We start from the raw sequence: 272597 nt of genomic DNA on the forward strand, positions 1-272597 counted from the left end.
CCCACCTGAGGGCGGGCGTCCTCACCTAGAGACCCCATCCCGACACTGGCGCTCACCTGCATGCTCTGCTGGTACTGCATCTGCAGAGAACCTTGGGCAGAGGTGGAAACATCCAGTCCGGATCCTCCCTCCACACGCTGAGAAATGAAGTTGTTCAGAGACCTCAGGGTGGACAGGACGGTGGTGTTTTCCCCCAGGTCCTCCATGGCCACTTCCTTCTGGAGGAAGACAAACGGGGGTGACAGTGAACCCTTCCGTGACCATCAGCCCCAACAGCCGCCCGGTCAGGGGGAGCCTTTGGGCAGCCCCACTGCCCTACCGCTCTCTCAGAGACTTTAAAATATTCCAGTGCCCGCAACCACATTCTTTGGGTTTAACTGGGATCACACACTGCCAGTTTATCAGGGAAGAAATGGAGGCATAAAAAGACAACACGCCACCAAGTCGCTGAGGGTCAGAGGGCTGCCCTCACCCCAGCTCTGGGAGGAGCTGTCCAGCAGTCAGGAGGCACGCCTCCCACATCAGCACTCAGAAAAAGCCTGGCCTCCGGGGACCAAAAACAGAGCACACAACAGTAGCAATAAGGATGATGACCACAGTAAAGCTAATTACAATATATGTTAACGATGACACTGACGAGGCTGCTACCATTTCCAACCAGGTACCAAACAGAAAGGCATCTGACTTCTACCAGCCGGAAGGTGTGGAGCGTCCCGTCCTGGGCACAGCCAGCAGCCAGGAGGTGTGAATTCCTACAAGGGCACTGTTCTTCTCCTTAGGAAAACGGGCAGCTCTCACTGATTCCCCCTACGTATCAGACCAAAAACAGCCCTCCTCACCCCCGAAAAAAAGTGAGGAATCTTAGTTTGATTCTGAATTTCCCATTTAACAAGAACCCTGGCCTTGTGCATGCAGAGCCCTTGTCTTTTGTAGCCCCTCGTTCCCATCCCTGTACACCGGAGCCTTTCTCCCCCACTTTCATCTGTACTACAGATGGAAACGGACCGGAAGAGAACAGAAGCACCCACATTGCGCCCGGCCTCCCACTATAGGCCTGGGTGGCGGGAGACGGCAGCGCCCTGCTCTGGAAGACAAATCCTTCCACCTGCCGAGATTTGACCAGGGCCACACTTTTCCAGGCCATGACGGGAACTTTAGCCAACATATCCTCTCCTTGAGATGCATCCCCTGTAAGAACTGATGCACGTAAAACATTAGGATGCAAAGAACACCTACATTTTCCACTGCCTGGAACTAGGCCGCTGAAGAAGGCAGGGGAGGAGGGGGCAGCTCAAACTTCACCTTCTTTCTCCAAGAAAACTCAAACCTTCCAGCAACCTAACCACTGAACCCCAGCGGCTCTCAGCAGAAGCCCTGAGCTGGGAGTGCAGTGCTCGCTGCCTCCCACCTGCCCTTCCCGCCCATGGCGAAAGGCAGGCTGCGGAATCCTAAAGAAACGGCGAGGATGTTCCCCATCCCGTCCCACCACTGCACGCCGCCAAGAGCACCACCGCGGGGGCCGGACAGCTAGCCCCCCGCTTCTCCCGCTTTCGATGAAGAGCCCAGTCCCCATTCGACCAGCGTGACTCTGGGCAAGTCGCCGCCCATCTGCCCGCCGGGCTCCTTAGCGGTCGGACCAAGTAGCGGCGCGACCACGGAACAGGTGCCGGGACGGTGCGGGTCAGCGCTAAGGGGCGGTACCCGAGGGAAGAGCATCCCTCCCCTCCGGACAGTCTCGGGGGACGCCTGCTCCCGAGGGCCAGCGGGGGAGCGGGCAGCGACGAGCCCCTCCTCCGTGCGCTCCCCGGCCCTCGCGGCCCCTGGCCGGGCCCCGTGCCCCCTCGGAGGGGAGGTCTGGGCCCCCGGGAGAAGCCGGGGCTCGGAGCCCGGCCCAGGCTCAGGGGGACGGAGCCGGGAGCGGAGGGGGCGCCGGTCAGGGCCCCGGGGGCGGGCGGAGCGGGCCCAGACCCGGGTGAGCCACCCCTCCCAGCCTCCCATCCCCACGCCCTCCCCGGACCCCGGCCGCCGCGCCCACCCGGCCGCTCACCTCTCCTCACCGCCGCAGCCGCAGCTCAGATCTCCCTCCTCTCCGCCCGCGTATCGCGAGACGTGTGGCCGCGCTCTCGCGAGATCTGGGCGGGGCCGGCCGTGGAGCTCCGGGTCTGCGCGCCGGCGGGTCGTGGGGGTCCACGCCGGCCCCCGGAGCGCCCACGCCGGAGCCCCCTGCTCAGGACCGAAGGCTAGCCCGCGGACTGTCCCGGTGCCCCGTCCCCTGCGGGACGGGCTTCCACTGAGGCAATTGCCTCGGCCGGTATTGTGTGGAAGAGCATCGGCCGACGGTGGCCTCGGAGGGCCAAACTTCCCTGGACTCGCGACTGGTCCCCGGAGTTTGCCACTGTAGTGTTGGCCTCGATTAGTGCGTTCTTCTTCTTTCTCTGGGCCCACTGGGAACAGCACAGTACCGTGCTACTACGCCATCCTCCCCGTGCCCTGCGAGCCGCCGGCTCCCCCCCCCCCCCGCCCCGTTCTCAGGGCGCAGGAGCCAACAGGACCCCTTGAACTACAGCAACTTGTCCAGTAACTTGTGTATCACTGTTTCTGGGTTCTCCTCCCTCCTCCTCCCCGCACCCCAGTCCCGAGGGTCTGCGCTGAATTCCCCTCTTCCAGACACAACACACGTTTGTGCGCCGGGGAACTCAGTGTGATGGGGACGGGGGAGAACGTGGAGGGGCTGGGACAGAGCCTTCTCTGGACTCAGCTGACTACAGCCAAAAAGAACATGAACAACTTTGAAATCAGGGAGCTGGACCAAGCCCCCGGACTCATGGAGACTCCTGGGCATCTAGCATTCCTTCCCGCGCTGGTCCTTGGGGTTTAATCATCCTCTCACAGTCAAACTGCTCGAGGGATGAGCACACCTCCAGGAAATGGCTTTGAAGAAACCAGCAGATTAAAAAAAAAAAAAAAAAGCATGGAAGTTTCTCAAGATAATACAATCTTTATGGTTTCACAAAGCTGCATCGAGTTCCTGGAAGAGAATAAAAGGGAATAAATGAACACACCACATCGCAGCTTGCTTTGGCAATTACCTTTATGGTCTCGGGAGCTTGGGGCATTACAGCAAGCAACGCATATTCGCGGCAAAAACCAAAGCACACCACCCCGTGCATAATTCATACCAAATGTCTTCCTTAATTGCTCTGGGAACTCTGCGCTGCTTGAAGAATGGATGTGTTTCTAGATCATTCACCAGAGAGATGGAAATTAATCCCCAGGCTGAAATTTCACTTTTCTACATCGCACTGGAAAGCCAAAATAACAACTGGAAACCTGTGTGCTGTGTTCTAGGAGCCGCAGTGGAAGCTGTTTCTCTGTAACGTGCTGACAGTCTGCAAGATGAGCACTGACATACAAGTGTGTGTGCGTGCATCTCTGCCTCAGCGTGTTCGTGTTTATCCTTCCTTCCGCGGTCTATCTTCTCTTCCTGTTACCTCTGCCTGTCTCTTCCTCATAACTTCCTCCTCACGAATCATGTTAGAGAGACTGTTATCATATATCATGGACACTGAATATACTTTGTCCTATCTTTTTGATTTTACAAAAACGGTCCCCACTTGTCCTGCCTGCTGCATGGCCGGGATCAGATCGAGCTCTGTCTCCCCAGCCGCACTTCAGGAAAGAGCTCAGGCTACGTCAAAAGGGACCAGAAGAGGCGGAAGAAACCCTCAGGCCCTCACAGACCCCTTCCCTCTTCGATACTGTGTGGCCAAGAAGTACACCTCTGAAGACTCTTTCCTGCTGGCTTCAGGTTTCACAGTCTTCGTGTTCTGGAATTCCTCTGTCAGTCTCTTCTGTAACCGATGGCTTTGACTTCCAGCCCAGGTTTTACAAAGGAATGTTCCCCCAGGGCACAGGGTGTCTGGAGCCAAGTCTAGAAGGGACAAGCACAGGCTAATGAGCCTGTCGTGATCGAGGCCCCGGATCCCTGTGGCATTGGGTGCCATGTCGCTGAGAATTACATCTGCTCTCCCTCCAGGAAGCAGTTCTCGGATTCTCTGGAAGGTTCTTGGGTCAGTCACATCAGCAGGGCACAGAAAAGTCGCTCCTTCCAGGGGGAAGATGTGAAGAAGATCTACCCCAAGCACAAAGCCAACAGGAGCGCCAGGATCTAAGGAAGAAACAGTGAATGCATTATTTATTTACACCCTGAATCTCCCCACAAAAATACATGCACAAAATAATAGAATAGAAATTAAAAGTCAGGACCAAGGAAAAGAGCTACTGTGAAAATACGTAGACGCAGGCCTTTTCCCACTTTCTATGCATTCTATAAAAACACATGGTGGGGAGCGGTGGTCCTTCACTCTGCATCTGAGGAAACTGAGGCCCAGAGAGAAAAGTGACTGTCCCAGAGTCACACGGAGCAAGAGGGAGACCTGGGGCCACGCCCTGGGACGTGACTCCACATCTGATTTCATTTCACTCCCTGAGGCTGGCTCTCCGTGAAACGCTTCTTATCTCTGAGTGGTCTTTGTGATAAACTAAAACAGAAAATGACACACTAGTAGATAAATTGCCTCTGGATTAAATCAACAAGTCCGTTCTGCAACTTAATCCAATTTCTCTCAATGTAGAAACTATCAGAAACAAACCCAGAGAAGGGGAAGATGGAGAGATGACAAATAAGGTACAAAAAGTGAAGCCCTGCCCAGATTTGAGTGATACCCATTGTGACGTAAAAGATGTCATTTTTTCACCTTACCTAAAACAAGACATGTGCCTGCATGACTGTGGTCCCCAGCGTCCCCCTCGCCATCCTCTCATGCCGCACCCACAAAGCACCCCTCACAAACCCTGGCGTCCCCTCTGTGTCGCTGCCCTACTCCAAGGAGGGCCTTTGCTCTGCTGATACCCACCAGGGTGGGTAAGTCCAGGGTAACGTCACAGATTTGCTAGCTCATCTGCTTAATAAAAAGGCCGTTGCAAGGCAGGGGGAATGTGTGTTTTCTTTCTCTCTAAAGCTTGGGAGTCCAGATATTTTGCAGCAGACCCCGTTTTTCAAAGGTGAAAACCCTCAATTTTCAGCCCTGAAAAGCGGGACATCTCGCATCTCATGTCACGCACTTGACTCCCTTTAACACCCACGTACCCCCACCTCAGGAATGTCCACTCAAGGCAAATGGCTTTGGTTGCATTTTTGCCACTTCTGGGAGGAAAAGAAACCACATCATGTCACCTGCGCCCTCCTCGCTTCTGCCACTTGTTCCTAGCAGTTCAGCTTGGCTGTCTCTCCGCTTCTCCGGAAGAGCTATTGGGGAGGAGGAGCCACTGAACCAGCTGTTAGCAAGTCTGTGGAGGGGCCCGGCGGTGGGGGAGGAGCTAAAGTTTGTGACACTTCATTCACTCGGTCGATCAACATTTAATGAGCTGGAAAATAATTTTGCCTGCTCAAGAGCCCCGTGAGGCATCCCACCCAGAGTAATGCAGCTGACGAATGAACCTGGGGAGCAGCATCCCCAGGGCTGTCCTTTCAGCAGCTCATTCAACGCCTCAGAACCTCAATTTTCTCATTAGGAAAATGGGCCCAAACGTTCCCACTGGAAGGTGTTTGGGGGAGATCTTTGTGAACTGTCACATGTCACACAAAGCCAGTGCATTCAGTACCCTCGGCAGGAAATATCAGTGCTAAGGATATTCACTACAGCATCCTGCGTGATAGCCGAAGGCCGGAAAGCACCTTGATGCCCAGACGAGGAGCCGACCTAACCACCAACAGGGCACCCGTTATCTGGAATACTATGCAGCCAGTTAACAGGACGACACAGTTTTCTAAATTGTGTGGGATGGTTTATCTGTTTATTAGCCAGGGGGACTTTTTTTATATAGATGAGGCCCTCGGGTTGAGCCAGAGTGGAGAATCCAGAGCCCCCACCTCGTGGGCTAAGCAGCCCCAGCAGGACCTCTGAGAAATGCAGGGCTACCAGGACCAGGACCCAGAAACCTCTGGAGCTGATTCAGCTGTACTGTCATGGAAAGTGGCAATATATAAGTAAGAGAAAAAAATAGCTCCATCAAGGCTCTAAACCAGCAACAAGAGTTTGGTATAGTATCATTTTTGAAAAACAAAGCATATATATATATATATATATATATATGTAGTTATGTATGCAAAAACAAATTCTAGAAGGATGCACACCGACACATTTGCATATATTAGTGTGGTGTGATTTGAGGTGATTTTAATTTTCTTTATACCTTTTTACCTTTTCATTTTGAAAATGTCAGTGTCCTATCTTTACCATTATTACTACTAAACAACCAACTCAGAAGTATGTGCCTTCACCAAGTGGCCCGGTTGCCCCGTGTCCTCGGGCAGAGGGCAGCTGCCCTGCGTCTACAGACTCCCGGTGGTCAGGGGCCCTAAGAGCAGCAGGAGGCCCCACCTGTGCCTGCGGCGTTGACCCTCTGCACAGCCACCTGGCTCCACGCGCCTGGAGCCGCCCCACAGTCTAACACCCGGAGGCCAGGCTGCAGGATCTGGTGCCTCTCGTTCACCTCCAGAAGCTTGAAGGCACTTCGACACCGGTAACTCTCCACCTTCGCAGCCTTCACAAATGGGTCCTTCAAATGCCGTGTCAGCCACAGATGCTCAGCGCCGGTGCGACCCTTGTAGTGACCCCCGGCAGTGTGGAAGCCTTGACGCTGAAGGGAAGCACACAGCAGCTTCAAGGACCTGATGACAGGAAAAGGGAGCAAGCAGGTTGGCATCATATAGACCCGTGGATCAGAGCTCGCTGGGGCCCTTGGTTCACGCTGCCCGCTTTTAGAGATGGGCACGGAGACCAGAGGCGATGTAACTTGACAAAGCCGCACAGCCAGAAAGCAGGGCTTTCTGTGGGCTGAACTGTGTCCCATCCCCCTCCCCGCAAAAGTCATATGCTGAAGTCCTAACCCCCAGTACCTCAAAATGTGATTGGTCTTTAATGAGGTAATTAAATTAAAATGAGGTCATATGGGTGGGCCCTATTCCAATAGGACTAGTATCCTTCTTAAGAGCATAGGCGGACACACAGACACAGGAAAGCCCAGCAAGAAGACGGCCATCAACAAGTCAAGGAGAGAGGCCTCAGAAGACACCAGCCCCGCTGACACCTGACTTCGGACTTCTAGCCTGCAGCACCGGGAGACGATACATTCCTGCCGGGCAAGCCGCCCGGGCTGGGGCGTCTGTTACGGTCTCTGGCGCTCTGTTAGGGCAGACCCGGCAAAGTAACACAGCTGGCATCTACCCTTCAGCCAAGAAGTGTTTCTTCTGTCCTCGTGTTTTCTTCAGAAGGAAAACTCAAACATCAGGGACGGTCACCTTGTTTGTGTCAACCAGAATATTCCCAGTACTGGTTAACAGTACTGAAAAAATCAGTGAGAGTTATATTCTTACTCTCCTGCTAGGAACAATCACCGGGCTCTGAGAGGCCATGCAAAACCCATGAGGCAGGTCTTACAGTGACTGCGTTCCATGCCTTTAGCGGCTGGCACGGGCCCTACCTGCCACGTTTCTTACTAAAATTGAACTCAATCTGTGCGAACACTTCAAAGGCAATTTCCATTTCTCTTTGGAAAAGTTAGGTTTTGAACAGTTTATCAACTGCCGGGAGCTATCCATACCTCCCCCATTTAACTCTCAGAACAACCCTACAAAGTAAGTCCTATATGTATTTTTCTGATGGAAAAAAGGCTGGCATTATCCTCACGGCTCCAGGTCAAAGCCCCTTCAACACCAAAGCACGTGACAAGGTCTGGAGACTGACAACTCCGGAATCACTGCCTTCAAAAGACAGAAGGGGTCTGCAAGGAATAGGGCACAGGGTGGTCCTGGGCCCCAGAACTCATTCCAATGGCCCAGGACGCGGGGAGAGTGGAGGGACACACCCACCCCGGCCTGATCTGGGCAGGGCAGCCGACCTCCAGCCCCACCCCACCTCCTGGATGCAGTTTCAAGTTTCACTTCCACCTGCAGGGACCCTCTCACCTGCCCCTCCCCCTCTCCCCCCGCGGGACCCCTCCCCTGCCCCTCTCCTCCAGCCGTCTACAGCTCTCTGCCCGCCCGCCGCTCCCCGGGAGCCTTCGCCCACTGTGGCTTGGCGTTTGCAGTCCTCCTCGAGTCACCTGGCCGGGCTGACCGTGTCGGGCCGGGACGGAGGCGGGACCCGCGCCCCTGCGGACGGGGAAGAGTGGGGCGGGCCGCTGGCCACTCCCGCCTCCCGCATGCGGGCAGCAGGCGGCCCCGGAACGCCGCACGGGCGCCCAGTCCCCCGGCCCCGCTCACCCAGCCATCAGCGCCGACCTCTCCCGCCGCCGGAAGTGCCCGCCTCGCTTCCGGCCCGAGGCCACGCCCCCGGAAGCGGCGCGCCGGTTCGGACGGCGCGCGCGGAACGGAGCGGGCGGCCGGCCAGGTGAGCCCTGGAGCCGAGGAGCAGGGGGCGGGCCGGATGAGGGGGCAGCGAGGGAGCGGGGCCAAGAGAGCGGGGGGCCGGGCAGCGGGCTGGGGCTGCGGGGCAGGTGAGCAGAGGCCGCAGGGGACGGACCAAGGACTGGGGTGGGGGCCTGGGGAGCCAGGCCCCTGGGAGGGGCGGCCAGGGAACCCGCGTTTACAAGTCTGCTTGTCAGCAGCAATATCTGAGGATATTGTCTCTTTCAACCCTGGTGACGGCCTCAGTTTACAGACCACTGGACTCAAAGGCCACGTGGCTAACAAGTGGGGCTGCCCAGCCCCATTGCCAGCCTCCCAGCCACTGACGTTAGATGGCCTTTCTGAGGACCCGTCTAACTGTAGTGCCAAGCCGCCTACTCTGGCTGCTTGTCTTAGCCTTAAGCAAATCTTAGTAGATAGAGTTGTTGGGTCTATTATATGGGATAATCTTTTAGAAAGAAGTTCATGGTCAGTGCTTAGTAAGTGATAGCTGACAACCCACGATCCATCTTTATCACCATCACCGTTGACTTAGGAAGCCAGGGCTTTGGGTGTGAGCAGGTCATCGTCAGGACAGAGTGTGTAGGCCGAAAGAAAGCCTCAGCATCAGAAACTCACTCCCCCCACCACCAGGATTCAGCTGTCGGTGCCTGTTCTCAGATACCATAGCTTCCCAGGAGGATCCTGGTCCTGAATCCTGTGTCATTCTGATGCGGTCCCCAGAGCAGGAGACTTATGTGCAGTGGGCCCCAGGCCAGGATAGGGATAGAGCCACAGAGACCTTGGTCCTGGTTCTCCAGCAGCAACCCAGATGTCACCCTCAGGGTCTTTCTCTGGACCATGCACACCCATTCGAGCAAGAGGGGCCCTTGTGGATCCAGTGCCCTCTCTGAGTGCCAGGTCCCAGAGCAGCAATGGTTGTGAGCAGAGCATGAACTCCTGGCACAGGATGGAGGACCAGCCAGGCCTGGCTGGGTGGACTCTCCACTGTCGGGAGCATTTCTTGGGAATCTGGAGATCTCCTACTGCAGAGAGGAAGAAGCCAGATCCCAGGAAGCCAGAAGAAGGCCCCATTAACGACAAGGCCAGGCCAAAAGCCTGGTTCCACAACCGCTGGATAAACTGCATGGTTATCCTGGTGCCAGCTGGGCACAGAGGCTGGACTGCCCTCCCACTGCTGCAGAACAGCCCTGTGCCAAGGAGTGGGGAAAGGGAGCTGTGGCCGTCGCCTGACCTCCTGCATCAGCCCTGAGGACTGAAGGGCCTGGGCACTGATCCCACTGGGTTCCAAGGGCCAGGCCTCTTTTTTACCCCAGAAGATCATTTGTTCAGTGGCAGGCTTCCACCTGCATCAGGCAAGCCACACATGGCAGAGCCGGGAAATGACCACCAAGCTTCCCCTCCCTGCCTTCCGATGCATGTTTCCACTCCCGCTGGCCCCCGGCCACGGCAGTACACATGCTGCCATCCACGACCGTCAAGCTGACCCAGCCCTCTTGCCTTCCTCACAGAACCCAAGGGGACCATGGGCGTCTCCAGGCTCTACACCCTGGTCCTGGTGCTGGAGCCTCAGCGAGTTCTCCTGGGCATGAAGAAAAGAGGCTTCGGGGTCGGCCGGTGGAACGGCTTCGGGGGCAAAGTTCAAGAAGGAGAGACCATCGAGGACGGAGCCAAAAGGTGAGGGAGGGGTAGGCCTGACCCCAGAACCAGCTTCTGCAGGCGGTAAGGATTCCAGCCGTAGAGCCAGACTACTGATGTCACCACTTAGAGCCATGTCACCTGAGGCATGTACTTAGCCCTTGAGCCTCAGTTTCTTCATCTGCAAAATGGGAATAATAGCAGGAGCTGCTGCTTAGGATTGTTGTGGAGATTAAATGAGAAAATGAATATAAAGGACTAGGAAGAGTGCCTGGCACGTGCTAAGTGCTGAGTACACGTGAGCTGTTGCACTGCAGGTGAGGACGGATCTGGGAAGCTGCTGTGCACGTGGCTTCCTCTTTCTAGCTCAGAGCCCGGTCGGTCACTTGGTCTCTTCGTTTGTTCAGGGGAGCTGATGGTGAGCGTTTCTATCAGAAACCTTTTGCACACACAGTCTCAGTTAATCCTCAACACAACCAGCGTCACATGGGAAGGTACCGAAACCCAGAGAGGTTGAGCAGTGTGCCCAAGATCACACAGCCCTCCAGACTTCAACCTTCTTTGCCCCTCTTCACAGGCTTGTGTGGATAAAATGAGAGTGTGTATGTAAACATCACAAAGCTACACAAACCTCAGCTCCTGTTGATCTTGTTCTTACTCTGAAAAAGGTTGGCAACCTGAAGGCCACCTTCCCCCGAGAGGGGAACAAACCCCCAAATGCATACTACCGAGGTTTCTGGAAAGGACGGAAGCTGCCAATGCTGCAGCCCAGCGGCTTTCAACTTATGGGGTTTTTTAAATTTAAATCACAACCCACAGTAAGAAATGTTTATACTTTGATATAGCAGTGCCCTTACTACATGAAAGCATGCTCCAATGTAATTTTTTTTTTAAAGATTGGCACCTGGGCTAACAACTGTTGCCAATCTTCTTCTTTTTTTCCCCAAAGATTGGCACGTGGGCTAACAACTGTTGCCAATCTTTTTTTTTTTCTGCTTTTATCCCCGGAACCCCCCCCACCCCCCCCACCCCACCCCACCCCACCCCACCCCACCCCCAGCACATGGTTGTATATCTTAGTTGCAGGTCCTTCTAGTTGTGGGATGTGGGATGCCGCTTCAACGTGGCCTGACGAGCGGTGCCATGTCTGCGCCCAGGATCCGAACCCTGGGCCACCGCAGCAGGGCGCGCGAACTCAACCACTCAGCCACGGAGCCGGCCCCTACAATTTTTTTAATTGCTCATCATGGTCCACTAAGTCGACCTCAGGGTGCAAGACTGGGTCACAGCCCCCCCATTTAAAAAGCCCTGCAGGTGGTATTCCTGTGTGCACCTGCCCTCCTAGGCCTGGGTCCCGGGGGCTGCTGCCACACGGAGGCGTCTGCTCGTTCATTTTGGCAGGTGCACTGAGAGGACACGGCTGGGCGGAGACCTAGTCTGACGAGACTCAGCGCTGGGGTGGGCAGGGTGCAGAAGAAACAGCAGGGAAAACGGACAGAAACAAGGGGGCGCCAGAGGTCTGCTCTGCCACTGTCTGAAGGTCTGTGTCCTCCCAAGAACATTCATCCAGTCACTGATTTAGCAGCACCCACCGCCTAAGCACTGCTCAGTGTCGGGACACAGAGACGCGAGTCCCAGCCCCTGCCGGGCCCCCACCTGCTCTGGCTGCGGGGCTCGGGGGGCTGTGTGTAGAGAGCGGGTCTAGTGGACAGCCCGTGGTCTGGGGCATCCAGCATAGAGACGGAGGGCAGACAACTGGGCACGAGGGAGAACTCCCGAAGGACCTGAGTTTGGTCGGAGGACCAGGTGGAAGGTGGGATCCCGGTACTCACAGGAGCGCAGAGGGGTGTGGTGTGGCCAGAGGGCAGCCGGGGGAGGCAGGGTGGGCTGAGGGCGAGGCACGAGGAGCCCCCAGTGGCTTCACGTCAGCTGTGCTGCTGACAAGCAGACTTGAGACCCCCGAGGCAGCCCTGATGACAGTTCCTTACGAACTGTCTCACGGTATAAGGAGCTTTCCTTCCCGCCCTCTCAATATGCTTCATTTCTTCAACGCGACACAGACTAAGAAACCATGACTCTGACCCTCGGTGCTGAGTAGGACAGTGGCCTTCCCTCAGACGGGGTCTGAGCTGGGGGAGGAACCTGCAGGACAGAGCAGGAGGCAGGTCATGTCTATCCCAAGGCTCCCTGCACTGCTGCGTCCAGATTACCCCTCTCACCTGCACAGGTGGGAGCGTCCTGCCTGGTCTCCTGCCCCTCCCTTCCCTCCCGGGTCCATTCTCCACCTGACCGCCTGCGGGCTGACCTTCCTGCAACCACGTCTGGGTCTCTCTGTCTCTCTCACTCTCTCACACTTTAAACCCTTTCCTAGCTCCCATCGCACTTAGTCCAATGTCCTGTGTCATCCACTGAGCCCCCCACGGTCTGGCCTCGCCCCTCCTTCCCATCCCCGCCCCTCTCCCCACAGTCTTTCTGCCCCTCGGACACCCCACTTTTCCTGGCTCCTCGCCTGGCTGACCCTGTAAGAAGGTGCCCCCCACCCAGCTATTCCCAATAAATCTCGTCCTGCGTTGCTGTGTATCCATTTCCTCCACAGCACTCTGACCCTTTCTAATCGTATTTAATTATTCCCTTCCCATCTGTTTTGCCCCAGAAGCGCTCCGTGAGACCAGGACTGAAGACATTTTATACGTCAAGTTGGTGTTGAAATAGCGCATGCATATAGGAACGTGCACAAATCTTCATCAGGGAATTTTTAGGACACAGGTCCGTCTGTATGACCAGCCCGTGGCTCAAGAGATGGAAATGGGTGGGGACCTGCCCTCCAAAGGTCACCCTACACCCTGATTTCTGTCCCAGTTGATCATTTGGGCCTGTTCAAAATAGCACATAAGTGGAATCCTGTGGGATGACCCTTTGCGTCTGGCTTTTTCCCAGCATTATGCCTCCAGGAAGCAGCAGTCCATTAGTCCTCACTGCTGTCTAGTATTCCGGTTGTGAATACGCTGCAGCCTGTCCTTTCCGTGGACAGCATTTGGGTCGTTTCTGGTTTGGAGCTGCGAGCGGTTCTGCTGACAGCCCTGTACGGTCTTTGGAGCCCGTGTGAACTCCTTGCTGCTGGGTATTTCCCCGGGAGGAGCATTAGAGGTGCTCGGCCTTAGTAGATGCTGCCCGACAGTTTTCCGAAGTAGCTGTGCCAAGCTGAGCTCCCACCAGAGGTGTGGGTCCTGCTTCCTCCAAATCCTCGGCAACCCTTGGTATTTTCTGCCTTTGTCATTAGCCACTCTGGTCAGTGTGATGACACCTCAGTGAGGGTTTCATCCATTCGCCCTGCTGACTGCTGAAGTTGCACACCTGCTCAGCGTCTGTGGCCACTCGGATATCCTTTTTTGTGACGTGTCTGCTCAAGTCTTTTGCACAGTTTTGTAATCGGGTTGCCTGTCTTTTTCATATCGATTTGTAGTTCCCTGTACCTTTCACTCTGTCCTCTCTGATTTTCTGCCTGGTGCATCTGTCCAGTTCTGGGTGTCGAGGTCTCCGACAATGACAGTGGGTTCGTCTGTCTCTCCTTGCAGTTCTGGTCGTTTCTGCCTCACAGGGTTTGGTGCTCTGTTGTCAGGCACATACAGGTTAAGGATTGTTGTGTCTTCTTGGAAAACTGACCCCTTTATCGTGATGTGATGCTCTCTTAATCCTTGGTAACTGTTGTTGTTTTGTAGTCAGTTCTGTCTGAGATTAACATAGCTGCTCCTGCTTTCTTTTGATTAGTGTCAGCATGGTGTATCTTCCTCCATCCATTTATTATTAATCCACAGGTGTCTATTTAAAGTGGGTTTCTTGTAGAAAACATAAAGTTGGGTCTGTTTTGTTTTATTTTTTTGCTGAGGAAGATGTGCCCTGAGCCAACATCTGCTGCCAATCTTGCTCTTTTTGTGTGTGAGCCACCACCACATCATGGCCGCTGACAGACGAGTGGTGTAGGTCCATGCCCGGGAACCAAACCCAGACTGCCAAAGGAGAGCATGCTGAACTTCACCGCCAGACCACCAGGGCTGGCCCTGTTTTTTCATCCTCTCTGATGAGCTCTGTGTTTTAATTGGTGCATTTAGATCCTTGATGTTCACAGGGATTAATGACATAGCTGGTTAGTACCCACCATATCCATTACTGTTTCCCATTTGTTGCCCTTCTTCTTTGTTCCTATTTTTGTCTTCCACAATTTTTCTGCCTTCTATGGTTTTCATTAAGCTCTTTTTTTTTCCTCTCTTTTTTGCTGAGGAAGATTTGCCCTGAGCTAACATCCATTGCCAATGTTCCTCTTTTTGCTTGAGGAAGATTGTCCCTGAGCTAACATCTGTGCCAGTCTTCCTGTATTTTGTATGTGGGACGCCACCACAGAATGGCCACCGACAAGTGGTATAGGTCTACACTTGGGCACTGAACCCAGGCCACCGAAGTGGAGCGGCCGAACTTAACCACTCGGCCACCGGGCCAGCCCTTTGATTGAGCATTTTATGTGATGCCATTTTCTCTCCTTTCTTAACATATAAGTTTTCCTTTTTCACTTTTTTTAGTGGTTGCCCTAGAGTTTGCAATATCCATTTACAGCTGATCCAAATCCGGTTTCAAATAACACTTCACGGTAGTGTGAGTACCTCATAATAACAAAATCGTCCTGATTCTCCCTCTCGCCACTTGTGTCATTGCTGTCACTCATCTCACTTACCCTCAGTGCCCACGAGCATTTATATGTGAGGCACAGACATAAGCGCCCATAATTGAACACATTGTTGCTATGAGTATTTTGAATAAACTGTTATCTGTTGGATCAATTAAGAATAAGAAAAAAGCTTTATGTCATCTTCACTTGTTCCATCTCGGATGCCCTTCCTTTCTTTATGCAGATCCAAGTTTCTGACCTATATGTTTTCCTTCTCTCTAAAGAATGTCTTTAACGTTTCTTGCAGGGCAGGTCTACTGGCAACAAATTCCCTTGACTTCTGTTTGTCTGAGAAAGTCTTTATTTCTCCTTCCCTCTTGCAGGATAATTTCACAGCGTACAGAATTCTAGTTGGTAGTTTTTCTCTCTCGACTCTTGCCATATTTCACTCTACCCTCTTCTTGCTCGCGTGGTTTCCGAGGAGAAGCTGGACACGGTGCTTTGTTCTCCTGTAGGCAACGTGTTCCTTCCTCTGGCTTCTTTCTGGATTTTTTCGTTATCTTTGATTTTCCGTAGTTTGAAGATAATATGCCTAGGTGTGGGTGTTTGGGTGTTTATCCCACGTGGTGTTCTGTGAGCTTCCTGGATCTGTGGTTTGGAGTCTGACATTAATTTGGGGGAAATTCTCAGTTGTTACTGAGTCTCATGTTTCTTCTGTTTCTCTCTCTTCTTCTGGAATTCCCATTAAACACATGTTGTGCCTTTTGTAGTTTCCCACAGTCCTTTGCATTCTCTTCTGCGTTTTTTCGGTCTCTGTTCTCTCTGCTTTCCCGTTTTCAGGCATTCTGTTGGCACGTCCTCCAGCTCAGAGACTCTTTCCTTGGCCGTGTCCAGTCTGCTCATGAGCCCGTCAAAGGCATTCTTTGTTTCTGTGACATTCTTCATCTCCTGCATTTCTTTTTGGGTCTTTCTTAGGATTCCCCTCTCCCTGCTCACACTGACCGTCTCTTCTTGCATGCGGTCTACTTTCCCCTTAGAGCCCTGAGCATATTCATCATAGTTGTTTAAATTCCCGGTCTGGTAATTCCACGTCCCTGCCATGCCGGGTGCTTGTTCTCTCTCTTCAAACGGTGTTTTTTTGCCTTTTGGTGTGCCTTGTAATTTGTTCTTCACAGCCAGACACGATGCACCGGGCACGAGGAACTGCCATCAACAGGCCTGTCGTGCTGTGGGGGCGAGTGTGGGGGAAGGAAGCGTTTATAGTCCTGTGATCCGGTCTCGGGGTTTCCGTGGCCTGTGCCTCTGGACCGTGACCTTCACAAGAGTGTCTTAGGTTCCTCCTCCCCACACGCCCCCATTAGGTGGGACAGGGTCGCTACAGCTAGCTGGACCTGGGTGTTTCCCATCTGGCAGGTCACTTAGGCTCTGGCTCACTAGTTGCCCCTGGGGCCCCTCGTGATGAACAGAGGGCTCTGGGGGATTTCTAAGTGGTTCCTTCCCCTCCCCCTGCAGGAAGCATGGGGGGATTTTTCTCCATATTTACTGTGGGAACCTGGTCGAGCTCCTGGAAATGAATCTCACGATATTGTGGCCCCCATGCCCCCAGTGAGTGAGGCCCCCTGGAGTGTGTAACTCTCAGACGGGGCCACGCTGAGCCTGCAGTGACTCCTCAGTTACCGTTCAGCTTTCCTGCCCCGGCAGTGGCTTCCACTCACGAGTCTGTGCCGGGCAGCCGGGACTCTGCATGCGCCCGTCTCTCTAATTGTGGGGGCAGGAGTCTGCATCCCCTCTCGTAGACCCAAGAAGAGTCCTTGACTGTTTGGTCACTTCAGCTTTTTACTTGCTGTAGGATGGAGGGGTGACTTCCAAGCTCCTTACCTGCGGAAGCAGAACCCAGAAGTCTCCTTATACGTTTTAGACTTGAGTTGTCAAACATACGTACTGCAAATATCTTCTCTGGGGCTTGTCTTTTGACTCTTAATGATATTTCAATAAACACAAGTTTATCATTTGATGTAATCCCACATACAACTTTTTCCTTTATGGTTACCATTTTCCACATCCTTTAAAAACTCTTTGCCTATCCCAAACTTAAGAAGATAGTCTCCTGCTTTTTTCTAAAACTTTTAGAAGTGTTAGATCTTTAATCCATCTGGCACTGAGTTTTGTGTATGATGTATGGCAGAAGTTCAAGATTCCTATTTTTCCATATAGATATGCAGCTGACACGGCATCATTTATTGGAAAGACCATGTCCCCCACTGTGCTGTAGTGTCACCACTGTCATAAACACAGGACATATGTCACGTAGAACCGTAATGTCGGTTTCGTTCTCCAGCGCCCGCACAGGGCAGGCCTGCCTTCTGTAGGCATGACGTGGCTGGATGGATACGTGGATAAATGAATCAGCTCGGCAGAACTGACTGACACTGCGCTGGCCCTGGGAGTCTGCCCTCTAGATGCCCGGTGGATAGCCAGAGGCCGGTGGAGCAGCAGCCCCGTGCCCACAACATTGTGCCTCTGTCCTGACCTCACCCAGGTCACGGAACCATCGTCAAATCGGTGACTTCCTTTCGTCGTTCAGCCTTACTCCCAGCTTTGCTATGAAGGTCTCCGTAGCCTCTTAGACGCTCACAGTTCTTTGCGCTTCGGAGGCCTCGTCCAGCAGGCAGGGCAATGGAGGGCGCTTCCTCCTGACTGCCGTGAGCTCCTGGGCGAGGCCGGGTGCCCACAAGGGTGTACCCTGCCCCTGCCAGCAGCACACTCCCCCTGGAGAACATCCTCCCCGTGGCCACATGGCATAGGTTGCCACGCTCAGGAGCCAAGAGCAGAGGGCCAGCTCTGCATGAAGGCAAGGACAGGCCTTACTGGGACTGGGAAGTCCAGCACCCCTGGCCATGCTGACCGCCTGATTTAGACCGGTCAGCCTCGGTGACCACGTGGCACCACGCTGCCTCCCAGGGCCTTCAGCCAGCTCCAAGGAGCTCTCTCCAGGACCCCCGTCTCCTCCTCCCAGGAGCCCAGAGTGTCAAGTGTGTAGGACGGAGCCAAGGGTCAGGACACCATCTGACAAAGACTGTTGTGCCCCTGCCCCGGGGAGTGAGAAGGGCAGGCCCAGTGGCACATTCTGATACACGTGAGGAGCTAGCTGAGATGGGTCCCAGGACCCAGAGACTCCAGCAGCAAAAAGGGCCTCACTTGCCTTGAGGACAGCTCGGCATCGGCCCCAGCTAGGGCTGCCCCGGCTTCCTCACGTGCACACACACGGAGCCGCTCCCCGGGCCCCAGGCCCTGGCTGCCCCAGCCTCTGACGTGCACGTGAGTTGCAGTGGCGCTGGGTGTGCGTCTGGTGCACACTTTATCCACTGCACTGCCCTTCTACACATTCGGGTCCCAAAGTGGGCCCCAGATCCAGAGCCAGGATAACACACCCTCCTCGCTCACCTGCAGGTGCAGGGCAGCTGTGTGCGGGTGGGTCTCCCCTCCTCTGCCCGATGCCCCTGCGGGGGGAGCCATCTGAGCATCAAGGATGATGCATTCTTCGGGGGGGGGGGTTCCAGGAACTTGGGGACCTCGGGTCCCTCAGAGAGTCAGGTTTGGGCTTTGGGTGTGTGGCATGTGCTCATCGTTCTGGCCAGTATCCCTGACGGTCCCCAAAGCAGTGAGGATGCAGAGCGCTGTGTTCAGAGAACCCTGGAAGGCAGTGCAGGAGAGGATAACTGAGGTGCATCCCGAGCCATGCCACAGGCCCCTCGCGCCCGCCGCCCACGCCCCCATGGCACTTGGCTGCTCGGAGTTTGTGCAACTTGTTACTCATCCCGTTCTCCATCTGCCGTCTGGGAAATGAGCATCACAGAGATGCAGTCAGACACGTTAGCAAAACTGTAACAGTGTCATCTCCGCTGTCTCATTAGCCCAGCCCGTGAAATGGAGATTCAGCTCTGACACCCGGGAGATGCTGATATCTCACACGCTGCCGTGTGCTAGGGGAGAGGAACCAAAATTAGTCAGAACATTAAATCGGGAGGTGCAGTTTTTAAAATGAGACCCACCAGCCACTGCCAGAGCCCAGGTGAGGCCCCACTAGGCTCTTCTGTTACATTTAAGTGGGGAGCCATTGGCACCCCCTGAGTGAAAACACACATTTGTTTTCTAGGTCAAGTCTAATTTTAATTAACCATCTCAACAAGTAAATCCCAGCTTTCAAAACATCACTGCGGGGGGCTGGCCGGTGGCACAGTGGTTAAGTGCACACGTTCCACTTCAGTGGCCCGGGGTTCACCACTCCGGATTCCGGGTGTGGACCTACGCACCACTTGTCAAGCCATGCTGTGGCAGACATCCCACATATAAAGTAGAGGAAGATGGGCACAGAGTTAGCTCAGGGCCAGTCTTCCTCAGTAAAAAAGGGAGGATTGGTGGCAGATGTTAGCTCAGGGCTAATCTTCCTCAAAAGAAAAAAACAACTCACCCGGGCCTGCATCTGAAATGGCAGCAGGTGGCCGCGGCTCCTGTCCAGGCCTCACAGGGAGCCAGTCAGCCCCAGGCTGAGGACAGCATCTGTTTAAACGTCGCCCTTCCAGCCGGGGTGTGCGTGAACGAACACGCTGGTTTCCCCAAGCCCTGGGCCCAGGCACAGGAAGTAACGATGCGCTGTGTCCTCACTTCACCTGGAAATCAAAGCTAAAAACTTTACACCTGCAACTATAAGTAATCAGACGTAATTAGAACATTCTTGTAGACGGAGAAGTAAAGACGGGGCGGGGGGAAGTGTGAATCTCTACAGGGAGCAGCAGACTCTGAGCTTCACGGCTGCAGCAGCTCTGGGGGTCCCCAGAGTCCCGAGCACAGCACAGCTTCCAGAAAGCGTTTGCTGAGTGACTGAACAAGGGTGGAGTGAGAGCCCACGCTGAGCTGTCAGCCAGGGTGAGAAGTCAGTGGTGCGGGGCATGTACAGAGATGCTCGTCACGGGGGATCGACACGAGCACGTTGACAGTTTTTATTCTCTAATGCACGACGGTTGAGAAGCTGGTTGAATTCCTTGTGTAGGATGTTGCCCCACTGTTGCATGAAAAGTGAAGGTACAGTGTGTGATGTGCTTGCAATTTTTTTTTTTTGAGGAAGATTAGCCCTGAGCTAACATCTGCCGCCAATCCTCTTCTCTTTTTTTGCTGAAGAAGACTGGCCCTGAGCTAACATCCATGCCCATCTTCCTCTACTTTATATGTAGGACGCCTGCCACAGCATGGCTTGACAAGCGGTGCCATGTCCACACCCGGGATCCGAACCGGCAAACCCCGGGCCGCCAAAGTAGAATGTGCGAACTTAATTGCTGTGCCACTGGGCTGGCCGCTTGCAATTTTTAAAGGGATGTACAAAGGAGAAAGAGCCAAAGGAAGAACACTGAGATGGAGACAAGGGCTCTTTCTGAGTGAGGAGTCCCCGGGCACCTCCTGGATTGTCTGCAGGAAACGTCTGTAAATAGGCGACAGCATTAGAATGTTCTGGGGGCATCGTGGTTCTGCTTGTGGTGAGGAAGGACGATTCTTTGGGCAGGAAGGTTTCCGTTCAGGGCCTGGGCCCTGCCGCAGACGTGCTGGGAGAGAGCAGGAGCTGAGGACGGGCTGGGGGTTCCCAGCTCCACCACCGGCCTCCCATGAGGCCCCCAAGCAGCTGAGCCGGTCCAGGCCTGGGCTGCCACGTGCTACAGAGGGCGCTGAACTAGGAAGAACCAGCGCTCGTCACAATCTTGACCCCTCCCTAGAACCTCTGAACAAAATCGGAGTGTTTACAAAGGTCCCAGGCGACTCCACAGTTCCGCCAGGCTGGGAGCTCGCCGTGCATTCCACGAGACGCTACGGGTTTCCCGCCCGCGCATCCCACTCGCGGCTCCCTGGGCCCCTTCGGCGCACGTGCACAGATGCTCTGCTCCTCCATCCTCCCACTGCCATTCTCGAGTTCTGCGTGGACGCGGGCACCTTGCTTTAACTGCCGCTTTCTTTCCATCCGTCTCCCGGCCCGCAGGGAGCTGCAGGAGGAGAGCGGTCTGACCGTGGACGCGCTGCACAAGGTGGGCCAGATCGTGTTTGAGTTCGCGGGTGACCCTGAGCTCATGGACGTGCACATCTTCCGCACAGACAGCGTCCGGGGGACACCCGTGGAGAGTGATGGTGAGTCTCAGGGCCCGTCCCTTCACAGCAGGCGAGGGGACAGCCAGGAGAGGAGCCGGCCCCGGCAGCCTGCTCCCCACCCTGCATTGCCAAGAGGCAGGTGCTGCAACGCACAGCACCAACGGAGCCTTCTTCCGGGCGCGTAAAAAGAGAGACACGGTCGCGAGGATTAAATCCAAAGTGTGTCGAGCTCCTCACACAGCCTTGCTCGGTTCGTGCCTTGCCAGGGGTCCAGTTAAATCTGGGTTGGACGTTGGGGCCCTCCCTTCTCTCCCGCTACAGAAATGCGCCCTCAGTGGTTCCAGCTGGACCAGATCCCCTTCGAGGACATGTGGCCTGATGACAGATACTGGTTTCCCCTGCTGCTTCAGAAGAAGAAATTCCATGGGTACTTCAAGTTCCGGGGTCACAACACCATCCTGGAGCACACGCTGCGCGAGGTGGACACAGCGTAGGGGCGGAACCGCGGCCGCCCCTCCGGGCCCAGAGAACAGCTTCTCGGCAGCCGCACTGTCCCGGGCCCCGGCCCCCGGCCCCGAGCCAGGGTGGAGGTATTCTATTTGGAACACGGCTGGCTGGGAAGGGAAATAAATGTCTTTTACCTTTTCAACATTCTTCACCCAGCCCCACCACAGCCGGCCCAGTCCTGGCGTCAGGAAGCCACCAGATGTGCTGGCCTGTGCCCCGCGCCACAAGACACAGATGGGAGAGGAGACAGGCCTTGGGGTGAGGGGACAGCTGGTGGGAGAGGGCGGGCAGTGATTTCCTCAGTGCCACAGGCTCCTGTTGGGACCACAGGGTGGGGCTAGGTGTGTCCTCTCTCACCACCACCCTTAAAGGGGAAACTGAGGCACGGTCGGGGCCCAGAGCTGACACCCAGACCTAATGTGTCATAGGCTAGTCACCCTCCCTTAGCCCAAGAGCACGGGGCCCTTCTTGTCCCAATTTGTCACCACCAGGAAGGGGGAGTCACCACTCACAGAAAACTCACGACGTCACCCAGCTCTTATAAATACGTTTAATAATAGCTGTTCGTGTAAGTTTATTGATGAGAATCTCGGAATGCAGATCATTTGTAAACAACTCCAGTTTACCGGGTGTGGTAGCAGTTGACACCTGCAGCCTCGTAAAGTGCTTCATACGTACAACCGCCCCGCGCCAAGCAAAAGGCAGGCCTCGGACACAGAACCGCTCCGACCGCAGTCAGGCCAGAGGCCCCCTCGGCCCCTGACACCTCCCAGCTCACGTCTCCCCTTCCTACTCAGCGTCTGCGGCCGATGACTAGACCGTGTCCGTAGTTAGCACCGAACAAGCGGGTCGGGCTGGAAGGACCTGATCCAGAGGCACTCTCCCAGGGGCCAGGCTGAGGCTCCAGCCTTCCATGCAGAACAGGGATTTCTCGGAACCACAGGAACGGCTCCCACGGGGATAATGTAACCAGGTGGCCTTTCGCCAGCTCTGGCGGTACGCGGGCTCTCCCGGGCAGCAAGGACAGCTCCGGCAGCAGGAAGGGCGCAGAGGCGCAGGGACACCCTGACCTTGGTGTGGCCCCTCCTCGCCCTCCCCAGGACAGAGCTGAGCACAAAGTGCTGGGCCCCCAACCAGGGAATCCACCGCAGCCCAGGCTTGGGCCGAGGGAAGCTCTGTGCAAAGGCGGCCTCTGCTGTCCCCAGCCACTTGGCACAGGGGACTGAGCTTCCCTCCGCCGCTCCCGAGAAGCCCGCCCCAGCAAGTCTCTTCCCTCCCCTTGGCCTCGCTGCAGCACCTGGGGTGGGAGGGCGCGGCCTACAAGGCAGGCCTCCAGATGAGCCTCCCAAAAACGGGGCCAGGGCTCCAGCCGAGGACCCGCCCCCAGTCTCCACCGCAGGAGACGCTCCAGGAGCGTGGAGTCCTGAGCACAGCTCCTGTCAGAAAAGGACGTCTGAAGTCTTTGGTGCTAGAAGTCCCCCTGGTGACCCGTGCAAGGATGCCCTGTCCTGCCCTGGAGGCAATCCCCGTGATGGCCCCCACCCCCACCATGTGCAGGGCCTGGCTGGGGTCTCTTCCCGCCTGTCCTCTGTCCTGTGGTCACTCATCCCTCACCATGCACAGACAGGCCCCAGGCAGGTGAGCAGTGGCCACCGCAGGACAAGACAGAAGAGGCCTGGTGGTCACGCTTTCCGGCTCAGTTGTACCCAGTAGCGGAGGGGAGCAGCCCCGGGGGCCAGGATCTGCTCAGCGGTTCTCTTCAGCAGAGGGAGATCAAGAAGCAAGCAGCCCGGAGGCGACAAGGGATCCAGACAGCCCAGGGTCATCAGCTCCGCGGGGACACTGCCTGCTCCTTGTGTGGCCAGGAAGGCACATGTGGGCTGCGGTGGGGCACCCCCACGGCTGCCTTGCTGGCACCAGCAGAACCCACATGCGGAGTGAGCCCAGTGTGTGGCCAGCCCTAAGGGACATTTTCCCCTGGACTGTGACAGGTGTCAGCCCAGCAGGGAAGCCCGCCTGTCTGCTGTGAACCGAGTGACCCTGGAGCCTCTGCCCCCGTTTCCAGTCCTGCAGGCTGTGTGTGGACACGGGGGCAGAAGGCTCCCACGGCAGACCCAGAGAAAACCCGCTCTAGTCAGCTCATATTCCCGGGAGGCAGGAATCTCAGAAATCCTATGGTGCCGGTTCAGCCTCCTCCAACCAGCTCCCAGCCAATGTGAGCAGTGAGCTCAAGAAAGCCCGAGGGTTCCAGACCTCAGAGGAAGGCTCCGTGCTGCATTTAAGGCATTTAAGGCCGAGGTCAGACCCTCCAGGAATGGCCGGCCCCCTCGGAGCAGGCGCCAGGTCTGCACGTGTAGGGGGTAGGTTGGGCAGGAGGGTTCTAGTCGCCCCAAGAAGTGAGGTCAGTTTAAGCTGGGCTGACCACAGCAGTGCTCCTCCAGAGCCCCAGCTGGAACAACACCCCCCGCCCACCCCTCCTCTCAACGCTCATGGTCTGCAAAAAGGGGGTGTCTGTGAGAGAAGAGAACAGAGCAGTTCCGAGCACCGGGCACACGATGGGCACAGTGTGTGCACGTGTGCAAGCATGCGGGACATTCGGCCCTGGAGGCCAGGCCCAGACTGGGGCCCCAGGGCACTCGCTGGAGCAATCCCCCGGAGACAGGTCACTGCCTTCCCTCCCCATTCCCGCTGCCCGCTCCTGTGCACCCACAGCGCCCCGGGCCATCTGCTCTCTCACTGACCAGTCACCTGTCAGGTCCAACGGCGGCAGGCCAGCTGCAGGAGACTCCTGCCCTCATGGGTCTCAGCCTCCCTCCCCACTCAGGAATCCAGAGCCCTCCCGAGTGCCTGAGCACATAGGGGTCCCCTGTACACCACCTGTTGGCTGGGACGCTCCCTGCTGCACTGCCCTCTGGGCGTTGGGAGAAAACCATCCCAGGGGATCTTAATACTTCTCGGACGGGCGCAGGGGTGGGGGCAGGGAGGCGGCAGAGGGGCCGGAGCAGCTCGGCTTCCGCGGACGCTCAGAGGCTCAGGGCCTGCGCCCGGCCCTGCCCCCACGAGGGGAGGGGAGCCCGGCCCCACCCGGCCCGGACGTCAGCTCTTCTGCTACAGAGGCATCAGCGCGCCACCGGGGCCCCGGGAGTGGGGCAGCGCCGTCTGGGGAATTAAACGGGGACACAAGTTTGGAAAGAAGTTTTAGTGAGGCGCTGGGAGCTGCGGCCCGGTCCTTGGCTCTAGTGAGGAGACACGCCATCCTGCGGGGACCTTGGCGGCGTCAGGGTGCTGTTCGGTCCAGCGAAGAGGCAGCTCAGCTTGGGCTTCAGGTCGTTCCACACCTTGCTCATCTGCAGGAGGAGGGAGCAAGACAGGGTGAGAGGCCGGCACCAGGCCCTCGCCCTAACGCACGCCAACGAGGGGCCTCAGGACAGCCATCCTAGGGCAGGAGGGGACAGGCCGCCACGGCCACCACCAGGCCCGTGTGTCGCAACCCCCTAAGCTGCCCTTCCCTGCATCGCGGCCCCTTCCTCCACGGACGAGGCCCAGTAAGGAGTGCTCCCCAAACCAGAGGTGACGGCCGGCCAGCCCCTCCGCCCCTGTGCTCAGCACCCAAGGGGCACTGCTCGACGCGGCATTTTAAGAAACCTTGCTGGGTCACTTCCAGCACATTCTAACAGCTCGACAAGGGCCGGCCTTCCGGCTCAGCAGGGCACACCCCAACACAACGGCCACCAAATAAACACAAAACAAACGGCACACGGAGGAGAGGAGTAAGACAAGCCGCCGGCGCTCGCCAAGCACGCCGGGTCCGGGCTGAGGAACGGCCGCCACAGCCCGCGCAGCAGGGAAGCTGACAGTGGCTCATGTGACAGCAGGAAAGCAGGGTGTCTCCCTGGGAACGTGCAGATGAAGCGAGTATAGTCTAGGCACTGTGACACTGGGGACTAGCCGGTCAACTACAACAGAGAAAGCTAGGATCGGGGTCACAAGGCCTGACCCAGGTGGAACACAGGCTCACCCAGAGTCCCCTAGGGATCTCTCATCCCAGACTCACCCAGCGTCCCCTAGGGACCTCTCATCCCAGACTTACCCAGCGTCCCCTAGGGACCTCTCATCCCAGGCTCAACCGGTGTCCCCTAGGGACCTCTCATCCCAGACTCACCCAGCGTCCCCTAGGGACCTCTCATCTCAGACTCACCCAGCGTCCCCTAGGGACCTCTCATCTCAGAGTCACCCGGTGTCCCTGCTAAAAGCACAGATTCCGAGTCCTGGCCCCCAGGGATCCTGAGTTTGTGGGTCTGAGGTGGGACCTGTGTCCCATATCCACATGCTGAGCAAACACTCCAGATGGTTCTGGCACAACTGTTTCTAGACCACGGTCTGGCCTGGCCAGTGACCTGGTCAGTCACAATGGCCCCAGACTGGACTGAGAGTCTCCAGCCTCTGTCCCATCCTCTAAGCCGCTGCCAATGTCCTCTCTGAACTATGGATCCGAGTCAATCCTACGCACTACTCACAAGAAGTCCCTCCACGCAGAACTGCCAGCACCCTGGACTGTACCCCCCACCCCTGGGCTCTGCACAGGCCTCCATCAGGGCGTGAGAAGCCCTCCCTCTGACTGGCCGACCGGCCAGGATCTGGTAGTCCCTGGTGACAGGGACGTCTGTAGTCCTGCTGTGTACCCTCACAACCACAGAGCCGGGCACGGAGCGGCTACCTGTGGTCCCTTACCCACCGATCTCCCAGGCCAGTCCTGGAAGGTGGGGAGATTGTATTTATGCCATTTTTCTGACCGGGAAACTGGGCCACAGAGGTTAAATGACCCAACCAAGGCCGGAAGAGCTCATAACAGTCACAGAGCTGGGATGGAGAAGTTGTGAGCCTGCGCCCCACTTGGTGTATCAAGGAGCTGGAGGCGGCCACCGGCAGATGCACCCCAGGGCTAACGAGGCAGCGAAAGAACCCGGGACAGACAGTATCAGAAAACGGGAGGGTGCAGGAGCGACACAGAGCCAGCAAACGCGGAACTGGACAAGGATCGCTTCTCAAGTGCTTCTTCAGCCCCCGCCAGACCCCCGGCATTCTAGGCTGTTGTGAGATGGGCACACGTGTCCCTGTTTGAGAAGGGTGAGCAAAGAGCCACACGCATAAGCTGGAGTTATACGGCTCAGGCAACTCTGGCCAGGCAAGGGCTGCCGCAGCTTGCAGTCTCGGGGCAACCACAGCGTTTCTCCTCAAAGGCTCAGGAGCCACCATCTGGAGGAAGCTGACCAGGGGTTTCCAGGAAAATATCCTGTCTCCGGTACTCCCGAACTCCTCACACGGGTTCCCTGCTGTCTGCTCCACGCCTGTCAGTTCCTAGGGATCCTACGTGCTTTACCTCCGCCTTCTGCAATTCCTCCAGAAGAGGAGAAACTCTTCCTTTAGTCTCGCTCTGCTCCTCCCACCACACACAGCCCCCCCCCCCCCCCCCAAACCCCCCGGCCACAACCGCACAGGGGCCTGCGGACGAGAACAAATGCCTTTGGTCCCCCCCCCCCCCCCCCCCCCCCACCCCCCCCCCCCCCCCCACCAGAATCACGAGGACAACATGCGACTAGGAGATTCGGACAAGAGCAAAGTGTCAAGGTCCCGCACTTGCCCCAACCCCACCAACTCTCCCACGCAATTCTTCAAGGTCGGCGGCAAAGGGTGCCAGATTCGCAGGAGGGGCGGCTGCAGAAAGAAAGGTGCTGGCCGAGACAGGGTCTGCGCAGGCGAGACCCACCTCCTTGTGCCCCTGGATCTGCGAGTTGACGAAGGCCCCGAGGATGTGGGAGGTGAGGGGCAGGTAGACATGGACCAGCTGCGTCTCCTGGTGCAGGCAGTACAGCGAGAAGTAGTTCCGAAGCTCCATCGTCTGAATCGCGTTCTCCTGCTGCAGAGAAAGCGCCTCCCCTCGCACCTGGCCCAGCGGACGGCGGGGCAGTGGGGGCGGGGGGGCATCCCGGCTGACACACTGCCGTCCTCCTGAGCCCAGGCCCGGAGCCCCGCCTCTGTGTAACTCCCAAGGCAAAGGCCAAGCCACACATCGCAACCGGGTCCAGAAGGTGCCGAGGGAAGAGAGAGGACCACGCATCACTCTGGGCACCTGGGGGAGGCTTCCCCACCCCTGCGACACCCCCACACGCCTGTGACACCAGCACACGGGCATCGACATCCCAGAATCTCATCAAGCCAACCAAGGACTCTCCGGAAGCACGGCTCCAGGGCCCAGCCCAGCCAGGTGTGGAAGGCTCCCCAGGAGGTCGGCCCCCGCCCGCACACCAGCACTACCTCCAGGATGCGCGACTCCAGCTGCTGCACGGACTCAGGCTCACGGGTCTGCCCGGCGGTGCCTGACGCCGGCCTCTTCATCAGGCTGTAGGAGTGCAGGGCCCGCTGGGGCTTGTGCAGCAGGCCCTTCTCGTGCCGCGCACACAGGTCCTGGCGGGGGGGAGGCGTCAGCCAGAAGGGACCCAGAGCCTACAAGGATGCTAGAGCCCCCTCCCGCCTGGCAGGAGTAAGCACGAAAGGGGAGAGCCGGGAGGAGGCTGGGAGACAGATAGCACAGGGGCTCCCAGCACACGGCCTCAAGGCAGCACTGTCCCCGTCCGCGTCAGCAGCCTTCTCCAAGGATGGCTTTCCCCTTCAGAACTGGGTCACACGTGCCCCACGTGCCCCAAGTGCCCCACGTGCCCCACGTGCCCCACGCGCCCCACGCTCAGAAAGCGTTCACGGAACAGCAGTTCAGGGGTGCCGGCCCAGGGGCAACCCAGGAGGGGGTCGCAGTGCCAATCAGCACCACAAGAAAACCCACGTCAACAGGCCCTGCTTGGAGGGAACCGTGCAGTCCGGGCGCTGGGCCAGGCCTGGACCACAGCGTCCAGACAGCCAGTGTCCCCCAGCAGCAAGAAGACCAGGCAGCCTCCAAAAGGAAGATGCACGGGCATTTCCCTGGGGCCCTAAAAGAACCCCCGTCAAGAATCTAGTGGGAAATACTAGCCGCAGGACCACAGGGCTGGGACTTTCAAGGCCACTGGGCTACCATCCCACTCAACAGAGAAATCCCTTCTGGAACATTCCCCAAGTCACCAGGCCAGCTCTCTCCTTGAGCTCAGCACAAAGGATTGTCTGGTTTCACAGGCCATCCATTCGGTCACTGATACTCCAAAGAGGCCATCTCTTTCTCTGCCAGGCCAGCCCCTCACATAGTTATAGAGAGCTGACACACACACACACACACATACCCCCCATTCTCAGATCGGGGGAAGCCCGAGGCCTGTCTGCACTCCTGCTGGGACCACAGCCCAGAGACTCCGCAGAGCCCATCGAGGAGAAATAACATCAGAGAGTCAGCATAAGGCCCATCTTCCCTCTGCAACTCTGGCTTCTCCACATTTTTCCCATCCCCCGGAGTTACACCCTGAAAGATCACAGGATCCTTCTCAGAAGCTCTGTCCCCGCCCAGGGAGCAGCCCAGACTCACTTTATAGGACTGCAGCAGATCCAGGAAGAGGTTCAACTTCTCCACCACATCATTCTCTTCCTGTTTGCCCTGGAAAACGAGGGGGGTTAGCACGCCGAGCAGCACCCCGAGACCCAGCCGGGGAGCGCAGGCCCATGCACAGGCCTGGGCGGGCTCTGCCCCCGGAACCACCAGCCAGCTCCACGGAAGAGCCCCTTCCCCACGACAGCCCCCCAAACATGAGGCACAGCACCTGCACCCAGCAGCCCGACGAGGATCAGGCCTCGGGTCCCAAGGCCGCCTGCCCAGGCGTGCTCGCCGTTCAGCACCCCGTGTCCTCCCGGGGTCCCAAAGCCAACAGCCTCCCCGACATACACCGGGAGCGCCAGGGGCCTCAAACACCCTCTCCGCGGCTCCACCAGCACCCCAGAAACCTCAAGCTTCTATTCGAAGCTGTGAGCGGTGTTGAAAAGGAAACAAACAGGAGGGATGTGGCTGGGAAGGAAGGGGGAGCTTAACAAAAGAGGAAAGGAGCACAGGCGGGGAGGGGCGAGCGGACAGAGTCCGCAGCTGCAGGACCACACCTGGGAGAGCAAGGTAAGATAAGAGAACAAAGACCCCTCTGTGCCCAGGCCGATGCGGAAGAGGAGAAAGGGCACAGAGCACAGGTGCAGGGTGGGCCAGATGCACACTCTCTGCTGGATCCTGCACAGAGGTGACAATGACGGAGACAAGCCCACAGCTGCGTGGTGCCACAGCTCCTCTCCCAAACCACAGAGGCCACAGTGGCACGGAGGGCGGCCCTGTTAGCAGAATGGGGTGTCCTGGTGACAACAGAGGGGGTGAAGTCACCACCGCATCCTAGGGACACAAATATGATCCAGACTGCCCCAGGCCCGCCACGTGTGCTCCCAGCAGCAGGAGCATGGGGAAGGACGCGCAGACAAGCCATCGTGCACACGGCCCGACCAGCACCGATGCTCAGAGCCACTCCCGGGCAGGAAGAGTCCACGCCAAAACCCTGGGCTCAGGCGGCCTCGGGGAGCCAGCGAGCATCCACTCAGCAGACGGCGAGTGCCCGAGGGAAGGCCACAGGAAGAAGCTGGTGGTCTCTCCACTTCCTGCTCCAGGAACCGGCAGGCACAGGCCTGCGCGGCCCCCACCCCTCCCTCAGTCACCACAACGACACACTCAGCGCTGAGGTGGTTTCCTGGGAACATCCCTGCTAAGGCTTCGGTCACGGCTGTGGGCCCTGAAGGGCTCTGGCACAGCTCATGTCCCTCAGCCACCAACATTCACCGAGCGCCTCTTCCAGTGTTCACCAAGCACTTCACCCAGGTGTCTGCCAACCACCTCTCCCAGGCGTCTGCCAGGCACCTCTCCCAAGTGTTTGCTGAGCACCTCTCCTAGGTGTTCACCAAGCACTTCACCCAGTGTTTGCTGAGCACCTCTCCTAGGCGTTTGCCAAGCACCTCTCCCAAGGGTTTGCTGAGCACCTCTCCAAGGTGTTTACTGAGCAACTCTCCCAGGTTCAATACCAGCTCTTTGGGCAAACCAAGCCCCTTCTATGACCTCTAGATCTCCAGCTGTGGCAGAGTGAAAAGGTCATCCCATAAACTGCACATCAGACTTGGTGCAGGAAGGGTACAGGCAGAAGCAATGAAGAGAAGGATGCGTTGGATGGGGATACAAGCATGAGGCTGGGAGCAGGGGGCTCCCACCCAGGCTCTGGCACCAGCTCGGATCAGAACCCTGGGACTCTCAGGCCCGCTGAGCTCAGAGGTTCCAGGCCACTCAATTTCACACTCGCGGCCGAGATTCTGGCCAGTAAGTTTACAGGAAAATAACAGGCATGTTGCAGGTTTTTAAAACTCAGAGAGGAAAAGGCCAAATGGCGACAGGCGCCCTGATCCCTCCTTACTAGGCAGAGGGCGTGGGAGGATGGAGGGTCCTCCTCTGGCCTAGTAGCAGGGGCGACTCAGGTCCTTCCTGCTCGTGTCGTCTGCCACCAAGTCCTGTTTCTGGTCTGATGCCACACACCGCCCTGAACCACCAACACGTGTGCCTTTACCAACGCACAAATCCTGCCACCACAGCATCAACAGCCTACTTCGAGTCTCACTTGTCTTGCTGGGACAGAGTTATCTCGGTCTCCTACAGGTCTGGGGAGAATAAAACCAGGATTCATAAAAACGGCCCTCAGACATCTTCACCTGCGCAGCGAGAGTGAAACGAACTCGCCGTGCTGGACAGAAGTCCTCACAAGTCGTCTGTCTGATCCAGCTTCATGTCAAAACTGTATTAATTTCACCCCAACGTGAAAACCACTAAGGACAGTGAGGAATATTTGGGAAACGGCCCCTCTCAGACATTAAATTTCAAAGCAGCATTCATGAGATATCAGAAGATCTCGGCGTAGGGAGGAACTTCAGCCACAAACAGACCCGTCAGCAGCCTGCCCGCTCTCCCTCTCTCTCCAAGGCGGACGCAAAGCATCCAAATCGGAATCAGAACAGACTGGGAATCTCCCGTCCTGCGCTCTGCACACCCCGGGGCTTCCTGCCCCCCCAGGAGGCTACCTGTTGGAGAGGGGGCTCCGTGGGCCAAGGGCCGAGGTCCCCGTGACCAGAGTAGCTTCACTTTTATGTTTCACGGACTGAGCTCTGAGTAAACGTTCAGCGGGCTAAGAAGAGGTTTTGAATGATCTGCCCACCCGCCTTGTGCTTCGTCGACAGGGAAGGGGCCCAGGGACCAAAGGAGCCTGAGCAAGGTCCTAGCACAGGGCCCTGGCCGAGCGCAGAGCAGGCTGCCGAGCTCGCCCCCTCTCTGTCCGGCCAAACCTCCCACGCTACGTGCTTGGTCCTCCTGCCGCGGAAACGTGGGCACCTCTCAGTCCTGGGAGGGATGGGGCCCAGCGCCAGCCCGGGGACGCCTATGCCGCCCAACGCTCAGTTTCTAAAGGGAACGCAGGCCGGGACCACAGAGGAAGAAACCCCAGGACTTTCCGCAGCAGCAATGAGATCACAGGCCCTCCAGCACTGAGAGGCGTCCCGGCACCTGAGCGCCCGCCTCAAGCCTGGAACCACCCCCCCCCACCCCAATTCGACAGTCGCAGATCCGACTTACTGCCAAGGAGCTTCAAGTCTCAGACAGGTGCAAGGCTTTCACAACTGCATCGTTTTTTAACTTATTTAAAACCATCCACTGGCAGCCTGAAGACCACTTCCCCAGGAACTGGGCGGCAAACCCTTGCCCTCAGAATTATGTAACAGTGTCCTAGCGTGAGAGCCCCCAGTGGACGCCTCCCCCGTCGGACGGGAAACACCGTATCTTCAAATCAATCCCCAACGACGAGCAGAGTCTGTGCGGAGCTCTAGAAAGAGCAGCTGCTCGTATAGCAGAAGCACCTCCCGGGGTCAACAGGGTACCTGGTGTGACAGGAGGGGGTCTCCCGGGGTACTGGGAGCTTAGTCATTGTTCTGACGAGTTATCAAGTGGCCAAATACTGGGACAGCAAAACGGGAACTACCTGGGCCACCAGAAATATCCTGGGAAGTCCAAGATTGCATCTTCAATGGCGGATTCTATCTTCTAATCTCAGCACAGTCAACTCTCAAGAGACCAGAACCCAATCTGCTCTTGTCATCAGCAACCCTCTTAAGAGCATGAGTGGCACACAGGGAGCCAGCCGGAACGGATGGGGGCGTGCAGTTCCGACCCGAGAACAGCTGTCTGCTCGCTCCAGACTCAGCACTTTGAAGTCCACCTTCCCGGGAGGGAGACGCCCCCGCGCCCGGCACGAACAGCCCTGGGGCCAGGCTCGGGGAAGGGCCACTCACCTGCTGAGCGGCCTTGTCGGCGAGCAGCGCGAATTCAACGGACAGGCCCTTCAGCGCCTGCTTGAGGAAGCTCCATGCGCTACTGTTGAGGGTGGCCCAGGAGGGCAGCGGGGTCGTGTCAGACCCTAGAGCACTGAGGGAGAAGGAGACACTCGAGGCCTCGAAGCTGCAGGGCAGTCCCGCCCAGCCCCGCCCTCTGCCTGCACGCCACGTCATCCCAGGGCCACCTGCACACGTCTCCCCAGCGAGACCCTCGCCACTCAGAGTGGTCCATGGGGAAGCTGGGAGGCTGACAGAAAGGCAGGGTCCGTGCCCCCCCACCCCCCCAGACCTGCTCAACCAACTCTTCAACAAGACCCCCGGCGACATGTGTGCAGGGGCAGGTCTGGGGGGGCGGTTCCAGAGGCGGCTGAGGGGCAGAGCCCTGGCCCAAGGAAGGTCCTGCCCCCGGGCTGGAGGAGGCATCCGCAGCCCACGGCGCCCTTTACCAAGTCAGACGCACCTTCTTTAAAGTCTAATCTCAACAACGGGCAAAATACCCTGAGGAACTGGCAAGCACTCACGTGTTTGGGAATTCACATTTCTCTGCCTAAATTCTCCACCTTTTTTCTTCGAAATATGCTCTCCCACTTCCCCCACCCTCTCCTTCCCCTTTTGGAGTGAACCGGGTCAGAAGGAGGGTTATCAAGGTAAATGCACCTCCTCCTCCAAGTCTGCCACCGAAATCTACAAAACCCCCGGCACCCACCCCCGGCAGAGCCTGACAGGGTCACCTGCCTCAGCTCCTTCCCGAATATGAGCAGGTCAGCAGCGTTGTCGATGGCCCGCGACGCGATGCGCTCAGCCCGGTCGCGCAGCTTGTAAAAGCTGTTGTAGATGTTGCGGATGAGCTCCCGGCTGATGGCGAACTGCGTCTGGATGTCGGCCGGGAGGAAGTCCTGGCAGGGCAAGCAGAGAGGGGCCGTGGACTACCAGACGGGAGACGCCTTTCAGAAGGGGTGGCCGACAGGAGATGAAGCAACTCCATCCGACGCAGCCGCCCAGTGAGCCCAGACTCCCAAGCCCGGGTCACGCAGAGGCCAGCTGTGGCCCACTCCTCTTCCCCAGCGCCTGCAGGGGACCGCCCTCCCCGTCTAATCACGGTACACCACCAGCGCTAAGGCTCCCGGGAGGTTCTGTCTCTAATGTCCACTGAAATTGGATCAAACTGGAGGTCGTGTCAAGAAACACTCAAACGATAATCTTCAAGCCCAAAATGATGAATGTAAAGTGCTGATTCTCCACGTGAGGAGAAGGCCTCCCGTACTCCTTGTTCCCAAGAACAGCTTTCTATCAGCTCTAACATTAACTACCTATTAATATTAGAAAACAGAGGGGCTGGCCCCGTGGCCGAGTGGTTAAGTTCGCGCGCTCCGCTGCAGGCGGCCCAGTGTTTCGTTGGTTCTGATCCTGGGTGCGGACATGGCACTGCTCATCAAACCACGCTGAGGCAGCGTCCCACACGCCACAACTAGAAGGACCCACAACGAAGAATTTACAACTGTGTACCGGGGGCTTTGGGGAGAAAAAGGAAAAAAAATAAAAAAATCTTTAAAAAAAATTAGAAAGCAGAAAGCTTAGGGAATAAAATGAAGCTAAAAGAGTCTGCATTTTTGTAGAGAAGCAGTTAAAGAAAGAAAAAAAAACTACGAAATAGCTACCTTCCTCTTTCTTAGAAAAAGAGCAGATTAACTAAATTCTAAAACAAACCAGTGCAGGGCCAGCCCCGGTGGCCTAGTAGCAAGTTAGGCGTGGTCTGCTTCAAGGGCCCACATACTCAAAAACAGAGGAAGAATGACACAGGTGTCAGCTCAGGGCAAATCTTCCTCAGCGGGGGAAAAAAAAACAAACCAATGCAACAATCAATCCTGTGCAATCTGAAAAGCTGGGGACCGAGCGTATGTCCACCTGCATCGCACACACCTCGGGACACGGTGCAAGAGCCTGGCGGGCCCTGGGTCAGACAGTGCCCAGTCCATCCAGGCTCTGCTTCTTAGAAGGATGGGACCTCGGCAAACGGCAGCCTCTCCGAGCCTGTTTCCTCCCCTGTGACAAGGGTGTGACACCCACTATGTTTCAGAGCAGCTGAAGGGACGGTTGAATGAGAAAAACAGGCCATGCATCTCAGCATGATCGCTGGCACACGGTGGAGGCAAATAAGCATTAGCACTTGTTAAAACTGCCATCGCTCCGGCTCAGAGAAGTCACCACCAAAGTGAGGAAAATACCTTGGCTCGAGTAGCCAGCTTGCAATTCATGAACTCATCTCCCACCAGCTGTGCCGACTCCTTTAACTTGTTCTGCACGTCCTGCAAGAGGAAACAGACACAAGCTCACCCTCGATGGCCGCCCAGGAGGCGGTGAGCCCAGGGAAGTCGCTAAAAGGCGGTCCTTCCCCAAGAGAAACATTTGCACTGTTGCCCTTATGTAAGTATTCCCAAACCTCTTCACTGTCTCCTCTGTGGTTTTTTTTCCATCGACCTTCAACCTTAGGTGGTCCTCCAAGGACAGGGGAGCCTGACTTGGTAAGAGGACTGCAAAGCCAGCAGCTCTGGAGCAGAGGTCTCCCTCCAGAAAACACTCACTCCGCCCACAGACCAGTCACTAGATCCCCAGAGCCGGAAGCTGAGGTCTCCTCCTTCCTGTGAGTCGACTCAAGGACCGGGCCCCCAGAACCCCGGGAGAGCTGACGGGCGACCGTCAGGGCCCAAGCCCTGGCACCGAAGCCTGCCTTCCAAAAACAGGCCCCCAGCAAAGCCATGCCATACGATAAGGCGCACCAAGGCCAGGGGACACACGGGCAGAGATGCTCACGTGCAGCCATGTGTGGACGGGTGGAGGAATTCTAAAATGCAGCCATGCTTTAATAATCATCTGTCCCAGTTTTCTCATTTTACCAAAAGAGAAAATGGAGTCAGGAGTTTCCGGGGACACCCCATCTGTGTAAAGGCAGAGGTCAGCAGAGCTAACACCCCCAGAGCAGGGGCAGCGTGGGCTCTGTGCCCGACCACACCCTCCTGCCTCCCCTTGCTGTGTCCTGAGCCGAGTGCAGCTCCCTTGTCCGACCACATTCCTCTTCTGGCACTAAAGACCCCTGTTCTAAAGGAACCTGTCCACCCCGGGGGTTCAAAAGACCCCTGCTCCCAGCTCAAGGGCAGAAGGTCATAGCAAGCATTCACTGAAGTCTGGCATGGCTCCGCCATGAGGGACAGTGACAATGGGTACCCCGGGGCATCACGGAGAGAAAACCCCCAGCCTTCCCTGGGGGTCAGAGGCCCCTTCTGCCACTAGGAAGCGAGACACGGAGGCAGCTGGCACTGTCCCCACCTCGGCTGCTCGAGTCCCGCATCTTTCCGCAGCAGCAATGAGGGCAGGTGCTCAGCCCCCAAGTCCCTGCTCAAGAAGGGCTCCCTCCAACAGCAGAGATGGGGACACACGCCCTCCACCGGCAAGCGTCCTCGTTGGAGCCCGCCCTCCCTGCCACCGTGAGAAGGCCCCTCGGGCAAACCTCTCCTCCCACGGGAAGGAAGAGCGGAGGCCGGGGGCCAGGCGGCCTGCCAGGCAGTCTTCCTCCTCGGCCGGCGACAAGGGCTCTGCCTCGGCGTCCTGACCCATCGAGGCTGCGCAGCAGCAGGGCGGAGAGGAAACTGCCGCTCTGCTTTCTAGCTGGGGTCGCTGGACGCGCAGAGATGACTTCCAGAACGCAGCCTCCCCTATGCGGCTGGGGCGGAGGCTCGGCTCCTCCTCTGCTCCTTAGTCCACATGGCCGTTATTTTAAGTAAACACTTATGTGCATCTGGAGTCTCCAGCACGGCCGTACACCCTCAAACCATACAGCCTCCTGTGTACCAGGCTCAAGTCCCCCAGAGACCGCCCCGAGAGCCCAGCACCTCCACGTGGACGCCCCGAATCCTGCAAAGTCAAAGCCAGGGACGCCTCTAAAGTCACACTCAACCCGCTATGTGGGAAGGAAATAAATCCTGTCTACGGCGGTCAGGTGTGCAGCAGAGTCCGTCAGGGCGCCCAGTCGGGGGAAATGAGGCCAGGGGAGAGCAAGAGCACAAAAGCAACCTTAAGAATGAATCAAGAGCACAGGAACAGCAGGACCCGCCATGCGAACCACGTGCGCACAGCCCCAAATGTACTCACAGGACCGCTGAAGGACAGGAACAACTTGAGGACCACGTCCTCGGAGAAGGGGGGGTGCCGGGCCACTAGGTTGATGAAGCGCTTCAGTGCCCGCCTCCGGGCCTCGATGAACTCCCTGTCAGCTGAAGACAGGACACGGCGTCACCAAGCAGGGCCCGGGCATGACCCTCTCCCGGGGTGACCGCACTCTCTGGCTCAGCTCACACCCAGGGTCGTCAGAGCGTCTCAGGAGAGGAGCCCGGAGCGTGCCACACAGCCAGCGAGGGGCCTGGACAGGGAGTCACAGAGCCCCCGCCCCCCGCCCTGCCCCCCACAAACACTCAGGCGCAGAAAAACCACAGGTCCCCTTCATCTCAATCAGTGGTATCAGACCTCCCCACTTCGATCATCTAAATTAAAGACGTCTCCTATAATCCCTTCTGGAACTTCTCTCTATGAACAAGTGGGTTTTACTACACTCGTGCATTAATTCAACCCCGTTTCCCTGTGGACATCACTTGTAACTCTGTAATGGATCCAATCATTACTTGCTTTCATTCAGGTTACACCTTTTCTCTTCAGGGGAAAAAAAAGTAAAAGTGGAAATTGATGAATTAAGGGGACTTAAATCTGACCACAAATAGAAGTAGTATTTAAAATATTTTTAAGACCCTGAAAAGTACAGCAGGATGAGGTTCCCTCCCCACTCAAGGCCACAGCAACCCTTCCAGAAGGCCGTGCTTTCTTTCACACCCGCTGAACCACAGCACCATGCCTCCGGGTGCGTGTTTCCAGGGCCCTGACAGTAACTGCGCTGAATGGCCTGGGAAGCATGGTGAGCCCTCCCCTGACTCCCAACGCACTTGTGCTCTCACTCTCACCACCCTTGGCATCCTCCCCCTCCCTCCGGGGCAGAGGGACGGGGCAGGGAGGGGGGAGGAAAACAACATCATCAGATGCTGAGCTGGTCCCGGACCAGGGGGAGGCAAGAGTGCTGATGTGCAACGTTAAGAGATGTGAGAATGCTGAAAACTGGCCCACTGTATTAAACCTCAAGCTATCTCCCCATTCGAGCACAGTTACTGTAGGATCACTGGGAAAATGGCAGAAAACCAACCAGTCAGCTTTGGGCACTCGCCTTCTCATGGAGTTTTATTCAGAATTTGAGAAAAGGGCTGTGGGAGGATCGGTGAGACCCCAGAGAAGGCACCGCCATCCCCCTGCGCTCTGGAACTGGGAGATACAGGCCAGTCCAAGGGGCCTGAGCTACCTGTGACCTCTCACCTGGCCCCAGGTAACTGCAGGTGACGCAATGAAAATGAGGCAGCTGCTTCTGTGCTGTCTTTTTTTATCTCCTTTAAGATGCAGATGAGATCGCCTATCTTACATTTACTCTGCTCTCCTCCAGGGGACCAGCTAGTACTGTGGTGGGACCCGCTGCTTAGTTCGCACCACTGTGCACGAGCGGGCAAAACCCACAGCGCTCCTGGCCCCCCACCCAGGAGCCCTGGCACGTCCTGGCCACTGCCCTCTGGAAGGAGAATTGGGGTCCGCACGCTCTCCCGTGCACAGCAGGGCACCTCCCTACGTGTCAGTCACCGAGCAGAAGGCTCATGTAGGCCAAGGGTACCAGGTGACGTCCCCCTCCGCAGGCCAGACCTGGGGCCTCAGCCGCAGGCAGCAGCGACCCGAGAGTACCGAGAGGCTGGTGCTGCACTGCAGCCCTACCGCCATCCCAGCCTGCGCGGCAGACGGCCCCCCCCCACCGGGAGCAGAGAGTGGCGTCCATCACCCAGCCAGGCCTCGGTGCCCCTCTGCCGCAAACCGGCTTTACCTCCCAGCATCCTCTTGGGCGGCAGGGCAGGCACCATGCGGTAGGGGAACTTGTGCAGCAGCATCTCGTGGAAGACGACGAAGTCGTTGTACCGTCTGTACACGGAGGACTGGAAGCGCTGCAAGGACAGGGCCGCGCTCAGATCCCACATCGGACACACGCCTCGCTATTTCCCTTAACTTCTCTCCCTGCCACGAAACAGAACCCACAGAGATAACGCGACTGAACTCCTCACCTCTTCTCAGCAGACCTTGACCAGGAGAAATGCCGTGCTTCCTTAACATTCGGTAACACGGCCGCTAAGCGCTGCGTAGCTCTAATTTCGTTTTTAACTATTCTTCCGATCTTCTGAAAGACCGATTTCCGCTGCTAAGCTGGGCATCCATCCCACCCTCAAAAGGTAGCACGGAAGGAGGAGGCATCCTTTACTCCATCTTAGGGGATGTCCTCCGCGTGCACCTTCCAGTAACGCCGACACGCGGCCCGCTGCCTCCTGACACAGGCCCAGCAGTCCACAAGCAGAGCGAACGCTGGACAGGGAGACGGACACAGAGCAGACACAGGACTCAACCAGACTGCCCACCAATGCCACCCTGTACCCCACGGTGACAAACCTGCAGCCTCCACCAGGTCAGCATCCTACTCAGGAGCACCCTCACCTGGGTCCAGATGAGAGTCACACAAGAAATGCGCATGGACGCTCCCCTTGAAGTTCAATGCGCTACACGGATTACTAATGAGATCGCTGAGGGGAAGAAGCCGACCTGAGACGGCTACTTATGTGTGGTTCCAACCCTACGACACCCTGGAAAAGGGACAACTATGACACCGTAAAAGATCAGGGCTTGTGGGAGGGAGGGATGAGCAGCCAACACAGGGGGTCTGTAGGGCAGTGAAACTGCTCTGTGTGAGACCATAATGGTGACACACGTCACTGTACATTTGTCCAAACCCATGGACCATGCAACACCAAGAGGGAGCCCAGCGGAGACCGTGGCCTTCCAGTGATTCTAACGTGTCCACGTGGGCTCCTCGGTCCTGACAAATGCACCATCGGGTGCGCGGTGCTGACAGTGGGGGAGGCTGTGCCTGCGTAGGGGTAGGCAGCACGTGGGAAGCCTCAGTTCCTTTGCTCAGTGTTGCTGAGAACCTGAAACTACTCCCCAAAAAAAGTCTATAGAAGAGTTAAATGCGCTATATGAAGAAAAGCTATGAAGTCAGACGTGTCCACCTCTCTTCTAGGTGACCCTAGGCTTCACGCCACGTTTGTACTTCCTCCAGACTCCAGCAAGGACGGTGAGCAGGGTGCACACCCAGAGAACACCCATGGCCCAGAAGGCTTGCCCCACTGTGCGAACCTTCACAGGCTGAACCCTTCACACACATTTCAGGAGGTAACCAGGCAAAATTACCTCCTTATAAAAACGCTCACTATGAGGCAATCACTTTACTTAAGAAACAAGCAGTGTAACCAGATGGAAAACAAGGCCGGCTGCTGGTGCGCTGGAAGAGCAGCTTCTCTAATGCTCGGAGCCACCTGACTCCGGGATGAGGCCCCAGAAGGCGAGGTGGTGCCTCCAGCACCATGGCTGGTTCTCACCACCGCCGAAAGCAGCCGACAAGGCCGAGACCCACGGCGGGGACAGACAGCCACGCCGTCCTTGCAACAACCCCAGGAAGGGCCTCCCCTCGCTGACCTCTGCCTTCCTCCCTTGGGAGCGGCACTGACAAGTGTCGCAGGCTTTTGTCACTGCGGCTTTAAAACACAATGAAACAACTACCCTGTGATTCCGGAGTCTCACAGGACACAGCCAACAGCCTGATGGGGGACCGCCCATGAACTCTTGACCTGGGGTGACAACTAGGAGACTTTTCCAACCACAGCCCTGGCCGTGAGCACGTAACCAGAACGGCTCCCACACTGGCAGGGGCCCCCACTCCGACCTGGAGAAGCCCCCACAAACACAGCCCAGGGATGTTCTTGGTTCATCAATTACTTAATCCCCAGGATAAAGAATAAAAACTCCCATCAAAGTTTATTCTAACTGAACCAAGATACAGAAAGATGATGGACAAAAGGACAGAAAGGTCAATGCTGCTGATGCCACAGGGCTCTACGCGGGCACGGGCCGACCCTGCACCAGGCATCTGGCATCTGATCACCTCGGGCATCGGGGTGCCCCTAACAGGGAAGAGCATTATTAAAGGGGATTCAGAGTCCATTATTCTATGGGATCCACATTCCAATCCTCGGGGATATCCCGATATTGCGAAACCACCCCCTGGCTGGCCCGTGTCCGGGGTTTGCACTCTGCAGACCACCTGTGTGAGCTCCCCGGGCAGCAGCGTCCCAGAGCACAGGGCTGGAGAGGGCGGGCTGCACCAAGGGCAGGGCTGAGCAGAGCAAGACGCAGGGACGCACACACTGTGGAAAGCCTGCTGGGCAGCGTGGCTCCCCGCCATCCAGTTCGGGGTCCTACCTTTGAGCCGGGCACACTGACTGTCTGTCTCCCTCCGGCCCTTCTCCCCTCATACCACTGCTGCCCCAGACCGGCCCCTCTCCCGGACAGCGCGCCCAGTACCTGGCTGGAAACCTCATACTCCACGTGCTTCAGGAAAAGACCCTTCTTCTCGGGAATGAGCTCCACCTGCACGGTGTCCCTGGCCAGCAGCTCCTGCAGGGTGTGAGACAGCAGCAGCGGGTTCCCCTGAGGCATCTGCATTCGGCTGGGGTCTGGGTCCCTGCGCTCGCAGACCTGAGGCACAGGCAAGTCTGGAGGAGAGAAGGCCAACGCCCAATGAAAACGGCTGCTCCGAAAGTGCAGGCTCCCACCGGCTCTCCTCCCTCCGCTTGGTGCGGGCTCAGCACGTGGACTCTGGCCACGTCCCCAGCCAAAGCCCAGGCTCGCCAGGTCACACTTATTCATTCAGACTGCGGAGCTGATGCCCGGGGCACGTCCTGCTCACACCAATCACCACGCCAGAGGCGTCCACCTGCCTGTGAATCAGCACACCCACGTTTCTAGGACCAGTCAAATCAGCTTTCAACTTGGGGAAAGAAAGAGAAGTGAACTGTTCATAATCTATGTGCAAAAAAGAGTCCTCCTTTTCTCTAGAGTCCAGAAAAGAGATTAAAACAAAAGAAACTGGCCATCTTATTGTGCACATGTCCTGGCGTTTCTAGAATTAACGCATATCGTTTCCACAGGCCAAAGCAATCACTCTAATTGGTAAAAAAAAAAAAAAAAAAAAAACCTATGTGCTTACTTAGAGCTAGGAATCCTGACCATACAAATGAAAGAATTAAGGCCTAAAACTTCAGCTTCCTTGTAGATAAGAGTCACCCACGTATCATTCACGGAGCAGCAAAGACAGAGAGATTTTAAGCCTAACAACCTGCAAACAAAGAAATCACATTAGACAGTCATTTGGTTTTGAGTACTGAGTTTTAGAACCTCAGAGAGAAAAAAGAAGTTCTTTACAGACAAAAAAAAATAATAAGGTTGGGGCCGACCCCATGACCTAGTGGTTAAGTGTAGCGCACTCTGCTTTGGCAGCCCAGGGTCGCAGGTTCCAATCCTGGGTGAGAACCTACAGCACTCGTCAGCCATGTTGTGGCAGCGACCCACACACACAGTAGAGGAAGAGCGGCACGGATGTTAGCTCAGGGACAATCTTCCCCAGCAAAAAAAATAAATAAATAAAAATAAAGTTAAAGTATCCTACAGGGGAAAAAAGGTCTTCTTTCAATTAACATTGCTATAAATAAGGACAACAAACTGCACGTTTCTTTTCTCTATTTTCCAAATTTTCCACAATCTGGTTGGATCACTTTTTATGATTTATTCCTTAAAGTAATTCTTCGAGGCAAGATTTTGGTCTACATTCTAAGACAAAATTAATGACTAGATTATTTTCACCTGTGAAATTACTCAGCATTTTAGGATTTAAAATGTAGCTGCCTTTAACTGACCTGAAAGCTTAAGAAAGAAAATAAACTAAAGCCTTAACATTTATTTGGAAATCCCCAAGGACCTCATAAAAACTACACCCAAAAACTAAGTATTATGCGCTCGAGAGCAGCGAGCTCCCAGGTAAAGGCACCGGGCCCGGGTCACACAGGTCACGGGGTGCAGGAAGGAAACACTAGCCATCCTAGTTGTATTTTCTCTCTCCGCCTTTCTACTTTATACTCTTGTGGCATTATTACAACGTACCTAATGCAGTAGTAGGGCAGCACGTGTGCATGAGTGTGCGTATGTGTGTGCATGTGCGTGAATGTGTGTATAGGAGTACATGTGTATATGGGGGGTATTGTGTATAAGTGTGTGAGTGTATGAGGATATATGTTCATGAGTGTGTACATATGTGTCTGAGTATTTGTATATATGAGGGGTGTGTATAAGTGTGCATATGTGTGTATGTGTGAATCTGTGTGTATGTGTGCACGTGCATGAGTGTGTCCATATGTGTCTGACTGTATATGAGTGTGTGTGTCAGAGGGGGTGTGTATGTGCATATGTGTGCAAGTGTGTGTGTGTCTTAGGAGTCCCCAATACCTTAATGGCCAAAAAGTGCATGGAGACCACAGCTCTGAAGGGTACCATTCTCCCAAGTCATCCCAAGAACCCAGCCCCTTTCCGTGTAGAAATCTTCTGATGGCCCTGAAACTGTGTTGCAATCTCCTTAGGGACCACATGTATCCTCAGTGAGCCCCGGCGTCTCTTAAACACACTCCAGGGAATACAGTGATGAATGAGACCGAGCACTGAGCTCGCTCATTCATCCATCCACTCCGCAAACAGCTCCTGAGCGTCCACCCCTGCCAGGCACATCCAAAAATATCCGAGCTCTGGGAGGATGGGAATCGGCCGTGATAACTTTACCGGCACCCTGGGAGCCAGAGGAGGAGGCCAGGACACAGCCCCAGCACGCCACCTCCAAGAGGGCAGGCTACCCGGCTCCACTCTCAGACACGTGCCGGCTGCTTGGGAGTCCAGCCAAGGGAGGGGCTCAAGGAGCATTCGCTGAAGGAATGTTTACTGACACTTACTGTATTTTCAGGAGTGAAAAACAGAGCATCTCTGGGGAAAAGCAAAGTCTTATTTAACTAGACCACAGAATATGCGGAAAAACAGGAAATACTAAAGCTAAAAAGGTAACAGGGGAAAAAGACTTTTACCAGAGAAAATATTTGCAAATTGTATATATGGTAAGGGACTTGATCTGGAAAATATAAAGAACTCTTACAACTCGGTAAAAAGAGACAAACCAATTTAAAAATGGGCTAAGGATTTGCATAGACATTTTTCCAAAGACACACAAATGGCCAGTAAGCACATGACAAGATGCTCAGCATCATTACCGGTCATGGAAATGCAAATCACAGCCACAGTAAGACACTGCTCGCTATGCAGGCTCTGATTTAAAAAAGAAAAAAGAGACTCTAAGGAGCATTGGTGCGGATATGGAAAACGCTCACATATGCTGGTAGGTGTGTCAGTGGTGCAGCTGCTTTCAAAAACGATCTGGCAGTTTCTCAGAATGTTAGAAGTAGTTACTGGATGACCCAGCAATTCTACTCCTCGGTATATATGCGAGAGAAATGAAAACGCACATCCACACAAAGACCTGTACAAACGTCCACAGCAATGTTATTTATGAGCCAAAGAGCAGAAGAACCCAAATGTGCATCATCTGATGAATGGATAGATAAAGTGGTCCATCCATACAATGGAGTATTATTCAGCCATAAAAGGGAATGAGGCAGGCCGGCCCCGTGGCACAGTGGTTAAGTTTGCACATTCCACTACGGCGGCCCAGAATTTGCTAGTCTGGATCCCGGGTGCGGACCTACACACTGCTCGTCAAGCCATGTTGTGGCAGGTGTCCCACATAAAATAGAGGATGGGCACGGATATCAGCTCAGGGCCAGTCTTCCTCAGCAAAAAGAGGAGGATCGGCAGCAGATGTTAGCTCAGGGCAATCTTCCTCAACAACAACAACAAAAGGAATGAAGCACAGATTCATGCTACAACACAGATGAACCTTGAAAACATGATGCTGAGCAAAAGAGGCCAGTCATAAAAGACCAGGTGTGGGATGAGCCCATCTACATGAAACATCCAGAAGAGGCAAACTCATAGAAACAGAAAGGAGATCAGCGCTTGCCTAGGGCTGGGAGGGAATGGGGAGTGACTGCTGAAGAATAAGGGGTTTCTTTGGGAGGTGATAAAGTGCTCCAAAATTGATTATGGTGATGGCTGCACAACTCTGTAAATATACTAAAAACCATCATATTTTACACTGTAAATGAGTGACTTGTGTGGTATGTAAATGATACCTTTATAAACCCTTTAAACATAAAAGGTAGGTGACATCAGTAAGAATGGCAGAGTGAGGACACCAAAAATCCTCTCCTCCACAAAACAATGACAACGCTGGCAAAAGTCATCAGAATCAGCTTTTTCAGAACCTAGAAACAGACTAAAGGTTTGTGGCACCCCAGGGTACATATATTGATGTAATAATAAGTTAAAATGAGGTCATACTGGGGTAGGGCGGGCCCTTGATCCAATGTGACTGGAGTTCTTACAAGAAGAGGAGAAGACCACAGGAAGACACAGACACATGGGGAGGCCACCTGACAGCAGAGGCAGAGACTGAAGAGCTGCAGGTGCAAACCAGACGCATGGAGGACTGACAGCCCCTGCCAGAAGCCGGAAGAGGCAGGAAGGATCCTCCGCTGCAGGTCTCAGAGGGAGCTGCCACCTGGATTTCAGACTTCTGGCCCCAGAACCGTGAGGCAATAAGTTTATGCTGTTTTAAGCCCCGCAATTTGTGGTTCTTTGTTACAGCAACCACAAGAAACTCATTCAAGAGACTTTACAGAATTAGTCCAGAAAAGTCATTAAACAAACAGCAAACACACAATGACAAACAGCAACAACACTCTGGTGGACTGGGGGGGGAAACTTATTTCCAGAGTTGCCACATTATATTGTTTAAATTGTACAGTTTTCAACAAAAGTTTATAAGACATGCAAAGAAACAAGGAAGTGTAGCCAAAGACAGGAGGAGAAAACAATCAACGGAAGTGTCCTTGAGGAAGCCCAGAATTGAACTTATCAGACAAAGACCTTAAAGCAGCTATTTTCAATACGTTCAAAGAACGGAAGGGAACCATCTCTCATAGCTAAGGAAACGCATGAGGAGAATGAGGGAGTATCTCACCATCAGGGAGTGTCAATAAACAGACAGAAACTACGAAAAAGAACCAGATAAACTCTGGAGTTGAAAAGTTCAATATCTGAGATGAAAAACTCAACAGCAGATATGAGTGAGCGGGAGGGGAAATCAGCAAACTTGAAGACAGGCCAACTGAGGTTTTTCAGTCTGAGGGACAGAAAGAAAAAAAGAATGAAGAAAGACAAACAGATCCCCAGACACCTGTGGGACACCACCAAGCACAGCAACGTAATCCTAATGAGAGTCCACAAGGAGAAAGGGTTAGAAAGAATATTTGAACAAATAACGCCCAAAATTTTCCCAAATTTGATTTAAATAATCTAAGACCTCAAAAAACTCTAACGAGGATAATCTCAAAGAGATTCCCACTTAGACACCTCATAATTCAACTGTTCAAACCATACAAAGACAAAGAGAAAAATCGTGAAAGCACCAGGAGAGAAGCGACATGTCGGGTACAAAGGATCCTCCATGGGATTAACAGCTGACTTCTCATCAGAAACCAGAGAGGCCACGAGGCAGAAGGATCACATATTGAAAGTGCCAAAAGTCAAAACGGTCAATTAAGAGTTCGACATCCAGCAAAACTATCCTTCGAAAATGAAGGAGAAATTAAGACAGTCCCAGGTTCCCCAAAACTGAAAGAATTCCTCGCTAGCAGAGCTTCCCTACAAGAAATGAATCCACGTGAAGAAATAAAGAGCACCAGGAGACTACATTAGCAAATATAAAAGACAGCATAACTGTACTTTTTTTTAAGATTTTATTTTTCCCTTTTTTCTCCCCAAAGCCCCCTAGTACATAGTTGTATATTCTTCGTTGTGGGTCCTTCTAGTTGTGGCATGTGGGACGCTGCCTCAGTGTGGTTTGATTAGCAGTGCCATGTCCGTGCCCAGGATTTGAGCCAACGAAACACTGGGCCGCCTGCAGCAGAGTGCGCGAACTTAACTGCTCGGCCACGGGGCCAGCCCCTGCATAACTGTACTTTTTATTTTTAACTTATTTTTCTAGCTGATCTCAAAGACACCTGTGTAAAGTAATAATTATGAATCTGTTTTGATGGGCGTACAATTTATACCAACGTAATTTGTATGAGGATAGCGCAGAAGAGGGAGAAAGAATGGAGCCAGACAGGTATAGGAGCGAAGTTTCTATATACCACGGAAACTGAGCTGGTGTAAAGCCTCGCTAGACCATTAGAAATGTTCATTGTAACTCACATGGCAATCACTATGAAAATAACAAAAAAAATACAGGAATTGAAACACCAAGGGAATTTAAATGGTACACTAGAAAATACCTATTTAATGGGAAGATAGAAGAAAAATAAAAGTTCTGGGGGAAAGATCATTGGGGAGCACCACAAGGGTTCTATTAAAACTTTTAAATAAGATAAAGTTTTCTCTAGTAAGCATGTACTGATTTTTATGATTTTCCTGATGATTAAAATGACAGAATGGAAACTCAGTGATAATCACGAGAAGATCCCATGCTGCAGAAGAATTTGAACTCTGATCACTGGAGAATTTAAAAGACAGAACCCAAAAGGCACATTTTAAATCAAAGACACTATTCTCACTCTCGATCAGTCTCAACCACCTTGAGAATAACCCCCCTGGAGAAGTTTCAATCCTAAGAAAGTTACGATTCCAAAGATCCATTTACTAAACTAAGACAGCCATATTTTCAAAAGAAAAAATTTAAGAAGGAGAAAAGATCACTTAAGTTGATGGACTTGTCACGTGATGTGTCGGACCACGTGTGATGGACCACACACTGTGGAAAGGCAGAAATGCCAGGAGGAAGATTCTGGTTTGAGAGTAAATGTCAAGTTCACTGAGAAGACTTTAACACTCTCATCAAATGGACACCCTCTTAAACCAACTGAAGTGGCCCCACGAGCTCGGTGCCTGGAAGATGCACTGCACACTAACAGCCCCACAAAGATAAACAGATGAGACAAGAGGCCGGCCAGGCCCCGGACTGAAAAGCTGCGGACAAAGGACGGGTTTTGACCTCAGATAGCTGTGGGTTCAAATCCAGTCTCTGTCACTTTCCAGCTCTGTGGCCTGAAGAGTGACTCTGAGCTTACTGCTGATAGTCAGTAAAATGGGGTCAGGATGCCAGCCCCGGGGCCCGGCCATCACGTCTGCACCATCAAGACCGCAACAACCCCGCCTAGGCCTCTCCAACAGCCTTCTCTCCCGGCTCCAACCCTCCTGGCACAAAACTGCTCAAGTTCACCTGGAGTTGGAAGCGCTGGCCTTGAAATGCCACTCACTGTCCGTGAGACACTGGGCAAGGAAGCAGCTCTCGGAGCCGCAGGCAAGACGCCTGGGGCTAACAGCGCCTTGCCCAAAAGGCCACCGTGGGAACTGGATGAGACAGCAGGGCTGAAAGTAACCAGCAACTAGAAAACATTCAGGAAATCCTCTCTCCAGCCTTCCAGATCTATTACCTTCCAATCCAAAAAGATTCTGGAAATCCACTAAGACTTAGAACATACTCCCCATGAGACTATGCGTTCGGGCCGTCTGCTGCAGGCGGCGCACAGATCAAGGGCTGACGTGCGACAGGGAACAGCCTCACGCTCTGCTCCTCTTTGGATGTCTCGCTACCCTGACAGAGACGCCGCTGGCTCCCGGGCGACTGTAAGACGGGCCTGACGGGCGTCACCGAAACCAGCACACCGAGGGGAGCTGCGTCACTTCCAGGCCAGCCACCAACGCACCGTGTGACCCCAAGCAAAGGACTGCGCCTCTCTGTAGCACGCGAAGGGCGACAGCCAACGGGCAGCGTTTAGTGTCCCTCCAGCTCCAAGATTCTGTGACTCCCCAAGCTGGTTGTCCACAAGTCAAAAGTAATGAACGTCACCCAGCCATACGAAGGAATACCACATGGATGGATAAGTGACGACGTGATGCTGAGCGAAATAAGCCGGACACAAAAGGACAAACCCTGTATGATTCCACTTGTATGAGGTATCTACAACAGGCAAATTCATAGAGACAGAAGCAGAATGGTGGGGGCCGGGGCTGGGGGAGGGAGAAGGGGCGTGAGCGTTTAACGAGGAAGTTTCAGTTTAGGAAGATGAGAAAGTTCTGGAGGTGGATGGTGGTGACCGTTGCACAACAATGTGAATGTACTTACTGCTCCTGAAACGTACACCAAAAAATGTTTAAAATTTTACATCTTGTATATTTTACAATTTAACAAACCCACAGGGGCCAGCCCAGTGGCGTAGTGGTTAAATTCACGTGCTCCACTTCGGTGGCCCAGGGTTCAGAGGTTGGGATCTGGGTGTGTACCTACACACCGCTCATCAAGCCATGCTGTGGTGGCATCCCACACACAAAAGAGAGGAAGATTGGCATGGATGTTAGCTCTGGGACAGTCTTCCTCAAGCAAAAAGAGGAAGGTTAGCAACAGATGTTAGCTCAGGGCCAATCTTCCTCACCGAAAAAAAGAAAGAAAATTTGTTAAAAAACCACCCACAGATTGTTGGGCCCCAACCCCAGAGTCCAGGGTGAGGCCTAAGAATCTGAATTTCTAACAAGGTGCTGCTGCTGGTCCAGGGGCCACAGTCCGAGAACGACTGTCACAGGGCAAGCAGAGGGAAGGAATTCAGCGCCATGCACAGATCCTTGCCCCAAGATTTGGGAAAGAGCGGGTGGTCCGAAATGCTGCCATCTTGCTTGTATTTACTCATCAGATGGGAGAATGGACTTTTCCACCGAAATAATGTGAAATGGGGTCCGCCGGTGTCCTCAATTCTCAATATGAATGTTCCTTCTCAGGCTCCTGAAACTGTTCCTCCCTTTGATTAAAAGCTTTTCTAGGCTACTCTGTTGATTCCAAAATTAACAAATTTTTCTCAGGAAATGGAAGCAGAAATTTTCTCCTCCTTATCACGGCCTTGGCCCCAGAAATAAGAATTCAGCAGCTCCGTGGCCAGGGAACGTCAGGGATCCCCCCCAAACGTCAGCAAGCAGAGCGGCCTCTATCTGCGGGGGACACTCCCTAAAAGGACTTCGTCCCCTGTCAGATCTTGGATCAGCCCTCACTCGGGAGCTCAAACAGGAATTTTTCATGGCCTCAACTTCATTAACCGTAAGGTTTATTTTTCTTTTAATAACTGGTTTTACGTAACATGACAGTATTTTGAAATAAAGAAAATCCCTTTAACCTGGCACACTGTACACACCCATATTCAGCTGGCGGGTTACTCCCCGCTCGTATAGGGTTATCGCATGACACAGAAACGATTCTTCAACTAGCAAGCCTGTTTCCATGTGTCTACATGACCACATTCCTCTTTCACATTTTCTGTAAGAGCAAAAACCTCCTAAATTCCTAGCCGCCCAAATACTCACTATGAAGGCTGTTTTTCTTCCGTTCACCCTTTCCCCTTATATGCCCTTTAAATACACTGACATCTGTTCCAGTGTGAAATATTCCAAACACACATGAAAATGCAGGAAGCATCAGCACCCACGTATCGCTGAGATGTCACTGAAGGTGACATTATGCCATATTTTTTCTGAAAAAAACTTTAATAAAATCTGACAGATGTATACCATCCTCCCCTCTTTCCTGTTCCAAAGTAGCCACTGTCCCAGAGTTGACGGCTGTCACTTCCGGGCAGGTCTTTGCACTTTTCCCAAATAAATGTCCACAAAGTATATAGAAATCTTATACTGAATGATACATAATAAATGCGTATAATTATTTTCTTTTCCCGTTGGCTTTTTAAACTTTTTATATTGAAACAGAACATGTGTACAGAAAAGTACACATCTCAAAACTGAACAGGTCGGTGAATTCGCACACGAGTGTAACAACAGCCTAGAGACAGGGGGATGCGAGCTAAGGAGCTCCCCACAGCCCCCAAGTTCCCTGTCGGTCACTTCCTCCCCAAGGGAGACGGCTGCCTTCTAACACCGCAGGTTATTTTGGCCTGTTTCTAAGTTATGTAAGTGGACTCAGACCGTGAGTTCCCCGTGTCTGATTCCTTCCACCGAACATGATGTGCGCGATCCACCCGCATCACTGCATGAAACTGCAGACGGTCCATTTCCACCGCCCTGGGTTCCCCTGTGGATCAGGCCACATCAGGCTACCCATTCTGTGGCTGCTGGGCGTCAGCATCGTCTCCACTGTCTTCCCATGCTGCTACAGACACGCCAGCACAGGCCTTTTGGTGGACACATGTACGCCTTTCTGTTGGACACATTCCAGGAGTGAAATTGCTGGATCCCAGGATTTCATACATTCAGCTCAGTAAATATTTCCAGTTTTCCAAAGTGAGCAAGCCAACTTACACTCCCATCGGGAGGAGTGCCAGCTGCCTCCCACACTGGCCAGCACAGTATTTTCTGTCTTTCCCTCACCATTCTGGTGGGCCTCCGCCTCTTTAACATAACTGCAGTAAATTCACCGTTTTATATCTTGAAAGATTTTTCCTCTTACGTTATAACCACTGTTCCCTATTTCTAGGAAGTTATTCAGACTGTTACCTGTACTGATTGCACAATATCTTGGGCACGGAACTAACAACTATTTAGTCTTTCTCATGTGAACTGTCATGTGCTAGTATAAACAGCATGAAGGATATCCTCATTAACAAAATATTTTGCTAAGAATTCCACAGTTTTTCCTGCTCATGGACACTACCTTGAGCAGCTTTCATACATCCATATGGACGATAAACACCACAGCACTAACAGACACACACTGAGTCCGACCTTCCTCAGAACCCCTCCTTGGAGACTGAGCGTGGTCACCTTGGGAACCTGTGGATGTATCCTAGTGGCATTAAAAACAGAAAACTAAAATTTCAGCTTCCTGAGGATCTGAACAGCAATTGTTTGCTAAGGAGAACAGATCTTTTTTTTTTATTGAGGTCATAATAGTTTATAACATTGTGCCATTTCAGTTGTACACCATTATTTGTCAGTCATGATATAAATGTGCCCTTTCACCCCTTATGCCCACCCCCCAAACCCCTCCCCTCCGGTAACCTCTAATCTGTTCTCTTTGTCCATGTGTGTGTTTATCTTCCACATGAGTGAAATCATGCAGTGTTTGTCTTTCTGTCTGGCCTATTTTGCTTAACATAATACCCTCAAGGTCCATCCATGTTGTTGTAAATGGGACGATTTTGTCTTTTTTTATGGCTGAATAGTATTCCACTGTATATATACCACATCATCTTTATCCAATCGTCAGTTGATGGGCACTTGGGTTGCTTCCACATCTTGGCTGTTGTGAATAGTGCTGCCATGAACACAGGGGTGCATGAGTTTCTCTGAATTGTCAATTTCAAGTTCTTTGGATAAATACCCAGCAGTGGGATAACTGGGTCGTATGGTATTTCTATTTTCAATTCTTTGAGAAATCTTCACACTGTTTTCCATAGTAGATTTCCCAGTTTGCATTCCCACCAGCAGTATGTGAGGGTTCCCTTTTCTCCACATCCTCTCCAACAGCTGTTAGTTTTTGTCTTGGTGATTATAGCCGTTCTAATGGGTGTGAGGTGATATCTCATTGTAGTTTTGATCTGCATTTCCCTGATGATTAGGGATGCTGAACATCTTTTCATGTGCCTCTTGGTTGTCTGTTTATCTTCTTTGGAAAAATGTCTGTTCATATCCTCTGCACATTTTTTGACCAGGTTGTCGTTGAGTTGTGTGAGTTCTTTACATATTTTGGAGATTAACCCCTTGTCAGATCTATGATTTGCAAATATTTTCTAAGGAGAACAGATCTTAAGGCAAGGTTTCCTCAAATCCACCGCTACCCCCAAAAATGTCCTTTTAGCCTTCTTCAGCCAGCAGGCACCCCTGCCTTCCTGTCCCCTTCACTCATCTCTCTTTAGCCTCACCGGCCACCTCGCTGCTCCCTGAGCATAGCACGCACCTGCTGGCCTCAGAGCCTTCGCGCTCTTGTCTCTTCTGCCTGGGATGCTCCTTCCCCAGACACGCGCCAGACCAACTCCTTCCCCTCCTTCCAACCTTGGCGCAAACATCCCTCTGAATGACATTTACTCAGTGACAACTGCAACCTGCGTCCCCACCACCCCCCTCCACACTCTGACGTATACCATTTACTTATTACGTCTACTGAATACTGGCCGTCTCCACTACCGGAACGCGAACTCCAGGATGGCAGGCTTTCTTGTTAATTTTGTTCACAATTACTATCCCGAGGACCAGGAACAGTGCCCAGAACAAAGGAATAAACATTTGTTGACCGAACAAAAGGAATCTAATTCACACGGCCAGGAAGCCACATAAATTACTCAGCGCCTGGTCTGCTTCCAAGGTGGGTAGCAACCTCACGCCCTCCCCGCACTGACAGACCTCATTAAGGTCTCGCCGGTGACAGGAACCGTGCCTCAGTGAGCTACAGCGAGAAGCTGAAGCCGCTAACGCAGAGGACAGCTGTCAACAGATACCACCACAGCGAGCCCTGAGCAGCGACATCCTCAGGCTGGCAGTGTGTTCCCACCTCCGCTGCGGCCTCTCTGCCAATTTTCAGCTATATCCATTTCTCCCCAAAATACATGGCAAAACGCCGATTACAGAAAGCTGTAATGCAGCATATGGATAACCAACCTACACGGCAAGAGAAGAAAGTTTTTCATCTTCCTGCCATAAAGTGATTTTACATTGAAGCAAGGTAGACATAAACAATCTCTTAGGTCCCTCCAAGCCCACGGCTACTTATTAGCTGAGAATTTCTCACCTGAATCGTCTCCAGCCTCCAGAGCTTGGTTCAAAGACCACTTCAACAGCCAACGGTTTCCTGAGCCCCGGGGAGAGTCGGTTCTCCTTCCTGCTTTCATGGCTGGCCTGGGTCTCCTCGTGCAGCTGCCCTCCGTCTGCCTCATCTGCGGTTTCTCCCACACCAGGACATACACCCCTCGGGGAGCTTCGACTTCCCAATACTGCCCAGCACAGGGGAGGCACGGAGCACCTGGACGACTGGGGTTCCACATGCAAGAGAGTAACACTGGACCCCTTCCTCATACCATCCACAAAAACCAACTCTAAGTGGATCACAGACCTAAATGTTAGAGCTAAAACCACAAAACTCAGTAGAAAATATGGAAGTAAATCTTCCTACCTTGGGTTAGGCAAAACCTTCTTATAATGACACCAACAATTAACACAAACAAAAAAAGAACAAAATAAATCAACTGGACTTCATCAAAATTAAAACCTGTCGTGCTTCAAAAGGCACCATCAAGAAAGTGAAAAGACACAGGGCCGGCCCAGTGGCGCAGCGGTTAAGTTCGCACATTCCACTTCTCGGTGGCCCAGGGTTCGCCGGTTCGGATCCCGGGTGTGGACATGGCACCGCTTGGCAAAAGCCATGCTGTGGTAGGTGTGCCACATATAAAATAGAGGAAGATGGGCATGGATGTTAGCTCAGGGCCAGTCTTCCTCAGCAAAAAGAGGAAGACTGGCAGTAGTTAGTTCAGGGCTAATCTTCCTCAAAAAAAAAAAAAAGAAAGTGAAAAGACAGCCCACAGAATGGGAGAAAATATTTGTAAATCATGTATCTGATGAGTGACTTGTGTCTAGAATATATAAAGAATTCTTACAGCTCAAGTTTTTTTTAAAAGGACAAATTACTTAATTGTAAAGATGGGCAAAGGATTCGAATAGATATTTCTCCAAAGAAGATGTACGAAAGGCCAAGAAGCACATAAAAGGATGCCCAACCACAATGAAATGCCACTTCACACCCACTAGGATGGTTATCATCAAAAAGGCGATAACAAGGGTTGGGGAGGACGTGGAGAAACTGGAACCCTCATACTTTGCTGGAAAAAAGTCTGGCCGCTCCTCAAAAGGTTAAACATAGGTTACGACATGACCCAACAAGTCCACTCCTAGTCATATACCCAAGAGAAGTGAAAACCTACGTCCACACAAAAACTCGTTCACTACCGTTCACAGCAGCAGGATTCCCAAGAGCCAGAGCGTGCACGCGGCCCAAGGCCCATCAGCTGATGAGCGGGTCAGTAAAACGCGCATGACCCACACAACGGGACACTATTCAGCAATAAAAAGAAATGAGTACAGATCCACGCCACAACATGGACGAACCTTGAAAACATTATGCAAAGTGAAAGACGCCAGACACAAAAGACCACATCTAAATGGTTCTATTTATACGAAATTCTCAGAATAGGCAAATCTACAGACACAGAAAGATCAGTGGTTGCCCAGGCTGGGGGAGAGGGGCATGGGGGAACGGGGAGGGACTACTCATGGGTGCAGAGGTTCTTTCAGGGGGATGAGAATGTTCTAGAATTAACTGTGGTGAAGGCTGCACAACTCCGTGAATACGCTAAAAAGCCCTGAATTGTACACATGAAATGGGTGAAGTATACGGTATGTGAATTATATCTCAATAAAGCTGTCTTTTAAGTTTCCTGAGTTCCCTCTCTTCTTCTTCCTGTGAATACACACTCATCACTTTTCTAGCCCAGAGCTGCACGTGGGACGCAGACGGCTTGCCATCTTGAACGAACGCATCAACAAGGGAAGGGACCATCTACCTCTGAAGCCTCTGGTTGTTTCAGGCACAGGACAGAAAGTCTAGCTGCCACAGAAACTTCGAGTGGCCGTGCTCAGGACCTAGGAGCCTCCCCGGGCTGTGCGTGTGGCTCTGAAGCTGCAAGTCAGGAGAGCTGGACGCAGCCACGAATTCTAAGGAACAAGTCAAGTTCCCCTTAATAAGGTGCTTCCCCCACCCCCACTGTCTTACCCTTCCCACGAATTCAAAAGCAGGAATCAAGATGGTTATCTGGACAGCTGGGTGCAATACCAACCACCAGTAACAGAAGAGCCGTGACCAGTGAAACTTCTCTGGGACTGGAACCTCCCTGGAAGACCATCTCTAAGGAGGGGCTGTGATCCCATTTCACGGATGCAAAAAGGAGGCCCAGCTGGCAGTGCAGCCCGCCCGAGGTCACAGAGCTAGCAAGGTGACTTGTGGGGCCAGCACTCAAACCAGGGTACCAATGACACCAAATCCTGTGTTCCCTTGTGTGCTGACTCATGCAGCCCCACTGGACACCCAAAACACGGGAGAGGAGCAGCGGCAGGCACACCCCAGGCCTGGGGCCGGAGGGCAGCGGCCTCAACACAAATCCCGGACCCCTCCGTGACCGTGAGTAAGCAGCTCGACCCACGGCACTCAGTCCCCCATCTCCAGGATGGGGATAACACCATCTACATAACTGTTCGGGACAAGGATTTTTTAATAGAAAATACGTGAAAGCATCTAGCACAGCGCCCGGGGCCTGACCCCTTCTTTTCCAGAGGACATGGACGCCAGACACTAGATCCCCAGACCAAACCACAGACAGAATGAACTGCTGGCCAGGGGACATCGCCGCCTCCGGCCCTGGGTTCTACGACGCGATGTGACAACGGCATCTAGCTCTCATCAAGAATCAAACAGCTCCCCAGGTTTGCCGGCAATCACAAGCAGGTCAGGATGGTCCCTGGGACATCGGGACACGTGTGAACCACACTCACTCACACACACACACACACACTCAGGACGTGCTCAAGCTGCGAGTGGCCATTCCTTTCCGAGGGAGGGGGAAGGGACCGGATCACAAGGGGGAAAAATAATCACTGGTTTGCTTCCTAAAGACGTCACAAAACTAGAGCCGAGGGCAGAACGGTCCCCTATCAGATGACTTCCTCTGACTCAAATCGGGGCAGGAGGAACCAGCAGAGGGTTCATCAGGCTCCGATTCTCCGTGAATCCCACCAGACCTGCTCCTCAAGAGCCCACTGAGGCTGAGCCTATTCCTCAAGACATCTCTTGGGTCTCTCATTTCGCGACTGTTTCCACGTGGGGAGGCCCAGCGACTTTTTCCAGAGTTTATAAGGAATACTATTTTAGCAAATTTGGGGAATCTTGGAATAAGTTAACAAAGGAGGAGCTCAAAGTTCCAGAGAGAACCCTCGTCTCTCTTGGTTTAACTAAGTTCAATCCGTTTGGGGGCTCTGTTTCTTTAAACCCTCCTCCTGGGTCTGGTTGGCTCAGGCTGAAAGTGACTCAGGTTTTCTAGGATCTCTGGACAAGAAAGTGAAAACAGTCCACAACATCTGACAGGCCCAAGTGCGCCTCATTCCCAGGAAAGGCTAATGAAGGGAGAACACACATTCGCAACCAAATGAGGTGTCTCTAGTGAAATTCCAAGCAGTCACCCGATATTATAAGCCAAAGAGATACAATTAAACCCATTGAAACAAACATGTATTGATCTATGGAAGGCATCTCAGGAGCAAGACAGGGTCCCTCCCTTCCAGCTGCCTGCGGGGTAGACACCCAGGAATGCAATTAATCAACCAGAAAACGTCACGCCTCGGAAACTGGCATGAGCAAATTAGGAACTGTGAAAAATGTCACAGTCAGGAAAACATTTAGTCAGTTTTTCCCCCCACAACTAAACTTGCACGAAGTCTGAAGACCTCGTTCTCCATGCAAAGAAAGCTAGACTCTCACCTAGGGCCGCACACCCAAAAACTCCAAAATCGGTTACCCGGGGTAACCTATCTTCCTTAGACGAGGGGAACTCAGCCCAAGCATCACAAAATTTGTGACACAATTTGTTTTTTGAGAGTTATCACAGTCAACTCAAGGGGAAACAAACTCTGCTCGACACCCAGATGAATGAAATACTTTTGGCAGACGTGGTGCAGAGCTTAAACCCAAACTCGAACCTCGCAAGGACCGGCTCTCCTGGGAACCCGCAGGGCGCAGACGCAGCCACTCTGAACCGACACGTGCTCCCATCACGTCCTGCTTCATCACTCTAAAGTGCGCTCCGCTCTGAGGAGAGAACAACTGCGCACGACAGGCTGACGTGCTGTTTCTGAGAACGGTCTCCCTGTAAGAAGCAGCATCGAAAGGGGGGGCCCCCATGTCTGGGAAGGGCTGGGTAAGCAAATCCCGACGGGAGGCTGGTTCATCAGCAGCCAGTACCCGATGCCAGCCGCGGTCACCCACAGCAAGGACACAAGACCTGCCACTTCCCAGCCGGAGCCGGACGCCTGGCCACAGATCCCAGCAGCACCACTTATGAGCCATATGGTCCTGCGCAACTTACGGGACTGCTGCATGCCTCAGTTTCCCCATCTGTAAAGTACTGGTGATGAAACTGCTTACTTCCCAGGATGGCCGTGAGGACCACATTATCTTATACACAAGGCTCGCAGATAGTGCCTGGCACACAGCCCGTGCCCTGAAGGGCCAGTCCTGGCCCCACCAGCCTACTCCTGCTCTGCAAAGAACCCCAAACAGAAATGTTTAGGGTTCTCCCACGGGAGAGGCAGAAGATGGGAAGACTCTCCACTCACGACGGTGGACACAGGCCCACTGCCATGTGACGCGGCCCAACCCCGACCTCTGCGGACGGCCATGAGACTCCCTCCTTCGGCGTCCAGCCTGGAAGGGTGTGAGCGGCACGCACGTCCCACAGAGATACAGAAGTGCACGCATGGGCCTCCTCAGATCCCGAAGAGCTGAAAACGCAGTTTTAAATCTCCCTTCGGCACAAGACAGCAGCAGCGAGCGGCCTATTCCTGGAAGGCTGGTCGGCCCCCAGCCCGGGCTGGAATTTCTCAGGAGCTGGGAAGGGAAATTAGGGTTCTACAGACCATTCTCTGTGCTAAGTCTCAAACGCCAACTGCCTCTCCTTCACAGCAGGTGGCCTTGGCCGACGAGATACTTCCAACAGCCGAGGAGGCTCCCAGACATCGCTCCTGCCGAGACACAGATGCCAGTGGCCCCACGTCTGGGTCCTCCTTCCTGCTGGTCCCAGGGGCCACGGAAACAGCTGGACTCACCAGCGCTCTGGGCCGGTGCCAACAATACGCAGACAGCAGAAACAGCAGAAGCCGGGCGTCTCCTGCTAACTAACCACAGGATTCTCCACTAGGAGTGGATGTTGAGACAATAAAATGTATTTCACTCCAAATATGCCTCCCACTAAGAAAATCCAATGTGGACTCGAGTGGAAACTAAGGGAGTCCAAGATCCCCACAAAACTACATTAAAACAAGACCCCTCGCGTCCACCCTTACTTGCCAAACTGTGTGTTCTTGGCAAGTCCACTAATGTGCCAGGATCTCGGGTTTCCCCCCAACATCTCTGACTGTGAAATAGACAACACACCTACAGAAAGGGGTGCACAATGTCTACAGACAGCTTAACAAAATTATACACCAAACACACGTGGAACCACCATCCAGGTCAAAAATCACCAGACCGCCAGCATCTTGGAAGCCCCCCCATCCCGTATCCCCTTTCTCCTGCCAGAGGGGACCTCAGCCTAAGTGTCCTGGTATTTCCCTCGCTCGTCATTTACGGTTTGATCACCTGTGGGAGCTTCCCCACTCGACAGTCTAATTCTGCAGGCTTCTGAACTTTACAGAAACTGGAGTCCAACATCCACAATGGCGAGTGAAGGAGCTCAGTCCTCGCACTTGCTGAAGGTCACTGAACAGGACATCGCAGAGATCGCCTACGGTCATCTCCCCGGCTCTGAAAGTCTCCTAAAACTCGGAGTCAACACGCACAGCTGATAACAGCGGTCACTCGAGGCTGGAGAACCAGTTTAGCGGGAGGGAGACTTGGTTTCCCAGGTGCAAGCATTAGGACAATTGTTAATACTGATCCCATTTAAAGAGTCATCTTCTGGAAAGCATGTGACAAAGGTATGTGTCACTCACGCTTTATGACATTATCCCTTTAGAAGCACAAACATTACATCTTTGATGCGTTATTCTGCAGACATTAAATAGAAAATTATGAAAACTATTTTTAGCGGTGTAGAAAAATGTTAAGCCAAAAGAACAGGCTATAAAATGTATAGGCTCCATGAGGATAACTATGTAAAAAGCATATGCAGAGGACAAAGGAAACACACCCGGACCCAGCGGCTGCGTTAAGGTGCTGGAATGGTGGATGGTTTCTCTGTTTATAAAATGTGTGTCCTCATGTTACACGCATAACAACATTCTCCTCAAAGTGCCAGTTCACAGACGACGACGACATCTGACCGGTCTGATGACCACTCGTTCATCACACTTCTCGTGGACGACCTTCCCAGCACGAAGCAGGTCATGACAGATTCTTGGGAAATAATGTAAATACGCTTCTCCGAGATATTACCTAACCACAGCTTTCTCCAGTCCCGGTCAAGCTTCCTGGAATTCATCAGACATCTTGTAATTTCACTTTACATTTGCTCAGCATACAAACTCCAGATTGTTAAGAGTGCTCAAGAGCCCCCCAAAACCCCCCCCCACACACACAGGAGAGCCATCTGCCCTCTCGCAGCGCAGCCAACAGGACGCAGCCTCAAGTGCGGCCTCGGATTCTCCTAGCGCTCAGCCAGCAGGACACGCCTCAGGCCCTCGTGAGTCCACCAGAAGGGTCCTACCTGACAGTGTAATACTGACATTTCCCCAAAGAACGTCTACCCCTTCAGTCTGGTGATGATTTTTTAATGATTCTATAAGAAAAACATGCACAGGATGGACACACGGCCCCCGTTCGGAGGGTACCGTGACCAGGAGGCACGACTTCACACACCCTGGGGCGGAGGCCTCCTACCTGCACGCTCCAACGCTGTGATCACTGGGCCGGCCCCTCTCAACAGACACAGCAGGTCCCAGGCTGCGCAATCAATCCTGCAGCTCCCCGCTCCAGTCTCTCCACATCCGCCCAGCCAACAAGATGGGTCAAACATCTCTTTTCACGCTACATTTTTCTTAGGAAGGAAAAAATAACACCAAAACAGAATTCCCCCACCCGGCACACATCACATTCTTGCAAACCACAAATTCTGGCAAAATCTGTCCTATATACTAGTGGTTGAGTTAGTTCCTCTTTCTTCGAATTGACACATTTTACCTTGCAAATTGTGTATGCCTGTGTGTGTGTGACAGAGAGAGGAGAGAGAAAGAGAGTTTAAAAACCAATAACTCAAATACTATAGACACAGCTACCACTGTTAATCAAATTAAAATATTCTAGATACTGGGACGCACAGAAAAATAATGGTTTCTGCCCATCAGGAGTTAACAGTGGAAATGCGTGTAACGGAGGGAGCAGCGTGCACAGGAGGGTTTTTTGCCTGAATGCAAACAGTACTTTAAAGTGCAACTTAATCACAGTCAAATGCGTCCATCCTAAGTGACAGCTCAGTGAATTCGGACAAATGCGCACAAGCAGAGAAGCAGGCGGGGGCGGTGGTCGGAGCAGAGGGCATGGCAATCGCACAGGCGTGCAGAAAGGGCGGGAGCCGGCTGTGGCGGAGCGGGGATGTCAAGCAGGGTTCAGACCTGACCCCACAGAAAGCCAGGAGGCATCCGGAGGCTTTGCGAAGGCAGATGGCTGGGAGCTCCCTAACCAAATGGAATGTATGGAATGCCATCAAATGAGCCACTCCAACCGGAGTGGAGCCCATGCTCCCTTGTTCTGAAGACCAAGTTAGGTCCGTAGGATTGTAGGAAGCACGGCTACGATACATAGTGGTCATCTGGATATATTTTTATCAGTGTATGAGGCAATCCCAAAAAAATCAGATCGGACAATCAAGCACACACCACACTCATTCTTCGCCATTCTTATTCTAAGTTACAATCACTGAGCTTTATAACCTCAAAACAGGCCCCGAAATAAACTCTCATCCCACACAGTCAGGCAACGGAATGTTCTAGTCAATCAGATATTTTGATAGTTCTAATTTTAACATAAAATCTACACAGGGTTAATGTCCAAACTGCAAAAAGTACTACAAATCAATAAGAAAAAAGACAATCTCATAAGACAATGGGCAGTCAAAAGATATGAACAGTCAGTTCAGAGAAGCCACACAGGTGAAGATTATAAAGAAACTAAACTTCACTAACAACTGAGGAAATGGGAATTAAAACAAAAATGAAACACTTTCCTAATTTTTCTAAGTCTGAAGGGAGTTTTAAGAAATGGTATTGAGCGTCGATGAGATGGGAGGGAAAGGATGCCTTAAAACATTGCTGTTACAAGTATAAATTGGGAACAGCCACCGCAGAGGATAATCTGTCAGTCTCTGTTCAGACAAAGAATATGCAAGTCCTATGACACCCAGCAATTCTGCTCCTAGGGGATCCACGTGTGCCAGGCAGAATGATGGCCCCAAAGGTGTCCGCGTCCTACCCCCTGGAGCCTGTCAGTCTGTTAAGTTACAAAGTAAGGGGAAATGAAGGCTGCAGATGAAATTCAAACTGCTAATCAACAGACCTTAAAGTAGGGTAAGGGCTGTGGATTATCCAGGGGTGCCCAATGTAACCCCAGGGGTCCTTAAAAGTGGAAGAAGTAGACGAGAGAGAGAACCAGAGAGATGACAGCATGAGAAACGGGTGCCCAGGGTTGCTGGAGGAAGGGGGCCCATCAGCCAAGGAAGGAGGGCGGCATCTGGAAGCTGGAGAAGGCCAGGAAACGGATTCCCCCCAGGACGTCCAGAAGGCACGCAGCCCTGCCCACACCTGCCTTTCAGTCAGCGGAAACCTACTTCAGACTACTGACTCCAGAAGCGTAGATGGAGTCTGCTGTCTACTGTGAGATGATCAATTTGTGTTGTTTAAGCCCCTAAACGGTTGGCAATTTGCTCCAGCAGCCACAGGACACTAACACACGGCCCCAGGAAACACGGGCAGGTCTGCACAGGGAGGCGCCTGTTTTCTGAGTGCACACGTGTGAAATATACAACAGAACTGAGGGGATCCACCCCGAACTGGTAACAGTGGTCACCTCTGGTAAAGAGGGGGTGACTACGACTAGGGAGAGACTTTAACTTAATCTATAATGCTCCATAATTTTTTAAAGAAAATGTTTTTGTCCATGTATTGCATAACTGAAAGTTAAATTTTTAGGAAGGGAGTTACCATTCACAGCTTAAGCTTCAAAGAATAGAATACAAGACTCTTGACGCTGAAAACCACAGTGAACACAATAATTTTTTCTGACAATCCAAAGGTACTACAAAGACCCAGACCTCACGGTTCGCACAATTAACACCGACGGTGGGATCTGGCTGTGTGGACAGAACACCAGAGAAGAGGAAATTCGTCGTGTATCCATAAGCCACAACTCCCCCTCCAACAGAATCAGCCTTTGCTAAGGGGTGAGATGTACACATACCACCCTTGGAGAAAATTCACCCTTAAAGGCTTAGGTTTTCTGACTCCAGCCCACCCAACCTCGGTCCCCACCACAACACGCCCCCAACACTGCCCACTTTGGGCAGGTCACCTGCCTCTGGGTTCTCGTTTTCCCCGCGTAAAAAAGGTTTGCTCTACCACTGCGCCTGCCTCCAGGACGGTCGAAAGGTTTCCAACGGACCAAAATGACAGGCTCCGCCCGAACGGTTGGAGAACCCCACTTTGAAACTCGCCAGGCTGCAGGAAAGCGCTCTGTAAACTGAGAAGGGCTATAAGCACGCCTCATAAAATCGCCACCGCCCTAAGGCAGGCCGACTATTGTGGGAATTCCCACGAAGTCACCGGGAGGACAGCCTCGGAGAGCTCATCCCCAATGACACCATAATGGCAGCCAGGGGATGAGTCCCGTAGGAAACAGTTAGTGCAGTCTGTATGTCTGCAAAGAGCCCTGAGCCACCACCACATCCAGCAACTCGGAACTGTCTTACAATCTGCAGCGAACAAGCATTCCCACCCCATCACAGCCTCCCATTTCCAAGTGCCACCCAGCCAAGGGTCCTCTCTGGGGCCCTGGCACAGGTAGGGCCGACAGGTCCATGCTGGGCTCCAACGTGTGACCGCATGAACACATGTTCTAAGCAACAGCAAGAGCTATTACCTGTTTCTCCTTACACAGCTACAGGTAAGATGAAAAACAAATCAAGAACGACTGGGGAGGGAGCCTGCCATGGCCCCCCGCCACCCCAGCCCCCCCCACCCCCGTCCCCGTCCCCCAGCAGCTTCCTTGCCTTGCCACTTGGCTCCCCTTTCTCCCTAATGAATAAGCTTTCTAGGAGCCCTCCAGAACTCACTTTCAGCCTGGCCTCGTCAGGGACACCTTGCCAGAACCCCCCCAGGCGGAGTCCCCCAACCTTGGCGCCCCCCCAAAAGAAAGAGTAACTCACACCAACGTCCACCTACATCCATTCTCCAGTTAGAGGACTGGAGACAGGAGCATTTAAATAGGGGCAGCCCAGAAAAGCCAAGCCTCGAGCACGCCTTCAGCGTTTGCGCTCACCCATCAAGAAAAGCAGCGAGAGAGAAACACGTCCGGTTTCCAGATGGGAACACCCAAGTCCCAAGCGGCCAAATCGCCCGTCTGCGGCCCCGCGGTCCAGGGCTGCGCCCCACGCGGCTGGGCGGGGAGTCCCCGCAGGAAGCGCGCGGCGGGCGGGCCCCGCGGCCCCGAGAGATGGGGACAGCCCCGGGAGGCGCGGGCAGGAGCGCGGCGACGGGCCAACCTCGACAGGTGCGCGAGGTCCGGGACCCGCGGCCGCACCGCGAGCCCCCCGCGGAGCCACGCGCCCCCAGGGCGGGGGAGCGGAGAGGGGACCCGGGCGGGCGCGGGGCGCCGGGGGCAGGAAGAAAGCCGAGGCGCGCGGGCTCGGGGCCCGGGACACGCGGGCGCGGGGACAGGTGGGCGCCGCCCGCTGGCTCCACGTACCTGCCGCCGCCGGACCCGCCTCCTCCTCCGTCTCCGCCTCAGCCGCCGCCGCGGGCAGCGGGTCCATCACGCCGGCGGTCATGTGAGCGCGCGCCACGTGACTTCCTCCGCGCCCGCCCGGCCCGGCCCCGCCCACCCGCGCCTCGCCCCGCCCACGCCCAGCCCCACCGTCTCCCTTGACTGGCGTGGCCACGCCCACGCGCGGACTCGCCCCGCCCACACCCGGCCTCTCCGGGCCCCTTGCCTGGCGTAGCCACGCCCACGAGCGGACTCGCCCCGCCCACGCCCCGGCCCGCCACGCCCCGGCCACGTGGCCTCTGGCAGCACCGGCGAGCACTCCCGCCCCGCGTCCGCCGCTCCTCCCCGCGGGCGCGATGCCATCACCGCCCTCCCCTTGTTCACTCCCACCTGCCCTCGCTCGGTCACCCGCTCAGCCACTCATTGGCTCGGCCGCTCACCCGTCCACCGCTTCCTCGTTCGTCTACACTCACGCATCCCGTCCTGCGGTCGCTCAGTGGTTCGCCCACCCACCCATCCTCCGTCTTATTCGTGCACTCACTCACTCACCCATTCCTTCATTTACCCACCCCCGCATTCCCTCGGCCCTGCATTCCCTTATTCACCCCAGCATTCATTCATCCACCCACCCACTCATTCATTTCGCCTCCCCTTCATTCATTCACCTGCCCCGTTTATTCAACCCCCTCCCTATTCATTCACTCACTCCGTCCTGCATTAGCTTCCTCATTCACCCCTCGTTCATTCATCCACTCACCCACTCATCCATTCGTTCGTTCACTTTCCCATCCGCCCGCTCACTCCCTGGGAGTGGGTCCCAGAAGGCGCAAAGGCTCTGAGACATCAAATAGCTGCAAACGCTGTGGTCTTCCTGGAGCTAAAGTGGGGCTCGGGGGTGGGGAGCCCAGAAATGGCTGCAGAGGAAGCTGGAGCGATTGGCAGGGTCCATCCGGGAGAGCTTTAGTTTCCAAAGCAAGGATCTTGGGCCTCCTAATACTGATGCCTACCAATGCTCAGGGAATTGTTACAGCAGTCAAGAGCCCAGACCCCCGCCGTCAGGGTCCTAGGAAGGGTCCCCCAAGTAGTTAGTTCCCTTGTTGTGGCTGCTAGACCCTGCCTCAGTTACAGACCGCCACACTTAGGACACTCTTGTGCCCACACACCGGGACATCCATGTGAGCTGGTACAATGAACGATGCTCTCCCCCACCAAAACCTTGGAAGCCCCGTCCTCCTGCTACAGACGCCTAGAGCAGCTTCCCCGAGTCACAGTGGGACACCGCAGGGCCCTGTGACACACACACCTCCCATCTGATGCTGCTTCCTTCCGCTGCCCCGGGCTTCCTTTCAGCTGCTGTGGCATCAAACGATGTGCTCAGCACTTTCCCCGACTCCACGTCTCCCCATCCCCAAACACACACACACACACACACACTGCTAACTTCCTGGTATTATTTGCTACATATCTCTGTCCCGCACTAGATTATAAGATCCTTACTAAATTTTTAAAAGTTCATCGCACTTCGAAACCTGTGAAACCGTAAACAAATATAAAATTAGACATTACTCAGGAATACAGCATATTGAATTTATTATTGGAGTTTTTTTTAGCACCCCTGACACGTGGTTACACGGCCTCTAGCTCAGTGGTTCTGGGTCTTGGCTGCACTTTCTAATTACCCAGGAGCCGTTTGAATGTACCCTGCCTGGAGCCCACGCCCAGAAGTTCTGATTTAATTGGTCTGGGGTGGGGCCTGGACTTGGGTGTTTTTTAAAAAACTCTCCAGATAGATCCAACGTGCGGCGCAAGTCAAAGACTCCAGCTCTAACCTGAAAAGTTGTTTTGTTCCCACAAACATTTCCTGAGCGTTTACAAGGTACCGAATTGTGTGTGGCTGGTGGGAGAGGAGGGCGGCGGAGGAACACATGGAAAACCAGGTGAGGGCCCGGCCACCCAAGTTCCTGATGGCCTCGAATGGAGGAGCAGAACACAACAGGATTCCGCCACCACGAGTGAAGCGAGCATTGGGGCTGGAAATGTGGGTGCTCTGGAAGGAAAGGTGAAGGAGCCATTGGTTCTGAGGTGAGTAGTTCTGAACGCCTCCAGAAGAGGAAATTCAGGCCTCACAAGCCGTGGGCTCCGTTGCCAGATATCTCTGACGGTTAGAAAGTTCTTGGGAAATGTGCCCTGAAACAGGTCTGCCTGTAACTTCTTTAAAAGAAGTTTAAACCCTATACTTATACAGTCTTTATACTTATATAATCCTTATACTTATACAAAGAAGCCTAATCCTTATACTATTTCTGTTTCATTCAGGGGACGGTAAGTAGAAAATGGAATTTCTGATTTTTAAAACCTTTTGATTCCTGGGAAGAATCCAATTGTATTAAGACTGTTAATCTGTTTTCTGAGTCACACTCATTGCTTTCCATTTAGGAAAGTGAGAACGATACAGCCAAACCGCCAGGACTCAGAATGCAGGACACTGAAGTGGGGACTTCGGCACACAGGTGGACACACAGAAAGGGGCTGTTATCGGTCATCCTGCTGAAATGCAAGGGTTTCCAAGTCCTGCTAAGGACCTTTCAAAAGAGTTACTCAAATGCTTTGAGGAGTATAGCCTAGAAATATTCATGACAGTTCATGTACCAGTTGGGACAGGCTATATCGCGCTGCAGTATCAATGTCAGGTCTCAGAGCCCGAGATGACAAAGGGGGATGCTCGTCACAGTCACTCAGAGACCCAGGAGAATGGAGCAGCCGCCGGCTTGAATTTCTGCCCCCGTGACAAAAGGAAAGTGCTCTGGAGGGCCTGGCATGAGCGGTTAAATGCTCTGGCCCAAAGTGACACACAACACTTCTACTCACAACTCATTAGCCAGAACTAGCGACATGGCTCCGCCCAACCACAAGAGAACCACAAGAACGACACCACCATGCGCCGGAAAGCCAGAAAGCCAGAGAGCCAGAAATATTTGATAAAAAGCACCAAATACTAACCACCCTAACCAAGCTAACATTTATTGAATGCCTTCTGTGTACGAGCACTCTTCTCGCTGCTTTTTATTTAGAAACTCACCTGCTCCTCGCAATAAATCTGTGAAATAGCAGTATGATTATCTCCATTTTGTAGGCAGGTAAGGCCAGAAAACTTCAACGCACAAAGATCACAGAGCTAGTCAACAGGAGAGCTGGGATCCAATCCCAAACTGCCTGGTACCACAGACCATCCTTGCAGCCACTGTGACATTACGCCTATGCTATAAAGCTAGCAATTTCTCCCCAACACTCCTAATCAAGAAATTCTGGTCCACCCATAACCTGTTGTTCTCGGAGGCTTAGTATGGAAGCTGCCTACAGCTCTGAAAATTATATTGGGGGCAGAAGGAGGGACCCTAAAAGCAGAGAAAACCATAATAATTTCATTGATAATATTAATAGCCCCAAACATTTATTAAACACTTACTGTGTGACAGGCACTATGCCAAGCACTGAACCAGTGCCATCTCACTTAATGCTGTGAAGGTCGTGAAACCAAATCCTCCTGTGACACCGTAAGATCTCGCTCAGGCAGGGCCTCTCGAGTATCCATTCTGCAATTCCTGCCTGGAGTAAAGAGATTGGCTCACATCCTCCACCAGCCCCAGGAAAGTTTAAATATCTCAAAAATGTTGGCTCTCCTAATCAGACTTTGGACAAGCTACTGAACTGCCTTCAGGTTCAGTTTGCTCAAGTGTAAAACGGACATAGCAATATTGCTGACTCCAAAGCGTTGTTCCTCAAAGATTGAGATTTAAATAAGAGACTTCATTTGATGGGCTGAACTGATGCACAAGTCCATTTCCCCTCCTTCCGCAAACATACAGAAATGCTAGCGAAAGTTTTACCACCCCCCCCCCCCGCAAAGGTTTTTAATACATTGGTGGAGTCAAAAGCAAGAAATGGTGCCAGATATAGGGAGAACTTCAAGCTACAGGGATGGACAAAAGCTGAAGCCAGACAACTCACCGAGCTTTCAGAAATAATAAAGGTCTTAGGAACCTGCATTAAGGCAATAGGAGAGGAAGGCTTAGGTCCCAGCAAGGATGGAAAATGGACCCAAACCTCCTAGATAAAAATCAGGATTAACGAAGGGACGACCCACCAGCCTTTAGAAGCTGCTTGGAAGCTGGCTGGCCACACCGGACCAAGAATGGAGAAAGAATAACCCTTGAGGCAATCCCCATCCTACATATTTACCCAAGAGAAATAAAAGCATATGTCTACAAAAAAAGGCTCATTCCTAGAAGCCTTACTCAATAGCTAGAAGCTGGAAATAACCCAAATGTCTATTAACAGCAGCCTGGATGAACATATTGCTGTCGAGTCATACAATGGAATGCCACGTTGCAACGAAAAAGCGCAAAATAGTGACAGCGGCACCCGGAAGTGGGGCATTTCCTATAACAAACACCTCAAGATGCGGAACTGACTTTGGAATTAAGTAAGGGGTATAGACTGTAAGGATTTTGAGAAACATTCTAGAAAAAGGCTAGATTGCCCTGAATAGGTTGTTAGTAGACATATGAATGTTAACAACTCTGCTAGTGAGAATTCAAGAAAATGAGAACTGTGGTATAGAAAACGTACATCATCTTAGACGATGATGCCTAAATTGTCTTAAACAGACCGTTGTTAGAAATATAGAAGTTAAAGGCACTTCTGGTGCGGGCTCAGAAGGAAATGAAGAACCCGTTATTGGAAAATGGAGCAAAAGGCGTCCTGTTATATAATGACAGAAAGTTTAGTTGAATCGTGTCCTACGGTTATATGGAAAGAAGCCTATCCTGATTGCAAAAGACAATACAGTCAGGAGACTCATTGTCAGGAAAGTACACTGTGGAGAGAAAGCTAAAGGTGTGACTGGACTACCTTTTTCTTTCTTTCTTTTTTTTGAGGAAGATTAGCCCCGAGCTAACATCTGCCGCCAATCCTCCTCTTTTTGCTGAGGAAGACTGGCCCTGAGCTAACATCCATGCCCATCTTCCTCTACTTTATACATGGGATGCCTGCCACAGCATGGCTTGACAAGCAGTGCCATGTTTGCACCCGGCATCCAAACCGGCAAACCCCGGGCCGCTGAAGCGGAACCTGCGAATTTAACCGCTACGCCACCAGGCTGGCCCCAAGGACCACCTTTTTCTAGTACCCAGAAAGGAACAAAAGGTCACAGTATTCGGTCACACAGAGGGCTCTTTGAAGAGATTAGGTATGTGCCATCTTAGCAGAAGCAAAAAGTAGAGATGTTGGGGCCGGCCCTGTGGCACGGTGGTTAAGTTCCATGTTGTGCTTTGGCGGCCCGGGGTTAGCCAGTTCAGATCCTGGGTGCAGACATGGCACTGCTTAGCAAGCCATGCTGTGGTAGGCATCCCACATGTAAAGTAGAAGAAGATGGGCACGGATGTTAGCTCAGGGCCAGTCTTCCTCAGCAAAAAGAGGAGGATTGGTAGCAGATGTTAGCTCAGGGTTAATCTTCCTAAAAAAAAAAAAAAACCACCCAAAAGAAGCAAAAGACGTGTATGGGTAATTCCCTGAAAAGGAAATCTGAGAGGCTAATAAGCATATAAAAGTATGTTCAAAGGTTCAAAAGGCTGGCTCTGTGGCCTAGTGGTTAAGTTCAGCATGCTCTGCTTCAGTGGCCTGGGTTTGGTTCCAGGATGAGGACCTATACCACTCATTGGCAGCCATGCTGTGGTGGCAACCCACATGCAAAATAGAGGAAGGTGGCACAGATGTTAGCTCAGGGCGAATCTTCCTCAGCAAAAAAAAGAAAAAACAAAAACAAAAAACCCTTCAATTTACTATTAATTAGGTATAGTGAACATGTGTCATTATCTTTGGGCCATTCAGCATCTGAACCTTTCTTTCTGTGTTTGAGAAATTCCTCCCTTCGAGCGTCTCTTCTCACTATGGAAGGCAAAACGTCAAATACTCATTTCCCATCTGCACCCACCCAGGCTTACATCGGAAGCTGGGGTCACGAAGCAGAGCAGCCTCCAGGACGGTGATGAGTCATGGCAGCGGCAGCGCCTGCCTCCCCCTTCTGTGGGCTTCCACCAGCACCCGGGGTCGGCTGTCAGCCGTGTCAGTGTGCGCTCTGACATCTGGGACTAGCAGCGGACCAGCCCGCTCTTGGCATGATCTGCACATTTCTGTCGGCTTAGCTTTGAGCCTGACGGCCGGCCCTCCCGGAGATTTTAGCTGCTTGTAAGAATTTCCTTTGCTGCTTAAATCAGAAATCTACTTACATCAGGGAAATGCAAATTCAAACCTCAATGAGATAGATACCCTTTCATGTCCCCGAGATGAGGAGAAACAGATATCCCTCCCCTGCTGGAGTGGGTATAAATTGGGATGGATACCTTGGAGGACAATTTGTTAATGTCTAAAGAATTGGAATGCAGGTACCTTATGACCCGGAAATTCCACTTCTAGTCCTGTTCTCTAAACCACAGCTCCCGGAGACAAATGCAAGACTCTTCCTTAGGGCACTATTTATAACACCAACCCCCCCCCCCCCCCCCCAAACAACCTACTTTGAGGTCAGTGTGGAATGAATAATAAATTGCAGTATATTCATACAATGTATCAACTAGAACAGCACATACCAAGATGGATAGATCTTGAAAGCGTCACTTTGGGTGAAAAAGGACGTTGCAGAAGGACAGGACGTTGCAGAAGGATATGCATAGTATACGACTGATGTGCATTTGAAGACATAACACGCAAACACAGAAGAGGAGGGGTAAAACGGAGACAAGGTGGTGGCCATACCCATGTTAATATCCCGGTTGTCATGTGACATTGTAGCTTTGCATCCCTAGGGGCAACTGGGCAAAGAGTATCATTTCACGGAATTGCACAATCTACAGCGAAATCAATAAAACTTCATTAAAAGATACCAAACAATGTATATATAACTTACAGACACATGGTGGCTTCTTCTGAGGGGAGGAGAGAAAACGGGATTTACGAAAGACAGAACGGAGGCTTCAAATCTTTCTTTTTTCTTAGAAAGATCTTGAGGCAAATATGGCAAAATGTTAACATTTAAAAAATCTGGATGTAGGTGAATGAGTGTTTGTATACCTTTCTTTGCGTTAAAAAATGGCCGAAAGGTTCAATGAGATACTGTTCATCAATTATTTAAGGCAGCGCCTGGCTCATGGCAGGTGCGCAGTGCATCTCAGAGTGCTCGATAATCCCCGATCCTATTAGCCAGGAGGGTAAGGGCTGCTGGTGTTTGGCATAGCTCCAGAGAAGTGTATTTTTCTTCAACTCATCCCCCAATTTTCCCCCTCTGCTGAGGGATATATCATCACAAACTCTACTTTCCAATTCTCATCACTCATCTTCATGAAGGACCACAGTGAAGGCATTACTCTCGAGGGCCCAACACGATGGAGCGGAGGGGAGGGGAGCACAGTCTGAGGCCAAGCTGCCGGCTGGATGGGGCTGGATGCCTCCGCCGTACACGGGGACACCAGCAGCCCTGCCTCATAGGGTCATCCTGAGGACCAAGCGAGCTAAAATGTGTGGCGTCTCAGAACACAGCCTGACAGCGGGGGTTCTGGTTCCCGCAGGACACAGCTGGGACCAAGGCGGAAACGCTCCCCACCCTGTGGACCCCGTGATCTTGTCTGAAAGTCAGCATTTCTGACCCACGTTACAGCCGAGGAAACAGGCTCAGAGAACTTGCCCACTTATGGCACTTGTCCCGGGGCCCAGGGAGGTGAACAAGGACTGTCAGATCCCTCCCCAGGCCCTGCGTTTGAAGAAGGTCAACATCTGAGGAGAGAGAGTCAAGCTGGTGGTTGGCTGAAGGCAGAAGGGGGGCTTGGCGGAGTGAGATGGGGGAAGTTTGGAGGATCTGGGCCACATTTGATCCTCTGGGTCCATCTTTCCCTCTTCCCTCCCCTCCCAGCTCTGCGAGCTTAGGGACAGCCCCGTTCAGATAAAACATCCTGGAGAAATGTCTGAGAAACTCATCGGAGAGAAAATTCCTTCTCAGGCTTCCCACTATGTTAGGAATTTCAGAAGGAAGATGAGTAAAAAAGCAACCCCAGTTCATTACTGAAATGGGTGGGCCGAGATCGCCATCTACAGGCGGCAAGTTTCTTCTGCCGACTTGAATTCTTTCCATGATCCCAAAACCCAAAGGGCACCCCCAGAAATCACCTCCTCCAGCCTCCACGATTCACCCGAGGGAAGATCAAGTCCCCGTCAACTCAGCATCCCACTCAAGAGCACCCCGCCGGCTGGCAGGAGAATACTTCCAAAAAAGATGACTTTCAGTAATTTTTTTTTCTTTTTAATTCATTTTATTGTGGTAAAGTACACACAAGAGAAAACTTACCATCTTAACCATTTTTTTAAAGATTTTATTTTTCCTTTTTCTCCCCAAAGCCCCCCAGTACATAGTTGTGTATTTTTAGTTGTGGGTCCTTCTAGTTGTGGCATGTGGGACACTGCTTCAGCATGGCTTGAGGAGCGGTGCCACATCCACACCCAGAATTCGAACTGGCGAAATTCGAACTGGGCCTCCGAAGCAGAGTGCGCTAACTTAACCACTTGGTCACAGGCCGGCCCCTTAACCATGTTCAAGTGTTCAGTTCTGCGGCATTGAGCACATTCACGTTGTTGTGCAGCCATCCCCAGTGTCCATCTCCAGGACTTTTTCATCTTCCCAAACTGAAACTCGGTCCCTTTTAAATTAACTCCTCAGACCCCCATCCCCAGCCGCCAGCACCCACCCTTCTACTTTCTGTGTCTGTGAATTTGACTGCTCCAGGTCCCTCACATAGTAGAATCATATAACGTTTGTCCCTCTGTGACTGGCTTATTTCACTTAGCACAGTGTCCTCAAGGTTCATGGACGCTGTAGCAGGTGTCAGAATCTCTTTCCCCTTTAAGGCTGAACCATATTCCGTGGTATGGACACACTACATTTTATTTACCCATTCGTCTGTCAACAAACACCTGGGTTACTTCCACTTTTTGGATATTGTGAATAATGCTGCTATGAACATTGGTGTGAAAATATCTAAGTCTCTATAATTTTTAATGAACTTTTTTTTTTGGAATTACTTCAGATTTACAAAAGAGTTGCAAAGATAATTCAGAGAGTTCTCGTAAACCCTAAGGTTCACATCTTACATGACCATGTCACGTTTGCCACAACCAAGAAATTAACATTAGTACATTACTAGTCACGAAATTCCAGACACTATTTTAATTTCACCTGCTTTTCCACTAACGTCTCATTTCTGTTCCAGGATCCAACCCAGACTCCTACATTGTACCCAGTCAATGATTTTTTTAAACTGATAATTATGAACACTACACAGCAATGTGGAAAAAGAACAAAAGAACACTGGTGATACAGTGTTAAGTGGGGGGGGGGGGGGGGGGGAGTAAATTAGAAGATTGTATCTGTGCGAAGCCAGATATTGAATGCAAATATTGAAACTATTTGTGTAGAGCGTGTCACAGTGATCTCGTGAGGCAGGCAGCACCGCTACCTGCCTTTACAGATGGAGAAGGCGAAGCTGAGGTCACCCCACCCAGGCCACGGGTCCCTGGTGCCCCCCCCGCTGCTGCGGCTGCTGGTGGCTCTCAGCTGCACCTTGCTCTGGCAGATTGTTCCCAGTCCACACCCTCAGCCCACAGCTGACCCGTACAGGGTACAGTCGGGTCCCTTGTCTCCAGGTTCCAGGCATCCTCCAGCGCTCCGAGGACCAGGTGAGGCTAGACCTCAGCCCGACTCCTTCCCCACCCTCCTCTGCCCCCTCACTCCCTGCTCTTTCCCCCCAAGGACACTCTCAGCAAGGATCCCGGGCCCAGGCTCTGCTTCTTGGCGAGTTGGCCTAAGACATTGACGGAGGTGGCGAAGCAACTGGCTCCCCGGAGGCCCAGCTGGTGGGCGGGAGCCTTGCCGTCTTCAATGTCTGACTCGAAATCTACACGCAGACGCCCTCGGTTCCTGCTTCTCACGGGCAAAGCTTATTCCAAGGGTCAGGGACACGAATCCGACAACCGACCCTACGCCGAGGCTCCCTAATGCTGTGCAATCACCCGGACGCCGCCAGCACGGCCGAACGTCACGGGAGCCTAGACTCCGAGGTAAGGCCGCCTCGGGATGCCAGGCCACACTTAGGGCAGGAACCGGAGTTTTGCCACAGATCTGCGCCTTGCAACGCAATCTTAGGAGGAAGCTTGTAAAGAAAACAGAAGCAGGAGGAGCCACTCCAGATGACAGGGGACTGGCAGCCCTGAGGGCCCATCCACTAGACTTTTCTAGAAAGTTCTGAGGCCCCATGACAGAGGTCAGAAAATGCAACAGTAGCTCGAGCACTGTAAAAAAAGAAAAAAAAAGCACAGCTCTTGACTGTACTTATTTTCCTTTTTTTTTTTTTGAGGAAGATTAGCCCTGAGCTAACATCTGCCGCCAATCCTCCTCTTTTTTGCTGAGGAAGACTGGCCCTGACCTAACATCCATGCCCATCTTCCTCTACTTTATATGTGGGACGCCTACCACAGCATGGCGTGCCAAGCGGTGCCATGTCTGCACCCGGGATGGAACTGGTGAACCCCGGGCTGCCGAAGTAGAATGTGCTCACTTAACTGCTGAGCCACTGAGCCAGCCCCTTATTTTCCATTTTTACATGTGCTTTTGCTGAGTTTGAAAGGAATCTATGCTTGGTGTAAAAAAAATTCAAACACTGCAAAAAAATGTGACTCCTCCCTAATTCTTCAGCCGACAGCAAACCTTACCACGGTTTACAAGGCCCCACGCCTTCTAGCGCCTGCCCATCCCTGGTGTCGGTTCCTACCACTCACCGTGCTGGACAGAGAGACCTTCCATCTTCCCCACACGGCCACATTTGTCCCCCTGCTGCCTCAGGGCCTTTGCACTTCCCAGTCCTCTTCAGAAAGCCCTTCCCCTGCTGCTGTTCCATTCTCGCCACCCATCCCCACACAGCTCCCATTTCTGGCTTCTTAGGGTGCAGCTCGTGTGTCCTCCTCAGAGAGGCCTCTCTGATCCCTGGTCTACGCTGCCTTCCACTGCCCCCCAGTTATTGTAATAATTTATCTTCACTCCACTTATCGCCATCTGAGGTTATTTCGTTTGTCTACTGTCCGTCTCTCCAGCTGGAGGGGCAGCTCTGTGAGGGCAGAGATCTTAACTCAGCAACTCAGGCAGACCAGTCTCTCAATGAGTATTTATTGAATTCATCAAATACCATTTGGTATATGCATATTTTTCCTATGCATATACTAATATTTACTTACTTAATATTTTAAGAAAGCATCATATGACACATATAATTCTGCTATTTGTTGTTTCCTTTGACAACATGCCCTTGACTGAATCTGACACCCTTATGAGAGGGCGGTCTGTTTAACCAGCCCAGGTCCACTCATGCATTCATTCATTCATTCATTCATTCATTCATCTGGTCCATAGCACTTCCTGAGCGTCCACCCCCGGCCCGTCCGATGCGGCAGACACCAGCCACGTGGGCCTGGGAGCCCCGCACGGGTAGCTAGTGTGACCCAGGACCTCAATTGTTCATTTTATTTCATTTTAATTAATTTACATTTTAAAAATGATACTCAATTCAGCTACCGGAAAACTTTCAAGTATGTTTGGAACAACTGAGGCATACGAACCTACTTTTTCAACCCTAAATTTTATGAACTCTAAATACAGATCAAGTATTTGTGATGAAAATTGAGCGTCTAAACCGAGATGTGCTATAAGTACGATACAAGCTGGACTGCCAGGACAGTGTACAAAAAAACGGAAGGTAAAATATCTCATTAATCATTTTAATATTAGGGCCAGCCCGGTGGCGCAGTGGTTAAGTTCACACGTTCCGATCTGGTGGCCCAGGGTTCGCCAGTTCCCATCTCAGGTGCAGAGGTGACACCGCTCATCAAGCCATGCTTGTGGCAGGCGTCCCACATATAAAGTAGAGGAAGATGGGCACGGATGTTAGCTCAGGGCCAGTCTTCCTCAGCAAAAAGAGGAGGCTTGGGGGCAGTTAGCTCAGGGCTAATCTTCCTCAAAAAAATAAAATAAAATAATTTTAATGTTAATTATATGCTAAAGTGATAATGTTCAAATATGTTGGGTTAAATGAAATATTTTATTAAAATTGATTTTACCTGTTCTTTTTACACTTTTCAGGTGGCCACCAGACGATTCTAAATTACACACGTGGCTCACATTCCACTTTTATTGGATGGCGTTGATCTACTCCGTTCTGGGAGTGAGCTAGGCTATCACTGGAGAGCAAACTTCATAAAAAGGTCAATGTTGACACAAGGAGTTCTCAACAACCGTAGTCCAGCCAAGATAGCACATCTTTGATTTACTAACTTGTTCAATCATTGTTTATTCAATCATTCATTCAATCAACAAACATCTCCAAACACCTGCTACCTACTGGGCACTGTCTCAAGCTCTGGAGCTCCTGGTGAAACAAATCACAGTCCTTGCTCTCAGTCTTCCCCGAGCTCAGGAGGTCCGCCCATCTCTTTTGTTCACTGGCATTAACATTTTAGCCTATATGCTTCGTCTCCTGCAATCCTTATTTACACTTCTGAGAGTAAGTTGCACGCACCCTGGCCTTTTGCCCTGAAATGCTTCAGGGGTGTATTTCCTTAGAACAGGGACGTTCTCTTACCTTAGTTCGGTTACTGACTTAGGTAAATTTAGCCTTGACAGTATTATTTGATCTAATCTCCGGTTCGTATTCCAATTCTGGCAGTTTCAGCAATTGACTCAATAACACGCTTCAAAGCGGTTTTCCCTCCAGGACAGGATCCAGCCACGGCCAGGCGGTGGAATTATTCTCCTGTCTCCCCAAGGTCCCGAGTCCCTCTGAAGCAGAGTTGTCTCTCCCATCATACAGGTGAGCAAAGTGTGGTCCACAGAAGCACCAAGATGCACCCAAGGCCATTGGCTGGGTCAGTGGCAGAGCTGCTGTAGCTTGTCCTGGCTGGCCAGAGGCTCTAAGCTCTTACGACGCCCGGGACAGGCGTTACAACGCCCCTTAACAACGGTATCATTTTAAGAATTTCCCATTTATTCACAGCCACGGTGGAAGCTTTCCTTCGAGGTCTCCGCAGAGATAAGCTGACCCAGCTCCACAACCAACTTTGGAGAAAATCCGACCTCATCTTGTAAAGCTGAAGATGCCCAACCCCGGAGCCATCCGTGCCAGTCCCAGGTTCACGTCCCTCAGATGCGCCCCTGCACACGCAGGACAGCATCCCTCACGGCATTGTCTGCAATGCCCCAAACCCGAAACAACCAAATTCCCAGCAACCGGGTAACGGATGCAGAAGCTCGGCTGCAGTGCCCCGCGGAAAGCTCTCCAGCAGCGAAACAAAGGGCTGCCGCTCTGCCTGCGAAAGTGAATTAACCTCAGAAAGACAACAGAAAAAAGGGCAAAGTCCAGAGTAATACAGACAAATAAGGTTCACAAACGTGCATTATGTCGTTTGGTGACATAGATGTTATTATATATATAAAAAATATACATTAGGGGCTGGTCCCGTGGCCGAGTGGTTAGGTTCTCGTGCTCTGCTGGGGCGGCCCAGGGTTCGGATCCCGGGCGTGGACATGGCACTGCTCGTCAGGCCACGTTGAGGCGGCGTCCCACATGCCACAACTAGAAGGACCCACAACTAGATATACAACTATGTACGGGGGAGTTTGGGGAAATAAAGCAGAAAAAAAAAATATATATACACTTTAAATATATATTGTACGTATACTAAATATATAGAGTTTATCATGCCCTTGTTATCTTTATAGATTTATAATTTTATTATATATGTATAGTATTTTTACTGTATAGAGTATAAATATAACTTTTTCTTTTTGAGGAAGACTGGTCCTGAGCTAACATCCATGCCCATCCTCCTCTACTTTATATGTGGGACACCTACCATAGCATGGCTTGACAAGTGGTGCCAGGTCCACACCCAGGATCCGAACCGATGAACCCCGGGCCACCGAAGTGGAACGTGTGCACTGAACCGCTGCACCACCAGGCTGGCCCCTATAATTTATATTATATATAAACTTATATATTATAATATCTAAATATATGTTTACTATATATAGTATTTTATCTCTATATGTTTACTCTATATTTATCTATATATATTTATTATACATAGTATTTTATCTATACATAGTATTTCATCTCTATATATTTTATAAAAATACTTTAAATACTATAAATACTATAATATATAAAATTATTTATATAATAATTTTTGTATTTATATAATAAATACTATATGAATATAGATAAAATCCTACATGTAAAGTACTATATATATAGTAAAATTATAAATCTATAAAGAAAGATAGGAGCATGATAAACATAAAATGTATTGCCATTTCTAGACAGTTCAAAACGTTTTAAAACTCAGAGTCGCTGGTGTGTGGACCCCCAGGCGGGCGGCTGTGGAACCCCAGCACCCTGAGGACCACAGTCTGAGAACCGCCAGGCTGGCAGCTGTCTAGGTTCTGCCCACTGGGGTTCTGTTCCTTCCAACTTGATGGAAAAACCGCAAAAAAAATGCAAATCTGTTCTAACAACCTAGCCTCTCTTCAAAGTGTATACACACAGCAATTCTGCAAATACAAACTTGGATGGGACCCTGCTGTTTCCCAATTCTCCCTCATAAATCGCTCGTTCCGTTTTGTTTATTTTCTTTTCCCACCATTCAGATCCCTCCGCCTCCTCCAAGTCGGTGGTGTCTGGATCTGGGTGCAGAGGGAGGATCGGGGGCCCGGGGCCTGAGGGACCTCTCGGGGGATGGAATGCTCTGAATCCTGATCGAGGCCACGGTTTCCCGGACAGACATATTTATGTGTCAAAACTCACCCGACCATTGACTCTAAAGTTAGTTTCTAAATTCGAAGGTCAGCACTGGGCACGCGTCTGTCTTCGGTCATCCAGGGTCCCCACGCCTTCCAGCTCTTCAAACGAAACAGTGGAGCTGCCGTCCACAGAGCACCGACGGACAGAGGAGTGACTGCAGCCTCTCCCAGCTTGGCTCTCCTTTCGTCCCCCCGGCACAGACGTCTCCTTTCCACCTTCTATTAGAGAAATGGGGCATCGTGTCCCACACGCGCGCATTGTCTAGAATAAGCCGTGATGGATTCCATCCTGCATTTCTCTCATCTCCCGGGGTCTCTCGGGTCAGCCCTCCAGGCCATGGCCCAGAGGAGGCATGTCTCCACCCGGACCCCATGATCACACAGGTCCACGTCGGCTGGACCAGTACATCCAAAATCAGGCCACCCGAGCTGATGATGGCGCCACTGACTGAGCACGTGCCATGCGCCAGGCATTGTGTTCTAAATTCGGAAGAGGGTGAATCAGATGTGCAAACGGCTCGCTTCTTCATTTTTCTAAATCACAGCACATCTGGTGACAAGTCTCCACTCATCTGGCTGAGATGAAATTCAACCTCACTTTCTGCTTTGTTTTAGGGGAGGGAGGACCCTCAGGCCACAGAGTTTGGGCCACGCTGCTGACAAAGCAGCCCAGGCTGGCCCGAGGCTGGGAGGTGAGGTGGGGAGTCGGGACTTCTGCTCGCACCAGCACCGCTCAGCCCCCTCCAGCTCAAGGGGATTTCCCAGGCACCCACGAGCCACCCCACTGGGGACCCTGAGACCCCCAAGGGCCACCCTGGGTCTCCGCCTCTCTGTCCAGTGCCCCCAGGCTCAGGGACTGGGCACTTCCCAGCTTCAAGGCTCCTTCTAAAAACCAAGAGTGATCCCCACCCTCAGAACCTGGTCAGCCCTCTTGAAAATACTTCTCCTCCTTTTAAGATAAGCCTTCCAGAAAATAAAGGCACAAATTATCCACATTATCTTAGTGGAAGCTCTCCTAAGTCTATGAGGTAAGCACTATTAATATTCCCATTTTCGAGATAAAGAAACAGGTTTAGAGACGTTAAGTTGCCCAAGGTTATCTAGCGAGCAAGGGAGGCAGCTGAGACCCAGCCTGGCTCTCTCGCTCCCACCCAAGCCCCAGGCCTCCCCAAGGCGGATGCGGCAGAACATTTTTCATTTTAATAATTACATATCCAGGTTAATGTGAATTAAAAATACAACTAGCTCATCAAACTCATGATTTCACGGGAACTCTAAATTTGGCCTCAAAATGAACTTAAGTTTAAAAACAGAGTTAGGACATGTTGAAATAAATTTCTAGGCCCGAGATGGAGCCACTCCTGCCTGGGGCGCCACGTCTGCAAACCAAAACTTAGATCAGGGGCCGGCCCGGTGGCGCAGCGGCTGTGCGCACGTTCTGCTTCAGCGGCCCGGGGTTTGCCGGCCTGGATCCCGGGGGCGGACATGGCACCGCTTGGCAAGCCATGCTGTGGTAGCCGTCCCACACAGAAAGTAGAGGAAGATGGGCACGGAAGTTAGCTCAGGGCCAGTCTTCCTCAGCAAAAAGAGGAGGATTGGCAGCAGTTAGCTTAGGGCTAATCTTCCTCAAGGAAAAAAAAAAGCCACTTAGATCAACTTTTGCATCCCTGTAAATGCTATGCTTGACCAGACATTCAGTCTAACCCCCTTGGCCAGTCCCCAAACGCCAAGTCAACTCTGGGCTCCATACTTATGTCCTTGTTCCTTTTCACCCCAAACAAGTTGACTAGGTGGCTCCAGCAGATCAGATACGCTCTATTTTTCTCTTCCTTGTTCTTTATTCTTTATCCTGTAAAAGCTCCCTGCCTTCCCTCCCATTTTACAGTTCTCCGAACGGAGACTGTCCCTTCACGAAGTTTAAATAAGGTTTGTCTGTATCACCTAAATTGTCTTCTCTAATCTTTTTTTTTTTTTAAGGAAGATTAGCCCTGAGCTAACATCTGCTGCCAATCCTCCTCTTTTTGCTGAGGAAGACTGGCCCTGAGCTCACATCCGTGCCTGTCTTCCTCTACTTTATATGTGGGACGCCTACCACAGTATGGCATACCAAGCGGTGCCATGTCCACACACAGGATCCGAACCGGTGAACCCCGGGCCACCGAAGTGGAACGTGCGCACTTAACGGCTGCACCACCGGGCTGGCCCCTCTTTAATCATTTTTTAACAGACAGAAATGAAAATACACATCTGGAAGCACAGCAGTGGGCCATACTGCCTCTCGGTCGAGGAAGCCCAGACACCGGGCCTCGTCCCACACTCCGGCCACTGGGCAGCGATTCTGACCCCGAGGGGCTGCACAAGTGGCCGCAGCGTCTGAATTCTGGCAATGGGTCTTCTCGAGGAACCGGGCTTGATTAAAGGCCCTAGCAGCTGCTCCACCAACTCATTTTACCACAAACGTCTATCTCTGATCCTCCGCGAGGGCAGGAGGGGCCGAGGCGGGCCACCAACACAGGGGACAGCAGGCAGGCGGCTTGCTCCTCTCCCACGTGTCTCACACGGCACGTGACGCCCCCCGGGCAGACCTCCTCCCCCAGCACAGGAAGCCTCTCCTGAATGTTGGTGGGGGAACCTACCCAAGAGACAGCTATGGAACGTCTGATGCGGTGGAACGAATTGGACTACGCGTTGCCAACGGAGGCAAACCCCGAATAAAGTGTATTCACACTGTGTGAATGGACCTGTCTACAAGGACATTCGTTTTGGTAAAAGGCGGGCAACAATCCAAATGCGTTTCACTAGGGCTAAGCAATTGCATTGCGTCCTGAGACATCCTGACGGAGGCAAGCGGTGCGCACCTGCCAAGTGAGGAGGAGATGCTGAAGGACACTGGAGACACTGCACAGAGGCGGCCTGTCACGGGCGCTGTGTGGCTATACTCCGGAGGCTCCTGGAGAATCGGCAAACAGGTGAGACTGTTTTCTCCGATGCTTCTCGTCAGTCTGCTCAAGGGCAGATGACCCAGGCCGCTAATCAGTGTATTCACAATATGTGAACCAAGATTCCCGTGCCCAGGCTGCAGTTTTTTCTCTCCCCTCTCTCAGGTAAATATTGCTTTTGCCTTGGGTTATTTATAACAGTCTACTGTTAAATTACATTTAATTTGCACGTGGATCACACCCACGCGACTGAGTTATTCTTCCGGTGATCCACGCCGTGTAAAAAAGAACGAGGCAGGTCTGTATGTACCGAGGTGCAAAGATCTCATCATAAATTAGGTGCAAAAAGCAAGATGCATGTGAGTGCACATGGCACAGTGCCACTTGCATGAGACATATCCATGCACACACATACGCGTGTGTGCATGTGTGCTTGAGTATGTATGGAAGGTCTCTGGAAGCACACACAAGAAACTAGGAACTGTGGTTGATTCCAGGATGGCAAACGGGGGCTGATGCTAAGAGAAAGTTTGCACTATAACCTTTTCCTTTTGAATTTTGTACCCCATGCATGTGTTACACATTCAAAAATTTTTAATTATTATTTTTTTTTGAGGAAGATTAGCCCTGAGCTAACTGCTGCCAATCCTCCTCTTTTTTGCTGAGGAAGACTGGCCCTGAGCTAACATCTGTGCCCATCTTCCTCTACTTTCTATGTGGGACACCTACCACAGCATGGCATGCCAAGTGGTGCCATGTCCGCACCCGGGATTTGAACCGGCAAACCGGGGGCAGAAGCCGAACGTGTGAACTTAACTGCTGCACCACTGGGCCAGCCCCACTCATAGCTATTTTAAATTTCTGGTCTGATAATGAAAAAACCTCTGCCATATCTGAGTCTGGTTCTTACTCTTGCTCTCTCTTCACATGGTGCTTTTCTTGCCTTTTAGCACGCCTTGCAATTTTTTGCTGAGAGCCACACACGATGTTTCAGGTAATAGAAACTGTGGTAGACCAGCCTTAGTGTAAGGTCTTCTGTTTATTTAGCTAGAAGTTAGGCTGTGTTTGCTGTGTGCAGAATGCACTACAGAAATGGTAAAGGAAACCTGTCAGGCTAAAGAGAAAAGGAAAGAGATGGAAATCTGGAAATCCACAAAGGAATGAAAGCATCCTAAGTAACAAATGTGTGGGTAAATGTAAAAGACATTTTTGTGTCATTTAATCTCTTTAAAAGAAAATTTATTGTTTAAATAAAAAACAGCAACATATTGTGAGGTTTACAACAGACAGTCACAATGTACGGCAACAAGACTATAAAGGATGGGAGGGAGCAGAAGGAAATAGGGAAAGAAGAGTGATATTATTTAAAGGGAGACTATGATAAATTGAAGATAAAATACAGTAAGTGCTACAGTAATAAGTATCAAAATGTAAAAGTGGTATAACTAATAAGCTAATAGTTCAGATAAAAAGTAATAAAAATTGTCCGTGAATAAAAGAAAGGCCAGGAAAAGAAGAAAGAAGGAACAAAGAACAGATGGAACAAAAAGAAAACAAACAGTAAAATGGTAGATGTATTCCCAACCAGAACTATAATTACACTGAACGTAAATGATATAAACACACCCAGTAAAAGGCAGAGATTATCAGATTGTATTAAAGCAGCATGGTCCTACTATGTGCTGTCTGTAAAACCCACATTAAATATCAAGCTACTCATAGGTTAAAAATAAAAGGATAAAAAAAATTACACCATATACATTAGTTTCCCAGGGCTGCTGTAACGTCCCACAAACCAGATGGTTTAAAATAACAGAAATTTAGGGGGCTGGGCCGGTGGTGCAGCGGTTAAGTGCGCACATCCCGCTTTGGCAGCCCAGGGTTCACCAGTTTGGATCCTGGGTGTGGACATGGCACTGCTTGGCAAAAGCCATGCTGTGGCAGGTGTCCCACGTACAAAGAAGAGGAAGATAGGCACGTATGTTAGCTCAGGGCCAGTCTTCCCCAGCAAAAAGAGGAGGATTGGCAGTAGATGTTAGCTCAGGGCTAATCTTCCTCACACACACACACACAAAACAAAATCATAAATTTATTCTCTCAAAGTTTTGAGGCTAGACCTCTGAAATTAAGGTGTCAGCAGCTTCGTTTCTTCTTGATATTCTGAGGGAGAATCCATTTCCTGCCCTGTCCTAGGTTCCGGTGGTTGCCAGCGATCCCTGACATTTCTTGGCCTGTAGGCCCACACTCCCATCTCTGTCTCCACTTTCACATGGCATCCTCCTCTCTGCGTTTGTGTGTGCCCAAATTTCCCTCTTCTCGTGGGACATCAGCCACTGGATTGGGCCCACTCTAATCCAATATCATCTCATTTAAACTTGATCATGTCTGCAAAGAGCCTATTTCCAAATGAGGTCACATTCACAGGTGCCAGGGGTTGGGACAAGAACTTGTCTTTTGAGGGGACACAAATCAACCCACAACACCAGGTAAACACTCATCAAAAGAAAGCTGGAGGATAGCTGTACCAGTATCAGACAAAGCAGACTCCAGGACCTGGAGATATCACCAGGAATAAAAAGGAATATTTGAAATGCTAAGGGGCCCGGTTCACCAAAAAGACAAAGCAATCCTAAACGTGTATGCACCTGTTACAGAACTTCAAAGCACATGAAAGAAGTGATAAAACTAATAGACAAACCCATCATTAGAACGGAAGATTCCAACATTGCCCTCTCAGCAACTCATAGGAGAAGTGGACAGAAAAAAGGTTTCAGAAAAGGTTTCAGAAAATGTGAACAAAACTATCACTCCACTTGACCCAACTGGCATTTATCGAATACTTCACCCAATACCAGCAGGACACTTTGCAAGTACACGAGGAACATTCTCCAAGATGCAGCACATTCTCGGCCATTAAAACAAATCTCAACACATTTTAAAAAGGACTGAAATCATATAAAGTATTATGTTCTCTGGCCACAACATAAATCAAACTAGAAATAATTTTGGAAGCCTATCTGGAAAATCCCCAAGCATTTGCAAATTAACATTTCTAAAGAATCCATGGGTCCGAGAAGAAATCATAAGGGAAATTAGAACATATTTGCAACAGAAAACACAATATGTTATAATTTGTATGATGTAGCTAAAGCAGTGTGTAGAGGGAAATTTATAGCCTTAAATTCAGGTGGTGTTGTCCTGCTCCCTCCATTACATGGTTCCTATCAACCTCTCACCTGGTAGTTTCAGGACCACTGCTTGGAACCTTATTTCATAAGAGTTGCAAAATGTTGCCTGTCCAACTTTATTGATCCTTCTGCATTTATTAGCCAGAATTCTTCAATAAAGAACAAAAATCCCTCATCAACTATTTGGTTACCTTGAAATATAACATCAAATAAGAAAGGCAAGGGCCGGCCCAGTGGCGCAGCAGTTAAGTTCGCACATTGCACTTCTCAGCAGCCCAGGGTTCGCCAGTTCGGATCCCGGGTGTAGACATGGCACTGCTTGTCAAGCCATGCTGTGGCAGGCATCCCACATATAGAGTAGAGGAAGATGGGCATGGATGTTAGCTCAGGGCCAGTCTTCCTCAGCAAAAAGAGGATTGGCAGTAGTTAGCTCAGGGCTAATCTTCCTCAAAAAGAAAAAAGAAAAGAAAGGCAAGATTACTTATTTGTTGCTAGTCTTTTGTCTTTAGAATAATGACATAATTTCCCAGCAACAATCACCTGTGATCAACAAGGTTTCTTTTTTAGTAGGATTATGAACAAATGGATTTAAACATACTTTATGTCAACCATATGCAGTTTTTTCTTCTTTTTGAGGCTCACGGTTCCAGTGGTTGGGGGGCTCTTGAAGCTGGTTCCAGAGTCCTTTCGAACCCTCTCAATAGTTTATTACAAAAATTTTCAAACATACAGAAAAGTTGAGAGAATTTTACACTGAACAGTTACAAACCTACCACCTAGAATCTATAATTAACATTTTTCTTTGGCCAACACCATCAGTACCACTTTTTTTTTTTAAAGATTTTATTTTTCCTTTTCCTCTCCAAAGCCCCCCTGGCACACAGCTATGTACTCTCAGTTGTGGGTCCCTCCAGTTGTGGCATGCGGGACGCTGCCACAGGTGCCATGTCCACGCCCAGGATTCAACACAGAGAAACCATGGGCCGCTGAAGCGGAGCATGCAAACCCAACCACTCAGCCACGGGGCCGGCCTCACCATCAGTGCTACTCACCTTCACCAAACACTCTTTTCAGTTTAAAGTGTATCCTCCTAGGCTTTTTTCTATGGATTTTATGTATTTACCTATTGCATTAATCAGCTTGAGCCGCCATAACAAAATACTACAGACCGGGCAGCTTAACCAACGGAAATTTACTTCTCACAGTTCTGGAGGCTGGAAGTTTGAGATCAAGGTGTGGGCAGGTTTAGCTTCTCCTGAGGCCTCTCTCAAGACAGGGGCTGAGGCTGCATCCATCTGAAGGCTTGACTGGGGCTGGAGGATCCATTTCCATTTCACATGTCCGGCAACCTGGTGCTGATGCTGACTGGGAGCTCAGTTCCTCCACACGGGGGCCCCTCCATAGACAGTTTGAGTGTCCTCAGGACCTGCTGGCTAACTTCTTTCAGAGACAGTGACCCGAGAGAGTATGAACCAGGTGGAAGCTTATCATTTCTAGGACCTAGACTTGGAAGGCACATAGCATCATTCCTGCCACATGCTATTAATGAGAAGCGAGTGACTAAGTCTGCCCACACTTCAGAGGAGCAGGGTTTGGCTTCCCCCTTTGAGAGGAGGAGTGTCAAAGAATTTATGACCCCATCCAAACTCACTTTTACACTCACTTCTGTGACGCTTTGATTCCTGAATGTTGCCCCTGTTCACTGTAATTCTTAGATGGCAAGAATCTTACATTCTTTACTCACAATTGTATCCCCAACACAGAGCGCCTCCCACTTAGGCATTTACACAATTTGAGTATCAGTGGCAGCATTTCTCCAACTTGTGAGGATAATGGAACTGCCAATGTCTTGGTGCTACCCCTATGACGCTAGGAGATACATTTTGAAAATATACTTTTTTTTTTTTTGCATCATGAGCTCGTTCACAATTTTACCTGCATTAAAGGATACGACAATTTTCCCCTCACTGGGAAACAGTAATCAGTGGCTACTCTGTGCAACATATGCACGCCACAGAAGTCTTTCCTAAGAAACATGCAGCTGCCCGAGGAAGGTCAGCTGTTTTCCAGCTTTTCTGTGAATATTTGCTTCCTGTTCATCGATTTGTCACGTTCAGCACTTTCTGGAAGAGAAGGGCTGGCAGAGCGCAATGATCTATGAACACTGCAGATGAAACTAGAAATTAGGAGGATAACTTCGACTTCTAGGAGTAATCGTTTTGTCTTGGTGAAGCCAGTCCACAGGCCACGCACATAAAACGAGTTACCCCTCATTTTACAGATGGGGAAACTGAGGCAGAGGGCTCAAGTGACCTGCCCAATGTTACAGGACTGAAAGTAATTCAAACCTAGTACTAAAGCCACCTAAGAACCTAGGGTCTTTTTCTTTCTTTCTCTCAATTGCGGTAAAATCCACACAACATTAAACTTACCAGGTTAGCCGTTTTTCAGCGTGCAGCGCAGAGGCATTAACCCGTTCACATTGTTGCGCACCGTGTCCACCATCCATCTCCAGAATTTGTTCATCTTCCCCAAAAGAAACGCTGCACTCATTCAACACTAACTCCTTATACCCCTCTCCCAGAACTACTCGGTTCTATTTTAGGATTACTAAAACATTCACAATCAACGGCTGCCCTCGCGCCCGGAATAAACCAAAATGCAAGTCAGGAACACAGAATACCCTTCCCCGGGCGGACCACGCCGCCCGCTCCAGCGCCGGCCCCGCCCCCCGCGGCAGGCCCCGCCCCCGCGGCAAGCCCCGCCCCTACCCCACGTGACCCGCGCTCGCTCGAGCGTCCGCGCGCAGAGGCCTCCGCGGGCTGAACCACGGTGACCATCTGAATGGGGGAGGCGGAATTAGAGCCGCTGCGGTGGGCTTAGGCGTAAGCGATTAAAGCAGCTCTCCTTCATTTTTGTATTGCGCCATGCAGTCGTCTTCCTAGTGGTGTTGTCCATCTCCGGCTCAAAGTCCGGGATTTCTTTTTATATTTTGGAATCGTCCATCCTTTTGCCCAGTCAGTGGAGGAGTCTAAACACCGACACGTGAAGGGGGGACCTAGTAATGTAAACTAAATTATTTCTCGGGTGAGAGGCTGAGATATCACAACCAAATAGTTGGTTGAGCTTACAGTTTCCTCTAGTATTGATTTTTGAGTTAGATATTTTCATTCAGTCCCGTATACCAAGACGACTTCTGCTCCCTCCCTACGGCGTCACAAGTAGTTTAGTCCTTCGCCGCAGCGCCCGACGGGAGAAGGAGGGGGCCTGGCTGCCATGTTGGACGGAACCATCCGCTCCCACAAATGGGGGACCTCGAGCTCCCCTTGAGTTTGTAGATTGACCGGAGGAGCTTTGGTGATTAGAGTTGAGCACGTGCTAGTCATAGGAGCCTTATCGCAGTCGCCGGTGGATACACTGCTGCCCTTTGGTCCCTCCGGCCTCTCTGTGAGGCGTCAGGGCGTGGGAGCCCCCCCGCTCCGAGCCTGGTGGGGCGCCCCGCGCACGCACATGGCCCTCGGTCGGCGCGCGGTGCGGCCTGGGAGAGTCGGAAGCGCGGCGCGGCGGGGCGAGGCAGTAGCAGCGGGCCATGCAGGACACGGAGAACGTGGCGGCGCCCGAGGCGGCCGAGCAGCGGGCCGAGCCCGGGCAGCAACAGGAGCAGCAGCCGGCCGCCGAGCCGCCGCCGGGGGAGGAGCCGCCGCGACCTGGGGGACCTGGCGCGCAGGAGGCGGCGAGCGGCGAGGACGCGGCTGCGGAGGTCGAGGCCGGGCCGGGGCCTGACGTGCCTGCCGAGCCCGCGGCCGGCGGGGAGGAAGCGGCCGGCGCCGCCCCCGGGTCGTCCCCGCCGCCGCCCGAGGAGTCCCTCGCTCCCGTCCCGGCCGCGGGCGAGGCCCCGGGGGAGCAGGCCCGGGACGCGGCGGCCGAGGCTCGGTCCGAGGGGGCGGGCGAGCAGCCCGGCGGCGCGGCGGAGGACGGCGGCGCGGACGAGCCTTCCTTCAGCGACCCCGAGGACTTCGTGGACGACGTGAGCGAGGAAGGTGAGGCGGCGGGGCTGTCTGCGCGGGGCTTCCCGAGGCCCCGAACGCGGGAGGGCTCACCGTGCGCCCTGGAACCCGGCAGGGGGGTTCCCCTTGGAAGTCAGCAGGGAGGTCCCCATCCTGCACGTAGGGAAGGTGCCTTGTGAGAGCTTGGACCTGCTTTCCTTTCACTTGTCGCCAAAAAATAAAAAGGGTGGGCGGACGGGACAGAGATGACTTGGGGAGCCAGTTATTTGCACTCCAGCCAGGAATTTGGAGGATGGCGTCGGCGTGCACGCGGGAGCTGTGGCCGTGGGGGCAGTGGTGTGGTTATTAGGGTCGAGCAAACAGGACCCTCCAGTGCTGCACGGTCTTGGGTGACAGTTTGCCTTCTGGATGCCCCGAGTGTCCAGCCACACCTGTCAGAGGCCTGAAACTGACTCAGTACCGACTTCTTAGGGGTAGATGGGGCGCTGTCCCTCGGAACAGGTTGTGGCGAAGCTGGATCCTTTGCACCTGCCCCACAGAAGTGTCTACTAGAGAATTCCTTAGTAGGATAATGCTAGGTCGACTCTGCCAGCCACCTGTTGGGTTCTCTGTTTTCCTGAGTCTGCAGGCAGACCCCCATCCTTTTGCTGGCAGGTAGTTTTCTCAGGTTTTGGTGGTGTTGATTCTAGCTCGCTTTGCCTTCCTTTCTGCCTTGATTCAGTTTACAGGCTTTGTTTTTGCTTTCTGCTTGAGAAAGCCTGTCTCCTAAAGTGACTTCTAGTGACGGCTACTCTCATTTGTTTTTATTTTGTTTTTAGCTGTTCGAACTCTCCAAGCTGGGAGCACATCAGTGGATTCCTCCATGTAGTGACTATGTGATAGTAAAATGAGGAAAGTAAATGAAACATTAATGAAGTGACCAATAATACACCGAGAAAATAAGATATTATGTTAAGATGTAAAGTTTTTTTGAGATACTGTGTGCGAGCATCCTGAGGTTCAGTCAGAATCCTGAAGACTCTCAAGTAAAATGAAAAAGAAAATTTGGGGAACCAACATAGAGTTCTCAACTTTTAATTGAAACATAATTTTAAGGAGCTGCCCGTTACTGTCACTATTATTGTACGTTATTTCATAAGATAAAAGACACTTTAGCATGAAAAGCAGGAAAGGCTCCACAGCTGGTGACCACTTGAGAGCCGTGGAGTCAAAGCCCCTCGCCCGGGAGGGAGGAAATGTGTTTTTGCGGCGAGGAGGTAGGTTGCTGAGAATTTGCAGGGAGGTGGTATCGCTGGCACACCCCCGTCCCCACCCTCCTGCCCAGTCCACTGTTCTTTTTTACAGCAACAATATTTCTTATATTTTAAAATCTAAATTTTGATTTTAAAGCCTGTTTTGAGCCTTTGATTATTTACTCTGCAATCGACTTTTTTAAAGCATTATTTGAGCACACCTAATTCACACAAGATTGGTAGCACGTGAATTGTTTCCAGAATTGAAGTGTATGACAGTCAGAGGATGCCGACGTGAGCACAGGCCAGCCGGGCCAGGTGACTGCTGGAAGGGTCTTTGGGAGCCCTTGTGATCCTGATATTTTTGCCAGAATGACCCGTGAAGCTCCTGGCCCTGAGGGACTAAAACTCAGCAGGCCAGCAGTCAGTGTTCTTGAGGCCCCTTGGTTGCGGTCAGTAGCTCAAGTACAGTGTGCGTTTCATGAGAACTGCCCTGTGGGGGTCAGAGCGTCGCACAAGGTACGGCTTCTTTTGAAAATGGACTGAGTCTCGTGAAGAGCTCTCTCTGGGCGTGACATAAGCCCCACGTGTCCTCTTGCCTCCTTTTTCTTTGAATCATATCGGCACTGTCCCACAGTTGCATCTTAATTACAATCATCTTTTCAGTGTAATTCTTCAACTGCCTTTGGAGGTCGGTCAAACTGATTTATGATAAAGGTCGTGCCTCTAAATGTCTTCTCTTTGGGCTCGTTAAGTGTCATGTATCTTTATGTTTGCTATTTAGTTTTGAGAATCACTTCTTTCTGTTTCTCCTGGAGCCTGATTGGGAATCCACAAGCCAGGAGTGACCAGGTGCGAGGGCTGGTGTTGATGAAGGAACTGTGTTTGTTCGTTGCGTAGTTACTACATGTACTCCCGTACTGTGGATGGGCAGATTCTTATAAACTAGACACTTTCAGGTTATGGGAAGAGTCCACAGTTTGTATAAAAGCTGAACTTTTTATTGGAAACCTTGTAAATTCAGATCAGGCTTAACAGGCCATTTAATTGTATGGTGAGTGAGCTTTAAAATAACCCAAGGATTTCACTCCAGTGTCAGTAGGGAAGATGTCTCCTGTTAGTATGACTCTAATGTACCTCTTCGCTTCTTTTTCCCTCTTCTGGGTGTCAGTTTTAGCTTCTTTGAAATTTAAGTAGTAATTTATTTATTAAGGTAGTATTTCCAATATCATTCGTAAAAGTGTTGAATTTAATTAGAAATAGTTGATAACAGGGCCTGCGTCTTGAAATTAAAGGACTTTTTCTCCTTTTTGAAAGACCTTTTTAACTTTTTTTTTTTCTTGAGGAAGATCAGCCCTGAGCTAACTACTGCCAATCCTCCTCTTTTTGCTGGGGAAGCGTGGCCCTGAGCTGACATCCATGCCCATCTTCCTCTACTTTATATGTGGGACGCCTACCACAGCATGGCTTGGTGAGCGGTGCCATGTCCGCCCCCGGGATCTGAACCGGCGAACCCTGGGCCACTGAAGCGGAACATGCGCACTTAGCTGCTGTGCCACCGGGCTGGCCCGTTAACTTTTTTTATGGCAGATTTCAAACAAAAGTGGAGAAAATTCATGTTAACTTTTGAAAAGGAAATGCAGAGAATATTTTGTGACTTGTGTCCTGTTTAACTTGTTGAAATTCTTAAGAGCATAATACAAAAATTGGAGTGATAATTAGGTTCCAAAATGCATAGATACATGAGTAACAAGCCATTCTCTGCAGCGGTTGTTTAAAAATTACCTTGTGCTTTCGTTCTGGCTGTATTTACTGGTGTCCTTTCATCAGGAGTGTGCTTTGATGGCAGCTTTGAAAGGTGTCTTTCTGTTCCAGCTCCTGACCCAGTGCCTTGTAATGTTACAGCTTTCCAGACAAGCTAATGGGGTTTAGAATTCGCACAGAATTTATATTAGGGTGGTAGCATTTGCTTTGTTTCATCTGATACTCCTCTTAACCTCCAAATGTGCATCTCGAGCCAGTCAGGCGTTTCTGTTGCTGCTGGAGGGTTATGGTGACGAGGACTCTAGGCCTGAGACAGCGCAGGTAAGATGGCAGAGGGCAGTGCCCGGGTGGCGTCGGACCGCCCGCACAGACCAGTGGGCCTCCAGTCCGCGTCTGGGATCTGTTCGCCTTGGCTCCTCTCAAGATTCTATTTGCTCGTCCTTTTTACACCTGTCTTGTCTTCTCTTTTTCTTACTGAAACTGGCCATGTTAGGGAAAGGAAGCAGGCCTAAAAGAAGTTTGAGTGCCTCTATGCTCTTAGATTTGGGTTCTCTGATCTTCATTTTAAAAGCAGGTGACGTGAACATAGTCCATCTTGAGTTTTGAGTGTGGTTAGGGACAGACGAGTTAACCCGTGGCTTACTGCGTTCAAGCACTGTCCTCAGCCCTTCTGGGTGGGGTGTCTGTAGAGGGCTGGGGTCTGCAACAACCCTGGGAGGCGGTTCATGGAGTCGTGAGGCTGTGACGCGCCATCGTTGGTGTGCTCTCGTGAGCTCGTGTGTTCTCTAGTCTCCTCCTTTAATGCTGGTCTCAGCCCCATGTTGTCTTCCAACAGGGCTGTTTGACTTAAGGAATATTGGGTCCCGGGCTGTTTGTTTCGTTGCAAACTGAAGACAGTGCCTGGTGGTGGCTTTGCGTTGGAGGGGTCAGGCTCGCCGCAGGCGTCCCCCAGCTCACCTTGGGTTTTCCTGATTCCCCGCGAAAGGCTTTCCTCTCCTTGCATGCTGCATTATTAAAGTCTTCTTAAAAGAATGCACTTAAAATCTTCCATTATTGCTAGAAATCAGTTGACAGATCTTGACTATCAAAAGGGAGTGTGAAGAATTAAAATCTTGCTAATTCTTTCAAATTTAAATTTTAAGGCAGGCCAGGGCCATGATTTCCTTTGTTTACAGTGAAAGCATTTAGATCAGTTATTCATTTTTTGCTTCTTGGAAATGTGTTCAGTGTCCTAAGCTAATAGATTCATCTTTTGGTTGGTCAAAAAAAGTCATTTGACAAATCTTTCACTTGTACAGAATTACTGGGAGATATCCTCAAAGATCGGCCCCAGGAAGCAGACGGCATCGATTCGGTGATCGTGGTCGACAATGTTCCTCAGGTGGGACCTGACCGTCTGGAGAAACTCAAAAATGTCATCCATAAGATCTTTTCCAAGTTTGGGAAAATCACGAATGATTTTTATCCAGAGGAGGATGGAAAGACAAAAGGGTGAGTGATGTCCTCCGTCACTGAAGAGTCAGTCGCCTGTGCTTTTCTAGTCTCTGACAGTCTGTGTCGCAGGTCACTATGGTGCAGTGCGGGCCTCACTGGCCGTTTGCCTCGTTCATTTCTTCAGGCCAGCCTCCGCTGGCAGCTCTGCGGACAGAGCGGTGAACTGGTCCCGGGGTCATGGGACAGGGAGAGGGAAATGAAGTGTGGTTCTGAAGTAGGGCACTGTAAGTTGGCTGCTAAATTCTTAGGAAATCAGAGCCTGACAGTTAAATCTTCTGCCAGCAGAGCAGTAATTGACACAGGTACATCCTGGGTACAGGGCCTGACACATCTGGAAGCCAGGAGAATTTCAGGAGCGTTTGACATGTGGTACTTTATTGGTTCTAAGGTAGACTTTTTTGCTCATTTCACATCTTTGAAATGGGGATGCTTCTTATGGTCTAGGTGAAAGCACTGTGTCATTGCTTAATTAGCAGCTTTTTTTCCTAGCATTACCTAAAATAGTGCATCTTTTAAAAATGGTAGCGTGAGGTGTGTGTTCTGCGATTTTCTTTTTTAACTCGGTATTAGGCTTTCTGTGTTGGTGGATCTAATTCCAGTTCTCCTGTCGAATGCTGGGGTGTTCCCTGGTATCCTACGAGTCCGTGTGCTTTTCTGTCCCTCGACGTTTAGTGTTTTGCAGCGATAAAGTCTTGTGCCTGTCCCCTTTTGAACAGGTGTGAGTTTCTTTGTTACATACCTAGCAGTAGAACCACGGGGTTGTGCAAAATGGCCTTGGACAGCGTCTGGAGTGCGGCTGGGCGATGTCAGATTAGGCTGGAGTGTTTGTTAGCAGTTTCGCTCCACCAGTGGTAGCAGAAGTTCTGTGTGTGGCTGCACAAGCTTGTCACAAGGTCTGCATTGAAATTTCACGTGAATGCCGGTCTTCGAGAGTACAGGCAAAATCGTCTTTTATAGGACAGGAGTGAGAAGATCTTAAAGTTTATTTTCTTTAATACAGATTTTGGAAGCTATCTGGAACAGTTTTAGTTTCTAAAAAAATTAGCAAATACAAGTAATGCACCTGACGTATTCTGTTTGGGAATTGGGCGGAAGGATCAACTCTTTTTTTTTTTTTTTTTTTTTTTTTTTGAGGAAGGTTAGCCTTGAGCTAACATCTGCTGCCAATCCTCCTCTTTTTGCTAAGGAAGACTGGCCCTGAGCTAGCATCCGTGCCCGTCTTCCTCCACTTTATATGTGGGATGCCTGCCACAGCATATCTCGACAAGCAGTGCCATGTCTGCCCCTGGGATCTGAACGATGGAACCCTGGGCCTCCGAAGCGAAACGTGCGAACTTAACCGCTGTGCCATCGGGCCAGCCCCTCACCTCTTTTTTTTTTTTGTAAGATTTTTTACTTTTTCCTTTTTCTCCCCCAAGACCCCGTACATAGTTGTGTATTTTTAACCATGGGTCCTTCCAGCTGTGGCATGTGGGACGCAGCCTCAGCATGGCTTGATGAGCGGTGCCATGTCCGCGGCCAGGATCTGAACGAGCAAAACCCTGGGCCGCCGAAGTGGAGCATGCGAACTTAACCTCTCGGCCACGGACCGGCCCCAGATACCTCTTTGTGACCAGCAGTGTGTGATACTTTTTGTCATGAGAGCCGTTTAATTTTGCCTGTAACGCACACTATTAGACTACCCATGTTTTTCGATTTTCTAACAGCTTTATTGAAGTAACTGACGTACAGTAGACTTGCATGGTTTTGAAGTGCACAGGCACGAGTTTTGACGCATGCACCTCTGTGCGACCATTACCACAGTCAGGATAATGAACGTTTTGATTAGGTAGCTTTTCTGTCACTTGTGGGAGACTTTGGATCTTCTGGTGGGATTTCATTAGTGTTTGGGGAACTCCTCTGCTGGTGATGTGCCTGCCTTGGGGGCGTGGGGTAAGACGGCCACAGACGCTTGTAGTGCTTACACTCGTGTGCAGGGGGCTGGGTGTATCGAGCGTGACCTGATCTGAAGGTCCGCACTTGGGCACGTCGCCCTCTTCTGCCTGCAGGTATATTTTCCTGGAGTACGCGTCCCCTGCCCACGCCGTGGATGCCGTGAAGAACGCCGACGGCTACAAGCTCGACAAGCAGCACACGTTCAGAGTCAACCTCTTCACCGACTTTGACAAGTGAGTTCTCACTCCGGCCCTCAGAGCCTAGACGGTCACATGTACGTGAAGGACTCGGCATTTCTTGGGGGGAGGAGTTGGGGTGGTAGTTCCATTCTTGGATCAGACTGCTGTAGGACCACTGCACGTGCCTGGCCCCCTCACTCCTGGCCAGCAGCCCCTCAGCTCGTGGTTCTTCCGTGTCGGCTCCCAGCTCTGGGCAGGGCGGCGCGCAGAGCACCTGTGCTTGAGAGCCACCAGCATCCTCCTCCCCTTGTTCTGATCGTTATTGTGTGTTACTAGGCAGTTTCTTTTTCTCTTCCAGGTACATGACAATCAGTGATGAATGGGACATTCCAGAGAAACAACCTTTCAAAGACTTGGTACGTTGTATAAATCTACAAGTAGTGGAAAGAACTGCTGGACCGCCTCTGGACTTGGGTGATGGATCCCTCAGGAGTTAAAGACGCTGACTGAATTAGTCACATCTCCAAGAGCGAGAGTTATGAGTATGTCTTCTTTGATTAAAATGAATGACGTGTGTTACATCCCTTGCCTTTGGTCCTTTTTCTAGGGGAATTTACGTTACTGGCTTGAAGAGGCAGAGTGCAGGGACCAGTATAGTGTGATTTTTGAGAGTGGAGACCGTACATCCATATTCTGGAACGACGTGAAGGATCCCGTCTCTATCGAAGAGCGGGCGGTGGGTACTTGCTGCCACGTGGAGACTCGCCTTTGTTTCCTTGACAGAGGGGAGCTTGGGTACAGAGCAGGCCAAGTGTCATGCTCTTTGAGACTCTGTCTCTGAGAGCAGTTTCTTTTCTTGTCGTGTTGAAATAAGTCGTGAGAACTGAATAGCCTTCTTGTGTTTTTTAGTTAAGAGATCAAGGAGTAAATTCATGTAAGGGGAGGGCTCTTTGCTTCTGGCTTTTGTCGTCGTGTTGATGTTGGCACTGGCTCTTCCCGCAGAGATGGACAGAGACATACGTGCGCTGGTCTCCGAAGGGCACCTACCTGGCGACCTTCCATCAGCGAGGCATTGCTCTCTGGGGGGGAGAGAAGTTCAAACAGATTCAGAGGTTCAGCCACCAGGGGGTTCAGCTGATCGATTTCTCCCCGTGTGAAAGGTAAGCTGTTAGAAAGGGCAGGCGGAGTCTATCCTTTTCCCTCATGCCACCCTTCTATAGATAAGTTTAAACCTTTTTCTTCTACAGTCACTTCAAACTTAATAGAAAAAGTGCAAGAACTGTGCAAAGAAATCCCATATGCTCTTTACCGAGATTCTCCAGTTAACAGTTTGTGGCATTTCCTTTGTCATTTTCTGTCTCCAGATACATGTGCAGTACTTTTCTTGTGAGCCATTTGGGAGTAAGTTGAAGTCTTATGTCCCTTTACCCCAAGTGTGCATTTCCTAGGAAGAGGAAGTTCTCACGCATATCCACGGTACAGTTACTAACTTTAGGGAATTTAACATTGACTCAATACTTTTATTTAAACGCTGCCATTTTCCAATTTTGCCACTTGATCCAATAGAGTGTGCTTTGTAAAATTCTTTTCTTCAGGATGTAGTCCAACATCGTGTATTTTGCAGATAATTTTCCTGTGAATGAATTTTTCTCGTGTATGAGATAGTCCACGTAGCAAGGCATAGCGGGAGAAGGTGAAACACCAGGAGCTTGAGGGAGCCCTGCCTGCGGCCGTGCAGCCTCGTCCTCGCTGTCTGCTCCCAGCCTCACTGCCCGGATTGCCCTCTCTCCCCTTCACTCAGCCCCCTGTGCAGGGCTTGTCTCTGAAGCCATCCGTCCCTGGGTTGCTGGTGTGCTCACTGTCCCCTTTGTCTCTTGACGCTGTCTCTGCAGCCTTCAGCATCTTACCACGTGGTCTGAGTTCAGCTGGCACTGACGAAAGCACCTGTATCACAGGGCTCCTGAGATGTTGTACCATGCCTGCTTTTTTATTTTTATTTATTATTTTATTGAGGTCATATGGATTTATAACATTGCGATTTCACGTCAGTTTCTGTATAGACCACATCGTGCTCACCACCAACACTCTAGTTTTTATCCGTCAGCCTGTGTGTGTGCCCCTTTATCCCTTCCACCCCCCGCCTCCCCTCCTCTGGTAACCGCTCATCTCTTCCCTTTGTGCATGTGTTTATCTTTCCCATGTGAGTGAAATCGTATGGTGTTTGTCTTTCTTCATCTGCCTTATTTTGCTTAACGTAATACCCTCAAGGTTCAGCCATGTTGTTGTGAATGGGACAATTTTGTCTTTCTTTTATGGCTGAGTGGTATTCCATTGTATATATACCACATCTTTATCCAGTCATCCGTTGAATTCATATATTCAAATAACACATGAATAATAAAGAGGAAGGAGACCCTCTTTTCTCTTTTTTTTTTTTTTCAAGAGTGAGGGCCTTGAATTAGGCTCTTCGTTGGCGCTGTCGTGTCATGAAAGATTAGCAGCTTGAGATTCAGGAGACCCAGGTTCTGGCTGAGCTCTGTTCCCGAGAGCTCCGTGTGGCAGTGGGCAATCTCTGCCTCAGTGTCCTAAGTTGGTCCCTCTGATCCATCACACCTCTGAAATGTGCTAAGTGTACATATTTTCATCAGTATGACTTTGTAATTTTGTGGGGTTTTTTGTTTAAGATTGGCACCTGAGCTAACATCTGTTGCCAATCTTTTTTTGTTTTCTCTCCTCCCCAAAGCCCCCAGTACCTAGTTGTATATTTTAATTATAAGTTCTTCTGGTTGTGCTGTGTGGGATGCTGCCTCAGCATGGCTTGATGAGCAGTGCCATGTTTGCGCCCAGGATCCAAACCAATGAAACCGTGGGCGGCCAAAGCGGAGGCACGAACTTAATCACTCGGTCACAGGGCCAGTTCCTGACTCTAATTTTGAACCATAACCGGTGGTGGGGGTGGGGAACTTGGATTGCTTCCACGTCTTGGCTGTTGTGAATAATGCTGCAGTGAAGACAGGGGTGCGTAAGTCTCTTTGTACTGTTGATTTCATGTTCTTTGGATGAATACCCAGTAGTGGGATACCTGGGTCGTGTGATATTTCTGTGTTTGATTATTTGAGAAATCTCCATACTGTTTTCCATAGTGGCTGCACCAGTTTGCATTCCCACCAGCAGTGTGTGAAGGTTCCCTTCTCTCCACACCCTCTCCAACATTTGTTGTTTTTGTCTTGGTGGTTATAGCCATTCTCACAGGTGTAAGGTGATATCTCAGTGTAGTTTTGATTTGCATTTCCCTAATAACTAGTGACGACGAACATCTTTTCATGTGCCTGTTGGCCATCTGTGTATGTTCTTTGGAAAACTGCCTGTTTGTATCCTCTGCCCATTTTTTGCTCAGGTTGTTTGTCTTTTTGTTGTTGAGTTGTGTGAGTTCTTTACATATTTTGGAAATTAACTCCTTGTCGGATATATGATTTGCAGATATTTTCCCCCAGTGGTAGGTTGTCTTTTTGTTTTGTTCATGGTTTCCATTGCCTTTCAGAAGCTTTTTAGTCTGATGTCGTCTCGTTTGTTTATTTTTCCTTTTGTTTCCCTTGCCTGAGTAGACGTGGTATTTGAAAAGATGTTACTAAGGCTGATGTCAAGGAGTGTACTGCCTCTATTTTCTCCTGGGAGTTTGATGGTTTCAGGTCTTAGATTCAAGTCTTTAATCCATGTTTAGTTAATCTCTGTGTGGTGTACAACACTGGTCTACTTTCGTTCTTTTGCACGTGGCTGTCCAGTTTTCCTAACACCATTTATTGAAGAGACTTTTGTTTCTCCATTGTGTGTTCTTGGCTCCTGTGTCAAAGATTAGCTGTCTGTAAATGTGTGGTTTTATTTCAAAACTGTACCATGCTGTTTTGATTATTAGAAGTTTGTGGTATATTTTGAAGTCAGGGAGTGTGATAGCTCCAGCTTTGTTCTGTTCTCTCAGGATTGCTTTGGCTATTTGGGATCTTTTGTTGTTCATGTGAATTTAGGATTCTTTGTTCTTTTTCCTTGAAGAATGTCATTTGGATTGACTGGGTTTGCGTTGAATCTGTAGATTGCTTTAGGTGATAGGGACATTTTATGTTTCTTCTTCCGATCCACGAGCGTGGAATATCTTTCCGTCTCTTTATACCTTCCTCGATTTCTTTCAGTAACGTCTTATAGTTTTCACTGTATAGGTCTTTCACCTCCTTGGTTAAGTTTATTCCTAGACATTTTATTCTTTTTGTTGTGATTGTAAATGGGATTGTATTCTTGACTTCTCTTTCTGCTAATTCATTGTTAGAATATACAAATGCGACTGACTTTTGTAAGTTGATTTTGTACCCTGCAACTTTGCTGTAGTTGTTGATTATGCCTAATAGCGTTCTGGTGGATTCTTTAGAGTTTTGTATATGTAGAATCAACTGCAAACAGCGAGTTTCACTTTTTCCTTTCTAATTCGGATATCTTTTATTTCTTTTTTTTGTCTAATTGCTCTGGCCAAAACCTTCAGCCCTATGTTGAATAGGAGAGGTGAGAGTGGACACCCTTGTCTTGTTCCTGTTCTCAGAGGGATGGCTTTCAGTTTTCCACTGTTAAATTTGATATTGGCTGTGGTTTTGTCACATATGGTCTTTACTATGTTGAAGTATGTTTCTTCTATACCCATTTTATTGAGAGTTTTTTATCATAAATGGATGCTGTATCTTGTCAAATGCTTTCTCTGCATCTATTGAGATGATCATGTGATCTTTATTCCTCATTTTGTTAACGTGGTGTATCCCATTGATTGCTTTGTGGGTGTTGAACCATCTGTGTCCCTGGTATAAATCCCACTTGATCATGGTATATGACCCTTTTGATGTAGTGCTTTACTCAATTTGCCAATATTCTTTCTGTCTTTTGGTTTGTGGTGAGGAAATTTGGCCCTGAGCTACTATCTGTTGCCAATCCTCTTCTTTTTGCTTAAAGAAGATTGTTGCTCAGCTAACTTTGTTGTTGAGTTAACCTCTGTGCCAGTCTTCCTCTTTTTGCTTGAGGAAGATTAGCCCTGAGCTAACATCTGTGCCAGTCTTCCTCTGTTTTGTATGTGGGATGCCTCCACAGCATGGCTTGATGAGCGGTGTGTAGGTCTGTGCCCAGGATCTAAACCCACGAACCCCAGGCCGCCAAAGCAGAGCGCATGAGGTTAACCAGAAGCCAGTCCCTAGAACTGCAGTCTTCTGATTCTGCCTGTATCTCCTTGCTCAAGGTTTGAAGACCTTTGCTTTTGTGTTCCAGGCAGGAGGGCTTCCTTTATCATTTCTCGTAAGGCAGGTCTAGTGGTGATGAACTCCCTCAGCTTCTGTTTACCTGGGAAAGCTTTGATTTCTCCATCATACTTGAAGGGTAGTTTTGCTGGATAGAGTATTCTTGGCTGAAAGGTTTTGTTTTTCAGTATTTTGAATATATCATTCTCTCCTGGCCTGTAAGGTTTTTGCTGAGAAATCTGCTGAAAGCCTGATAGGGGTTCCTCTGTAGGTTACTTTCTTCTGCCCTGCTGCCCTGAGTATTTTTTCCTTGTCTTTGACTTGGACCAGTTTTAATAGTGTGTCCCCTGGAGGAGGTCCTCTTACATTGATGTCGTTAGGACGTCTGTTGTCTTCGTGTTCTTGTAACTCCAGTTCCTTCCCCAAGTTTGGGAAGTTCTCAGCTATTATTTCTTTGAACAAGCCCTCTGCTCCTTTCTCCCTTGCTTCTCGCTCTGGAATGCCTATAATCCTTACGTTACTTTTTCTAATGGAGTTGGATATTTCTGGAAGAATGTCTTTATTTTTAAAAAATCTTAGTTCTCTCTCCTCTTCCACCTGAACCGTTTCTCTGTTTCTATCCTCTAAATCACTAGTTGTGTCCTCCGTAATGTCAGCCCTATTTTTTATGGATTCCAGATGATTTTGTGTCTCGCTAATTGTGTTATTTTTATCCAGAATTTGTTTTTGTTTAAGAGTTTCAATCTCTGGTGAAGTATTGCTTCTGCTCATTAATTTTATTCCTGAGCTCATTGAACTGTCTTTCTGAGTTTTCTTGTAAGTCCTTGAGTTCCTTTATGATAACTGTTCTGTCATTTAGGTTGTAAATGCCTGTGACCTCAGCTTTAGTTTCTGACTTGTCGTTTTCCCTTTGATCTGGAGTGTTAATGCCGTTCTTCGTGGTGTTTGATGAAGTGACCCTTTGCTGGCACATTTGTGGTAATATCAGGTCATGGATTCCACCTGCCACCACAGGGGGAGCAGGAGCTGTGTTTTCTGATGCCGCCCCTTCTGCTTTAAGTTGTGCCGATAGGGCTGCTCTGCATTTGCTCACGGGCCGTGCCCATCTGGCAGATCACGTACGCACGTACGCGTAGGTGGGGCCTCTGTGCTTTGCTAGTGGGTCACTCTCGTGAGGGACCTTTGCACTTGGCAGGGGACCAGCCCAACTGCTGCGCTAGGGGGGACAGGAGAGGCGTTTTCTTTTGCGTGTGCTCTGGCTCTGCACTCACAGGCAGCTCGGCTGAGCTGCTGTGCTTGGTGGGAGATGCTTCACAGGGGCACAGTCTCACTGCATGGTGGGCCCTTCTGTGGGCTGGGCTACAACTCAACCTTTTGTGTGGGCTGGGCTTCCCCCGCCCCCTCTTACAATTGCACCAGCTGCTGTGTGAGGACCCGCAGCCTAGATCACTGCTGCTGGGGGGTTAGGGGAGGTGTTCTGCTCACCTAGTTCCGCTGCCTCCCCGGGATCCAATCCATCTGCCTGCAGATGCACAGCTGTGTGGCTCTCTCAGGCATCTTATGTGCTGTGCAGGGAGTCCTCTGCTGGTTAATTAATGTCCACTTAGTTGTAACTTGGAGGGACAAAGGGAACGACTCACTCTGCCATGATGCCCATGTCACTGCTGCCTTTTTTTTTTTAATTTTTTTTTTGAATTCTTTAGCATATAATTGTTCTAAAACAGAAAACTAGGAAGGTACTTATGGTAACATCCATATACTAATTACCTAGATTTAATGATTTCTTACTTGCTTCAAAACATTTTTTGAGTATTTTGAAGTGGTAGACGTGTCTACAAAAGTATGCATTGTTCCAGAATAAAGATGTCCTACGTAGTCACAGTTCTGTTACCACACCTATAATTCATTAATATCATCTCATACCAATACATGTTCAAGTTCCCCTTTTGTCCCCAAATAGCTTTTATTTACAGCAAGTCTGTTCAAGGCTGAATGCGGTCTGGTGCCCACACTGCTTAGTCCTTGTCTCTGAAGCCTCATGCATCTGGAGCAGCGCGTCCTTCCCTCCCTGTTTTGATACTGGTCACGACAGGACCAGATGGCCTGAAGACTCACCTTGGGATCAGTCTGTTCCTTCCTTGAGGTGGCATTTAGCTTGTTCTTGTAATCCTTTTGTTTTCTGTAAACCCTAAGTTCTGTCTGATGGATGTTTGTTAGTTTTGATAAAATAGTTTGTATGTAGTGTCTTCTTGTGTGCATTGGCACCCACTTTGTGTGTGCTCAGTACAGAATAAGTGGTACTTCTCATTCCAGCAGCAGTATGTGAAAGTCAGGCCCGCCCCTGGGCTCTATGCTGAGACGGCCTGCTGGTTTAGGAGCCTTCCCCCCCGCCTTGTCTCCTGTGCACCTGCCGCCATCCTTGGGCAGTTATTGCACCTGTGTGCTCTTCGACATTGTGTGTGTTGCTACACTTACCACACTGGGTTGTGATTTACCTGTTTAACATCTCTGTGTCACTCGGGTAGAGAATGGCCCTCTCTTACTCACTGTGTCTTGGGTGCTCTGTGCAGTCCCCAGTCGTGGCAAGCACGGCTGAGTGAGGGAGTGCTTGGCTTGGTCATACAGCTGACGATGTCAGCAGTCTCTTTCAGTTAAGCGCTTAATCAGACGGTTTCTGTAACTCAAGGGTGGTCTTGTCGTGTGTCTCTTCCAGGTGTGTAGAATAGGGAGTTTAATAAATTGTGGGGAGAGGTGACTCAAGCCAGTGTTACTGCTCTAGTGCATCGGGGGCACAGAGCCTCACGAGGAGAAGTGCATTTGTTGGCCGCACTGCCCAGAAACCTGCTGGGGCTGGCTCTGCCTCCCCTGCCTCCCACTGTTCTGAGAGTGGTGTGGTTTAGGCAGTCACATGCTGTGTAAGCAGCCTGCACGGGTGCGACGGGTGTCGACAAACCAGTGGTCGGGAGAGGCACCAGGCATGGAAGCCCCATCAGACGTGGACTTGCTTTTGAACCACATGTGACCGGCTCTTCTGTTTACCTTGTTGTCCTCGTTAAACGTCTGTGGAGATAAAGTCTCAGGGTTCCACACTGCTCCTCTCGCCAGGGCACGTGAGCAGACTTGTTTGATTTGTTCGCTCTCTCCTTGCCTGACTTTAGTGGGAAACAATCTGAGGTGACCCTTGGAGTGCCCTGGTGTCAGTGATAGTGTGCCCGTGAGCTAGTGACGTGGAGGTGGTTTCTCGTATCTCCTGTGGGTCTCCTGATGGGAGAGCATTGTCAGGGGAGCCTGGGGTTTTGGAGAAAGTGTCTGAGCCTTGACTGCTTGTTCTGGCAGCCTCTGCCGTGCCTGGAGTGACCTTCTGGAGCGGGAGCTCGCCCCTCCCCCACAGCGGGGGTGGAGGTCCTTGCTGCGTTGTGCACACATGTGACTCTGGTGAGCAGGGGGAGGAGTGCGCGAGATGGTGAAGCATCTCCTCTGTTGCAGGTACCTGGTGACCTTCAGCCCCCTGATGGACACTCAGGACGACCCTCAGGCCATCATCATCTGGGACATCCTAACTGGCCAGAAGAAGAGAGGCTTTCACTGTGAAAGCTCAGCCCACTGGCCCATTTTTAAGTGAGTAGACCGGTGGAAGGCAGCGATGACCTCTCTGTAGCCGTTTCTTCTCACTGACACAGCCTCGCACTTGTCTTCTTCTTAGGTGGAGTCATGACGGTAAATTCTTTGCCAGAATGACGCTCGACACTCTCAGCATCTATGAAACCCCTGTAAGTGAGTTGGTTATCTGAGAGAACAAGCTCCCTGTCCCGCTGCTTGTCGGCTTCGCTGGTGCTCACAGACCAGTGCCTTCCTTAGCCTGTGGAGGAGGTGGTGTGTGCATGCAGAGTGAGGCAGGGTCCCCGTGCCTCACCACCATCTCCTCCTCTGGCTTCTCGTCTTTTTTTTTTTTTTTTTTTTTTTTTGAGGAAGATTAGCCCTGAACTAACATCTGCTGCCAATCCTCCTCTTTTTGCTGAGGAAGACTGGCCCTGAACTAACCTCGGTGGCCATCTTCCTCTACTTTACATGTGGGACACCTGCCACAGCGTGGCTTGCCAAGCGGTGCCATGTCCGCCCCCCCCGCCATCCAAACCAGTGAACCCTGGGTCGCCGAAACGGAATGTGCGCACTTAACCGCTGTGCCACCGGGCCGGCCCTGTGGGTTCTGGTCTTTAATCTACCAGCCCCCGCTTCTGCTGCTGCAGGGAATTAAGGATGGGAGTTAATGACGTGGCTGGGAATGGGAATTGTCTTGTTCATCTGTCACCCTCTGTGCTGACACTGCTCTCTCGGCAAGCTCACAGCAGAACCTCTTGTGGCCTTTTTGTAAAAAATTGTGTGTGTTCTTGAGACACAGGCATGACTTGACTGAATCGTAACGCTTGTTTTCTCCGGCAGTCCATGGGTCTCTTGGACAAGAAGAGCCTGAAGATCTCCGGCATCAAGTAAGTGGATGCCACGCCCGGGCGGGTTGGGGTGCTGGCTTTCCTCTGGCCCTGGGCTGCCGCGCAACTGAGAAGACAGTGTCCTTGTTCTGGACACAGGACGGCACAGCAGGCTCGAGGCGGCTGCCACCTGGTCTGCTTGTTCCTGGGCCCCGCTCAGGCCTGCTGTCGGCCTCCCCCTTTCCGCAGGCAGATGCACCTTGAGGGCCACAATCTGGGTCTGCTTCGTTCCCTGGCTCTGGGATCCATGCAGATGGGGTTTGGTGGCTTTCCGTGGACTGCAGCTCTTGTTCCTTTTATTTTTACATTCTTTGGCAAAATTATGGCTTATAATTAAAGATAAAACTAGGAGTTGCTCCTCAGTAAGTGCAGAAGTAAAGGTGTTCTCCACAGGGAGGACCGTGTGAATTGTTCCTCACAGCCGGCTCCTCCAGGGCAGACCCACAGGGCGGAGAACGCCCTCATCCTTCTTGGTCCTAATTTACATTTTCAATTTGGGGTTTTTCCCCTTTAGCATCTTAAGGAATCTTCAGAAGTCATAGAGCAGGGCCCGTCGGCCTGGAACTAACTTACTTGCCCTGTAGCAGCGGGCTCTGTGGTGGTGGAGAGTGAGGGTTTGGAGAGCCTGGGTCTCAGTGCTTACTCATCCACTGTGACAGTGGGTAGCATTGTTAGCGTCTGTCTCTTTCCTCGCTGGCAAAGTCAGCATCCTAATGGCCCAGAGTGGGTAGGAGGCCGGAGTGAGCTGCACAGAGCCCGTGGAGCAGTGCTCACGGTGGGCAGCTCCCGGGTGCGTTTGAGCCGCGGCTCTGGCGGTGGGTGTACCGGTGCCGAGCTTTGATACGGCGGGTGCGCTCTGTTGTTCTCTGCCGCTTTTCATTTTTACCGGCTCTCAGCCGGGCCTTGTGTAACGTTTCATTTTCTGTGTTCTGCAGAGACTTCTCTTGGTCTCCCGGTGGTAACATAATCGCCTTCTGGGTGCCTGAAGACAAAGACATCCCCGCCAGGGTAACCCTGATGCAGCTTCCTACCAGGCAGGAGATCAGAGTTAGGAATCTGTTCAATGTTGTGGATTGCAAGCTACACTGGCAGAAGAACGGGGATTACCTGTGTGTTAAAGTCGATAGGACTCCCAAAGGCACGCAGGTGAGTGGGGGCCGGTGGGTGGGGTCGCTCCCTCCTTGCGCAGCTCTGAACCAGCCTGTTCTGTTTGCAGGATGTTAATGGGCTTTGGGGGTCAAATTGTGGGTTCTTCTCAGACCCTCCTGACAGCCAAAGCAGTTAGCTGGCGCGTCATGGCTACAGCTCCTGCCACGTTCCAGCGAGGAGTGTCGTTTTCTTCTGTGAAACTGAGTGGGTGATCCGTTCACGTAGGTTCGAGTTCATAAGGGGGTTTGGTGACTTCTCCTCCAGGAGGCTGTCCTCCTTCTCTGGGGGAGCTAACATCAGTGTGTGACACAGTTCTGCACATAGGTTGTTTTGTTTGCATTATTTAATATTTAATTTATCAAAAAATTGCCTGATTTTCCTTGAAATGGAAGTATTCCTCCTCTCTTTACAAAAAAAAATTTTTATCAGGATGTAATTCACATACCATAAAACTCACCCTTTCAAAGTGTACAGTTCAGGGCTTTCAGTACATTCACAAAGTCGTGCAGCCATCACTACTATCTTAATTCCATAATACTGTCATCACCCCAGAAAGAAATTCCGTGGCCGTCAGTCACCCCGTTCCCACACTCCCACCCCTGCCTCCTGACATCACACATCTGCTTTCTGTCTATGGATGTCTCTATTCTAGATGTTTCCTATGAATGGCATCATACAACACGTGGCCTTCTGTATCTGGCTTCCTTCACTGAGCACGTGTTCAAGGCTTGTCCGGGTTATGGCCTGTGTCAGCTCCTCATTCCTTTTGGTGGCTCGTTTTCCACGTGTGGATGTGCTACGCCCTGTTTGTCCATTCATCCGTCTCGGGCAATTGGGTGGTTTCCGCCTTTGGGCTGTTGCGCATGACGCAGCACCCTGCCTTACTCAGGTGGTCCTTGGAGGTCATGCCGCAGGGTACGCCACTGTTTTGAAGTAGCTTAATCGGCCCGTGGGCGGTCCTTCAGGGCACTTCACAGGTTCTGCAGACGAGCTGCAGTGAGCATCCTTGAACTTGTCGGTGTGTGAGGATGACGTTGAGGGCGGTTCTCGGGAGTGGAGTCTGGGCCGGAGAGGGAGAAAGTGCATCCGGGTGTTCTCCACGAGCCCCCGAGCTTGGGCCGCCCTCCCCCAGCATGTGGGGTTCTGCTTTCATCAAGACGGGTGTAATTTTGATCACTTCAGATACGCATGTCTCACCAGGAGTATAAATGCAGCCTTTCATTAAATTCTCAAGTCCTTTGATTTAAATCGTATGCTTTCAGTTTCCAGAATGTCACCCCTTCTTTCTTTTTTTTTTTAAAAACAGGGTGTTGTCACAAATTTCGAAATTTTCCGAATGAGGGAAAAACAGGTACCTGTTGATGTGGTCGAAATGAAAGGCAAGTTCCCCTGTGGTCATTTGTGGTTGGATGGTCCGTACGTGCCCTCTTATACTGGGCCTTTAAAGCTTCAGTGTGAGCCCGCCGCCGAAGCAGCAACAGTCTCGACTCCGAATGCTAACTCGCGGTGAACACCCTGTCTCCTTACAGAGCCCACGCTCGCAAGTTTAGGTTTTCTTTTGTTCTTTCCCGCTTCAGTCTCTTAACTTTTCCAGCTGCCAGGCAGAGGTGCCCTTCGCGGCACTGTGACAGGTTACCTGGCAGAAGGGCGGGGGTTCTAGCCACTTGTCAGGCCAAGGAAGTGTGAGGAGCGGGTTTTCATCACAGTCAGTGACGGCAGAAGCGCTTTCTTTCTAACATACGAATGTTCTCGGTTCTGTGGAGCTTTGCTTTGGACTCGTGAAAACTGTTCAAATGCTGTGTTTCTGCCTTCAGGTGGAAAATTGAGCTGTGTCTTGTGTTTGGTTGGATGTTTGTTGTAGTTTTGTTTTCTAGTTTGCTCCTGAGAGGAGGAGGGAGGGAAGAGGAAAGTATGGAGGTGGGGAGGTGTGTAAAACCTGGCCACCCGGCCTGGGTGGAAAGACACCGTCACCCTCGTGAGGCCGTGGAATGCTGCCACGCGTTCAGCGGCAACGGTGAGGGAGGTGACGCCCACGGCCAACCTGCCCACGGGCTTGTCACGGCCCCAGTGTGGTCGGGACTCTTGGGAAAGGGGGGTTTCACAGAGGTCACCTTGCAGGGCTGAAATGCACTGCTCTTGAAACTGTAGGAGGGAGCGCCTCTGTTCCTGTGCCTGCTCAGTGGTCCTTTTAAGGAATTTAATAAGAGTTTGGGGTGTTGCTCTGATTGAATAGTGCAAACTTTAACTGCTCAGGAGTGATGTTTTCTTCAGTGACCGGAGCGGCTCACGCTGTTGCTTGATTGTAGAAACCATCATCGCCTTTGCCTGGGAGCCCAATGGGAGTAAGTTCGCTGTGCTGCACGGGGAGGCTCCTCGCATATCAGTTTCCTTCTACCACGTGAAGAGCAACGGGAAGATCGAGCTCATCAGTGAGTACTCCCGCCCTGTGCAGAGTGGGTGGCGGTCGGCACATACGGGGTGGAACCTTGTCATTGCCCCACGGAGCATGTGCAGCTGGCCCGGGAGCAGCTGCTCGGGCTGGAGCCCTGAGCTGGACGAATCCCCTGCGGGTTCGGGCGAGGATGGGGTGGTGACTCACGTGGGGTGCTTTACATCCACGACGAATCGGCCTGCCGCGAGCTCCTGTGGGGCCCTCGCATGTTAGTGTTTTAGACTTCACCTCTCGCCCTTGTTCTGAGTGGATGAAGTCTCGTTTTTTCCTCTTGTGGCCGCAGCTGCCATCTCTGGGCTTCGGGGTCACATCCCCCCCCCCCCCCTTCAGCCTGGATGCCCTGGTTCCACTGTCGCTCAGCTCTGCCTGGAAGGGGCCTCGTTCGTCCCCCGGTCCTACTGTAGAGGCGAGGCAGACCCTGTCTTTCCTCAGCAGTGTCAGTACCGTCAGGCGGGGACTCTGACAGCTGGCTTGCTCTCTGCCCAAACCGGGCTCCTCCAGGGCGTCCTGTTCCCCCCTCCCATCCTGTGTCCTCAGTGCTCAGCGCGGAGTTCAGTGCGTGGCAGGGCCTCGCTCACTCCTGTGCGGTTGAGCTCATGGCGGTTGTTTCTTCGTAGCCCTTCTTTCATGTGGTGGCTGAGGAACAGAGTCCTCCCGGTCCCCCTTCAGAGACAGGGCTCCCGGTGCTTCCCACAGGCCTTCCTGACCTGAGGACGGTGGGCTTATCCCAGCACCTGGGGGGACTCGTGTGCCCCAGGATTGGCTTTTCCCAAGAGCATTGTGTGGAGAATCCAGTTTTCGTTTCCTCAAGCTTCGCAGCGTTTGTGATGGAATCATCTTATGGTGGAATCAGTGGGCTGTCCGTCCTGGAGTGATTGTGTTGTTAATCCTCTCCATGCAGAAGGAAACGGGGACAGTCCCAGACAGCAGAAGAGTCCACTCATCTTGTTATGAGGCAGACTCAAGTGTAAAAGGCCTCCTGCCTCCTGAGTGTTGCGCCCCGCTCCCTTCCTGGAAGGCGCAGCCTCAGTGTGGGCCTTCTCCCCTCTCCCTCTGCCCGTGCTTCCGGGCCCTGCTGCAGGCTGAGATAGACAGCCCAGACGTCAGCTTGGTGCCCACTCTGAGTGGGGAGACCCCCAGGCACAGACGGAGCGACCTGCAGCGGCTCTGCCTGGGTCGTGCAGGGGGCGAGCGGGTTAGAGCAGTAGGGTGTTTGGAGAGGACGGGCTGTGAAAGTCTTTATAAGCGTGCAACTTAGAAAGATGTTTGAGTCACAAGAAGCATGGATTTTAGGCTCTTTTGGGTCACATAGCTCTGAGCATCTGCTGGAAACTGGGTTCTCGCCCTGGTGCAGAGTCCTTGTGGTATTGAGTATCTCTGTCCTATTGCCTGTGAAGTGGATTGTTTTGAACATAAAATGTTATTGAAAGTAGTATTGCAGCTCCAGAATACCCCAGAATACATCACTCGAGGTGTGCTCAAATGACGGATTTGCTGGAATGCTTTTCACAGGCATCAGGTAGGCGTGGTTCATCTAGAGAGTTCTGGCTAACAGTCTTTTTACCAGGCATCCCTGTAGGGGCAGCGTGGACCTCTTGCCGTCCCTCACTCTTGGCTAGATGCTGTCTAGAACCTTTGCACAGACTTTTCCTACTTTCTTTCCTTGCAGAAATGTTTGATAAACAGCAGGCGAATACCATCTTTTGGAGTCCCCAAGGACAGTTTGTGGTGCTGGCAGGTCTGAGGAGGTGGGTTCTGCGGGCTGCTGTGGAGGCCTGGCCCTGGGCCCCTGTCTCATGCTCTCACTCCTGGAGAACTTGGCAGAGAGAGTATTCTTGCGGAAGGGTCCTCCCCGTGTCAGTCCAGGTGTCATGTCTCCGTCGTGCTCCCCAGACGGGGGCCGAGACGGGCAGCTGGACAGTCACGGGCTCAGGCTTTCGTTGCGGGCCCTGGAAGGCGTGTCTGTGTTGTCGTTCTTCGTGGTGGAACGAGAACCCTTCCTGGCAGTCCACTTAGCTAATGTAAAGTCCACGTCTCCTCCTCAGCACGGGGACACGTCCCCTCCCTTGTTCCCTGCTGGTCGCTGTTCGCACACTGCCCTCCGTAGGCTGTTTCCCTGCTTCATTGCAGACGCTTCCTGTTGTGCTGTGGAGGCTTGGCCTTGGGTGACCTTTCCTCTAAAAACGCTAGATGCCACACACAGTGCGTGTCCCTTGCACTTTACGTGTCTTCGTTCTCAGCGTCCTCAGGGTGCCGTTGCTGTTGTTTCCACGTTAACAGTGAGGCAGTGGTTGGGAATGCCCGAGGTCCCGAGTCCCTGCCCTGTGCCCTCCCCACAGAGCCTCTCCGGCAGCGGGCACGCGAGAGCAGGGCGTGCATAAGCACGCTCTACGTGAAGCCTGACCGTGCTGTCTGTCTCCCTAGTATGAATGGTGCCTTGGCGTTTGTTGACACTTCCGACTGCACGGTCATGAACATTGCAGAACACTACATGGCCTCCGACGTGGAGTGGGATCCTACCGGGCGTTACGTCGTCACCTCCGTGTCCTGGTGGAGCCATAAGGTATGGGGACCTGCGTAGCCTTGATACAGTATGAAGCAGGCGGTGCCGGGCTTGCGGCTGACTCTCCTCACTTCGGGAAGGGTACCGTGCGTGGCCTCACCTCTCCCGTCCCGTCTCCGCGGGAGGGCCTTGCTGTGGTCGTCATTAATCAATCTTTCGCGCCCGGCCCAGGCTACCTCAGAGTACCCTGAGCAGAGCGCCTGGGGCAGCCAGCCTTTCCCGTGAACAGGTTGGCGTTCCTCGGTGTCTCTCTTTCCTGGGTCAGATCATGTCTTGGGCCTGCTGCAGCCGAGTCCAGGCTGTCGTCCTCTGTAGTAGCCGGAGAGCTTTCCAGTGGGAATCAGATTGTACAGTTTCCCGCTTCCTAGGTGTGGAATTAGACCACTGAAGTTTAGTTAAGCCAGGCTGCTTACCGTGGCTCGTGAGTGCAGGGAGAATTATTTCCCTCCAGTAACTTCCCTCTGAGAGGTTCCTGGTTTGGACCATCATTGTCTGGTCACCCAGCCTGTTAGGTCCTCCGTTCTGCGGCCTGTGCTGGCCTCTGACCTCTGCCCCGAGACTGCCTGCTCCCCGCGTGGAGGCCGCGCTGCCCTCGAGCACCCAGGCTGCTTCTGCCTCCTGGCCTCTGCAGCCTCCCCCCAGGGCTGCAGTTCCTGTGGGTTTGGTGCTTCCTGCCGTTCAGGTGTCCGAGGAGGCGCCTCCCCCACCTCGTCACCTCGTCCTCTCACCCTGCCCTGTGGTTTCCTAGCGCTCACACGGCATGGATTCGTCCTCAGTGATTGTTGAGAGTTCGTCATTTCCTTTTCCCGCTAGAGTGGAACATCGTGAGGGCAAGGGCCTTTTCTCTCCTGTTCTCGGCCGGGTCCCAGCGTCTGACACTGCCCAGCACGTAGTCAGCATTGTCAGGGTTTGCTGACTGAATGAATTGGCATGCAAGAAAACCGTTAACATTCCTATTTTTAACTTCTTGAAAAGTTCATCATCTCTGTCCGTACAAAAGGCTTGAGGGTACATCAGTGATTGCAGAAGATTGAGTCGTGGCGGGAGCAGGGGTGCGTCCACTGCTGAGAGGGCTGCTTCTCCTGGGCTCTGGGAACTCCCGGGAGGGCGTGAAAAGGTGTGCGCACAAGCGGCTTTCCGGAGAGAGGCTCCGTTTCCTTGAGAGGCTCCAAAAAGGCCGTAACCTGAAGAATTGAAGGAAGTCTGTGCTCCGTAGGGGTCAGAGTTCGTGTCTGTAGAGTCTCTGTGTGTCGTGTCCGGATGCTGGTGTCTTTTCGGCACAGTCCGCAGCTCGTTCCTCCCCGGCTGGTAGTGCAGTTGGCCGAGGGTCTCTGCGTGTCGGATTGCTCTTTGGCTGATTGAGTGTTGACAGTTGCCCTGGCTCAGGCGCGTCCGGAGCCCGTGAGATCGGGTACGGCTCCTGCTGTTGGATTGCGTGATGCGCTTTTAGGAACATGGACTTAGTGAGCATCTTCCCACTCAGGTCAGGGTATGTTGACCGTACCTGTGTCTTAACTTGTTCAAGTGTCACCTCCGTGAGGCTTCCTTGACACTTCGTAAAGTCCTTTTAGATTGACGGCCGCTCTGTTAAATTTCCATATGCTCCCAGAATGCTGGTCTGCAACAGCGTTACGCCAAGGTGTAAATGAAGGCACTGGTTTCTTCAAGAAACTCTTATTGTGAACAAAATAGCAGCTGCACTAAACAGTGTGTTTGGTGTGTAGTTAACTTAGTTTCTGGCACAGGTCGCTCGTCCCAGACCAGTAAAAGGCCTGCGCTTCACTGGCATTGCTCGAGCTGCCTGTATACCGTGCTCCGTAATTCAGAACGGAAGCTTTTGCGTCTCTTGCTTCTCGACTGTGTTGCCCCTGCTGGATGTCATCCCAGCGGAGGCAGAGATCTTTGTTTTGTTCACCAGTGTCTCTCAAATACCAAAACGTTTGACAGGTTATTGGCTCTGAAACATCTGTTGAGTGAAACGGTTAATTTTGTTGTCCTGTTGACAGAGATCCCCAGACCTCTAGGTGTCGGTGGAACTCGGGGAGTGGGCAGCTCTTCGGCCTCTGTTCTCTCGTAGGTGGACAATGCTTACTGGCTGTGGACCTTCCAAGGCCGCCTTTTGCAGAAGAACAACAAGGATCGCTTCTGCCAGCTGCTGTGGAGACCCCGGCCCCCAACACTGCTGAGCCAGGAGCAGATAAAGGTCTGGGGTCCCCGCCAGGTTGAGGGGACGTGGACGTGATCGTGAAGGAAAACAGTGGTTCTTTTTTCCTGTTACTGTGAGGGTGGTGAGTGAGCATAGAAGCGTGACACTTACGGGGGCTCTTTGAAGAGACGCACAAACGGTAGGAACCAGACGGAGCAGGACAGGAAACTCAGGTTTTCGGGTTAAGGACACGTCAGTACCATGCTTGGAATGCGTGAAGTAGAGGGGCGATGGAAGGTGCCGGGCTGTGGGAGCGTCCTGGTGGGGTTAGGAGGCACACAACTGTGGGACTTACGTGATTGTGGTGAGAGGCTAAGAGGAGAGTGCAGCTCCAGGAAAGGAAGCAGCCTCGAGGACGGCCACCTCAGAGGGCAGACGCCGCACCGAGTGCTCCCAGGAGCCCATGTTCTGTTCATTGGGAGGGGTCATGTCGTGTTGGCATCTTTGAGGATTGGCTTTGTGGTTCTTGTTTTGAATGTTTAAATCCTGAGTGACTTGTCTTTGTTTCAGCAAATTAAAAAGGATCTGAAGAAATACTCCAAGATCTTTGAACAGAAGGATCGTCTGAGTCAGTCCAAAGCCTCCAAGGTTAGCCTGGTTCCTAGGACTGAGGGAGATGAGGAGAGAGCCCCCGGCCCTCCTGGTGGAGCTGGGCCAGGAGAGGGGCCAGCGCCAGGCCTGGGGGGGATAGGAGGTGTCTGCTCAGGGAGACTCAGCGGGGGCAGCTGTGGGCCTCGGGGCCTGACCAACCCTCCTGGTGGCTGGCTTCTCAGTATGTATGGGGCGGGGGCAGTGTTAGAGGGAGAAGATGAGCCCAAAGACACCCGGCCATTCCTGTCTCAAGAATCTCTAAATTGGGTAGTCCTCACATCCTCTGACTGGGGGTCCCTGCCGATCGTGTCTTTTCATTTCCGTTTGTCCTGTAACTTCCCCCCCAACTCCATATGTAGGAATTAGTAGAGAGAAGACGAACCATGATGGAGGATTTCCGGAAATACCGGAAAATGGCCCAAGAGCTCTATATGGAGCAGAAAAACGAACGTCTCGAATTGCGAGGAGGTAACTTTAGTAGCCGAAGATGACGTTTTTAAAGGGTCTATTTGTAAAATATTTTTTCCTTTCACATCTGGGTTAATTCTCCAAGTTTCTCAGTAAACTTCAAGTCTTGTCTAAAGATTCTCAAATTGTCAAAGGAGCTGGAGCTTCCACTGCACACAGGTCCGGTCCCCAGCCTTTGCAGAGGGCCTTGGTGTGCATGCGCGTGTGCGTGAGGTCCAGGAGGGGGACCCCGGCAGTACTGGTGGGGCTCCCGCATGTCTGCGTGCCAGTGCAGCCCCTCCTCCCCCTGCTCCTCTTAGGTGTGGACACTGATGAGCTGGACAGCAACGTGGATGACTGGGAGGAGGAGACCATCGAGTTCTTTGTCACAGAAGAAATCATTCCTCTTGGAAATCAGGAGTGAGCCGAGAGCACTGGTAAGACTTCTTCAGACAGGAACACTCAGATCCTGCTGGTGGTTTTTTCTTTCCTTTCTGTCACTGCACCAGTTACACAGTACTCGTTCAAGGCTGCGAGTGGACCTCCTCCAGCTCACGTGGTCAGGATTGGGAAGATCTTGGCATGAGCTGTCGAGAGTAACGTGCAGACCCTGGGTGTCAGAGCTAGGGCTTCTCTGGAAGCTCCAGGCCTCCAGCTCCAGATTTTGAGGATGGTGCCTTTGGAGCAGGGTTTGGTCGTGGATGAGAGGAGGGCCAGGGCGGGCACTGGGTGGGTGGTGTGACGTGCCCGGGGAAGGGGAGGACCATCCCCAGGAGCCTTTGCTCGGAGAAGGCCTCGTGTCCAGCAGAGAGCAAAGACGGGCATTGCCGGCCGTGGTGCTGGGTCTGGTCAGTCCCGGTCGTGCTGAGCCGAGCGCCCTCACCATCCGGTCAGTCCCGGTCGTGCTGGGCCGGGCGCCCTCACCATCCGGTCATGGGTGGCAGGGCATGAGGGCCTTTGCAGTGAGGGAGGAAGAGTCCAGCGGTTCTGCATCTCGAGCTGATGTGAACGGGGGGCTGGGGGCAGTCTGAGGCTTTGTGTGCGGTGGGCTGTCCACGCAGTGCTGTCCCCATGCCAGGGAGAGGCCCGTGGCTGACCGGAGTGAAGGTGGTGGTTCCTTGGGAACCACGTCGAGGCTGCTCCCGGAGACAGCTGCCTCTCTCACAGCCATGAGATTAACGCGGGTCTTTGGGGTCCCTTCCGCCTTAAGGTTGTGTGCTGTCTGCCATACCTGCTCGTCGGGGATGACGTCAGTGGTGACTGTTCCTCTTATCATCACTTGTCAGGAAGGTGGGGACAGAGAGTAACAGCTGTTCCCTTGTTGCAGTGTCACGTGTCCCGTGCTGGACCCAGGCTCATCCTCTTGCGGAACCTGCACAACCCCTGGGACCCCCCGTGCTTTCTCCTGCTCTGGCTGTGCCCACACCTGGGTTCTTCCATCCACACATTGTTGTGCCTTGTAACCCCCGGGAGCCACGCTGGGGGCGTTGGAAGGCGCTGCTTCACGTTTTCTTGTTTGGGTTTTTTAAAGTCACACCACCAGTGTCTGCTCTTGGACTCGGGCACGTGCTCCGGCAGGCGCTCTCCTCCGGCCGCGGTGGTGCTTCCGAGGTGCAGCGTCCACAGCTGAGCAGTCCTCTCGAGGTCCCTTCCTGTCCCATGCGCGTGGGCCAGTGTTGGTGTCCTGGCCGCCGACGGGGGAGCAGTGCGGCGCTGTGCCCGGTGTGGTCGGAGGGCAGTGCAGCGTGGACTCCCCGCCGCCCGGGGTGTGGCAGGTTCTCTCACCAGGCTGAACATGGAAATAAAAGCAAACCTGTGTGAAAAAGCTGTCTTTCTCCTCTTTGAACGTAGCTAGCGGCCTTGAATGTGGCGCCTCTCTCCCCTCCCTCCCCGCCAGCGGTGGTGGCCGCTGCTGGGCTCCTTGCATCCGTCTGCCACGCGCCACGCGGTGAGGAGGGCGACCACCCTCGTGATCTCGTCTGCGCGTCCACTGAGCCCTGCACAGTACGCGGCAGTCCGGGAGACGTCGTTTTCTTGTCTGTGCTCGCCGTGTCACCTGAGGAGGAGCCCTGTAGACTTTGCCTTGGAGTTCTACAAGCTTGCAGACTTGGTTGAGAGCTGTCGTTTTAGTCACTATTACGTGGCTTTGAATATTTAGCTTTTTTGCCCCTCTAGAAAGGGAGTGAACGAATCATGTAATCTCAGCCCATTTTTATTTGCAGTGTCTTGCTACCCATCAGTGCCTTGTGAAATTGCGGTTTCTTCCACCTCTTTCTTTTTGTCCCCTTGGAAGCTGAAGCGTAGTTTGAAAAGCAGCGAAGCCTGCAGCAAGCGCACTTGGAATTCACCGCAGTGACGTGTGCAAACCTCAGCGTTTGGGATTGGAGCAGGAGCTGTCACCTGTGGGCGGAAGACAGGCGGATGCCGCCCCTGCAGCCCAGTCAGCTAGTGCCCAAGCGGTCCTTGTCCTGCGGGGTTCCAGGGACAGTGGCAGTGGCGGGCTGCCCACTGCAGGCTCATCCTCACGAAGGCCCCGGCGGCTCAGGGTCCCCCGGGTGAGGCGGGCATTCCGCGCTGCCCCTTTCTCGTGAGCCTTAAATTCCCCCCATCCGCTTTCTCCACAGTCCTTCTGGTTGCGGGCCTGCCGTTAGCGCGTCCCCGTGAGCGCCCGTTTTACGGTGCTTCTCGTTGCTCTCCTCTTTTCTCAGCTTGGGTGTGCCAAGACCTAGTTTTTCTAATTTCATGGCAGTAAGAAGAGGCACACGGTTCTATCATATTCACAGGTTTTTAACAGAGCTTTCAAAAACTTTTCCCTGTTTGAAACTTGCTAGTTGTAATTGTTTTATCTGATTTGTAAGTAAAAGGATTTCTGAAACACTGCCTGCTTCGACTCTCCTTGCTGCAGCGGAGCCTTCCAGGACCGCCCTGGCGACGATTCCTGACCCGGCCTGGGGTGGGAAAGGACAGAGCGTCCCCCCAGCACTCTGGCCCGGGGCGTCCAGGTGGGCACTGGTCTGCTCTTGGCCGTGTCTGCAGGAGACCGGAAGCGGTCAAGGCGGGAGGGTATTTGCCTTCGCCTTGGAACCTGGCTTTTCCAGCAAGTTCTGGGAGGGGTCAAGGCTGGAGCCTTCGTGAAAGGGGGACATGGATTTCGAGGGGTGCCACTCCCTCTCCTTGCCTCGTTCACGTGTCACGCGGTCCTGGAGCTCAGCACTGACCTGGACGCCATGGAGCGTGGCCACATGCACACTTGTCCTGAGCATGCTACCGTACGCTGGTCGGTCAGTGCTGCTGGGCTGGCCGACCTGAGAGCCATGGTGACCTGAAGCGAGCCATTCACCCTCAGGCCCACCCCGCTGCTGCCGCTGTGCCCCTGCACGTCTTTCTACTCTAGTTACAGTCACTCGGTGGTATTTCTTGGTTTCACTTCATGGATGCTATCTCTGATTGTACGAAACACAGGACAAATGGGCTGTGTTGGCACTGACCCCAGCTCTCAGTAGGGGCGGTGCTGTCTGGCACTTGTTGACTGCACCACCGGGCAGCTGCAGCCTGTGATGGTTGGTTCTCGGTGCAGTGACTTCCCTGGGGCCCGCAGTGGAAAAGCTGAGCGCAGTGTTTAAGCAGCAGATACGCCGGTGGTTAACTCAAGTCAGGCCCTGGGTGCAGTGCAGACAGCTTGGGAGAGGCCAAACCCTTTAAGGATGCATCTTTGGGAAGAGGCATTCACAGCTGAGGTGATTCCAGGAGATGTTAGCTACTTCAGTGGGGAAGCTCCAAGGCCAACCCTGGCGTGCTTTGGGAGGGGGCGGGGGGCAGCACTGCTCAGGCCTTTCCTCTGGCTGCCCCCTCTCCTGGCACCCCACCCTGCGAAAATAGATGCAGTCCCTCCGTCTCCTCCGGGTGTAGATCTGAGGCAGGCTCAACTGTAGATTGGGTGAGGCAGTGGAGGAACCCTGGGTTGCCATGGTGTTGGATGAGCACATACACATGAAGGCTGGACAGGTGTCTGGCACCCGTCCCTGTGTGCCCAGCATGCAGCCAGCCTGTGCCCCGTGGGGCCTGGGCCACCCAGCTGCTCAGGGCCCATCTGAGCCACGTGGGCAATCCCAGCATCACTGATGCGGTTAAGGACCAGCTGGGCTCCCAGGGGCCCTGCTGATGTCACTCGGGCGGGGTGGGGCGGGGCTGACTCCGGGACAGGTCTCCTCATCTCAGCCAGGAGAGCAGGGAGTGCGTGCATCCCTGGCCTGCCACATGCCCTCCTGCCCTGCCGCTGGCCCCTCCCCGGCTGGGGGCAGTCCGGCCCTGAGGGAGATGGAGCCCAAGGACCAGCAGCTCATGGTGAGTGCCCTCCTCACCTCCCCTGACAGCCGCAGGGTTGTGCATCTGCATCCCTAGCCCCGAGGCTGCCTCTGCCCTGCTCCCGACCCGCTGCCCCCAGCACAGCTTGGCACAGCTGAGGTCTCTGTCATCAGCCCTCCAAACCCAGCAGTCCTCAGCCTTCCCTCACTGGGACCTCACAACTCCCTGCTCCCCAACCTCCTCACCCCAAGTCTACAGGCACCCCCCCTTCACCCCTTGCCCTCTGAATCTCATTCCCTGGGGAGCTCGACCTGCACCAGGACCCCCAGAAGCGGGGGTGGGCACCCTCTACCCTGGCCCAATCCAGGCCCTGTGAGGCCTGACCAGACCCTCTGCTGGCTCATGTGGAACCTCAGCTCGTTTGACAGTTGGGTGAGCTGAGGCTGAGGACTCGCCCCGGAGACCTGAGTCCTGCCTGCCCCTCGGGGAGAAGCAGAGCTACGGCTTCTGCTGGACGGAACTTTCCCGTCCTACAGATGAGAAGCCGGGGGCCCAAAGGCTTGCGCTGGCTTGCCAGGGCCCACAGCTCCTGGGGGGTCGAGGATTCGAGGCCTGGGGTCAGTGTGATCCAAGAGGGCCTCCTGTGGGACTCCCTGAGGATGGGGGTGGTGGAGCGGGGCAGAGAATGATGGACAGCGGAGCCCGTGGGCTTCCTACCTGAGAATAGCCTTCCCTCTGAACACACTCATGGCCTGCATGGAGCTTTGGGTCCCTTCTGGTGGTGGGTGAAGCAGAAGTAACCGGGTGAGGGGGTGAGACCCCCTTAGCTGTGTGGCCTTGGGCAAGTTACTTCACCTCTCTGTGCCTCAGTCTCCCCACCTGAGATTAGTGAGGGTAACTATGCACAGTGCTCCCCTCCAGCGTTACATGAGGCGGGAACAAGTTCACGCTATGGGTTGGAAGGTTAGCACTTGGGGCTCAGTGGCCTTGATGCCTCACTGAGAGCGTGGAGCTCATGAGGTGGGGATGGGGAGGAGTGGGGAGAGTTTGGGCTGGGCGTCTCCGGTGTCCTGGAAGAATCCTGCCCACAGGTAGCACTGCGGATCCGCCCGCTCAATGACACAGAACTGGAGGAAGGAGCCACCGCCATTGCCCACAAAGTCGGGGACCAGGTGAGGCTGTAGGGGCACAGAGGGTGCGTCCACCGGGTCGCAAAGCTCACCCTCCCAGTACACACTTCACCTGCTTCGATCCCTCACTCGCCCACTTGCTCATTCTCTCATTCATGCCTTCAGCAAATGTTCAGATCCAGTGCTCCCCGCGGCCAGATGCTGTTCCAGACGCGGGTAGGGCCGTGAGGCAGACAAGGGCCCGCCCAACCCAGCTCACTTTCTAGTGGGGGTGGGGGGCAGCCAGACATCTCGGGGGGGTGCAGTGCCTCAGAGAGGAGGAAGCAGAACACAGGTGGGCCCGAAGGCCTCTCTGATAGGACGCTCGGGCAGCACCCAGAGGAGGGGGCCCAGTGGTCTCCGGGAGGGAGTGATGCTCCAGGTCCCGACGCAGGAGCGGCTGGGCTCAAGGGCGGGGAGCCGTGGGAGCGGGAGACGGCGGGGCCCAGCGCGGGTTTAGCAGGTCCAGGTCCAGGGCTGCAGTTTGGGGAAGGGGCCCAGGTGACTGCGGGCAGCAGGATGCTGCCTCGCCGAGGATTCCTGCTCCTCGGTTTGGACACGTTGGTGCCCGTCGTAGTCACTTGCTGGAATAAATGCCAAATTTTGGGGAAAACAAGATTTTGTCAAGTGAATTGGGTTTTCCCATTTGTCGTCAGAAAGGCAGCTTTAGCGAGGAATTGAATGTGGTTCCTGGGAGTGTGTTTGCCCATCCAAGGCAGAGGGCCAGGATGTTGGGGAGCCCTGGCTGCCAGCTGCCCACCAGGGTTGGGGCGCCCAGTGCCGACCCAGCCGGAGAGAAGCTGGAGGGGTGATGCTGCGGGAAGGTGAAATGGACGGAATGACTGAGGGGCGGGAGGGGCAGGGAGGCCAGGGGAACTGGTGCTGAGTTCCTAGATAACTCAGCAGTAAAACAAGACAGGGCCCTTGTTAAATCGGGGGGAAGAAGAGAGGACCCTTTAAATAACTTTTAAGACAAATAATTTGCTGGAATCTATAGTGGCTCTTAAAGTAATGTCACTAGTCCTCAGACCTCGGGGCTTTGCCCATCATGGGGGCTTGCCAGGGTCCAGCCCCAGCATGAACAGGGTCTCCTGAGGGATGGACGGCGTTGGCGAGGGAGGAGGCGGTGAGACAAGGAGTTTGGTGTCCAAGTCTAACTTTATTTTGTGTATGTATGATTTATATAGGGCTCGGGGTATGCAAGGATGATTTCATGAAACAGTCCCAGTACATATTTTTGGCTCACGTAAGCGGGTTTTTGCAAGGTAGACAATAGTCCTAAGAGTAATTGATTATGAGATAGACAGTAGTCCTAAGAGCAATTGATTGTGTGTAGGCCCGGGAGGAGTCAAGCTTCTGTAATTCTTTCCTTCAAGGAGGCTACCCTCAGCGGCCTCCTGACTCAATGGGCTGTGGCAACCACCGTCCTCCCAGAGAGATCTGTGGGGGCTACAGATTTCTTTGTTCCCTCTCCACTCCCATCGCTTCACCCGACCAAAGGACGGGTCAGAATGTTCTTCCCCTAGAAGATGTTTTTCCCCAGAACTTTCCCTAGAATATTGCATTGTATCATTCTCATTCCCAGGGCCGGGCTGACTTCCCCTGAAATAACCCCAGGTGTAGAGCAGAGTGAGCAAAAGCAGAAAAGTCAGAAGTACCGGGGAGACTCGTTGCAGGGGCACCCTGGTAGAATCCCTTGAGGGTCGCCGTGCGTCCCCTCATCTCTCTCCCGGACCGTGTCACAAGGCAGAGGCTTAACTTGAGAGGACGGCTCCCGGCAGGGGCTGACCGACCTCCTCCCAGGAGGCTCCCCGGCTGTCCCTGGGTGACTTCTGGTCCCATCTGGTAACGGGAGCCTCAGCAGCACCCCTGTGTGGGTTGGAACACCCCCCTTTCATCTTTCTCCTGCTGTTTGCCAGCCGCACCCCTGGGAGGCCACCGGCCACACCTGAAGACAGTGTCGCCTGCTGGCCCCGGCCCTGGCAGCTCCGTGGGCATCCGGGGCTGCCCGTGATTCCTCGAGGTCAGGATGCCTCTCTCCTTAGAGGGAGAACTTCTCCCCAGCGCCCTGGTTTTGGGGCTCCTGTGAATCTAAGGAAACAGGACGCTTCCGGATTCCACGGGGTGGGGGGCGGGGCTCGGGCTGAGGGGTTTGAAATGAAACAAGCGCATCATGAGAATGGAAAATCATTTCAGCAAGTCGGAACCTCAGGTTTTCCGGCACCGCCGCCCCTCTGAAGTCTCGGGAACGCTGGCACTTGGTCAGTAGGCTCCACAGAGGAGCGTTTCAGAACGATGTGGGTGACGGTGTGCGGTCACAGGTCCCCCTGGACCCTCTCCACCTGCATCCCCGCCACCCCCTGCATCATCTGGTCTCCCCTCTGGGCGTCTGGACAGGAATGTCTCGGAGTTATTCCAGAGCCCACCCCGGGCCTGGCTCCCAAAGGCTGCCTTGCCGTGCACTATACAAAAGCCCACTTTTTAAAAATTGAGGTGAAATTCACATGACACAAAACTCAACCATTTTACAGTGAAGAATTCAGTGGCATTCAGCACATTCACAGTGTCATGCGACCTCTATCTAGTTCCAAAACATTTCCATCACCCCAGAAGGAGAGCCCACACCCGGGGAGCCGTCGCTCGCCGACCGCCAGCCCCTGCCACCCCCACCTGCTTCCCGTCTCTGTGGGTTTGCCCATTCTGGATGTTTCCTGTGAACGGGGTCCTACGATACGAGGCTTTCGCCCCTGGCTTCTTTACCTAGCACGGTGTCTCCAAGGTTCGTCCCTGCTGTGTGTCGTCGCATTTGCTTTCAACTTTTGATTTTGAAGTCACTGTGGACTGATCAAAATGCTGCCAGAACCCCGCAAGGAGCTCCCCTCTTCCCTGCGCGGTTCCCCAGATGTTAACGTTGCACCAGTTAGCTTCATCCTCCCGCCCTCTGCGCACACGCTCCTTTCCCAGGACCGTTTCAGAGTAAGGTGTGGGCGTCGTGCTCCTCCACCCCCGCATGTCTCAGTGCGCATTTCTTAAAAACAGGAACATTCTGTGACCCCAGGACAGCGAGCAAAATCAGAAATGAACACTGACACGATGTCACCAGGTCTACACCTGTGTGCACATTTAGCTGATTTCTCTCAATAATGTTATTTTCAGCAAAAGAAAACAAACATTCTTTTCCGGTCCCAGACCCAGTGCAGCTGGTAGGGTTTGAACCCGCCGGGCTCGGCGCTGTGCACGCCGTCTCGTTACCGCTCACAGCCGCGGGTTCGAGTAGTGTGTCCATCTTGTGGCCCAAGGAGGTGAGGGAACGTGCCCGCGCCTCCCAGCTGGTGTGGGTAGAAGCAGGATTGGAAACTGGGCTGTGGGCTCCCCCCCCCCCACCCCCGGCAGGGACTTTTTGACTGCCCTTCCAATGCAGGCCAGGCCCATGCGCACACGCACCAGGAACTGCCCTGCAGGGGATGCCCCCAAGCCCTACTTTCTTGGATCCTTCTGTCACTGGAAGGAGAAGAAAAGCATCAAGGAAAAGCGAGCGAGCTTATGTCATGGAGCAGGTCCTGGCCAGAAGCCCGGCCAGGCCCCGGGGGCTGCTCCCAGCCCTGCCTGACTCCCCAGGAACCCGGGCAGCCCTTGCCTCCCGGGACCTCAGTTTCCAGAGCTGTGGACCCACGCAGGGGTCAGGCGGGTGGCCAGGTTGGGGGGCTCTTGGTCAGCTCCACTGTGCCCCCTACGACTCCGTGCTTCCTCCCCGGTGTCTGGCCCTGCAGGCCTGGACAGGCAGCTGAGCCCCCCCCAGACCTCCACCAGCCAGGAGCTCCTCAAGGAGTAAACAGAGCTGATTGGTGTCTAACTGCCTGCCCCCCTGTCCCCTGGGAAAGGCTCCTTTGAACCTGCCGTCCCGGAGGCCCTAATGCACAGTGGCTCGTCATCACATATTTATGCGAGACGGAGGCCCCGGGAGGGCCACCCGGCGCTCGGAGAAGCGAAGGCGGGCTGGAGAGCCCGGGTGGTCCTTTCCTTCTCCAGGTGCCTGTGGACCCCCCACTCTTCCGTTCTCTTTCCTTCGTGTGGCTCAGTCCCCTGAGTGGGAGGTAAACAGGTCGGGGGTGGACATACTTGGGGCCGCGTGGCAAGAGCGCAGCAGTGAGGCTGCGGCTCAGCACTTTACAGTTTACAGAGCCCCTTCCTGTCTCTCCGTCCATTAGTTCTTCAAAGGCCCGTCCCTGTGGAGCGCTGCCTGAGGGGTCGTGGCGGGAGGGCTGTTTACAGGGACCCCAGCCCCCAGGGCCCGTCTGCTGGCAGGAGTGCAGGTGTCTGTCCCAGGGGTGGCTGTGGATTCAACATTGCCCGGTTGCTGGTGCGTGAGTGCCGGGAGCCTGGGGGGCTGACCGTCGTGGCTGTGGGGGCCGTAGCCAAGAGACGCTGCCCCCTCGGATGGAAAGCAGAGAGGGTGCTGGGCGGGTGCCCCGCAGCTCCTTTCCTGGCTGAGCACAGAGGCCTACGCCCTCCTCGGACCCAGGCCAGGCCCCCGGAGGTCGTCGAGGCTGGGCGCCGGGCTGGGGTCCTGCTGGGGGCGTGGAGCCCGCCCTGCTTCCACGAGCAGCCCTTCCCGACCCCTCCCCTCTCCCTGCTCCTAGATGGCAGTGCTCATGGATCCCGGGGAGGACCCTGAGGACACTCTGCGTGCACACCGTTCCCGGGAGAAGGCCTTCATCTTCGACATGGTTTTCGACCAACACGCGTCGCAGGTGCCCGCCCCTCCGCCCCCTTCATCCCCCGTGGGCTGCGCCAGCCGTGGGTGTCTCACCAAACCCGGAGCCCCCCCGAGGGGGACTTGGTGGCCAGGTGGTCTTGTCCGTGACTTCTCACGGGGCTGTCCCTGATGAGCAAGGGCGTTGGCGCCTCAGGTCATCCCAGGGGCAAGGAGCAGGAGGCCCCTTCCAGGGGTGCGGGGGTGCCGCTAGGTCCCCGGGCCTGACACATGTTCTCACTTATCCCTCCGTCTGTCCACCCATTCATTCAACAAAATGATGTCCTGTCCACCCTGTGGCTGGACACACTCCCTGCCCACGGGCTCCCACCCCAGTGAGGGAGACAGACAGCCAACACGGAGAAAGGATCGCTACTAAGTGCTGTCGCAGGACCAGCGGGGCGTGCGGTGGTGGGGGGGCCTCCCTCAGGGGGTGTCTCAGCTGAGACCTTGAGCACGGAGCTGCAGACAACAGAGCAACAGAGCGGGGAGGGGTCCAGGCGGACCCCTTAGCACACCCATTCCCCAGATGAAGAGCCGGAGGCTCCACGGGGTCACACAGAGGCCAGATATTCCTCCTCCTCACCCCCTCTGCTGAGGACAGAAGGCTGCCCAGCATGTCACCTGACCCTGGCCCAGGAACCGGGCCTCGTCACCCGGGCAGAGGGGAGCCCAGGGCTCAGGGCGGGCTGACACCAAGTGAGGGACACCCACTCCTGAGCCCGGCGGAGCCGGATTGGGACCCAGGCCTCCTGCAGTGGGAGCGTCACATCCCCAGGGTGATGAAGGCTGGGGGACTTGTGGCCCCAGGACAAAACCAGGGAGGGACGCAGGGCTTGTGCTGCTCAGCCCCGTGCCCAGGTGACCTTCCCTTCCCGGGGGGAGCGGAGCCGAGGGAGGCCCCGTGCTCTCTGCACCACACCTCCACTGCCACCAAGCCCCCCACTTCTCGCTCGCAGGCCAGCCGGCCTCCCCACAGCTGGGCGCCTGAGACCAGTTGCTCACGGCGTCCCTCATGGTTCTGTGGGCCCATGAGGCCCAGCTGGGCAGACCCTCGGGCTTTTAGTCATATATGGGGGGCGGCAGTCGTCCGAAGGCCCCACTGGGCCCACATCCAAGTGGCCCGCCCCCTCGGCTCCCAGAGGACTCACCGTCAGCATGGCGTTGGCTGGGGCTGTCCCCTGGAGCCCCCATGTGTGGCTTCTCTGTGTGGCTTGGCCTTCCTCGCAGCATGGTGGCCTCGAAGCTCCAAGAGGGCAGGGGGAGGCTGCCGACCTCTCTGAGGCTCGGCCCCCAGCTGGCACGTCACCACGTCTGTCGTGCTTTCCTGGCCACGCAGGTCACCGAGGCTGGCCCAGACTCAAGGAAGGCTCAGCCTCTCAGTGGGGCGGTGGTGGGAATTTGCAGCCTCTTTAAGCTACTGTGCCTCTTTTCTGTTGCTGTCCAGCCTGGCAACCAAGTTACGATGGAGAGCATCTCAGGGGGGTCCTGCTCAGAACTCGCGGGCCACCCTTTGTCACTGGGAACGTCGCCCTCCATTCAGGACTGGGCCGTAATGACGAGGCAGGACGGACTGGCTCAGCACGGGCAGGCCCAGCTGCTGTCTGAGCTGACAGGCTTTTACTCCCGAGATCTTAATGGCGTCGGGGGTAGAAGGGACCTGGTCATTAACTCTTATGGAGCAGCTGCTGCTTGTCACAGGCTGAGCTTGGTGCTTGATGTGCGTGGTCTTACAAGCCTCACAGCAACCCTATAAAGTAGATGGTAATATTGTCCCCATTTTGCAGACGGGGAAACTGAGGCTTCAGGAGGTCAACAACTTGCCTGAGGTCACACAGCTGGAGAGTTGCAGAATCAGGACTCAGGCCCAGACTGCGTGAGTCCAAAGCTGGGGGAAAGCAGTACCAGCTTTGGAGTCTGTCCAGCCTGGGCTCAGAGGCTGCCTCTCCCTCCTGTGAGCTGAGTAACCAGCCAGGGCTGTTGGGACAGTGAAACGAAATGAGGAGCAGGGCCCAGAGTGGGCGCCCAGGAAGGGCAGAGGACGTGGGGACTGCCCTTTCTATGCAGTCCAGCCAAACCTACACACCCTCAGACACCAGCTCTGGAGGGGTCCTTTCTTGAATACCGTTGTGGACGGGGAGCTCCCTACCCACACACTCCTCTTGCTGCACGCTGCTGCCTTAAATGAAATCGTGCCGGCCCAAGACGTCACTCCCTGGTCCTAGTTTTGTCCCATACGGGGGAGTCATAATGCCCTTCGCAGATTTCCAAACCCTGCTGCAGCCTCACAGCCCTTCGCATGCTTTCTGATCTCTCCCAATTCCTGAAACAGCCCTGGAAACGACTCACAAGCGTTTAGTACCAGACGTGTGTCAGGCCTGTGGCGCGAGCTGTCACACACCTTCTCGCACCTGGGCTGTGCGGTTGGCCTTATCTCCCCCCGGCGAGGCGGCTGCGGGACCGGGATGGGAGCCCACACGCTGTCGACACCGCCCTCCCCGATGTAGCTCCCTGTGCATGTCCAGAGGCAACAGGACGTCTGCAGGCGCCACACAGCGCTCCTCTCCAAGCAGCTGGGGGCCCCGACTCCGGCCGGGCCGTCGGTTTCACCGTCTGTCCTTCTGTCTGTCCGCAGGAAGATGTGTACCGTGCCACCACCCAGCAGTTAGTGGAAGGCGTCATTTCTGGATACAACGCGACGGTGTTTGCCTACGGCCCCTCAGGTACCGCCAGGGGCAGGGTCCCAAGGAGGGAATGGGGCACCTGCCGTGCACCGGGCTGCGCTGGTCTCTCCACATCCCCGGCTCCTTTCATCCTTGCAGCCGCTCTGAAAGGCAGCTGGAATGATCTCCTCTTTACAGCTGAGAAAGCTGAGCCTCAGAGAGGTAGAGTGACTTCCCCAGGGCCACACAGCTGGTAGGAGTGAGCCTGGACTTCTGTCCATGCCTACACTGCTGCCCATGAGAGCCCACAGGTTTCTTCTCTGGAATAACTAGCTGGACTCATCCAACACTCGAAAAGCTAGGCTCCCTCTCGCCCCGAAAACTAGAACCACAGAGGGTCAGAGCTGGACGGGCGCCACCCCCTCACTGTGCAGATGGGGAAACTGAGGCCCTGAAAGCACCTAGACCAAAGTTGTAGCTCGTTTATTGCTTTCTTGCTTTCATTCATTCATTCAACAAACATTAGCGAGTACCCGTACGTGCCGGGCTCTAGGGAAGAGAGAGCAGGCCGGTCCTTGCCTGGAGAGTGGACAGATGAGGGGAAGGCGAGGCCTCCCTGTGAGGAGGCAGGCCTTAAAGGTGTGAGACAGCAGCCGTCTTCTTAGAAGAGCCGCACGGACGTCTGAAAGAGAGTCTGGGAAGAAGAGCAGCCGTGTCTCGTGTCCCCGTCCTCTGACACTGTCTGAGTCTTTGCCTCGGATCCTCCCCCACCCCGTGCCCCATTTTTCTCCCCCAGACCATTCAGACAGTTTCTTTTCCTTGTTTCCAAAATGGAAAACGTGCCTGTCAGCGGCCAGGACCGTTTGCATGGCAGAGGCGGCTGGCATGGACAGCCTCTTGGTGGCACAGCGTCCATGTAGGGTCGAGCCCCCCTCAGGAGCCCTGCCTTGGGGGTCTCGCTCCTCCCGCAGGTGCAGGGAAGACCCACACCATGCTGGGCACGGACACGGAGCCCGGCATCTACCTGCGGACCCTTGCCGACCTCTTCCAGGCCATCGAGGAGAGCCGAGACAGCGCGGACTGCCGCGTGTCCATGTCCTACCTCGAGGTGAGCCTGCGCCCGCCCCGCAGCCCCGTCTGCAGAGCGGGCGTGTTCGTCTGTGTAACGCCTCCTGCGTGTTACCCCCAGGGGCCCACTGGCCTGGGGACGCCGAGCCCCAGGATATGCAAGTCCCTGCACTTGTTTTGCACCAAAGCTGCTTCCTTTGCGGCTCTTCCGTCTCCTCCCAGATTTATAACGAAGTGATCCGGGATCTCCTGAACCCGGCCTCGGGGATTCTGGAGCTGAGAGAAGACTCCAGGGGCAGCATCCAGATCGCAGGCATCACAGAGGTCTCCACCTCCCACGCCCAGGAGGTGAGGGTCGCGGGGCCCACGGAGGGAGAGGGGCGCAGCCGCGGCGGCCACGCACCCCAGACCTAGCTCACAAGGTCCTTCTGGTTCCAGCTCAGAGCAGGGCCACACACACGGCCCCAAAGCTGAGGCCAAGCTGAGGGCATGGCGGATGTTCATGTCCATATCCCTGCTGTCCTAGCCTGAGCGCAGGGCGGACGTCGCTAGCGGATGGCGCACTCTCCCTCTGCATCCAGAGGCAGCTCAGCGTCCCTTCCTGCACGACCAGAGTCGGCCTCGAGTCTGAGAGCCACTTGCCGTCCCCGATCCTAAGTTTGCGGCAGGAAGGAGGGCCACTGGACGCTCCCCACAGCCCTCCCGTCCCTCTGCACAAGCCACACTCAGCTCTGCCCTCGGCCGGGCTCCGGGCGGGCTCGGGGAGCCTTCTTGCCTGTTCTCTCACAGCGACTCTGTCGGTCTCCTCCACACGTGCTCTGTGGTCCCAGCAGGGCCCGGCGCACAGTGGGTGCTCAGCGGAGGCTCGTTGGCCTGGTTTCCACAGCGGCTCGCGTGACAGCTGCGTTTCAGCCCGCTCGCCAGCTCCATTGAGTCCATGCGACCGCCAGGACTTGTGTATTGACAAGGGTTCCAGGGGCCGGCCCGGTGGCGTAGTTGCTAAGTTCACACACTCCACTTTGGCGGCCTGGGGGTTGCAGGTTTGGATCCTGGGTGTGGACCTAGCACCACGCATCAAGCCACACTGTGGCAGCATCTCACGTACAAAATAGAGGAAGATTGACACAGACGTTAGCTCAGGGCCAATCTTCCTCACCAAAAGGAAAAAAAATAAGGGTTCTGGGGCTGCACCTGGCTCTGTGGGAGGAAATGGGTGATCCACTGGTGATGTCTGCTGTGGGTGGAGGAAGGGACAGGGGTGGTATGAGTGTCAGCAGTCTGCCATCCCTGCTGGATTAGTTGACTCGGTTAATTAATCACTGTTGCTGCAAACCAGAAATTGCTTCCCCTGGACGAGGTTCTGCCATCAGCGTCCCAGCCATGGGGGCTGGTGAAGAGTTGCCCAGAGGAGCTCGGGGGCCGCACCTCCTTCTCTTGCCCGGGTGGGTCTGGAGGGGGCACGTGGCCACTCAGGGGCCCGTGACCACCCCTGCCTCTGCCTCTGTCTTCAGATCATGCAGCTCCTCACCAAAGGCAACCGGCAGCGCACCCAGGAGCCCACGGCCACCAACCGGACGTCGTCGCGCTCCCACGCCGTGCTGCAGGTCACCGTGCGCCAGCGGCGCCGCGGCACAGACCTGGCGGAGGAAGTGCACGTGGGGAGGCTCTTCCTGGTGGACCTGGCGGGCTCAGAGCGGGCGTCCCAGGTACCCACCCTCTGACAGGCCCCCTGCCCCCTCCACCCTCATCACAGCCACTCGCCTGTGTCCGCCTGCCCGTCAGTCTTGAGCAGGACCCTGGCCGTCCTCATCCAGTAGCGCCTCCGGCCCCTGGAATGGCGCCTGGCCACTGAACGTTTGTTGAATAAATAATTCTCAACAAGTACTGAGTGGCCAAGCCTGCTGAGCCAGTATTTACAGGGGGCGTCCTGCATGCAGCGCTCTCCTGGGCACCAGAGACAGAAGACGAACAGCACCCAGACCCGCCCCAGGGAGCTCAGAGCCTCGGGGGACGGGGGCAGACAGATGTGTGAGCGGATGATCACCGCACAGGAAGGCCTATGCTTGGCGATTCAGGGTCTGCACAGAGGCTGTGGGAGCCTAGAGGAGGGGGCCTCAGGGCTGAGCCTGCAGGAGTTTGACGGGGTGCAAGGAAGGGTGTGTCAGGTGGAGGGAACAGTGCATGCAAAGTGTGGCTACTGGGGGCAGAGTGCACAGTTTACTATAGCCCGCCTGCCCCCAGCCCTGGCCCACCGTCCTTTGTGCACCTGTCGCCGGGAGTGAGGGCTGTGTTCTCTTGCTGCAGCGGCCTGAGCGTCCGTTGAGGGCCGGGACGGAGGGGTGCGGCTCCTCCTGGAACGGGAGGCGCTGTCAGACAACACTGATATGATCAACGAGCAACATTTTTCACGTCCCCTTGTGCCCCAGGCATTTAGCGTTCATGACCCCGCAGATCCCCCCGACGCAGTGTCAGGTGGGCAGCGGCGTGTGGGTGTCGCGAGCGCAGAGCTGAGCCCGGGCAGCTGTGTGACTTGGCCGTGCGCAGGTGTACTGGGTGGAGGGTCTGGCCTTTGATCATTGAGTCGCTTCTCTCATTCATTCATTCACCCGCCCCGCACCTGGCCCAGCCGTCGGGGCACGGGCTGCTGGAACAAGCAGGGCCTGGCTGGCAGGCCCGGAGTCAGGCTGGCTTAAAATGCAGTGTTTTAATAGAAAATTGGAGGTGCAGTGAGGCCAGCAGATCAGGAGACGGCTGCGGCTGAAAGGATAGTTTCTTTGTCACAGGTCCCAGGAGGAGGGCGCGCGATGCCGCCAGGGCCGTGTGGGGAGCCCCAGGGTCTGTCGGGAGGCAGGGGGCGGGGGAGCTGTGGGCAGCAGGCTTTATTGTGGTTTGGTGGGAAGGCGGGCTCAGCATTGTCTAGTTTGGATCATTCCAGTGGGCTCTGGGGCGTGGACGCTGTCCCCGGTTATCTGGTACCCGGCCTGAGCGTGAGGACCCCGTGGAGGAGGGCGGGGCGTGGGCTCTGGTTGGCTGGTTTGCACATGAAAGGCGAGTGGCACTGCTCATCAAGCCATGCTGTGGTAGGCGTCCCACGTATAAAGTAGAGGAAGATGGGCACGGATGTGAGCTCAGGGCCAGTCTTCCTCAGCAAAAAGAGGAGGATTGTCAGATGTTAGCTCAGGGCTAATCTTCCTCAAGAGAAAAAAAAAAAAGAGCAAGATAATTGGCAGGAGTGTTAAGCGATTTGAAGGAAATATACAGGGTGACGTGGCGAAAGGTCACAGGTGGGCTGCTGTGCTGTCCGGGAGAGCAGGGTCGGGGTGCTCCCACAGGAGGCATGCTGAGCTGGGACTGGCAGGAGGAGAGAGTCTCAGTGTGGGGGTCTCCCTGGGTAACACACGCATTCATATTTTTATTATAAAAGTGGGATTGTTCTGGAGACATCCCTCTGACCCGTTTTTTGTCTCATTTAATGGCATCTTTTCAACATCAGCAGATAGCGCTACACCGTCCCTTTTCATGGCTGCGTCGTACTCCCCCACAGAATCCTGTGTCACTGCTCCCAGGGTCTCAGGAGTATACTCGGTCAGGCAGAGCCTGAGCATCCCCGGGGGGGCTGGGCTTCCTGCACCCCCGGGACCTCAGTCCCCGCCCCTGGGAACCAGGATGGGGGAGGTAGGGGGTCGAGAAAGACTGTCCTCCGAGCAGCCTGGCCTCTCCCTGCTCAGACCCAGAACCAAGGCAAAAGGATGAAGGAGGGCGCACACATCAACCGCTCCCTGCTCGCGCTGGGCAACTGCATCAACGCGCTCAGCGAGAAGGGCAGCAGCCGCACGCAGTACGTGAACTTCCGGGACAGCAAACTCACGCGCCTGCTGAAGGTACGGCCCGCAGGCTGCCACAGCTGACGGCGTCCCCCAGGACCTGCCTGTGGGGGAAAGCTCACACCTGGGTCTGAGGGCCCTTCCAGGGACCCCCGAAGGCAGGAAAACCCCGTAGAAACCATCCTCGTGACTGCACAACTCTCCCGCCATCCCGCCCGTGCTTACATGCTCCCAGGGACAGGGACCTCACTACCTTTCCCAGGCTATCTGTCCCATTATGGATGGTCTGACCGTGAGAAAATTCCTCTTTATGCCGAGCTGAATGCTGTCACCTCTAGTCTACAGCAAGGCAGGGTGTAAATAAACAAACGGGCAAAGCAATAAATGAACGTCCCCGTAGATTCAGCCTCTTGGTCTAATCTGCTAGTCTCAGAGCAGAAGGCAGTTGAGATGGGTAGGGGAGGGCGGTGCCACTGGGCAGGTGGGGGTCCTGGTTCCCGTCACCCCCAGCTGTGCCTGCCCCCGAGCAGGATGCCCTGGGAGGGAACAGCCGGACAGTGATGATCGCCCACATCAGCCCGGCCAGCACGTCCTTTGAGGAGTCCAGGACCACGCTGCTGTACGCCTACAGAGCCAAGAACATCAAGACAAGGGTGAGCCGCCCGCTCCCGCCCTCCCTCCCTTGTTCGCTGCTCACTCAATTCTCAGACGGTGCTCCCCGCCACCCTCCCTGAGGGGAGGGCCCTTCCTTGTCCCTTCCAGCGTCTGGTGGCTCCTGGCCCTCCTCGGCTTCATCCCTCTGCCTCTCCCACTATTCCCGCAGGGCCTTCTCCTCTTCCCCTGCTTTCTCCTCTTTTCTCTTCCGAGGACACACAGCTGCCACTGGATTTAGGGCCTCCCTAACCCAGGACGATCTCTTCTTGAGATCCTTCATTACATCTGCAAAGACCCTTTTCCAAAGCAGGCCACATTCACAGGTTGAGGGGTTTGGGGCGTGGACTCATCTCGGTGCCTGGCTGCGCCGTGAGCTCTCCGTGTGGTTTGATTTATTTCATTCTCTACAGCCCTCTCCCTGGGAGGGAGGTCCTACGACCGCCCCACTTTACAGACTGGACAGCTGCAGCACAGAGAGGTCAAGCAACTTCTCTAAGCTGCCACAGCTAGCGCAGAGCTGGCACCAGAGTCCCTGCCTTAAACCGCTGTGCTGGTCTGTCTACACTGCTGCACGCAGTGTGGAGGATTCCTCTCTTCAGGCTGTATGGGAATTCATTGCGATAATGCCCTGAGTGACTAGAGGTGAACACGAGAGGTGTTATTTTATTATATCGCTATTATCACCACAAACATGTGATGAACCCTCCCCACTGCCCAGCTCGGAGCTGGGCGCCATGACAGAAAAACCACAGCATGGGGCTTCTGCTCTCCCCTGAACCCTGAGCTCAGCTGGGCAGGGAGGGGGCTATTAAACCTGAATTCACCCAGATCGACACATAATTTCCAACTGCGGCACGTGCTCTAAATGAGAGCCACATGTGCTATGGAAGGGACTAACCGAGAAGACCCAGGTTAGAGGGGCCTCCGCTGAGGGGGCGTGGGGCAGGCAGGGCCCTCCAGAGAAGGTGACATTGGTGCTGAGCCCTGCTTGACTGAGCGTGTGTGACGTGCAGGGTTAGAGCCACAGAGCACCTGTGCCCCTCGACCAGGAACGTCACCCTCCACAGCCACCAAAGAGAAGTGCAGACCCACGTGCTCCAGGAGGCCGCGTCACTGGAAAGCCCCAAAGTTCCCATCGAAGGGGGTGGGACTAGCAAGCTGGTGCGTCCCTCCTACGGGCCGCTTGCTCTGCAGCTGTTGGAGAGGACAGGATGACCTCTCTGTACAGATGGACGGCCTCAGACGCACGGCTGGATGAGAAAAGCGAATTAAGGAATAACAACCGTAGTCTCACGTGATTTACATAAAAACCCGGAGCCTAACCTCGACCCAAAGAACCCCCATATCTATCTCTGTAGATACACCCCCACACGCGGAACCGCGCAGAGAAGGATCTGGGACGGCACACGTCAGAACGATAGTAGTGGTGACACGTGGTAGGATTTTTTAAAAAAAACTCTTGATGAGTGGTTAGAATTTTTTTGTTTTTTTGGTGAGGAGACTGGCCCTGAGCTAACATCTGTTGCCAATCTTCCCCCTCCGTTTTTTTCCTCCCCAAAACCACAGTGCAGAGTTGTGTATCTTAGTTGTAAGTCATTCTGTTTCCTCTCCGTGGGACGCCGCCCCAGCACGGCTTGATGAGCGGTGCGTAGGTCCACGCCCAGGATCCAAACTGGGGAACCCCAGCCGCCATGCAGAGCGTGTGAACTTAACCACTGGGCCACCGGCCAGCCCCTGAAGTGTTTTTATTGTGGCAAAATATACGTACCATAAAATTGATCGTTTTAACCATTTTTAAGTGTCCAGTTCACGGGCGTTGAGCACAGTCACGTTGTTGTGCAGCCGTCACACCGTCCGTCTCCAGAACTTCATCTTCCAAGACGGAAACTCGGCCCCCGTTAGACCCTGACTCCCGGCCCCTCCCCAGCCCCTGGCGCCCGCCGTCTGCTCCCTGCCTCTGTGGCCCTGACTCCTCCAGGTTCCTCTTAGAAGTGGAATCACACGGGGTTTGTCCTTTCTGTGACCGGCTTATTTCACTGAGCATCATATCCTCACAGGTCACCCAGGTTGGAGCAGGTGTCAGAGTTTCTTTCCTTTTTAGGGCTGAATAGCATGGATTGGAATTTTCATGGCAAAAAAATGTGTTTGCACATTTCTGGTGGAAATGCATCACTGTTAAAACGTTTCCTTCATGGGGGGTCGGGGGGTCAGCCTGCCCTGACCATGGCCTTGACCCCTGCCCCCCAGGTCAAGCGCAACCTGCTGAACGTGTCCCTCCGAATCGCGCAGTACACGGACGTCATCTCCGACCTGCGCCGGGAGATCGAGCGCCTCAAGTCCAAGCTGGAGACGCGGGAGACGGACAAGAGAAGCGACCCCGGCGGCCCGGATGTGCAAGGTAGAGCTGAGCATGGACCCGCAGCCTCAGTCGGCTGTGCCAACCCCTCCCCGGCGCTGTGTGGTTGCGTCCCTGCCCCGTGGGCCATGGGATCCGCCCGTCCCAGTGCTCGGTGCTGGGTCCACTCTGAACATCGGCATCCGGGGAGCCGGTTACCTGCCTGGGGGCTTCTGTCTCGCCACCACCTTACTGTGTGACCCTGGGCCAGTGCCTGGCTCCGGCTTGAATTTCCTACCTGTAGAACGTGGGGAGTGGGCTATTTTCTCTGCTTTCTTCTCATTTCTTCCCTTTGTACCTTTCCTCTCCTTTTCTTCTCCCTTTCCTACTGTTTTGTTTTTTCTTCCCCGGTATTTTTTTTTTTAATAACCTTTTTATTTTGGAACAATCTTAGATTGACAAAAATAGTTGCAAAGATAGGACAGAGAGATGCCAGCTTCTCCTGATGTTAGCGTCCGGTGCCTTTAAAAAAAAAAACTGCTGAAGGGGAGCTCACGGAACATAACATTCGTTGTTTTGAAGTGAGCACTTCATCCAGTGGCACCTGGTCCCTTTGGCGCGTCCACCCCGTGCAGCCACCGCCTCTGTCTGGTTCCCAGACATTTCACCATCCCAGAGCGAAACCCCACACCCACCGGGCCGTTTCTCTCCGTTCCTCCCTTCTCCCCAAGTCGGTTTTATTTAGGCCTCCTTTTGGGGTCAGAGCGCACCAGAATTTTCCCGTAAAACTAATCAGTAAGTCAGGAGGGTGTCCTTAAAAATACCTGTAACCAAGACAAGTTCAGTAGACATGAGTCAGGCACACACACATACATGTTCTTTTGATTTATTAAGATAAGTTTTACCATAGTTTATAAGGGACTTTTAGAACTCAATCAGAAAGAGCAAACAGGCCAGTTGAAACCAATGGGTGGAGAAACGAACAGGCAGTTCGCAGAATTATTCCCAGTGGCCGATAAACGCGTGAAAAGTGCTCAGCCGCGGGAGGAAATGGAGACACAAATTGAAACAATTTTCACTTCTTGGACTGGCTACAATTAAAATGTCAGGTGCTGTTAAGTGAATACCATAAAGTAATATAAAGCTAAGTGTGGAAAGGGCAGCCTGAAACGCTAATATTGGGAGTGTAAATTAACGATCTCTCTGGAGGCTGATTTAGCAGAATCTGTTAAAACTTGAAGCATATGTGTTCTGGGCCCCAGCAGTTTCTCTCCTGCAAATCTATGATGAGGTGCACGAGCCGTGTGACCACAAGGTGCCCGTCGAAAGGGACGGGACAAGCAACCTGGTGCGTCCCTCCTGGGGGGCCGCTCGCTCTGCAGGCTTTAGAGAGAATGGGGAGGACGCATCTGTGCAGATGGACGGCCTCCCCGCGCACGGCTGGATGAGAAAAGCGAATTAAAGAATAACAACCATAGTCGGGTAGAATTTACCCGAATTTACCCACTCCAAACCCCGTATAGCAGAAAAGGACCTAGAAGGGTGCACATCCTCGTGCCAGTGGCTCCCTCCGGGGCAGGGAGAACAGGATCATCAGACGATCAGACGATGGTGAAGAGGTCTTCACGTCTTAACGTCGTATTTGAATTTCTGTAAGAAAAATGTGTTCCCGTATCAGTTGTGTAAATACCGCCTCTTTATTGTAATCGCAGGATGTGTTTATCTTTCAAAACTTGCAGAATCCTGCAAAGGATAAGAAGAAAGCAGAACTCACTGTAGCTATTTCACAGACTTCTCAAGAGCCTACCGTGTAACGGGCGCAGTTCTCAGTGGGGGAGATGCAGGGGCAGGGACGTCCAATGGCCCTGCCCTCAGGAAGCATGCGTTCTCATGCAAGAGAGACACCGAATAAGGAAGGATGAGATCTGAGGAAAATAAAGCCAGGCGGGGACAGAGATGCAGGAGGAGGGGAAGGGGTGCTATACAAGCTGAGTTATGTGGAAGGTCCTCTTAATTCCTGCCCTCAGCATGCGCAGGAACGAGCCATACAAAGATCCAGGTTCAGAGTCTTCCGGCAGAGGGAAATGCATGTGCAAAGGCCCTGGGGTGAGAACGGGTTTGGTGAGTTCAAGCATCAGAAAGAGTTCCCTGTGGCCGGCACGCGAGGAGAAGGGGTGTGCTGGGAGATGAGAGTCCCACCACAGGCAGGGCTGGAGGGTGCACAGGGGCCTGGGTTTCTCCCGAGCATAGTGGGCGGCCAAGGAGGGTCCGAGCAGGAGGCCGACGTGCTGAGAGCCGCCTTGAGACTGTAGTCACGCGTGGAAGAGAGGCCGCTCAACAGGCCTGTGCTTTCCCTCGGCCTGTTGTTGGGGCAGGGGCAGGTGGGGGATTCTGCGTGGTTGGGGCCTTGCCTGGCGAGTGTGATGGGAGTGGAGGACGGGGAGGTGGCCGGGGTGACTCCAGGGTCACCTGTGATCGCCAAGTAGAGGAGGGAATTAGAAAATGCACACAACTTTGTATTTGGGGGAATTTCCAGTACTGCAGAAGGAGAAAAGAGTAGAGCGAGCCTTCCCGGAGACCCGCCACTGGGTTTTGCTGCCTCTGTCGTCCCGCACTCTTCCCACGCCATGTTATCTAGATGCAAGTTCCAGACATCATTTCGTTTTATTCCTAGATGTCAGGATAATCCCTGAAAAGTAGGGACCCTTTACAAAGACATGACCACAGTCTCATGTCCACGCCTGGAAAAAATAGGAACCATAATTCGTTCCCATCATCAGATAGCCAGCTGGCATTCACGTTTCCAGCAATCTCACCCACGTCATCAATCTCTTCTGTTTTTGAAAGAGGATGCCAACAAGGTCCACACGTTGAACCGGGTCGATAAGTCTTTCAAGTTGCTTTCACTCCCTGGCTTCCCGTCCCTCTTTTTCTGGTTTTCCTTTCGGTTCTTGGTGGAGACACTGGCTCACTCGTCCCGTGGCGTCTCTGACCGTCTGATTTCACCGACTGCACCTGCCTCTGCCCTCTCTGTTCCGATAAATTGGTAGTTGTGTCTAAAGGCTTGGGGGGGGGGGGGGGGTTTAAAAACTTTTTTGAAAAACAAAGTTAAGAGCATGTTGCATTTAGGGGGTGATAGCTCAAACGCAGTGGGCAGGATCCAGGGACTGGAGGGGCCCTGGGCCAGGGCAGTGATGAGCCCGGAGGGCTGCAGCTGGACCAGTGACCTCCTCGGGGGCCCGTGGAGTGGGAGGCACGGGTCCATGGAGGCTGGGATCTTCGGGGTGCAGGAAGGAAGGTCCTTGGTGGTGGCTGGACTGTCTGAGGATTTTGGAGTCACCGAGAACGATGACGAGAGCAGCGGTGAGGAGAAACTCGGAGAGCCGGGTGTCAAAGTCGCCCGTGGGTGAGAGAGAGTGGCCACTGCTCTGAGGAGGGGCTGGTGAGAGGGTCCGTAACTGGCTCCTCAGAGGAGTTGGGAGAAGAGCATTGAGAGAGAACATGTGTCTGAAGGAGCCTCGAGGAGCCGGGAGGATGGTCACCCCAACTCAGGCCCATGACCGGGGGATGGAGAGAAAACAGCCACCTGGGCAGACCACGGCCATCATTTTCCTCCAGCTTCATTGAGGTAGAATTGACGTGTAGGGCTGTGTGAGTTTAAGGTGTGCAAAATGATGATTTGACACACGGATGTATTTGAAATGATTACCACATGAGCTTAGCTGGCACCTCCTTCTCCTCATGTAAGGACCATTTTGCTTTTGTTTTGGGGGTGAAAACATTGAAGATTTATTCTCTCAGCAACTTTCAAGTATACGATGCGGTATTGTTAACTGTGGTCGCCGTGCTGTGCTTAGATTCCCAGAACCTTCTCACCTTGTAGCTGAAATTTGTCCCCTTTGACCAACGTCTCCCCATTTCCCCTCCCCCGCAGCCCCTGGCAACCACTATCCATTCTGTTTCTATGAGTTCACATTTTTGCTTCCTCGTATATGTGATACCACGCAGTGTTTGTCTTTCTGTCTCTAGCTTATTTCACTCAGCAGAATGCCCTCCAGCTCCATCCACGTTGCTGCATGTGGCAGGATTTCCTTCTTTTTTATGGCTGAATAGTGTTCCATTGTACGTATACACCTCTTCCTTTGTATCCGGTCGTCCGTCGATGGACTCTTAGGATGTTTCCATGTCTTGGTTTTGGGAATAATGCGGCAGTAGACGTGGGAGTGCAGATGCCGCTTCGAGACAGTGGTTTCGTTTCCTTTGGAGACATACGCAGAAGTGGGACAGCCCGGTCACATGGCAGTTCTATTTTCAGTTTTTTGAGGCACCTCCATACTGTTTTCCATAGTGTCTGAACCAGTTTACATTCCCACCAACAGTGCACAAGGGTTCCCTTTCCTCCACGTCCTCGCCAGCACTTGTTATCTCTTGTCCTTTCGATGAAAGCCACTCTAACAGGTGTGAGGTGACATCTCATGCTGGTTTCGATTTGCGTTTCCCTGATGATGAGTGAGGCTGAGCACCTTCTCATGCACTCGATGGCCAATTTGTGTGCCTTCTTTGGGAAGACGTCTAATCGGGTTCTTGGCCCATTTTTTAAATTGGATTATTTGCGTTTTGCTATTAAATTATATTTGTTCCTTATATGTTTTGGATATTAAGCCCTTGGCAGATACATGGTTTGCAAATATTTTCTCCCATTCCATAGGTTGCCGTGTCATTTTGTTGATAGTTTCCTTTGCTGTGCAAAAGGCTTTTAGTTTGCTAAAGTCCCACTTGTGGATTTTCGCTGTTATTGCATGTGCTTTTGGTGTCAAATCCAAAAAGCCATCACCAACGCCAATGTCAAGGAGCTTTTTTCTTATATTTTCTTCTAGGAGTTTTGTAGTTTCAGGTCTCACATTTAAGTCTTTAATCCATTTCGAGTTAATTTTTAGAGATGACATAAGATAGGGGTGAAATATCCTTCTTTTGCATTTGAATATCCAGTTTTCCCAGCACCATTTATTGAAGAGACGATTCTCTCCCCACTGAGTATTCTGGGCACCTTTGTCGAATGTTAATTGACCATACATGCACGGGTTTATTTCTGGGCTCTTGACTCTGTTCCATTGGTGTTTGTGTCTGTTTTTCTGCCAGTGCCATGCTGTTCTGATTGCTGTAGCTTCGTAGTATAGCTTGAAATCAGAAGGTTGATGCTTTGAGCTTTGTTCTGCTTTCTCGGGATTCCTTGGGCTACCTGGGGTCTTTTGTAGTTCCACATGAATTTTAGGATTATTTTTCTATTTCTGTGAAAAATGCCGTTGGAATTTTGATAGGCAGTACATCAAATCTATAGATGGCTTTGAGTAGTATGGACATTTTAACTCTTCCAATTCATGAATATGAGACATCTTTCCATTTTTTGGTGTCTTCTTTCTCTCATCAATGTCATATAGTTTTCAGTGTATAGATCTTTCACCTCGTTGGTTAAATTTGTCCTAGGTGTTTTATTGTTTTTGATGCTTTTGTAAAGGGGATTGTTTTCTTTATTTCTTTTTCAGATAGTTCATTCTTGGTGTATAGAAACACAACTTATTTTTGTATGTTGATTTTATATCCTGCCACTTTACTGAATTGTTGATTCATTCTAATGGTTTTTTGGTGGAGTCTTTAGGATTTTCTGTATATAACATCATATCATCTGCAAACAGAGACTGTTTTATTTCTTCCTTTCCAGTTCTGATGCGTTTTATTTCCTTTTCTTGCCTGACTGCTCTGGCTACGACTTCCAGTATCATGTCGAATACGACTGGTGAGAGTGGGCACCATTGTCTTGTTCCTGATCTTAGAGGAAAAGATTTCAATCTCTCACCATTGAGTGTGATGTTAGCTGTGGGCTTGTCATAGATGGGCTTTATTATGTTGAGGTACTTTCCTTCTAGCCCCATTTAGTTGACAGTATTTTATTGTGAAAGGATGTTGAATTTTGTCAAATGCATTTTCTGTATCTGTTGAGATGATCATATGTTTTTTATCTTTCCTTCTAAGTGTGGCATATCACCTTTATTTGATTTGCGTAAGTTGAACCATCCTTGCATCCCAGAGGTAAATCTCGGGTGATTATGGTGTATGATCCTGTAACACATTGTTGAATTCAGGTTGCTGGTATTTTATTGAGGATTTTTGCATCTGTATTCATCAGGGAAATTGGCCTGTAGTTTTCTTTTCTTGTGGTGTCTTTATCTGGCTTTGATATCAGGGTGACACTGGCCTTGTAAAATGAATTTGGGAATGTTCCCACCTCTTCAGTTTTTTGGAAAGATTGGCGTTAAATCTTCTTTGAATGTTTGGTGGAATTCAGCCATGAAACCATCTGGTCCTGGGCTCTTCTTCCTGGGGAGGTTTTTGATTACTGATTTAATTACTTTACTCGTTATTGATCTCTTCAGATTTTCTATTCATGATTCAGACTTCGTAGGTTGTATGTTTTTAGGAATTTATGCATTTCTTCTAGATTACCCAATTTGTTGGCATGAAATCGATCACAGCAGTCTCTTCTCACCCTTCGTATTTCTGTGGTATCAGTTGCATGTCTCCTCTTTCATTTAAAGTTTCATTTATTTGAGTCCTCTCGCTTTTTTTCTTGGTAAGTCTAGCTAAAGATTTTTAAATTTTGTGTATCTTTTCAAAAAAAATCAACTCTTAGTTTTGTTGATCTTTTCTATTGTTTTCCTAGCCTCTGTTTCATTTATTTCTCCTCTGATCTTTGTTGTCTGCTTCCTTCTGTTAACTTTGGGTTTCATTTTTTTCCTCTTTTTCTGGTTCCTTGAGGTCACTGCTATCATTTTGGTGTGTACCTTTCTGGATCTTTTTCTGTGCATGTAATTTTGTACACACAAATGTATCTAGAGAGGTACATGGTTTGCGTGTCTGTTTATAGGGAGGGGTTTGGCTTTGGGTTTTTATATAAATGATATCAGACGATAGCTATTATTCTTTAACTTGCTTTTCTTATCCAACGATGTGTCTTGGAGGCCATCTGTCTGCACAAACGGGTCACCCTCATGCTCCGTGACGGCCGCAGAGGGCTCCATAGGGTGGACACGCTGAGTCTGCCTATCCCGTCCCCTTTGATGGGCACTTGGGCTTTCCAGTCACACAGGCCCCTTGAGCACGTGGGTGCCTGTTTCTCTTTCTTAGATTTGGGGGGGCTCAGGATTCTGTTGGAGCGAGAGGGTGAAGGAAGCTTTCAAAGAGAAGGGCTGTGGGTGACGACAGGCTGAGTCTCATGGGGCCAGCAGGGGGCTTGGGGGGCGGGTAGGGGGTGGAAGATGGGATTCTTGTAGAGAATTTACAAAGCTAGGTGATGACAGGGAAGTTGGGACCTCTTTGGGGTCAGGGGTCAACAGGGCTGCATGCCACAGTGGCTTTCACCCTCCTGGCCTCTTGGTTATTGGGACCGGTCTTAGGTGGTCCGTAATGAGGAAGCAGACAGTGTCATGGAGGGGATGGTGGTCTCTTGGTGAGCCCTGAGGGGACGGTGGGCTTCCCTGGGGTCCTGCTGTGGCATGCCCGGGGTGGTGGTGGGATGCTGGGTGCATGGCTCTGTCAGGAACGTTACTGCATGAGCGTTTCCCAAGATGTGAAGTGCTCCCGGAAAGCCTTGTTTTAATGACCGCAATGCTTCGGTCATCTGGATGCACCATAATCCAATCCCGGATTGCTTGACATTTAGGGAAAAGGCACCCCTTGACCACTCAGGGAGCAGACTATGGACAGACTGCATATGCAGCTACCTGTTGGGTCAGGCAGGGGAAACCATCGATTAATCACAGGGCAACCATTACGTCGGGACTCACCGTGGGAGAGAAAAAGACAAAAGCAGTTGTTTTCTGTGCAACTTACATTCTAGCAGGAATGGCGGATGTTAAACATTTATCACAAAATGTTACATAATACTGATATGCAGGGGACTGTGAAGAAGGCAGGATGTTATCAGAGCAGGTGGCAGTTGGACCCAGATTGAGGGTCTAGGAGTGTTTCCCTGAGGAAGTGAGGTCTGAGCTGAGATGGCCTAGCCCAACCCCACCCCTCCTTGGATTTCTGAGACCCAAAACCAGGTAACCTGTCCCCAAACCAGCCAAAGAGAGGATCTAAATCCCTCTAAATTATCTATCCATTTATCCACCCATTCTAACATCCATCCATCCATCCATCCATCCATCATCTATCCATCATCCATCCATCCATTCAACTATTCATCCTTCCTTCCATCCATCCACTCACCCATTCTAACATCCATCCATCCATCCACCCATCCACCCACCCATCATTCATCCTTCATCCATCCACTCATCCTTCATCCATCCATCCATTATCCACCCACCCAGCCATCCATCTACTCACCCATCTCCCGTCCAGCTATCCATCCACCCATCCATGCTTCACCCATCCACTCCTCCATCATCCATCCAACCAGCCATCCACCAGCCATCCATCTATACGTCCCTCTGTCCATCCATCCATCCATCCATCCATCCACCCATCCACACATACATATAGAGCATCTTCTTGGGCCAGATGCTATTTTGGTGGGCGAGCATGGAGTTCAACCCTGGCTTAGATGGCACTGCTCCTGGTACAGCCAGCTCTCTTCCTGCCTCCAGTCACGATCCCCCGCCACGACACAGAGGAGGACGGCCGCATGCAGATGAACAAGATCCGGGCACAGCTCATCGGCGCCTTCAAGGAGCAGTTGGAGATGCGGCGCAGCCTGGTGGAGCTGGAGAATACCCACATGGAGCTGCACATCGATGTGTCCCGCCACCTGCTGACCATTGCCGAGTGAGCGCGCCTACCCGTGGCCACCACCCAGGGCCCCCGCGCCGTCCCTCCCAATGGGGCAGGGAGGCCAGCAAGGACCAGAGGGGGCCACTGGTGGGAACTCCTGCTTTGCTTGCTGTCCAGCCTCCCTCTCCTGCCTGCAGGTCCCCAAGGGAGACTCTAGCCAGGGGCACCCTCTCTTCCAGGCAGGACCTGGTCCGTCCCTCTCCGGCTCTCCTGTACCTGTAGTTAGGCTGGACCAGGTGGGAGGAGGCGTCCGGGTCCTTTTGCTCTCTCTCTCACAGGCTAGAGCTCAGAGCCAGCCCTGCAGGTCAGCTAGGATCAAGCCCAATTCACAGAGGACGCTGTGGGGGCTCCGAGGGGACGTGGGTGTGCCCCGAGTTACACATCCATTGGCCAGGGCTCTTTCAACCATTCCACACCTCCTCCTTGTTCACTCCTACGGGGAGTGGACTGACCACGTGTAGAGGGACTGACCAGGCAGCGTGTCATCCAGGCAGGGGCACACGTGAGGGCGAGAGGCACAGCTATTAACAATGTCACGGGGTGGGGGCGGTGGGCCCAGTGGTGCAGCAGTTAAGTGTGCACGTTCCGCTTTGGCGGTCCACGGTTCGCTGGTTCAGATCCTGGGTGTGGACATGGCACTGCTTGGCAAGCCACGCTGTGGTAGGTGTCCCACATATAAAGTAGAGGAAGATGGGCACGGATGTTAGCTTAGGGCCAGTCTTCCTCAGCAAAAAGAGGAGGATTGGCAGCAGATGTTAGCTCAGGGCTAATCTTCCTCAAAAAAAAAGAAAAAAAAAAAACCAGAACAATTACACGAGGACAGCGGGTGTCACCCGGGACTGCCCTGGACAAACTAGGACACAGAGCTACGCCCTACGGGTGCCTTATACAGGGCTGTGATTTAAGTCCATTTCTTCTCTAATCCTTCCCACATTTCTCCTCCTCCGCCTCCTCCTTCCGTTCTGTTTATTTTCTTAATTGCACAAACGGCATGGTCCCTGCACTTGAGGAATTCTAAATAAGAGGAAGTGGTCTCTCCATCCTATCCTCGGCTCCCCTTCCTGGCTCCCTCTGGGCCGCCTCTCTCGCAGTTTCCCTGTGATCCTCGTGATGTAGATTCCGTCTGGCAGCTTCATGCGAACCCTGAGCTGGGGTCATCGTGGTTGATCCTCACAGAGCCCCACGGTGTCCTCTGTCATCCAAGTTTTACAGCCCAGGGGATGAGGCTCAGAGAGGGCGCATTTACAACGCAGGTGGCCCAGGGTCACCGGCCGACCTGAGCGGATCTGGGGGTGGCGGCCGGGTGGGTGGCTGCAGAGCCCGGCCCTTCATCATTGGCTGATCCTGCTGCAAACATTTAGGCTTCTCTATTTCCTCCCAGTTTTTGTTCAGACCTTTATGCTTTTACAAATATAGAGGAGATTGTATAGCAGACCCAATTCTGCCCCATTTTCATGCCTCTGCCTGTGAGTAGACCAGCCGGGGCCGATAGAGCCTGGGGGACAGGAGGTGCCAGCCTCCCAGCCCAGTGTGGCTCGCACTCTGACCCCAACCTCTCTGTCTGGCTGCAGCTGGGAGCGGGAGAAGACCCAGCAGCACGCGCACGGGGACAAGACGCCCGCCAGAGATGAGGAGCCAGCAGAGGCCAACGCAGACACCGGCGAGGGCGAGTCCATGGACCCTCATGAGGTGGCTCTGGCCAGGGAGGAGGTCAACATGCTTCTGGCCGAGCAGCGGAAAACCGCGGCCCTCAAGGTGGGGGAGAGGGCCCGGGCGCGTCCACATCCCAGCAATGGTGACGAGAGTTGCTAACACTTACTGATCACTGCCAGTGCGCCAGCCCTCTCACAGCAGTCCCATGGAGCAGGGCCGATCATGACCGTTCTATAGATGGGCAAACCACTGCTCGGAGAGATGAGATAAATTGTCCCAAATCCCCAGAGAGCAGGAGGAGTACAGCTGGGACCTGACCAGGTCTGACTTCAGGGTCTGTGTCCCTTGATGTTAGAGTTATACTTGGGGGCTGCAGGGGCCAGTGCGCAGGGCAGAAGGCCCCTGGGGGAACAGGGGAGCCAGTGGCCATGGCAGTAGAGCATGAGTGGGGTCCACTGAGACCCCCCACTCGCCTGGGATAGCCAGCTCCTCTGCCTGGACCGGCAGGGCCTCCAGCTCCCAGAGGTCCGTGCAGTTGCCACCTTGCAGGTGAGCTGGCTCCTCTCGGCAGAGTGCCTCCCATCGGCATCTCGCTCGCTCTCCCTGAGCCTGGTCTCGGGCACGTGACACGAGGACAGGGACCCGGCCGGCTGGAGGACTCCCAGACTCCGGGTTCCTCTGAGGAGAAAGGAGTCTCCTCATATTCGTGTTTTCCAAGACGAGCCAGCTATTTATCTGAGCTATTTATGGAACAGCTAATTGTCTCACACTCACACTTCGGAGAAGTGACAGGACTGACGGAGAGCTGGCTGCCCTTCCGCCCGTCAGTTAACTGTTCGCAGGCGGATTTTCAGGCAAGTGGAGAAAGCGCCTGACGACGCCACGTTGCTAAAAGCATGTGGCGTTTATTTCACTTAAAAGCTACGTAGGCACCCGAGGCCGTCTTACCATTACCGCCTCTGCCCGGGGCGATCCGGAGATTCCCCGATCTCGCTTTGCTCAGACCAATAATGTGCATCGGCAGAGAGCATGCGTGACCTTCCAGAGCCCAGCGTAGACACTGAGACGCAGTGCAGCATGTGAACATGACTCAGTCAGTCAATCAGTCGATCAATTAATCAGTCCCAAACAAATCAGTGTTCTAGACATCCAGCCCACTGCCGGGCCCCGGAGACATAAAGATGAACGAGATACTCTCTGTGACTTAGGCTCACGGGCTACTGGGAAGAGACACCAACACAACTGTGCACGAGTCAGTGTGGTAGCACGATGACAGATGTACGGACAGGATGCTGGGAGCTGGCCCAGGGGGCTGTCGATTCAGCTAGGGGGCCGGGAGGACGGGAGGATTGTGCTGGGGGAGCTGAGTCGACTCCTCCCACGTGGTCGCCTCTCAGTCCCAGAGGATGGGGAAGCAAGAGGCTGGAGCACGTCCTCCTCGGCTGCCCCGGGAGTTTGCGTCCAACCGGATCCTGGGACATGACTCTGGCAGTGACCTGCACTGCATCTCAGTTACTTCGTTAGCACAGTGTTACTGTCTGGGGCCTAGACGGAGTGACGTGGTGCGGTGGGAAGCTTGGGTGTCGGCTTAGCCGGGCCGTGCTACCCTGTGATTCAGTCAAACACAGATCCGGGTGCTGCTGTGAAGGGGTCGGTAGACGTGGCTAATGTCTATGACCGGTTGACTGTGAGTAAAGGTTATCCTGAATAATGTGGGTGGGCCTTGTCCAATCAGTTGAAAGGCCTTAGCAGCAGAAGCGGGTTTCTCAGAGAAGAGAAGATTCTGCATCTGGACTGCAGCACCAGCTCCTGCCTGAGTTTCCAGCCTGCCGGCCTGCCCTACAGATCGTGATTGTGCCAGCCCACAATCACACGAGCCAGTTCTTTAACACAAATCTGTTTACACACACACAGACATATAGCTATGTATATGTGTGTTACCCTCTCCAGTTGGTTCTGTTTCTCTAGAGCCCTGACTGGCCCATTGGCCCGTAGAGGAAGGTTACAGGTCCCAGGCAGATCTCCTGGGGCTCCAGCTGGGTTTCTGGGGGCGGGAGCAGTTCCCAGTGGCTGTCATGGGCCGCCTGGGCCTCTCGTCTCCCTGCTCCCGCTCAGGCCCTGCTTTGGTTGGAGCGAGGCAGGCCCTCGGTTGTAGACAAGATATCTGTAACGTGGTGGACGTAGGAGGCGCCCTCAGAGAAGCTCCAGGAGCACCAGAGACTGCTTCTGAAGGCTGCATAGTGTGAAAGCGTGTGGCACAGGTTTCCTGTAGCCGGCACAGCGGGCCGGGGAGACACACCCTGGGGTGTGTGCTAAAATATAGCATATTCATAGAAAATTCGAGGGACAGTAAGGAGATGCAGATCAGGAGATGACCCATGGAAAAGATAGTTTCTTTGTCACAGGTCCCAAGAGGAGGGGGCGCACGATGCTGTGCAGGGCCACGTGGGGCGCACCAGGGCCAGTCAGGAGGCAGAGGGAGGGGGGAGCTGCGGGCAGGAGCCTTTATTGGGGTTTCCCTGGGAGGAAGGTGGGGCAGGGTGGGCAGGCTTAGGACTGGCTGGTCTGGATAATTCCAGTGGGCTCTGGGGCGTGGAGGCTGTCCCCAGTTGTCTGGTACCCGGCCTGGGTGATGAGGGCCTGAGTGTGGGGGCCCCGTGGAGGAGGGTGGGGCGTGGGCTCTGGTTGGCTGGTTTGCACATGAAAGGTGCGCTCATAGGCGAGTGGTTTGCCTCTTTTAGGACTCAGCTGACCCTGGGAGGGGCAGTCCCTGCAGGCTGAGCGGGGCCCCACAGGTCAGGGCATCAAATACAGACAATAAAGGATGCAGTTAACATGGCTGACAGCCACACGTCCTCAGAGCCAGTCACCCCCATGTTTGCGTGAGTGCGACTTGCAAACCCAGGCATGTGAGGACGAGCAGACCTGGGAGCAGAGGGCCCCCGGGCGTCCGCCCTGAACCCCTGGTCTCTCCGCCAGGCCGGGCTGGAGCAGCGGCTGGCCGACGCCAAGAAGAAGGCCTCGCAGATGGAGAAGCTGCTGCCCCAGCAGGTGGTCAGCGAGGACCAGAGGGAGGTGCTGCGGCTGCTGTGCAGGGCGCACGAGCTGGAGGTGGAGAACACGGAGCTGCAGGCCCACGGCCTGCGCAGCAAGAACCTGCTGTGCCAGAAGGACCTTGTGATCCGATGCTACCACCAGCACCGGCTGCTCTGCGAGCACATCATCCAGGACCAACGGCAGCTGCTTCAGGGTGAGCCCGCCCAGCCCGCCCCGCCCGGCACCGCTGGCTTTCAACATTGCTGTTTCTGGAGAGAGTAGGCGGAGTACTTGATCAAAAAAAAAAAACTCAGTCCCAAATGGCAGGCCAGCAGACGCCTGTCTCCCTGCGGTCCCACCCCTGCCCGGCCCACTGCTCCCAGCCGTCTGCACGTCCCCTGTAGATGGTCTGTGCAATGCGTGCGCACGTAAACGGAGTTTTTACACTAACAGGAGCGCGCCGTGCACACTGTCCAGTGCTCTCCTTCTCTCGCTTACCTGGATGTCCTGGAAACTGCTTTATAAGAGCACGGCGACCTGCCTCGTCTGCGGAAACGCACTGGGTTTTTTTAACCATCTCTGCAGGGGACGCTTGGGGTGTCTGTTACTACACCCCCTCTTTCCCTCCTGTGCTCTCCGTGGGCGGCGGCTCGGAGGCTGCCTCTTCTTCCTGTCGTCCCTTAGCTCCTGCCTCCGACTTTCTCTTCTTTCTTGACTTCCTATTTTGATAGAATTTGAGATTTAGAGAGAAATTGCAATACTACAGAGAATTCCTCCAGATTCTAAGGATTAACGTTTTTCACTTTTTTTTTTTTTTTTGAGGAAGATTAGCCCTGAGCTAACATCTGCCGCCAATCCTCCTCTTTTTGCTGAGGAAGACAGGTCCTGAGCTAACATCCGTGCCCATCTTCCTCTACTTTGTATGTGGGACGCCTACCACAGCATGGCCTGCCACGCGGTTCCGTGTCTGCACCCGGGATCCAAACCAGAGAACTCCAGGCCACTGAAGTGAAACGTGCGTGCTTAACTGCTGCCCCACCGGGCTGGCCCCTGTTTTTCACTTTTATTTCACATTTTCTCTCTCTTTCTGTGTTTCTTCCTCCTAAGCCATTTTGGGATGCCCTTAAATACTGTAGAGTATCTTTTCTAAGACAAGGGCAGTCTTTTCTATCACCCGGGATATTGACAGGGATGTGGTGTTAATTGACAGGCCTCCTTTAAATCGTGCCTGGTGCCCCTGCAACGTCCCCTGGATGGCCATTGCATTCAGTTGTCACCTCTTGCTTTTTCTGAATTCACTGGTGACCCAAGCAGCTCACTGGGACAACAGGATGGCTGCGTCAAACTGAGGTTACCAACGTCACCAGAGGACGTGGAAACTTCCAGAAACCAAGTGCTCTCTTGAGCTTCATTTAGGATTGGTTGTGGGGTGGGGGAACCCCACACGGTTCCTCTCCCTCCCACCCCGTGGAGTTGCCACAGAGCGTGGAGCAGTTACACAGGCCTCCCCTCGATTTCTTTGTGTGTCTGTAGCAGGTGGTGACTTCGAGGAGCACACGGTGGGGAACAGGAAAGGAGCTGAGGCTCGTCGTCTGTGCCCGGCTCCTGTTCCCTCCTCCATGATGTGTTCCCTCTGAGCTCATGCCGGGCTCTCTCTTTGTCACCAGATGCGGGGGGAAGAGGAAAGGAATTAACACCTGTTCTTTTACCGTTTCATTCACTCGTTCAGTCATTTGACAAACCTTTTTGGAACGCAGGTGTTGAGCAGTAGGCAGGACCTGTCCTCGTGGAGCCGCTGGTCTCCTTTGGGGTGGCAGACACAGATAGCTAATCGCAGAATTACGTAATTTCAAACCGGGACGAAAGCCATAAAGGAGACACGCAGAGAGCCCTGGGAACAGAAGATGGGCGCTGGCCCGACCTCGTCCGAGGGGTCGAGATCAGAGAAGGTTCTGGGAAGAGACGACACTCGAGCTGTGACCTGAAGGACGAGGAGGCCTCAACTAGGGAGAGTGGAGCACAGCTGAGGCCTCAGTGCACGTGTGTGTGTGTACATATGCACTCACGAGTGTGCACGTGTCTGCGCGTGTGTCACGTTTGGGGCTGGGAGGAGCTTGGTGTGTTCACACGTCGTCATCATCATCATCATCATTGTATTTTTACGGTGAACACTTATTTAGGCTGAGGAATGAGTTCTCCTTTGGGGAGGCATCTCTCGGGTCCTTTTATAATGGGAACAAGGCACTTTATTTTAAAAAAACTATAGGGCCGGCCCAGTGGCACAGCGGTTAAGTGCGCACGTTCCGTTCTGGCAGCCCAGGGTTCGCCAGTTCCGATCCTGGATGCGGACATGGCACCGCTTGGCACACCATGCTGTGGTAGGCATCCCACATATAAAGTAGAGGAAGGTGGGCATGGATGTGAGCTCAGGGCCAGTCTTCCTCAGCAAAAAGATGAGGACTGGCAGCAGATGTTAGCTCAGTGCTAATCTTCCTCAAAAAAAAACAAAAACAAAAAACTGTAACGGCATTAAAGAATGTTTCGGAACAGAAAACAGGTAACCTATAACCTACCCCCTTTCTCGTCCCTGCCTGTAAGTGGTGGAATTTTGTCAGAGCTATAATTACGCCGTCTTTTAACTTCTGGCTTCAACTTGTTTGCCGAGGTAAAGTTTACAGGACGTAAAACTCACCGTTTTAACCATTTTAAAGTGTAGAACTCAGGGGCATTTAGCTCGCCCGCGGTGCTGTGCAACCATCACCTCTATCCAGTTCCAAAACATTCCCTCTAGTCACTAAGAAACCGCGTAGCCGTGAAGCCCTCACTCCCCACCCCTCCCCCGGCCCCTTGGCGTCCGCGAATCTGCTTTCTGTCTCGGGGATTTGCCCATTCCGGACATTTCTTGTAAATGGGATCACTCACTGTGTGGTCTTTTGTGTCTGGCTTCCTCCGCCGTGTTGTAACGTGCGCCAGAACCCCACTCCTTTTCACGGCTGAGTAATATTCCATCGGCAGATCGCATTTTGTTTCTCTTTCTCCAGTTGGTGGACACTGGGTTGTTTCCACCCTCTGGCTGCTGTGAACATGGGTGTGCGAGATTTGTTTGAACCTGTTTTCAATTCTAGGAGTGGTTCTTTACCTTTTAAATTAAATGTTATTTATACTTTCGAATTGTTGATAATATTATTCTACTATTAAAGGCCATATGTGAACATCATAGAAAATTTTTACAATAGGGAGACTTATAAGACAGAAACCTCGCTCTCCAGAAAAAACCTCTTTTATAATTTCAAACTTCCAAGCCAGGATGCTGTCTTTCTAACAAGCGACGGTGCTCCCGCTGACCTCTGCCCCCTGACCTCTGCCCCCTGGCCCCCGCAGACGGCGGCATCCCGGAGCCAGAGCCGCTGGCCCAGCGCTACCGCCTGTACTCCCGCGAGCTGGGCGAGGGCGCGCTGCCCCGCCTGCTGCTGCTGCACTCCGTGCTGGCCAGCTCCCTGCGGGTGAGTCCGACCCGCCACCCGGGCCTGAGCCCCGCCTGTGCGCCAGGCCCCGTGGGGGGACCTGCCCCTGAAATGGATGGGGGAGACGGGAACCCCACGAACCAGGCTGCCCGGAGCCGGAAGCCCCCCCAGTGCTGGCCGGGCCGTGTCCTGGGGCCGGGGCTCAGGGAGGGCCCTGAAGCCCCGCTGGGTGGCGTCCCTGGGGTGGGTCTGTGTGCGGGTCCCTGCGTCTGTGACCCTTGGCTGTTGCTGACGATTCCACGTGGGAGACCAGAGGCCGATGGGGAGGAAGCCTGGGCGTGAGGTGCACCTTGTTAACTCGGTGACCCCAGAGAGGCTCCTCTGGGAACCTCAGCACGAGTCTCCCAGCTTTAATTCTTTCTTCCTGGGCTGTCACTTCTCCGGGGGGCGGGGGACCCTCTAGGCTCCCGCATGAGGACGGCGTCTGGTGCCCGTTCTGGTGCCGCCCTGGAGGAGAAGGCCCGGGGAGGGCTCTGCGTTCATTATTTAGACCAAAGCTGGTGTCACAGCTCCACCTGGGCCCTGGACGAGGCCTGGTGTCTCCCAGCCACAGACCCTCTGCTTTGCCATCTCGGGAGAAGACAGGAGACACTTCCAGGCTTCGGCCAGCGTGGCGGGGCGCAGGTGCCCAGAGTGTGGCCTGAGGGCGGGGGTCCAGGGATCCGTCTGTGTCTAAAGCCACTTCCCCATCCCCAGTAACAGAGGGACCAGGCACTGACATTGTAGCTTTGGAGGTCGTACCATGTGGCTCTGGATTGTTCTCAGCTTCCGCTGCTGCCATCCGGGACTGGCTCTCCTGGGTCCGCGGGTTCAGCCCCGACTCGGACATCTGGCTTCCCGCTTACGGAATGTCATTGCCACGTGCCCTGCTCTCCCACTCTCCCGTACACGTGGCTCAGAACAATCCCTTTCCTATAGTCTGTGTCGGGTCCCCAAGATCACGCGCAGGGTTGGTTCTTGAGAAGGACCCACAGAACTCAGAAAAGGTGTTGCTCCAAACGGAAACTCTGCCCCCATTAAACACTGAGCACTCCTCCCCCTCCTCCTCCCCTGGCGCCCCCCATCCTACCTTCCGTCTCTAAGAATGTGACTCCTCCAGGTCCTCACGTAAGTGGGATCCTACGGGACTTGTCCTTTTGTGACTGGCTTGTTTCCTTCGGCGTGATGTCCTCAAGCTTCATCCGTGTTGTAGCAGGTGTCACAACCTCCTTCCTTTCAAGGCTGGATAACATGGCCTCGTGTGCATGGACCACACTGTGTTGATCCATTCATCCCTCGGTGGGCACTGGGGTTGCTTCCAGCTCTTGGCGATTGTGATCATGCTGCTGTGAACACAGGTGTGCGAGGATCTGTCTGAGTGGCTGCTTTCGCTTCTTTGGGTACAGACTGAGGAGTGGCATTGCTGGGTCCCCCTGGCGGGTCTATGTTTGACGTTTCGAGGACCTGCGGACTTTTGAGGGTGCTCTGACAACAGCGTCTCCTTTGTGCCCTGTTTGTGCCTGAGGATCCAGGCCGCAGCCTGGCGCTCATCCCTGCACGGGGCCTCCTTTCTGTCTGGGGTGGATGCGCAACGGGAAATGAGCACATGGGCTGGCTCGCCAGCCTCCCTGCTGGGTGGTTTCCCCCGTGTGGTGGCCAGGAGGAAAGGGGACCCTCAGGGACCTCCACTCGACAGTGACACTGCTTGCCTGCGTCCACGGGCCGTGCCGCCTCCCGCAGCTCCTCTCTTTGGTCCCAGGATGGCTCCGTCCTGAGCCTGTCTCCCCCGCCGGAGGAGTCCAGCCGAGAGCAGCCGGACGACAGGAAGGACCTCCCGTGGGGGGCCCAGTTTGAGCCGATGCTGCTGGAGACGGACAGGTAACGCTTCCCCAGGTGTGTACAGAGCCCCCCCTTTCCTCCCGTGACGTGTGGCTAACGTCCCCTCCCTCGCGGCCTGTTTTAAGAAGGACGGGGACGTCCTAGGAGGTGCCTGCTGCCTGGAGCCATTCTGAGGTTGGGAGTTTGATGCTAAAAGACCCTTTTCACTTTCTCTATATTTTTGTTCCCTGTCAGCCACTTCCTCCCACCCTCGGTGCTTTTTTCCCTTTTTCTCTTCTTTTTACTTTTTGTTTTGCTATTTCCCGTCACCCCAAAACTTAGACCGATAAGTTGAAAACCCATCAGCTCGTCACCTAGTTTGAATAGTTAACATTTGGCCAGTTTTTGTCGTCGTCAGCTCGGGCTGCTGTGACAAAACACGCAGGCGGGACGGCTCTAACACGGGCGTTCATTCTCTCACATTTTAAAGTAAAACAAAAGCCTCGTGACCTTTCGCCCTCAGCAAGTTAGAGGGCGCTTCTAAAAATGGGGCGTTTCCCTCCACAACCACAGGCAGCCGTCAGCCCTGACAAAATTAGTGACACCTCCTGAACGTCACCCCGTCCCTGCCCGTGGTCGGATGCCCCCAGTTCTGCCCCAAATGCCTTTGCAGCTGGTTTGCTCAAACCAGGATGCCGGGAAGGCCCAGACCGTGCGTTTGGCTGTAATGCCTACATCTAAACCACGCCATTCGGGGTAAGGAAGACCCCAGGGCTCCGGCAGAGGAGGGGCGATTCCCCTATTGCGTTCATGCGTGTGTGTGTGCCTGTGCACACGTGCATTTGTGTGCACACGTGTGTTTGCGCGTGTCCGCACACTGTATGTGTTTTGCATGAGTGCGTGTGTGCTTTTTTGTGTGTGTTTTACATGGGTGCATGTGCGTGTTTGTGTATGTGTGTGCGTGTGTGTGCATAGAAACAAAGTGCCCGCGTGCCCCCTACATCGAGACCAGATGCCCGTCCACGGGCTCCTGGTCGACACCTGTGTGAACCTGGGGCTCAACCCACTGACTGGAGAAGCCAGGCTTCCAGCCCTCTGCCCGGGGCGGCTCGTGGGCAGGCTGTGAGCCAGCCCAGGGCCCTCCGCCTCGATCCTCAGGCTGGAGAGGAGGCAGGCTCAGCCTCGCCTCTTCCAGACCCGTACCTGCGGCAGCAGCCCGGGCTGGGGTCAGACCGCAGGCTGAACCACCTCGAGCCGCGAGCTAGGATGATGCTCCCTGTTCAAGACGGCGGGAGAGGAGCTGGGAACCCTGGCCGACGGGTTAGGCTGGCGCCACCCACGGTCCAACCTGAGGGACCCACGCCAGGTTCCCATGGCAACGACAGAGGCCCGCCACAGGCGCCTCAGCAGGCTTGAGTCCCTTGGGACCCTGTCTGTGGACGGTTGGCAGGCAGCCTGTAAGCCGGGCCGACCAGGGCTGGACTCCTGGGTGTGCCAGCCCCCCACCCCTGACCTTGGTCCAGAGAGTGTCTTCTCTGAGCCTCAGGTGCCTCATCTCCAGGTGGGTCAACAGTACCTCCCCCGAGGGCCTGTCAGTGCCTGATGTGCACACAGTAACTAGAGCTGCGGTTATGATGACAATGCAAATGCAAGGGGGCGGAGGAGGAGAGCTGACCCGTCTGCCTCGCTCAAGCAGGACTCCGGTACAGGAGTTGTGCTTCTTTCCCAATTTCTCTCCTAACTTTCCAGTTGCTGTTGGTTCTGAGTCAGTCAGAATGCTTTTGGCTACAGGTAACAGAATTCCTAAGGAGAGTGATCTAATCGAAACAGATGTGTATTGCCTGATGAGAATTTGGGAGGTGGGTGGACCTGGGGTGTTTAATTCAGTGACTCGGTGATGCCCATGAGGCCCTAGGCGTTCACCATCTCTCTGTTACGCTGGCCCTGACATGTAAATAATGTCTCCTCTTCTGGTCAAAAAGGCTGCCACAGCTCCATAGATCACACCTTCATATCACCACATCTAAAAGAGGAAGGGAGAGGCTGGGGTTTCTTTCTCATCTGGGAGAAAAATCCTTTCCAGAAGCTCCCCTGGTAGATGTGTCCTGACAACTCATTGGATGAAACTTCATCACGTGCTCACTCCTGGGCCGGTTCCCTAGGAAGAAGGGCAAAGAGGACCATGACAGGCTTGGGCCCACTGTACCCATTTCCCGGGGCCAGACACACTGTCACACCAAACATCACTGGGGCTTGTTATCGAGAGAGACAGGCACTGGCTGCTGGGTGGGCAAACAGCAGTGTCTGCCAGACCTCACGACCTACTCACTAAGCACCTACTATGTGTCAGGTACTGAAACGAGAGCAAGATGGACACCGTCCCCGTCCTCAAAGGGCCATCCCTGTGGGTGCGAGGGGCAGGTGAGGCGAGGGTGAAGATTGCTCCCTGACCCCCAGGGAGGTTCTCCTGTCGCAGCCACCTCTCCTCTCTCCACGTGGGCTGGCTGGGGCCTTCCACCTGCTGTGGCGCGTTTGTGGAGGGCCGCGCTCTGGGCGCGTGCACAATCTCATTGCACACGTGCACACAGGCTCGGAGTGGCCCGGGGTTCACCGAGAGGCTCGCCGTGAGCACGTGTCTCCAGTCCCTGCTCCTGGCCACAGCGTTGCGCTGCCCTGTGCTCACCGGTGGCACCCAGGGGCCTTGCCAGCCCATGCAGCCTCAACACGCCACCATCAGCAAGCTCCTAACAGCCTTCACTGTCAGAAGTCCCTTCCCCATCCAACAGCCAAAGTCGTCCACACATGGTCCTGTTCAAACTCATGTGGCTCTGCCCCGTCCTCCTCTCCTTGCTGTGCCTTGAATGTGCCAAGCTGGTCCCTGCCCCAGGGCCTTTGCCTGTGCTGTGCCCCCTGTCTGGAATATTCTCCCTGCAGCACTTGGCATGGCTCTCATTCTCGTTGTCTGGGTCTCGGCTTACGTGTTCCCTCCTGTTCTGTTTCCACCCCTGCTGACTGGGGGTACTGCCGTCCAGTTCTTGCACTGACCACCCAGCGTTGACATTAGGTCTCACCCGTTCTGGGCTCCCTTCTCCACAGGACCGTCCCCACAGCAGATGCCGCCTGCCGGTGGAGTCCCCAGGCCACCTGCACGTCTGTCTGTCTGGGTTCCCACAACCCCCTCGGGTTTGGTAATTCCCTAGAATGACCCATAGAACTGCGAACCACGCACGCCCGGCTCTGGGTGCATCCCCCCGGGCAGGTGACCGCGTGAGGACCAGGGTGGGTCAGGTGCAGGAGGGGGTGGTGAATGAGCCTCACGTGGCCCCAAACCACTCACCCGGACCCCGTGTGTAGCCGCAGGGACCGGGGGCTCCAGCTCTGCTTCGCTCCGGCCTGCGATGGAGGGCTGTGGGCCTGGCGGCCGACTCTGCTCGCGCCTCTGTGTTTCATCCGCAGCGACGGGTCCAAGTCATCGAAAGCCACGCTGTCGAAAAAGCCGGGAAAGCAAGATTCCCTTCTCCCTCCGTCTTCCCTCAGCGTCCTGCTAACGCCTCCAGTCCATGAGGTCGGTGTGCGCGGCGCTAACCAGGGCCCTGGGGAGGCCTCCCTTCCCCAGCAGGGTCACTGGAGCCCCGTCAGAGCTGCGCCAGGCCAGGGTCGAGTCAGGGAGAAGCTTCTGGAAGGAGGACTCTCCTTAGGCAGCCATCACGAGGGTAGTGACCACCCCCTGAGCCTGGCGCTGACCGATGTGTTTCAGTTGCCGAGTCAATGTCCTGGGGCTGCCGCCCAAAGCACACAGACGTTTGTCCCCTCCCAGCTCTGGAGGCCAGCAGCGTGGGATCCAGGGGTCGCAGGGCCTGCTCCCCCAAAAGGCTCCAGGGGAGGCTCGGTCCTGCCTCTTCCAGCACCTGGCGTTCCTTGGCTGGTGGCCGCGTCCTCCATCTCTGCCTCCGTCTTCTCACGGCCTCCTCGTCTCTGCGTCTCTCTGTTCTCTTCTTGTAAGGACACCAGTCCTGGGGTTTAGGGCCACCCTCAGCCCAGGATGCTCTCGTCTCGAGATCCGTAACTCAGTCACATCTGCAAAGACCCTCTTTCCAAGGAAGTTCCCGCTCTGAGGTCCTGGGTGGACGTGGCTGGGAGGGCGCCGTCCCCCTAGAGACACTCGCCAGCCACGTGAGGCCGGGGTGCTATGCCCTTGGGCCACAGACAAGGAGACTTAGAGAGGCCAGCGGCCGCTCTGTGAGCACTGGCTCCTCGTGGCTCGGCTGTGGGTGGGGGTGACTGCGTCCCCCCGTGGGCTTAAATGAGTGAAGGACTTAGAAAGCGCTGTGCGGGCTCCTGTGACCTCCCAGGGTCCCCTCCTCCAGGGTGTGGGTGCTTTCTGGGCTCAGTTTCATCTAACGGCTGACAGCTTGGGCTCAGGAATCAGCCAGGCCTGGGTTCAGATCCCCGCTCTGCCCTTCGCTAGCTGTGTAACCTTGGGAAAGTTGCTTCACGTCTCTGAGCCTCTGTTTCTCCACTTGTAAAATGGTGGATCCAGGAACCTCAGGGCTGTGCGAGATTCAAGGAAACAAGGTGCAAAGGAGGAGGCCAGTCCTTCCTCTGGAGGAACCTCAGAGGGGCCCTTTCTCCTCCCCCTGAGATACTCCACGGCATCCTCTTCTCATTCCCGGTCTTACTCAGTCTCCAACCTGAACTCCCGTGTCCCCTCCACTTCCTTCTATCCCTCTGTGGCGCCGTCACAGTCTCTCTCCTGGCCGGGCGGCGGGAAACCCAATGGCAGATGTCAGAATCTCTGGCAGATAGGTGGGCTCTGGGAAGGAGGCAGCTGGGAGCCCGCACAGCTGGTATTTTTGGTCTTTTCTCGTGAACCGTTATTCAGAGGCTGTTAGTACTCAGTACTACTCGTAACGGCAGAAGGAGTGGTCTCTGGATGCTTCTGGCCGCCTGCGTCGGGTCTCTGTGCCCCCTGCCCTTGCCGAGTGCTGGGGAGTTAGGGTTCCTCAGGAGAAGCCCTCGTCAGCGACGCTGGGAGCAGCCCTTGGGTGGGGCGACCTGAGGTCTGAGGGCGTCCAGGCCTGCCGGGCTCCATCACATGCCCACCTTGGCCCTTGTTCCACCCCAAACGGTCTTCCCCTAAATCGACTACTTGCCTGGAGTCGCTGTCTCCGAGTCTGCTCCTGGGGGCCCACCCGGGGGCCGTGGGGACAGCCGGTGACGCCCGGCCGCCCTGCTGTCTCCTGCAGAAGCCGGGCTCCCTGTCCGCGGAGAGGTTGGCGCCCAGCCTGCGCTCCCCGGGAGGCCCGGAGCCCGGATCCCCACGGACAGCGGAGGCCCCGCTCAGCGCTCAGGCACTCAAGGAGATGGCCGCCAGCACCAAGAGCATCGCCCGCATCGCGGCCACCCGGCGCTCCCGGGCGCAGGACCGCGAGGCCGGCAGCGGCCGCTCCTCCCGCCACCTTCCGGAGGAGGTGGCCCCGGGCCCCAGCCCGGCGGACAGGAGGTGGCCTCACGCCAGCCTGTGCAGGGACCGCTCCGGGGAGAGGAAGGCCAGGAGCCAGCGGTCGCCCTCCGTCACGTGGAGCGTGCAGCCGGTGGGTGGACACTGCCCGGCGCTCGGGTCCCAGGGGTCAGGGACGGACCTCTCAGAGTCACGGGGGGCGCAGGGGCCCTGACGCCTGGGGGATGGAAGCAGAAACCAGAGCCCCCACATCCCTGTTTCCATCTCCCCCTCCTTCAGATCCGAAGCCACATGTGCACGTGTTTTACGCAGCTAGAATCCCCTGGAAATCTAGCTTTGTGCCCTGGATTTTTTCTTTAACATTATTCCATAAATTTTCATGCATCTACATAGCATTTGTATTTTAACCTAAAAAAAGGACCTGCCTCGGTTCTGAAACACAGCGCTAAGCGACGCTGGTGTGACAGGCGAGCTGCGAAGCGTGAACCACCGGGAGACGGTCCTTGGCCACGGTGTCCACACAGGCCGGCCGCGGGCCCTCCGATGACACCCACCACACGCCATCCCGTTCCGTGGCTGCTGTGTGGTTTTCGGTTCCCCTTTAAACGGCCACTCGGCCTGTCTTTCATTTTAGCCTGTTATGCAGAATGCTTCAGGGTCCCCCTGTGAAGGGTATTTTTCATTTCTAATTCCTTTCTTGGGATGTCGGACAATGAAAAGTGGAAGAGTCCTAGCGAAGTAGGAATAGGCAAAAATGAGAGCGTCTCCACGGCGTCAGAGAGAGAGGTTCATTGTAAGGAACTGGCCCGTGCAATCATGGAGGCCGACAAATCCCAGATCAGCAGTCGGACAGCTGGAGTCCCAGGAGAGCCGATGTTTCGGTTCAAGTCCAAATGCGGGAAAACGCCAACGTCCCGGCTCAAGGCAGTCAGGCAGGAGGAGTCTCTGTTACTCCCAGGAGTCTTTTGTGCTCTTCAGGCCTTCAACTGATTGGGTGAGGCCCACCCCGATAGGGAGGCCCATCTGCTTTGCTCAGGCAAACATTAACCATCACAGGGGGTTTAGATGAGAACCCCCTCCATGGGGGTGGGGGAGTTGAGCAGGGAAAATGGGAGGGACAAACAGCCAGGAGAGCATCGTTCCCGCATTCATTCATTCTTCCCTGGGGGTTGAAGGAGAATGTGAGTAGTGATTCTGTCCTTTGAGTTCACTGAGGCACCCCGCGTGCGTAGAACAGTCTGGCACACAGTAGGCGCTTAATCAGTGCATGGCTTCAGCTCAGAATGACCTTGATGCTTCATTCCTCCCCACCTGCTCCCCTCTCCTGCTGTGTGATTTCTCCCTGCAGGCGATGGAGAAGCTTCAGCCCCCCTCCATGGACCATTCGTCTGAGAGCCGGCTGCCCCCTGTGCTCCCTAAGCTGTCCAAGTCATCGGGAAAGAGCTTCTTCCCTGCTGTCCCAGCGGCCTCCAAGATAAAGCCCAGCCTCAGTTTCCATGCAGGTAGAGGATCAAAAAAAGAAAAAGAGTGTCAGGGTTTTTTCTGTATCTTGAGACTCTTCCCCTCCTCTCAAATGTAAATCTTTGGAAAGTGTGGCCCTTTGGGCTGTTATCAGTTGTCTGCTCCTTGGTGTGAATGAGTTTCAGGCGTTAGGGGCAGTGAGTGGGCCAAGGCCTCCAGCTTCATCAAAAGAAATATTTACAGAGGCATCAATTTTGTTTCTGGCCCGCCTGACACCCTAGTAGAGTTTAAAATAATGATTAAAATTGTGCATGTATGACGGGCTGCCGTTATTCAGTCTGTACCCTTGACCCCTACGGCTTCTTTCAGGATACGAAGGTTTGAATCCTGGCTCCTGTGCTGGGTGTCGTTACAAAAATAGTATATGCTCATTGTGCAAACTTGGGAATATCGAGAAAATTATAAATCAGAAAAAAACCACTTGTACACCCCACCACCCAGACACGATAAGACGACTTCCTCACCGTGGGTGGACAGTGACGGGAGCGTCTCTCCCGCATTCTAGGATATTGGGGTTGTTTCCGGTTTGTCACAAGAGCAGACGGGTGGACGTCAGTGTTTAGAAAGGTGCGTGGCAGTCTGACGGTCCCGCAGCTTGTGACCCGTGGCCTGCATTCTGTCTTTCTCACAATGTGCATTTAGCCCTTCCAGTGGCTCACTGTCATTATATTTACAAAAGCAGCCGTCCAGCAGAGCTCGGTGAAGACAGACCGGGACAGACCAGCGAGCCCGACCTCTTCAGGGGTGGTCAAGACGGCCTGTGTCGCTGTTATCCCCACGGTACAGAGGAGTAAATGGAGGCACAGAGACCTTAAGGGACTTGCCCAAGGTGGCACAGCTGGGAGGGGCAGAGCCGGGATTCAAAGCCAGGTAAGCTGGCTCTGACCCCCACCTCCAGACGTCCTTTCGTGTCCTGTTTGATTAGAGTTGCGTCTTCAGGGTCATCTTTAGGGATCTCGGCATACGCTTCAACAATGGTGGAAGCAGCGGACACTCCCACGCTCTGTCTTGCTGGTGGGCGTGCACCTTTGCACAACCGGACTCACATGCACGCTTTCAAAGGCTTTTCGGAAACCTTTGATCTTGAGGACAAAGTTGAGATCTATCTGCGACTCCTCAGTTGGGCCACCGTCCTTGCTGGGAACGACACAGGCCTCCAGGAACGCTCAAGAAACTCAAAGCGCTTAAAAAAAACCCACTGAAAGTGTCCTGCATTCTTATGGGATTTGCAGCCTTCCAAAAATTTTCTTTATTTTTTTTTTTTCTGTTTGCATGTTCATAAAACAATAAAAAATCACAGCGAACACAGAGCAGGTAGGAGTGGGGACTTCAAGAGCCAGGGGCCGGGGTGGCTGTCAGCCGCTCTCCTCCAGCCAGCCTCACGTCCTGCACTTGGAGGAGGGACCGTAGATCACAGGCATGGTGGCCACAGCAAGGCTCCACCGGAAGGTTCCAGCCTCCTACGATACCCCCAGGCCAACCCCAGCCGCCGAGGCTGCTGTCTGTGCCGTCTACAGACGCGCCCCTTGGAACGTGTTTGTGCAGATGGTTGAAGGAGCAGAGCGAGCCGAAGTGGCCTCCTGCAGGGCGGTCCCCCGGCTCCAACAGCCATCGATGCTCTGCCGATTTTGTTTCTGCACATTTCCTCTGTTTGTTTGTTATTTTCTTTCCCGGAGGCATTTCAAGAAATTCCCAGCTCGTGTCATTTCGCCCGTAAATATTTCAAGAGTGCTCTCGAACCGATGACAGAGTCTTACAGGTCGTAGTTAGAAGAATTAGGAGCAACTCCCTGAGATCATCTAATGCCCAGTCTGTGAACACAAGAAATCAGCCTTTTTCAGATAAAATGAGAGGACGGTAACTGGCGCTCTCGCTTGGCAAGAAAGAGGCACAGTGGAGCCGGGCTGAGCCCCCTTCGTGGACTCTGAGAAAAGGCTGGACCCTCTCTCCCAGCTGTGTCCACAGAGAGTCCCCGTGGGGGCAGAGGTTCTCTCCCCCACAACTGTGTGTTCCTGTGGCGGAAAAGTCAGAGCGATTAGAGTCGACGGTCCTTCAGGATCTGTAGCCCAGCTGGTTCAGATGGGGAAACTGAGGCCCGGAGAATGGAGGCGACGTCTCCAGGATCACATCGCACATTGATGGCACAGCCGGGATGGGCGTCCCCCGGTCCCTCCCACTGTGCCTGGCTGCCTCGTCTTGGAGCGAGAACATTTGTCCTGGGCAGGTGTCCACTGAGGCCTCCAGGTACCCCGTTCTCCAGCCGGGGCCCTGCAGGTCTGAGCTGCAAACCGACCTGCCCAGGGAGCCCGGGGGTCACGCCCTCACGATGCTGGCTGAGGCCCCGGCTCCCCGGGGGAGGCTCCCTGGGCCGAGAGCCCCCGGGAGTTGCAATGAGATTGCTTGTTTGCAGTTTAGGGCAGCGGTGTTGCCGGTCCCGCATCCGTGTCCTGATGTGTATCGCCTCCGAGTGCGCAGTTCCGAGCCGCGGCCCTGGGTGCATCTGGGGGGGCGCAGAGCAGCATCACTTACGAGGCCAGTGGGTGCCAGGAAGGAGCAGAGTCGTTTATCATCCATCGCAACCCTATCCAATGGGTGCCCGGTTCGCAGAATGATAAACAGGGAGCAGAGAGGCGGAAGGAGCTCGCTGGGGCCACACGCAAACCTCCTGGGTCTCCGCAGGTGTTCCCGTCGTGGGGCCAGGCTTGAGACAGGCCTCCCTCACGCTGTCCTCCTAGCTCATGTCGGGAGAGCGCAACCCGTTCCGAAACCTTCCTCAAAAGTGATCGAATTCCCCTAAACGGAGAGCTCTTCCCCCGCTTCGTTAACACCCGGAGCCACGTACAATGTTCCTGCCGAGAGCAGAGATGGCAAACTGGCCGTTCACACGCCAAACCCAGCCCCAAGCTTGGACGAGTCCGGTTGACCAGTACCACGTTTCAAAGCAGCGCGCGAAGTCAGATCGCACATGGAACACGAAAGTCCAGCTTCTCGTACAGGAGGAGGGTCTGGAGACGGGGCTCCCTCCCTCCCCGCCCGCAGAGCCTGGCTGGGCTGTCAGCTTTGCTCGGTGAGGTCTCCCTGCAACCCTAGCAGGTGTCCTGGCCGGAGGGACCGCACGTTGGACTTATGTCCTTGTGCATCGTCTTCCGTCCCCGCCGGTCTGTGGGCTCCGTGAGCTCAGGGATGTCAGTCTTGTTCGCTGCTGTGCGCCCAGGGCTCCCAGTGGTGCCTGCACGGGTGGATGCTCCAGAAGTGACATCGAATGGACGGACGAGTGCATGAATGGCCTCCCTGTCACCGAGCCAAGGGTTCCGTTGCTGTGAGCGTCGGGCGTGCTGTGTCTCCGGGCCTCCTTCCCTCGGCTGAGTTTCCTGCCTGGACCTTGTGTGCATCTGCCTTTGCTGGCCCTGGAGTCCTTCAATTCCAACCCTCACATTTGTTTAAAATTGAAGTAAAATTCACGTAACCACACTCACCTCTTCAGCGTGCAACACGTGGCATTTAATACATTTACCCTCTTGTGCACCCGCCACCGCCATCTAGTTCCAGAACGTTGCGTCGCCCCAAAAGGAAACCCTGAACCCATTAGGCAATACTCCCATCGCCTCTCCCCGGCCCCTGGCAGTCGCGAATCGACGTCTGGTGTCTCTGGGTTCCCCGCTGCCAGCCATTTCCCGTGAATGGACTTGTACGACATGTGGCTTTGGGGTATGGCTCTTTGAGGCAGCATCACGTTTCCAGGGTTCATCGAGGCTGGAGCAGGTGTTGGCGCTTCCTTCCCTTTTGTGGCTGAACAACACCCCATCACGTGGCCGCCCCGCGTTCGGTGTGTCCCTGCATCTGTCGGTGGACGTCTCGGTTGTGTCCACTCTCGGCTGCTGTGAATGTCTGCGGACAGGTTTCTGTTTAACTAGCTGTCTCCTTCTTTGCGGTGTATACCCAAGAGGGGGATGGGTGCATCACGAGGTGGCTCTCGTCTACCCTTTCGGAAAACTGCCAAACTCTCTCCTGCGGTGGCCGCACCAGTTCCCCGTCCCGCCAGTGCTGTGCGAGGCTCCTGTCCTCGCTGACACTTGCTGGTCTCTGCAACCCTCTCATTTGAAAGACAAGGAAACTGAGGCTCCAGGAGGGGGAGGGCCCTGCCGGGGGCCAGATGAGGAGTCGGCTGCAGACGTGACACCGAAGCCCGGGCCTCGCCTCTGCGTCCGGCCACTGATTCATGAGACTTTATGGAGCCCCTGGGGAGGTCGAGCTCTCGGCCAGGCCCTTGGGAGATGGGGGGACACGAAACGGGGCCCTTCCCCTTGGGAAGCAGACGTTGAATTCGGGGAGCCGGATGGATCCGCATGAGACGTGTCGGGCAGTGACAGGTGTTGGGAAGAGAACAAAGCAGATGAAGAGGACAGAGTGTAGGAGGTGTCAGAGGACAGCGGGTCTGAAGCCCAGGCGGTCAGGGGCCTCCCTGTGGGTGACCTGAGGAGGTGGGTCCCCAACCCGTCTCTAGGGGAGAACCCACTTCTCTCCCCTCCCCCTGCGTCCTTTTCGGTTGGATGATGTTTCTGATTAAACTCTGTTCAATAAACCCAGAAAGGCCTCTTCATTGCCAGGTAACGGCCAGCTAAGGGCGCTGAGGGAACAGCACAGAGAAGGAGAGGAAGAGCATGGTCTCAGGGGGAGGGAAAAGGGACTAAAGCCAGAGGAGAGAGAAAGTTCCGGAAAGGACAGAGAGCAGGAATTCGTGTAAAAATAATCCTCTGACACAGCTGTGGGGAGGACACAGGAGGCAACCTCAGTGATGGGCCAGCATGGAGTGGGTACTCAGAGCATCACGGCTGTTATTCATTATTTCGTTTTATTCCCAGGACTCTCTGGCTGGTCCCTGAAAGTAATATTCTCTTCTCTCCGGTTCATGGTTTAGATGACAACACGCTCCACGTGCCGGAGGTCAACTTCACCTTCCCCAGCGCCGTGTGGCAGAGCAGCAGCAGCCCCAGCAGGGTGCCCCTCCTGCCGCGGGACATCCGAGGTCAGTGCCGGCCTGTGCCCTCCGGGTGCCATCGCGTAGCTCCGCTCCAGGGGCGTCCAGGATTCTCATGCTCCGTGGGGAGAAGTCAGGGAGTGACAGGAGGACACGAACCTCAGACGTGACCCCTCACCAAGCACCCTCATCTGTCAGGAGTGGCAGCAGGACACGCACGGCCTGTTTAGACAACATGTGTCTGAATGTGGGGCATGGGAGATGGCGTGCAGGGATCCCCGGTCCTCACTGCGTGCGTCCTCCACAGTGGAGAAAGTGGCTGAGGGAGTCCCGCGGGCAGGCCTGGTGTTGCTACAGGAGCAGAGGCCGAGATGCACTCGGAAGTGAGGGCCCCAGTTCGGTGGCAAAGTCCCATGGGGCCCAGAAGGTGGCCCGGGGCCCAGGCAGGGCTGGGGCATCCGCACTGGGCAGGACCTCACCGTGACCCCTGCTGGGACTCCGGCTTCCCTGGGGTGGCCTTGAGCACCGACTGAAGCGTCCCCACCCCTCCAGGGTCTACAGACAGCGGAGGCCACCACCACAGCCCGCAGTCCCCCAGCAACGTCCGCAGGCACCGCAGCGGCAGCGCCAAGAGGCCAAGAAGACCCAAGTGACGATGGCGGCGGGCAGAGCGGAGGCGGCAGGGGACCCGCACACGCGCTCTCTGCCCCGGAGCTGGAGTGGACAGATGCCGGCCCTGGCAGGGCCCCTCTGGGGGCGGCCCGCCCCAGCCTCCCACAGCCCTTTGTCCCGGTGGCACCTCCCCCCCCACCTTCAGAGGCAGGCTGTCCGTGGAGTGACACAGCCTTCCCAGGCCCCCTCCCTGGGTGCCAGGGCCTTTTCCGGGGCCTTCCCGCCCAGGACCACTGCACACGGCGTGTTCTGCTCCGGGAGAGTGCGCTCTGTGTGTTAGGACGCCAGGCCGTCCCCCTCCAGGTCAGGCTCAGGCTGCAAACCACGGGGGACACCCGAGTGGCCACCAGCATCGTGTATTAGCCGGGATTCTCCAGAGAAAGAGAACCAATGGGGGTGTGTGCGTGTGCGTGTGTGCACGTGTGTGTACACAAAAGAGAGAGAGGTCAAGGCTTCCTTTAAGGAGTGGCTCACGTGACTGCAGGGCTGGCCCGTCCGAAGCTAGCAGGGCGGCCTGGAGACCCGAGGAAGAGCTGCGGCCACAGCCTCGAGTCTGGGGGCAGAATTCCCTCTTCCTCGGGGGTCTCAGTCTTTTTTTCTTCAACTTGATGCAGGCTTGGTGAGCCGAGGAGTTGAAGGAAAGATTTCTTGGACTCTCAAGGTCTGGCAGTAGTGCTGTTTTATTTAGAGAATAGTGTGGAATAGCATGGGGACAGGACCCATGGGCAGTCAGGCTGCTGCATGGGGACAGGACCCACGGGCAGTCAGAGCTGCTGCTGCCGCTTCTGCTGCCAACATGGGTGGAAAGTAAGGCTAAATTGAAGGCATAGGTATGTGAGCCATCTCTTTACAAGACAAAGGAAAGAACACGTAAAAAAGTTAAAATGGTATCAGTGCAGGTGCGGTCCGGCCATTGGGTGGTCCCACAACTTTTAGATGAGAATCAAATCGGATTAAGTAAAGGCCAGAAGCCACCACCCTAAATCAGTTACATGAGGTTGCCAGACAGTAACCAACTTAAGTTCTTGCCTTTGGCATTGACTAAGAGCTTCCAGAGACAAGGTCTTCTCCCTTCTTCCTGGCACAGAGAGGGAGGCAACCCCACAGACGGAGGTTTCCCCTACAAATGTAAATGCCTCCCAACAAAGGGCGAGCAAACTCAGCTCCTTGGAGCCTGCTTCTCATCTGCAGTTTTAAAATTAACCAGCCTAAAATCCTCATCAAACTGATAGGGTGAGGCCCACTCACATTCTGGAGAGTGGTCTGCTTGAGTCAGCCTACCTCCCGATTTCCATGTTAATCTCATCTGAAACATACCTTCACAGCAAAGTCCAGACCGGTGTTTGACTGCACCTCTGGGTACCGTGGCCTGGCCAAGCTGATGCATAAAATTAACCCCCACGCTCCCCAGGCCTTGGCCAGCCTGCAGAGTGGCGCTGGTCACCTCCCCACGTGCACACAGGCTCCCGGACAAGCCCGGCGTCGGGAAAGACAAGAACAGTCTCCCATTCCTATGCGGGAACCTCCCCACCCCCCACCGCGTCCTGATCTCCCTCTCAGCACCCTGAGGGCACGGAGAGGGGAAGCTGCCAACTGTCAGGAATGAGATGGAAACGTGAGGGGATGTGCGTCCAGCCCCAGAAACCCAAAACCCAAAGTCAGGGTTCCGATTGCCTTAGGATCGCACAGCTTCACTCAGTTTCCCTCAAGAGAGGAAAACGAGAACATCCCCGGGCACCGGCCCCTGGGAGCTGGGGCGTCAGCTCGCCTGGCTGTGCCTTCGGCCCTCGCCGTGGGGACCGGAGCCCCCTCCCTCATGGCGGGCCCAGGGCGGGAACAGACGAGTTCTGTGGACTTGGGGGTTGGGCTGTGGCACGTCGGGGCCGGAGGTGGCGGGGGTGTCGTGGTCTTGCCCGTGGGTGGGAGGCGGTCGTCCTGGAACGTGCGTGTCTGGCACGTGGCCGGCTGCCCATAAGTGCCGTGCAAACTGCCCAGCCAGATGAGGTGGCCCGACCTCCCATCGCTGGAACACCTGCCATAGAGGAAGCAGTGCTGAGCTGCGTCGAAACCGGGTTGTCCCTTCTGGGCCTTCTTGAGGAGGGTGAGGAGGTGGGGAGGTGGGTCCCACGGATCTCGGGGAGTCTGCTGCCAGCTGTGCTGCAGACCTGCCGTGGGCACAGACCGACACCCATTTCCCTCGCCTGGAGGGAAGTGCCGAGCCAGGGTGGAGTGGGTGGAGTGGGAGGACTTCTGCTTTCCGGCCCCGGCCCCAGATCCCGGGTGGGACAGAAATGGCTGGTTGCCCCCAATATCTGCTCTCTCTCTTCCATGAGAATAGAACCTCCCATTTTTAGCTGGCCACATGGCTCCCCAAATAAAGACTGTATTTCCCAGCCTCCTTTGCAGCTGCGTATGGCCGTGTGACAAAGTTCTGACCAATGGGATATAAGCCAGAAGCAGCCACTTTCAGGAATCTTTATCGTACAGGACCATCAGCATGTTCCTCGTGCCTCTTTTCTTCTCCACTTCCTCAGTCCTGCTGCCTGGAGTTTGAATGTGATGGCTGGAACTCTAGCTGCCATCTTGGGGCCATGAGGGCAAAGGCCATGCTTTAGGGAGGAAGGAGGGGGGAGCCGGAAGGAGCTTGGGTCTGCAAGGAGCAGAGATGCCTCAGCACTGTTAGCTCCCGCCTCCGGACTTCAATGTGAAAGAGAAAGAAATGTCTCCCCGAAGACACTGTGGTTTGGTGAACCTCATCCTGGCTGATACACCAGGGAGACCCAGGCAGTCGGCAAGTCGTGGCTGGAGAAGTCTCTGGTACATTTGTGGAGTGACAGCAGGGGAGTAGAAATGGCAGCATGGGGGGACAAGGCACAGGGGTCAGGTATGGCTTCTGAGTTGTTCCTGGGGTGGTGTGAAAGTACGGCAGAAACTTCTGGTCTTCCTACACCCCGTCTTGAGTCAGGTCCAAAAGTTGGCCAAGAAAGAGCTGGTGGATCTCAGGGGTGGGGGGGCTCCACCGTGAGGCTGTGGAGTGGCCCATGTGTCGGAAAATGAGCTAAGGAGGCACTTACCTCCTAAGGGGTCCCAGCCTCATTGGGTGTATTGGTCTGAGTTCCCACAAAACAGAACCAACAGGATGTATATATATGGAAAAGGATTCATTTTAAGGAATTGGCTCATGCAATTATGGAGGCCGGCACATCCCAAATCTGCAGGGCGGGCAGGTGGGCTGGAGCCCGAGGGCAGGGCTGGCGCTGCAGTTCAAGTCTGAGCCCGAAGTGGGAGGTCAGCCTTTTGTTCTATTCAGGCCTTCAGCTGATTGGACGAGGCCCACCTACATTATGGAGGACAATTTGCTTCACCTGAAGTCCACCCATTTAAAAGTTAATCTCATCCAAAAACATCCTCACGGAATCATCCATATCCGGGCACTGTGGCCCAGCCATGTGGACATGTAAGATTAGCCATCCCAGAGGGGCAACACCCAAGGGCCAGACGGGAGGCCAGCACGGGACCAGGAAGAGCCAGGATGGAGGAACACACACCCCCTCTGCGCCAGCCACGGTGACAGCTGGGGAAGCCCCTGGGCTCAGGGTCAACTGGGTGAGGGCCGCTGAGGGAGGATCTTGAATTTGGCCCTGTTTGACCCCAAGATGACGGAGGAGAGTGACACAAGCATCCGCGTGCACCCAGGGCTTCTGTGTGAGTTCTGCCCGAGTCCGTGTGACATACAGACCATCCTGTGATCCCACCACGTTCAGAAAGACAGGAAATTACATAAAGCGAGAAATGAAAACGCCCTGCCCCGTCTCACGCTGGCTGAGAGGTGACTTCTCCTGAATGGTCGGGTGCGTGTTCTTCCTAGGGTCCCCTCCAAATGCCCCGAGGTGGAAGTGTGTCAGCTCAGGTCCCCAGGGATGTGGAGACTGTGACAAGACCATGGTGCCGGTGGCTCACTCGGGAGATGATGCCGGGAGGCACGGGAGCAGGAAGAGACACAGGCGCGGTGGGTCCCTGGGGCTGCAGCCAGGACCCCGCGGGGCTCAGAGGCCAGCCTCTGGGGTTGACCCCGAGGGCCAGGAGGCACTGACCCTGCAGGGTGGGCTGTGTTTGCTGGGGCCGAGTCCCTGGCCGTGGAGGAGCCCCGGGGCAGAGAGCGAAAAGTCAGGAGTGAAACTCAGAGCCAGGGGCATGGCAGCCGGATCAGAGCTGTCCCCCGGCTGTGACACGGACTGGAGGCATCGGGGACGAGAAAGTCCTGTACACGCTCACACTCTCACACTCACACCCACGCGCCCGTCTCTGGCCTCCCTGCTGTCGCTCCCGCTGCCCCCTCTGCTCAGAACGCCCGGCCCCACCGTCTCCTGCAGCTCCTGGTCCCTCCACAAGCCTCAGGGGCCCCTTCAGCCACTGGCTCGGTTACTTGGCCAGCAGGGGGCTGAGCCGGGATTCGAACCCAGCTGTGTGGCCTTTTCCCATGTCACCTCCAGAAGCCGGGTGGGATGCGCTGGGCAATACGGAGTCACAGCGTGTTCCTGAGCAGGGGAGAAACCTGAGCCTGCGTCGTCATTACCTGGCGCCTCGTAGCTGCTCAGCAAACTGAGGGCCGAGAGCTGGTGGATAAGGAAGGAGGATGTTAGAGAAACAGGGTCCTTAAGCGTGTGTGTGGGGGGGCGGCGGGTGGTGAAACCTGGTGCGAATTTGTGTTATGGACGTGTACGTGTATGCACGCGTTTGTGTATGTGGAGGTGCTGGTGTGTGTGTGTCTACACCGACCCGTGTGTCTTGCGTGGAACAGCTTTGGCAGGAAATCCTGCAGTGAGGGATGTGGTGGGCGGGAGACTCCCTTCTCATCGCACACGGTTTTGAACTATTTGGATTTTTACCGTGTTCCCGTGTGACCTAGTGAGAAAAAATTAATTATTTTTAAAACAGCCATAGCTCTATTAAATGTGGTGTGGGCAGCTCTCTGAGATTCGGCAACTGAAAAAAATAAAGGGTTCGGAAAAGTAGGTATGACACGACTTTACATCTGTATGACAACGAGTATATACACGTATACAAATGTGGTAGACACAGAGATTTCTGGAAGAATTCCCAGGAAGCAAAGACGAACTCCAGTGCCGTGTGTACAAAACCAAAGCGGCTGATTAGCGATGGGCTGGGGCCGTGGGGAGGGCAGCAAAGTCCCCTTCCAAAGGGCTCTTCCTTCTGCAGACAGATTCTCCCCAAGTTTCTGGAGCTGGCGGGGTCCCAGGTAAGCCCATGGGGTTTCAGGGCCCGTGTCAGGGCTGCATGTGTGTTTATGTGTGTGTGCATCTGTCTGTGCCTGTGTGTGTGTGTGTGCCTATGTGTGTGTATGGATGTGTGCCTGTGTGTGCGCATCTGTGTGTGCCTCTGTGTGTGTGCATGTGTGTGTGTCTGGATGTGTGCCTGTGTGCCTGTGCTGGGTGAGAAGCATCCCATGGGGGCGCCTCCCAGGAAGGGAGAGAGCATTGCTCTCCCCTTGACGTTAGCAAGGCCGCCGTCCTGCAAGGTCGGCTCTGGGGCCCAGGGGTCAGCGTCCGAGTCCTCTGCCAGATTCACGTCCACTGGGACCTCAGGACGGGACTTGGTTTCGAAATAGGGTCTTTGCAGATGTAATTAGTGAAGGATCTCGAGATCATCCTGGATTCAGGATGGGCCCCAAATCCAATGACAAGTGTCCTCGTAAGAAGGGGAGAAGACACGGAGACACAGAGGGAAGACGGCCGCAGGAAGCTGGAGGCAAGGACTGGAGGGACATGACCACAGCCGAGGGGCACCAGGAAGCCCCAGAAGCCGGAGGAGGCAGGAAGGGTCCTCCCCTGGGGCTTTAGGAGAGAACGTGGCCCTGAGACACCTTGATTCCAGACTCCCGTCCTCCGGAGCTGTGAGGGGACAAATGTCTGTGTCTTGGTCATTTGTTAGAGCCGCAGTAGAAATCGGACAGTCTGGACGAGGCACCTGCATCCTGGATAAAGGGGACAGGAATGGGGAAGGGCAGGCCCTCTCAGCAGGGGTGCTGGGAGGCCAGGCCAGGTGCGTGGGGTCCCTGCCCGCCCACCTCAGCCCCTCCCCGTGCGCACCTGCAGTCCAGGGGCAGCCCCCGCACAAGGGGGCAGCCCTCACCCCGAGGGACGGGCGGCTGGCCTCCCCAGCTCTGGTGGGCCATCCCGAGGGGGAGTCCCAGCCTTTCAGAGGGTCCCACAGGCCTGAGGCCCAGCTGTCCCCAAGAGTCACTGCTGGTTAACTGCACCGCTCCGGCTTTTCTCACTCCCCGCTCACTGTGCTTCTCAAATAAACCTCCTGTGCCCTCATCTCAGCTTTTGGGGGCCCAAGCTGAGGCCGGACACCTCCGCATAGGACCCCGCTGGGCCTGGACCACCTGCTCTGGGGGAGGCGGCTGGTGCTTCCTGGGGACGCTGGGTCAAGGGGACCTTTGCGCTAAGAGCTCCACATGCATTCTGAGACGTCGAGCTGTTCATGCGAGAACTTGACACTTCGGGCAGAAATATAACTTGTGACTTTCTTTCCGCGAGTTTAGAATTGGCTCCGGTACCACTCCGCAGGATCCGTGCAGCCAGGAAGCGTCAGGTGGGATGTATTTCCCAGGTAGAAAAGGAAGGTGAGCTCGTGGCACGATATGTGGGTCCCATAAAGGTTCAGCGATCATTTCTTAGATTATTTCAACTACGTGGTCGCTTCTCTCAGCTCAGCGCATTCTCGGCCTTTGACCAACTGAAGCTCCCGCAAAGGCAGCTGGGGGTCTTGTATCAGGCGGGGGGGCCACGCCGGAGAGAGAGTCCCAGCATCTGCCTGCAGAGAATGGCCCGGGGGCGGCCTGTGGCGACATCCCGCGGTGGGGTGGGTTTCCCCGCGTGGGAGATGCCTCACCGACAGGGCTGTAAATTATCGAGAACCCAGATCCTCACGCAACCAGGAACACAACTTGCAGGAATGGACCTGGAACAGACAGGGGTGCCCTGCCTCTCCCCGTAACGTTCTTCCGACACAGGCATCGGAGCAGGAAGAGACGCAGATGCCCTCCATGTGCCAGCTCAGGTCCTGCGGCTGCTCTGACAAAGCTCCACGAGCCGAGCGCCTTAGCGCAGCAGACTGTCATTGCCTGGCGGTTCTGGAGGCCAGGAGGCCCAGATGGAGGTGTCGGCAGAGCCACGGTCCCTCTGAAGGTGCCAGGCAAGGATCTGTCTCAGCTGCTGCTGGCTCCTTGTCTCGGGGCAGTGTCACTCCAACTTCCCACGGCTTCTCTGTGTGCGCCTGTGTCTCTTTTCATAAGGTCACCAGTCTTACTGCATTAGGGGCCCGCCCTGCTCCCATCTGACCTCATCTTAACTGATTACAGCGGCCACACCAAGAAGGTCGCATCCTGAGCTGCTGGGGGCTAGGACCTCAATAGACGAACCGGAGGGACGGGGGCGCTAGCATCCAACACATAACAAATGGAGAGAAAAGAAGTAGAAAAAGGTGACCGGCGGTCCGCAGTTGTGTAAGAACTCACACTGCTGTTGTGGGTGCCAAGGGCAGTCAGCTGGGCACAGGGCTGATATGTCGTGAGTTGCGTGAAATGTGTTACTCGCTTTTCATTTTTCTGTTTGTAGAATGACATTTGCTATGTTTAAATTCTCATTAAAATGTCTAATGCAGTTTTTTCCACTATCCCTTTCATCGTGCTTCTGTAAACTATTTGTAAAACGACTTCAAATATGTTTTTTTAAATGGGTCCACTGGACCCAGGTCGTAAAAGGCGACTGCCGATTTTTCCCGGCGTACGAGGGTTGAGGCCGAATGAAAAGCTACAGACTCGTCTTTCTCACACCCAAATCACCAACACATGCAAGAGCCGGGCTGACCAAACGTGTGTCATCAAATTGCTTTTAATGGCCCCACCCGGAGCCTCCTCTGCCCTTGGCCAGCGCAGGACGGGTTCCAGGAGGGGCCGTGCCCTGGGCCTGGCTGCCTTGTCCTGCTCTGGGGCGGGGCGCGCCATGGCTGCAGCCCCAGAGCCCCGCTGGTCTTCCCTTGCGTTTCTCTCCCAGTTTCTCTTTTCCCACCTGCAGATGGGGACAGCGGCACCCCCCGAGTCCCACAGAGGGCTAGGCTGGAGGTGCATACGATGGAGACTGTGGCAGAACCACCTTCCTGGCGGGCCTTACATGTGGGGCACAAACAGATAAGCTCACCAGCACCCTTGAAAATCTCTGACATGACCCACACGGAGCAGCATCCGTCTGGTTTAAGGCCAGCCCTTTAAGGTAACGCATGCAGTCAACATGAGAAGCCCGAGCCAGACTCAGGAAGGAGGAGCGCAGGCAGGCTCCCGGCAGAGATGAAGCTATGCCAGCAACTTTAAGAGAACAAGCAGGTGTTGCGGGGCCTGGCACTTTGACGAAGGACTTGTGATGACTTCCACCCGCCTGCAGCGTGGACTCTGTCCTGTGACCCCACCCGGGGTCCTGGCATCTTGTCCAGGACAGAGGCCGCACGTGCAAAGGAGCGGGAACATCCGTCCTGGGTTTATTACTGTGGTTTTGGCTGTCGCGAGGCTTCCTTGCAAGAGGAGAGCGACGTGCAGGAGCCCATTCAACAGTCCCGCCGGGAGAGAGATGGGCAAGGAGGAAAAGACCTTTGGAAGACATTGCAGAGAATTAGTGGGGTTTCCCCGGGGGGAAGAGGCATAAAGCCTGGGTGACCCAATGGTAGGGAGTGAGCTCCCCAACCTGGAGGTGTGCAAGCAGGGGTGAGCCCTCTTGTTAAGAGCGTCATGTTGGTGACATAAGCCATCAGGTGAGAGGGGGTTTGACCATCTCAGGCTCCTTCCTGACAATGGGGCATCCTAAATCCGAGGAGGCTGGAGACGCGTCCCCACACTGGCCTGTCCTTTCTGATTTTGCATGGATTCACCTGTGTGTGGATCACCTTAGCCAGGGTGTCCTCCCCAGGGGTCCCAAGGCTCCTGTCCAGACCCCAGGGTAGCCCTTAGCACAAGGAGTTGGGAGGCTGGGTTTCACACTTCCAGGCTCTTGGTGCTCCTCAAGCCAGGCCCAGGCGCCCCTGACCTTGGCCCCTCCAGGGTGTCCCCATTCCCTCCCTTTGGGGACTCCCACTGCCTCCAGGATGAAATGCAGCCTCTGTGGCATGTGGCCCCTGGCGGCCATCCCAGCCACCAGGAGGGTGGAGCAGAGGTGGTGGGGAGGGCTGGCCAGGACTGGGGGGTGCAGTGAGGTACAAGGACTTGGCTTGGGGACCCCTGGGTGACGGCACCCACTGACATCGCTTCCAATGCACCCCTTCCCCTGAGTTCAAGACGCAAACATCCGATCGTGTCCCCAACAGCTGTGACAACCGGGGGACATCTCCCTGTCTGCACCCACAACGCCAGGTTCACACGGTTTGCTCCCCGACCCTGCTCTCATCCGGGCACTCCTCTCACCCACGGAGGCTCCACCATCCCCCCAAACGCCCATCCCCAGAGCCGGGCACCGCCCTTGACTCCTCTCTCCCCCTCCCCCCATCCCTAAGCCTTCCTGTCCACTCCATCCACCTGTCCCCAAATCTCTCTCCATCGTCCTCTTCCCCCATCTCCTCTCCTGCCCCCACCCCAGCCAAAGACACCATCCTCCCCATCAGGACCGCTGGGTGCCTACCAGCCGGTCTCCCCCAGAAATGCTGTTAGGGGCCAGCACTTGGCACCGTGGGAGGGAGGGGGGAGGGGCTGTACTTTCAAGCATGAAACAGATATGGCGCTGAAGCTGGTCACACAGGTGCCGGGGCTGGGCCCCTTCTGCTCCCGCATTCCCCCACAGCACCCCGAGGAGGTCTGAAACAGAAACTCAGCAGCGGGCCTGGGGCGGGGCTGAGGGTGCCGGAGCTCAGATTTCATCAGGAGTCTTCATCGTCCGTCCTCTGTTCGTTGGCTCTCTCGGATTTTCACATGGCCTGCAAAGGAGAGCAGAACTCGCCCTTCTCATGCCTCCCCTCCGGGTTTTTCCTTATCCTGTTGGTGCTCTCGCCCATCCCTCGCCCAGAAGCGCTCAGAGGCTGCCTCTATCAGGTGGGGCTGACATTTCCTGGGCCAAGCCACAGTTATTTCTTTTTCCTGTTACGACGCTGGCTATGAAACCAGAAATAGTTGTAGCCCGCGGGGGACATCTCTACAACTTGCACTAAAACACGGAGCCTGTGGTCAGCCCCTGGGAGGCCGCAGCCCTTGCACAGAGGCCCAGGGTCCCCGAAGGTGGGTGGCGGCCAGCAAAGTTGCTGTAGGGAAAGACAGCCCACGGGGTCCCAGCCTGAAGGAGCTCGGGGAATGGAAGAGGGGGAGATGAAGGTTACAGTGTGGGGCGTCTCCAGGTCACAGACCCCCCACGGCAGGTGCCCTCCTGGTTAAGGAGGTCGCTAGGGTGCAAGGGAGCTCTTCTGGCTCTGGAGCCCCAAATTTGGCTTCGGGTCCCCACTCGTCACTTACACAGCTGTGCATCTTTGGTTATAATTGGTTGACTTCTCTGAGCCTCTGCTACCTTGTCTGCAAATGAGGAGATAATATGTAGCTATTTCAGAGAGGGTAAGTACAAATGTAGCTGTGTTGCTAATGTAAGAACTGAGTTGTTTCTTGTCAATGGAAGTGAAACTGACATGAGAAAATCAACCATTTGAAGCGAACAATTCTGTTACATTCAGCACATTCACAGTGTTGTGCAACCACCATCTTTATCTAGTTCCAAAGCACTTCATCACCCCGAGGGGGGACCGGGCCCCATCACACAGCTGCTCTGCCTCCCCTCCTCTCAGGGAAGCGTGGTCTTTATCTCAGCCCCAGGTGCGTCCGCCGAGACCCTCGCCCTGCGTCTGAGCCTGAGTCCCGGCCTTGGAGCTCTGTTCGAATCCCCAGAAGGCCTTTGCAGCATGCAAGTCAGGCTCCTGCGCGCCTGAATCTCTATTTAATTCAAACCAACCTTTACCAACCCTCCCAGGGGCTGGGGATCTCATGGGAAACGCTTTCAAACCCACAACGTGCTTTATCCCAGCAACGGGTCTCAGGTCTGGCTGGAACGAAACATTAGACTTTTATTTCCTGTGTCCCACTCTCATTTGACCAGGGAACCCTTTTATCTCATCAAGGGGGCACCCATAACCAGGTCCTCTGGGCAATGATTTCATTTCATCTTCGTTTTGCAACCACTTCTTCATAATTAGCAAAATCTCGGCTGGGGGACGTTTTTAAATGGAGGTATAATTTATATACGACAAAATTTATCCTTTTGCATGTACCATTTTAGGAGTTTTGACAAATGCCCATAGTCATGGAACCCGCACCCCTGCTCCAATCAAGACACAGAACAGTTCCATCCCCCCTAAATTTCCTCCTGCCCCTTCGGAGTCCACCCCTCCCCAACCCCAACCCCTGGAAAGCCCGACGCTACCCTTTTGCCTTTTCCAGGAAGTCACCTAAACGCAATCACACAGGATGTAGTATTTTGCCATCAGCTTCCTTACTCAGCAGAATGCATCTGAGACTCGTCTGGGTTGTGGCGTGGACCGACAGTTTGTGCTTCTTCACCGTCGAGATGTATTCCAATGCACGGATGTGCCACCATTTGTCTACCCATCTCCCAGTTGAAGGATTTGGGGGTTGTTCCCAGTTTTTGGCACTTATGAATAAAGCCACTAAAAACATTCACACACCGTTTTTGTGCCAATATGAGCCTTCGTTTCTCTTAGGTTAATACCTATGAGTGGGTTGGCTGGGCTGTGTGATGGATTTATATTTAACTTTTTTCTTTTTTAAAGATTTTTATTTTTGCTTTATCTCCCCAAAGCCCCCTGGTACATAGTTGTATATTTTTTTAGTTATGGGTCCTTCTAGTTGTGGCATGTGGGACGCCGCCTCAGCGTGGCTTGACGAGCGGTGCCATGTCCGTACCCAGGATCCAAACTGGCGAAACCCTGGGCCGCCGCAGCACAGCGCGCAAACCTAACCACTCGGCCACAGGGCCAGCCCCTATGTTTAACTTTTTAAGAAACTGCCAACCAGTTCTTCAGAGGACTGTGCTATGCTGCATTCCTGCCAGCAGTGGGGGAGAGAATAGGAAATAACCTTTTAAAATGACTTATTATGTAATTTTTGATGAATACTGTTATGGGCTAATTGTGTCCCCTTTCCAAAAAAAAGGTATGTTGGAGTCCTAAACCCCAGGACCTCAGAACGTGACCTTATTTGGAGAGAGGATCTTTACAGAGGAAATCAAGTTAAAATGAGGTCATTAGGGTGGGCCCTAATCCCGTATGACTTGGTGTCCTCATAAAGAGAGGACATTTGGACGCACAGACAGACGGGCACAGAGGGAAGTTCACGTGAAGACACAGAGAAGACAGCTGTTAAGAAGCCAAGGAGAGAGGCCTGGACCACACCCTCCCTCACACCCTCAGAAGGAACCGGCCCTGCCAACACCTTGATCCGGGACTTCCTGCCTCCAGACCCTGGAGAACAAATAAATGTCTGGTGTTTAAGCTGCCCCGGCTGCTACAGCAGCCCCAGCAAAGGAACACACACACAAGACAACGGAGGCGATCCACCTCTAAGTTTTGAGTCCTGCTGATAAAACGACATAGCTGCCACCTACCACCCGACTGAAGAACCAGAACGTGACCCAGAGCCTTGCATCTCCCACAAAGTGCTCTCGCTCCGGCCTCTGACATCCCGGTGCCTGCCTGCTGGAGGAGGCCTCTTTCCAGGGAGCAGACTGAGTGGGCTGAGGGAAACCGAGGTCGCGGACAGAGACCACCGCTTTGAGAGGTGAGCTGAGAAGGTGACGGCTGGAGAGGGTAAAGGGCATCCGTTTGGGTTTTGTTTTCAAAACGGGAGAGGCTTGGTGGTGCTTAATGCTGAAGGAAGGATCCAGCGGAAAGGAGAAGCTGGCATCCCGTTGGTGGTTTCCCCCCGCTAGGACAGAAGCTCTGGGAGGGCAGGGCCCTCCTTCTCTTGCGTCACTCCACGTCTCCAGGGCCAGCTGGCGGGGACTCCTGGGTGACAACTGCCGGGGCAGGAGGGACTGAAGACGTGGCCTTCCATCCGAAGGCAGCCCGCTGTCCACGGCAGGAACCAGTAAGACGTCACCGATGGAAAAGCTCTGTGGATGCATGACAACGTGAATGCATGTAATGCTGAACTCTACACTTAAAACGGTTAGGATGGGGTGCCAGCCCAGTGGCGCAGCGGTTAAATTTGCACCTTCGCTTCGGCGGCCCGGGGTTCACTGGTTCGGATCCCGGGTGCAGACACGGCACCACTTGGCAAGCCATGCTGTGGCAGGCGTCCCACATATAAAGTAGAGGAAGATGGGCACGGATGTTAGCTCAGGGCCAGTCTTCCTCAGCAAAAAGAGGAGGATTGGCAGCAGATGTTAGCTCAGGGATAATCGTCCTCAAAAAAAAAAAAAACGGTTAGGATGGCAAATCTTCTGTTTTGTGCATTTTACTGCAATTTTAAAAAGTCCTTGCTCCTAAGAACAAGGATTAGACTGCTCACTGTGCCTTAGGCATCCTGCTAAGGGCTTTCCCGCATCATCTCCTTTGGGTCTCCCCAGCTCCCTGCAGGGTGGCGTCCCTGCCCCATTGGACGGACTGGGAGACGACCTCAGAGAGGTTCCGTCCCTCGCCCAAGGACACACAGCGACTCCAAGACCCCGGCGGGGGAGCATCACGATCCTCTGCAACCAGTCGGCGCCCGCGAGCCGGTCCGGTAGACAGCGGGCGCCGCATAAGCGTTCGCGGGAACGGCACCGGCTGCAGCCCCGCGCAGCCCTTGCCGGGTCCCCGCGGCTCCCCGCGCCCCGCCCGCTGGAGGCGGGGCCAACGCCGCGGCCCGCGGGACGCGATTGGCTGCTGCGGAAGGGGGCGGGGCTCCCGGCGCCGGGGGCGGGGCCGATCTCGGGTCGTAAATACGGCGCCACATGGCACTGGCTGGGGGGGCGCGGGGGCGGGGGGCGGAGGGCGCAGGCGCGTGGAGGGCGGGCGCCCCTCGGCCTCCGTGGCCCCTCTGGCGGCCGCGACTTCTCGCGAGAAGAGGAGCGGGAGGCGGGGCTCCGGCGCCGGGGGCGGGGCCGGCGGAGGGGCGGCCTCGGGAGGGTCCGCGGGTCGCGAGGCGGCGGCGGCGGCGGCGGCGGCGGCGGGAGGAGAGGTGAGAGGTGAGGGGCGCGGGGCCGGGCGGGTCGAGGGGCGCGCGGGGAAGTGAGGGGCGCGGGCGGGGCGGTGCCTGCGCCCCCAGCAGCCCGGGCAGGTCCGGCGCGGCCCCCGCAGAGCCCCGGGGCTGCCGCTGTGTGACCTTGGCCCGGCTCGCACCCTCTCTGAGCCCGGTCCTCGCGGGGAGGTGGAGACCGGGAACGGGGCGCGGGGAGGCTCTGCGCCCGGTCAGCTCCCGCCGTGGGTCGGTCCCCGCCCGAATGCTGTCGCCTTGCTGGGGGACAGGCGCTCCGGCCCTGCTGGGGGGCTGCGGCGACGGGGGTTAGTGGGGGGCGTCCTCCTCCACGCTCATCCACTCCCTACCTGGGCTCCTCGGGCGTCTGCACGGAAAATCGATAACTGTTGGGAGCCGGCGGAGATGCCGCAGTGTCCCAGAAGCCCTTCACCGGAGTGTCCCCGTGTCGGGGGACCCGCGGGGTGGCCGGGGTCCCGGGCTGACCCCTCCACGGTCCCCGCAGGCTGTGCGCATTTTTCCCCGGCCCGCTGACCACTGATCACTGCCCGGCGCTGCAGACTCCTGCGGATCCGGTGGATCGGGGCAGACTGGCGCTCACATGAGCCTTTGCTCCATCCAGTTCTGCCTGGTCGGGGAGAGGAAGCCATGTATTAGTGGCCAACAGTAGGACTTATATGCTCTCTTTGGGCTCCTGGCCACCAAGTCCTGGCTGACAAACCACTGGCCCGAGCTGAGGTTCCCTCTGGCCCCGAGCACAAGAAGCCGTAGTGTTCCCGTGATCACTCAATTATTTATTTTCCAAATCGATGCCCCAGAGGCTCCGGGGACGGCAGGAAGGGGAACAGGAATTGCGGGCCGAGCGGATGCAGGCGCCTCCTCCAGGGTGGTGTCCCCCCCGGAGCGTGCGTGGGTCCAGGCCGAGGCCGCTGGGGGCTGGCTCAGCTGGTCCTCACCTGCCCCCAAAGCAGGACACAGGGTGGCCCCTTCTCCGGAGCCTCTGGAGTGGGCCGTGTGAGTCAGAGAGGACGCCGGGATGTTGGGTGATGCTTGGTTGTGTCAGTCTGGCACTGCCGCGAGCGTGGAGCGTGCCTGCGTGGAGCTGCCCGGGGTCGTTCATTTCCTTGCAGATTAGCCGATGGGACTTTGGGCCGGTGTGTTCAGGCCGGCGGTGCTGGTCACTGGTACTCAGCGTGCGCCTGTTTCGTGCATTCAGCAAACGTGGGGCATCTGGTCATTTGCAGGATGCCAGGTGGGGCTGGCTGCTCATGGTGCGGTTAGCCTGACCCTAACGCGGTGTCACTGCTGCTGTCACTCAGGCCTCTTACAGAGCGGGAGGAAGGAGGGAGCCGCCGAGCTTGTTTCTGGGTGTTGGAGAAGTTTTCTACGGCGGAGACCACATAGGAATCGGGCCTTGAAGGCCGAGTGCGGGTTGGGGAGAACATTCCGGAAGGAGGCAGCAAGCAGGGCGTGCGGAGACGTGGAAGTGCATGGATGCCTGGGGGCAGAGAGACCCTGCGTTCATTGTGGGGGGGGCGGTTTGAGGACCGGGGTGGAAGCTGAGACCCGAAAGAGGTTTGTGACTTGGCTTGGAAGGGGCAGAGGGCGGGAGAGAAGCCTGCTGGGTGGCTGACTTTGGACGTGTGGTTTATTGTCATCACTGCACACTCAGCAAGGCTGGAGGTGATTCTCTTCCAGAAAGGTCTCGAGGCTGAGGTGCTGTTGGTGGGGAAGAGACTGGTTCTCGATCCTGTTGGAAGAAATGCAGCTGGTCTCTCATTTTTGAGAAAACTTGTGTCTTATTTTCGATTTTTTAAATCGCTTCTTTCTCTTTGTCTTTGGAGAGTCGCGTCGGTTTCACACCTGCCGAGTGTGTCTGTGGCTGCGCCCGGGCGGGGGTTCCCCGGTCCCTTTGCCGGCAGACGTGCCTGGTGATAACGGACTTCGGTAACTCGGTACTTCCTGCAGTTAGCCAGGGTGGCGGTTCCTGCAGCTGCCGAGAGAGCTTGAAAAACGTTTCAGGGAGGAATGGGGAACACCAGGGGGGAGGAGGGCGCTGCTGGCCGCAGCTCGAGAGGGTGAAGCGAACGCAGCCTCTCTGGCTCCCAGATCGCAGCCAGCTGGCTCTTCCCCGGCAGGCGGGACGGTGAAGGAGGCTTTGGGGAGTGTGAGCTGCCCCGGAGAAAGGACCCAAAAATGGTGACACCAGGGGTCCCCAGGAAGGAGACCCAGCTGGCTCACTCGCTGAGGAAGCTCGTAATTAGTGACCCCTCCCAGGTTCAAAGCTTCCAGTTTTTTTTTGACTTCCCCACCCCTTAATTAGGGATGGATAGCCAAAGTCACATGAGGAGCCCTCTGATTCAGACAAAATTAAGTTGGAGGCAGCGGAGAGTGCGCAAAAAGAAGACCTGGAGACAGACTCTCCCTGAGACGCACGCACGAGGAGATAAGAGGAAATATGGCATGAACGAGACAAGAATAGGGAGCTCTAAAAAAAAAGGAGCGTTCAGCGAACTGAAAAGAGGACTCTGGGCTGTAAAAAACACAACGGCGGGAATAAAAAATTCAGTTGGTGGATGAATTGTAAAGTGGAGCCGCTTAGAAAGATGAATGGGAAAGCGAAGAGGTGGAAAATGAGAGAAAAATGGGAAAGGAGCAGATCAGGAGGCCCACGGCTGAATGCTAAGAGTTTCAGTGAGAAGGAAAATGGGAAGAGACCGTCCGCAGAATGGTACAGGGTGACTTCCTAGAAAGTCCCGGAGCTGTCTGCGTTGAAGGGTGCCTGGGTGACTAGCACCACAGATGAAGGTGCAGGCAGGGGCTGGCCCGGTGGTGCAGTGGTTAAGTGTGCACGTTCCGCATTGGTGGCCTGGGGTTCACCGGTTCGGATCCCGGGTGCGGACATGGCACCGCTTGGCACGCCATGCTGTGGTAGGCATCCCACATATGAAGTAGAGGAAGATGGGCACAGATGTTAGCTCAGGGCCAGTCTTCCTCAGCAAAAAAAAAAAAAAAAAAAAAAAAAGAGGATTGGCAGCAGTTAGCTCAGGGCTAATCGTCCTCAAAAAAAAATAAAAAAGATTCAGGCAGCCTTCTGTCTCCCAGGTGGTCGTTGCCTGATTTGGGTGTTCAGAGTATGGGGAACGTGTGTTGATAGCGAGGGGTACCCCGTTTCCCACAGCGACTAGTGAGGGTTTGGGAAGCAAGGGATTTATTTGGAAGTGCATCTGAGCTGTTGGTTCCGGAATTCTGGTAATGAGAGTTCAGATGGAGAGAGAACGGAGGCGCGCTGTTGTGAAATTTCAGAACTCTGGGACAGAGAAGATTCTGCTGACTTCTAGAGAAACTAGAAAAACAGGCCACCAACAGGTCATCGTGGAACGAAGCAGAATGGCTTGGGGACCCCTCCACAGCAACCTCGGAGGCCGGAGGATGAGAGAACCTGGCTGTCAGAATTCTGAAGGAGAATATTTTCCACCTTGAAAATAGGGAGGAGGCACAGGAGGGTGGAATAAAGATAGTTTCAGACGTGCTCCGAGAGTTTGCCTCTCCTGGGCTTTAAGGAAGACACTGGCACGCGTGCTCTCCCCAGATGAGGTGGTGAATCTGGAAAGGCAGGGCCAGAGGAGACAGGATTTTCCTCAGAGGAGGTGAAAAGAATCCGCTGGATGAGCTGGAGAGGCGAGGATGCCAGCCGGGCCCGGGGCCTGGAGCCTGGAGAGCCGGCACCCCGCACCCCGGGCCGCCCAGAGGCTCCTCGGAGAGAGGACGTCTGCGGGCAGATGACATCCACCCGATGCCCGAACATCTGGAGAGGAGATTTAGACAGTTGGCGGAGTTGGGACTGGATTAACGCTAAGTACGTAGCAAACAAAGCAAATGAGAACACAAGACTGTTATTAGTTGCAGGGAAAATAAACCGTTGTGCGGGAAAAGAAAAATGATGGTGTGCTCGAGGCTCGGCTGTGAGTAGCCTTTGCAGAATGCTAATAATTGATGGAAACATCGAATATTGCTCTAATTGCAATGATGCCAGGCCTGTCTGGGGGAGGCGAGGGGATGGGCAGGGCGGGGCGCTGGAACAGGTCGAGGGGACGGAGGGGCGGCTCCATGTCCACCTGCCGGCGTGGGAGGTGGGCAGACGATGCCCACAGAGGTGGATGCTTAGAGGAAAGAAGCCAACGCCGCGGGATTCAGCCAAAAGAATGCAGGAGACGGGTGGAGGTGGGCAATGGGAGGGGGCCGGCTGCTGTGTTCTGTAGCAACTCCTGAGAGCGGTTTAATCTTCGACGTGTGCCCGTCACGTCGCTCAAGATGAAGGCGAAGCCGCAGGACGCGTCCGACGCTGGAAGAAGAGAGCCTGAGCTCGCCTGTCTTGTGCCGGGCCATGGCTCGCCGGGCCCTTTTCTGGGCGGTGCGAGTTTCCCTGTTGTTTCCTCTCGTTACTGTCCTTGTTCTGTGTATCCTGTCTCCGGGCTGTGGCCACACCATGGTCAGAGATCTGGCGCTTTGTTTAGCTTCCCTTTTTTTTTTTCTTTTAGCTTGTTCAAAAAGGGTTTTGAAACGTGTCTAAAAGTAGAGAGAAGACGATTGGGAACTTCCTCACCTGGCCCCTGGTTTCAGAGATTATGAAATCGGGGTCCCTCCTGTTTATCTGGGTTTGGTTAGCATAAGGACTCTGTGTTGAGGTCCTACTGTGTGCCGGGCACTGGTCTGAGCCCTGAGGCTGCAGCTGTGACCAACGGGCCGGGACCGCCCTCTAAAGTGTATATTCTGTGCCGAGAGACAGTGAGCAGATAGCTAGTGACTGGGTGGTATTGGGGGTGGTGACAAATGCACTGGGAGAGAGCAGGTCTGGGGGGTGGGGAGTGCAGTGGTCGGGGACGCCCTGCCTGGTGAGCTCTGAGGACAGAAAAGGGGGAAGGGCGGGGTGGAGCCTCGGGATGCCCCGCGTAGGCCCGTGAAGGCAGGCCAGCCCGGGAGCCTGGTCAGTGTGGCCGATGACCAGCACGGAGGCCGTTGTGGGGCCGTGGGGCCAGCGAGGGGGCAGCGGGAGAGACGAGAGCATGGGGTCCCGGTCATATAGGGCTTGTCCCCGGCCCTTGTAAGGACTGGAAGTGGGAAGCCGTTGAGCCCGATGATTGGAGGGTGTCGAGCAGACACCGGACATGATGTGACTTTTAACAGAATATCCGTGATGGCTGAGTTGAAAATGGGTTGTCTGGGCTGGAGAGCAGGAGCGGGGAGGCTGGGTCTGCGGCCATGGCCGTGATGCAGGTGCGAGCTGCTGGTGGCCGGGACCAGGGCGGGCGTGGTGGGGGGGTGGGCGGTGGAGGGGCTGCGAGGGTTCGTCTGCCTCTATGTGAAAGGTGACACCCCAGGCAGGTTTGTGAACTGATCCTGGTAAAATCTGTCATCGTGATTTCCCCTTGAAATGGTTTCTTTGACTTAACTCTGAGAACTGAGTTGTCATTTGGATTCCAGAGTCAAACAGCGTGCTGCAAGAATCCGGGCCTTGTGCGGGATACAGGAGAGGTCGCAGACGTGACCCCTGTCCTCTGAGAACCTGAACTCCTGTTCGGAGTATGGGACTGGTCCGTGGGCACTGACATCCCGTCTGCTTGTGAGATCCCGATGGGGCATGCAGACCAGGGGTGGAGGGAGCGCTGTGAGCAGAGAGCCGTCTGGGCTGGGCCTGGCTCGGTGGGGACGTTGCTTCCCTCCCAAGGCCAGCTGGCCTTCCGTGTTCCTTCAGGTCTTCTGGGATGTGCATCCGCCTTCCTTTCCCGTCAGCGTGACCATCTATGACTTGTTTTTATTTGGGCGGACGGTCAGATTTAGTTCACAGGGTTGACTGAAGACAAACGAAGTGATTTTATAAGCAAACAAACCCTGGAGCTGGTGGTACCTGGGGACGTCCTGTCCCACAGTGGGGCTTTCAGTCCCGCACCTGGGCGTCGGTTGCAGGGCTGGCGGGCGCAGGACGGACGCAGAGCGCAAATGTTGACACCGCTAACAGAAACAGTCCGGATTTCTGCTGACGGTGGTGGTGGAAACCGCAATGAATTATTTGCCTTATATAGTGTTTGCAAAGCTGGAAAAGAAGTAGGTAGTTTCTGGTCGTTTTGCCGGTAGCGTAAATAAATAAAACTTGAAAGATTCTTGGACTTCTTAACGAAGGTCGTGTCAGTGGATTTAATGCTCAGAAGTTGGTTATTTGGACAAGAAGAAGCAAATTCTTGCAGAAATAAAGGTAACAAAAATCTGAGTGTCTGGTAAGAACCAACCAGTTCTGCTTTTAATGTATCCTGTAGAGAGGCCTGGTGGAGGAGGGGTGGGTGGGAAGGTAGGCTGTCAGATAAATTGCCCGGGTTCAAATGCCGGCTCTGGACAGTTGCTAGCTGTGTAGACTGGGCAAGTCGCCTGACTGTTTTGCCCCAGTTTTATCACAGTTAGTGCAAGGATTAAATAAACATACGCAAAGCCTTACAACGACAGTTTTGAAAACATATCAGCTATTGTTATTCTTATAAAATCAGTTGAAAACATATCATCATCTTTGACTGCTGATAACTAGCTATTGGTAGAAAGCATGAGTCATAATAAAAATAACGTGTTATGTTTATATAATACAAATATTTGAGGGCCGATGAAGACGGAGAAATAAATCAGGCCAGCGGGATCGTCTCAAGAAGGGGCGACAGCATTTTACAGAACGCTCAGGTGATGGTTTCTCGTTTTCATACTCTCCGGGGCTCAGGTTAGCAGAAAGGCCTCAGGTGTTCATTTATAAAATGAAGGATTGACCCTCAGGCTTAGAGCGGTGTCCCAGGCCACCCTGGAAGGCTGGACTTCCTCAGAATTCCTCCCCATCTCTGAATGTCCCTGTAGGATTTTGGTGCTTTTCTTTTTTTTTCCTTGAGGAAGATTAGCCCTGAGCTAACAGCTGCCACCAATTGTCCTCTTTTTGCTGAGGAAGACTGGCCCTGGGCTAACATCCATGCCCATCTTCCTCTCTTATATGTGGGACGCCTACCACAGCATGGTGTGCCAAGCAGTGCCGTGTCTGCACCCGGGATCCAAACTGACTAACCCCAGGCGACAAAGTGGAATGCACACACCCAACCGCTGAGCCACCGGGCCACCCCTCAGCACTGTTGTTTTTGTCCTGTTTGTGGAAATTGGTGAGAGCTAGTTCACGGCATTCATGTCGAAGAGACAAGTTTTCACTCCGGAGACTGACTTAGTAAAGACTCCCAACATTCCTTTCCCTTGAAATCCAATGTATTGGGGTGGAATTTACACGGAGTAAGACACACGCGTTTTAAGTGTGCAGTTCAGTGAACGTGGACGCCTGTATCCGCCTGCGTAAGGACCACCAAAATCACGCACATTTCCGTCACCCACAGCTTCCTCCTGTCCCTCTGTAGTCTGTGATTTCTGTCCCTGTTTTGCCTTTGTCAAGCTCCCTATAGTTGGAATCCTGTGGTGTGTACCCCCTTTGCTGTCTGGTTCTTTGGTTCAGTGTCATGTCTGTAGATCGATCCCTGGTGTTTGATGAGTGACTAAGTGGTTCGTGCTTTTTTTAATCGCCGAGTAGTTTTCCACTGAATGAGTACCCCGCGGTTTGTTTGTTCCATCTTGGTGATGGACTGCCGGCTGTTTGCAGTTTGTGGCTATTTTGAATAAAGCTGCAGTGAGCGTCCCTGTGCAGGTCCTTGTGTGGACAGTTATTTCATTCAGCAGTGGCGTCTTTGGTGTTGTAACTAAAGGCATCGCCGTACCCAAGATCATCTAGGTTTTCTCCTGTGTTAGCTTCTGGGAGTTTTATAGTTTCCCATTTTACCTTTAGGTCTGTGATCCGTTTCGAGTTAATTCTTGGGAAGGGAGTAAGGTCTGTGTCTCAATTCTTTTTTATTTTTTTTCCCCGCCTGTGGAGGTCCGGTTGTTCCAGCACCATTTGTTGGAGAGACACATCTTTGCATCATTGTAGGGCCTCTGCTCGTCTGTTAAAGATCGGGGGACTGTATTTATGGGGTCTGTTTCTGGGTTGCCTGTTCTGTTGCGTTGTTCTCTTCGTCTGTCCTTTTGCCAATACCACGCTGTATGGATTACTGTAGCTTTACGGTAGGTCTCGAAGTCGGGCAACGTCAGTCCTCGGCTTTGTTCCTCTCCTTCAATATCGTGTTGACTGTTTGGGGTCTTCTGCCCCTCCTTAGAAACTTTACCGTCAGTCTGTGGGTATCCACGAGATAACTTGCTGGCATTTGATGGAAATTTCACTGCATCTGCAGATTAAGTTGGGGAGAATCGACATCTTGACAATATTGAGTCTTCTGGTCCTTTGGTACTTTGAACGTGGGACATCTCTCCATTCATTTAGTTCTTCTTTGGTTTCATTCATCAGAATTTTGTAATTTTCCTCATATAGATCTTGTACGTGTTTTGTTAGATTTATACCTAAGCATTGCATTTTGGGGGGTGCTAATGTAAATGGGATTGTGTTTTTAATTTCAAATTTCACTTGAGCACTGCTAATATATAGGAAAGCAGCTGGCTTTTACGTATTAACCTTATATCTTGCACCCTTGCTATAATCGCTCGAGCCCTTAAAACTGTATAATTGAAAAATCATTGATAATCTGGGATTTGTATGTGATATTTTGATGGTCAGTTTGATTGCTCTTTAAATAGAGTCCCTAAGCATTATTATAGAATAGCTACTTTTATGGATCTTATAGAACCTTCCAGGAGCTGAAAAATCTGGTTGGCTTTTTTTTTTTTTTTTTTTGCTGAGGAAGATTTGCCCTGAGCTCACATCTGTGCCAGTCTCCCTCTATTCTTTCAGTACGTGGGCCGCCAGCACAGTGTGGCTGATAATAGAATGGCACAGGTCCACACCTGGGAACTGAACCCAGGCCACCAAAGTGGAGTGCCCTGAACTTAACCACGAGGCCACTGGGGCTGGTCCTGGTTGGTATTTTTTAATACCATCTTTTCTGACTTTATGAAAGTCTCAGGATAAAAAAAAAAAAATCTGGTCTTTATGCAAAAAAGGTTGATATCAACTTTATTCATATTAGCCAAAAAAGGGAACTAACCCAAAAGTCTCTCCGTTTGTAAATGGATAAGCAAGCAGTGATATACCCATACAGTGGAATACTACTCAGCAATGAAAAAGGAACTTACCTCTGACACAAGCAACGACCTGGAAGAATCTCAAACACATCGTGCTGAGTGAAGGAAGCCATACAAGACCTTACATCCTATATAATTCCGTTTATGTGACATTCTAGAAAAGGCAACACTGTAGGACAGAAAACAGGTTGGTGGCTGCCTGGAGCTGGGTGCTGGGGGATGATGAGGGAACTTTCGGGGCTGGTGGAAATGTTCCGTATTTTAATTGTGGTGCATCTTAATTGTAGCGTACATTTGCCCAAACTCGTCAAACTGTACATTTAAAAACACTGAGTGTTATTGTGTGTAAATCAGACCTCAATAAACCTGATTAAAATACAGAAAGAAAAGGCAGAGGTGCCACAGTGATTTAATCAGGAAAGGATGGGTTTTTTTTCAACGAATGGTACTGGAACAACGGGGTGTCTGCATGGGAAAAAACAAACCTCAGCCCCTCCGACTGGAACCCCTGTCTTGGATGGAGGCTGAAGTTCTCTGCGTCTGACCTTCCTTCCCACGGTGGCAATACGTCAGCTTCCATTTCTTAACACTTACAGTCAGTTCTCACTGGCTTGATCACTTCTGTCTATAATATGTAGTAAACACACACACCCCAAACCCCAGTCCAAGTGAGAAAGCAGATGTCCATATTAGTCAGGGTTCCCGGAGAAACAGGACCAATGGGCTCTGTGCATGTGTGTGCGTCTAAAGAGATTTCTTGTAAGGAAGTGGCTCACGTGATTCTGGAGGCTGAGAAGTTCAGACCCAGGAGAGGAAGATGGATGTTCCAGTCCGAGGCCGAAGGGCTGAGCACTGGGGGAACTGATGCTGTGAGTTCCAGGTCAGGTCCGAGTCTGGAGGCAGGAGACGATGTCCCAGCTCCAAGACAGTCAGGCGGAGCGAGGGCCTTCTCTCTTCCTCCTCCTTTTTGTTGTGTTCAGGCCTCCAGCAGACGGGATGAGGCCCACCCACGCTGGGGAGGGCCATCTGGTTTGCTCAGTCTGCTGATGAAATGTTAATCTCATCATCCAGAAACAGGCTCACAGACATGGCCAGAATAATGTGTCACCAGCTATCTGGAAAGCCCGCGGCTCAGTCAAGTTGACACATAAAATTAACCAGCACAACGCAAAGAACATGAAAACATGAATGTGTAAAGATACGTGCACCCCTGTGTTCACTGCGGCGTTATTCACAATAGCCGAGAGTTGCAAACAACCTGAGTGTCATCAAGGGACGAGTGGATACAGAAGATGTGGTGTCTATACACGACGGAATACTACTCAGCCACAAAAAAGGTGAAATCCGGCCATTTCTGCCAGCATGGATGGACCTTGAGGGTATATGCTAAGCAAAATAAGTCAGAGGGAGAAAGTCAGATACCATATGAGCTCACTCACAAATAGAAGATAAAACCAAGAACAACAGTAAACAGACACATAGAGACAGATAAGATTGGTGGTTTCCAGAGGAGGAGGGAGGGAGCGAAAGGAGTGGCAGGGCACATGTGTGTGGTGATGGGTGGTCGTTGGCCTTTGGGTGGTAACCATGAGATGGTCTACACAGAAGTCGAAATACAATGACCTACGCCTGAAACTTATATAGTGTTATAAACCAATGTCACCACAATTAAAAATAATAATAACCAGCAAACGCCACTTGACCTTTTGGACTAGTTCTGCCATAAAAGCGGAAAGTGCCCTTCTGCAGATCTTGGTGTGCGTCTGGCCGTGTGGCCGGCCCTCTTGCAGGTGGAGATGACGGGCGGACACGCACGTGAGGTGAGGGTGCTCAGCCCCAGCTGTCTGCCGCAGCCGCCCCTCGCTTTCCCCTCCTGTTTCCTGCTCCTGGGGTGAAGGCTGCTTCACCAGTGGCCGGACGTGGGCAGCCAGCGTGGGCTGCTTGCTTCCTGGGGCCGAGTGTGCCGCTGGCATCAGACCTGCCGTGCTGGGTGCGTGAAAAGAAATGTGTGACCACCCGCCCCGAGTAGGACACAGCTCTGTCTGCCCGGCCACCGTGCTTGGGTTTGCTGTAACCTGATTCTTTCTCAGTCGCGTTGAGGGTGCATTTGACAAAGCCCTGGTGGAAAACCAGCCCCTGCAGCCGAGACCCTGCCATCAGGGCCCTTGCTGGAGGCAGAAGCCGGGGAGGGACAGCAGCAGACCAAGTCATCACGTCCTGTCTGTGGCCTCTTCTTGCTCTGCGTTTCCAAAACTCGTGGGGCGTTTCATGCCCACTCCTTGAAATAGTGGGCGATCTGCCTTTGGAAATACTGCCCTTTTCTTGTGAATGACGAATTACTTTATGGGGTCGGCGTTGCTCCCTGACGTGCTTGTGAAGCGGTCAGGCCCACGCCCTCGGTTCTCAGCCTGGCTGTTCCCGCCTGGCTTTCCCCGCCCTGCTTCTCCCCCCACAGAAGGCACTGCAGTGGCCCCCAGAGCGTCCGGCTCCAGCTGCCCAGCTCCCTGGACCAGAAGTTCCTAGATGTCCCACTCTTTTTTAAAAAGTCAAACTCCTTTAGCCTTTTTCTCTTTCTCTTTGCAGTTCTAAGAAACTGAACTGATGGTCCATGCGTGTTTTTAAGTAGCCACAGCCCTTTCCTGCAGGGGACTGTCCCCACAGGCCATCGGATGCGCTCAGCCCGGCCCGTTCCCACAACTGCTGTTTATGCGGCTTGCTTGAGGTTAGAAATGACAACACGAAGGACCGCCCTTGTTCCTTGATGTTAAAAATGAGCAGTGGCCTCGGCCTCAGCGCGGTGTGCAGGTGCTGGCCGCCTTGATTTGGAAAGGCCTGGAAGGGGCTGCAGCCGGGGCGAATCTGGTCCCGTGGAGGCTCCAGGGCGAGACAAGGCTCCCGGGCCCAGCCTCACCATGGACTAATTAGACCCGCGGGGTTTGCACCACCCCAGAGGCAAGGCCCATCTTGTTTTCATGCACCCACCTCCCTGTTATAAATTTCTGAAACTTTGACTTTGTTTCCTAAACGCATTGCAGGTGCGGCCGCCTGGCGAGCTTTGGTGCCGGGCTGTGAGGGTGAGTTCGGGCCTCAGCGGCGGGCCCTGCGTTCAGCCTCTCTTACGATCCTCTGCCATATTTAAGGCCCTCTTTTTTTTTTTTTTCTTTTTTTTAATTTACATCCTGTGTCCTGCATTTTGCTTTATTCATTCAGCAATACCTCCTGGAAATTCCTCTAAGTCCACTGTTAGAGCTCCGATTCATGCATTTTTTTTTTCCCGATTTTTTTTACTGTGGTAAAATACGCATCACATAAAATTTATCATCTTAACCACTTTTAAGTGTTCGGTGGCATTGAGCACATTCACACTGTTGTGCAGACATCACCACCGTCCATCTCCAGAACTTGTTCATCTTCCCAAACTGAAACGCGGTCCCCATTAAACGCTGACTCCCCCTGCTCCTCCCCCAGCCCCTGGCGCCCACCCTTCTGCTTTCTGTCTCTGAATTTGATGACTCTGGGGACCCCACAGAAGTGGAATCGTGCAGTATGTGTCCTTTTGTGACTGGCTTATTTCACTTAGGATAATGTCCTCAAGGTGCATCCATGTGGTAGCAGGTGTCAGAATCTCCTTCCTTTTCATGGCTGAATAATATTCCATCGTGTGGCTGGACCACATTTTGTTTATCTATTTATTCTTCAGTGGGAGCTTGGGTGCATCCATCTTTCAGCCATTGTGAATAATGCTGCTGTGAACATGGGTGTGCAAATACCCTTGTGAGACCCTGCTTTCAGTTCTTTTGAGTACAGCCATGGAAATGGAATTGCTAGATTAAGTTAGATCATAATTTTCTATGGTAATTCTATTTGTAATTTTTTGAGGAACTTCTCTACTGTTTTCCACAGTGGCTGCATCATTTTACACTCCCACCAGCAGTGCACCAGGGTTCAAATTTCTCTACATCCTTGCCTATACTTGCTGTTTTGTGTGTTTTCTGTAGCCATCCTGATAGGCGGGAGGTGGTATCTCACTTGCATTTCCCTGATGGTTAGTGATGTGGAGCATCTTTTCATGTGCTTATTGCCCATTTGTGTGTCTTCTTTGGAGAAATGTCTATTCAAATCCTTCGCCCATTCCTGAATCAGGTTTGATTTTTTTTCTTGTCGAGTTTTATGACTTCTCTATATATTCTGGTATGAATCCCTTATTAGACATATGATTTGCAAGCATTTTCTCCTATTCTGTGGGAGCCTTTTTACCCTGTGGATAGTGTCTTTTGAGGCACAGAAATTTTTAATTTGCACGAAGTCCAATTCGTCCATTTTTCTTGCTAATACTTTAACTTCTTGTTTATCTTTTTAAAAAGGAAAATTTTTTTTTCTGATAGTAAAAAACTATAAATGCTCAATATAAACAAAAGCAGATTTAAGTACAGAAAACCATGAAGAAGTAAGTCAGAATCACCCAAGCGCCCGCTCTCCAGGGGTGTTCCCTGACGCTGTGTAGGAGCTGGTGGTGGTCATGGTGCTCTCTTCCCGCATGTGGAGGCCGTGCTCACCCAACGACCAGAGCATCGCCGGGTCGTTCTCCCTGTGACCGCCCTCAGGGGGAGGCTGCCCTGTCCACACTGAGTGCTCCAGTCTGCTGGGTGTAAGTTATCAGTCTGATTAGAAATCAGTTAATTGACCAGCTATTTAAAAAGCAGCTGCAGGGGCCGGCCTGGTGGCGCAGCGGTTAAGTGTGCACGTTCCGCTTCGGCGGCCCCGGGTTCGCCGGTTGGGATCCCAGGTGCAGACATGGCACCACTTGGTGAGCCATGCTGTGGTGGGCGTCCCACATATAACGTAGAGGAAGATGGGCATGGATGTGAGCTCAGGGCCAGTCTTCCTCAGCAAAAAGAGGAGGATTGGCAGTAGTTAGCTCAGGGCTAATCTTCCTCAAGCAAAAAAAAAAAACAGCTGCAGATCTAGCTGCTGATGAGGAGAGGATCCTGGGAGGACACGCATGACCTGCTGTGGCCCGGGGCAAGGTAGTGATGCATTTGGGACCCGGACGTGGGCTCCTGGTCCCTCCTCTGGAGTACTTGGCAGTGCCCAGTCATATTTAAGTAGCTTATTGATTGACAAAGAACAAAACTTGAGACAGTAAACATATTAAAGACTAAAAGATTGTGACGTTCCGTGCTGACACACCAAATGAGGAAAAATGAGAGCGACTTTAATTAAACATCTGCTTGTTAAAAGAAGACACACTTTCTTTGAACTTGGGGGCCACACTTGGGACAGGTCACCAAGAAACGTCCAGTGAGTCCATCCCGCCTCTGCTGGGTACAGACCAGGTGAGCGGGAGCAGGTAGGGCTGGTTCCAGGCTGACTTCCCTGCTGAGCAGGGACGCCATCCTGCTGGGACCATGACTCCATGAGGTGCTCTTTGCCTCAAGGACCAGTGCCTAGGTGTCAGTGGGGTCAGAAAAGCCAGGACACCCCTGCCCATTCCCAACAGAGACACAGAAGGCAGCCTCTGAACTCCTAAGGATGCTTCCAGGAGCCTTCCAGGCCCCCTCTGTTGACCAGATCGAGGATTCTAGAAAATGATGGACAGTGACAGAAAACAGGTTAGCAGTTGTGGGTGGGGTAGGAATACGAGGGGTGTGAGTAAGCTTTTGGGGTGATGGAGCTCTCCACTGTCTGCTGCCCTTGCTGAGATTGCATGTGGTGGACGTGACATGATGTCCGACGTACGGTTCTCTTCTTAGTGCCTGGCACACAGGAGGAGCTCATTAGACGGCAGCTGCTGTTCCAACAATATTGTGAATATACATATTGGTATTATCCTAAAAATGTTTTGGCCATGTCCTGCAATTCAACTGAAACCTTATTAAATTATCAGTAAAGAGAGAGTTTTTACGAAAGATGGTAGGCACTGGCATTGGTTAACATGCAGGTGCTACTTCTCGGCTGAAAAACAAGCCACAGTGTTCAGGCGTCAGGCCCGGTCACTTGCTTGTCTGCTTCTCAGCCTTCTGTGTACGTCGAGGACGGCACTGTCCTTGGTGTGTGGCTCACGCCGGTGTCCACGGCCGTGACCCTGACTACTCCGTCTTCACCCTGCTCGTTGGTCTTGATCTTAAAATTGGAAACTGATCTCTCAAGTCATTTGACATTTTAAGCCACTTTTTCCGCTTGCTGCTTTCTCAGCCTTTGGTAAACCTTTTTTTTTTTTTTTGATGTGGTTTCACCTTTATCTCTAGAAACTGGTCACCGTTTTACATCCTTGATGACACTGGGTTCTGAGGATCTAACTTTAAAAAGAGGATGCAAACGTGTGTGGTTCCAGCCGTCAAAAGGGTCTCGGAGGCTGGTGCAGTGCTGCTGGTCTTATTCGTATTGTGACCCCCACGACGTGCTCGAGGGCACCAGCCAAAGGGCCCGTGTCGGTTGTGTAAGAGGCCGGCAGGATGTTTCACCTCTAACCCCGGTAGTTTCCACGAGCGTGGTGCAGTTATTGCCCTTACAGTGTGTCTAATTACATAGTAAATATGTGATATATCACACACGCGAAGCTGTGTCACCCGGGCACGCGGACGAGCCGGGATGGGACCGCCACCCCCAGGGTGGGGCTCAGCCAGGTTCCTCTGTGCTCTCTGCTGGGTTCTTTTTCTGGTGTGGGGGGGTGTCAAGAGCACACGAGGACCATCGGCTCCGAGGAGCGTACGCTTGGGGAGGGCTTGGGATGCGGGACCGTTCCCTGGAACACCCCCAGGGCGGGCTCCGTCTGCGCTCCGGCGGCACAGCCGCTGAGCTCCCAATGTGTCTTCCCAGTGGCCCGTTCTGCCTTTGGGCCACTCGTAGCCATGGTGTCTTCCTTCTTTTGTTGGGTGAGTTCGGTTTCCTGGTTCCGTCTTCTGAAGCCACACGGGAGAAGCCGCCCCCTCTCCCTGTGGGTGCTGAGGCCCCAACACACACGTGTCCTCCCCCTCACAGGCCCCGCTCCTTCCGCAGGTGCCGCGGGGAAGAGACTCCGAGAGCTGCCAGCGGCCTGCTGTGACCGAGCTGCTGCCCCAGCATCGCCCGAGATCTTCACGTCCGCCCGGGGTACCAAGAGGGGTGAGTGCCGGAGGACAGAGCCGCAGATTTTCAGGGCCCACTCAATGAGCCCGGGTACCATCATTTGTCTTTCCCTCCCCTCCTGAAGGCGGCCATGAGGTGGGCCGGGTCACAGATACGGGGAAGAGAGAGAAGTCTGAGCATGGGGACAGATTAGCACCTTCTGGGGACCCGTGAGCAGGGTCAGCCTTGTTTCCTAGGGCGTGGCTGATGTCACGGGACTGCTGTGAGCACAGGTGGCCGGTTTGCTAAGAGGGCCACCCCGAGGCCAGGCGCGGTGGGTCTGCACCTGCAGGTTTGTGCGCGTGGTGCAGAATAGCGCTGAATTCCCTGTTTTCGTCCACCTCATCCCATTTTGCCTTTATCCAACTCACGTGTGTCTCCCTCCCGTGCTGTGTGGTTGTTTCTTTTCGACCTACGTGGATGGCTTGACATTTATCCCAGTTTTAGTGTCCGTCTCTGTGTTTTCAACCCATCTTTCCAGGCTGTCTGTTCATCTTGCTGAATCCAGATTCTGGGAGAACCTGGACTCTGTTGGGGGCAGGGTGGGCCAGATATGATCCCAGTGGCTTGGGGGATTGGACCGTATGGGGGACGGGGTCTAGCAGAAGGTGGGAAGTCAGCTCCCCGCTCAGCCCCCCAGACGGCGCCCTTTGGGGTGGAGCACCACCTGCGTCTGCCAGGGAGGAGCGAAAGATGAGCTCCCGCTCGGCCCTGCCAGCAGCACAGGGTGCCTGGAGAGGGGACAGGGGTGTGCTGCCGGCCTTTGTGGGGCGGGGGTGAGGATGGGGGGTCAGCCCTCTGCTTGGCCCTGCTGAGGCTGTGGGGGTGGGGGTGGGGTCTCCCCTGGTGTTTGCCTTAAGAGGCGTGGGTAACGCCACAAAGATTTTTCTGCTCTTAGGTTACTGCAAAGTTAGGAACAGTTTCCAAGACGCCTGTCGCTGCTGACACCAATAGAAAGCGTAGGAGAGGTCCCCAAGACCACCCTCAGGTCGGATAATTCTCCAGAAGGACTCCCAGAGCCACTGAAAGATGTTGAACTCGCAGTTATGGTTTATTACAGCCAAGGATTCAGATTAAAGTCAGCCCAGGGGAGAGATGCAGTGGGCAGAATCGAGGAGGGTCCCACACATGGAGCTTCCAGTTGTCCCCTCCCTTCAGACAGCACTGACTCCTCCTGGCATGGATGGGTGACAGCACGCACAGAGCATTGCCTACTGGGGAAGCCCCGAGGCTTGGCGTCCAGTCTTTGTTGGGGCTCCATCACATAGATGTGTTGACTCCCCACATGGCTGACGTCAGTCTCCAGCCCTTCCGGAGGTCGAGCTGATACCCCGGGGCCCACAGCCCTCACCCTAAATCCCATTCTTAGATCGATCTAGCATGGTCCATGTCCCCAGGTAAACAAAGATGCTCCTATCAGGCAGGACCTTCCAGGGGCCCAGAGATGCCCTCGCAGGAGCCGAGGGCCGGACCCACCTCTCTGGGCAATGTCGAATCCTTTAGACACAGCCACCCTTGCCCATGCTTGGGCTTCTTGGGAGCAGGCTCCTCTCGGAGCTTTTTTTCCTGTGCCTGTTGGCTGTTCAGGGTTGGAGGCTTCTGCAGCGGCCTGTGTGGGGCGTACGGGGGATGGTCAGGAACCCAGCGCACTCACCCCCTTGTCGCTCCTCGAGTCCCCAGGTCCGTAGGCTCTCTGCCTCTTCTTCCGTCCTGTCAGCGTCTTCCTGTGCCTGCTGGTTGTGTGACGTCCGTAGTTTTTAGTTATAAGAGGGCGGGTCTGGGAGGGACGGGGCTGCCCCATCTGCGTGGAGGCACAAGTGTCACCAAGTAAGGCGTTATAGATGTCGAATGTCGTCTCATCCCGGGGCTGGGGTTCCCAGCCGGGGTCATCTACAACTTGATCGGCACTCTCTCTCTAAGCAACTGATCAAACAGCGTCTCGTCATTCCTGTGTGTCCCCAGCACTTTGCAAAGCACCCAGGGCAGAACAGCATTGCACAGGGCCGGACCGAGGATGGGGGCCTCTGGCATGTTTGTGTTGACGTGGACTGGCGGTCAGCGGTTCTCACTGGGAGCTGTGGACCAGCTACAAGTCCCTTGTCATCTGGCCTGCCTTTCTCCATGCACAGGGGTCACCCACCCCGGCCCGTGAGCTGGCCGGGCCTCTCATGGACCCTGCCCTTCGAGTGAGCGTCCACAGCCGTCCTCGGAACCTCCCCTCCCTTGGTTCTGCACCTCCCTTTTGTGTTTTCCCCTCTTTGGTCGTGGGCTGCTTCCTGGACCCTCTTTGAAGGCGCTCACCTGGCCCTCTCGGCAGCCCGGTGGACATCTGCCTCCTCCCCACTGACCTCGGGCTCCGGGCCTCTGCCGCCCTTTCCGCGGAGGGGCAGAGGTGGCGGCCGCGGATGCAGGGGCCGCGCTCTCACCTGGTCACCTGGGTTAAGTGTACACAGCAAAAGGGTTTTTTCAGGCGGGGAGGGGGTGTCTTTAGCACTCTTATAAACCATTGCTTGTGCTGCACTTTACCTTCTTGGTGCCGTCTGTCGCGCCGTCTGCCCCTCCTCTCGCCCTCAGCCCCTCCCCCTTGCCAGGGCCTGTGTTCTGCAGCGTGACTGTCCCGTTAGGCCTCCCATTTTTTGTTGCAGGGGTATAGCATCTCCGGTCTCCCCATCAGTCACACTCATCTTTTGGGCCCTTGTAAGCAGCATTAGTCACATTACACGGAGCAGTCGAAGCTCCTGATCAGGCAGCATAACCGCGTCCGACTCTCGGAGGAGGGGGTGGGACGGGGCAAAGCCGGGAGGATGACGGCGGAGGAGAAAGAGGATCTGAGATGCCAGCCAGCGCCTGGCCCCTCGGGACCTCAAACGGCGGCAGAGAGCCACAGCCGGACATTCATCCTTAACGTGGCTTTTCCTTGCCTTCCCAGGTCCCCGAGAGCACAGCGCCCGGTCTCTACATGAAGCTGAAGTGAGAGGAGCCAGCTGCCGGGGCCCCACGTCCACGGCCAGGATGGCCAAGGCCCGGCTCTTCCGCCTGTGGCTGGTCCTGGGCTCTGTGTTCATGATCCTCCTGATCATCGTGTACTGGGACAACGTGGGCACGGCCCACTTCTACCTGCACACTTCCTTCTCCAGGCCGCACCCCCTGGAGGGCCTGCCCACCGCCGGGCAGCGGGAAGAGAAGGAGCTCCCGGCCGACATGGACGAGTTTTTGGAGAAGCTGCTCAGTGGCGGCGCGAAGCAGAACGTCCTTTCCGGGAAAAAGATGGAGCAGCCCTCCCTGCTGGCCTCCGGCAGGCCCGTGCTGAGCAACGTGGAGGAGAGGATAAGGGGCTACGACTGGTCCACGCACGGCGCGCAGCAGAGCCCAGACCTGGACCGCCGGCAGGCCGAGAGGAGGAGCGTGCTGCGAGAGCTCTGCGCCAACGCGAGCTTCGTGTTCCCCACCAAGGAGCGCTCCTTCGACGACATCCCCAACTACGAGCTGAACCACCTCATCGTGGACGACCGCCACGGCGTCATCTACTGCTACGTGCCCAAGGTGGCCTGCACCAACTGGAAGCGCGTGATGATTGTGCTGAGCGAGAGCCTCTTGGACCAGGGCGCGCCCTACCGCGACCCCCTGGACATCCCCCGGGAGTACGTCCACAACTCCAGCACCCACCTCACCTTCAACAAATTCTGGCGTCGCTACGGGCGGTTCTCGCGCCACCTGATGAAGATCAAGCTGAAGAAGTACACCAAGTTCCTGTTCGTGCGGGACCCCTTCGTCCGCCTCATCTCCGCCTTCCGAAGCAAGTTCGAGCTGGAGAACGAGGAATTCTACCGCAAGTTTGCCGTCCCCATGCTCAAGATGTACTCCAACCACACCAGCCTGCCCGCGTCGGTCAGCGAGGCCTTCAGCGCCGGCCTCAAGGTGTCCTTCGCCAACTTTATCCAGTACCTTCTGGACCCGCACACCGAGAAGCTGGCGCCCTTCAACGAGCACTGGCGGCAGGTGCACCGGCTCTGCCACCCCTGCCAGATAGACTACGACTTTGTGGGCAAGCTGGAGACGCTGGACCAGGATGCGGCCCAGCTCCTCCGGCTCCTCAAGGTGGACAAGCTTCTCCACTTCCCGCCCAGTTACCGCAACAGGACTGCCAGCAGCTGGGAGGACGACTGGTTCGCCAAGATCCCCCTGGCCTGGAGGCAGCAGCTTTACAAACTCTATGAAGCCGATTTTGTTCTCTTTGGCTACCCCAAGCCCGAAAACCTGCTTCGAGACTGAAGGCATTAGGGGGAAATCCCCAACACCGAAAACAACCCTGCTGGTGGTGTTCCTTTAAACCCGAATGAGCGGCGTGCTGTACCACGGCCATCTTTTGAGGAGGGAGCGACGGGTCCCACGTGTATTTTTTTATGGCTTCGTTTCCTTCCCCCTTGGACACATTGCAGAATTCCACGACACTCCTGTCGACGAGGCAGCTGGAAGGTCCCCGTGGCCACCCCCCCGCAATCCAGTTTTTAAAATAACCGACCGTTTTGCAATCTAGACTGTTTACCACGCTGCCTATATCCATTGAGGACTGTGTTAATATTGTTTTTTTAAGATTAATATATTTCAGATATTTAATATGAAAAGTGGGGAAGGAGTTGATGGAGTAAAATGTTTCATCTGCTCCTTCTGCCTGCCCTCGTGGTTATTGGGGTGGCGTGACAGACGCAGAGTAAGGGGCCCCGAGCAACTTGACGCTGATTTTTAGATCTCAGAAACTCGGTTAAAGGAAGGGACGTTTCGCGGTTGTCTTCAGCAAAAAAGGAGGCATGTAAATTTGAAATCAGGCCTTATCTGTATTTGTACTGACATAGCAGACAAATCCTTCGAAAGTGAAAGCTCTTAGTAGGTGATATCTCAGCAAAGGGAAATGGTTATATAGGGTTTGTATTTGAGCTCACGTCAGAGGCACCCCACTTCCAGGGCACAGGTACAGAGCTGGGAGTCTGAGCCCAGCCGCTCCCTTCCTTTAATGCAGAGCCCGTGGACGTGAGGATTTGCAGGAACAGGGACCGTGTGGGTAGGAGTTGGTCCCTAGGATGCTTTTCCTCCATCAGCAAGCTGAGGCTCAGGTGTGGTTTTCGTCACGCACCTGGCTGGTTGGGTTCAGCTCCAGTGACATCCACCCTGGGGGATGTGACAGACACCGGGATTGTCACGCTTGACAGCCCCGACTTGGTCAAGGTGTCTGTGCAAGTCCAGGATGGCTCTTTCGAAATGTCTGGTTCAAGTTCCTTCACAGTTTGTGCCGTGAGCCTGTAACTGGGGAGAAGTCCGCGTCAGGTCGCGTGGTTGGGCATCACGCTTGATCTCTTCTTCTCCATCCCGAGCGCCTGGTCCTCGACGCCCAGTTCCGGGAGAGCTGGCAGCGCACTGAGGAGGGTTCCCCTTGGGTCTTCTTGCTTTTTCTGGCTTCCAGACGCCACTGAGGCTTGTTTGAGCCGATGGCCCATGAGTGCTCACCTTACACACTTGGGGCTCCACGGTGCTGGAAACCATCAGTCTCCTTTTTGAAGCTTCTCTTCTTTTTATAAAACATTTGGCAGCAAAGATACTCAAGCTTGGGTCAGCCCTGATGGCCTGGTGACTAAGTTCGTGGCACTCCACTTTGGCGGCCCTGGTTCAGTTCCCAAGCACGGACCGACACCACTCATCAGCGACCATGCTGTGGCGGCAGCTCACGTACAAAAAGAGGAAGATTGTCAGCAGATGTTAGCTCAGGGCGAATCTTCCTCAGCAAAAAAAAAAAAAAAAAAAAAGCTCAAGCTTGAGGAGTCCAGCTTTAGGATAATGGTCTGCAGAGCCCTTGTCACTTAGGGTGTCTGTCAGGACCCTGTTCATTCAGCAGTTGTCTGTCATACCTTGTGCCTTGGGGCTTCAGGTCACCAAGCAGGCATGCTGGCTCTGTCTCCAGAGGACAAGGTGGTCCTATGGTGTGGGACGAGAGCAGGGACCCCCGACCCCAGCCAGGGGGCTGAGTGCCTTCAAGGACAAAGCGTCAGAGGAGTGAGGGAGAGAAGGGCTTCCTGAGCAAGGTGGTGTTTGAACGCAGCCTCAGGGTGGGGAAAGGTCTTGATGCTCGGGGTAGAATGTGTGACATCGGCAAAGGCGCAGGGCGTGTGTGCAGATGGTAGATGCCAACCCAGTGCGTCCCGTGTGTCACTTCACTCCGCTCTGAAGCTGATGTGTCATTAGTGTCAATATTCTTCTTTTTTTTTTTCCTCTCCCCAAAGGCCCAGCACATCGTTGTATATTCTAGTTGTGGGTCCTTCTAGTTCTTCTCTGTGAGCCACCACCACAGCATGGCTACTGACAGACGAGTGGTGTGGTTTTGCGACCAGGAACCGAACCCAGGCCGCCAAAGCAGAGTGCGCAGAACTTTGACCACGAGGCCATCAGGGCTGGCTCCTCTTGGGTCTTTTTTTGGTGTGAGGAACAGGGCTGGAGTTGTGGGGAGAGATCCCCTTCATCCCGCTCCATTTTCCTGGGCGCAGAGGCAGCTAAGGGCTTACGCTGGAGGTTTCTTCAGATGCTTGCAGGCAGGACCCCACCTGAGCACACCGCTGTCACTGTCAGACGTGAGGAAGAGGAAGCAGGGGGAAGTCAGGAGAGTGTGACAGAGACCCTCCTGCTGACGTGGTGACTCCCCCCACCTTTTTTTTTATTGTGATCAAATACACACAATATAGAATTTATCATCTTGGCCGTTTTTGAGTGTACATTTCAGGGGCATTAAGTACATTCATATTCTTGTGCAACCATCACCACCATCGTCTCTAAAACGTTCTCATTTTCCCAAACTGAAGCTCTGTCCCCATTAAACACTAACCCCCCAGCCCTGACACCTGCCCTTCTACTTTCTGTCTCTATGAATTTTACTGTTCCAGAGACCTCATCGAAGTGGGATCATATAGTATTTGTCCTTTTGTGCTTGGCTTCTTTCACCAAGCATAATGTCCTCGAGGTTCATCCATGTTGTAGCATGTGACAAGATTTCCTTCCTTTTGAAGGCTGAATAATATTCCACTGTGTGGAGGGACCACATTTTCTGTCTCCATTCGTGCATTGATGGATGCTTGGGTTGCTTCCACCTTGTGGCTATTGTGAGTAACGCTCTGTGTTAGAGACGAGTTGAGGGACTGTCCTGGGAAAACAAGATCATATTGGGGATGGTTTCAAATCTCCTTTCCTGTATTAAATACATCGTGAGTTTCAATCATTCGTCAAAACTCCCTGGGCGATGGGCTGCTTAAGGGCAGGACGCACGTCCCCCCATTTCTCTGTTCCCGGTTCTTCGCATAGTCACACTGCAGGTCGGTTTCTCTGAGCATCGGAGCACGTTTGCAGGGATGTCGAGGCTCGGGGGCTGTTGGAGAGAATGCCAGCCCTGTCCACGCAGCCATCCGAGTCCCCGTGCTGGCGTCCCGGCCGCCCCCTGGGCCCAAGAGATGACTCAGGAAGTGATGGCAGAGAAAGTCCTCCTGGGCCGAGGGGACGGGCTCCGAGGAAAGAGGGGAACCCCCGCCTCGGCCCCTTTCTGCGGCCTGTGCCTGGAACTCAATTTCTCTTATTCTTTGCGTTTCCCTGACCACAGAGTGATATCTTACAGAGGAATTCGGCTTCATGTTTTTTCCTGCTAAGATTCCGTAAAATTTTTAAAATTGATTTGGTACAATTAGATTAGCCAAACAATTCCATAGGCTTAAAACTCTCTGTTTGCCTCTGTCCTCCAGCCGTCATCAACACATTGACCCACAATCCTAATAACACTCGTGGTTTCTGGTACAAAATCCTCCCTCACGTGTCATTGCTGAGACCCCAGCCCGGCCACCCGGGCACTGGACCCGTTGACAGTGGGGGGAGGATGCGGGAAAGACTCGCTCAACACGCGAGACTGCGTGGGCTGAGCCTGCCCTGGACCACGGCCTCCGGACCACGGGGCTGTGCATTTTCCATGCCCCCCAGGTATTTAGCACCATGTGGGCTGTGTGTGTGTGTGTGTGTGTGACACAGTCAGTCCTCTTTCCTCTTGAAATGTCCGATACACTTCTTCATGCGTCCATACGGTGTATCCACTTACGACTTCTGACGCGTATCTCGGTGGCGTGCTGCTGTGTTGTTTTCACCGTCCACTTTGAAGGAATTTCCATGACTTGGAGACTTTCGGGTTTGTTTTTCCGCCGAGGCTGGGATCCTGTTTTCTCTCCCCGGTGCCGTTCCTGTGCCTCCCTCGTTTGACTGAAGAGGGGGCTTTAACCCGGCTCTGCCACTCGCGGGGCAGTCAGAGGGGCCTCCTCTGCACGGGGGCTGGCCCACCCTGCGCAGCCTCTGCTCCCCCCGGGGCTGGTCGGCAGGGAGCACGTGGCTGGGAGGGCAGGGGAGGCATTCTGTCCCTTGAGATGTGACAGGAGCTGGAGAGGGGAGTGCCCCTGCATTTCATCAGAGCCGAATCTCCGCCCTCAGGTGTGGGCAGCGACAGCCCCTCTTGCAGCATGCGTCTCCTTCACAACCATCACACCTACAGTGAGGCCTGGCGTGCGGGCCGTGGGCACAGGTGACCATTCACTGAGTGAGCGAACGCGTGGATGAGAGAAGGAGGCTGGACTTCCGCCCATGAGCCCGGAGGGCGGTCATCTGTTTAATAAGGTGACCGCGGGCCGGCCCGTGGAGCTCACTCCCTCTGGCTTCTGGAAGTTTCTGAGCCCCGTGTCGTCTGTGGGGCTCATGAGGGCAACTTGCACGGTTCCTGGGGAAGTGAACTGTTGCCTCTGTTTCAGAGAATCCTAACATGCCTTTTTATTCCCTTCCTTTTGAAAGATGCTGGCACTCCCCATCCCTCCTCCCAGAGGGAGTCAGGATTGCTGTCTTCCACACTTGTCTCCCGCAGCCACAGCCCTCTGCTGGTGGAAGCCACGGCCATCGGGAGCTGGCCAGGCCACCCTCTCACTCCCTTGCCCCGTGTCCTGTGCCCCTTGTCTGGAGAGGCCTCGAGGGTTGGAGATGGGAGTGGATTGGAGGACGCAGCAGGCTGGTCTGGCCCCGGCGGATGGCTCGGAGCTCGTGGGCTCCCCTCTTCTGTGGGTCCAAGCCCCACGGGTGAGGTGTGCGTTGTGTGATTGCTGGTCCCCGTCCCCAAGGGCCTTTGAGCTGCCCACACACATGTCCCTGGATGTCAGCTGCCTCGGCTGCACCCTTGTGCGGGGGACCAAGCTCTGGACCAGCTGTGCTGGCTGTTTGTTAAATGTGGCATCAAATGGGTTCTCGGTGGCAGGACCTTGGGGGCCTCACTGATGTCCCCAGAGCCTTCTCTTAAGTTTCTGTGGAAGGGAGCCCCGTTTCTGGTGGGATTTTCTCCCCAGCGTGTGCTCTCCCCCTTGGATGGGAGAGCCGCTCAGAGGGGCGGTGGGATGCTCTTGGCAGTGGGCGAGGGCGTGGGAAAGTCTGTTCTCCTCGGCGGCACCCCCTGCAGAGTAACAGGCTCCAGATAGCACGCAGACCCGAGGGGGTCCGCTCACCCCAGCAAATTATCCAGGAGTCATTTTGCTCATTTATTTATGAACTGCACGTCCTTTTCTGCTCACCCCACACTCCATAACCTAAAAAGGTAAAACTTGGATAGTGTAAACGTAATTAATCTAAAAATGTTTCTCCCAAAAGGGAAATTGGGAATGAATGCTTACGGTAGACGTCTGCTGTTTTTTTCTCTCTCTCCCTCACTCTCAGGCCGGGAGAGTTGAGAAAGGATGTCCCCACCTGACACCTGAGTTCTAGCTAGGGGGTCGCCTGCTTGCTGTATACGGGCTGGGCTCACAATCCAGTCTGGACCCACCAGACCCAGAGCCATCAGCTGCAAATCTTTGGGAAGGAGCTTTGAGCCAGCTCTGCCACTTCCAGAAGAGCCACACTGAGACTAAGACCACACAGCAAGGGCACAGGGCTGGGAGATGGAGCACGGGACCGCCTGGAGGATGTGCACACCTGGAGCTGGTCCAGCTGCAACCTTAGGTGTGGGGCCAACACGTTTCCACGCACTAAGCTCGTTGGAGCTGGATTTCTGGCATTTATCGTACAGGATCCTGACCCATGTACAGTTTAATCGCTACCCTGGCATCTGATAAACGAGGGTTAAAGATGTTCCATTAATGAAGAAAAACCACATGGCCTGAGCGTATTAGCGTATAGCTTATTGTTCATGTCGGTATAAACAATGTATCAGCGTTATGAAACTTTATAAATACTTTCTTACTCTGCCAAGACCCAGTGACAGGGGCAAAGGTCCCCTGTGGGGACACCCACTGGTTTGGGCCACTCAAACCAGCAGAGAGGGGCTGGCCTGGTGGCGCAGCAGTTAAGTGTGCACGTTCCGCTTCTCAGTGGCCTGGGGTTCGCTGGTTCAGATCCCGGGTGTGGACATGGCACCGCTTGGCAAAAGCCATGCTGTGTCAGGCGTCCCACATATAAAGTAGAGGAAGATGGGCACGGATGTTAGCTCAGGGCCAGTCTTCCTCAGCAAAAAGAGGAGGATTGGCAGTAGTTAGCTCAGGGCTAATCTTCCTCAAAAAAAGAAAAAAGAAAAAAGAAAAAACCAGCAGAGATTAATGAGGGACTGTGGGATCCTTCTCCCGATGGGAATTGTTTCTTCGTGCGTCGTCCAGAGGCAAGCTGGTGAGGACTGACACCTGGTTCGCTCGCGTCTCTGCCCTTGCCCTTGGGCGCTCCTGATGCCTGTCGAGTGTTGTTCCTCAGGCCTGCCTGGAATGATTCATCTTGGCTGTCCGGGTCGCCATCTGGAGGGCACTGGCTCAGGGTGATGGCCCCGTCACGCATGTGTGGCAAGGATCTGTGCAGTGACTCTCGGTGATGAATGAACACAGCCCGTCTCCTGCCTTCTGCTCTTTACGGATTTTCATTGTTCGAGCTGGGAGCCCTGGCGGGAGGCGGGCGGGCTGGCGGACCCGTGAGCGGGTGTGCGGTGTGTCTGGAGAGGTGGGACCTGAGAAGTGCGGCTGAGGTCCTCGCGGGAGCGTTGGACCTGAACTCGGAGTTACAGCCTGGCCCTCCAAAGCTTCCCTGGCACTTTGGGGACGCGGCACGCTTGCGCTGGGTGCAGATCTGGGTGGGAGGGCGCTGGACTTGGAAGAGAAGAAAGCTTGCTTGGCGGGGCGAGGAGAGGGTGCCAGCCCCATAGTTGGCAGAGGTGTCCAGAGCGGTGGGATCTGCAGGCTGGTCTGTGAGTTGACCTTCTCTTCTGTATGGTGCATCATCCCACGAATGGGAAGGTTTCTGCATACTCGGAACTCCACCGCTCCGGCGGATCTGACAGAAGGAGCCGTTCCCTGGAGGCCCGGAAGCTGTGCTCTGGTTCTGCGTCTCTGGCTTTGTCCTGGGCTGGGGTAGCTAGCAAACTTCTTGTGCTTTTGTTTCTGCAGACGTGTGGCACTGCCACCTCGGGGGCGGTCCTCAGTCAGCAGGCCCAAATGCTTTAATTCCTTCCATGAACACAGGTCAGGTGCCGTCTCTTCTCCCTCTCTCTCGAAGCACCATCCAAAACGTGGGGTTGGTCAGCACGGACCCGGCTGCCCTCTCCGGTTTCTGGGGCAATGTTCTGCTTCTAATGTTTCCAGAGCTTCAAAGCCTGAGGGCCTGTGCTCAGTGAGGCCCCGGCCAGGGTCAGCAGAGGCCACGTGCTCATCTCAGGAATCCAGCAGACCCGGAGGGGAGACCAGAACGAGGGGACGAGCGCAGAGCCTAATTTAGCGCATGACGTCTGGGCCGGCATCCAGCCTTCCAGACGGAGCGCAGGGCACCAGCCTCGGCCAGCATACTGGCCCTTGCGGACTGAGCTCGATTCTCGCCTCTGCAGGACCCAGGGAGCCGGCGGGGGGCCGGGCGGTGACCTCAGCCTCAGGGCTTCTGCCCTAGAGTTCACTTTTAAGCAAATTTGGGTAGGAACTTTTAAAATGCTTTTTTTCACCCAGTAAAATAATAATGATAAGGATAAAGCTATTTATTTTATCAGGCTGACCATCCTGTTTAAGAGAATGGGCTTCTCACGAGAAAAAAAAATTGACCTTGTGAATATATTTTCTTGGATGCGTCGGGGATGGTGGTGATGGTTTCAATTGGTGTTAATTTTGATTCTCTTTAAAATCGTGGTAAAATAGACATAACATGAAATTTACCATCTTAACCATTTTGGGATGGACAGTTCAGCGGCATTAAGCACAGTCACGTTGCGCAACCATCCCCACCGTCCATCTCCAGAACTCGTCCATCTTCCCAAACTGAAACTCAGTCCCCATTAGACGCTAACTCCCATCCCCCTCCCCCAGCCCCTGGCGCCCACCATCTACTTTCCGTCTCTATGAATTTGACGTCTCCAGGGACCTCACAGGGAATCATGCAGGATTTGTCCTTCTGTGACCGGCTTATTTCACTTATCATGATGTCTTCAAGGTCCGTCCGTGGTGGTAGCAGGTGTCAGAATTTCCTTCCTTTTTAAGGCTGAATAATATTCCGTTGTATGGATGGACCACATTTTCTTTATTCATTCATCCATCAATGGCCACTTGGGCTGCCTCCACCTTTTGGCTGTTGTGAATAATGCTCTATGAACGTGAGTGTACAAATACCTGTTTGAGTCCTGCTTTCAATTCTTTTGCGTATACCCAGGAGTAGAATTGCTGGATCATATGGTAATTCTATACTTAATTGTTTGCAGAAGAGAATTTCAATTCTTGTTGTTGCCAAAAGTATTCACAGAGGACATGAGAAAGTGGCACAGAGCAGGTACTCTGTTTCCTTACACCCACGTGCAATTATACTAATTGAGACAGCTGCTGCCGCCGTCCTTACATTAGCTGTGACAGGTGGCACAGCTGTGAACGTGGCCCCCCACGTTCTGAAGGCGAGGGCACATTTGCTCCCTGACTGGGGAGAAGCCACTCCTGACGCTCGCACAGCTTGGGACATCCGTGCTGGGTGAGGCCACCACCAGGCTGGGAGTGCCTGGCACCTTGGCGGTCCCATGGCAAAACGAACCCTGGGTAAAAACTGAGTGTGAGCTCCACGCAGCTGAGAAACGGTCAGAAAAGCAGTGTAATTCCAAACCCAGTACGGCGACGACCCTTGAGCCACACACCCCTGCCCCCGCCAGCCCAGGGCTTCCATGTGGCCCCGCACATCTCTTCACGGCTCCTTGCTCTCCATCTGCCTCTGCACCAGGAGCTGGGGTGGTGGCGGCAGAGAAGGGATGACATGGTCTCCCCAGACTGGGCCCTTGGTTGTGCTTCCTGGGGCTCGTCGGAGGAATGAAAACGGGAAAGATGAGCAATCGGAAGAGGACCGCTCCGAGTGTCACAGTTCTCGTGTCTGTGGTCCCCGCCTTGCCCACTGCATCTCAGGGTCCCCGAGTTCTGTCACTTCATGCCTGTATCCAGCACCGAGGCTGGAACAGCCTGCTCAGACAGCAGAGGGGAATCACGAGGCTCATGGAGACAGAGTCTGACGTGTGGTTCTGGGATGGGTTTTTCCGCCCCAGTGGCTGGAGGACCACAGAATCGGGCAGAAGCATCGGGAGAGGTTTCCGGGCAGAGTGTGAGAGCGAAGTGTGTGGAGCAGAAGATCCAGGACTCCTCCAAGATCCGGGCGCAGCTCCTCTTTACAGCTTGAGATGTGTCCTTATGAGCAAGCAAGCACTTCCGAGGGCCGGGTTCAGACCTCCCAGCTTCTTCCCGGGGAAATTCTGGCCTTGACGGAACTGCTTTTAGTTCAAGGCAGTTTGCAAAAATCGGGGGCTTGAAAACAATCCAGATGAAACCGTTTAGCCATTTCCAGTTGGTTTTCTTCCGGAGTGTCTTGCTTCCAGGAGGTTTCCAGAATATTTTGGTTTCAACACTCTGGGGCACGGATTGGCAAAGCGAGTTTTAAAGGGTCGCGTTTCAAAGGGGGTCGCTTTTGAAAGCGGTCTGGGTTTCTAAAAGGTTGGGTTGAAAAAGCTTTGGGTTCTAAAATGTTGGCTGGAGCACAGAGCCCCCGCGGCGCTGTGGGAAGGAGGCCCGGGCAGGAGCGTGGACGGAGGGTCTGCGGCGGGCGGCCCAGGGCCAGCAGGCCATCCCCGCCTCGGGGGCTGGGAGGTGCTGGGCTCGCCCGTCTCCTGTCTGGCTTGGGCGAAATGTGTTTGTGTCTTCAGAAATCCATTCCTGTGTGTCATCTCCCCTCCAGCCGCCCCCCCGTGGGGCGTTCTACCCACGGGTCCTGGCCTCTGGGAGGGTGCCTCCTTCATCCTGACTTCAGCCTGGGTGTCTGGTTCCCGGATCCCTCTCCGCGGGCGTCCTATGCCAAGGAGAAAGCTGGCTTGAGGCTGGACTTTTCAGGGAAGGAGGACTCCTTTGGGAAAAGGCGTATTGAGGGAAACTCCGGGCTTCGTGGAACATTCTTATAAAGTCCCAGGCCGAGCCAGACGCCATAATCATATGGATTATTGGTCCCGTTTTCCAGATGGGGAAATTGAGACCCAGAGAGGCTGTGATGACCTGCTGTGGTCCCCCCACCACTCAGAATCCAGGGGTTCTGCCCTGAAGCCCTGCATCCCACGCCTTTATGCACTGCCCCGGAGCACTGAGCCCTGCCTGCCATCAATGCGGTCCACCCAGGCCCTCTGCCACCGTCCGTGTCTGCACAGGCCATGTGTCCTCTGAGCAGGCCCCGGGGCCTTTAGCAGAGCCAACCTGGGGCTAGAAGATGGCAGGAAGGGAGACGACAGGCCTGGCCTCGGGACACCTTAGCCTCAGACTGATGATGATGGAAAAGCTGGGATTTGGCAGAAAGGGCACATAGCTGGGAGCCAGCCGCCTGTCCTGGGGGCGGAGTGATGTGGGCCACTCCGGGTGTTGGCAGAGAGGCCCAGAGCAGAGGGGAGGAGAGAGGAAAAATCCAGCACTTAGGAAAAACATCGCCAGCCGAGGGAGTGGCCGGAGCATTAACCCCATCCCCCCTGGGGGAGGGGCCCCACCCTGGGCAGCCACGAAAGTCTGGCCTGAAATGTGTCAATTAATTTCGGGGCCCCTTCCCGTGCAATGGGGCTCACGCCACTTGGGCAGCGGCCAGGGAAGGCTGGGCGCGCCTGTGCTCGGGGCAGCCGGTTCCTTATCTGCCAAGAGGACGAGGATGTCCGAGGCCTCCTGCTCTAACCGTGGCCGTGAGCTCCTTGCAGAAGCCGGTTTTGATGTCTCTCGAGGAACAGATCTCAGGGGCATAATCCAAAGGAAACCGTCCTGGGAAAAGATACTTGGGCAGCATCAACCCGGTGGGCTGATGCGTGCCCAGCAGGGTCCCCACCTCCTTCTGGGAAGAGGAAACTCTGTGCCCACAGCCGATGGGAAACCAGGCAGCTCTGGCTCCCAGCCCCCCCACCCCTGAGAGCTGGAACTGCTTCCTGCCCAGCTAATGGGCCCACGCGGCGTGGCAGTTACCTGGCCAGGAGGTGAGCGCAGGTGAGAGGAGAGGTGAGCCGGAAACCTTGAATCATTCTGCTGAGAAGGCCCCGAAACACGGACTTTCTGAGTCCCTCAAGGCTCCCGTCATGGGAGTCTAGGCTGAGAGCAGGTCAAGATGGTCCCGCGGAGCCTCCCAGCCCTGGCCCCCCACACCGTGGGGTTCGGGGCTCAGTTCCCCGTCCCACCCCGCACGGGCCAGCGGGTGCCTCTCTCCCTTTCCTCTCTCCGGCTTCCCGGGCACGCTGTCCGGAGGAGCTGGAAGGACCTGTGGTCATCAGGGTCACAGCTGGGTGGCAAGGAGGCCGGCAGACGTCGAGCTGGCGCCCAGCCTTCCTGGGGAATCGGATGTGGGTGCCTGTGGGCAGGGCTGCCGCTGCGGCTCCCTTCCTTCCTGCTGGTGCTGGACCCACCTGGCCGGCTCCACACCTCTCTGTTGCCAGCCCGACCCCTGACGGCATTAGGTTGGCCGCCTCGGCAGCCCAGGACCTCCGTCTTGGGGGCACAGAACTTGCTGGGGACACCCAGGGAGGGCTTGTGGGGAGCCCTCGCGCTGACCGCCCACCCAGGCTCTTTCTGCCTGCTCTTCCTGTCGAGGCACAGTGACCACACAGCCCTTTGGTGACCGCTGTGGCCCTTCTGAGCATGGGGTGCCCGCAGGGTGAGAGCACATGAGGGTCCCAGAGGGCTAGAGGCAGAGGCAGGAGAAGGCAGACCCCCCCTCCATGCCCACCGCCCCACCCCGCCAATCCAGGCCCTCGTGAATCTGCCCCTCCCTCCGTCCAGGCCACCCACGGCCTGCCATCCTGGCTGGTGGAGGCCAGGCCCCGGCAGCACAACCTCCACTGGGCAAGGATGGCGGCCTCCTCACGGCCTCCCCTTGGTGACTTCTAACCCACCCTTCCCCTGGGACAACTCCCATGGGCCATAAAGGCCTGCGAGTCCTGACCACGGGCTTTCTCCAAAGCCCCCTCCCTCTTGCGTCTCCCCACCCACACTCTGTGCTCCCCCCTGGACCCTCTGTGCTTCCACGTCGAACCATCTGGGGAGCACAGAGCCCCATGTGGGGAGCACACAGGGCCCACGTGGGGAGCACGGAGGGTCCTTTGCAGGACCCTTCAGAGGTTGTTCCTTGGTGTACCCCCTCCCCCATGAAGTCATCTTGCTGAGTGAATGAACACTTTTAAAATCTGTACAAGTGAAGGAGTTGGGACCAGAAAATTCTTGAGTGGGAGGAGCTCTTGGTGTCACTCTGGAGCCCAAGGGCAGCCTCCCTGGCAGGCTGGGTCAGCCTCACCTTGCACGCCTGCCATGGCGGGGGGCTCACTACCTCACTGCCCCGAGGGTGCTGGATAACTCTGTTGTTTACAGTCTCTTCCTAATATCCAGCTGACTCTGCCCGCCTTGAACTCGGGAGCTGTGCAAACCCGCGGCCTCCTCCGCGTTAGAGGCGTTTAGATCTCAGAACACAGCTGCTATATCTTGTCTTCTCTGGGTTAAAGAAAAACTCATTTGAAAGCTGGCAGGAGCGGAGGGCAGAGCCTGGCTTTCTGCCCCAGCCCGGCCGCCATCCCGTCACTGCTTCCGGGGCATCAGCGACCCTACCCCTCAGCTTCTGCCTCCGCTTCCCGAAGAAGCTTTGAGCTGGGTGAACAAAGCTGCTGTAGCTTTGTGTAGGATTTGGGGCTCTTCCGAATCGCTCAGCTGGTGAAGACGCCGAGATCTGCTCTGCTTGGCAGACGGCCGTGCCGTCAACGGAAACGCGTTCTGTCCTGTCCACACACCTCGCGTGTTATGTAAGAATTGGCCGCCAGCAGCATCCACTTTTCCCAGCCTTTCTCTGAGCCCTGTGCACTAGGAGGCTGTGAAGACAGCAGCTGGGCGTGCGGCCTGGCCCCAAAACTCGGTGGGGCGGGGTGCCTGTGCGTATGTGTTTGCATGTGCGTGTGCGTGCACGTGTGGGCTCCAGGCAGAGGGAGGGAGGGGCGGTCAAGTGCAGGAAGACGCAGCCCCGCTAGCTGTGGTCATTGAAGCAAGGAGCGAGCAGATCCTTTCCTCCGGTGCACGGACAGAGGCTGCGGGCAGTCCACGTGCAAAGAAGGGTGTGCAACATCAGCAGACACTATCAACAGGGAGTGAAAAGCCTCCCACAGGAGGGGAGAAAATATTTGCAAATCATATACCTGATAGGGGTTAGTACAGGGGATGTATACAGAACTGGAATTCAAGACGCAAACTCCGTCAACCCCATTCGGAAACGGGCAGAGGCCTTGAATGGACAGTTCTCCGGAGAAGATCGAGGAACGGCCGCTCGACATCGCTGAGCATCAGGGAAACGCAAGTCAGGACCACGGTGAGCTGCCATCTTGCACCCCCAGGATGGCTGTCATCAAAGCCACAGCGCTGGTGGGATGCAGACAAGTCGGACCCCTGTGCAAGCTGGTGGGACCGCCAGATGGGCCCAGCGGGTCCGTGGGTGCTGGTGCCCAGGGCTCAGGGGAGGTGGGTGTCCTCCCACAGCTCAGCCCCCAGTGGTCCAGGGAGGAGCTTCATCTCGGCTTCCTCTGTGCTCAGCTCCCCTCCGAGGTGTCTGGGGGGCTGGGCTGGCAGGAACGGGGCAGGGGGCCCCCAGGAGGGCTCATCCCGCTGGCCTGTCTCCTGGGGGTGCCCGATGCTGCCTGCATCCTCCAGCATATTCCACCAGGCTGACTGTGCTCGCCCTGCTGTGTGTGATGAGGCCACGCATGTGCCCAGCAGATTGGGGTGAGCGCTGCCCAGAACCTAGGCTTCTTCTCTGGTGGCCCCGTGGCCTCTGCGAGGAGCCCAGCTTCTCCACCCGAGAGCTGGCAATGACAGCGCCACCCAGTACCTAGTGGGATGGCGGCGGAGAGGGGCTCTGTCTGGGAGGAGGGACCGTGGCTTGAGCATCTCCTGGGAGCGGACACACCTCGAGTGCTCTGTTCCCTGATGCAGCCAAACTCTCCCCCAACTGGTGTTGGCTCTGAAGAGTTTGAGTGACAGAGCTGGGAGGCTGGAGGCCACGCTGAAACGTGCTGCAGGGAAGGGGTCCGGGGCTGCCCTGGCCTTCACAGTGGCACCACCTCCTCCAAGAAGCCTCTCCTGATTTCTCTCCCCATTCTCCTAACAGCGGGGACTCTGTCCGCCTCTCCCTGAATCTCGCTGCACTTGACCTCTGCCCCTCTTCTGACCTGGGCCTCCACTTGCGGCTTTGGCTGTTCTCTGGTGGACGGTTCTGGAACTCACCCAGGCCGGAGTTCACAGGAGGCCCCATCACTTCCTCGCTGTCTCTGAGGAAGGTCACCCCCTGCTCTGGGCCCCCTGGGGGTTTTCAGGAGATGTGTGATGCGGCCTCTCCAGCCCCCCCGAGGGATGAGAGCACACAGCCTGTTCCTCCTCTTGTTGCTCAGAGTGCGGCGCCTGTGGGACGGGGCTGGACATGTGGGCTGTGAAGGGGCCAGACTGGGCCCCCGGCTCGTGGAGCAGAGTGGCAGTGCTGGGTGCCTAGCCCTGCCCACTTCCCCGGGAAGACCCTGCCGCTGGGCCTGGTGTGGGTCAGAGGGCACTGGCCTACAGGTTCAAAGGATACTTGTCTCCCTCAAGTGGGGACTTTGATCCAAGTTTTGTTAAAAAAAATGTTTTTTCATGAAAAGAAGCACATATAGATTATGAAATGGAATGCAAAAATTAATATGAGTTTTTCAGCTAAAATGCAAAATTTTGGAGAAATTCCTCCTTTTCGCGGCTGCACTGTTCTAGTAACACCAGGATTGCCACCGTTTATCGAGGTTTGCCCATCGCCGGGTAGTGTCCCACTGAATCTCCCCAACGACCCTTTGAGCCACGTGTTAATTTTAAATTTTCTGGTGACCCCCTTAAAAAAGTAAAAAGCGAGAGGCGAAATGAATTTTAATAATATATTTGACCCAATATATCCAAAATATTGTTATTTCAACTTGTAAAAAATATAAAATTATTTGTAAGGCATGTTCCATTCTGGGTTTGTGGGGGGCGTTTATTTGCTAGCTGAGTCTTCGAATCCAGTGTGCGTTTCATGCTTACGGCGCATTCTAATTCAGACTAGTCACGTTTCGAATGCTCAGAGAGCCACGTGTGGCCAGTGGCCACCACATGGACAGTGTAACTTTGCGGAGTGGAAATTACTGTGGAAATTTCAGTTTCAAAAATGAGGAAACTGAGGCTCAGAGAGGCTGTGGCTTGCCCAGGGTCACCATCCCTCGAGGGCCTGCTCCAAGGTCTTGGCTCTGTCCCAGCCAGGCGCTTCCCGGGAGCATCGTCCTGGGCCCTTGGATTCAGGCTGGATGCTGAGGCTGCCCTGGCCCCCAGCGCTTCCAGCGGTGGGACACGGCTGATGTCCTTCTCCCACTGACCCTGGGGATACTGTGGCCCCCGGTGCTGCATGCACACGGGGTCGTGAAGAACAGGGCCCTTAGAGATGCTCCCTCTGGGAGGGGACCAGCTCTGAATCTGGCCAGCAGCCCAGGTGGTCCACACAGCGGGAGGGGTCGTACAGGGCTGGGCTCACTGGTCCCCCGCCTCCACCAGGGGGCAGCCTCTGCTCGGGCTCGGGCCTGCAGGGGCTCTGCTGGGATCTCCGTGAGCGGGCGTGCGTCCCCAAGGGCGTCTGTGCCTGGGGCTTGCAGGTCAGAGGGCGCGGGCAGTCCCACGGCCTGGAGAATCTTTCTGGAGAGGTGGGCCCAGGACCTTCACATCCGCACCTGGGATGGTCTCGAAGCCGTCCCAGTGTCAGAGTCTCTGTTGGGGGTGGGTGGGACGTGCCCAGCACAGAAGTCAGGGTCTGAACAGGCCACTGGTGGGCACAGGAAGCTCAGAGCCCTGGACAGCCAAGCCGGGATGGCCCAGGGGGGTCCGGCGGCCCCACGGAGGGCAGGGGGCTGGTGACCCGGGCCTCCGATGTCCCCACATCCCCATTTTCTCTGTGAATGTCCCTGAGCCCGCCACACCCACAGCACGAAGTTGGCAGGAGCTGGTCTCCCCCAGGCCAACCCCATCAATGAGGGGGTCTCACCTCAGCCTGGCGGGGCCGGCCCCCGCCTCCAGGCCCCAGTTCACATTCAGCTCCATCACTCACTCGCCTTCTCTGAGAAGGGTCACCCCCCACCCCGGCCCCCTCTTGGGGGATTCAGGACATGTGTGGCTTGGCCTCCCCAGGCCCTGAAGTCCCACGGTGTGTCCCCAGGACCACTGGACCCGAGCCTCTCCTTGGGCCTCCTCTGTTCTGGGGGTGGCTGCGGGCTGTCCTGGAGGCGTGTGGCTACTGACGTGTGCACACACATGTGTGATCCTGCTGGGTGTGGCTACCGACGTGTGCACATGTGCACGATGCTGCCAAGTGTGGCAGGACCCAGCCCTCAGCCCAGCCTGGGTAGAGGGGTTCATGCCCCCGCTCCAGCACACTTGTCCACTTGTGGTGGCCCCGAGGGGAGAGATACTGGTGTCTCTTCCCATGACTTGCCACCTCTGCCCGGTCCTCTGACCCCCAAACCCCATTTTCGTGCCCCGCAGAGGTGACTGCTAGAAGCCCCTTTTAGGGGAGCCCTTTGGTAAAGTGAAGAGTCCTTATGTCGGGGACAAAGGCCTGTCCCAGCTTCCTGGGTCGCAGTCCCGCTGTTTTTCAGAACTGTGGTCCTGGTATGGATGCATCAGTTCCACTCGAGAAATGTCCTTCTTTCTGAAATGTTCTGTCCTTCTCTTTCCTGAGGCTTCAGGAAAGAGCTCCCAGCCTGCAGGTGTGGCCCTGTCCCAGCGACAGCTCCCCTCCAGGCAGAAAATCCTTCATCGCCTTAGACCTCCTCCTCCAGGCAGCCTTCCCTGACTACCTCCCCGGCTTTCTCGAAACGTCTGCTACATTTGACTTGGAACGGTGGCTCTCCCCACCCCACTGGAGTTTACGTTCTATTCACTTCTTACCTGGGCAGCTTACAATATTATTATCACTGTTTACCGTCTTGGAAGAATGGATGTGGGGACTTTGCCTGGCTCAGTCAAGGTTACAAACAACCAAAAGTGACTTTAACAAAATTAAATGAAAAAAAAAAGAAAGAAAAGAAACAAGTTTGATGTCTGGCGTCAAGACGGTGGATGGAACCCACAGACAATGGCTTCCTCCCTGCTGTCTTCCTCAAGGGGTCCACCGGTCGAAGAACTGAGACTCCCACCAACAGCCAGCACCCACTCGCCAGCCGCATGAGGGAGCCACCCTGGAAGGGGATCCACCCACCCCACTTGGGCCTTCCGATGATGGCAGCCCCAACCAGCATTTTGCGGGCAATCTCGTGGGCAACCCTGAGTCAGGACTACCCCAGACAGAGCTGCTCCTGCACCACAGAGAGCTCCCTGTCTGCCCCATTACTGTCACACCCGTCCCTCAGCCCCACCGCCCCTCACCCCTGCATTAATCTGTTCTCCGTCTCTATAATTGTGTCATTTCAAGAAGGTTCTATAAATGGCCTCATACAGTATGTGGCCTTTTGAGACTGGCTTTTCTCACTCGGCGTAATGACCCAAGACCCATCAAATCATCGCGTGTGTCAATAGTTGCCCATATTTGTTGCTGAGCCGTCGTCCATGGTGGGGCCTAACCGTGATGGCCCAGAGCCTCTCACGGTTTTTATTTCAGCTCTTCTGACGGGTGTGTGGTAGTGTGTCACAGCATAAACGCTCTTCATTTGCATTTCCCTACCGGCTAGTGACGCCGAACCCCTTGTCCTGTGCTTATTTGCTGTCCGTTTATCGTCTTCAGTGACGTGTCGTTTGCCCACTTTCTAACCGGATTTTTTTTAGCATTGGGTTTTTGAGAGTTCTCTGCATATTCTAAATAGGAGTCCACTGTCAGACGTGTGGTTTGCAAGTATTTGCCCCGATCTGCAGCTCGCGTTTGCATCCTTGCAGAGGGGCTTTGCGGAGCACGACTGTTAGATTTCGATGAGGTTCGATTTACTGATTTTTTCCATCTAAAAATCGTGACTTGGGTGTCAGTTCTAAGAACTCTCCACCAAGCCCCAGGTCCCGAAGGTTTTTTCCGATGTGATCTTCTAAAGGTTTTATGTCTGCATTTAAACCCACGATCCACTTTGAGCTGCCTTTTTAATAGGTGGGATGTTGAGACGGATGTTGACCGTTCCGCCTGTGTATACGCTCTTGCTGCCACACTGTTTGTTGAAAATGCTGTCTTTTCCTCCGCCGAATGGCTTTGGCCCTTGTATCTGAAGTCAGTTGGCTGTGCTTGCGCAAGGCTTCTTCTGGGTCCTCTATTCTGTTCCATCGATCTATGTGTCCGCCCTTCTGCGGGTGCCACACGGTGTCGATCACCGTCACCACCTAAGAGGTTTTGGCATTGCGTCGAGTAATTCCCCTCGCTTTATTCTTTTTCAAAATTGTTTTAACTATTCGAGCACCTTCATCTTTACACGTAAATTTTAGCATAATCTTTATATCTACCAAAATTTGCTGGGATTTTCATGGGAAGTGCATTGAATCTGTGTACCAATTTGGGGAGAATTGACATCCTCACCACCTTGAGCGTCCTCATCCACCGACACAGAATGACTCTCCACTGAGTCAGAGCTTCTTTGATTTCCTTCTTCAGCATTTTATAGTTTTCAGCATTAAAGCCATGTACGTATTTTGCCAGATTTACAACTATTGTTTTGGAGTGATTATAAATGATATTGTACTTTTAACGCAATAAAACGCAACAAGCACAGATACAATACCTGATACCACAAAAATAATCAAAGTTTGTTTCTTTAAAAATGACTTTGTTGAGGAAACGTTGACATAGAATTTACCCATTGTGAGTGATTTCTAGTAAATTTACAGGGTCGTGCAACCATCACCACGATCCAGTTTTAGGACATTTCCATCATGCCAGAAGTTTCTTCAAGCCCATTTACGGCCAATCCTTGCTTCCTCCAGAGCCCCAGGCGACCCCTGGCTTGCCTTCTGTCTCTGTGACCTGCCTTTTCTGAACGTTCCCGTAGATGGAATCACGAAACGTGTAGCCCTTTGTGTCCAGCTGTACTTTGCATCGTGTTGTTAAGCTGCATCCGTGTCGCAGGTGTCAGCGCTTCATCCCTTTTATTGCTGGATACTTGTCCGTCATGTGGATGGACTGCGTCTCATTTGTCCCACTCCCCAGTGGGTGGACACTTAGGTTGCTTCCAGTTTGGGGCTTATGATGGAGACGCGGCTACGAACATTCACCCACATCTGTGTATGGACACAAGTTTCCATTTCTCTGGGCTGGATCCCTGAGAGTGGAATTGCTGGATCATACGGTACGTTTATGTTTAACCTTTTAAAGAAACTTCCAGATTGTTTTACGAAGTGACTGTATCATTTTATCTTCTTGCCAGCAATGCACGAGGGTTCCAATTTCCCCCACATCCTCACCTACACTTCTCATCTTTGAGATGATAGCCATCCTAGTAGGCGTGTAGTGGTGTCTCACTGTGGCTTTAATTTGCATTTCCCTGATGACTAATGATGTTGAGCATCTTTTTATGTGCTTATTATCAATTCACAGATCTTCTTCGATGAACTGTCTATCCAAGTCTTTTGCCCATTTTTAGATTAGCTTGTCTTCTTATTGAATTGTGGTTGTTACATATCCTGGATACGAGTCCTTTATCAGATATGTGCTCTGCAAATATTTTTTCCCCAGTCTATGACTTGTCTTTTCATTTTCTTAATGGTGTCTTTCAAAGAGAAGTTTTTATTTATGATGAAATCCAAATTATTAGTTTTTCTTTTATGGATTTTCTTTTTGGTGTCATGTCCTACCCCAAATCACAGAGATTTTCTCCTTTTTCTTTTCTTTTTTTTTTCCCCTTTTTTTTGCTGAGGAAGATTTGCCCTGAGCTAACATCTGTTGCCAATCTTCCTCTATTTTGTGTGTGGGTCACCACCACAGCATGGCCACCAACAAGTGGTGTAGGTCTGTGCCTGGGAACTGAACCTGGGCCACCAAAGCAGAGAACCGCTAGGCCATGGGGCTGGCCCTCTTTCCTATGTTTTCTTATAGAAGTTTCATAGCTTTAGCTCTTCCCTGGGGTTCTCTCAAGCATTTTGACTTAATTTTTATGTATTATGTGAGGTTTTACTGTTTGTTTGTTTTTGCAATACCCAGTTGTCCCAGCACCATTTGCTGAAAAGCGGTCCTTTCTCCATTGAATTGTCTTTGTACTTTCACTGAAAATCAATTAATACGAGGCTAATTTCTGGATTCTCGGGTCTATTCCATCGATCTGTGGGCCTGTCCTGGTGCCGGCACGACACTCTCTTGGTCACCGTGGCTTTCTAGTAGGTTTTGAAGTCGGGTTGTGAGCGCAAGTCCCCCCACTTTATTCTTCTCTTTCAAAACTGTTGTGGCTGTTTTAGGTCCTTCTCATTTCCATATAAATTCGGGGACCAGCTTGTCAATTCCCACCCGAAAAGGCCGACTGGCATTTTGATAGGCGGTCTGTTGGCCACAGTTGGCCCTGCATCCGCGGATTCAACCAGCTGCGGATTCAACCCACCGCCAATCAAAAGGCCTATGACGGTTGCATCTGTGCTGAGCGTGTAGACTTTTCTTGTCGTTATTCTCTAAACTATACAGTATAACAAGTATTCACACTGTATTTACATTGTATCAGGTGTTAGAAGTAATCTAGAGATGATTGAAAGTCTACGGGAGGATGTGTGTAGGTTACGTCAAATACTACACTGTTTTACATAAGGGACTGGAGCATTTACAGATTCGGGGCTCCTCGGGGGTCCTCGAACAAGTCCCCACCCCCGAATACCAAGGGACTACTGTATGTAGATCAATGTGGGGAGAACTCCCCATGCAATATCTCTCCATTTACTCAAGTCTTTAGTTTGTCTCGACAATGTCTTGTCCTTTCCAGTAGACAAGGCTTGCGCTTCTTTGGTTACATTTATTCTTAAGCATTCTGTTATTCTTTCTACTATTGTGAATGGAACTGTTTTCTTAATTCCGTTTTCAGGATGTTCGTGGCTAGGACATAGAAACACGGTCGATTTCTGTATATCGATCTTCTAGCTTGCCACCGCGCTGGAGTCGTTTATTAGTTCTAGGAGCTTTTGCGGGGGTTCCTCAGGATTTTCTGCGTACAGGACTTTGTCGTCTGTGAATAACGATAGTTTGACTTCTTTCTTTCCAGTCGGGATGCCTTTCGTTTCTTTCTTTGTTTTTATTTCAGTTTATTTTTGCCTTATTCCGCCGGCTGGAGCCTTCAGTGTGATGTGGAATAACGGTGGCAAGAGCAGGTAGCCTGGTTTTGTTCTCGATGTTAGAAGGGAGAAATTCAGTCTTTGGTCTTTAAGGATGACATTAGCGGTGGCTTTTCATAGATGCCTTTATCAGTTTGAGGCAGCTCCCTCCTATTTCTCGTCTGTTGTGAGTTTTTGTCAGGAATGGGCGTCAGACTTTGTCAGATGCTTTTCCCGCGTCTTTGAGACGATCGTGTGGATTTTGTCTTTTATTCTGTTCATGTGGTCTACCACATTCATTGATTGGTCAGTCTTAAACCAGCTTTGCATCCCTGGGATAAATCCCCCTTGGTCGTGGTGTGTGATCCTTTTTACACGGCACTGTATTCGGTTTGTAATATTTTGTCAAGGATTTTTGCTTCTGCGTTCATGAGAACGTTCGTCTGTAGTTTTCTTGCGCTGTCTTTGTCTGGCTTCGGTATTGGGGTAATGCCATCCTCACGGAATGAGGTGGAAAATGTTCCCTCCTCCTTTATTTTGGGGAAGATTTGATGTTACTTCTTATTTAAGTATTTGGTAGATAGAATTCCCCAGTAAGACCATCTGAGCTGAACCTTTATTTGTGGAAAGATTCTACATTACTAAGTCAATTTCTTTGCTTGCTACAAGTCTTTCGAATTTTCAATTTCTTCTCGTCAGTTTCTAAAATTTGTGTCTTTATGTGAATTTGTCCATTTCATCTCAGTTGTTTAGTTTGTTGGCATAAAGTTGTTCATAATCTTCTCTTATAAGCCTGTATTGCTATAGGGTCAATGATGTCCCCTCTTTCCTGAATTTGAGAATTTCTAACTTCTCTCTTTTTTTCTTCATCGGTCTAGCTAAAGGTTTATAATTTCTGTTGATGTTTTCAAAGAACCAATTTTTGATTCATTGATTTTCTGTTTTCTATCATTGGATTCTGCTACTGGAGAAGAACTTTATTATTTCCTTTCTTATGCTTGCTTTGCGTTTACTTTACTTTTCTTTTCTTTTTCTAGTTTTTAAGGTGGAAACTTACATTATCACTCTCAGACTTTTCCCTTCTGACACAGGTGTTCAAAGCTATAATTTCCCTGTCAGCACTCCTCTATTGCAATGCTTGATAGGTTGTGTTTTCGTTTTCATTTGGCTCAAAATAGCCTCCGTTTTCTCTTGTGATTTCTTCTTTAACTTGTGTTTTTTTGAAATGTGTTGTTTACTTTCCAAATATTTGAGGATTTTCAGATTATTTGCTGTCGGGGTTTTCTCATTCAATTCCACTGTGGTCGGGGGACGTGCTCCGTACGATTTTAGTCCTCTTAAGTATATTGGGACTGGACTTGTGATCTGGCACGTGGTCTATCCTGAGAAAGTTCCAGGTGCCCTTGAGAAGAAGGTGTCTTCTGCCGCTGTTGGTGGAGCGTCTACAAGGGGAGGTCTAGCTGGTTGACGGTGTTGTTCGAGTCTTCTCTACCCTTGCTGAGTTTCTGAGAGTTGTTCTGTCGGTTCATTAGCGTAAGGGATTGGAATCTCCAACCGAGATGGTTTGATTTTTTCCTTTCGATTCTGTCAGCTTTCGCGTCGTGTGTCCTGGGACTGTGATGTTGGAGGGTGTGTGCGTGTACAACTGGTGTATTTGTGTGACACCTGTCTGTCTCCAGCAGTATTTCTCGTCTTAAAGTCTGTTTTGTCCAATGTTGGTGGAGCCACCCCAGCTCCCTTCCGGCTCCTGTTTGCGTGTGTGTCTTTCTCCGTCCGTTTACTTTCATCTATTTGGGTCTTTGAATCTGAGGCTGAGATGGCATAGAGTTGGATCTTGAGTTTTAAAATTTTTCAAAATACAGTCGGAAAATCTCTGCCTTTTGATTGGGATGCTTAGACCCCAATTCACATTTAATGTAATTATTGACGTAAAATTAGTATGTGCCAACCCAATTCTCCGATTCTCTGACACCCACAGGGGGTCCCACAAGTCGATTCCATTCCAACACTAACGCCCGGCGTCCACACAGACCCCACGGGGGAAGGGCTGTGTCCCCCAAGACTGACCCCGCTTCAGACCCCAGTTGCAAGTCCCGGGTCCCCAGGCCACCGGCACCTCTGTCTGACTCGGCCACACATTCAGAGGGTCCCACAACCTCCCTCTCTGGTTCATTCCAGTTCACTGGAATGACCCACGGAACTCAGGAAAGCTCTGTACTTAGGATCACGGTCATATCACAAAGGACACAACTCAGAAACAGCCAGATGGAGGAGACGCCCGGGGCGAAACACAGAGAGTGAGGGGCACAGAGCTTCCGTGCGTTCCCCCGGGGCACCAGCCTCCCGGCACATCAGTGTGTTCACCAACCTAGAGGCTCCCCAGCCCTGATGTTTAGGGTTTTATGTGGGGTTTCATTACACACGCGTGACCGATTGACTCATTGGCCATCAGTGACGACTCAGTCTGCGGCCCTTTTCCCTCCCCGGAGGTTGGAGGGAGGGGCTGGAAGTGCCAGCCCTCGAATCACGTGCTTGTTCCCCTGGCAGCCAGCCCCCATCCTGGAGCCGTCTAGGGCCCCCCCCCCCCCATCAAGTTGCCTTGTTACATGAACTCAGGTGTGGCCCAAAGGGGCTTATTATGAGTAAGGAAAGCCACTCTCTCACTCGCGAAATTTCAAGGGTTTTAGGAGCTCTGTGCCAGGAGCCTGGGAAGAAGCGAAGACCAAGGACATATACGTTTTATTATTCCACAGATTTACAGTTTTAAATTTTGCTATTGATTTCCTATATGTCTCCTGCCTTTTTATTCCTCAGTTCCTCCTTTACTGACTGATTTGATGTTAAATAAATATTTTCGTAGTGCACCGCTCAAATTTCTCTGTTGATTTGTTTACACTATATTTTTTGGTTATTTTCTTAGTGGTCGCTCTGGGGCCTTCATATACATCTGATCAGTCTCCTTCTGATTAATCCTGCCTTAAGGCCAGTAAAACATAGCAACTTTGCTCCTTGTAACTCCATCTCTCCCCACGCTTCTGTGCTGTCATAGTCATATATGTTGTATCTATGTGTGTTATAAATACAGTGGTAAAATTATTTATTATATAAGTAAATATATATAGTATTATATACACATTTGTTTATACAATTTTATGTCTTTTAAAGAAGTTAGGAAATCATCAAAATAGGTTTCTGTGGTCTTTCACACTAACGCACACATTTACCCTTCCCGGCATTTTTTGTTTATTTCTGTGGATTCGTGTCACCATCTGTGTCATTTCTTTTCCGCCCGAAGGACTTCTTTTAGAATTTGTTTTAAGACAGGTCTGCTAGCAACAAATTCCCTTAGATGTTTTTAAACCTGGAAATGTTTTCATTTCGTCTTCATTTTGAGTCATAGTTCGGCTGGATGTGGGATTCTGGACCGACTTTTTTTTAAAGCACTTGGAACCCGTCCTTCCGCTGGCCTCTGCTGGCTGCCCTCGTGTCTGATAAGAAAGGACCACTGACCCTATTGCTGTTCCTGTAGGTGTGAGAGTTGTCTTTCTCCTGCTGTGGGCTACTTTTCTCTGTGTTTGATTGTAACCTGGGGCAGCCACGGGCCAGCGGTGCGAGCCACAGACTTGTCCTTGCGTCCGTGCTTTGTTGAAGACCCGAGTCTCAGCAGACAGCACCGAATGGCCTGGCCCTGGCGGATCTGGGCAGTGAGAAGGGGGTCCAGCCAGAGGAGCTGGGAGGTCCCTTTGGCCTCCGAGATGGGAGGGCAGACCCCAGGATGGCCTGCACCCCAAGACGATGCTGTGCAGGGGGTGGGCGAGTCACCAGAGAGAGGCCGGCGAGTGTCTGGAAACAGACAAGAGAAACAGTGTCCCTTCCCGCTGGATGGGGAGCAGGTAAGGAAGGCGACGGTTTATAGGGCAGATTCGTGCCCCGAGAGAGAAAGAAGAGGAGAGCGTTTGCGCAGAGAGGCCGGTGGGGGCAAAGGTCAGGAGGCTCGAGGGTGTCTGAGTACTGGGAACGGAGCGGCCCGCCAGGGCGGGAAGGGACTGGTGAGGCGCCATGTTGGTTAGACGTGTCACAGATGAGATCCAGTCACAGTGAAACCATCGTGTTGGCTTGGATGGGTCCACCTTGAATCACAGTGACACCGTCATGTCGGCATGGATGTGTCCACCATCACTCACAGTGACACTGTCATGTTATCTTGGTTGGGCTCACCGTCCCCTCACAGTGATGCTGACGTCCTGCCGGTGCTCCCTTGCAGATGCTGGGCGTCCCACCCAGGGTCTGACTTCTCTGAGCCTTGTCCCAAGGCTGGCCCTGACTCCCTGATGGGCTTCTTCTCCAGGCCTCAGTTTCCCCATCTATCACGCCGCGGCCCGCTCAGCTCTCGGGGCTGCTGAGCGCCTAGAGCGTGGGAAAGCGCTCACTCAGTGTCCTCGCCAAAGGCGCACCAAGGCTGTGTGCCAGCCCTGGCTCCGGGGCGCGCCACGCTCCGGCCCCCAACAATGGGCGCCTCTGAGCAGAGCCGTGGGTGGGCCGCCGCCCTGGCGAGGGGCCCGCGAGGCAGCAGAGCCAACTGGCTGGCCAGGGTCAGCCCGGCCTGCGGCCCTGGTTACGGCTTTGTCCGAGGGCTGGAACTAGTCCCGTGTGCGGCTCGGGCTCTGAATGGCTGGCCGTCAGGGCGCAGCGCTTCCCGCGAAGGATGGGGCTCTTGGCTGGGGGTTGAGGGGCGGGTGAGGGTGAGAGAGCTCTTTCCAGGGTCCCGAAACCACGGCCAGTTTGGGTCGGAGTGTGGCTGGGTCACCGTGCTGGCAGTGCCCTCCCCACAGGCCACCCAGGGCACGGGGCACCCCTGCCCCACCCCCTCCATCTGTGCCGCCGCCCCACAAGACACAGGCCTGGTGCCCCGGGAGCAGGCCGCCCCCTTCTCCCAGTTCCGGGATGTTCCAGGCAGCTGGCCAGAGCACGCGGGGTCCCTGCAGGCTTCCCCCAGCTCCCTCGCAGCCCACTTTCCACTCCCTGCCTGTCCCAGTGGGCCCCCTCAAACGGGCATGGACTGGGCATGAGCGAGGGGCCTCTGCCAGGGCCAGAGTCACCAGCCCCTCTCCAGCATGGGTGTCAGAGTCCCCCCAAAATTATGTTTAGAAAACCCATATTTTAAGACCTCATTTAAAAAAAAGTAAGGAAAAAAGCAATAAAAATGGCACTGATTATATATATATATATATTTCCAACTACAGCCATTCAACTATCTAGAAGACTCAGGAATCCAATTGCCTGGGTTCAAATCCCAGCTCTGCCAAGGACGTGCTGTGTGACCTCGGGCAGATATCTTCCTGTCTCTGTGTCTGAGATCCCTCGTCCACAAAAGTCAGCAATAAGACCAGCCCCCCGGGGCCGTTGTGAGGATGAGTGTGGTCATCTCTAAGTGTTCCCCGAAGGGCATCTGCCCCGTGGAGCTGCCGAGGGCCTGGCCATCACCGTTCTCAGTTGTCACGAGTCAGCTGCCCTGACTCGCCTCCTCTCTGCCCTGGGAGCTGGCCTTCCTTTAGTCCCTGAAATTCTCATTAAGACCCCAAATGGGGGTGGAGAGTGAGCAGAGAGGGAAGGGAAGGGGGCCCAACTCTGGAGGAGGGAACAGAAGCAACCGTCAGAGGTTCCAGCACCGCCCCCCCCAGCTGGGAGTGGGATCTGCCCCACCGCAGGGGCCTCCGGAGGAGGTGAGGGGGTGCTCTCTGCCCTGTCCCAGTTTATGGCCCCCCAGCCATCCTCTCCCCTACTCGGGGCCTACTCAGCGCCCCCCAGGGGTCCTGGGCTGCTCCACCCCTCCTGGGGGTGGGGGGCTGGGAGCCAGGCCCTGCTGGGGATCCAGGGCAGTCTGGGGAGGCGGCTTTCCTCATATTTGCTGTCCCCACCCATGGGGACCTACTGGGGGGCTACAGCACAGTGGGTCCAGCCAGACCCCATTCCACCCCTTCTGCAAGCAGCCTCACCGCCTCCTAATGAAAACCAAGACCCCAACCCAGACAGGAGGCTGACCTGACCTCTCCGTAGGACCCGCCCCCGTGGGTCTCCCCAGCCTGGACAAGCCAGGCCCCCAGGACGTGCCAGGGCACTGCCGGTGTGGACGGCCCCAGGGCCAGGCCGCCACACCAGCACCACCTTGACCTCCCAGAAGAGAACCAGAGGGCCGGGCAGAGCCGGGGTTGGGCTTCATGCCAACTTGAGGAGCCACCCCCAGCCCTACCCAGTGTGTTGGGGGCCAGTGTGCTGGGTTCCCATGGGCGACGTCTGCCCAGGGGGAGCTGGGGCGCCCTGCGGGGAAGAGGTGCAAGCAGGGGCCGCCAAGCTTCCCTTTTTGCCCCCCACCCCTGCTTGGCAATCCTGGGGCTGAGGAGGGGCAGAGAGGGGAAAGCTTCGGGTCTCAGGGAGGAGGCGTGCTCCCAAGGGAAAAGGACCCCCACCTCCCAGCCTGCAGAGAGGACACGGCCTCTGGCAAGTACCCTAAGAGGAGAACGACCCTCCCAGGCACCCTCTCCCCTCCCGGCTGTCCTGCGCTGCCCTCTTTGACCACCCCCCCCAGGCCCTTCCTGCCCAGGCGCTGGGTGGAGGCCGCCCCCCACCCCAAACTCCCCATTCCAGGGGATCCCTCCTCAGGGTTCTTCCCCAGCCCTGCCCCACAGCTGCCCACGGGCCCCCAGTGTCCTGTCCTCCATCCGCTGGGGCTGCTTATCTCCTCGTGCCCCAGGGGGTCTCCACAGCCACCACTGATGGGGCTCCCATGCCTGGGGCCCTCACCCACTAGCTGGAGCAAAGGGCCGCTGGGTGCTGAAAAGACAGCTCCGGCCCGTGGCATCGAGAGGGAGGAACCATGGGTGGGACACACACCAGCTGCCAGCGATGCCGGGTGAGCAGCAGAAGGACCGAGGGGGTGAGGGGTGGGAACGGGGAGCCAGAACAAGGGTCCGACTGCTGACCGCCCCTCGCTGTTAACACTTTGCCCCACTGCCCCGCTCCATGTGCCAAACCACCCACAGCCCCCACACTTATGGAGACGGTTGCTACCCCATTTTGCAGAAGAGGAAACTGAGGCCTCCAAAAAGAAGAACATGGGCCGGCCCGGTGGCACAGCAGTTAAGTTCACATGTTCTGCTTCTCGGCAGCCTGTGATTCACTGGTTCGGATCCCGGGTGCGGACATGGCACCACTTGGCACGCCATGCTGTGGTAGGCGTCCCACATATAAAGTAGAGGAAGATGGGCACGGATGTGAGCTCAGGGCCAGTCTTCCTCAGCAAAAAGAGGAAGATTGGCAGCAGATGTTAGCTCAGGGCTAATCTTCCTAAAAAAAAAAGAACCGTAAACAAGTATTGATCTTTAGTTAAGGCTGTGCCTGCCAAGCATCCAGGGTAAAATGTCCCAGGATCCACCACTTCCTCTGAAACACATCACAACCCGGGATGGACGGCTCCGTGACAGCGGAGGAAAAGGTTAATAATTGTTGGATCCAGCAGTGGGGATACGGGTGTTCCCTGAAAATTGGTTCAACTTTTCCCTGTGTTTGACATTTTTCGTAATAAAATGTTGGGGAAAGGATTAAAAATGCAAATTTGAGAAGGACGCTCCTGGGTCCCGGCCGCCTGCTTGGAGGCAGCCCCTGTACCAGGTTTTCTGACTCCCTCCAGGGATGGTCGGTGGAGAGTCAAGTGTCTGTGCATCTATCTTTGCTCCGCCGTGCATGGGGCCTTGCCAGCCCGCTGTGGCAGCCAGTGTCCCTGTGGGACCCCCACGCTGGAGGTGGTTCTCTCTGCGAGGGACTCCGGCCACGGACACCTGCAGGGCCCCAGGACAGGCGGCACCCACACTACTGGGACCCAGGAGTCACTTCCTTCCTTGTGGGAGCTGCCTGGGGGTCCAAGGCGGCTATGGGTTTGCCACTCGGGCCTGCCTTCTGTCCTAAGCAGAGAGGACCCTCACTGAGGGTGTCACGGAAGCCCCCTGACCATATTGCTCTGGTGGCCCTGGGCCTCCTGGGTCACTCTGAGACCTGGTCGGAGCTCAGACGAGGCCGCCCTCGGCAGCCCCTGCGCTCACGGTGGCCGTTGAGGAACCGTGGCAGATGTCACTCAACCTGAAGCTGGAAGCCTTGAGCCGGGGCTCGGGAAGCCCAGCCGGGGCATGGTGTGCGGACCTCAACTGTGCCAGGCCATGCTGGGGCATCCCCAAGGCCTCGCAGGGAGCAGCAAGGGTGCTGCCTCGGTGGACCACATCCTACTGCACTCGTGGGGCGCGATCCACCCCTCGCAGCCACCCCATTTTACAGAATTGGAAACTGAGGCTCAGAGAAGTTGTGATTTGCCCAAGTCCACGTGGCGTTTATTCATTCCGTCCTTCGGCCCAGTGCCAGGCCCTGGGTTCTGCAGTAAATGAGAATAGTCGGGCCCAGCCATGCCGGATCCTCCCGTCTCCCTGTCTCCTCGGGCCCAGGCTGTCATTCTGCGGGAACAGAGACCTGGGGCCCAGGAATGCAGACCCCACCCTGTCCCGGTGCTGGAAGCAACCGGACCTGGGGCTGCAGAAAAACCCGTGTCTGGAGCGCCCTCTGCTGGTCGGTCTGTTCCTCGCGGCCCAAGAGGCTTTAGGAAGGGGCTGGAACATGGGGGGGCAGCAAGGGAGCCCCCCACCCTGGGATGACCCATAACCTCTGTCCTGGTGGGGAGGAGTGGACAGAGAAGAGGCCAAAAGAGGGAGAAAGTTAGTTTTAGAGCAAAAGTCTTGAACGAGTTGCCCCTGGGGCAGCTCCCTTAGAGATTGAGACCATGTTGAGGTCTTATCGGAGCAGCCAGTATCTAAAAACAGACATATTGGACAACAATTTAATTTCAGATTTTTTTAAATCAGAAGATCTGCCCACTTTGGATCCACATTTCCCTGTGCATGGTTGGAGGGACCTGAGCATGATGGGGTATGTGCTGTCCTGTTAGCCACAGACCCCACCCGTCCCTATTGCATGCACGGCCTGCCTCATTTAGTCGTGTGGCCCTGTGGGCATGTGAACTCTCTCCTCCGCCATCCAGAGGGCCTGGCGCCTTTGGCCGGCCAGTGGTATTGGAAGCTTGTATACCTGAACCTCCATGGGCCACATCCTCTTCACCAAGGCAGTTCTGTGTCCCCAGATGGACCCAGCCCACTGGGTCTGCCCTCCCCCCAACACCAGACAGAAAACTGAGGGGACCACAAGCCCGCTGAGAGATTTGGCTCAGCTCGCCAGGAGCAGGCGGCTGCCCCGGGTGCCTCTTACAGCTCCTTCAGCTGGAGCCCAGCTCCCTGCTCGTGCTTCTGCGTCTCTGAAGGAACGTGTGGGCTCTTTCCTCCGTGTGGCCCAGGGGAGGGTGGGAAAGCATGGGGGGAGGAGCAGGTTTAAGTCGACTCCGGCATTTGCTTCCAGTGAGCAGGGAAATGGGCTACGGGAGGTAGTGAGCTGCCTGTCCCTAGGAGAATCCAAGTGGAGTCTGGTTCCATTTATTCATTAATTTAACAGATATTGGTGCCTATGCTATGCCAGGCCCTGTCCCAAGGGTGTGGATCCTGTGGTGAGCACACAGGCCGGCGGGCTGTGTCCGGGATCTGACTCCATGGGGGAGAGAGAGCCCGCGAGCCTGTACGCAGGAACGTCCCTGAACCATGGCTTGCTACTTGGGACCAAGGGACGAATGCAATGGTGATGGAGGCTGCACCACGGCCGGGGAGGCAGGAGGTCTCTGAGGAGGCAGCTGCTAGGAGAAAGGCCTGGTTGATGAGGAGAGCCGGCCGGGCTGAGTGCTGGGGAAGAGTGTGCAGGGAGGTGCCGGTGCCAAGGCCCTGAGGCAGGGCTGGTCCGTGAGCTCCAGGACCGGAAAGGAGGTGGATGAGCGAGGGGAGAGAGGAAGCTGAGATGCAGGGCCTTTGGGCTGAGGTGGGACGGGGGGTCCGTTCTCATCTCAAGGGCGGGGACCAGCTTGTCCCAGGAGCGGGAGGTTACAGCCGATGCCTCGATGGCTCCACAGCCTCTGTTGGGAGGGGGCATCTCTAGCTTGTTCAAGGCTCTAAGTGATTTTCCCCAAGTCAGTCATTCGTTTATCCACTCATTCATTCATCCAGCAAACATTTGCAGAGCTGGACATGCTCTGGGGCGGCGGGCGCTGGGGGCTGGGGTGAGACTGGGTCCCAACCTCCAGAAGAGGCAGTGAGTGTGGTGGGTGGGGGTGGATGAAAGCAGAGGGCATGAGAGCCCAGCCGGAGGTCCTGGGGGGCTTCCCAGAGGAGGTGTCCTCTGAGCCGAGGGGCCGGCCAGCAGTTCTGGCCACGGGGCTGCGGCGCTGAGCTGGGGCGCAGTGGCGGACAGGCCCAACGGCACCCACAGGGTGGTGGGCGTCCCGAGAGGGGCCACAACATAGCCTGAGACACTCACAGCGGGGCACTCTGAGATTGCAGCCCCCCACACCCCAATTCATAAGTGGAGAAACCGAGGCCCAAGGATGCAGTAGGTGCGGGGCCCCTGCGGTCCAATTTGCCCTGCGGCAGCTTATAACCTGGAGTGGACAGAAGGGCTGATTCGGAGCTGCCTCAGCTCAGGGCCAATGGTTGAGGGATGGGGTGTGTGTGTGTGTGTGTGTGTGTGTGTGTTGCACACACGTGTGAAATCTATCCGACCTGGAATTTTTGGCTCCATCCTTCATTTGCTGAGCAACCCTAGGCAAGTCACTTAACCTCTCTGAGCCCATTTCATATTGTAAAATGGGTGTCGCCTTCTATACTTTGCCCTTGGGTAGAGCCCAGCCACCCCACCCACAAGAAGAGAGAGCCTGATGTCTTCTCGTACATCTCCGCCTCCCGCCTTGCATTGCACGCCTGTTGGGGAGGCAGCCTATCACCACGAGGGGAGCCTTTGTTTACAGGGAAACTGAGGCCCAGAGCCAGTGAGCAGCCAGCTCAGGTCACAAAGCAGGGGCCTGAAGCCAGGAGCGGGGACGCCCCCATGGTGGAGCTCAGAGCCCTGAGGAGCAGGAGTAGCCTGGCTGGATTGCAGACCCAGCTGGGGGTCCCCCGCCACCCCAGTGCCTCCGGGCCCCTCTGGTGGACACAAAGGCCAGGCTCCCGAGGGAGGGGCGGGAGGGGGCTCCTGGGCCACGGCGGGGAAGTGAGTGGAGACAGGAAGGAAGCCGCGCGGTTGGAGGCCGGGTCGCATTGTCTCACCTGGGGCGGGGGCCGGCGTCTCCCCTCTGTCCTGCTCAGCCTAGGATGGCTCCTCAGCTCTGGGGTCAGCGGGGACACTGGGCCCTCCCCTCTCCTCTCCGGGCCCCACCCTGCTGCTGACTCCCTCCCCCACCCCAGCCTCAGTTTCCCCGTCTGTAAAACCTCAGAGGGCAACACATCTGGTCCAGACCCGTGTACTGCTTGGAATTCCACAGCAGGTGACACTGTGACAAGTGCCAGCTGTCGCTCTAGGCTTCACCTGAGTTGGCTCGTTTGGGCCTCCCGATTCCCTGTGAGGCCCCGGGCGTCCCCAGGAGTGCAGGAACGTGCCCAAGGTCACACAGAGGGCAGCCGGCTCCGGGGTCCAGGGCCTTGACCGCCGTGGCCTCCTGTCTGCACTGTCCCTGACCTGCCACTTGTCTGTACATCACTCACGTGCAAGGGTCACACTCTCGTGCAGCCTCATCCTGAGCCACCACATTGCCAGCTTAATTAAGACAGGTGGATGGATAGATAGATGATAGACAGATGATACATTGATACATGATAGACTGATAAATGATAGACGATCGATCCTGATGGGTAGATAGATGATAGAGAGGTAGATAGATAGATGACTGATAGATAAAAAATAGATTGATAGATATGACAGATAGGTAGGTACATGACAGACAGAGAGAGATGAGCGATGATAGATGGGGAGTGAGGTGATGGATGAGTTGGGGTCTAAAACCAGGGCTGGGCGACCCCCAGCTGTGCTCCCTCCCCCCACGTGGCCCCCAGGCCTTCCTCCCTTCCTCCCCCGCCCCCAGGAGGGGACCAGGACAGCAGCAGCCCCACTCCCAGGTGGGATGAGGAGCAACAGGAAAGACCTCTTCCCTCCGCCCGCCTGACAGGAAGCAGGGTGAGGAGGGGGCTGCAGGACCACCCAGCCGACTGTCTTGGACTGGGCGAGATGCACTCCCGAGGGCCGAGCTGGAGGGGTGGGAGCCCTGTGGTCCCAGGTGAGGACCGGCTGGAGCCCTCTGGCCCAGGGAGGGGGGCTCCCCACAATCCTGTGTCCACCCCCAACCCCGCCTCATGGCCTCTCGCAGCAGCCAAGCTCCTGCAGCCTGCTCAGACTTTATTGAAGCTGGAGCTGGAGTGGGGGGCCCAGAACCACAGACCCCTCCCCGCAACTTCCCCAGGGTGGGCTCCACTGGACGTAGGGTGGCCGATGGCCGAGGCTCGCTCCTGGGATTTCGGACACAGCTCAGTAGCTCCCATCCCTGCAAGCGTGGAGACGCCTGCCTCAGCACCAGCCCCGCCCCGGGCACACACTGGGGGGCGGGCGTGGACAGGGGACACTGCTCCCACCGGATGGCGGAGGAGCCGGGCGGGAGGACCAAGCCGACAGCACCCCTCCCAGCCGACAGGGTCCCAGGGACAAGGATGCACAGTAAAGTCCTCGCTTTGGTGGGGGGCAGGGCCGGGCGGCACGGGCAGGGACGTTACCCCCAGCTCAGGCTTCTCCTGGCCAGCTCCACCTGGGCCAGGCGGTGGTCGCTCAGCACCTGCACCCGGGTGATGGCCGCCAGCGGCCTGTGGCGGTGCGCAAACTGCAGCACTTTGTGCTCCTGGGCGTGGACGTGGAAGTGCTCCGCGTCTGAGCTGACCTCCATCTGGGGACAGAGGCCAGTGATCCACGGCCCTGCCGTGGAGCCGCAGCCTGGTCCTGCGTCGAGCCCCGGCCTGCTCTCTGAGGCCCAGAAGCACAGCTGGGGGCCCGAGGGTCCCCCCACCACGTGGACCACCCCCCAACCATGCAGGCCCGCTGCAGACGGGAGCACCGAGCTCCCCTCTCCTAGGAGGCAGCCAGGGTGGTGGGCATCCCATCGCACCCACCCAGACCCATCAGGGAGACTTCTGCGCTGGCCCAGTGACCTGGACATCCAGCAAGCCCCTCCCTGATGGGTCCCAGGCAGGGACAGCAGTGCTGCTGGAAGCTGGAGACACAGGAGCCCAGCTACTACAGTATCCTTCCCACACAGCAGTGGGGCACCCCGATGCTTCCACAGGCACCCCAAGCCTGGCCTCCCTGCTGACGGGCCACGCCCACCCCACCCCCACAGACCTCCCCACCCCCCACAGGCATCCCCCCTCCATGGGCCTCCCCCTGCTCCCATCACCTCAAAGGGCTCCCCCAGCACCAGCGGGAAGACGCTGGACACCTCCTCGGGGCCCCAGCGGCCGCCCTGGAAGGCATTGCCCACCATGGTGGCACTGGAGAACCGGGGTTTGATGTGGAAGACGATGTCCCCCTTCTCGGACAAGAAGTTGATCTCGAACCTGGGGAGGGGGCATCATGGGGGTCATGAGACCTGCAGCCGGGGGTCATCACCCCCTGCCCCAGGTCAAGGAGGGGCCCCTTGGGGAGGGCGGGGTCCCTTACTTGTCCTCTCCGGAGTCCGAGTGCCCCTGGACCAGCAGATTCCAGCCCGGGACCAGGCCCGCAGCACAGAAGGCTTCAAACTGCAGGCGAAAGAGGGGGACAGAAGCCACTGAGTCACGGCCTCCTACCCGTGTGGACCCCGCTTGTCCTGAGGCCCCACCAGCCTGCGGCCCCCGCCCCCCGTGTCTGCCCTTCGCCAGGTCCCCTCCCCACATGGCGGGACAGGGTGGCCGCTGCTGGCCCCAAGCCCTTGCCTGGGCGTGGGGAGGGGACAGCCCGGTGGGGACGGGCCCAGGCCGCACCCACCTGCAGCGCCATCCCTCCAGCTTCTGCCGCAGCTGAGCAGCCGAGCTGGGATATAGGCGGGCGTTCGGGGCGGGGGGGGGGGGGGCCCCCCGGGGAGGGCAGGACGATCCCTGTGCCCTCCCCACCCCGCCTCCTCCCTCCACCCTCAGCCCCCCAGCAGGTCCTCCATTCGAGCATCAGGGACGGGTGCCCCCGGCCAGCAGTCCCTCAGGGGTGGGTCTGGCTCTCCCACTTTGCCGCGCCCGCGGGACCCTCAGACCCCGGGAGCAGTTTGGCCCCGTTCTGGCAGGAGGGGCGCAGCCCTTGGCCCCATTTTGTCCTCCAGGGCCAGGGACCCAGCCCTACTGTCTGGTCAGGCGAGCCGGGGGCGTGGAAGCAGCCCACCCACCTGCCCTGGCCTTCGGGGGTCCCGTCTGCCCCCCTGGGGCCTCTAGCCTGTGTCCCCAGCCCCACCCGGCCTCCCCTCACCACCGCGCTTCGGCCACTGTGCAGGGATTAGGGGGCGCTGCGGTCAGCGCATTCCAGGGCTCAGGGCGGCCCGGGGGCCCTTCCCACCCCCAATGTCCCCACCCCAGCTGGTACCTCACCCCAGAGTGGGCCGGGCGGGGCCAGCGGGGGCGGGGGCTGGGGGGGCAGGTGGGGCACACAGGTCTCCTGACTGGATGGTGAGGCGGCCCAGAGCAGGCAGGCCAGGCAGAGCGCCACGGCCGCCCTGCGCGGGGAGCGCGCCATGAGTGTGCCGTGAGCGTGAGGTGAGTGTGCACATGAGAGTGCGGTGAGAGTGCAGTGAGTGTGCAGTGAGCGTTCAGTGGGCGTGGGTGAGGATGCATGAGTGCATTGTGAGTGTGCAGTGAGCGTGCCATGAGTGTGCAATGAGCATGCTGTGAGTATGCACTGAGTGTGAGTGAGCGTGCAATGAGCATGCTGTGAGTGTGCCGTGAGTGTGCATGTGAGTGTGCTGTGAGTGTGTGGTGAGCGTGGGACCATGTGGCTGTGTAAAGGCGAGCAAGTGTGTGTGGATACGTGTGTCTGTGCATGTGTGAGGTGTGTGTGAGTGCCGGTGTGTGTGGCCCCCGGGTGCCCCGTGCTGTTTCCCTGCCAGTGTGTCTCCATGACAGCGACTTCTCTGGCCCCCCAGGCCCCTAGACGCCCCCCAGGCCCCGGGGGTGATGGGCCAGGACTGCCAGCCTCACGCCACCCCGTTGCTCCCTAGGGCCCTAGTCCTCCCTGTGAGCCCCTGGTGGGTGCCCGCTGGCCTCTCCCTGTGTGCTGGTGACCAGTGTTGCCTGATCAGTTTGTGGGGGGGATGCCAAGGCCGAGAGGGGACGTGGAGATGGCCCTGACTGCCCACTGGTGGGCAGGGCAGTGCAGAGGCTGGGCCCCTGGGTGCTGTCCTCCCCTGCCGGCTCGGGGCAGGGCTGACGGGGCCTGCAGGGGGCAGTCCTGGGCAGTGGAGTTGCCGCACGACAAGCCTGTGCTGTCCCGGCTCAGACACCAGCCTGCCCTGCACATCCACGTTGCAACCCAGCCTGGCCGTTGGGGGGCCCGCAGGCTGCAGCCGCCTGGCACCTCCCTCCCCCAGAGGACCAGAGAGGGGAGCCCGGCCGCCGTGGCCCAGCAGGAGGGTGAAGCCCAGTCCGGCCTCCCGCCTCCCTGTCCTGCCCCCTGTCCAGTGGGTGCCGGCAGTGGGCAGCCCTGGCGTCAGCTTCTGGGTGGGGACACGGAGCCTGGCCTCTGGCCAGTGCCCAGGGCCCAGTGCCAGGCAGAGCACGCAGTCAGGCGTCAGAGCACGCTTCCCACTGACTGGGCGACCTCAGGCTAGTGACCCCTGGGCCTCCATTCTCCCAGCTGCACGCTGGACTCAGCAGCCCTGCTCTACTCTGTGACCTCTGCCCCTGGTGCCCGTCCCGGGGGGTGAGGGGAGGACGGCCCAGGCGGCCGCAGCCCTGGCTGGACACAGGAACCTGGGCTGTTGTTTCCTCGCTGTGGGGTCCGCAGGGTCACCGGGAGGGGCCGCCGGAGTCGGCTGCCTAGAGCCCCTGCTGGGCGTCGGGGGCCAGTGGGTGGGCTGAGCCCCACACTCGCTGGACGGGTGCCCCATCTGCTGCCTAGGGCGAGGAGGCCGGAGGGACCCCGAGTCGGGCAGCGGGACCTTGCCGAGCCTCAGCCTTCCGTCTGGGCAGTGGGGTGGTTGCAGAGAGCTGGGAGGCCTTGTGGGGCAGGGAGGGGCGTGAGCCTGGCCCATCCATGGCGGCCTGGGGGTCTTAGGAGGCCCAGCCAGGACAGAGCGGGCTCTGGGCCTCTGCCTACAAGGTGACACTTGTTGCTGGCAGGAATGCACGCCCGACAGGGCCTCCGGCTTTGGAAACTCACCCATGAAGGCGAGAGCCCGGAGCCGCCAAAGCGCTCAGCCACTAGGGCGGCCAAGGGCCCAGGAGGCCAATCCGGGCTAGGGGATGGAGGGGGACACGGGGCCCCATGTGGCCGGCCAGCCAGCCCCGCGGGCCCACCCAACGTCATGGAGGCCAGGTGGGACCCCAGCCGGGCCTCAGGGGCGGGTGGCGCAGTGAGCAGTGCCCCACCCTGCATTGCCGGCCAGCCAGGCGGGGAGCGCACAGACCTGCCGCCGGCCCGCCCTTGTCCCTCCCGGATGTGCGGGTTCGCCCCCGGCTGTTGACTCTCTCGGCTCCCAGAGAGGCGGTGGGTCTCCACCCAGCTCAGCCCGAGGAGCTGCAGCAGGAGGGCCGCCTGGCTCCAAGGCCCAGCCTCAGCCCTGGGGCCTCCGTCACCAGGCGGTGCCCGGCCCTGGGCTGGCGCTCAGAGATGCCCGGGAGGTAAATCCTGCCTCGTGGCACAGGACTAACCCCGTCCCTCAAGTGCTCCCTCTGTGCCGAGTGCTCAGCTGAGCTCTCCTCGTGCGTCATCACACGTACCGCGCCCGACAACACCGGGAGGGCGGAACTGTGATCACTGGTTAACAGAGAAGAATGGAAGGGCACAGAGAAGTCAGGTGACTTGCCCAAAGTCACACAGCTGTGGAGTAACAAAGCCAAGATTTAAACCCAGCAGTCTGTCCCCAGACATGGAGCCCCTCACCAGGCCCGGGAGAAGGGGTTATCACAGTTGGCTTCCTAGAGGAGGAGGCACCTAAAGCAGGTCTAGAAGAATGAGTAGGAGTTTGAAGGTGGCAGGGAAGGGTGCCTTCAGGTCGCTGGAACAGCAAGAACAAGGTGGCTGAGCCCAGCACCAGGAGGCAGGACCGTGCTGGAGGCAGGGCCCGGCCGCCGGGGCGTCCACGTCAGGCAGGCTCTGACGCACCTTGGTGGCTCCAGGGGCATTGGGCACAAGTCCCCTGGGACAATTTGACGAGGGTTGCCCCATCTTTTTGGGAGGCCAGCCCAGCTTTCATGGGCTTCCTGGAGCCAGGTGTCACTGCGCCCACTTGAGTGATGAGGAAACTGAGGCTCAGACGGAAGAAATCTTCCCCAGAGCCTATGATGAGGGGCAGCCGTATCAGGATGGGAGCACAGCCTCTGGACTCCCAGTCCAGTGCTCTTTCCAGCCCCCGGCCCCAGCGCGAGCACCCAGCCTGGCCCGCCAGTGGGCAATTCCGGGTGCCGGGCCCTGGCTGTCGGGGGTCTTAGGCTGGGCCAGGCAGCCCTCAGAGACCCCCCCACCCAGCATCCCAAACCCTCCTGGGACCCCCCCAAACCCGCTCCCCACCCACATCTGGAACCGCCTGCTGAGGGTGAGGTCAGCTCGGAAATTCTCAGGCCCCACTCGGCAAGAAGGACGCACGGCCTCGGGCCAGCTCTCCCCTGCCGGGGCGCTTGGTGGCCTTGGCACACAGCCGCTCGCTCCTCTCCCCGCCGCTGGGGCCGTGGCTGGGCGTGCCGCTGGGTCAGCAGGCAGAGAGAGGGTGGTTTGAAAGCACCATGCCACCATCGCATAGGTGGGGAACCTGAGGCCCAGGAGGCAAGGGGCTTGCTGGGGACCAGCACGGGCAGAGCAGGGGTCGCGGAGCTCCGAGGAGAGGATGCAGTGTCCCCCACGCCCTCACGCTTCCCTCCCCTGTCCCCTCCACGTCCTTTAACAGCTGCCCCGGTCACCACCCGCCCATTAGAGCCCCACGCTCTCAGAGCTCACATCAGTCTCCCCTAACGCCTCCCTGGGTCCCTCCCTCCGGACCGAGGTCATGTTCAATCCGAGCTGTTCACTGAGGCCCTACTGCGTGCCAGGAGCTGCTGCCTCGGATCCTCAGGGCCCCCACCCGCACAGCTCCTGGCACACAGTAGGTACTCAAGAAAATGCAATGACCCTGCCACTTGGGGCAGACGGAGGCCCCAGGCTCGAGGAAGGGAGATGTGGAGCGAGCCAGGGAGCGTCCCTTGGCCGTAACCGCTGTCGCTGACCGGCTGAGCCCCGACTGCCCACTCAGTGCTGTGCGGGGACCCTGTCGCTCCCTCCTGGGCCAGGCCGGGTACCATCCCCACGGCGCCCATGGCGGAAGGCAACCAGCTCCCACGCACTCACTCAGCAAATATCCTGCCTACTATGTGGCAGGCTCTGAGCTGTGGTTCACAGGACAGACGGGCAGACAGACAGACACAGTCCCAGCCCTCACGAGCTCCCGGCGTCTGGAGGGGATGGGGGCAGACATTAAATGACAAATTCAGCATCACATCACTGAATTATCATTGCGATAAAAGCTCTGAAGGGAAGATGTGGGGCGTGACAATCGTGGACAGGAGGCACTGGCCTGATACTTCCTGGAGGAGGTGACATTTGAGCTGAGCCCAGAAGAAGAGGGGCTAACCAGAAGAAGGGGTAGGGGAGGAGTGTTGACAGCAACTGGAACAGCATGTGCAAAGGCCCTGGGGAGGGAAGAGCTGTGGATGTGCAAAGGGCCGGGATGGGGATGGAAGACATCTCTCCCCCTACCTCTGCTGCGTGCCTGGGCCCAGCCCTGCCGGGCCTCCCCTGCCAGGCACCCCTCCCCTCCCTAACTGGGCCTGGCATTGTTCCTGGCCCAGCCGCCCACTCCATGCCCGGCCATTGTCTGGGTCTCATGCTTCCCGCCCTGGAGTCTCTTATCTCCTAGAGAATCTGCTCACTTGGGGGCATTTGGGGGCCGATAAGCTTTTACTGGAGTCGTTGCCACACAGCGGCTGCCAGTTCTGATGTCGCCCCTCTCGCTGGCACGGGCCGAAGGACACTGACGTCGGCCCGGCCTCCTGCGGGGACCCCGCCGGTTCGCCTCCTGGGGCTGCCCTCCTGCCCCACGCCTTTCCCTCCGGGCCCCGCAAACCACAGCAGCCCCACCTGCCTCGGACGGGCCGAGAGCCCTGCCCCTCTCTGGGCCTCAGTTTCTCCCTCTGAGGTTGCCAAGTGGGACAGTGTGCAGCGCCCCTGTGCTCAGCCGGGGACGGAAGCAAGGCTGGCCTTGGCCCAAAGGAGGGACGCGAAGGTGGGGCCGCGGGCGGTCCAGGCCGCTGAGACGCCACGCCGGGCGGCTGAGGCCGGTGCTTCTCCGTCCCCCGGCCGGGAGCCTGGGGCAGCCGATGGAGCCCGGCCCAGACAGGGGCTCCGCCGGAGGGAGGGCAGGGCCCACGTCAGGCCAGGCCTCAGCCCCCAGTTCTCACGACCCCGCCGGGCTGGGGGGGGGCACTATCACCCCGGTCGACTTCACCTCCCATTTTACAGACGCGGCAACTGAGGCTCAAAGGGGAGATGCAGCTGGCCCAGGTGCACGTAGCCACTGGCCGGCGGGGCTGGCGGCCCTCTCCGCTCCCCTGTAGAGGTGGGCCCGGGATTTGGGGACAGGACAGAACCTCCCCCAGATCCCCCCCGGCTCCGTTCTCCCAGCTGCCACAGCTGCGCTCCCCGGCTCAGCGCTGTTAACAAGGGCCCCTCTCTTTGCAGTCGTCACGGAGCGTTCACGTCTGTCCCCGGCCCTGCCCGGCGAGGGCTTCTGTTCCCACCTTACTGATGGAGACACTGAGGCCGCCGTGGGCAGGGCCCATGTTTCCCCCGTGAGTCGCTGCTGCGGGAGCCGGGTTCAAAGGATGTGCCCAAGAGACTCCAAACGCCCTTGGTGGTGCCACTTTGGGGGGCCCAGGCTGAGGGATAGGGCTCCCTGGGCAGGGCGGGCTGGGACCTGGCAGAGGCTGACCCCAAACCAGCAGCGACTAAACCCGTGATGGCAGCCATCTTTGAGGAAGCACAACTCACCTGGACAGGCCGACCAGAAAGGCCGTGTCAGGGCCCTGGGGCCACCGGCCAGGCGCAGGAGCCGGCGGGAGGCCTGTGTGGTGGGGTGGGGGCTGGGGGCCAGCTGGGCTGAGCAGGGCGGGGCAGGACGGAGCGGCCGGCTGACATCTGGCCTGGAGAGGGGACCGTGATGATTTCTCCAGACGGGCACGGGGCTCCGGCCGCCTCCAGGGACGCGGGCTGCGCAGGTTCACAAACAGTCTCAGCAGCGGCCTGGAGCTGAGGAAGGAAGAGCCGGGAATCCAATTAGACGAGAAAGTGGCTGGGGGATCCCGGAGCCGCCCTGAAGCTGACCTGAGATGCTGGAGCCCAAGGACCCCAGGAGCCCCCACCCCCAGCACCCGGCCAGAGTCAGGGACGGCCAGAGGGGACGCAGGACACCAGCCATGGGTTGAGTGGACCTCTGCGTGCTGCTCTGTGACCTGGGGCCGTGACCCCCGCCCCCAGATGGAGGTGAGGCAGGGGAGGGGGAGAAAGACCCCCGCAGCCTTCTGTTCCTCATTCCCAAACACGGACAGAGCTCCCGCTGCATGGCGTCGCGAGGAGCAGGACAGAGCACGGGCTGAAGTGCGAGATGAGCGAGAGCCCGAGAAACACCTGGAGGGTTCCAGATGGCGGCTCGTGCCAGGAAAAAGTCAAAGCACAGTAGCATAGAGCTGTGCAGTCCCGGTCAGTGGCCACTGACCGCGCACGTGACACGGACCACCTGCAATGTCCGAATCGAGACGGGAGTATTAAAAAAGCACCAGATTTAGAAGGCTTACTGCGAAAAAAAAATAATAATAACTCATTCATAGTTTTTATATTGATTATGTGTTAAAATGATAATATTTTGGATATATTGGGTTAAATAAAATGTTATTAAAATTAATTCCACCTGTTTGAAACATCTTTTTTTAACGTGGCCACCAGGAACATTACCATCGCCTCTGCGCTGTGTTCTATCTCTGCGGGCCAGCACGGGCGGGAAGGGACGGGGTGGTATTTCATCAGGAGCAGGGATGGGGGCCCTCAGGGACGTGAGTGCTGCCATGAGATCTCAGGTGGAGAAAGACCTGGCCCAGGAGACCCGAGAAGAACGACTGAGGCAGAGGGCACTGTACGTGCAAAGGTCCTGAGGTAGGAGCAGCAAGGGAGCTGGGTGGCTGGAGGGTGGGAGTGGAGGGGGGTGGTGTGATGTGAGGTTGTGGAGGTGAGCTGAGGCCACACCCATGAGCGGCACGGGCTGGCACTGGGCCACGTGAGGAGGCTCCAGGTCCCCCTAAGGGCTGGGGACATTAATGTGGGGAACAAGCTGGTCTCAGGCAGCTCTGGCCCAGCATGGCCATGGATCCCCCAGCCCTTCCCCCGCCTCGGACTCGGGCGGTCAGCACTTTGTGCCGTGTCCCCACACCACGCTCCCCGCGGCCCCGTGGGGCCAGCCGCCGCATGTCCCCGCCCGCCGGAGCTGATCCCCCGCTGGCTTCGACCACTCCGCCAAGACCTTCGGGAAAGGCTCAGGGGAGCCGCCAGCTCCCAAAATAACCTCGCACAGTTCCAGGACATCTGCGAAGGGGCGGGCGCCGGAACCCGGAGCTGTGAGCGCACTGGGCCCCGCAGGGGGGCTGGGAACGGGACGCGGGGGGACACAGGGAGCTGGGAGGGGCACGGGAAGGAGACGGCCTGGAAAGACCAGGAGGTGGACAGAGACCCTAGAGGCCACAGAGAAAGAGAGTCAGGGAAAGGGGCAGAGAGAGAGGGTCAGGCGAATGCACTCCCCAGACTGGGGGTCCCCGGCCCCTTTGGAAGGGACCCTCTTCTCCAGACACCCCCGGCCAGGTGGGCCTCCAGAGGAGGGAGGGGCCTGCACCCCTGAGTTGGGGTCTGACCAGTGGCCGGATGAACGGAAGTCTTGGTTGGATGGACGGCCAGCGCCAGGGCTGCGGCTCCCACGGCACCAGGGGCCCCGTCTGACCAGGCCGGGCCCCACAGGGCCTCAGAGGGTCCGAAGGACTTGTCTCCTAGCCTCCCTATTTTCCCAGAGGGGAAAGTGAGGCTCAGAGAGGCCAAGTGACTTGTCTGAGGACCACAGCACAAGAGTGGCAAGTGAGGACATGGCTGGCCGGGCACGTTTCCCTCTGCGTCCTTCACACACTTGGTCACCACTCCCTCCCCGCCGGCCAGCAGGCTCTGACACAACGTTCCTCCCCCTGCCCTGGGGACCCAGGGCGTTGGGAACTGTCCTCTGAGCTGCGTGGCCAGCACTGGCCGAGCCTGTGGAATTTCCCCAGCCTGAGGAGCAGCAGGGCAGGGGAGAGCCACGGTGGGCTGGCACCTAAAGGGCCGGGGTGGGGAACTGAGGCAGAGAGGGGCTGCCTGGGGGACCTGGCCCTCCCAGCCCCAGGGCCCAGCCTGGGATTCTGGGAGGTGGGGACTGAAGGGTGGTCTTTGAGATTAAAGGGTTTGTAATGCAAGATCCTCATCTGGTCCGCATGATCCATCCATTCATCTATCATTCATTCATTCAACAAACACTACCTGCTCACTATGTGCTGGGAGGCCACAATGGACGAGGTGAATGATGCGGGGAGCAGAGGCTGTGGGGAGGCGGGCAGCCATGTGCAGGGTCAGGGTCAGGCCTGGCTCTGCGGCGTCTGGATGTCCCCAGCCCACGTCTCACAGTGAGGGGGAGAGGCGTTTCCCTCTGAAAACATCTGGCTGTGAAACGACCCCCGGCCGTGGCCCCACCCCCGCCACGCCGCCTTCCAGGCTCTGATTCGTGACGTGGGAATTTTGCAACGTGGAGAGAAAATAAAAGTGGAGAAAAACCACTTTTGTGTCTAACTCCGGTGGTGACCGGAGTGGGCCGGAGAGGCGGGAGTGAGGGCCAAGTTCCAGGAGGGGTGAGCGCCCACGAGGTGGCCAGGGAGCAGCGGAACATGGGAGGGGCTGGTGGACCGAGGTGGGCGCCCACCTGACTGGAGGGTGCCTGGCCCTCGGGCCACAGCGAGGTGTCCTGCAGGAGGGCACCTTCGGAGGACCAGAGAGGGCCAGGTGGAGAGACAAGGCTGGGAGTGCCTGGCCGTGAGGCAGCCAGGCCGAGGGTTTCCAGGGGCAGCCGATCGCCCCAGTGAAAGGGTGCAACAGGTCCCAGAGACAGACGGGAGCCCCGGGGGAGGCGGAGGGAAAGCCTGAGTGGGCGAGGAGGAAGTGAAGACCATCTCCCCGCCTAGCGCCCCCATCCCCGCTCCAGACGGGGGCTCAGGCCCAGGGCCGGCTGGCTCACCCCGGCCAGCAGGGTCACCAGGCCCCGCCCGCCCCGCCCCTACTCTGACTGCAGCTCCCACTTCCCCAGGCTGGGACGGGACACGAGATGCTTTCAAAAACATTTCCTTTGCAAAATAATCCTTCGAAATGTGTTTTTGGAAATGGACTCCTGATCTGAACAGGAAGAAGTTAATTACGGTCCCTCCCCAGAGGGGCGCGGGGGAGGAAGCCTGGTGGTCAGAAACATGAGCGAGGGCCAGGACGGCCAGCTCGGACACCCCACCCACGCCCGGCCTCAGCCTCCCTCGGCATGACACCCCCCCAGGTCCTCCCATCCCCCCACACTCCTCCCCCACCCCATTCCCTGTCATTGGCCCCCAAAGCAGAGCCCAAGGCCCCTCAGTCCACAGATGGGGCGACTGAGACCCAGGGAAGACCAGGGACCTGGCCAAGGTCACAGTTCGGGGCAGATCACCCCCTCTGCCTGCTGCCACGTGTTGTCCACGTGAGAGTGTGTGCATGTCTGTGTGCATGCATGTGCATGCAGGTGCCACATGGGGGTGGGCCGAGGAAGGCACGTGGGGTCTGCAGTGTCAGCTCAGCTGGAGGAGGGCCTCTGCCTCACCCCACCAGGCCACCCTTGCCGGGGGGCAGAGGTGCTGGCCACCAGGACCACAGGAGGAAGGGGATGGGGCCCCCCTCTGTGTTTCTGCCCTTAAACCCCAACCACCCTCCAAACAAGGGCCATCTGGGTTCCACGTGGACCTGGACCAGGCCCACGATAGGCTGTCTTCTGGCTGTTTCTGCGTCCATCTTCGTAAGCTCTGATGTTCATGTCCTAGGTCCTGTCTTACAGGTGCTGGGGCTTGTGGTTATATTGGAGGTTGGGGGCATCTAGACTCTGACCTTTGCTTAGCCATTCAGCCAGGGGTCTTCCACTCAGCCTGCGGAACCAGAGTTCATCTAAGTGCAAATCTAAGGAATAAGCCCAATGAGCCATCCTTCCATCCTTCTGACCATCCACCCACCCACCCACCCTCCAATTTATCCATCTACACATTCATTCATCCACACATCTATCCTTCTGGCCATCCACCCACCTATCTACCCACCCGTCCACCCATCCACCCATCCATCCATTCCTCCATGCATCCATTCATCCATGCATCCATCCACCCATCCACCCACCTGTCTATCCATCCATATTTCTATCCTTATGACCATCTGTCCACCCGCCAACCCAATGTCCTTCTGTCCATCTGTATTAGTTTCCTACTGCTCTTGTAATAAATTACTACAAGCGTAGTGGCTTAGAACAACACAAATTTGTCATCTTACAGTTCTGGGATCAGAGATGGGTCTTACGGGCTAAAATCAAGGTGAGCAGGGCTGCACTGCTTCTGGGGTTTCTGGGGGAGAACGTATTTCCTTGCCTTTTCCAGCTTCTAGAAGCCGCCTGCCTTCCTTGGCTGGTGGCCCCAGACTCCATCTTCAGAGCCAGAAATGATCTCACTCCTCCTCTGCTTCGGTCATCACATCTCCTTCTTTGCTTACAAGGACCCGGTGATGGTGCTGGGCCCACCCAGATGACCCAGGATAATGTCTCCATCTCAAGATTCTTCGCTTAACCCCATCTTCCAAGTCCCTTTTGCCACATACGGTAGCATGTTCTCAGGTTCCAGGATTTGGAACGTGGACACGTGAGGCCACTATTCTGCCTGCCCTACCATCCTTCTGCGATCTGTCCATCTGCTCATTCATCCTTTCATTTCTCTGACCATCTATCCACCTACGCGTTTTCTGTCCATCTGTCCAGTCAGCCAGGCAGGCATTTATCCATCTGTCTTTCCATCCTTCTTTCCCTCTTCCTATCTTTCCTTTTGTCTATCCATCCACCCACTCATCCATTTATCTGATCACTCATCCGCCATCCATCTCTCCATCCATCAGTCCCAACTTCCATCTTTCCTTTCCATCACCCATCCATCCGTCCACTCAGATGCCCTTCTGTCCATCTGTCTGTCCATATGGGACAGCATGCTAAGGAGGGGGTGGATCAGAGAGCCACAGCGGATGTGGTGGGGGCACAGGGTAGAGGCCAACCCCTCCCGGACCCTGCCTGGCTCACTTTTCCTCTTCCTCCCAGCTCCTTCCTGGAACCATCAGTTGTCAGCACACCTCCCCATAGACAGATGGCTTCCTGTCTCACACCCACCTGCCCAGACAGGGGATCTCCAAGGACAGAGGCCGTAGCTGACCCTCCCCGTCTCTGGCCCAGGCCCCCCCTCCTTCAGGCAGAGCCCCGGCGGCTGCAGAGCGGACCCGCTGCCTGAATGGACGCACAGAGGCAGGGCTGAGCAAGCTCTCCCCGGCCCCACGGCTCCCTGTCGCCCCTCCTAGCTTAGCGCAGGGCCGAGCCCCCAGCTCCGGGAGAGGCTGTGGGAAAGGCCCCTTGCAGCCCATTTGCTGGCTTCGGGGCGTCTCGAGGGGGAGTGTCGGTCACCCCAGGGCTCGAGGAGAGGACCCTGGACCAAGCCCAGGATGATTCGATGGGGAAAAAATGCCCCCATGAGGAGTATTGCGTCTCGACTGCCAAGACGGCCTGCTTATCACGGTCTCATCCTCCTTATCTCCCCGCCAGCCGGGCCAGGGGGGTCTCGACTCTCTGCCCCCTCGGCAGGGCCCCAACCAGACGTGGGACCCTGTTCACGCCCACTCCCCTTCCGCGGAATCTCACTATCTCTGTCTCTCACTGTCTCTGTCTCTTCATCTCTCACTCTCTCTCTCTCTCTCCCTCTCCAACCACATTCTCCCTCCCAGGGCCTCACTCTGCCACGGAGCCCCTGCCCTGTGATCCAAAAGCCCAGGCCTCTGCCCTCGTGCCCACCCCCCAAACACACCCCCGCCTGAGGGACCTCCTACCCGGGAAGGCCTCCTGGTGGCCATCGGGAGTGACCTCGGCCCAGGCAGCCACTCCCACGCGTGCCCCCCAGGACCTGCGTTTGCCCATCTGCCTGCTTGGGTGCTCAGGTGTGGCCAGTCTGGGGTCCTGGACCAGGACACTGTGTGGTCAGGTGCTGGGACCCCCATTGCCTGGGGTCCGTAGCTGGCCTCAGGAAGGAGTGCTGAGTGACGGGTGGGCAGGCGGGTGGATGGGTCACTGGCTGCGTGAGTAGTGGGCTGGGTTGAGACAAAACAACAGACGTCTCGTGACCCTTGGTCCCAGCAGGGCAGTGATGTCATCTGTGCCCAAAGCCCACCCCACATCCCCCGGCCATCTCCGTGCCCCCACAAGCTCCCACTTGATCCCTACCCCGCGCGTGGCCTGAGAGGCTGCTGCAGGGCCCTGGCACGTGCCATGGGAGAGGCCGGAATGGGTGTGTCTGCCTCATGGGCTGGGGCCCCTGATGGGGGCAGGAAGGGAGGCGGCGTGCCGGCGGGCATCCCGGAGGTCAGCGGGAGGCAGGCTGGGCTGGGCTGGGCCGACAACAGCTCGAGACTCTGGGTCCCCCCTGCCTGCAGGGGCGTCTCTCGGGGGCCAGGACACCCTCCACCCCATGTCTGGGACCCAGCTAGGTATGCGCCGGTCACCTCCCCAGGGGGTCCTGCTGCAGGGGAACCCAACAAGTTACAGACCCGGGGGAGGAGTCGGGCCTTGGGAAATACCCCCAGTGCAGGATCTGAACCCCAACTCTGGGTCCCCGTCTGTGTGACCCTGGGCCACGCAGGGAAAGTCCAGGGCCTCGGCATCTGAATCTGTAGCTTGGGCCCAGCGGCCGCTCTCCCCTCAAGACGGCCCAGTCTTTCATTCCCGTCCCCACGCACAGGCGCCCGCACAGCACTGGGCCCCGACAGAAGGGCCCCCTGCACACGCTGATGAAGCGAGAGAGCTCCAGCCCCTGGACGGCGCCGGGCCTGAAGTCCCTCATTGCCATCTCTGCTCCCCCATGGGGGGCACTGGCTCCTGAGAACCCTCAACAGGGGCCCCAGGCCCAGAACCCCGAGGAGGGCTGGGGGCAGGTGTCTAATGGGGAAGGGGAGTGCAGAGCTGTCCTGTGTCCCAGGGGAGCAGGAGGCCCCCTCATCTTACACCCCACTGCACCTGGGAGGCTGATGGGGCTCCGGGGCCAGCGCATAGAAGGGCGGGGTTGCTCTCCTCTGCGTCCACCTCTGGGACTTTCTCGAGGGGGCTGCCGTGGAGGGGGCTGGGGTCCAGAAAAAGAGAAAGGCTGGTGGGCGAGGATGGGTGTCTGGCAGGGGGGGGTCACAGGCCTCCTCCTCTCTCCTGAGGCTGCTCCCTCTCGGCCCCCTGCCCGTCATGCACGCACATGCCCAGGCACACTTGTGCGTGCCCCCGGCTGCAGAGCTTGCACTCTAAGTATGGGTGCTGCGCTGGGAGGGACACATGGGGGGTAAACTCTGGGGCAGTGGGCCCCCCACCCACTCCTTTCTCCACCGAGCACCAGCCCCCCGCTGCCCCACTGGTGCCCAGTGATGTGCGTGGGGCTGCCTGAGCCTCAGCCTTTGCGTCTGGGCAGTGGGTACCATCCTTAATCCCCAAGGGCGCCCCCACATCAGCTGTCAGGGAGTCTGGTGTATGCGCGGATGCCCCCCACCCCAATCCCAGTTCTCTTCGTGGCAGGGGACAAAATGGAGGCCAGAGGGCCACGCCAGCCGCCCTGGGGGCTCAAGGTCGGCAAGCAGGACCGGAGCACAGGGCGGGCCGCCCCCTCATCCACTCAGGCTCTGCCCAGGGTGGGGGCTGCGTCCTGTCTGTCCGTCCATTGTTCCCAAGCCACCAGGGCCGGACCGCTCAGCCCCACTGCAGAGAGGAGGAGCTGGGGGGAGGGAGACGTGGGAGCAGGGGTGGGGAGGGGAGGGCCCGACCTGTTAACAAGCTTCTTCCCAGCCCCCACCCGCTGTTACTCCCCAGGCCCTTCCCAGGCGGAAAATTCAATTAGTTTCGAGCAACTGCTTTGCTGAAGAGCCAGAGAGAGGGGCCGGGGAGAAAGGGGACCCGCCCTGCCAGCCTCGGCTGCTGTGCGCTGGGGGCTGGGGGCTGGGGCAGGGCGGACGCCTGCTCACGGCTGCGTTTCTGCTCAGCCTGGCCCTGTGTGCTCTAAACGTGCATCTTTGCGTGTGACTGTGTTCCTGGGTCCCGTGTGCCCACGTGTGTTCCCTGCACAAACATGGCCCTCACAGCCCTCAGCATCCCCCGTGTGCACCCCCACCTCAGCCGTAACTGTAAGCCCCCACCCTGAGTCGCTCCAGGCTCTGGTTCTCGTGGATGGGTGCCAGGTTGTTGGGTGGTGAACACAGAACGGTAAGACCCCCCCCCTGCCAACAGCATCATGCCACCTCCCTCTCACAGAGTGGGGTGTGGTCCCTCAGCTCCCAGACTAGCTGCTCCCCTGCCCTGGTTCCCCACTGGCCTCTTGTCCAATCCTCAAACACTCCAGCCTTCTGGCCACAGGACCTTTGCACATACCGTCCCCCCATGCCTGGCAAGCTTCCCCTTTGAGAACATTGTCCCAGGGTGGATCAGTCCTTCCTTTCCCTCTCCCCTTATCCCTGGGCATCACAGTAAGCAGCCAAAAATCTCTCTCTGCGAGGGAGTCGGGGCAGTGCTATCTGGATCACTGTCTGTCCCCGTGCCCAGCATGGGGCCTAGCACACAGCAGATGCTCAGTAAATGTCGGTTGAGTGAACGAAGTGCCAGGCCCACAGAGAAGTTTAGAAAACAAGAACGAGTCTTGCAGCCGACACACCCTTCTCTGCCTGGTAAACTCCTATGCAGTCTGCAGTGGCCTGGCTTCCAGAACCCCCTCCTCCAGGATGTCCAGACTGCTCTGAGGACCAACAAGAAGGAGCCTTGCAATGTGGACCTCAGCCCGGGGCATCTGCACTTTCCTCTGGGACCCACTCTCCCAAGTCTCTGGCCCACAGTCTCTGTTCCCCAACTCCCTCCTTCCCACTGTGGTCACACCCAGGGCCCGTGGGAGAGGGTCCGATCCGTCTGCCTCCTCACGGAAGGGCTCCATGCCACCTGGTGCGCAGGAAGGGGGCGGGGGCGCCCATCTGATGCAGCCCCTCGTCCTGTTCCCCCCCGTGGCTCTCCCCCACCCCTCCCAGTGCCTGGGCCTCCCTGAGCCCCGCGTGGGGAGTGCAGGGTGCCCCCTGAGGCAGGGCACAGTGGGTGTTAGGACACAGAGCTGCGGGGGGACAAGGGTGGACGAGCTCACAGACCCACAGGGAGACCAGGTGGGGGCAGTGTGGGCTGCCTCTCTGAGTGCTTCTTTATTGGGGTCCCCAGACACTGCCAGGGAGGGGCACTGCCTTCCGGGCCCCTGTGGGAAGGTACGGGGTACAGAGGGGTTCCCAGACCCTGCTAGGAGGGAAAGGGGTTTGGGAAGCCCAGATGTGGGGAGGAGCCGTGGGCAGAGGAATGTGGGTGGCCCCTCCTCTCTCCCCCTAAGGAAGGACAGAAGCAGATGGCAGCTGGGGGGTTGGGGACAAGGGGGAGGCCCAGCCAGCCCGCCCCGAGGCTCCGATGGGCGCCTATGGTCCCACCCCGGGAGCTGTGGGGGACACGGCCTTCTCAAGTTCCCGGCCCCTCACCCTCTGCCAGCTGTGTGCAGCTGGGGCCTCGCCCTGAGGAAACCCAACACCGGTGGCAAGGGGACCGAGCGGCACCAGCCGGTGCCCTGACCAGGGCTGGGGCCCTTTGTGTCCGGGGGTACCACTCTTTGGTAAAAAGATACCATGTGTGATGGCCGAGCCCGGGGGCTGGTGGGTGACATCCTCCGGCAGAAGGTTGGTGGGCAGTGTTGAGGCTTGGGGTCCCTGTGCCCGGCAGGAACAAGGAGTCACCCAGGCCCCGCCGCCACCCTGAGCCTCAGTTTCCCCGAGGAGCACCTTCCTCTGCCCAAGCTCTGGCAGCTCCTTTCTCCCACAGGAGACTCGCCACCTCCCAAAGGGGACAGGGCTGAGCCCACAACTCTTCTCCCTTTTAGGATGAGGCATGAGGCTCGGAGGCCTGGGCCACCTGCCTGTCGGGCCTCAGTGTCCTCCCACCCCCTCCCCGGGGCTCTGCGTGGCTTCCAGCGCCCAGCCCACCACCGCGCCCTCTGCAGATGGGGAGACTGAGGCCCAGCCTAGGGTGCCAGCCCCCCTGAACCGCCCCTGCCCTGGGAGGAGGCCAGGTGGGGAGGGGCCGCCAGCTGGCTGTCAGCCCATGTCAACAGGGGCTCAGACACCTGCCCGCCTCCCCCCCGCTCCCTGGGCCTGCCCCGGCATTTCTGCACCTCTGGGCTGGCGAGGGGCTTTCCCACTCCTCCAGAGTCCCGGCCCCCACCCTACCGGGACGACGTGGCCTCCAGCCACGGCGCACACCTGCCGGTCTCCCCAGACCCCCAGAGGGTGCCTGGCCGGTGACTCTCAACCCACCCCTGCCCAGCGGGCCCCTCTCCAGCTGCCTCTGTGAGGGTCCCACAGGGTCTCTGGGCTGCCGCTGGCCCGGCTGGATTTCCATGTCAATGGGTCGGGCCGCGCCCGGGAAGCTGGTTAACAAGCCCAGCCCGGGGCGGCCGCCGTGATGTTAACACAGCGCCATTCTCCGCTGCTGCGTGGCCCTGCGGTTGCCATGGTGCCCTGCGTGGCCTTCGGGGCCACGGCTAATCCTTTCTCCCGGCCTTTCATCCCAGCCGTCCCACCCCCGGCTGGCTGGTCGCTGGGGTCTCGGCCGTGCCCAACAAGGCTGGTTTCTCTGCCGGGGTCAGAGGAGGCCGTCAATCCAGCCCCTTGGCCCCGGCCCTTTGTCCCTGGCGTTGGCCCCACCTTCCCCTTCTGGGAACACCGGTGGCGGGAAGGGAGCCTTTGCCAAGTGGTGAGCTCCTGTCCTTGGAGTGGAGGGTCCCCAGGCTCATCCTCAGTCCTGTCCTCTGCTCCTCTGTCCACCCTCTCGCCTGTGTCGTCTCTCCATTCATTTCCTGCGCACCCTCAACTTCAGCCGGCCTCCGTGCTGTTCCTGGAGCGGGCAGGCCTGCTCCTGCCTCAGGGCCTTTGCTCGAGCTATTTGTTCTCTTGTCTGGAATGTTCTTCCCCGATGCTCATCAGAATGTCACCTTCTCCATGAGGCCACCGGCCCTGCCCTTCCCAACTCCCAGCGCCTGGCTCCATTTTTCCCATAGCCTCGTCCCTCCCGACAGGCCGTGAGGAGCATTGTGTGCTGTCCTCCTCCCCAGAACACCAGCTCCACGGGGTGGGGACCCAGCAGCAAGGAGGTGACCAGCCCGTGGTGGGCGGTGGGTGTTCTGCATGAGAGAATGGAAAATTCAGCTCAGAGGAGGGAGCCTGAGCCCCGAGGACACACAGCAATGGAGAGGAGGATGAGGTCCCAAGTCTGGGCTGGTCTGACTCCCCACTAGAGGCCTTCACTGTCCCATAGGCCTCCTGGGTCCAGAATCTCACCACAGGGACCTCCTCTCCCCACTCCAGCATCGTCTGTCCCCAGAAGACAGAATCCTGGAGTCCTCAATTCCGGGATTCAATTAGCCTGGCCTCCCATCCCAGGCTCGGCTGCCCACTGCTCCTCCCCTGCCTAGCTTCTGCTTGCATGCCTCCGGTGATGGGAAGCTCACCACCCGGGTGGTGCAGATGGGGAGAAAGTTCCTCCTTGCAGGGGCATGCTCCCGGCCCTGGGCTCCAGCCCACACGGCAGGGAAGCTCAGCTCGAGTGTACCTTGCCGGGGCCTCCTGGTCCCGTGGCGCGTGGGCGATTGCTCCCTGGCTGGGCCCCAGGTAAGCGGCTGTCACTGAGGATCCAGGCCCGAGGTGCCGGGATGTCTCCTGAAGTCAGCACGTGGGGAGGCCTGGCCCGTCTTTCCACCCGCCCTTCCTCCCCAGCCAAGCCCCGCTGACTCTCACCCGCTCGTGGAGTCTCAGGGCAAATGCCAGGGGCAGGAGAACAGGAAACGGCTCCACTTCACAGCTGGGAAAACTGAGTCTTGGGAAGGAAGGCCAGAGGCTCCTGGGGCAAGGCAGAGCCTGACTTCTGACCCCGAGGCCTCCCCCAGGCCATCTGGCAAGGGGGCCAGAGCCCAGGGTCACTGCCTTTAGCTAAGGGACCTCATATCACCACCACGGCAGCTTGCTGAGCCTCAGTGACCCAGGCAAAGGGACACAGCAGGCGCCCACTTGGCCCCGCGGCCCAGGCCCTCCTCCCACCCCCACCCCCGGACTCTCAGCTCCCGGGGGCCAATGGGGGGCTGGCTGCCCAGATCCCTGACTTGCAGCAGCCTGGCCAAGGGCAGCCCGGGGGTGGGAGCCCTCCAACAGGCCTGAGCCATGCTGGGGGGCAGGGGGCAGCAGAGCAAAGATGGGGTGAGGGTGCTGGCTGGGCAGGGCCCCGAGCAGGTGGCACCAGAGGGAGGCCAAAGTGAGAGGGCGTGGAGGTTGATGGGGATGCGGTGAGAGAAGCCAGCGGGGGGCAGGCAGTGGAGGCCATGGAAGCCTCCATGTAGGGGGACAGAAGCCCGGCCTGCCTCGGTTTCCTCATCTGTCACAAGAAATGAGGAGGGGAGCCCCGCCTCCCGGGGCAGCACGGGCCCCCATGCCCCAGAGTGGAAGGGATGGCCCGGGCGCTGAGAGGTGGAAGGGAAGCGGAGGGGGAGGCTGGCCAGGGGGGCCTCTCTCTGCAGCGCGTGGGCGAGGGCAAGATTCCGGAACTCCCTGGGGAGACTAAGGAAGATCCAGCCTTGCAGCTGCCATTGGCTGCGCCGTCGGGCCTGTGGCCATCCCCACCCTGTACTTCCTGCCTTCCCACTCCTCCCAGAGGCCCTTGGCTGACGAGTTGTGAGGGTCGGCACCTCTCCCTGTCTGGGAGATATCACAGCCCAGAGAGGACAAGACACTTGCCCAAGGCCACACAGCGGGAGCCTTGACTGTGTGTAGAATGAATGAATGAGTGGATGAATGAATGCAGGTCCCCGCGCCGGAGGCTGCATCCTCTGAGCAGGAGAACCTCGCAGAAGGGCAGGGCACGGTGTGGGCAGGCCTTCCCGCCACCCTGGCAGCTGCACTCAGGGGCAAACACTGGCCTCTGCGGCGCCCCCTCCCCAAGGCCAGTCTCGAGTGGAGGCGCGGAGACAGCAGCCCAGGCCCGCGGCCGCTCAAGAGGCTGGCCCGGCCGCGGGCGGATCTGCCACTGCGTGGGCGCCTCAGCCTGGAGGCCTGCCGGGTGGCAAGTCAGAGCAGGCCGGCCCACCCACCCACCGGCCTGGCCTCCTTACCCCATCCCAGGCCCCCCGGCCAGCCAGCCCACGCTACGGCCACTTGGCCCCAACGCAAGGCGGCGAGAAGCCCCTCGTGGAAAGCAGGATTGGCTGCGGGAGGCCGGATCTCTGGAGGGAGGGCACTTGGGCTGAGCCCCGGCTTGTGCGTTAGCAACGTTCCCTGAGCGTGGACTCAGCACCCAGCCGGCGATCACAGTGACCGAGACCAGACTGGGGCTTGGAAGTTCACTGGCGACAGCAGGCAGGCCGGACAACAACAGCGAGGACAATGGCAGTAATAATAACGACCATCGCGGCCTCTTGGCACTCTCTTGTGGGTGCCAGGCCTGGGGGCATTTGCTCCCGAGATCCTCATTACTCCCATTGTGCAGTTGAAGAAATTGAGGCCCAGAGAGGTCGTGTGACAACCCTGAGGTCACCCAGCTACTAATTAGCAGAGCCAAGATTTACGCCTCGGGAGTGTGGCTCCAGGAGGCAGATAAAACGTGCCCAGTGACCCTGAGCCAAGCATCTGGCCCCTCTCAGCCCGACTTCCTCCGAACTCGCTGGCCTGAGGTGAGGTCCGACCAGCCAGGCCAGGGCAGGCTGGTGCGATCAGAAGGGGACGTGGCAGGCAGGGGACCTGGGTGCAGGCTCAAAGTCTTGCACCCCACTGCTCTTGACCCCTTTCGAGTATCTGTAAAACGAGGTCATGATCCTGACACCCAAGAAGGACAGGCCGAGGAGGGCAGCGCTCGCTCGGCCAGCCGCAGGAGGGAACCTAACATTCGCCCGAGCCGGCGGACCCCACATGGGCCCCGCGCCCCCAGCCAGGGCGGGGGCTGCTGCAGAGACGGCTGCAGGCAGACCACCCCCCGGGGTGGGCACAGGGGTCGTGAGAAGGGGCTGCGGGGGAGGTCCCTGTGGACACACCTGGGAGGCCCAGCATCCCTGGGGACACGGGTGATGGCATCAGAGCTGGCCCGGCCCTCCTGCAGTCAGACGGCCACCCCGCCCGCCCACCGTCCTCATCGGCGGCCCCTGGGGAGTGACCCTCCCTCCGGCTGCACAGAGGCGAGGCCGGGAAGAGGCAGAGGAACCGGCTGTGCGGGACACCTGAGCCCGCTGACCAGGCCTCCCAGGGGGCGGCCACCCGGGGCTGGGAGGCACAGACGGGGCCCGTTCCCACCGTCTGCCCCCAGAGGGCCGGGAGGAAGCGGGTCAGCAGGTGGCGGGCCAGCTGGACCTGGGCTTGCCCTGACCTGCGTCTGCCGGGCATGGGGGACTGGGCCTCAGTTTCCGTATCTGTGATCAGGGACACTGTGCCTCCCCTCCCCGGGCTCCTGGGAGCAAGGCAGTCTGGCAGGGCCGTCACCTTGAGTCACATAGGGGCTGAGACCCCCGGGGCAGGGCTCCCAGGAGACACAGTGGAGCTCCGGGCTCCGCTGCCTTGGGGTCTGTGCTCAGGGCCAAGGATGCCGCCCTTGGGGTGGGGTCCACAGCCTGGCTTCAGTCCGGGCTCCACCCCCCTAGGCTGGGCGAGCTCAGAGCCAGGCCTCCCCATGCTGTAAAAGGGGCCTGAGTCTTGGCACGGGGGATTTTGAGGCAGAAGGTGCCTTCCGGCCAGCGGAGCAATCACAGGGGGCCAGCACAGGGCCCCGCTGGCCCAGGGCCTGGTGGCCACTCGCCCGGCACTCATGCCCAGACCTGAGGGTTGAGAGAGCAATGTCCCGCTGGTGAGAGGGTGCAGCAGAGCGCTGAGCATTACGGGGTTGTTGGCCCATCTGCACCGGCCGCTCCATCCTAGGGCTGGGCAGGTGCCCAGGGCGCCCAGACCCAGCCGGGGGCACAGGGGCAGGGCGCCTGTCTGTCCATCCATCCTTCCTGTGCGGAGGTGGGGACCGCAGGCCGCATTCCTGGTGGGCAGGCCTGGCGCTGCCCGCTCTCCAAGCCACCACCCCCACCTCCACCATCGGCTGGGCTCTCTGCCCCTCCTGACTCACACACATCAGGGGGTGCCCCCCACGGCCCCGAGGCTGCCGTGATCGAGGGCAGGGGTGCTGGCGGGGCAGCGAGGGAAGATGTGGCCCCCCAGATCCCTGGCGTGTAGGGGTGTACTGGGTTGAATGGTGGTCCCCTAAAACAATAGGTCTAAGTCCTAACCCCAGCTCTAGGCAGCTCTAGGACAGGAATATCAGGAAAGAGCATCGAGAAAGGATCATTTCCCAGGACCTGGCTGCTGGGGTAGGGGCCACTCCACAGACCCCTGACCCTGACCCGGGGCGTTCAGCTCGTTGGTCCAGGTGAGTGTGGGGTGGTTCTCAGTAGACCAGGCCTCCTGGGCCCAAGGCAGGAGCAGAACAGACTCAGGGCTGGATGGGGGTTCCTCCTGCATCCCAGCCACGGGATCCCTCCCAAAAGCCACGTTCCCATAGGCTGGGGCCCCTGCCAGGGGGCCTTCTTCTCTCTCCTGTCTCCTCCAGTTCCAACTCCTTGAAGAAGGACATCCCCCCACGGCCTGGGCCGAGGCTTCACCACCTCCGCCCCAGACAGGCCCTACCTAAGTTGAATTGCCTCTGTGGTCTCGTTCATCGGCCGACACAGCTCTAGCTCACAGGAGGTGCTGCAAAAATGCTCCAAGAGGAGGTTTCAGTGGGCAAGGAGCCTCAGTCAACCCCAGTGCCTTTGCACTTGCTGTCTTCTATTCTGGGATGATGTCCCACGCGCCTTGTGACACCCTCCGGGTCTCAGCCCACATGTCACCTCATCCATTCCCTCCCTGACCATCCAGCCAAAGCATATTCCTCTGTCAGCTCCATCTCCATCCCCTTCATTTTTTGGATCATGGTGACCCCGATGTGAGCTGTGTCTGTTTGCTCACACACTCTCAGCTTGCCCCCAGGATACTGGGAGCTCCAGATGGCAGGGCTGGGTCTGTCTTGCTCACGTTCCACCTCCAGGGTCCAGCGCAGGGCCTGGCAATCTCGACCATGTTTCCAGCTCCATGAAGGGGAGGGCTTGGTGCCTGCTCAGGACTGTCCAGAGGGACCCCAAGACTCCCAGCGAGAGCCCCCTGAGCAGTCTGCCCAATCCTCACTTATCAAAGGCCCCAGTGTGAGCTGCCACCGGCCCCTAATCTCTCCCGTGTCTGGAGGAGCCACCAGATCTGGCCCTGGGAGGACACACCTGGCCCTGAAGGCTGTCCACTCCCAAAGCCAAGCTCAGCAGGGCCCAGACTGGCCGCCCAGACAGAAGGACGTTGTGGAGTCAGCGGTCCAGAGAGGGTTTGTGGGGGCAGTCACAAGGTGCCCCAAACTGGGCAGTGGGCTCCCCGGCGTCCGGCCACATCCCACCAGGGCTGGCTGTGTGCCCCGAAGCACACCGTGTGTGTCTTGGGCTGGCTGCTCCTTGGGGCAATGAGAACTCAGGGACTATGTCCAGCGGGGCCCTGGGCTCTCCAGGAAGCAGCAACCCAGCCTGGACAGGTACAGGGGACGCCAAGAGAGCCGCATCTCCATCTGGCCGCCAGGCCCACGGGCCAGATAGAAGGAGGCCCCGTGCTCAGCTCGCTCTGGGGACGGAGACCGCTGGGGCGACAGAGAGGTCAAGGGAGGCTCCTGGAGGAAGTGGTGGGAGAGGACCAGCCTCCAGAAGGCCCGCTTCTCCAGGCAGCGCCTTCCTGATGGGGGCCAACCTTCCGTCCAGAGTTGCCGCCACCCGCCGGACAGGAAGCACGTGGCGGGGCCACACCCGGGCCCTGGCCGTGGCCTCCACCCAGCACTCTGGCCCGGCCACGGCCTCCACCTTGGCCTGGCCGCCTCTCTGGGGAGCAAGGCCCAGGCCAGCCCCGTGCACCTCCCCTTCCCGTGTCTGCAGCTGTGCCGGAGGCAGGGAGCCGCCTCGGGCTGCCGGGGCCAGCTCTGGGCGTGCGCACATGTGGACACATGCGTCCTCTGCACACAGCCACACGCTCAGCAGCTCACACGTGCAGCCCCGCAGCCACCATGCCCTCACTGCCCCCAGGACACGCACGGGCTCGTCCACAGGTGTGAAGGCATGCACACATGTGCACACATGCACGGACACATGAGTGTCTGGGGCACCAAGAGGCACACAGCTGGGCTGCTCTCTGCGCAGCTGGGCACAACGGCCCCGCAAAGCAGGTCCTCAGGACCGCAGCTGAGGAGAGACAGAGAGACGCGGGGCGTGCCCGGGCCCAGCAGCCGCGGCATCTCACCCACTTTCCACCGACAGCCCTGCTCATTCCCATACTTGATTCTTCAGAAAGGAAACGCAAGGCCTTGCCATTAGGACCTGGAATGGTCAGTGTGTCCTGCCCTGCTTCCTCATTACCACCAGTAGGGTGTGGCCTGTGGCTTTTTTCAACAGAGGATGACCCTTGCAGTCTGAGCAGGGGGCTGAGGGAGGACATTGCCGAGAGGAGCACACAAGGCTGAAGAAAGCCGGGAGAGAGGTGGGGAGGGGCTGGGGCAGTGCCAGGGCTGCTGTGTACATGGGTGCAGGTTGCGCACTGACCAAGGATAAACGCTTGAAATCTGGCCCACGCTCTGCTCACCAAGCTTCAAAGAAGGAGCGGCTTTTCCTAAGCAGTGGCTCCAGGTGGTGGGCACAGTGCCTGGCAGAGTTCCGAGGACCCAGTGTGTACATGTCCCGGTCTTTGTGGCTGGGGTCCATGCTTCCACAAGACCCCGTGTTGACGTGTGGCTGCGTGTGCACGTGTCCTTGTGCCTGTGTGTGCTCCTGCTCTGGAGGACACCCATCAGCCCCCAGGCCAGGGCTCCCATGGGCAGGGAGGCGCATCCCTGTCTGGCCCGGCATGCTGTGGTTCCCACGCCATCACAATGGCCACACAACAGGGGCCCCTGGGGAGGGAACCTAATCACGGGCTATTGAAGACCTGAAAGCCATGGCCCCTGCCCCGAGCCAGCAGACGGCCCCGCCCAGGACATCTGATCCCCCGCTGCCCTCGTCTCAAAGGGGGACACTGTCCCCCCGGGGGCCCCCGCCCCACCGGCAGAGACAAGGAGGGAAACTGGGTCACGGGGATAAAGTGACAGCAATGGCAGGCGGGGATGAGACAGGAGGTGAGGTGGGCAGTCACCACCAGGCGCAGCCAGCCCCTGAGGCTGCTCCAGGCCTGAAAGAGGTCCACCTCAGGGGTACCCAGCCCTGCGGGGGCAGGGGACCAGCCCTGGAGCCTCAGGAAGACCTCAAGAGCGGGGAGGCAGCTGAGACGAGAGAGAAAATGCCACATCATGTTGGGGACAGAACCAAGACTGGGGACCCTCCCTTCCCCCACCTAGAGAGGTGCCCCTGGGTCACGCTGTGGGCTGGGGCGTGGGGGAGGCCAGCCTACCTGTCCCCCGGAGCCGGCCAGCCAGCCACCCCTCCTCGCCTGGTAATGTCCAGCTCCTGTGCGGTTTCCAGGTCATGGCAGAAGCGTCCAGGGGCAGCCAGGGAGAGTCAGGCCTGGCCAGGAGCGCCCTGTGGGAGCAGCGACGCAGCCCTTCTCCGTGTGAGGGCATTCAGCCTCACCATGGGCCCCTGCACCCAGTACGCACCCTCCCACAGACCCTGCGTGGGGGGCCTGGAGCCTGGGCCCCACAGGACCCCGGGATTCCTGGGGCTCGGGAGACAGGCAGGAGGTACGAGCCCAGTGGTGCTCGCCCTCAGGGTGGCTGGAGATGCGCACTAATGACAGTGTGACTGTGGACAGGGTCCTGTCCTCCCAGGCCTCGGGTCTTCCCATCTGGGAAGCAGGACTTAGCTCTTTAAGTCCCTTCGCACGCCCAGCAAACTCTTAGCTCCATCTGGGGGCCACCATTGTTGAGCACGTTCTGGGTGCTGGAATGTGTCCTGGGGGCTGGAGGGGACCCAGAGATCGACCAGAAGGGAGTGAGCCTGGAAGACTTCCTGGAGGAGGGCTCAGCTGAGTGGAAAGGCTGGGACGGAGGTGTTAAGACTTCCAGGGAGGGAGGCAGCAAAGCAGAGGCGCCAGCTTGGGGGGGGGGGGGGCGTGTGAGGAATGCCAGGTGGCTGAGCCCACTGGCTGGGTGGAGGCAGCTGGCAGAGGAAGCTGGGAAGTTGGCAGGCAGCGAACGCCAGGGGCAGGGCCAGCCCTCCCAAGTGGGTAGTGAGGAGCCAAGGAGGATGGTAGAGCAGAGCTCCACTTCTAAGGTTCAGGGGTTGGCCCTTGTGTCCATCCAGGACCACACTGCCGGCTCCTCACTCTGCTCCAGCTCCGGGAGAGGGATCAGCATCTTGGGCACGGAACTGGCCTGGAGTCACGACCCTCCGCCCACCCCCAGCAACCAGGGAAAGTGTGCATAGCTCGCCCAGAGAGGTGCACGGGCTCCCCGAGACCACTGCACCCTGGGCCCACCGAGCCAGCTGCTTCGGAGGAGAATAGGACCCCTGGGCCCTCCCTGGGCTGACATCGCTGTCAGGCGAAGTGGCTGCCCAGAATGCCCCAGAGGTTGCCCGGGCCGTGCCCACCCTGGTTGGGGCTGCAGCCTCCTTGACAGTGAGGAGAGTTATGTCCCAGGCAGCGGCCAGTCAGCAAACATCCATGGTCACTGTGGCCGTGCTGAGCCCAGAGCCGGGTCCTCCCTCCCCCGGGGGCGCCAGGGACAGGGCGCCAGAGAGGGGGCATCCCGGGAGTCGACTCGGGCCCCCTTCTCTGCTTGTCAGACAGTGGTGGTGGACAGCACCACACCCAAGCGTGTTGTAGACCTGGGGTGGGGGCACCCGGGTCAGACCCCCGCAACTGTGTGACCCAGGCCAGTTCACTTTCCTCTCCTAGCCTCAGCTTCCTCATTTGCAAAGTGAGACCGGGAGACACGCCCTGCCAAGCTTGTGACCCTGGAGCCCCCCCCTCCCCCCCCCCTTTCCCGCCCCCCCCCCCCCCCGCCCTCTGGCTCCAACCCTCCCCGCAGTTGGCATGGTGGGCTGACATGCCCGCTCCCCACGGCCTAGTTGGCAGCGCCTGGCACAGCCTAGGGGCTGTGGGAGAGGGTGGGGTGGGGGCACTTGTATCTGAGGGCAGGGTCTGCGGGGAGCCCCCCAGCTCGGAGGTGGGAGGAGGGGGGCCGGCAGCTTAACCTGGCAGGCGCATCGGCAGTTCCGTCTGCCGCTTCTGTCAATATGAGCCTTCCTGTTTTGGAGATTAAACCTCGGCTGAGCAAACAGCTTTCAAGGAGGCCCCTCCCTGCCACCTCCCCAGGTCCCCAGCCCGTCCTGAGGCTGGAACCACCTGGAGGCTGTCGGGGGTGGCAGGGCGGGGGGCCCGGATCACCTGGCCTTGCCCTCGCCAAGCCCGGGACCACAGCCCGGGCAGCCAGGCCTCTGCCCCAGCCCCCACTGGCCCCCGCTGAGGCCACCACCGGAAGCCCCCTGTGTAATCCTTCCGCTCCTGGGCGGGCACACTGTCCCAGCGCCTGTCTGCGGCATCCTCTGCCCTCACGTGACCTCCTGCTGGACGGGGAGCAAGCTGCTCCTTGGGGCCTCCCTGCCGAGTCCATGCCCACCTGGTGCGGACCCCGGGCATGGCAGGCGAGCCACCCCTGCGTGCCTCACCCCCCGGGGTCCGTGCTGGGGGAGACCTGTCATCTTGCTGGTGATTTCCACCTCAGCTTCCAAACAACGCTGTGGGTTGGAAAGCTCTCTGGGGCCTGTACCTGGTCCAGGACGGTCAGCAGCATCCCTGGCTTCTACCAACTGGACACGCTGGTCCCGCCGGTCCCGCCTGACCCCCAGGATTGACACCCCAAAGTTTCTCTGTTTGTTGCCAGAATCACCCCGGGGCTGAGAACCCCTGGGCTGGTTCCTGCCACCAGTGTGTGTACAAAGAGCCCAGGGCCTCAGTCCAGTTTCTGTCCCATCCTCTCTGCCTCCTCGTCCCTTCCCAGTCCCTTCCCAGCAGGGTCCACCCACCTCTGAGCGACCTGGCCCTGCCCTCCTCTGAAAATCCTCCCGGACGAAGCTTTACTGTTGGCAGAAGCTCCCAAGGAAGGGAGGAGGGCGAACAAAGGCCGAGGGGGCCCCCAGCCCCTCCCAGCTTCCTCCCTCCCTGGCCACAAGGACACGAGGCCCGGAGGGACAGACAGACAGACAGATAGGGAGGCTCAGGGTGGACTCTTGTTGTCTGAGCTGGACCTCAGACTCACTTCTCCTCCCTGTATAATGCAACTCGAACTCAACCCCCTTGCTCACAAACCTTCTATGGCTCCCCGTTGCCTCCCCGGCTGGACCCTGGGGCTCTTGCTCACCTCTCCAGCTTTGTCTCCCACCACTCCTTTGCCCACACCCCCGCCGAACCACACAACCTCTCCAGACACCCCCGGGTGGCTCCCCTCCCTGCCTGCCCTGTCTGAACCTTCGAGCTCCAGCACACAGTGGATTTTCCCTCACCCAGGTCCCCAGTGCACTTCCAGCTCCCGCCCCCACCCTCTCACTGTTTGGGGGACATCTGGATGCCTGACAAGTCCTCCCCACAAGACTGTGAGCTCCCTGGGGCCAGGGGCTGTGTCTGAGTCACCTCCTACACGTCCCCGGAGCCAAGCAGAGCCGGCAATGGAGAAAGTGCCCAAGGATGCTGTTGGAAGGGTGGGTAAATGGACAGACGGACAGGTGGATGGATGGAGGCTTATATCTGTGTGGGCGTGACTGTCACTCCTGGGCACATAACCTCCTCCCCTCACTGCCAGGGCAGTCTGGAACATCCGTCGTTGCCATATCCACCCCCACCTCCATGAGTGAGGGGGAAGCTGCAACATCAGCCTGCGTGACAGAGGAGGAGCCTGAGGTCAGGGAGACACAGAGACAAGCCCAAGATCATGCAGTAAGCAGAGCGCCCCCTGAGCCAAGGGTCGGACCCTGCTGCCTCCATCTGCCCTGGAGCCCTTGATCCCACTTCTCCTGGGGGCTGGTCCCACTGACATGGGCACTGGGTCATGACCGGGGCGGGGGGTCATGCCTGGGGCCTGGCAGGCACCAGCATGGCCATGCCCCACCCCCTGCCTGCCCGTGGCCGCAGCACAAGCTAGCCATTCTTGGCAAGACAAAGGCCGGCTGGGGCAGAGCGGGTCTGGTGTCTCCCCGGTGGGTGTCTGGCCTCTGCAGGACGTCAGTAATGGGTTCTGGTGGCCAGCGCTCTGCTCCTGGGGGCTGCAAATCAGATTAGCCCAGTCCAGCCCTGAGCCACCAGGAAGAGACGCAGCTGCCAGGCCTGGGCCTGCCGCCCTCCGGGGGTGCACAAACCCTGGCCCCGAGAGACCCCCAACCTTGCTGTGGGGTCCAGGTCATGCCTCTTCTCCTCTCTGGACTCCCACGGCCAATCTGCAAGACCAACAGGTTGAGTGTGACCTTTTGAGGCCTTCTTGAGGTGGTGTTTGGAAATGCTGCCAGTGCAAGGCGAGTGCACAGCGTATGGTCATTGAGAACTGCCTCGGGCGTCAGCCTCTGCCACCCATCACAGCCCTGTCCTCAGGCCCAACCCCCATGCCAGCTCAGAGTTCAGTAGGCCACCCTACCGGCCCTCTTACCCCCTGAGACCTACCTTCCCCAGGGCTGGGTGCTTGGGACAGGGAGGGAGGGGAGCACTCATTCCCTTGAGCCTCTGTATGTCACATGTCTACGTCTACCCATCCATCCACTCTATCTGTCTATCCATCCCTCCACCCACCCATCCACTCGTCCGTCCGTCCATCCATCCATCCATCCATCCATCCATTCACCCACCCCATCTGTCCATCCATCCATCTACCCCATCCAGCCACTCATCCATTCATCTATCCATCCATTTATCCATTCATTCATCCATCCATCCATCCATCCCTCTATCCATCCATCCATCCATCCACCTCACCCATCCATCCATCCCTCCATCCATCCCTCCATCCATCCATCCCTCCAACCGTCTGTCCCTCCCTCCATCCATCCATCCATCCATCCCATCCATCCATTCATCTACCCCATCCATCCACCCACCCACCTTGTCCATCTGTCCATCCATCCATCTATCCATCCAATAAATATTTCTCAAGTACCTAATATATATTGTGCACTGGGGCACAGCCGTGAACAACAGAGTGTTTCTGCTCTCATGTAACTGACACCTGACACCTTCTCACCAATCCACATGCCATCTCTCTGTTTGTCCATCCATCCATCCCTCCATCTGTCCACTCCCTTACTCATCTGTTCAACTAGTGTTAATTGAGCCCTATTTTGTGCCAGGTCCTGACGAGGAGCAAGCCGTGGCCCTGCCCTCACATTGCCCCCAGGCTAGTTGGGGAGGCAGGTAGAGAAACAGGCAGTTATCATCTCCTGTGGTCAGTACTGGGGTGGGGGTGGGTGTCGCACAGGGTGGGTGGGGACAACTTCCTAGAAGAGGTAGCACACGGCTGGCCTTGAAGGTTGTCCCCCAAAGCTTTACTCAGCCACCTAGCCCAGGTTGGCCTAACCACACTGGGCTCCAGGGTTCAGGCAAAAGAGCCAGGCCACCAGCACTCATTGGTTTCTGCCTGCAGAATACCAACCCCCAGCCAGCCCGGGACGGGCAGGGCAGGGCAGGGCAGGCGCCAGTCATAACCCTATTATCGAGTCGAACAGAATCCTGAGACCCACAGAGAGAAGGGAACTGGCCCAAGACCACACAGAGCGCGGGCCGGGGGTGAGGGGTTCCGGGCAGAGCGGGCGGGCAGGCAGGACTGGGCTGGACCAGGGGCTCGACTCACAGCTGTAGGCTGTCTATTCTTCTCGTGGGGGCAGCGCCCACCCCAGCTGCAGTAATGGGAATCAGCTGCTGCATCCTGCTGTGCCCTCCTCCTGCCATGGAGCCGGCTGCTCTGTGCTGCTAAGCCAACCGCTCTCCATTACCTCGCCTCCTGCCAGCAAGGACTCTTCGTCCAGAAGCTGCTGGGCTGGGGCCCTCACTGGGCCACCGTGGCCGTGTTGCTCAGTGCCCTTAGGAAGCCCACGGGCACCCTGGCGTCTAGGAGGCCCCCACACGCCACTCCTCCTCGATGGCCTCACAGCAGCCTTGAGGCCCCCGCCCGGCTCCACCTTCCTGCCACCAGCTTGCAGTGGAGCTGGGCCCATGCCTTCCCTCTGGGTTGGAGAAGGCCTCGGATGACTTCCTGCGAGTTAATGGGTCACTCATTACGTCTCCTGGATCTTCCCAGGAAAGAGACAACCCGGGGAGGCTAACCCCAAGGCCTCCAGGAGCCCGCAGAGAAGGGGCTTCCAGAACTCTCCATCCACAGGGTGCCCCAGGCTGAGCCCTGGCAGGAAATGGGGCCTGAGCTCGGATGGGGACGCAGCACTGCCTCGGAGCCTGAAGAGGAGGTGGAGTGGGGCCCCATGGGCAGCCGGCCGGCCCACCGTAGGCTTCCTGGTCATAGGATTCCCTTTCCTCCACCACCTCTCCACCCAAACCCAGTGGGCTGGTCTCAAGCTGTCCAGCCAGGTGGCTGCCCAGGAGCCCCACACTGGGGCTGGCAGAGGGGCCATGCTGGGCGGAGGTCAGCTGCCCAGGAGGCCAGAGGGTCAGGCTGCCTATTTATCTGACCTGTTGCCCACGAGCACCTTATCCAATGGATGGTAATGTCATCCTCCTGTTATGGGTGGGGAAACTGAGGCTCAGAGGAGGAACGTCCCAGGTCCAAAGGTCTTAAAGCTGAGACACGGCCCCTCGGGAAGGCAGACCGTCTGGCTGGATAGGCTCCCAGCCGCTGGGCTGTGTCCACGTGTCAGGCCCGGGGCGGGGCTCCGGGACAGCCTCCACTCCCCCAGGTCCCCTGCTCCAGAACCCCAAGGCCCCAAGGGGCTTCCTGGCAACCTGCTCAGCCCTCCCCATCCCCTCTCCAGCTCCCCATTTCCTGTCCTGGGCCCAGCACCTCCCTCCCATCCCCCATGGCTGTTTGGTCCAGTGGATCCATGGAGGAGCCTTCGGGCCTTGGGTAAGGGCAGCCAACGGGAGCGCCTCAGGCTGGAGCTGAGCCTGGGGAAGGAGGGGGGGAGGTCGTCCACCCCTCGACAGTTTTCAGACCTCAAGGAGTCACCACGAAATTCCATTCTCCTGACAGCAAAGAAATTGAATCACTCTCGCCAAAGCCCACGGCCCCACAAGAATGCTGAAAGCTTTGTCCTGCTGTTCCCAGACCAGCAGCTGCACCCGGCGCCCCCCACTCCCACCCAGCCTGGTGCACAGGGGTGCAGGAAAGCCCCTGCCAGGCTCTATGCCACGCCTCTGCCAGGCTGGGCAGCCCACTCTGGACAGTTGCTCCACCCCTCGCTGGGTGCAATGCAACAGTCATTCCTCTCTGAGCCTCACCTTGCTTTCTGTGCAATGGGCACGTTGCTCCTGCTGTCTGGTGTATCGAAGTGTTGCATAGCCAGGGCTGTGTAGCAGGAGTCAGAGAAAGCTGGGGTGCTCTGGGGCTCGGGGCAGGGAGCCCTGCCCCTTGGGCTGGGGGCCACCAAGGGGCTGGCTCTCGGGACCTGAGCAGGTGGGGGTATAGGGTGGGATGGCTGTGCGCCGCACGCCTTCCTGCCTCTTGCAGAATGCTCGGCACCTTGTGAGGACCGCAAATGGTGGATGCCACCGACCTGCATCCCAGGCTCGGGGCACAGCTCATGCAAAGATTTGGGGGCTTAGAGGTGCTTGGGCTCTTGGGCAATGGGGAGGGGTTGCAGGGAGCGGCAGAAAGGGGCTGGGACCAAGTCACGAGGGGCGTGGACACCAAGCAGGACTTGAACTCAGTCGAGCCCTGGCAGATTCTGATCCGTGTGTGTGCTGGGGGTGTGTGAGGAGAGCTGCCTGTTGCTGAGTCGAGAATGGATAGGACAGGTAGACTGGGGACAAGCAGATCAGGGTGCAGGCTGCCAAGAGGTCGGGGAGAGAGATGAAGGCGGTGGAGGAGGGGCACGGAAGCATCGAGATGCTTCAGACCTGAGCTGGGGCTGAGCTGGGGCTCAGCTGACTGTTTTGGGGTGACCCACCTAGCTCTCAGGTCCTTTTTTCTCCTGCCCAACCCCTCCTCTCCAGCTGCCTGGAGACTCCAAGGCTGGGCTCTGGCTGATGAGCGAGGGGTTTACGGCAGGAGGTGACACCACGGGAGACTTGTCACTTGGGCACAGCCAACACCATCTGCTCAGGCATCTGCCTGCCTGAGGTGGCGCCTGCTAATTACCTGAGGGGAGGGAACAGGAAGAGGCCTGGGAACCCCCATCCCCCACCCCACCCATCACAGAGGCGCTAGGGGTCTGGCCCCAGGGCACGAAGAAGAACAAATGAGCCAGGAGTTGGGGGGGGGATCCATAAATCTTTGTAGAACACCCATCATCTTCCAAGCCCTATTCTGCAGGTGACATTCAGGTGGAGGGAGAGGGACCATGAAGGGGTGTGTGAACGGTTAAAAGCGCCATTGCAGGCAGAGTGGAAAGCGCTGTGAAGATAACTGGTCAGTGAGCAGAGTGAGCGCTAAGCGGGGCGCAGTGTAGCCGTGGTGGTCGCCGAGGGCCTCCTAGGAGGGGATGCGGGCAGAGCCCGACGGGAAGGAGGCGCAGCCAAGCGGAGAGCCGCCCCCAGCTGCGCTTCCGGAAGATGCTGCGGGCAGAGGACTCGGACCCTGAGCCCGCGCCGGGCGGGCGGGGCGGGCGGGGATTTGGCCACTTCCGGGCGCGTCGCCCCTCACCCTCAACCCGAGGTGCAGGCGCGCATTCCTGCCGTCCCTGCTCGTGCGGTGGGCCGGCCCGGCCCGTGGGAAGGGACGGGGTTGGGGGCCGCCGTGTGCCGAGGAGGCGGGGCGGGGCACAGCTGGGCCACATCTGGCCCGAGCGCAGAGGGACCAAATGGGACAGAAGGCAGCCTTTCATCCCGCGCGGGGAGGGGCGACCTCCGTTTCTTCTCGCGACGGGGCGCCTGGAGGGTTTCGGGGCATCAAGCCCCCCCACATTAGTCCGGGACTCGAGGAAATTAGCTTGGGGCTAGGGGAGGAGTTTGGTACAGGTGCTTTCTCGCTGGAACCTCGTGTCCCTCTCCTTGATATTAAGAACGGTTGCCCTGGACCGAGCGCTCAGGTCCACCCAGGCGCCGCCCCAACTGCTCGGCCAGCACCATCCCAAGGGGAGGAAGCCAGGCTCGAGGAGGGGAAGTGCACAGCGAGGAAGTAAGGGCGTCCCCTGCGGGACGATTGATCCCGAAGCCCCCGTCCCAGAATCTCGGGCACCGCCCCGAGGGCGCGCCCCTCCGCGTGCCAGACGCCGGAGCGCTGCGCCCCCGCCGTCGCTGGCCAGCCCGGGTTTCCCCTTCAGGGCCAAGGGGGCGGGCCAGGCCCAAAGCCCCACGCCCCTCGGCTGCCCGCTGGGGGCGACAGGGGCGGGGCGTGCACGTGCGCAAAGGGGGCGGGGGCCGCGGCGCCCGCGGGGCAGTTCCCAGACCCCCGCCGCGGCCCCACGTGGGCGCTGCCAGGCCTGGGGGGCGACCCGCGCAAGGCCCCGCCCCAGGGCCCGGCAGCCAGTGAGCGCGCGGTGTGGGCGGAGCTTAGCGGGGGCACGCCCATGGGGGGGCGGTGCCAGGGCGGAGAGCTTTAAGGGCTCGGGGCGCGGGCGGGGCCCAGCTGCACTCGCCGCCGGACCCGGGGTCCTCGGCGCGGGCGTGCGGGGCAGGGCGCACCGGGCAGGGCGCACCGCGCGGCCGCCACCCCC

At 55.4% G+C, this 272597-nt stretch overlaps 8 protein-coding genes across 16 annotated transcripts in view; 4 read left to right on the plus strand and 4 right to left on the minus strand.

Annotated features, from left to right (window-relative positions):
- MAD1L1 (mitotic arrest deficient 1 like 1) overlaps positions 1–2319 on the minus strand; it is a 413365-nt gene extending 411046 nt beyond the window's left edge. Inside the window, exons 1-2 of one of the 4 annotated variants that reach the window (XM_046666480.1) lie at positions 2048–2314; positions 57–218 (exon numbers count right to left, since the gene is read on the minus strand). In XM_046666480.1, coding sequence (XP_046522436.1) covers positions 57–206 — 150 coding nt within the window. In that variant the 5' untranslated portion in view covers positions 207–218; positions 2048–2314. Of the gene's footprint in view, positions 1–56; positions 219–2047 lie in introns of all 4 variants that reach the window. The other 3 variants (XM_046666481.1, XM_046666478.1, XM_046666479.1) reach the window with 3 other exon arrangements.
- Positions 2320–3073: 754 nt separating this feature from the next.
- MRM2 (mitochondrial rRNA methyltransferase 2) lies at positions 3074–8362 on the minus strand. 2 transcript variants are annotated; one of them, XM_046668701.1, is made up of 3 exons: positions 8327–8362; positions 6444–6733; positions 3074–4168 (listed from the first exon to the last, which is right to left on the minus strand). In XM_046668701.1, the coding sequence occupies exons 1-3, from the start codon at positions 8332–8334 to the stop codon at positions 3726–3728; spliced, it is 741 nt and encodes a 246-aa protein (XP_046524657.1). In that variant the 5' UTR covers positions 8335–8362; the 3' UTR covers positions 3074–3725. The 2 variants fall into 2 exon arrangements, with proteins under 2 accessions (XP_046524657.1, XP_046524656.1); XM_046668700.1 differs by having other exon boundaries at positions 8167–8351.
- Positions 8363–8401: 39 nt separating this feature from the next.
- Positions 8402–21966, plus strand: NUDT1 (nudix hydrolase 1). The gene is made up of 4 exons (XM_046667278.1): positions 8402–8453; positions 9982–10147; positions 20794–20939; positions 21222–21966. The coding sequence occupies exons 2-4, from the start codon at positions 9996–9998 to the stop codon at positions 21392–21394; spliced, it is 471 nt and encodes a 156-aa protein (XP_046523234.1). The 5' UTR covers positions 8402–8453; positions 9982–9995; the 3' UTR covers positions 21395–21966.
- Positions 21967–21999: 33 nt separating this feature from the next.
- Positions 22000–64809, minus strand: SNX8 (sorting nexin 8). 3 transcript variants are annotated; one of them, XM_046667276.1, is made up of 11 exons: positions 64708–64809; positions 41316–41506; positions 38734–38851; positions 36921–37042; positions 35000–35080; positions 33510–33670; positions 32733–32865; positions 28915–28983; positions 27723–27872; positions 27175–27324; positions 22000–24754 (listed from the first exon to the last, which is right to left on the minus strand). In XM_046667276.1, exons 1-11 carry the CDS (start codon positions 64787–64789, stop codon positions 24644–24646), a joined length of 1368 nt encoding a protein of 455 aa, XP_046523232.1. In that variant the 5' UTR covers positions 64790–64809; the 3' UTR covers positions 22000–24643. The 3 variants fall into 3 exon arrangements, with proteins under 3 accessions (XP_046523232.1, XP_046523233.1, XP_046523231.1); XM_046667277.1 differs by lacking the exon at positions 64708–64809 and adding an exon at positions 64282–64426; XM_046667275.1 differs by lacking the exon at positions 64708–64809 and adding an exon at positions 53728–53932.
- A 24532-nt stretch (positions 64810–89341) lies between these two features.
- On the plus strand, positions 89342–117394 carry EIF3B (eukaryotic translation initiation factor 3 subunit B). Its single transcript, XM_046666542.1, has 19 exons — positions 89342–89839; positions 94101–94293; positions 96345–96464; positions 96769–96826; positions 97018–97146; positions 97413–97570; positions 105161–105292; positions 105378–105444; positions 106115–106161; positions 107097–107307; positions 108617–108689; positions 109617–109739; positions 111432–111510; positions 112187–112325; positions 114403–114528; positions 115042–115119; positions 115482–115590; positions 115890–116006; positions 116897–117394. Exons 1-18 carry the CDS (start codon positions 89389–89391, stop codon positions 115991–115993), a joined length of 2397 nt encoding a protein of 798 aa, XP_046522498.1. The 5' UTR covers positions 89342–89388; the 3' UTR covers positions 115994–116006; positions 116897–117394.
- Positions 117395–119826: 2432 nt separating this feature from the next.
- On the plus strand, positions 119827–198469 carry LOC124242023 (kinesin-like protein KIF19). The gene is made up of 23 exons (XM_046666482.1): positions 119827–119913; positions 120966–121046; positions 125684–125794; positions 128432–128519; positions 129431–129567; positions 129750–129875; positions 131039–131233; positions 133256–133408; positions 133882–134004; positions 136253–136439; positions 144989–145166; positions 146744–146927; positions 149805–150075; positions 153243–153364; positions 155124–155242; positions 158639–158747; positions 160429–160776; positions 161992–162145; positions 167083–167190; positions 167695–167791; positions 181443–182035; positions 198188–198292; positions 198381–198469. The coding sequence occupies exons 1-23, from the start codon at positions 119827–119829 to the stop codon at positions 198467–198469; spliced, it is 3765 nt and encodes a 1254-aa protein (XP_046522438.1).
- Positions 181975–203951, plus strand: CHST12 (carbohydrate sulfotransferase 12). Of its 3 annotated transcripts, none has more exons than XM_046667147.1 (3): positions 181975–182035; positions 198188–198292; positions 201225–203951. In XM_046667147.1, exon 3 carries the CDS (start codon positions 201308–201310, stop codon positions 202565–202567), a length of 1260 nt encoding a protein of 419 aa, XP_046523103.1. In that variant the 5' UTR covers positions 181975–182035; positions 198188–198292; positions 201225–201307; the 3' UTR covers positions 202568–203951. The 3 variants fall into 3 exon arrangements, with proteins under 3 accessions (XP_046523103.1, XP_046523105.1, XP_046523104.1); XM_046667148.1 differs by having other exon boundaries at positions 182002–182042; XM_046667149.1 differs by lacking the exon at positions 198188–198292 and having other exon boundaries at positions 181976–182035.
- Positions 203952–236502: 32551 nt separating this feature from the next.
- GRIFIN (galectin-related inter-fiber protein) lies at positions 236503–237989 on the minus strand. Its single transcript, XM_046666488.1, has 4 exons — positions 237775–237989; positions 237512–237671; positions 236838–237004; positions 236503–236611 (listed from the first exon to the last, which is right to left on the minus strand). Exons 1-4 carry the CDS (start codon positions 237987–237989, stop codon positions 236596–236598), a joined length of 558 nt encoding a protein of 185 aa, XP_046522444.1. The 3' UTR covers positions 236503–236595.
- Positions 237990–272597: the final 34608 nt, after the last annotated feature.

This window comes from Equus quagga, chromosome 7 (genome assembly GCF_021613505.1).
Source record: "Equus quagga isolate Etosha38 chromosome 7, UCLA_HA_Equagga_1.0, whole genome shotgun sequence".
Lineage (NCBI taxonomy): Eukaryota > Metazoa > Chordata > Mammalia > Perissodactyla > Equidae > Equus > Equus quagga.

Coding starts and splice junctions, on each gene's coding strand:
- GRIFIN (XM_046666488.1), bottom strand. CDS start 237,989: ATGTGGGGAGGGGACCTGGCGAAGGGCAGACACGGGGGGCGGGGGCCG. Junction 237,672..237,774: donor TCGGACTCCGGAGAGGACAA/GTAAGGGACCCC, acceptor CCCCCTCCCCAG/GTTCGAGATCAACTTCTTGT. Junction 237,005..237,511: donor TGCTGGGGGAGCCCTTTGAG/GTGATGGGAGCA, acceptor CTCTGTCCCCAG/ATGGAGGTCAGCTCAGACGC.
- MRM2 (XM_046668700.1), bottom strand. CDS start 8,267: ATGCGGGAGGCGGGAGTGGCCAGCGGCCCGCCCCACTCTTCCCCGTCC. Junction 6,734..8,166: donor GACACGGTCAGCCCGGCCAG/GTGACTCGAGGA, acceptor TCCTGTCATCAG/GTCCTTGAAGCTGCTGTGTG. Junction 4,169..6,443: donor GGTCAACGCCGCAGGCACAG/GTGGGGCCTCCT, acceptor TTTCTTCCTTAG/ATCCTGGCGCTCCTGTTGGC.
- SNX8 (XM_046667275.1), bottom strand. CDS start 53,872: ATGAGGCAGACGGAGGGCAGCTGCACGAGGAGACCCAGGCCAGCCATG. Junction 41,507..53,727: donor GGAGGCTGGAGACGATTCAG/GTGAGAAATTCT, acceptor TCTCTCCTCCAG/ACTTGCCTGTGCCTCAGGTC. Junction 38,852..41,315: donor AGTATGAGGTTTCCAGCCAG/GTACTGGGCGCG, acceptor CTGTCCTTGCAG/CGCTTCCAGTCCTCCGTGTA.
- EIF3B (XM_046666542.1), top strand. CDS start 89,389: ATGCAGGACACGGAGAACGTGGCGGCGCCCGAGGCGGCCGAGCAGCGG. Junction 105,445..106,114: donor TCAGCATCTATGAAACCCCT/GTAAGTGAGTTG, acceptor TTTCTCCGGCAG/TCCATGGGTCTCTTGGACAA. Junction 111,511..112,186: donor GTGCTGGCAGGTCTGAGGAG/GTGGGTTCTGCG, acceptor CTGTCTCCCTAG/TATGAATGGTGCCTTGGCGT.
- LOC124242023 (XM_046666482.1), top strand. CDS start 119,827: ATGCCCTCCTGCCCTGCCGCTGGCCCCTCCCCGGCTGGGGGCAGTCCG. Junction 167,191..167,694: donor CCTGCCGCGGGACATCCGAG/GTCAGTGCCGGC, acceptor CCACCCCTCCAG/GGTCTACAGACAGCGGAGGC. Junction 182,036..198,187: donor CGGCGGCGGCGGGAGGAGAG/GTGAGAGGTGAG, acceptor CTCCTTCCGCAG/GTGCCGCGGGGAAGAGACTC.
- CHST12 (XM_046667147.1), top strand. CDS start 201,308: ATGGCCAAGGCCCGGCTCTTCCGCCTGTGGCTGGTCCTGGGCTCTGTG.
- NUDT1 (XM_046667278.1), top strand. CDS start 9,996: ATGGGCGTCTCCAGGCTCTACACCCTGGTCCTGGTGCTGGAGCCTCAG. Junction 10,148..20,793: donor ATCGAGGACGGAGCCAAAAG/GTGAGGGAGGGG, acceptor CCCGGCCCGCAG/GGAGCTGCAGGAGGAGAGCG. Junction 20,940..21,221: donor GACACCCGTGGAGAGTGATG/GTGAGTCTCAGG, acceptor CTCCCGCTACAG/AAATGCGCCCTCAGTGGTTC.